At 46.7% G+C, this 288,358-nt stretch overlaps 3 protein-coding genes across 5 annotated transcripts; 1 reads left to right on the plus strand and 2 right to left on the minus strand.

Moving 5' to 3' along the window:
* Positions 1 to 13,476: 13,476 nt before the first annotated feature.
* C2CD3 (C2 domain containing 3 centriole elongation regulator) lies at positions 13,477 to 101,016 on the minus strand. Of its 3 annotated transcripts, XM_069759444.1 has the most exons (33): positions 100,905 to 101,012; positions 100,578 to 100,841; positions 99,761 to 99,918; positions 99,515 to 99,675; positions 99,160 to 99,350; positions 98,578 to 98,716; positions 97,793 to 97,951; positions 95,368 to 95,512; positions 95,102 to 95,250; positions 94,453 to 94,653; positions 93,610 to 93,719; positions 93,133 to 93,251; positions 92,892 to 93,023; positions 86,012 to 86,452; positions 71,279 to 71,430; positions 66,498 to 66,738; positions 66,244 to 66,418; positions 65,983 to 66,166; positions 61,724 to 61,893; positions 61,522 to 61,645; positions 61,172 to 61,440; positions 32,495 to 32,581; positions 31,694 to 32,290; positions 31,077 to 31,403; positions 30,870 to 31,008; positions 30,400 to 30,467; positions 29,631 to 29,836; positions 29,224 to 29,342; positions 25,716 to 25,871; positions 24,523 to 24,722; positions 22,231 to 23,020; positions 20,234 to 20,339; positions 13,477 to 14,252 (listed from the first exon to the last, which is right to left on the minus strand). In XM_069759444.1, exons 1-33 carry the CDS (start codon positions 100,954 to 100,956, stop codon positions 14,106 to 14,108), a joined length of 6,678 nt encoding a protein of 2,225 aa, XP_069615545.1. In that variant the 5' UTR covers positions 100,957 to 101,012; the 3' UTR covers positions 13,477 to 14,105. The 3 variants fall into 3 exon arrangements, with proteins under 3 accessions (XP_069615545.1, XP_069615546.1, XP_069615544.1); XM_069759445.1 differs by having other exon boundaries at positions 100,578 to 101,016; XM_069759443.1 differs by having other exon boundaries at positions 95,368 to 95,494; positions 100,578 to 101,014.
* Positions 101,017 to 101,542: 526 nt separating this feature from the next.
* Positions 101,543 to 153,732, plus strand: PPME1 (protein phosphatase methylesterase 1). Its single transcript, XM_069759446.1, has 15 exons — positions 101,543 to 101,636; positions 119,413 to 119,510; positions 119,586 to 119,679; positions 120,659 to 120,751; positions 146,413 to 146,470; positions 146,552 to 146,603; positions 146,726 to 146,880; positions 146,995 to 147,085; positions 147,168 to 147,233; positions 147,566 to 147,695; positions 148,246 to 148,375; positions 149,123 to 149,167; positions 149,284 to 149,348; positions 152,632 to 152,699; positions 152,870 to 153,732. Exons 2-15 carry the CDS (start codon positions 119,416 to 119,418, stop codon positions 152,886 to 152,888), a joined length of 1,161 nt encoding a protein of 386 aa, XP_069615547.1. The 5' UTR covers positions 101,543 to 101,636; positions 119,413 to 119,415; the 3' UTR covers positions 152,889 to 153,732.
* A 9,350-nt stretch (positions 153,733 to 163,082) lies between these two features.
* P4HA3 (prolyl 4-hydroxylase subunit alpha 3) lies at positions 163,083 to 206,474 on the minus strand. The gene is made up of 13 exons (XM_069759447.1): positions 206,246 to 206,474; positions 194,860 to 195,002; positions 193,505 to 193,728; positions 187,104 to 187,253; positions 178,629 to 178,680; positions 178,191 to 178,357; positions 174,576 to 174,749; positions 172,811 to 172,875; positions 168,476 to 168,635; positions 168,027 to 168,089; positions 167,630 to 167,698; positions 166,315 to 166,411; positions 163,083 to 165,328 (listed from the first exon to the last, which is right to left on the minus strand). The coding sequence occupies exons 1-13, from the start codon at positions 206,419 to 206,421 to the stop codon at positions 165,258 to 165,260; spliced, it is 1,611 nt and encodes a 536-aa protein (XP_069615548.1). The 5' UTR covers positions 206,422 to 206,474; the 3' UTR covers positions 163,083 to 165,257.
* Between the last annotated feature and the right edge of the window lie 81,884 nt (positions 206,475 to 288,358).

The following is a 288,358-nucleotide window of genomic DNA, read 5'->3' on the forward strand; positions in this document are numbered from 1 at the left end:
GTGCACCCGAGCTACTGTACCACAGCGCGCAGGCTGAGATACCACACAGCAGCCAGTATCACACAGGACAGGATTAGATACACGGCTCAGCAGTCAGTATCACACAGGACAGGATTAGATACAGCGCAGCAGCCAGTATCACACAGGAGAGGATTAGATACACGGCTCAGCAGACAGTATCACACAGGACAGGATTAGATGCAGCGCATCAGACAGTATCACACAGGATAGGATTAGATACACGGCTCAGCAGACAGTATCACACAGGACAGGATTAGATACAGCGCAGCAGTCAGTATCACACATGATAGGATTAGATACACGGCTCAGCAGACAGTATTACACAGGAGAGGATTAGATACATGGCTCAGCAGACAGTATCACACAAGATAGGATTAGATACATGGCTCAGCAGACAGTATCACACAGGACAGGATTAGATACAGCTCAGCAGACAGTATCACACAGGACAGGATTAGATGCAGCGCATCAGACAGTATCACACAGGAGAGGATTAGATACAAGGCTCAGCAGACAGTATCACACAGGATACGATTAGATACACGGCTCAGCAGACAGTATCACACAGGACAGGATTAGATACACGGCTCAGCAGACAGTATCACACAGGAGTGGATTAGATACACGGCTCAGCAGACAGTATCACACAGGATAGGATCAGATACAGCGCAGCAGTCAGTATCACACATGATAGGATTAGATACAGCTCAGCAGACAGCATCACACAGGATAGGATTAGATACATGGCTCAGCAGACAGTATCACACAAGATAGGATTAGATACACGGCTCAGCAGACAGTATCACACAGGACAGGATTAGATACAGCTCAGCAGACAGTATCACACAGGACAGGATTAGATGCAGCGCATCAGACAGTATCACACAGGAGAGGATTAGATACAAGGCTCAGCAGACAGTATCACACAGGATACGATTAGATACACGGCTCAGCAGACAGTATCACACAGGACAGGATTAGATACACGGCTCAGCAGACAGTATCACACAGGAGTGGATTAGATACACGGCTCAGCAGACAGTATCACACAGGATAGGATCAGATACACAGCTCAGCAGACAGTATCACACAGGAGAGGATTAGATACACAGCTCAGCAGACAGTATCACACAGGAGGGGATTAGATACACGGCTCAGCAGACAGTATCACACAGGAGAGGATTAGATACACAGCTCAGCAGACAGTATCACAGGAGGGAATTAGATACACGGCTCTGCAGACAGTATTACACAGGATAGGATTAGATACAGCTCATCAGACAGTATCACACAGGAGAGGATTAGATACACAGCTCAGCAGACAGTATCACACAGGAGGGGATTAGATACACGGCTCAGCAGACAGTATCACACAGGAGAGGATTAAATACACAGCTCAGCAGACAGTATCACACAGGAGGGGATTAGATACACGGCTCAGCAGACAGTATCACACAGGAGAGGATTAGATACACAGCTCAGCAGACAGTATCACAGGAGGGAATTAGATACACGGCTCTGCAGACAGTATTACACAGGAGAGGATTAGATACAGCTCATCAGACAGTATCACACAGGAGAGGATTAGATACACGGCTCAGCAGACAGTATCACACAGGATAGGATTAGATACACGGCTCAGCAGACAGTATCACACAGGACAGGATTAGATACAGCGCAGCAGTCAGTATCACACATGATAGGATTAGATACACGGCTCAGCAGACAGTATTACACAGGATAGGATTAGATACAGCTCAGCAGACAGCATCACACAGGATAGGATTAGATGCAGCGCATCAGACAGTATCACACAGGAGAGGATTAGATACACGGCTCAACAGACAGTATCACACAAGACAGGATTAGATACACGGCTCAGAAGACAGTATCACACAGGACAGGATTAGATACAGCGCAGCAGTCAGCATCACACATGATAGGATTAGATACACGGCTCAGCAGACAGTATCACACAGGATAGGATTAGATGCAGCGCATCAGACAGTATCACACAGGAGAGGATTAGATACACGGCTCAGCAGCCAGTATCACACAGGACAGGATTAGATACAGCTCAGCAGACAGTATCACACAGGACAGGATTAGATACAGCTCAGCAGACAGTAACACACAGGACAGGATTAGATACAGCTCAGCAGACAGTATCACACAGGACAGGATTAGATACAGCTCAGCAGACAGTATCACACAGGACATGATTAGATACACAGCTCAGCAGTCAGTATCACACAGGATAGGATTAGATACACAACTGAGCAGACAGTATCACACAGGATAGGATTAGATACAGCTCAGCAGACAGTATCACACAGGACAGGAATAGATAAACGGCTCAGCAGCCAGTATCACACAGGACAGGATTAGATACAGCTCAGCAGACAGTATCACACAGGACAGGATTAGATACAGCTCAGCAGACAGTATCACACAGGAGAGGATTAGATACAGCTCAGCAGACAGTATTACACAGGATAGGATTAGATACAGCTCAGCAGACAGCATCACACAGGATAGGATTAGATACATGGCTCAGCAGACAGTATCACACAAGATAGGATTAGATACACGGCTCAGCAGACAGTATCACACAGGACAGGATTAGATACAGCTCAGCAGACAGTATCACACAGGAGAGGATTAGATACAAGGCTCAGCAGACAGTATCACACAGGATACGATTAGATACACGGCTCAGCAGACAGTATCACACAGGACAGGATTAGATACACGGCTCAGCAGACAGTATCACACAGGATAGGATCAGATACACAGCTCAGCAGACAGTATCACACAGGAGAGGATTAGATACACGACTCAGCAGACAGTATCACACAGGATAGGATCAGATACACAGCTCAGCAGACAGTATCACACAGGAGGGGATTAGATACACGGCTCAGCAGACAGTATCACACAGGAGAGGATTAGATACACAGCTCAGCAGACAGTATCACAGGAGGGAATTAGATACACGGCTCTGCAGACAGTATTACACAGGATAGGATTAGATACAGCTCATCAGACAGTATCACACAGGAGAGGATTAGATACACGGCTCAGCAGACAGTATCACACAGGATAGGATTAGATACACGGCTCTGCAGACAGTATTACACAGGATAGGATTAGATACAGCTCATCAGACAGTATCACACAGGAGAGGATTAGATACACGGCTCAGCAGACAGTATCACACAGGACAGGATTAGATACAGCGCAGCAGTCAGTATCACACATGATAGGATTAGATACACGGCTCAGCAGACAGTATTACACAGGATAGGATTAGATACAGCTCAGCAGACAGCATCACACAGGATAGGATTAGATGCAGCGCATCAGACAGTATCACACAGGAGAGGATTAGATACACGGCTCAGCAGACAGTATCACACAAGACAGGATTAGATACACGGCTCAGCAGACAGTATCACACAGGACAGGATTAGATACAGCGCAGCAGTCAGCATCACACATGATAGGATTAGATACACGGCTCAGCAGACAGTATCACACAGGATAGGATTAGATGCAGCGCATCAGACAGTATCACACAGGAGAGGATTAGATACACGGCTCAGCAGCCAGTATCACACAGGACAGGATTAGATACAGCTCAGCAGACAGTATCACACAGGACAGGATTAGATACAGCTCAGCAGACAGTAACACACAGGACAGGATTAGATACAGCTCAGCAGACAGTATCACACAGGACAGGATTAGATACAGCTCAGCAGACAGTATCACACAGGACATGATTAGATACACAGCTCAGCAGTCAGTATCACACAGGATAGGATTAGATACACAACTGAGCAGACAGTATCACACAGGATAGGATTAGATACAGCTCAGCAGACAGTATCACACAGGACAGGATTAGATACAGCTCAGCAGACAGTATCACACAGGACAGGATTAGATACAGCTCAGCAGACAGTATCACACAGGACAGGATTAGATACAGCTCAGCAGACAGTATCACACAGGACAGGATTAGATACAGCTCAGCAGACAGTATCACACAGGACAGGATTAGATACACGGCTCAGCAACCATTATCACACAGGACAGGATTAGATACAGCTCAGCAGCCAGTATCACACAGGACAGGATTAGATACAGCGCAGCAGCCAGTATCACACAGGACAGGATTAGATACACAACTCAGCAGACAGTATCACACAGGACAGGATTAGATACAGCTCAGCAGACAGTATCACACAGGACAGGATTAGATACAGCTCAGCAGACAGTATCACACAGGACAGGATTAGATACAGCGCAGCAGCCAGTATCACACAGGACAGGATTAGATACCGCACAGCAGCCAGTATCACACAGGAGAGGATTAGATACAGCGCAGCAGCCAGTATCACACAGGAGAGGATTAGATACAGCGCAGCAGACAGTATCACACAGGAGAGGATTAGATACACAACTCAGCAGACAGTATCACACAGGAGAGGATTAGATACACAACTCAGCAGACAGTATCACACAGGATAGGATTAGATATATGGCTCAGCAGTCAGTATCACACAGGAGAGGATTAGATACACAACTCAGCAGACAGTATCACACAGGACAGGATTAGATACACAACTCAGCAGACAGTATCACACAGGATAGAATTAGATACAGTGCAGCAGTCAGTATCACACAGGATAGGATTAGATACAGTGCAGCAGTCAGTATCACACAGGATAGGATTAGATACAGCGCAACAGCCAGTATCACACAGGATAGGATTAGATACACAGCTCAGCAGCCAGTAACACATAGGATAGGATTAGATACACAGCTCAGCAGACAGTATCAAACAGGATAGAATTAGATACAGCGCAGCAGCCAGTAACACACAGGATAGGATTAGATACAGCGCATCAGACAGTATCACACAGGATAGGATTAGATACAGCGCATCAGACAGTATCACACAGGATAGGATTAGATACAGCACAGCAGTCAGTATCGCACAGGATAGGATTAGATACACAGCTCAGCAGGCAGTATCACAGAGGATAGGATTAGATACATCATTACGGTAGACAGTATCACACAGGAGAGGATTAGATACACGGCTCAGCAGACAATATCACACAGGATAGGATTGGATACACGGCTCAGCAGACAGTATCACACAGGAGAGGATTAGATACACGGCTCAGCAGACAGTATCACACAGGACAGGATTAGATACACGGCTCAGCAGTCAGTATCACACAGGAGAGGATTAGATACACGGCTCAGCAGACAGTATGACACAGGATGGGATTAGATACACAGCTCAGCAGACAGTATCACACAGGATAGGATTAGATACTTGGCCCAGCAGACAGTATCACACAGGATAGGATTAGATACACAGCTCAGCAGACAGTATCACACAGGATAGGATTAGATACACGGCTCAGCAGACAGTATCACACAGGATAGGATTAGATACACGGCTCAGCAGACAGTATCACACAGGAGAGGATTAGATACACAGCTCAGCAGTCAGTATCACACAGGAGAGGATTAGGTACACGGCTCAGCAGACAGTATCACACAGGATAGGATTAGATACACAGCTCAGCAGTCAGTATCACACAGGAGAGGATTAGATACACGGCTCAGCAGACAGTATCACACAGGATAGGATTAGATACACGGCTCAGCAGACAGTATCACACAGGATGGGATTAGATACACGGCTCAGCAGACGGTATCACACAGGATGGGATTAGATACACGGCTCAGCAGTCAGTATCACACAGGAGAGGATTAGATACACGGCTCAGCAGATAATGTACAGGGATGATGGTATTTTACTGTCAGACATTACAGGCCCCATCAGAGGTGGTCTCGGACCCCCGGGGGATGATGGGTGTGAGGATCGGGGCGCTGACGTCTTGTGTACTCTGGTGTGTCTGCGCACTGTGTCTGTAAGAAAACTTTTCCTATAAACAGTCCGGTCCCAGATGAGGTTTCAGGTTATTTCTGTTTTTTTATTTAACCCTCCAATAAACATTAGGAACTGACGAAGAGCCTTCATTCATCACGTCCCACCGTTTTGTGTATACAGCTGCTATATAGAACAATGTGTCTCCGTGAGATACTTTCATGTTCTAATGCCGTGACGAGGGATTGATGTTATTGGGGGGCAGGTGGTCTCTCTACCACCCTGGGATATTATTGGTGGGCACACGGTTTCCGATGGCTGCTTTCAGATATTGCATTGGAGGGCGGCAGATGGATGAGAGGAAGAGCAGAATCCGACTACACAGGGTTTGTTTGTAGTCTGTCACCATGGAGACACATAGGTCTGCATTAAAGCTGTATGCTCAAAACGAGGATCTGTTTTTCAAGGCCGCTTCTTTTCTAATGACTTGTGCGGCCTTGACATGGACATTCCCTGCAGTGGAGACCCTTACACTCCCCTTGAGCAGTGGTCTATGGAGCTGCTATTCATACAATTGCCCTACGTGACCAGATGAGATATCATTCGATGAACAGGGTCACGACCGGTGAACTCACCTGCACCCGGAGGACCTGACAGAACGTGAAACCAGTCCGGACATGGCGGGCACACGCCTTCTATATGATCGAGCCGAAAAATCAGTATGTGAAAATACACAAACGAGCCCAAGAGTCAGTACAGAACAGTCTGTAAGTGGAAACAATCATCATTACCATTCACTGACAGCAAGCAGAGAGAAGTATTGAGAAAAAAAAAGAAAATCACAAAGGCCCCAATGGTGAGAAGGCAGCCTCGTCACATCCATCCCCGGAGCGTCCCTCTAAATTCTGCATCTTCTGTGATAAACTATCCCGGCGATTTAATGAGACAGTAGAAGATATTTTAAAGGGGTCGTCCAGCAACGCAATAGACCCGTGGCTGATGCCAAAAAATAGCTAAATCTTTGCACCTTATTCTCTATAGGTTTTGCGCCACTTTTTGTAGTCTTTATTTTTCCTCGACAGCTTTCCTAAGGCTGCAGTCACACGGTCAGTATTTGGTCAGTATTTTACATCAGTATTTCTCAGCCAAAACCAGGATGATAAATGCAGAAGTGGTACATATGTTTCTATTATACTTTTCCGTTCTTTGTTCCTTCCTGGTTTTGGCTACAAATACTGATGTAAAATACTGACCAAATACTGCTAGTGTGACGGCAGCCTTAGCCAGGTTGCACAGATCCATGAAATGTCAATTTTATTTTTTGGGGGTGCCTCTTACTCCAGTCCCCTCCAGTATAGTGAGGTTTCTGGACGAATTTTCCAATTTAGTGCGTTTTTTTTTCAACTTAAAAAAAAAAAGGATTTTTGGTGCTGAAAAAGATGCAAAAACTGATTAAAATATCTACTGTATAATCGCCTAATTCTGTCTGTTTGTAACGGAAATCCCGCGTCGCTGATTGGTCGCATCAGCCGCCCATGACCAATCAGCGATATTGGCGTGGAATTTAACCCCACACTCACAGTGCCACGTAGTTCAGTCACGTTTACTGAACAAGTTCTGTCAGTCACAGTGCCACGTAGTTCAGTCACGTTTACTGAACAAGTTCTGTCAGTCACAGTGCCACGTAGTTCAGTCACGTTTACTGAACAAGTTCTGTCAGTCACAGTGCAACGTAGTTCAGTCCCGTTTACTGAACAAGTTCTGTCAGTCACAGTGCCACGTAGTTCAGTCACGTTTACTGAACAAGTTCTGTCAGTCACAGTGCCATGTAGTTCAGTCCCGTTTACTGAACAAGTTCTGTCAGTCACAGTGTGACATAGTTCACTCACGTTTACTGAACAAGTTCTGTCAGTCACAGTGTGACATAGTTCACTCACGTTTACTGAACAAGTTCTGTCAGTCACAATGTGACATAGTTCACTCACGTTTACTGAACAAGTTCTGTCAGTCACAGTGTGACATAGTTCACTCACGTTTACTGAACAAGTTCTGTCAGTCACAGTGCCACGTAGTTCAGTCCCGTTTACTGAACAAGTTCTGTCAGTCACAGTGTGACATAGTTCACTCACGTTTACTGAACAAGTTCTGTCACAGTGCCACGTAGTTCAGTCACGCTTACTGATTAAGTTCTGTCAGTCACAGTGTCACATAGTTCACACACGTTTACTGAACAAGTTCTGTCAGTCACAGTGCCACGTAGGTCAGTCACGCTTACTGATTAAGTTCTGTCAGTCACAGTGTCACATAGTTCACACACGTTTACTGAACAAGTTCTGTCAGTCACAGTGCCACGTAGTTCACTCACGTTTACTGAATAAGTTCTGTCAGTCACAGTGCCACGTAGGTCATTAAAGTTTTCTGAACAAGTTCTGTCGGTCACAGTGCCACGTAGTTTAGTCACGTTTACTGAATAAGTTCTGCCAGTCACAGTGCCACATAATCCACGCACGTTTACTGAACAAGTTCTGTCAGTCACAGTGCCACATAGTTCACTCACGTTTACTGATTAAGTTCTGTCAGTCACAGTGCCATGTAGTTCAGTCACGTTTACTGAGCAAGTTCTGTCAGTCACAGTGCCACGTAGTTCAGTCAAGTTTACTGAACAAGTTCTGTCAGTCACAGCGCCATGTAGTTCAGTCCCGTTTACTGAACAAGTTCTGTCAGTCACAGTGCCACATAGTTCACTCACGTTTACTGAACACGTTCTGTCAGTCACAGTGCCACATAGTTCAGTCAAATTTACTGAACAAGTTCTGTCAGTCACAGTGCCATGTAGTTCAGTCACGTTTACTGAACAAGTTCTGTCAGTCACAGTGCCACGTAGTTCAGTCACATTTACTGAACAAGTTCTGTCAGTCACAGTGCCACATAGTTCACTCACGTTTACTGAACACGTTCTGTGAGTCACAGTGCCACATAGTTCACGCACGTTTACTGAACAAGTTCTGTCAGTCACGGTGCCATGTAGTTCAGTCACGTTTACTGAACAAGTTCTGTCAGTCACAGTGCCACATAGTTCACGCATGTTTACTGAACAAGTTCTGTCAGTCACAGTGCCACGTAGTTCAGTCATGTTTACTGAACAATTTCTGTCAGTCACAGTGCCACATAGTTCACTCACGTTTACTGAACAAGTTCTGTCAGTCACAGTGCAATATAGTTCACTCACGTTTACTTTGTAAGTAAACTACATACAGTACATCTTCTAGAATATCCGATGCGTTAGAATCGGGTCACCATCTAGTGTAAAATAAACAGCAATTTTTTTTACTTTGGTGCAAAAAAAAAGTCACAACAAAATGCATATGATAAATTGGTCACCAATTGTCTGAAGACACATATCGTCCAGGAGAGTATGAGGAGAATCCCCAGGAAATGGAGACAAAAAATGATCCTGGTGGAGGCACGTCAGCAGAACAATACTGAAGCCATCGAGGGTCAGTAAAGAAAGTGGCTAGTGGATATAGCAGACGGCCACGAGTCTCCTGTATGGGGTAAAATACGACATTACCCCAGATAAACACTGGCTCTGGAAGCTCCATTCATTGCGAATAACGGTGCACTGTAATTTGGCGCCCGTGCACAGGCGACGATTGGGCAGAACGAATATCGGGACTCATAGGTGTCCTGACATTTATAAAGCTTTACGGACTCCAGACGATTTTTTTTATTTATTTATTTTTTTTTACAAAAATGCCTTTAAAAAAAAAAGGGAAAAAAACCAAAACCCCTAATAGATGCACCGTGTATCCATCAGATATTGTCTCCTCGCTGCAGAGGACCCTCACATGAGAGTGATTATGATTAGTGGGGGCCACACGTGGGGGAGTCGGTGACTCAGCACATGAAATAATGTCCGCCAGCTGGGGGGCACGACCAATCGGAAGCCTCCTTACAGGAGGTGTGTGCCCCCATCTTCGGGGCCCATTTACATTGGAGCCATAAATATCCAGATGAGTACAGGACAAGTAAACGCCATGTTGTTTCCGGTGTGACCCATCACTGCCATGATTGATTACCAGTGGGTGTTGAACTAGTGGCCGCCATTGGAGTGCATAGATGTAGCAAAGTTGAATTTGTCACTTGTGCTACATATATACATTGAGCTCACAATGGTCAGCGTCTATACTGTAGGTCTGTGCTGAAAGCCCCCCACAGCGGCATGCTGGGAGTTGTAGTTTTTACCACAGCCGGGGACCACAGCGATTGCGTTGGCCTAAAGCTGGCACTAATTAATCATGCGCGGGTTCCCCTTGTGGTGAGGCATGCTATTACCACAGCAATGGCGGCCATGCAGTAAACAATGGATTCGCATCCACAATTTTGGTGAAAATCGCTGTAAATACATAATTACAGTACAGACCAAAAGTTTGGACACACCTCATTTAAAGATTTTTCTGTATTTTCATGACTATGAAAATTCTACATTCACACTGAAGGCATCAAAACTATGAATTAACACATGTGGAATTATATACTTAACAAAAAAGTGTGAAACAACTGATATTATGTCTTATATTCTAGGTTCTTCAAAGTAGCCACCTTTTGCTTTGATGACTGCTTTGCACAATCTTGGCATTCTCTTGATGAGCTTCAAGAAGTAGTCACCGGGAATGGTTTTCACTTCACACGTGTGCCCTGTCAAGTTTAATAAGTGGGATTTCTTGCCTTAGGGTATGTTTCCACGTGCAGGAAACGCTGCGTGTCTGACGCTGCATAGAGCTGCAGCGTCAGACACGCAGCGTCCAGATGTTACAGCATAGTGGAGGGGGTTTAATGCAATCCCGTCTGCACTATGCATGGTAACACGCACGCGGCGGCCCTGCGACTCCGGACATGCTGCGCGTCTTTTCAGATCGCAGCATGTCAGTATATCTTGCGGCGACGCTGCGTCGCCACAAGATATAGCACAGGGCCCTATGCGATGGGTGCGATGATGCCGGATGTGTGCTGTGAACGCATCATCGCGTCCCAGAAGGGGGCGGGGCTTACCGCAGAGCGGCAAAGCCGCTCTGACGATACCGCCGGCCATCCTGAAAGTGGACACATACCCTTATAAATTGGGTTAGGACCATCAGTTGTCTTGTGCAGAAGTCGGGTGGATACACAGCTGATAGTCCTACTGAATAGACTGTTAGAATTTGTATTATGGCAGGAAAAAAGCAGCTAAGTAAAGAAAAACGAGTGGCCATCATTACTTTAAGAAATGAAGCTCAGTCAGTCAGAAAAATTGGGAAAACTTTGAAAGTGTCCCCAAGTGCAGTTGCAAAAACCATCAAGCGCTACAAAGAAACTGTCTCACATGAGGACCGCCCCAGGAAAGGAAGACCAAGAGTCACCTCTGCTTCTGAGGATAAGTTTATCCGAGTCACCAGCCTCAGAAATCGCAGGTTAACAGCAGCTCAGATTAGAGACCAGGTCAATGCCACACAGAGTTCTAGCAGCAGACACATCTCTACAACAACTGTTAAGAGGAGACTTTGTGCAGCAGGCCTTCATGGTAAAATAGCTGCTAGGAAACCACTGCTAAGGACAGGCAAGAAGCAGAAGAGACTTGTTTGGGCTAAAGAACACAAGGAATGGACATTAGACCAGTGGAAATCTGTGCTTTGGTCCGATGAGTCCAAATTTGAGATCTTTGGTTCCAACCACCGTGTCTTTGTGCGACGCAGTAAAGGTGAACGGATGGACTCTACATGCCTGGTTCCCACCGTGAAGCATGGAGGATGAGGTGTGATGGTGTGTGTGTGTGTGTGGGGGGGGGGGGGGGGGGAGGTGCTTTGCTGGTGACACTGTTGGGGATTTATTCAAAATTGAACCAGCATGGCTACCACAGCATCTTGCAGCGGCATGCTATTCCATCCGGTTTGCGTATAGTTGGACCATCATTTATTTTTCAACAGGACAATGACCCCAAACCACCTCCAGGCTGTGTAAGGGCTACTTGACCAAGAAGGAGAGTGATGGGGTGCTACGCCAGATGACCTGGCCTCCACAGTCACCAGACCTGGACCCAATCGAGATGGTTTGGGGTGAGCTGGACCACAGAGTGAAGGCAAAAGGGCCAACGAGTGCGAAGCATCTCTGGGAACTCCTTCAAGATTGTTGGAAGACCATTCCCGGTGACTACCTCTTGAAGCTCATCAAGAGAATGCCAAGAGTGTGCAAAGCAGTAATCAAAGCAAAAGGTGGCTACTTTGGAGAACCTAGAATATAAGACATAATTTCAGTTGTTTCACACTTTTTTGTTAAGTATATAATTCCACATGTGTTAATTCATAGCTTTGATGCCTTCAGTGTGAATTTACAATTTTCATAGACATGAAAATACAGAAAAATCTTTAAATGAGAAGGTGTGTCCAAACTTTTGGTCTGTACTGTATATATCACCATTGTGGTGAAACTGAGGCAAAACAGCAGCATTTTGACACAATAAACTGCAATTTGACTACATAACGTCAATATACCACTATAAAAAACATGTGGCAGCTTTTAATTTAGTTTTTTTTTCCCAGTCAGCTCCCATGGCACCAAAATGGCAGCTAATAACTGTATCCATGGTGTAAAACAACCATGTATGACGTGGTGTAATTTATGTGTTAATACTACACGATCCCTGCAGGGGACCGCGTGACTCTGCACTGACGCCATACTGGCGCAGCGGCCCGTTCACAGCACAATATTAGGGCCCTCACACGGCAACAAGTAGAGCACGGGAGAAGTCAAGCTCTTGCCCATAGCAACCAATCACAACACTCCTTTCATTTTGAAAAGGGCTTCTCAGACATGAAACCTTGAATCTGATTGGTTGCCAAGTCAGCTTTATATGGAGTCTTGTTGCTAAGGGCAAACCTTATACAGGAGAGTGGGAAATGTCACCAGACTGGAGTCCACCATATTCCCCCTGTCTCCGCTCTCACTGGTGACCGCCTGGCAGTGCCCATGTGGTATTATAACGCCAGCCTGGCACCTATGTATTAATGGGTCAGAAAGACTGCTGTGAGGCAGCGGACCGGTCCGGGACATTGAGCGGGGGACTTCGGCTGATTTTGCAGTCTACCCTCTCCATTCAATAATGACCGGCCTTCTTAAAGGGGTTATCTTAAATTAGAAAAACATGGCTGTCGTCTTTTAAAAACAGCGCCACCCCAGTCCACAGGATGTCTGTGGAACTGCATTGACAATAATGCAGAGCTGCAGTACCATACACAACCTGTGCTGGGGGGTGGCGCTGTTTTTTCAAAGAGACCATTGTTTTTTTTTAATCCTGTTCAACCTCCTGAACTTTTACCGTCTCTCCAACCAATGGCTATTGGGAAACTACAACTCCCAGCATGCCCAGACAGTGACTGCTCGGAATCCATACATACATACAGTCAAAGACTTCTGGCCGCTCTTAGGAGCCGGGTTATTGGACATTTTGGATGATCCGACGCCCTGCTAGCCCCTCACTGGACACCACCTATCTAATAAGATGCGACTTCGCTGTTACAGACACATTTTTATTCCAAACTTGTGAAATTTAATAAATTAAGACATAATTTGTGGAGAAATAAATAATTTATCCATAGAAAATTCCATAAATAGTTATAATACAGGAATGTAAAATATATGTACAAGATGTGCTGAAGGGGGCGCCGGCGAGTGACGCCATGACGTACAATGCCGAGACCGGACAGACAGGCTCCTATGGTGGTTTTATATATACTTCAGAGCTGCATTCACTATCCTGCAGGCTTCAGAGCTGAAATCGTCACTGCTTGCATGTTCAGTGTCCGGTGATTTGATTACTGGGAAGTGTCGACGACGTCACACCGGACACGGTGAAGAGACCCCCCTGCAATATAGGAGCTCAGATAAGCCGCTAGGTGTGGGGGGTGTCTGTCTTCAAGCATGCTGTTTCTAATAACAACCAGCAGAATTATGAATACAGCTCTGGAGTATAATAGATTTTTTTTTTTTTACTCAGCCCTCCAAACAGCTTCACCCCTGGATCCAGATCACTTGCTAGTGGCAGCTCCTGAACTACATGTCCCAGCACACCTAACCACTCAATGATCCAGAGGAGTGGAGACCCCGGGTATCCAGGAGGGGTCCAGAGATGTCACCCTCATTTCTTATCAGGAAACTGTGCTGCAAAAATCCTGGCGATGCGATTCACCTCGGCCTCCGGGAGTTCGGCCCTTGTCATCCTGGGGACTGGGCGATGGCGACGTCGGAAGGGGATTCCTCTAGGGGCCTCAGTGATATCCTCATCCTGTAAAGGGAAAGGTCAGCGGTCAGTGTGTACAGCACCCTACATCTCACCAAGGACCACCGCAGTACGGCAGAGGGAGAGACAACGAAAAGCGGAAGAAATGTCCGACAGTGTCACTATCCCACAACACGAACGTCAGCGTTATCCTGTACCCCGAGTGTCGGCGTCATTATCCTGTACCCCGAGTGTCAGCGTCATTATCCTGTACCACGAGTGTCAGTATCATTATCCTGTACCCCAGTGTCAGTGTCATTATCCTGCACCCCGAGTGTCGGCGTCATTATCCTGTACCCCGAGTGTCAGCGTCATTATCCTGTACCCCGAGTGTCAGTGTCATTATCCTGTACCCCGAGTGTCAGTGTCATTATCCTGTACCCCAGTGTCAGTGTCATTATCCTGTACCCCGAGTGTCGGCGTCATTATCCTGCACCCCGAGTGTCGGCGTCATTATCCTGTACCCCAGTGTCAGTGTCATTATCCTGTACCCCGAGTGTCAGTGTCATTATCCTGTACCCCAGTGTCAGTGTCATTATCCTGTACCCCGAGTGTCAGTGTCATTATCCTGTACCCCAGTGTCAGTGTCATTATCCTGTACCCCGAGTGTAAGCGTCATTATCCTGTACCCCGAGTGTCGGCGTCATTATCCTGTACCCCGAGTGTCGGCGTCATTATCCTGCACCCCGAGTGTCGGTGTCATTATCCTGTACCCCGAGTGTCGGCGTCATTATCCTGTACCCCGAGTGTCGGCGTCATTATCCTGCACCCCGAGTGTCAGCGTCATTATCCTGTACCCAGAGTGTCAGTGTCATTATCCTGTACCCCCAGTGTCAGTGTCATTATCCTGTACCCCAGTGTCAGTGTCATTATCCTGTACCCCGAGTGTCGGCGTCATTATCCTGTACCCTGAGTGTCGGCGTCATTATCCTGCACCCCGAGTGTCAGCGTCATTATCCTGTACCCCCAGTGTCAGTGTCATTATCCTGTACCCCGAGTGTCGGCGTCATTATCCTGTACCCCGAGTGTCGGCGTCATTATCCTGTACCCCGAGTGTCATTATCCTGTACCCCGAGTGTCAGCGTCATTATCCTGTACCCCGAGTGTCAGTGTCATTATCCTGTACCCCCAGTGTCAGTGTCATTATCCTGTACCCCGAGTGTCATTATCCTGTACCCCGAGTGTCGCCGTCATTATCCTGTACCCCGAGTGTCAGTGTCATCCTGTACCCCGAGTGTCAGTGTCATTATCCTGTACCCCGAGTGTCAGTGTCATTATCCTGTACCCCGAGTGTCAGCGTCATTATCCTGTACCCCGAGTGTCAGCGTCATTATCCTGTACCCCGAGTGTCAGTGTCATTATCCTGTACCCCCAGTGTCAGTGTCATTATCCTGTACCCCCAGTGTCAGTGTCATTATCCTGTACCCCGAGTGTCAGTGTCATTATCCTGTACCCCCAGTGTCAGCGTCATTATCCTGTACCCCGAGTGTCAGTGTCATTATCCTGTACCCCCAGTGTCAGTGTCATTATCCTGTACCCCCAGTGTCAGTGTCATTATCCTGTACCCCCAGTGTCAGTGTCATTATCCTGTACCCCCAGTGTCAGTGTCATTATCCTGTACCCCCAGTGTCAGTGTCATTATCCTGTACCCCGAGTGTCAGTGTCATTATCCTGTACCCCGAGTGTCAGTGTCATTATCCTGTCCCCCGAGTGTCAGTGTCATTATCCTGTACCCCCAGTGTCAGTGTCATTATCCTGTACCCCCAGTGTCAGTGTCATTATCCTGTACCCCCAGTGTCAGTGTCATTATCCTGTACCCCGAGTGTCAGTGTCATTATCCTGTCCCCCGAGTGTCAGTGTCATTATCCTGTACCCCCAGTGTCAGTGTCATTATCCTGTACCCCCAGTGTCAGTGTCATTATGACGCTTCGGGGTGACGAGTGTCTCCGGTCTCGGAGCTCCCTGTGGTGCGGGGGTTAACAGTACAGTCAGCAGCGGCCATTGTGCAATGTCCCCGTCGGCGAGGACGCCGCCAAGTTTGCAGCTAATTTCGGAAGCGGCTGATCCCGCTCCGTCAGCCGGACTGAACCGGCTCCAGATTATCAGCCGCTGAACCCTGTACACAGTGAGAAGTAGGAAGAGCCGGGGAGATAAGTGACACATGGCAGGTTACTGCATCAGGGTCAAAAACCAGGAGGCTCAGGATGAGCAGAGCCAGGCGTCACCCCCAGACAGGGAGTACATACAACTATGGGGGACAACCGGCTCTGAGCCCAGAGGAAAGGGTTAATGGCCCATACAGGTCTCCTTTATTCGCAGGTTTGTGATACGAGACGCTCCGTGACCCTGACCTGCGGGGTAACGGCCACAGTGCTCCCCACTCCCTACCTGCACAAATAAAAAAGACGGCCCAATGGCTGCCCCCCGCATCACCCCGTGTACCAATGGCTTCCCCCCCGCATCACCCCGTGTACCAATGGCCGCCCCCCACATCACCCCGTGTACCAATGGCTGCCCCCCGCATCACCCCGTGTACCAATGGCCGCCCCCCGCATCACCCCGTGTACCAATGGCTGCCCCCCGCATCACCCCGTGTACCAATGGCTGCCCCCCGCATCACCCCGTGTACCAATGGCCGCCCCCCGCATCACCCCGTGTACCAATGGCTGCCCCCCGCATCACCCCGTGTACCAATGGCTGCCCCCCGCATCACCCCGTGTACCAATGGCCGCCCCCCGCATCACCCCGTGTACCAATGGCCGCCCCCCGCATCACCCCGTGTACCAATGGCTGCCCCCCGCATCACCCCGTGTACCAATGGCTGCCCCCCGCATCACCCGTGTACCAATGGCTGCCCCCCGCATCACCCGTGTACCAATGGCTGCCCCCCGCATCACCCGTGTACCAATGGCTGCCCCCCGCATCACCCCGTGTACCAATGGCCGCCCCCCGCATCACCCGTGTACCAATGGCCGCCCCCCGCATCACCCCGTGTACCAATGGCCGCCCCCCGCATCACCCCGTGTACCAATGGCCGCCCCCCGCATCACCCCGTGTACCAATGGCCGCCCCCCGCATCACCCCGTGTACCAATGGCTGCCCCCCGCATCACCCCGTGTACCAATGGCTGCCCCCCGCATCACCCGTGTACCAATGGCTGCCCCCCGCATCACCCCGTGTACCAATGGCTGCCCCCCGCATCACCCCGTGTACCAATGGCTGCCCCCCGCATCACCCCGTGTACCAATGGCTGCCCCCCGCATCACCCGTGTACCAATGGCTGCCCCCCGCATCACCCCGTGTACCAATGGCTGCCCCCCGCATCACCCCGTGTACCAATGGCTGCCCCCCGCATCACCCGTGTACCAATGGCTGCCCCCCGCATCACCCCGTGTACCAATGGCCGCCCCCCGCGTACCAATGGCCGCCCCCCGCATCACCCGTGTACCAATGGCCGCCCCCCGCATCACCCCGTGTACCAATGGCTGCCCCCCGCATCACCCCGTGTACCAATGGCTGCCCCCCGCATCACCCCGTGTACCAATGGCTGCCCCCCGCATCACCCCGTGTACCAATGGCTGCCCCCCGCATCACCCGTGTACCAATGGCTGCCCCCCGCATCACCCCGTGTACCAATGGCTGCCCCCCCCGCATCACCCCGTGTACCAATGGCTGCCCCCCCCGCATCACCCCGTGTACCAATGGCTGCCCCCCGCATCACCCCGTGTACCAATGGCTGCCCCCCGCATCACCCGTGTACCAATGGCTGCCCCCCGCATCACCCTTGTACCAATGGCTGCCCCCCGCATCACCCTTGTACCAATGGCTGCCCCCCGCATCACCCCGTGTACCAATGGCTGCCCCCCGCATCACCCCGTGTACCAATGGCTGCCCCCCGCATCACCCCGTGTACCAATGGCTGCCCCCCGCATCACCCCGTGTACCAATGGCTGCCCCCCGCATCACCCCGTGTACCAATGGCTGCCCCCCGCATCACCCCGTGTACCAATGGCTGCCCCCCGCATCACCCGTGTACCAATGGCTGCCCCCCGCATCACCCCGTGTACCAATGGCTGCCCCCCGCATCACCCGTGTACCAATGGCTGCCCCCCGCATCACCCGTGTACCAATGGCTGCCCCCCGCATCACCCCGTGTACCAATGGCTGCCCCCCGCATCACCCCGTGTACCAATGGCTGCCCCCCGCATCACCCCGTGTACCAATGGCTGCCCCCCGCATCACCCCGTGTACCAATGGCTGCCCCCCGCATCACCCGTGTACCAATGGCTGCCCCCCGCATCACCCGTGTACCAATGGCTGCCCCCCCGCATCACCCCGTGTACCAATGGCTGCCCCCCGCATCACCCCGTGTACCAATGGCTGCCCCCCGCATCACCCCGTGTACCAATGGCTGCCCCCCCCGCATCACCCCGTGTACCAATGGCTGCCCCCCCCGCATCACCCCGTGTACCAATGGCTGCCCCCCGCATCACCCGTGTACCAATGGCTGCCCCCCGCATCACCCCGTGTACCAATGGCTGCCCCCCCCGCATCACCCCGTGTACCAATGGCTGCCCCCCGCATCACCCGTGTACCAATGGCTGCCCCCCGCATCACCCCGTGTACCAATGGCTGCCCCCCGCATCACCCCGTGTACCAATGGCTGACCCCCCCCGCATCACCCCGTGTACCAATGGCTGCCCCCCGCATCACCCGTGTACCAATGGCCGCCCCCCGCATCACCCCGTGTACCAATGGCCGCCCCCCGCATCACCCCGTGTACCAATGGCTGCCCCCCGCATCACCCGTGTACCAATGGCTGCCCCCCGCATCACCCCGTGTACCAATGGCCGCCCCCCGCATCACCCCGTGTACCAATGGCCGCCCCCCGCATCACCCCGTGTACCAATGGCTGCCCCCCGCATCACCTGTGTACCAGTGACCCCTCTGCCCTATCTATGGAGAGGACGGACAGTCGCCGGATATTTCCTCTGATCTGTGTATTATAATAAGTCTCCTGTGTAATCCCAAGGACGGGTGATATTGGGGGGCTCAATGTGACGCCCGGATACGGAATTCTTACAATTTCACGATTTTACTCCAAAAAAAATGAAAAAAATAAAAACACCCAGACAATGGCGCCCTCTGGAGGCTGCTACATGGAACTGCTTATTTAAAGGGACCATAACTAATGACAGTGGAGATCAGTAACACGCTGCACTCCAGCTGAGGGGGAATGGTGAGGGCATGCTTGGAGTTGTAGTTTCACAACAGCAGGAGTTCGCTATTTTATGACCTCAGGATATTCTTTTGGAAAGAAGGACATATTTAGCAATCGTCACTAGAAGCCCCCGTTACGGGCGATGACAGCGCACAAGACGTGCGTGTGTTATGGATCTTCGTCCGTGGCCGGCGCATATTTGCAGTATAAATTTACAACAATTTCCAGGGTAAGTTACCTGGCAGTTAGTGGCGGCCCCAACCCTCCCAGCTAAACTTCACCCACTCCTCAAAACTTTTGAAAATTGACGAGAAAAAAAATCAAAATGGCGCAGGGCCAAAATGTAGATTTTTTTTTTTTAATCCAGAAGATTTAAAAAAAAGTCCCCAAAATTAATTCTTAGCAATCACTTAGTGCAGAGCAGATGTGGCAAATCACAAGGGTGCCACCTGGTGGTGAAAAAAGATGCTGCAGAAATACATGAAGAGGAGGTTAAGGCATATAGGTGATCGATCCTCAGACGTCGGCCATCAATATGAGATCGGTGGGGTCCCATTGATCAGTTATTATTAGCTTTGGTGGCATCTGGACGTACGGCTCCGTATACTGTGGCCGCTGATCGGTGGTGGTGCTGGGCATGGGACCCCCACAGATCTGCCCGGTTTCAGATCCTGCGGGACGGCCCCTCTGCACCCCATTCCCATAGTTATAAATGCACTGACAGCGCCTCTGATGATATATATAGGACCCCCGTGTAGACACGCACCTTGGGATCCGACGAGGGGATCGCGGGAGAAAGGCTCAGGAATCTCATCGACGCCTCCAAGTGCTCAGGAGGAAGGAAGAAGTTTGGGAGAAGGAGCGGATCCGAGCTGGACGTGAGAGAGTTAAGGAGGAGATAGAAAACAGCGACAAAACCACAGGGGGACGAGACGGAGATGACGAGGGCTGAGCCAGCTGCAAGTCAAGGGGACGACTGAGTAAAGTAAAAGGTCAAGAAGTGTTACAAAATATATAAGAAAAAAAATATATATAAAAATTAAAACAAAAAAATAAAATAAAAAAACCACACGTTTGGTATCGCCACATTCAGAATCGCTCGATCAAGAAAAAAAATAATTATAATACATATATATATATATATATATATATATATATATATATATATAAATATATATTCATCCGATCAGTTACGGCGTAACAAGAAAAAAATCAAAAAATCACAGAATTACTTTTGTCGCTGCAACATTGAAATAAAATACGAGGAGATCAAAAAAATCATATCTACCCCAAAATGGTATCAATAAAAACGTCAGCAAAATAAGCCATCGCCCCAGAGCCTGGAAATGGAGACGCTACGGGGCTCGTAAAATAACGACAAAACACAAAAACTTTTTTTTCATTCAAATTTTGGAATTTTTTTTTCACCACTTAAAAAAAAAAAAAGAAGCCAGACATGTTTGTTATGTGCGAACTCGCACTGACCGGGAGAATCACAATCGCAGGTCCGTTTTAGCAGTGAGTAAATAAAAGTCCGTAAAACAATTGTGAAACTTCAGCGCACTTGGAATTTTTCCCCGTTTGCTATGTGGTTAAATCAATGGCGTCAATCAAAAGTACAACTCGTCCCCCATCAAGCGATGGGGACGGACAAATAAAAAAGTTATGGCCCCGAGACAAAGGGGAGCAAATAACGGAAACAAAAGATCGTCTGTGGGTGAAGGGGTTAACCCTTTCCCGATCGGGCGACTTTTCCATCCACATATGAGATTTTGCTTTTTGCGGCACAAGTTGTACTTTTGAAGGACACAATTCATTTATCATGTGATACACCGGAAAGCGAAATAAAAGCTCAATTCCGCAAGTGTTTTGGGTTTTTCTTCCTTGTTTATTATACGGTAAAACTGACCTTCCAATATGATTCCCCAGCTCAGTGCGAGTCCACAGATACCAAACGGGTCTAGTTTTGTTTTTTTTTCTTCTTAAGTGGCACAAACATTTTTTCCCCAAAAAATTTGTAAAAAAAAATTCTGCTTATGTCGCCATTTTTCAAGCCCCGTATTGTTTTCAATTTTTGGTGGATGGGGCTGTGCGAGGGAATATTTTTTTTGACATCCTGACATTTTTATCGATACCATTTTGGGGTCGATATGATATTTTGATCACTTCTTACTGCATTTTTTGTTGCTTTGTTGCGGTTGCTGAAAAACCATAAATCTCGAGGTCAGAATATTTGTTTTTTTCTGATTACGGCATTTACTGATCGGGTTACTTAATTTAATATTTTTATAGATTGGACTTTTACAGACACAGCGATAACAAGTATGTGGATTTTTATTATTTTTTTTCTTTATTTTTAATGCAGGAAAAGGGGGATGCTTTCAGCTTTTTTTTTCATGTAGTTCTTAAAACTTTTTTTTTTTTTTTTACTGTATTTAATAGTCCCCTTAGGGGACTTGAAGCTGCGATCATCTGATTGCTCGTGCTGTATCAGCCCTGCTATGTGTTGTGATGACCACGGTCTCCTATGAACGCCGGCTACAGGATGGTAATCACAGGAGGATCGCCATGACAGGCACGGGGGTCTTCAGCAGACTGTACATCAGAAGGGGCTGGTGAATGCAGAACACGCAGTGGTCTTACACACTGGCTTCTAGGGAATTTCTGCTTTCCCACCTTATATAAAACATGGCGGTTGTTTGGCAGTAAGTCCCCGGCGGCTGCATCTCGCCGCTCCCTGCACCAGATCAGAGTAAAGGATACAGTACGTGCCCGCTCCGCCTGCCTGGTGGCTCGGTGGGCTCCTCCTCTGACGGGCCGGTGTCCGGGTGGATAGGGTCTCCTTGCGATCTCCTCTCCTCCTGGTCATCCGCGGTATCAGATTCCTCCCCATGTACGTCATTAGTCTCCAGGTCAGCTGAGGTTTTATCGGCCTCCCCCGTGGTCTCGTCAGAGCCTCCGTCCTCACAAAGGTCGGGGGTTGGGATTGTGTGTAAATCTCGCTCTTCGATCTTAGCACAGCCCATGATTCGGGGGTCCTCATCTGAGCTTTGCAGTTCACTAGATCCATCAGAGCTGAGGGTATTGGTCCGATCGACCTCATATTCAGCGCCCTCGGTGTGACCTACGGCTGGCGGGCTGTCTGCTAGGTCCGGTTCCATGAAATCGGGCTCAGTGTCGGTCACCATACTGGACCAGGGGCTGGTCCTGTCCGTCATGGTGGTGATCTCATTAAGAGTCCGGGGTTCGATGACATTTTCCTCGTACTCCTCGTCGCTGCTGTTGTGGAGATCCAGGAAAAAGCGGCCTTCTCTCACCGCAGGGTCGGACAGGTCGTCCATGTTGTCCTCTCCATTATTAGAGAAGGGTGGAGTGTCTTCTCTGGGGTGATCACTCTCATCATCCACCTCCACCGTGTGACCTATGACCTCCGTACTCTCGGGTAGCCGGGCAGGAGATGGCGCCTGAGCTCCTGCCTCTGTGTGCTGGACCTGACATGCTGCATCGATCCCGCTGTTGGTCGATCCTCGAAAGAGACCATTTCCCTGAAGACCTGGAGCAAAAAAAATAAAACAAAATTATTATTTTTTTTCAAATTTAAGGAATTACTGTATGAAGCTCATGTTACAGGGGCATTCTGGCAACAGCCGCTTCCCAAGCGGTGCCAACGACACTGCAGACCCCACATGAGCCGCGATCAGGAGGTCACATGTGACAGGAGACCCAATGATCTGAGGGGACGATGGTGCATGTATAGGGGGCTGCACGGCTAGTAATCTAAGGGGGTGATGGTTCACGTATAGGGGCTGCACGGCCGGTGATCTGAGGGGCTGATGGTGCATGTATAGGGGGCTGCACGGCCGGTGATCTGAGGGGGTGATGGTGCATGAATAGGGGGCTGCAGGGTCGCTGATCTGAGGGGGTGATGGTGCACGTATAAGGGGCTGCACGGCATGTGATCTGAGGGGGTGATGGTGCACGTATAGGGGGCTGCACGGCCGGTGATCTGAGGGGGTGATGGTGCACGTATAGGGGGCTGCACGGCCGGTGATCTGAAGGGGTGATGGTGCATGAATAGGGGGCTGCACGGCCGGTGATCTGAGGGGGTGATAGTGCACGTATAGGGGGCTGCATGGCCGGTGATCTGAGGGGGTGATGGAGCACGTAAAGGGGGCTGCACGGCCGGTGATCTAAGGGGGTGATGGTGCACGTATAGGGGCTGCAGGGTCGCCGATCTGAGGTGGTGATGGTGCACGTATAGGGGGCTGCACGGTCGGTGATCTGAGGGGGTGATGGGGCATGTATAGGGGGCTGCACGGCTGGTGAGCTGAGGGGGTGATGGTGCACGTATAGGGGGCTGCAGGGTCGCTGATCTGAGGTGGTGATGGTGCACGTATAGGGAGCTGCATAGCTGGTAATCTGAAGGGGTGATGGTGCATGAATAGGGGGCTGCACGGCCGGTGATCTGAGGTGGTGATGGTGCACGTATAGGGAGCTGCATAGCTGGTAATCTGAAGGGGTGATGGTGCACATATAGGGGCTGCACGGCCGGTGATCTGAGGTGGTGATGGTGCACGTATAGGTGGCTGCATGGCCGGTGATCTGAGGGGGTGATAGTGCACGTATAGGGGGCTGCATGGCCGGTGATCTGAGGGGGTGATGGAGCACGTATAGGGGGCTGCATGGCCGGTGATCTGAGGGGGTGATGGAGCACGTATAGGGGGCTGCACGGCCGGTGATCTGAGGTGGTGATGGTGCACGTATAGGGGCTGCAGGGTCGCTGATCTGAGGTGGTGATGGTGCACGTATAGGGGGCTGCACGGCCGGTGAGCTGAGGGGGTGATGGTGCACGTATAGGGAGCTGCATGGCTGGTAATCTGAAGGGGTGATGGTGCACATATAGGGGGCTGCACGGCCTGTGATCTGAGGAGGTGATGGGGCATGACTAAGGGGCTGAACAGCGAGTAATCTGAGGGGGTGATGGTGCACGAACAGGGGGCTGCATGGCTCGTAATCTGAGGGGGTGGTGGTGCATTTATAGGGGGCTGCACGTACCGCCGAGGAGGTCGCTGACTTGGGACACTAGAAGGCTGGATCTCGTCAGCAGCAGACGGGTCTCCGTATCTTCGTTGCTCGGAGGTTTTGCCTCCACATCGTGCAGAGATTTCCCTCCCGCCGGTTCATAGCTCGGCAGACTCCGATACAACTTCTGCTTGAAATATTTCTGGATATCATCAAGTTCACGGAGATTCTTCCTGCAAAACATAGGAACGTTCCTGGATTATTATGGAACACTCCTCCTCACAAGTTTTCTTCCTAATCCTGCCTGCCGGTCTGTAATGTACAGTAGGTGCGGTAATAAACTGATCGCCGTCGGCTCCCGTTTCCTGCGCTGCTTCGAGCCTCTTCTATGTCCCGTGACTTCTGACTCGCTGGGTCACACTGGGGTTTGGGTGGGGACTGGAAATCACTTTCACAATGGAAGTCTATGGAGCTTGATTCTGAAGAAAGAAACTAGCGCAGTCCCTGTGTGAGCCAAAAAAGAAATGGAGCGCAGAAGAGGACCGGAGCGGCGTTGGAAACCGGCGATCAGTAACAATATTATCACACCTACACTACATCACATAGATAGCGAGACAGGATTAGGAAAAAGAATGGTGGACGTGCTTCTTTAACAGGGTTGTCAGGAATACATTCACTAAAGGCACAGACATGTTAAAAACAAAGCAAGACACCGATGCCCACCGTCCTCAGGTCCAGCGCTGCCTCTCTGGTCTCTTTCACAGGCTGCAGAGCATTGAAGTCACGACTATAGAGCACATCCCTGCTGCAGACAATCATTGAGCTCAGTCGACGTAGACTGCATAAGCCGCTGAGCTCAGTGATTGACTGCAGCAGTCACGTGAGCTGAAGTCACGTCGATTCCCCCGCAGAGTCGCCGCTGGGCCAGGGAGAATCAGGATGTATATTGTCTTTGGGGGTGAGGGTGGAGGATTGTTTTCTTGGACAACCTCTTTAATTCAGGTAATACGTAAATGAAGCTGAAATATCCCTTTAAAAAAAAGGTTGTCCAAGATCAAGTGGAAAGAAAAGGGTCTTGCTTTGTTCTTTAGTAACTGTGTGCAGTTTTGCAAATCAAAACCAAAAGCAGCGAGTGGAAAAGAGAAAAACAAGCTGGTGCAATGGAAAGGAATTCTCGGCCCCCTCCAGTATGGTTCCATCATTACGGCAGGACCCCTCATCCTCACCTGAGTGCAGTCAGCAGAGCGGTGCGTGACGCCTGCGGCAGAGCGTCCATGTGCTCTGCGCTCCACGTGTTCCTCTCCGCCTGCTGGACTGACTCTTGGAAGCGACGCATGGTCTCCATATCTTCATCATGTCCTATTGATGGGAATATATTCTCCCTGCAAGAGTAAGAAATGAAGAATGTAGGAAACACCGGAGCACAATCATACAGAGTACAATCACACCGGGCACAATCACACCGGGCACATCACACCGACTACAATCACACCGAGCACATCACACCGAGCACATCACACCGAGTACAATCACGCCGAGTACAATCACGCCGAGTACAATCACACCGACTACAATCACACCGAGCACATCACACCGAGCACATCACACCGAGTACAATTACACCGATACACACCAACTACAATCACACAGAGTACAATCACACCGAGTACAATCACACCGGGCACAATCACACCGGGCACATCACACCGACTACAATCACACCGAGCACATCACACCGAGCACATCACACCGAGTACAATTACACCGATACACACCAACTACAATCACACAGAGTACAATCACACCGACTACAATCACACCGAGCACAATCACACCGAGTACAATCACACAGAGTACAATCACACCGGGCACAATCACACCGGGCACATCACACCGACTACAATCACACCGAGCACATCACACCGAGCACATCACACCGAGTACAATTACACCGATACACACCAACTACAATCACACAGAGTACAATCACACCGAGCACATCACACCGAGTACAATCACACAGAGCACAATCACACAGAGCACAATCACACCGAGTACAATCACACCGAGCACAATCACACCGAGTACAATCACACCGACTACAATAACACCGAGCACATCACACCGAGTACAATCACACCGAGTACAATCACACCGACTACAATCACACAGAGTACAATCACACAGAGTACATCACACCGAGCACATCAGAGTACAATCACACCGAGTACAATCACACCGACTACAATCACACCGAGCACAATCACACCGAGTACAATCACACCGACTACAATAACACCGAGCACATCACACCGAGTACAATCACACCGAGTACAATCACACCGACTACAATCACACAGAGTACAATCACACAGAGTACATCACACCGAGCACATCACACAGAGTACAATCACACCGAGTACAATCACACCGACTACAATCACACCGAGCACAATCACACCGACTACAATCACACCGACTACAATCACACCGAGTACAATCACACCGAGTACAATCACACAGAGCACATCACACAGAGTACAATCACACAGAGTACAATCACACAGAGTATATCACACAGAGTATATCACACAGAGCACATCACACAGAGTACAATCACACCGAGTACAATCACACCGACTACAATCACACAGAGTACAATCACACAGAGCACATCACACCGAGCACATCACACAGAGCACATCACACCGAGCACATCACACTGGGCACATCACACAGAGCACATCACACAGAGTACATCACACAGAGTACAATCACACAGAGTACATCACACAGAGCACATCACACAGAGCACATCACACAGAGTACATCACACAGAGTACATCACACTGGAGTACATCACACTGGGCACATCACACAGAGTACATCACACAGAGTACATCACACTGGGCACATCACACAGAGTACATCACACAGAGTACATCACACAGAGTACATCACACAGAGTACATCACACAGAGTACATCACACAGAGTACATCACACAGAGCACATCACACAGAGTACATCACACAGAGCACATCACACAGAGTACATCACACAGAGTACATCACACAGAGTACATCACACTGGAGTACATCACACAGAGTACATCACACAGAGTACATCACACAGAGTACATCACACAGAGCACATCACACAGAGCACATCACACAGAGTACATCACACAGAGCACATCACACAGAGTACATCACACAGAGTACAATCACACAGAGTACATCACACAGAGTACATCACACTGGGCACATCACACAGAGTACATCACACAGAGTACATCACACAGAGTACATCACACAGAGCACATCACACAGAGCACATCACACAGAGTACATCACACAGAGCACATCACACAGAGCACATCACACAGAGTACATCACACAGAGTACAATCACACAGAGTACATCACACAGAGTACATCACACTGGGCACATCACACAGAGTACATCACACAGAGTACATCACACAGAGTACATCACACAGAGTACATCACACAGAGTACATCACACAGAGTACATCACACAGAGCACATCACACAGAGTACATCACACAGAGCACATCACACAGAGTACATCACACAGAGTACAATCACACAGAGCACATCACACAGAGTACATCACACAGAGTACATCACACAGAGTACATCACACAGAGTACATCACACAGAGTACATCACACAGAGTACATCACACTGGGCACATCACACAGAGTACATCACACAGAGTACATCACACTGAGTACATCACACAGAGCACATCACACTGAGTACATCACACAGAGTACATCACACAGAGTACAATCACACAGAGTACATCACACAGAGCACATCACACAGAGTACATCACACAGAGTACATCACACAGAGTACATCACACTGAGTACATCACACAGAGTACATCACACAGAGTACAATCACACAGAGTACATCACACAGAGCACATCACACAGAGTACATCACACAGAGTACATCACACAGAGTACATCACACAGAGTACATCACACTGGAGTACATCACACTGGGCACATCACACAGAGTACATCACACAGAGTACATCACACAGAGTACATCACACAGAGTACATCACACTGGGCACATCACACAGAGTACATCACACAGAGTACATCACACAGAGTACATCACACAGAGTACATCACACAGAGTACAATCACACAGAGTACATCACACTGAGTACATCACACTGAGTACATCACACTGGGCACATCACACTGAGTACATCACACTGGGCACATCACACTGAGTACATCACACTGGGCACATCACACAGAGTACATCACACAGAGTACATCACACTGGGCACATCACACTGGGCACATCACACTGAGTACATCACACTGAGTACATCACACAGAGTACATCACACTGGGCACATCACACTGGGCACATCACACTGGGCACATCACACAGAGTACATCACACAGAGTACATCACACTGGGCACATCACACTGGGCACATCACACAGAGTACATCACACTGGGCACATCACACTGGGCACATCACACTGGGCACATCACACAGAGTACATCACACAGAGTACATCACACTGGGCACATCACACTGAGTACATCACACTGGGCACATCACACTGGGCACATTACACAGAGTACATCACACAGAGTACATCCTGCTCGCTTTGTCCGGATGCTTCACCTCTTATTCCATCTTGAGACCTGCATGTGATGGTGCAGTCATCTTACCTATTACTGGCTTGGCACGGCACGTCGGCGAGGTCTGCAGGAGGGGGCGCAGGGTACGCGGTGACCGGACCACACAGAGCCGGACTGGAGTGATAAAGAGAAGACGGATGTGACAAGACCTGGAAAACGAAAATGAGACTATATTAAGTAAAGTGGCGCAGGCTGAACTATTCCAGGGGGTATACACTGCTCCCTTGCAATCACCACCATTTATATCTGAAGCTGGAAATGTCGTTGCAGGGCCCTATAACCATCAGCGGCCCGTAGGATGCTGGTATTTGTGTGCGGGCAGAGAACGTATTTGGACCAGGGGGCACATCCGTTCAGCCGACCCCTGCTCCATACAGTCTCACTACACAGCATCACCACCTACTTTCTTAGTAAACCTTTATAGGGGCATTACCCACCTCAGGACATCTGGGTGAGGCTTCGTTCCTCAGCCTTCTCTCCTCCTTCAGATGCGAGATGTTTTCCAGAGGGGTGATGGACACTTTGATCTGGCCTTGGCAATGACCCGTGAAATCGCCGATATTGTACCATCCGCACACGGACTGAAAGCCGGAAAGTAAAGGAGAGAGATCCACAGAGGCGAAGCCCAGGACTCGTTCCACATCTGCAAGACATCAGAGAAAGGATTGATACCGTGAAGATTGGAGCAAACTGTGCAGTATGTTCACTTTCTCCACGTCAGGCGGGAGACTGCAAAAGGAGCGGGCAGAGCGAGGATAATCTGCACTGTGCAGCAGGATGGCATCGCTGGTAATGACCAAATGACCCGTCCACCTGCGGGGGTGCATGTGCATACACTAAAGGGGGTTACCGGCAAATGTAGGTAATCGGCAGGATAGAGCCGCCGGGACACCGAGGCTGGATGGATGGATACCGGTGCAAAACCCTGTAAGTAGTGCGCGCTTCATTGTATCGGAAACCGGCTACTCTGTCCCAGCAGTGGTGACCGGTAACCGAGGCAATCAGTGGCATGTAACAGGATCTGCAGGACCCATCCATTCTAGAGAACGGGGAGGATTTTTAATAAGTAAATTGCAAAGTTGCTTCTTTGTTGTTTTACAAGAAACTTTGCAAATGTTACCCAATTAATAAGATGAGAGGGTTAATAATGGTGCGGCTTTAAAAGCCCGGACAACCCCAGTCCTTGCTCCGTCATCAGTAACTTACCGGCAGCTTTGTGCCACACCTTGAACACTAAGGTTTGTTGAGGGTCGACAAGAAGCTCATTGCTCAACCTACAGACACGGAGAATAAGAAAGAAAAACGATGAGTCGGCGAGTCAGTCCAGGGCGCAGGAGTCTTGTCATTTCTGGTCCCATACAGGCCGTCGGGCGCAGCCGATACCTAGTTTCTATTCTTTCCATATGAATGCGGTTATTCTGCAGCAGGTGATTAGATTTCTGCAAACTCCTTTCAAATCATTGGGATTTTTGCAGAAATGTCTAATGTGAATCCACTAAATACAAATCTATAGGTTACTCCGTCGATGTCCAATAAGGGGCCACAGCGCCTGGTCGGGGGCGACAGGAGTAGCAGCAAATTATCCAATGCAAAAACTTTGGGTTAAAAGCGTTCTACATCCATCTGGGGACATTGATGACACATTTCTGACTTGTTAAAGGTTTTTTGGAACATACCTGACTTGGTGCTGGAAATTCCAGGTTGGGGAGTCTGTACGGTCAATGATTGGGGTAGTTATGGGGGTTGTAGTACCAGCGACGGGGAAGGACACGGAACAACTAGGGACGGCCACGGCTCTCTCGGTCAGAGGACTGCCTGCAATGACCCGCTGATTAGTACGATTTCACATCTCCTGGATTTCAGTCCAAGCATCTAATCTGTACCTTTTAAGCTGAGATGCATCGCGCGCTCCACCAGAACATTCACAGAGAACGTGGCTTCCAGCTCCGCGGCCGCCGGCTCACCGCCGAGACTCGGAGATTTATCACTTTGCTCTTTCTGGGCCGACTTCTTGTGACTGTCTGGCTTCTCGTCCGTATATTCCTGGGAGACTTCTCGCACCTCGTAATCCTCGGGAAAGCTCTCGTCCTCCGGAGAACTGGGGCATCGGGCGCTTGATGACGGATGATAGGCAGAGCTCAGGCACAGGTGAACCCTCACCGCTGCGCCCCACAGATTGGGTGCATTGTGCTTAAAAAGGGGATAAACACCTGAAATATTAGAAGAATCTGAATTAAAGGGGCTGGAGGACAAGTAGGGTCAGCGCCTTATGCGGTTTAGTGGCCGTTCTCATGAAGAGATTGTGATCGGAGCTGCAGTATCAGCCACTAGACGGTGTACAAAGGTGCCACGTTCAAGCCGCTCCGGACCCCGATTAATCTGAGGATGATGACCTGCCAACAATATCTAAGTCCTGGACGACGGCTTTCCAGGATTTCTACGTTGATGGGTTAGGATCGTTGCATTTATTATGGGGGGGCAGCAATGGTCGTTCACCTACCACTAACAGAGAGGGTCCGGGAGGTGTCTTCTGACAGGGCGGTAAGGTCCACGTAGGCACACCCAAGCAGACGGTCAGTGTCTTGAGGTCTCGGCCCGCTGGTGTCCTTCCCGTAGGAACGCCAGATCTGGATTTCCAGCTTCTCTTCCCGGAGATACCACACGAGCGGCTGATGCTTCGTCAGCTCCACAGTCCTCGTTTGCTCAAACCCCACCGTGGCCCGTTGGCCGTCCTCGGATACAGATGGCCTTCTTAACGGCGAGCAGACGGCGTCTTTATCGTACAGCTTGTACCTCAGGTAGCAGTAGGTGCTCTTGTGGAGGCGCTTGTGACCGGCCAGCAGGAGGCAGTGCAGCGGGAGCCAGATCTTGGGGATAGTAACAGAGAGATTGACCAGTTCGTCATCGCCAGCTGAATCGCCACCCTCATCCTCCGTCCATCCCAGGCCTCGGGCCGCCTCCAGGACACGTTCTCTGTCAGCGTGATGAGCAAAGCGAACACAAAGCTCCAGGCCGCCGACAACAGCGTCCAACACCCCCGCCGAACTGGGAAGTGTGGGGTCTTCAGAGACCATTACTGGGAACCAGCCGGAAATTCCTAGAAGAGGACACAGAAGTGTAAGGCGGTCATTACCCAGATCATCAGAGGAGCTGTCCTCCTCCTACGGGACCGCTGCAGACACCTTTGGGTGTCAGGGCTCAAAATGAGATGTAAAAACCCTAACCCGCGGGTTAGGTCTACAAAGAAACCTGTATAGACGTAGATCTGGAATAGTCGCAGTAATACTCAACCACAGGTCACCTGATCTCTTGGTCAGCAGCTCTCTGGTCGGGATCCTCACCACTCCCAGCAGATGGTCGCGCGCCGGCTGAGCTCTGCTTGCACCAGCTGCAAGAAAAAAAAAACGTTCATTAATATCTTCATGTGCAAAATCCTCCGGGCAACATGTATAACTGGAGCTTCTATCAGAGAGCGCAGCTGCAGTGCAAAGTATGGGAAGGGGTATGTGCCTTTAATAACGGCAACGACCGATCACTGCTGTTAACCCTTTACAGTCTGAGAGGCCAGGAAAACTCGCAGCAGAACGTCCGCGTCTGCCTCTAGCTCGCTCCATCCTCCTCCATAGACCTTAAAGAACAGCGAGGTGACAGTCTGGATTCGCTGACGGAGCATTTTAGACTGCGATTTTAGTAGCTAGATACTGATCAAACGATCGCAGGGTCAATTCCCCCACAGGAACGTAAAAAAATAAAAGATATATATATAAAAAAAAAAAAATTCCTGTGTCACGCCAAAGACGCGCCCGGAAACATTAAATATATTTGTTAAATCGATGAATCCGTAAAAGTCCGGTCATTTAACCCCTTCATGACCCGGGGTATTTTCGTTTTAGTTTTTCGCTCCCCTTCTTCCCAGATCCATAACTTTTTTATTTTTCCGTCACTATGGCCGTGTGAGGGCTTGTTTTTTCGCGTGACGAGTTGCACTTTTGAACGACACCATTGGTTTTAACATATCTTTTACTGGAAAACAGGAAAAAAAATCCAAGTGCGGTGAAATTGTAAAAAAGTGCAGTCCCACACATGATTTTTGTTTGGCTTTTTTGCTAGGTTCACTAAATGCTAACACTGACCTGCCATTATGATTCTCCAGGTCATTACGAGTTCATAGACACCAAACATGTCTACGTTATTTTTTATCTAAGTGGTGAAAAAAAATTCCAAACTTTGCTAAAAAAAAAATAAAAATAAAAAATTTCGCCATTTTCCGATACCCATAGCGTCTCCATTTTTCGTGATCTCAGGTCGGGTGAGGGCTTATTTTTTGCGCCAAGCTGAAGTTTTTAATTATACCATTTTGGTGCAGATACGTTCTTTTGATCACCCGTTATTGCATTTTAATGCAATGTCACGGCGACCAAACAAAAGTAATTCTGGTGTTTTGAATTTTTTTCTCGCTTTGCCGTTTAGTAATCAGGTTAATCCTTTTTTTCGGGTGATTCTGAACGCAGCGATACCAAATATGTGTATGTTTGATTTTTTTTTTAATTGTTTTATTTTGAATGAGGCAAAAGGGGGGTGATTTCATCTTTTAGATTTTTTTTTTATATTTTTATAAACATTTTTTTTTTCTGCCATCTATATATATTTGTCTAAGGTACACTTCCGTCTGTTTGTCTGTAACGGAAATCCCGCGTCACTGATTGGTTGCGGCCGGCGGTCCGCGACCAATCAGTGACGGGCACAGTTCGGCCGCAAATTCGCCCCTCCCTACTCCCCTCCAGTCAGTGCCCCCATAGCGGTTTAGCAGTCCGCTAACGCTGCTATTAACCCTGAGTGACCAACTTTTTTACTATTGATGCTGCCTATGCAGCATCAATAGTAAAAAGATTTAATGTTAAAAATAATAAAAAAAAGAAAAAATCATTATGTTCTCACCTTCCGGCGCCTTTCCCACTCCTCGCGACGCTCCGGTCCCAAGAATGCATTGCGGCAATGACAGGAGATGACGTAGCGGGCTTGCGAGATGATGACATAACGGTCTCGCGAGACCGCTACATCAGCAGGGGTTATTGCCGCAATACATTCTTGGGACCGGAGCGTCCGGGAAAGGCCTGGGCTGGATCCGGGGGCCGCGGGAAGGTGGGTATATAACTATTTATTTTAATTCTTTTTTTTAACAGGGATATGGTGCCCACACTGCTGTATACTAAGTGGGCTGTGCTATATACTACGTGGGCTGTGTTATATACTGCATGGGCTGTGTTATATACTACGTGGGCTGTGCAATATACTACGTGGGCTGTGCAATATACTACGTGGGCTGTGCTATATACTACGTGGGCTGTGCTATATACTACGTGGGCTGTGATATATACTACGTGGGCTGTGCTACATACTACTTGGGCTGTGCTACATACTACTTGGGCTGTGTTATATACTACTTGGGCTGTGTTATAAACTGCGTGAGCTGAGTTATAAACTGCGTGAGCTGTGTTATAAACTGCGTGGCCTGTGTTATACAATGCGTCTCTACTATATACTATGTGGGCTGTGCTATAAACTATGTGGCTGTTATATACTGCGTGGCCCGTGTTATATACTGCGTGGCCCGTGTTATATACTGCGTGGCCCGTGTTATATACTGCGTGGCCCGTGTTATATACTGCGTCTCTGCTATATACTACGTGGGCTGTGCTATATACTACGTGGCTGTGTTATATACTACGTGGGCTGTGTTATATACTGCATGGCCTGTGTTATATACTACGTCTCTGTGCTATATACTACGTGGCTGTGTTATATACTGCGTGTCCTGTGTTATATACTGGGTGGCCTGTGTTATATACTACGTCTCTACTATATACTATGTGGGCTGTGCTATAAACTATGTGGCTGTTATATACTGCGTGGCCCGTGTTATATACTGCGTGGCCCGTGTTATATACTGCGTGGCCCGTGTTATATACTGCGTGGCCCGTGTTATATACTACGTCTCTGTGCTATATACTACGTGGCTGTGTTATATACTGCGTGTCCTGTGTTATATACTGGGTGGCCTGTGTTATATACTACGTCTCTGCTATATACTATGTGGGCTGTGCTATATACTATGTGGGCTGTGTTATATACTACATGAGCTGAGTTATAAACTGCGTGAGCTGTGTTGAAAACTGCGTGGCCCATGTTATATACTGCGTCTCTGCTATATACTACGTGGGCTGTGCTATATACTACGTGGCTGTGTTATATACTACGTGGGCTGTGTTATATACTGCATGGCCTGTGTTATATACTATGTCTCTGTGCTATATACTACGTGGCTGTGTTATATACTGCGTGTCCTGTGTTATATACTGGGTGGCCTGTGTTATATACTACGTCTCTGCTATATACTATGTGGGCTGTGCTATATACTATGTGGCTGTTATATACTATGTGGGCTGTGTTATATACTACATGAGCTGAGTTATAAACTGCGTGAGCTGTGTTGAGAACTGCGTGTCCTGTGTTATATACTGGGTGGCCTGTGTTATATACTACGTCTCTGCTATATACTATGTGGGCTGTGTTATATACTACATGAGCTGAGTTATAAACTGCGTGGCCTGTGTTATATAATGCGTCTCTACTATATACTACGTGGCTGTGCTATATACTGCATGGGCTGTGTTATATACTATGTCTCTGTGCTATATACTACGTGGGCTGGTATATACTACGTGGCTGTGCTATATACTACGTGGCTGTGTTATATACTGCATGGGCTGTGTTATATACAACGTGGGCTGTGTTATATACTACGTGGCTGTGTTATATACTACGTGGCTGTGCTACAAACTACATGGCTATGCAATATACTGCATGGCTGGGCAATATACTACGTGCCCTGTGCTATATACTACGTGGCTGTGCTATATACTACGTGGGCTGTGTTACATACGACGTGGGTTGTTATATACTACGTGGCCTGTGTTATATACTACGTGGCCTGTGTTATATACTACGTGGCCTGTGTTATATACTACGTGGCTGGGCAATATACTACGTGCCCTGTGCTATATACTACGTGGCCTGTGTTATATACTACGTGGGCAGTGTTATATACTGCGTGGGCTGTGCTATATACTACATGGGCTGTGTTATATGCTATGTGGCTGTGCTATATACTACGTAGCCTGTGTTATATACTACGTGGGCAGTGTTATATGCTATGTGGCTGTGCTATATACTACGTGACCTGTGTTATATACTACATGGGCTGTGTTATATGCTATGTGGCTGTGCTATATACTACGTGGCCTGTGTTATATACTACGCGGGCTGTGTTATATGCTAGGTGGCTGTGCTATATACTACGTGGCCTGTGTTATATACTACGTGGGCAGTGTTATATACTGCGTGGGCTGTGCTATAGACTACTATACATATTCTAGAATACCAGATGCGTTAAAATCGGGCCACCATCTAGTGCTTCAATAATCTCCATGGGAGACTAGAAGCTGCCATAACCCGATCGCCAGAATTACTCACTTGCTATGAGCGCAGACCACCGGGCGGCACTCATAGCAATCTGGCAGTAACAACTATAGAGGTCTGCAGGAGACCTCTGGTTGTCATGCCAACCCATTGGTGACCTGCGATCACCGATGGGCAGATTTCCGTCACGCTTGCCAGAAGTGCGTGTTAAATGCTGCTGACTGAGTTTGACAGTGGCATTTAAAGGGTTAACAGTCTCGGAAGGATCACAATTCCTCCCTCGGCTGTTAGAGGCACATGTCAGCTGTTCAAAACAGCTGACATGTGCCGGGAAAGATGTGGGCTCACCGCTGGGGCGTAATAACTAGTGGAGACACAGCCAAGGGAGACCCCAGATTTCTGCTTGTTTGCATCTTGTGTATATAAAGCTGTGGCCGCCTTTCCTTTGATCTGGGCATTATATTGATGTGGTCTCCCTCGGCTGAGTGTCCACTAGTCGGCCCAGTCCCTCAGCCCTTATCTACATGCGTGTCACTTGATAAACGGTAAGATTTTTAATATTAGAGTTAGCACAGTCCCTATTACATTGCCTTGATGAGGCGGGATGGCTTTCGCTTTTTTTTTATAGCCAAAAAACATGTTACCTGGGAATCGTAAGTTATTTTTATGCACAATGCTATTTATTTACTGCAGGGTCTTTAATCGTTAATCGTTGTGTTTCTGTCTTTGGTTTTCTCGGTATATAGTATCTGGGACTCAGTATATAGTATATTATATACTCAGGAGTATACGGGACTCCATATATTATATACTCAGGAGTATACGGGACTCCATATATTATATACTCAGGAGTATACGGGACTCCATATATTATATACTCAGCAGTATACAGGACTCCATATATTATATACTCAGCAGTATACAGGACTCCATATATTATATACTCAGGAGTAAACGGGACTCCATATATTATATGCTCAGGAGTATACGGGACTCCATATATTATATACTCAGGAGTATACTGGACTCCATATATTATATGCTCAGGAGTATACGGGACTCCATATATTATATACTCAGGAGTATACTGGACTCCATATATTATATGCTCAGGAGTATACGGGACTCCATATATTATATACTCAGGAGTATACGGGACTCCATATATTATATGCTCAGGAGTATACGGGACTCCATATATTATATACTCAGGAGTATACTGGACTCCATATATTATATACTCAGCAGTATACAGGACTCGGTATATTATGTACTCAGCAGTATACGGGACTCCATATATTATATACTCAGCAGTATACAGGACTCGGTATATTATGTACTCAGGAGTATACGGGACTCCATATATTATATACTCAGCAGTATACGGGACTCGGTATATTATGTACTCAGGAGTATACGGGACTCCATATATTATATACTCAGCAGTATACAGGACTCGGTATATTATGTACTCAGGAGTATACGGGACTCCATATATTATATACTCAGCAGTATACAGGACTCGGTATATTATGTACTCAGGAGTATACGGGACTCCATATATTATACACTCAGGAGTATACTGGACTCCATATAATAATAATAATAATAATAATTTTATTTATATAGCGCCAACATATTCCGCAACGCTTTACAAATTATAGAGGGGACTTGTACAGACAATAGACATTACAGCATAACAGAAATCACAGTTCAAAACAGATACCAGGAGGAGTGAGGGCCCTGCTCGCAAGCTTACAAACTATGGGGAAAAGGGGAGACACGAGAGGTGGATGGTAACAATTGCTTTAGTTATTCGGACCAGCTATAGTGTAAGGCTCAGGTGTTCATGTAAAGCTGCATGAACCAGTTACCTGCCTAAGTATGTAGCAGTACAGACACAGAGGGCTAATACTGCATAAAGTGTATGAGAACATGATGCGAGGAACCTTTTTTTTTATTTTTTTTTTTATTATAAATAGGCCACACAGGGATCGTTAGGTTAATGCATTGAGGCGGTAGGCCAGTCTGAACAAATGAGTTTTTAGGGCACGCTTAAAACTGTGGGGATTGGGGATTAATCGTATTAACCTAGGTAGTGCATTCCAAAGAATCGGCGCAGCACGTGTAAAGTCTTGGAGACGGGAGTGGGAGGTTCTGATTATTGAGGATGCTAACCTGAGGTCATTAGCGGAGCGGAGGGCACGGGTAGGGTGGTAGACTGATACCAGGGAGGAGATGTAGGGTGGTGCTGAGCCATGGAGTGCTTTGTGGATGAGGGTAGTAGTTTTGTACTGGATTCTGGAGTGGATGGGTAGCCAGTGTAATGACTGGCACAGGGTAGAGGCATCGGTGTAACGGTTGGTGAGGAATATGATCCTGGCAGCAGCATTCAGGACAGATTGGAGCGGGGAGAGTTTTGCAAGAGGGAGACCGATTAGTAGAGAGTTACAATAGTCCAGACGAGAATGAATAAGTGAAACAGTCAGAGTTTTTGCAGAGTCGAAATTAAGAAAAGGGCGAATTCTAGAAATGTTTTTGAGATGCAGGTAAGAAGAGCGAGCCAGTGATCGGATGTAGGGGGTGAATGAAAGGTCAGAATCAAGGATGACCCCAAGGCAGCGGGCATGTTGCTTTGGAGTAATGGTGGAACCGCACACGGAGATGGCAATGTCAGGCAAAGGTAGGTTAGTAGAGGGAGAGAACACGAGGAGTTCAGTTTTTGACAGGTTTAGTTTCAGATAGAGGGAGGACATGATGTTAGAGACAGCGGTAAGACAATCACTGGTGTTTTCTAAAAAGGTCGGTGTGATATCGGGAGCAGAAGTGTATAATTGGGTGTCGTCAGCATAGAGATGGTACTGGAAACCAAATCTACTGATTGTTTGTCCAATAGGGGCAGTATACAACGAGAAGAGTAGGGGGCCTAGGACTGATCCTTGAGGAACCCCAACAGTAAGGGGAAGGTGAGAGGAGGAGGAACCAGCAAAACATACAGTGAAGGATCGGTCAGAGAGATAGGAGGAGAACCAGGAGAGAACGGTGTCCTTGAGGCCGATGGAGCGGAGCATAGTGAGGAGGAGCTGATGATCCACAGTGTCAAATGCTGCAGAGAGATCCAAGAGAATTAGCATGGAGTAGTGACCATTAGATTTAGCTGTTAGTAGGTCATTAGAGACTTTAATGAGGGCAGTTTCAGTAGAGTGTAAAGAGCGGAAGCCAGATTGAAGAGGGTCGAGAAGAGAGTTATCTGAGAGATAGCGGGTAAGACGGGAGTGGACCAGGCGTTCGAGGAGTTTAGAGATGAAGGGAAGATTAGAGACAGGTCTATAATTAGCGGCACAGTTTTGATCGAGGGATGGTTTTTTAAGTAATGGATGTATGATGGCATGCTTAAATGAGGAGGGAAAAATACCGGAAGTGAGGGAAAGGTTGAATATTTTTGTTAGGTGAGAGGTGATAGCCGGGGAAAGGGACTGGAGGAGATGTGACGGAATGGGGTCACTGGTGCAAGTGGTCGGGCGCGAAGATGCAAGGAGCCTGCTTACTTCTTCTTCTGTAACTGCTTCAAAGTCAGAGAGTGAACTAGATGCAGTGGGGGAGGGAGGACAGTGCATGGTATGAAGAGATTGGGAGATGATTTCCTGTCGAATGTGGTCAATTTTTTCTTTGAAGTAATTGGCCAGATCGTCAGCACGGAGATCCGTGGTTGGGGCCTGCTCTCTTGGGTTGAGTAGGGACTGGAACGTGTCAAAGAGACGTTTAGGGTTATTGGACAGGGAGGTGATGAGGGTGTTGAAGTAGGTTTGTTTGGAGAGGTGAAGGGCAGAATTGTATGTCTTTAGCATGAACTTATAATGGATGAAATCTTCGGGTAGATTAGATTTTCTCCACAGACGTTCTGCGCACCTGGAGCACCGCTGCAGGAAACGTGTTTGCAGCGTGTGCCACGGTTGTTGCTGTCTGTGCCGAGTTGTTTTATGTATAGGAGGAGCAGCTTCATCCAGAGCACTTTGCAGGGTTTCATTGTAATGCTTCAATGCAGAATCAGGACATGAGATGGAGGAAATAGGGGCCAATGAGGACTGCAAGTTCATCATAAGTTTCTGGGTGTTAATGGCCTGTATGTTTCTATAGGTGTGGAAAGTGGGGGTGACCTGAGCGGGATGGCAGTTCTTGATAGAGAATGAAAGAAGGTTGTGGTCAGAGAGCGGGAGAGGGGAGTTTGTGAAGTCATCCACTGAGCAAAGTCGGGAGAAGACCAAGTCAAGGGAGTTTCCATCTTCATGTGTTGGAGAGTTAGTATGCTGCGAGAGGCCAAAAGAGGAGGATAGAGATAAAAGGTGAGAAGCAGATGGGGAGAGGGGAGAGGCAATGGGGATGTTGAAATCACCCATGATAAGGGTGGGGGTGTCACAGGAGAGAAAGTGTGGAAGCCAGGTGGCAAAGTGATCCAGGAACTGATGAGAGGGGCCGGGAGGACGATACACCACCGCCACTCGCATGGAGAAGGGGACGTAGAGTCTGACCACATGGACCTCAAAGGAAGGGAAGACAAGTGAGGGTACTTGGGGGATAACTTGGAAAGTACATTTGGGTGAAAGGAGCAGACCAACGCCTCCACCTGCTCTGTTGTCTGATCTTGGGGTATGAGAAAAGTGTAGTCCACCATATGAAAGAGCAGCAGCAGCGGTGGTGTCTGACTGCTGGATCCAGGTTTCAGTAAGAGCCAGGAGATTAAGAGAATTAGAAAGGAAGAAGTCATGAATGAAGGAGAGTTTATTACACACAGAGCGAGAATTCCAAAGGGCACAATTGAAAGAGACAGCAGGCATGCAGGGAATATTAATAAGGTTAGAGGGGTTTCTGGGTGTAGCAATTGGGAGGTTTGACTGGCTATAACATGGGGGGCCGGGGTTTGGAGATATGTCTCCAGCGACTAGGAGAAGGAGGATCGAAAGAGTGAGCAGATGGTTAAGTGATTTGTGAGAGCGTCTCTTGTGTTGGATGTTGGGACTGAATGGATCTGTGCTGTTAAGCAATGTGAATAGAGCATGAGTGCTATACATAGGAGAGGCAAGGACAGAGGGGCCGATATGGATGGAGTGTAGAGAGTTAATGCAAGGGCGGTGAATGTGAGTGAATGCAGCAGCCAGAATATAGATTATACAAATAAATATGGTGAGTATTTGTGCTGTTTCAAGTGAATATGGATTAGATTTAGTTTTTCTTACCTGTCTCCTGCCCTGTCTAACTGCCATGTTATAACTGCCGAGTACTTAGAAAAAAAAGTACTTTGAATAAAAAATACACGAATAACAGTGCACGAATGCACCCCTGCACGAATGCATCCACAAGCTAAATCTACATTTATAGAAGGCTAGCCCTTAGATCTCTTTTTTTTTTTTTTTTTGTGTTAAAGCTCGTTAGCAATCAATCTAACTCAGTTGAGACAACAGGACACAATAAATGTAGTGATCAGATAAACAAATGTCCAGGTCTACATGGATCATAAAGCACTTTGAAACAGTTATGTGATCTCTCTGAGTAAGGACATGCAAAAGTGAGTTAAATATCTATAAACACAAAGGCATAATAGGATGACTAACATATATAGATACATGCAGGATTCAATGCCGAAGATAGAATGACTCAGATACCATCCAAGCTGCTTGCTGTCAGGGACTGGAGCAATAGACATGCAGGATAGTTCAGCTCAGAGAATGAATGATATGTTTACATATATAGATACATGCAGGATTCAATGCTGAAGATAGAAGTATACTGCTGAGTATATAATATGCAGGAGTATACTGGACTCCATATATTATATACTCAGGAGTATACGGGACTCCATATATTATATACTCAGGAGTATACGGGACTCCATATATTATATACTCAGGAGTATACGGGACTCCATATATTATATACTCAGGAGTATACGGGACTCGGTATATTATATACTCAGGAGTATACGGGACTCCATATATTATATACTCAGGAGTATACGGGACTCGGTATATTATATACTCAGCAGTATACGGGACTCGGTATATTATATACTCAGCAGTATACAGGACTCTGTACATTATATACTTAGCAGTACACAGGACTCGGTATATTATATACTCAGCAGTATACAGGACTCGGTATATTATATACTCAGCAGTATACAGGACTCGGCATATAGTATATTATATACTCAGCAGTATACGGGACTCGGTATATTATATACTCAGCAGTATACAGGACTCAGCATAAAGTATATTATATACTCAGCAGTATACAGGACTCGGTGTATTATATACTCAGCAGTATACAGGACTCGGTACATTATATACTCAGCAGTATACAGGACTCGGTACATTATATACTCAGCAGTATACAGGACTCTGTACATTATATACTCAGCAGTATACAGTACTCAATATATTATATACTCAGCAGTATACAGTACTCAATATATTATATACTCAGCAGTATACAGGACTCGGTACATTATATACTCAGCAGTATACAGGACTCAGCATATAGTATATTATATACTCAGCAGTATACAGGACTCAGCATATAGTATATTATATACTCAGCAGTATACAGGACTCAGCATATAGTATATTATATACTCAGCAGTATACAGGACTCCATATATTATATACTCAGGAGTATACGGGACTCCATATATTATATACTCAGGAGTATACGGGACTCCATATATTATATACTCAGGAGTATACGGGACTCCATATATTATATACTCAGGAGTATACGGGACTCGGTATATTATATACTCAGGAGTATACGGGACTCCATATATTATATACTCAGGAGTATACGGGACTCCATATATTATATACTCAGGAGTATACGGGACTCGGTATATTATATACTCAGGAGTATACGGGACTCCATATATTATATACTCAGGAGTATACGGGACTCCATATATTATATACTCAGCAGTATACAGGACTCTGTACATTATATACTCAGCAGTATACAGGACTCGCTACATTATATACTCAGCAGTATACGGGACTCTGTACATTATATACTCAGCAGTATACAGGACTCTGTACGTTATATACTCAGCAGTATACAGTACTCAATATATTATATACTCAGCAGTATACAGGACTCGGTATATTATATACTCAGCAGTATACAGGACTCTGTACGTTATATACTCAGCAGTATACAGGACTCAGCATATAGTATATTATATACTCAGCAGTATACAGGACTCTGTACATTATATACTCAGCAGTATACAGGACTCGGTATATTATATACTCAGCAGTATACAGGACTCTGTACATTATATACTCAGCAGTATACAGGACTCTGTACATTATATACTCAGCAGTATACAGGACTCGGTATATTATATACTCAGCAGTATACAGGACTCCGTACATTATATACTCAGCAGTATACAGGACTCTGTACGTTATATACTCAGCAGTATACAGTACTCAATATATTATATACTCAGCAGTATACAGGACTCGGTATATTATATACTCAGCAGTATACAGGACTCTGTACGTTATATACTCAGCAGTATACAGTACTCAATATATTATATACTCAGCAGTATACAGGACTCGGTATATTATATACTCAGCAGTATACAGGACTCTGTACATTATATACTCAGCAGTATACAGGACTCGGTATATTATATACTCAGCAGTATACAGGACTCTGTACATTATATACTCAGCAGTATACAGGACTCTGTACATTATATACTCAGCAGTACACAGTACTCGGTACATTATATACTCAGCAGTATACAGGACTCGGCATATAGTATATTATATACTCAGCAGTATACAGGACTCGGTACATTATATACTCAGCAGTATACGGGACTCGGTATATTATATACTCAGCAGTATACAGGACTCTGTACATTATATACTCAGCAGTACAGGACTAAGCATATAGTATATTATATACTCAGCAGTATACAGGACTCAGCATATAGTATATTATATACTCAGCAGTATACGGGACTCGGTACATTATATACTCAGCAGTATACAGGACTCAGCATAAAGTATATTATATACTCAGCAGTATACAGGACTCGGTGTATTATATACTCAGCAGTATACGGGACTCGGTATATTATATACTCAGCAGTATACAGGATTCTGTACATTATATACTCAGCAGTACACAGGACTCGGTACATTATATACTCAGCAGTATACAGGACTCTGTACATTATATACTCAGCAATACACAGGACTCGGTACATTATATACTCAGCAGTATACAGTACTCAATATATTATATACTCAGCAGTATACAGTACTCAATATATTATATACTCAGCAGTATACAGGACTCGGTACATTATATACTCAGCAGTATACAGGACTCTGTACATTATATACTCAGCAGTATACAGGACTCTGTACATTATATACTCAGCAGTATACAGGACTCTGTACATTATATACTCAGCAGTATACGGGACTCGGTATATTATATACTCAGCAGTATACAGGACTCTGTACATTATATACTCAGCAGTATACAGGACTCTGTACATTATATACTCAGCAGTATACAGGACTCAGCATATAGTATATTATATACTCAGCAGTATACGGGACTCTGTACATTATATACTCAGCAGTATACAGGGCTCAGCATATAGTATATTATATACTCAGCAGTATACAGGACTCGGTACATTATATACTCAGCAGTATACAGGACTCGGTACATTATATACTCATCAGTATACAGGACTCTGTACATTATATACTCAGCAGTACACAGGACTCGGTACATTATATACTCAGCAGTATACAGGACTCTGTACATTATATACTCAGCAGTATACAGGACTCGGTACATTATATACTCAGCAGTATACAGGACTCTGTACATTATATACTCAGCAGTATACAGGACTCTGTACATTATATACTCAGCAGTATACGGGACTCGGTACATTATATACTCAGCAGTATACGGGACTCTGTACATTATATACTCAGCAGTATACAGGACTCGGTATATTATATAATCAGCAGTATACAGGACTCTGTACATTATATACTCAGCAGTATACAGGACTCTGTACATTATATACTCAGCAGTATACAGGACTCTGTACATTATATACTCAGCAGCATACAGGACTCGGTACATTATATACTCAGCAGTATACGGGACTCGGTACATTATATACTCAGCAGTATACGGGACTCGGTACATTATATACTCAGCAGTATACAGGACTCTGTACATTATATACTCAGCAGTACACAGGACTCTGTACATTATATACTCAGCAGTACACAGGACTCTGTACATTATATACTCAGCAGTATACGGGACTCGGTACATTATATACTCAGCAGTATACGGGACTCTGTACATTATATACTCAGCAGTATACAGGACTCGGCATATAGTATATTATATACTCAGCAGTATACGGGACTCTGTACATTATATACTCAGCAGTATACAGGGCTCAGCATATAGTATATTATATACTCAGCAGTATACGGGACTCTGTACATTATATACTCAGCAGTATACAGGACTCGGCATATAGTATATTATATACTCAGCAGTATACAGGACTCTGTACATTATATACTCAGCAGTATACAGGACTCGGTACATTATATACTCAGCAGTATACGGGACTCGGTACATTATATACTCAGCAGTATACGGGACTCTGTACATTATATACTCAGCAGTATACAGGACTCGGCATATAGTATATTATATACTCAGCAGTATACAGGACTCTGTACATTATATACTCAGCAGTACACAGGACTCGGCATATAGTATATTATATACTCAGCAGTATACGGGACTCGGTACATTATATACTCAGCAGTACACAGGACTCGGCATATAGTATATTATATACTCAGCAGTATACAGGACTCGGTACATTATATACTCAGCAGTATACAGGACTCTGTACATTATATACTCAGCAGTATACAGGACTCGGTACATTATATACTCAGCAGTATACAGTACTCGGTACATTATATACTCAGCAGTATACAGGACTCGGTGTATTATATACTCAGCAGTATACAGGACTCGGTACATTATATACTCAGCAGTATACAGGACTCAGCATATTATATACTCAGCAGTATACAGGACTCAGCATATAGTATATTATATACTCAGCAGTACACAGGACTCTGTACATTATATACTCAGCAGTACACAGGACTCGGCATATAGTATATTATATACTCAGCAGTATACGGGACTCGGTACATTATATACTCAGCAGTACACAGTACTCGGTACATTATATACTCAGCAGTATACAGGACTCTGTACATTATATACTCAGCAGTATACAGGGCTCAGCATATAGTATATTATATACTCAGCAGTATACAGGACTCGGTACATTATATACTCAGCAGTATACAGGACTCGGTACATTATATACTCAGCAGTATACAGGACTCGGTGTATTATATACTCAGCAGTATACAGGACTCGGTACATTATATACTCAGCAGTATACAGGACTCAGCATATAGTATATTATATACTCAGCAGTATACAGGACTCAGCATATAGTATATTATATACTCAGCAGTATACAGGACTCTGTACATTATATACTCAGCAGTATACAGGACTCGGTACATTATATACTCAGCAGTATACAGGACTCTGTACATTATATACTCAGCAGTATACAGGACTCTGTACATGATATACTCAGCAGTATACAGAACTCGGTACATTATATACTCAGCAGTATACAGGACTCTGTACATTATATACTCAGGAGTATACGGGACTCGGTACATTATATACTCAGCAGTATACAGGACTCGGTACATTATATACTCAGCAGTACACAGGACTCGGTATATTATATACTCAGCAGTATACAGGACTCGGTACATTATATACTCAGCAGTATACAGTACTCAATATATTATATACTCAGCAGTATACAGGACTCTGTATATTATATACTCAGCAGTAAACGGGACTCGGTACATTATATACTCAGCAGTATACAGGACTCGGTACATTATATACTCAGCAGTATACAGGACTCTGTACATTATATACTCAGCAGTACACAGGACTCGGTACATTATATACTCAGCAGTATACAGGACTCAGCATATAGTATATTATATACTCAGCAGTATACAGGACTCAGCATATAGTATATTATATACTCAGCAGTATACAGGACTCTGTACATTATATACTCAGCAGTATACAGGACTCGGTACATTATATACTCAGCAGTAAACGGGACTCTGTACATTATATACTCAGCAGTATACAGGACTCGGCATATAGTATATTATATACTCAGCAGTATACGGGACTCGGTACATTATATACTCAGCAGTATAGAGGGCTCAACATATAGTATATTATATACTCAGCAGTATACAGGACTCAGCATATAGTATATTATATACTCAGCAGTATACAGGACTTGGTACATTATATACTCAGCAGTATACAGGACTCGGTATATTATATACTCAGCAGTATACAGGACTCGGTACATTATATACTCAGCAGTATACAGGACTCGGTACATTATATACTCAGCAGTATAGAGGGCTCAGCATATAGTATATTATATACTCAGCAGTATACAGGACTCGGTACATTATATACTCAGCAGTATACAGGACTCGGTACATTATATACTCAGCAGTATACAGGACTCGGTACATTATATACTCAGCAGTATACAGGACTCGGTATTTTATATACTCAGCAGTATACGAGACTCAGTATATTATATACTCAGCAGTATACAGGACTCGGTATTTTATATACTCAGCAGTATACGAGACTCAGTATATTATATACTCAGCAGTATACAGGACTCGGTATTTTATATACTCAGCAGTATACAGGACTCTGTACATTATATACTCAGCAGTATACAGGACTCGGTATTTTATATACTCAGCAGTATACGGGACTCTGTACATTATATACTCAGCAGTATACAGGACTCGGTACATTATATACTCAGCAGTACACAGGACTCTGTACATTATATACTCAGCAGTATACAGACTCGGTATATTATATACTCAGCAGTATACAGGACTCTGTACATTATATACTCAGCAGTATACAGGACTCGGTACATTATATACTCAGCAGTATACAGGACTCTGTACATTATATACTCAGCAGTATACAGTACTCAATATATTATATACTCAGCAGTATACGGGACTCGGTATTTTATATACTCAGCAGTATACGGGACTCGGTATATTATATACTCAGCAGTATACAGGACTAGGTACATTATATACTCAGCAGTACACAGGACTCTGTACATTATATACTCAGCAGTATACAGGACTCTGTACATTATATACTCAGCAGTACACAGGACTCTGTACATTATATACTCAGCAGTATACGGGACTCTGTACATTATATACTCAGCAGTATACAGGACTCTGTACATTATATACTCAGCAGTATACAGGACTCTGTACATTATATACTCAGCAGTATACAGGACTCTGTACATTATATACTCAGCAGTATACAGGACTCTGTACATTATATACTCAGCAGTATACAGGACTCAGCATATAGTATATTATATACTCAGCAGTATACAGGACTCTGTACATTATATACTCAGCAGTAAACAGGACTCTGTACATTATATACTCAGCAGTATACAGGACTCTGTACATTATATACTCAGCAGTATACAGGACTCTGTACATTATATACTCAGCAGTATACAGGACTCTGTACATTATATACTCAGCAGTATACAGGACTCTGTACATTATATACTCAGCAGTATACAGGACTCTGTACATTATATACTCAGCAGTATACAGGACTCTGTACATTATATACTCAGCAGTATACAGGACTCGGTACATTATATACTCAGCAGTATACGGGACTCTGTACATTATATACTCAGCAGTATACAGGACTCTGTACATTATATACTCAGCAGTATACAGGACTCTGTACATTATATACTCAGCAGTATACAGGACTCTGTACATTATATACTCAGCAGTTTACAGGACTCTGTACATTATATACTCAGCAGTATACAGGACTCTGTACATTATATACTCAGCAGTATACAGGACTCGGTACATTATATACTCAGCAGTATACGGGACTCTGTACATTATATACTCAGCAGTATACAGGACTCTGTACATTATATACTCAGCAGTATACAGGACTCTGTACATTATATACTCAGCAGTATACAGGACTCTGTACATTATATACTCAGCAGTATACGGGACTCTGTACATTATATACTCAGCAGTATACGGGACTCGGTACATTATATACTCAGCAGTATACGGGACTCTGTACATTATATACTCAGCAGTATACGGGACTCTGTACATTATATACTCAGCAGTATACGGGACTCGGTACATTATATACTCAGCAGTATACAGGACTCGGTATATTATATAATCAGCAGTATACAGGACTCGGTACATTATATACTCAGCAGTATACAGGACTCGGTACATTATATACTCAGCAGTATACAGGACTCGGTATATTATATAATCAGCAGTACACTGGACTCTGTACATTATATACTCAGCAGTATACAGTACTCAATATATTATATACTCAGCAGTATACAGGACTCTGTACATTATATACTCAGCAGTATACAGTACTCAATATATTATATACTCAGCAGTATACAGGACTCTGTACATTATATACTCAGCAGTATACAGGACTCTGTACATTATATACTCAGCAGTATACAGGACTCAGCATATAGTATATTATATACTCAGCAGTATATGGGACTCGGTATATTATATAATCAGCAGTATACAGGACTCGGTACATTATATACTCAGCAGTATACAGGACTCGGTACATTATATACTCAGCAGTATACAGGACTCTGTACATAATATACTCAGGAGTATACAGGACTCGGTACATTATATACTCAGCAGTACACAGGACTCGGTATATTATATACTCAGCAGTATACAGGACTCGGTACATTATATACTCAGCAGTACACAGGACTCGGTATATTATATACTCAGCAGTATACAGGACTCGGTACATTATATACTCAGCAGTATACAGTACTCAATATATTATATACTCAGCAGTAAACGGGACTCGGTATATTATATACTCAGCAGTATACAGGACTCTGTACATTATATACTCAGCAGTATACAGGACTCGGTACATTATATACTCAGCAGTATACAGGACTCAGCATATAGTATATTATACACTCAGCAGTATACAGGACTCGGTATATTATATACTCATCAGTAGTATTCAGAACTCAGCATATAGTATATTATATACTCAGCAGTACACAGGACTCGGTACATTATATACTCAGCAGTATACGGGACTCGGTACATTATATACTCAGCAGTATACAGGACTCAGCATATAGTATATTATACACTCAGCAGTATACAGGACTCGGTATATTATATACTCAGCAGTATACGGGACTCGGTACATTATATACTCAGCAGTATACAGGGCTCAGCATATAGTATATTATATACTCAGCAGTACACAGGACTCAGCATATAGTATATTATATACTCAGCAGTATACAGGACTCGGTACATTATATACTCAGCAGTACACAGGACTCTGTACATTATATACTCAGCAGTATACAGGACTCGGTATATTATATACTCAGCAGTATACAGGACTCGGTATATTATATACTCAGCAGTATACAGGACTCTGTACATTATATACTCAGCAGTATACAGGACTCGCTACATTATATACTCAGCAGTATACAGGACTCGGTACATTATATACTCAGCAGTATACAGGACTCTGTACATTATATACTCAGCAGTATACAGGACTCAGCATATAGTATATTATATACTCAGCAGTATACAGGACTCAGCATATAGTATATTATATACTCAGCAGTATACAGGACTCTGTACATTATATACTCAGCAGTACACAGGACTCGGTACATTATATACTCAGCAGTACACAGGACTCGGTACATTATATACTCAGCAGTATACAGGACTCGGTACATTATATACCCAGCAGTATATGGGACTCGGTATATTATATAATCAGCAGTATACAGGACTCGGTACATTATATACTCAGCAGTATACAGGACTCTGTACATTATATACTCAGCAGTACACAGGACTCGGTACATTATATACTCAGCAGTACACAGGACTCGGTACATTATATACTCAGCAGTATACAGGACTCGGTACATTATATACTCAGCAGTATATGGGACTCGGTATATTATATAATCAGCAGTATACAGGACTCGGTACATTATATACTCAGCAGTATACAGGACTCGGTACATTATATACTCAGCAGTATACAGGACTCAGCATATAGTATATTATATACTCAGCAGTATATGGGACTCGGTATATTATATAATCAGCAGTATACAGGACTCGGTACATTATATACTCAGCAGTATACAGGACTCGGTACATTATATACTCAGCAGTATACAGGACTCAGCATATAGTATATTATATACTCAGCAGTATACAGGACTCTGTACATTATATACTCAGCAGTACACAGGACTCGGTACATTATATACTCAGCAGTATACAGGACTCTGTACATTATATACTCAGCAGTATACAGGACTCTGTACATTATATACTCAGCAGTATACAGGACTCGGTATATTATATACTCAGCAGTATACGGGACTCTGTATATTATATACTCAGCAGTATACAGGACTCGGTACATTATATACTCAGCAGTACACAGGACTCTGTACATTATATACTCAGCAGTATACGGGACTCTGTATATTATATACTCAGCAGTATACAGGACTCTGTACATTATATACTCAGCAGTACACAGGACTCGGTACATTATATACTCAGCAGTATACAGGACTCGGTACATTATATACTCAGCAATACACAGGAATCGGTACATTATATACTCAGCAGTATACAGGACTCAGCATATAGTATATTATATACTCAGCAGTATACAGGACTCAGCATATAGTATATTATATACTCAGCAGTATACGGGACTCGGTACATTATATACTCAGCAGTATACAGGACTCGGTACATTATATACTCAGCAGTATACAGGACTCGGTATATTATATACTCAGCAGGATACAGGACTCGGTACATTATATACTCAGCAGTATACGGGACTCGGTACATTATATACTCAGCAGTATACAGGACTCTGTACATTATATACTCAGGAGTATACAGGACTCTGTACATTATATACTCAGCAGTATACAGGACTCGGTATATTATATACTCAGCAGTATACAGGACTCTGTACATTATATACTCAGCAGTTTACAGGACTCTGTATATTATATACTCAGCAGTATACAGGACTCTGTACATTATATACTCAGCAGTATACAGGACTCTGTACATTATATACTCAGCAGTATACAGGACTCTGTACATTATATACTAAGCAGTATACAGGACTCTGTACATTATATACTAAGCAGTATACAGGACTCTGTACATTATATACTCAGCAGTATACAGGACTCTGTACATTATATACTCAGCAGTATACAGGACTCTGTACATTATATACTAAGCAGTATACAGGACTCTGTACATTATATACTAAGCAGTATACAGGACTCGGTATATTATATACTCAGCAGTATACAGGACTCTGTACATTATATACTCAGCAGTATACAGGACTCTGTACATTATATACTCAGCAGTATACAGGACTCTGTACATTATATACTCCGCAGTATACAGGACTCTGTACATTATATACTCAGCAGTATACAGGACTCTGTACATTATATACTAAGCAGTATACAGGACTCGGTATATTATATACTCAGCAGTATACAGGACTCTGTACATTATATACTCAGCAGTATACAGGACTCTGTACATTATATACTCAGCAGTATACAGGACTCTGTACATTATATACTCAGCAGTATACAGGACTCGGTACATTATATACTCAGCAGTATACAGGACTCGGTACATTATATACTCAGCAGTATACAGGACTCTGTACATTATATACTCAGCAGTACACAGGACTCGGTACATTATATACTCAGCAGTATACAGGACTCGGTACATTATATACTCAGCAGTATATGGGACTCGGTATATTATATAATCAGCAGTACACAGGACTCTGTACATTATATACTCAGCAGTATACAGGACTCAGCATATAGTATATTATATACTCAGCAGTATATGGGACTCGGTATATTATATAATCAGCAGTATACAGGACTCGGTACATTATATACTCAGCAGTATACAGGACTCGGTACATTATATACTCAGCAGTATACAGGACTCTGTACATTATATACTCAGCAGTACACAGGACTCTGTACATTATATACTCAGCAGTATACAGGACTCTGTACATTATATACTCAGCAGTATACAGGACTCGGTATATTATATACTCAGCAGTATACAGGACTCGGTACATTATATACTCAGCAGTATACAGGACTCAGCATATAGTATATTATATACTCAGCAGTATATGGGACTCGGTATATTATATAATCAGCAGTATACAGGACTCGGTACATTATATACTCAGCAGTATACAGGACTCGGTACATTATATACTCAGCAGTATACAGGACTCAGCATATAGTATATTATATACTCAGCAGTATACAGGACTCTGTACATTATATACTCAGCAGTACACAGGACTTGGTACATTATATACTCAGCAGTATACAGGACTCGGTACATTATATACTCAGCAGTATACAGGACTCTGTACATTATATACTCAGCAGTATACAGGACTCTGTACATTATATACTCAGCAGTATACAGGACTCTGTACATTATATACTCAGCAGTACACAGGACTCTGTACATTATATACTCAGCAGTATACGGGACTCTGTATATTATATACTCAGCAGTATACAGGACTCTGTACATTATATACTCAGCAGTACACAGGACTCGGTACATTATATACTCAGCAGTATACAGGACTCGGTACATTATATACTCAGCAATACACAGGACTCGGTACATTATATACTCAGCAGTATACAGGACTCAGCATATAGTATATTATATACTCAGCAGTATACAGGACTCAGCATATAGTATATTATATACTCAGCAGTATACAGGACTCTGTACATTATATACTCAGGAGTATACGGGACTCGGTACATTATATACTCAGCAGTATACAGGACTCGGTGTATTATATACTCAGCAGTATACAGGACTCTGTACATTATATACTCAGCAGTATACAGGACTCTGTACATTATATACTCAGGAGTATACGGGACTCGGTACATTATATACTCAGCAGTATACAGGACTCTGTACATTATATACTCAGCAGTAAACGGGACTCTGTACATTATATACTCAGCAGTATACAGGACTCTGTACATTATATACTCAGCAGTACACAGGACTCGGTATATTATATACTCAGCAGTATACAGGACTCTGTACATTATATACTCAGCAGTATACAGGACTCTGTACATTATATACTCAGCAGTATACAGGACTCTGTACATTATATACTCAGCAGTATACAGGACTCTGTACATTATATACTCAGCAGTATACAGGACTCTGTACATTATATACTCAGCAGTAAACGGGACTCTGTACATTATATACTCAGCAGTATACAGGACTCTGTACATTATATACTCAGCAGTATACAGGACTCTGTACATTATATACTCAGCAGTATACAGGACTCTGTACATTATATACTCAGCAGTATACAGGACTCTGTACATTATATACTCAGCAGTATACAGGACTCTGTACATTATATACTCAGCAGTACACAGGACTCTGTACATTATATACTCAGCAGTTTACAGAACTCGGTATATTATATACTCAGCAGTATACAGGACTCGGTATATTATATACTCAGCAGTATACAGGACTCAGCATATAGTATATTATATACTCAGCAGTATACAGGACTCGGTATATTATATACTCAGCAGTATACAGGACTCTGTACATTATATACTCAGCAGTACACAGGACTCGGTACATTATATACTCAGCAGTATACAGGACTCTGTACATTATATACTCAGCAGTAAACGGGACTCTGTACATTATATACTCAGCAGTATACAGGACTCTGTACATTATATACTCAGCAGTATACAGGACTCGGTATATTATATACTCAGCAGTACACAGGACTCAGCATATAGTATATTATATACTCAGCAGTATACAGGACTCGGTACATTATATACTCAGCAGTATACAGGACTCTGTACATTGTATACTCAGCAGTATACGGGACTCTGTACATTATATACTCAGCAGTATACGGGACTCTGTACATTATATACTCAGCAGTATACAGGACTCGGTATATTATATACTCAGCAGTATACAGGACTCGGTATATTATATACTCAGCAGTATACAGGACTCTGTACATTATATACTCAGCAGTACACAGGACTCGGTACATTATATACTCAGCAGTATACAGGACTCGGTATATTATATACTCAGCAGTATACAGTACTCAATATATTATATACTCAGCAGTATACAGGACTCTGTACATTATATACTCAGCAGTACACAGGACTCGGTATATTATATACTCAGCAGTATACAGGACTCGGTACATTATATACTCAGCAGTATACAGGACTCTGTATATTATATACTCAGCAGTATACAGGACTCTGTACATTATATACTCAGCAGTATACAGGACTCTGTACATTATATACTCAGCAGTATACAGGACTCTGTACATTATATACTAAGCAGTATACAGGACTCGGTATATTATATACTCAGCAGTATACAGGACTCAGCATATAGTATATTATATACTCAGCAGTATACAGGACTCTGTATATTATATACTTAGCAGTATACAGGACTCGGTATTTTATATACTCAGCAGTATACGGGACTCGGTATATTATATACTCAGCAGTACTCAGGACTCGGTATTTTATATACTCAGCAGTATACGGGACTCGGTACATTATATATTCAGCAGTATACAGGACTCTGTACATTATATACTAAGCAGTATACAGGACTCGGTATATTATATACTCAGCAGTATACGGGACTCGGTATATTATATACTCAGCAGTATACAGGACTCGGTATATTATATACTCAGCAGTATACGGGACTCGGTACATTATATACTCAGCAGTATACAGGACTCTGTACATTATATACTTAGCAGTATACAGGACTCGGTATATTATATACTCAGCAGTATACAGGACTCGGTATATTATATACTCAGCAGTATACAGGACTCTGTATATTATATACTCAGCAGTATACAGGACTCGGTATTTTATATACTCAGCAGTATACGGGACTCGGTATATTATATACTCAGCAGTATACAGGACTCGGTATATTATATACTCAGCAGTATACGGGACTCGGTACATTATATACTCAGCAGTATACGGGACTCGGTATATTATATACTCAGCAGTATACAGGACTCTGTACATTATATACTCAGCAGTACACAGGACTCGGTATATTATATACTCAGCAGTATACAGGACTCTGTACATTATATACTCAGCAGTATACAGGACTCTGTACATTATATACTCAGCAGTTTACAGTACTCAATATATTATATACTCAGCAGTATACAGGACTCTGTACATTATATACTCAGCAGTATACAGGACTCTGTACATTATATACTCAGCAGTATACAGGACTCGGTATATTATATACTCAGCAGTACACAGGACTCTGTACATTATATACTCAGCAGTACACAGGACTCGGTATATTATATACTCAGCAGTATACAGGACTCTGTACATTATATACTCAGCAGTATACAGGACTCGGTATATTATATACTCAGCAGTACACAGGACTCTGTATATTATATACTCAGCAGTATACAGGACTCTGTACATTATATACTCAGCAGTACACAGGACTCGGTATATTATATACTCAGCAGTATACAGGACTCTGTACATTATATACTCAGCAGTTTACAGTACTCAATATATTATATACTCAGCAGTATACAGGACTCTGTACATTATATACTCAGCAGTATACAGGACTCTGTACATTATATACTCAGCAGTACACAGGACTCGGTATATTATATACTCAGCAGTATACAGGACTCTGTACATTATATACTCAGCAGTACACAGGACTCGGTATATTATATACTCAGCAGTACACAGGACTCGGTACATTATATACTCAGCAGTATACAGGACTCTGTATATTATATACTCAGCAGTATACAGGACTCTGTATATTATATACTCAGCAGTATACAGGACTCTGTACATTATATACTCAGCAGTATACAGAACTCTGTACATTATATACTCAGCAGTATACAGGACTCGGTATATTATATACTCAGCAGTATACAGGACTCAGCATATAGTATATTATATACTCAGCAGTATACAGGACTCGGTATATTATATACTCAGCAGTATACAGGACTCTGTACATTATATACTCAGCAGTATACAGGACTCTGTACATTATATACTCAGCAGTAAACGGGACTCTGTACATTATATACTCAGCAGTAAACGGGACTCTGTACATTATATACTCAGCAGTACACAGGACTCTGTACATTATATACTCAGCAGTATACAGGACTCGGTATATTATATACTCAGCAGTACACAGGACTCAGCATATAGTATATTATATACTCAGCAGTATACAGGACTCGGTACATTATATACTCAGCAGTATACAGGACTCTGTACATTGTATACTCAGCAGTATACGGGACTCTGTACATTATATACTCAGCAGTATACGGGACTCTGTACATTATATACTCAGCAGTATACAGGACTCGGTATATTATATACTCAGCAGTATACAGGACTCGGTATATTATATACTCAGCAGTATACAGGACTCTGTACATTATATACTCAGCAGTACACAGGACTCGGTACATTATATACTCAGCAGTATACAGGACTCGGTATATTATATACTCAGCAGTATACAGTACTCAATATATTATATACTCAGCAGTATACAGGACTCTGTACATTATATACTCAGCAGTACACAGGACTCGGTATATTATATACTCAGCAGTATACAGGACTCGGTACATTATATACTCAGCAGTATACAGGACTCTGTATATTATATACTCAGCAGTATACAGGACTCTGTACATTATATACTCAGCAGTATACAGGACTCTGTACATTATATACTCAGCAGTATACAGGACTCTGTACATTATATACTAAGCAGTATACAGGACTCGGTATATTATATACTCAGCAGTATACAGGACTCAGCATATAGTATATTATATACTCAGCAGTATACAGGACTCTGTATATTATATACTTAGCAGTATACAGGACTCGGTATTTTATATACTCAGCAGTATACGGGACTCGGTATATTATATACTCAGCAGTACTCAGGACTCGGTATTTTATATACTCAGCAGTATACGGGACTCGGTACATTATATATTCAGCAGTATACAGGACTCTGTACATTATATACTAAGCAGTATACAGGACTCGGTATATTATATACTCAGCAGTATACGGGACTCGGTATATTATATACTCAGCAGTATACAGGACTCGGTATATTATATACTCAGCAGTATACGGGACTCGGTACATTATATACTCAGCAGTATACAGGACTCTGTACATTATATACTTAGCAGTATACAGGACTCGGTATATTATATACTCAGCAGTATACAGGACTCGGTATATTATATACTCAGCAGTATACAGGACTCTGTACATTATATACTTAGCAGTATACAGGACTCGGTACATTATATACTCAGCAGTATACAGGACTCGGTATTTTATATACTCAGCAGTATACGGGACTCGGTATATTATATACTCAGCAGTATACAGGACTCGGTATATTATATACTCAGCAGTATACAGGACTCTGTACATTATATACTCAGCAGTACACAGGACTCGGTATATTATATACTCAGCAGTATACAGGACTCTGTATATTATATACTCAGCAGTATACAGGACTCTGTACATTATATACTCAGCAGTTTACAGTACTCAATATATTATATACTCAGCAGTATACAGGACTCTGTACATTATATACTCAGCAGTATACAGGACTCTGTACATTATATACTCAGCAGTATACAGGACTCTGTACATTATATACTCAGCAGTATACAGGACTCGGTATATTATATACTCAGCAGTATACAGGACTCTGTACATTATATACTCAGCAGTACACAGGACTCGGTATATTATATACTCAGCAGTATACAGGACTCTGTACATTATATACTCAGCAGTATACAGGACTCGGTATATTATATACTCAGCAGTATACAGGACTCGGTACATTATATACTCAGCAGTATACAGGACTCTGTACATTATATACTCAGCAGTACACAGGACTCGGTATATTATATACTCAGCAGTATACAGGACTCTGTACATTATATACTCAGCAGTACACAGGACTCTGTATATTATATACTCAGCAGTATACAGGACTCTGTATATTATATACTCAGCAGTATACAGGACTCTGTACATTATATACTCAGCAGTATACAGAACTCTGTACATTATATACTCAGCAGTATACAGGACTCTGTACATTATATACTCAGCAGTATACAGAACTCTGTACATTATATACTCAGCAGTATACAGGACTCTGTACATTATATACTCAGGAGTATACAGGACTCTGTACATTATATACTCAGCAGTATACAGGACTCGGTATATTATATACTCAGCAGTATACAGGACTCTGTACATTATATACTCAGCAGTATACAGGACTCGGTATATTATATACTCAGCAGTATACAGGACTCGGTATATTATATACTCAGCAGTATACAGGACTCTGTACATTATATACTCAGCAGTATACAGGACTCAGCATATAGTATATTATATACTCAGCAGTATACGGGACTCGGTACATTATATACTCAGCAGTATATGGGACTCGGTATATTATATACTCAGCAGTATACAGGACTCGGTATATTATATACTCAGCAGTATACAGGACTCTGTACATTATATACTCAGCAGTATACGGGACTCAGCATATAGTATATTATATACTCAGCAGTATACGGGACTCGGCATATTATATACTCAGCAGTACACAGGACTCTGTATATTATATACTCAGCAGTATACAGGACTCTGTACATTATATACTCAGCAGTATACGGGACTCAGCATATAGTATATTATATACTCAGCAGTATACGGGACTTGGTATATTATATACTCAGCAGTACACAGGACTCTGTATATTATATACTCAGCAGTATACAGGACTCTGTACATGATATACTCAGCAGTATACGGGACACTTACCCGCCGTCACACTCTGGTGATAGATGGAAAATACCATCTCGGAGGCGCTGAGGATCTCCGCCAGGCTGCAGGCTTCTCCGCTGCTCCTCTGCGTCACCAGATTACAGGGAAACTCCGAGTGATGATCAAACTCCGGGCAGAAGCTGCGGGCGATTGTACGAGTGTTGCGAACCTCCATCTCCGGCAGGAAAGACGGGCGGATAATGATGAAAGTGTTCACCCCGACGTCTGCGCTGTACTGGAGCGAAGGGTCCTGCTGAGACAGAACTCTGTGCCGGAACACAGAGGATGTAAGACACGGGGAGCGGACCCCTGTACCTGACCTAGCGGGGGCGCTGTGTGAACAATACCTGGCAGCGGCCTGCAGACCGGACACCCTGCGGATCTGCACAGAGATCGAGGCCATCCGAGCAGCCAGCATGCCCACGGGGCCTCTGATGGAGCGTCTATACGTTACATTCACGGTCAGTAACCCTGCGGACCGGGCAATATGACGTGTTACCTGGCGGCACGGCGTCCGACACTAATGCACTGATAATATGTGCTGGTTACCTGAGGATGGAGGACGAGCGTCTGCGGAGGTCTCGCTCACAGGAGAGAGCGGCAGGCAGAACGCCTGGACCCCCAGTTCTCGATGGTGCATGGTCACCATGGCGCACAGACGGGACAGGGGGAGAAGAGCCTTGGCCACAATCTGATCCCGGACATTGGGGTAATAATAACTAAAAGAGGAAACATTCATATAAACCTTAAACTGATCATATTTCACCCTCATAAGATCAACAGATAAACCATAATGGTCCAGAAAGAGAAAACCCATGGATAGCCCTGCTTCAGTTCACCGGCCGTTCCCCATTTTAAGCTCTTTATCAATGATAGAGCACTACAGAAAATAAAAAACACTCCCCAAATCCCCAGGAGAAGTCTAATTTTTGCAATTTTGTGCTTTTTTTCTTTTTCCCCTTCCTCCTACAGAAGACCTGCACAACATAAGGCCCGCAGGTGGCATGTGGTCTGCCGAAGGATGTTGTGCGGCCCGCGGAGCTGTTCAGGATACGCCGCTCCTCCTTCTGATATTCAATCGTATTTGTGTCTTTTAGACAGGAGCAGCGCTCTTCAGTCTCGGCCCCAACCAAAGCACCGGGAGAAGAGACAACGTGGCCAATGGAAGCCATCAAGGAGCCGAAGACTGAAGGTCTTCTTATTGTGGATGAGGTGGGCAGGGGGTTAATGTTACTGTGAAGGCATACAGGTCCTTCTCAAAAAATTAGCATATAGTGTTAAATTTCATTATTTACCATAATGTAATGATTACAATTAAACTTTCATATATTATAGATTCATTATCCACCAACTGAAATTTGTCAGGTCTTTTATTGTTTTAATACTGATGATTTTGGCATACAACTCCTGATAACCCAAAAAACCTGTCTCAATAAATTAGCATATTTCACCCATCCAATCAAATAAAAGTGTTTTTTAATAACAAACAACAAAACCATCAAATAATAATGTTCAGTTATGCACTCAATACTTGGTCGGGAATCCTTTGGCAGAAATGACTGCTTCAATGCGGCGTGGCATGGAGGCAATCAGCCTGTGACACTGCTGAGATGTTATGGAGGCCCAGGATGCTTCAATAGCGGCCTTAAGCTCATCCAGAGTGTTGGGTCTTGCGTCTCTCAACTTTCTCTTCACAATATCCCACAGATTCTCTATGGGGTTCAGGTCAGGAGAGTTGGCAGGCCAATTGAGCACAGTAATACCATGGTCAGTAAACCATTTACCAGTGGTTTTGGCACTGTGAGCAGGTGCCAGGTCGTGCTGAAAAATGAAATCTTCATCTCCATAAAGCATTTCAGCCGATGGAAGCATGAAGTGCTCCAAAATCTCCTGATAGCTAGCTGCATTGACCCTGCCCTTGATGAAACACAGTGGACCAACACCAGCAGCTGACATGGCACCCCACACCATCACTGACTGTGGGGACTTGACACTGGACTTCAGGCATTTTGGCATTTCCTTCTCCCCAGTCTTCCTCCAGACTCTGGCACCTTGATTTCCGAATGACATGCAAAATTTGCTTTCATCAGAAAAAAGTACTTGGGACCACTTAGCAACAGTCCAGTCCTGCTTCTCTGTAGCCCAGGTCAGGCGCCTCTGCCGCTGTTTATGGTTCAAAAGTGGCTTTACCTGGGGAATGCGGCACCTGTAGCCCATTTCCTGCACACGCCTGTGCACGGTGGCTCTGGATGTTTCCACACCAGACTCAGTCCACTGCTTCCTCAGGTTCCCCAAGGTCTGGAATCGCTCCTTCTCCACAATCTTCCTCAGGGTCCGGTCTCCTCTTCTCGTTGTACAGCGTTTTCTGCCACATTGTTTCCTTCCAACAGACTTACCATTGAGGTGCCTTGATACAGCACTCTGGGAACAGCCTATTTGTTGAGAAATTTCTTTCTGGGTCTTACCCTCTTGCTTGAGGGTGTCAATGATGGCCTTCTTGACATCTGTCAGGTCGCTAGTCTTACCCATGATGGGGGTTTTGAGTAATGAACCAGGCAGGGAGTTTATAAAAGCCTCAGGTATCTTTTGCATGTGTTTAGAGTTAATTAGTTGATTCAGAAGATTAGGGTAATAGGTCGTTTAGAGAACCTTTTCTTGATATGCTAATTTATTGAGACAGGTTTTTTGGGTTATCAGGAGTTGTATGCCAAAATCATCAGTATTAAAACAATAAAAGACCTGACAAATTTCAGTTGGTGGATAATGAATCTATAATATATGAAAGTTTAATTGTAATCATTACATTATGGTAAATAATGAAATTTAACACTATATGCTAATTTTTTGAGAAGGACCTGTATAATGGAGGAGACAATTTGGTGGCGGTGGGGGGTACTTTATTCAGAGGGCAGAGTGCTGGATATTTACAGAGGCGCAGTTGGGGGGGGTGGGGGGTTATATTTTCCAGAGGGGCACTGTGTGTGGGGGGTATTTTTAAGGGGCAGTGGGCGGGGGACATTTAATGCAGGAAGCGCAGACAATAATTTATTTAGGGGCACAGCATGGAAGATATCTTTATTTATGGGGCAGTATAATGATACTAAAATTTCCAAGGGCACGGTGTGGGGAAGTGCTGCTGAAGATGGAGAAGAGGGTAGTTTCGAGTGAGAAGCTCTGGGCATGAAATCTCATCATGGCGTCTGTGCTACATGGAGACAAAAAGTGATGGGAATGACTTCAATTGGAGAAGACGTCACCTATAAGGTACCTGGATGTAAATGTTTATTTGTGATACTAACTTCATCTCATCAGTGATATGGCTCCTGTATGGTCCACAGTCTGATGATGACTTAACAACAACAACTCCCAGTATCTCATTACCACTGTTAAAGATACACTGGGAGTTGTAGGTTCATGTGAAACTAGTGTATATAGGGCTGACTTGACATCGAAATTGATAGCTGTACTAAACTTGGTAATTTATTCATGTACTGACGGTGGTTCTGGAGCTGCATTCATGTACTGTCGGTGGTTCTGGAGCTACATTCATGTACTGATGGTGGTTCTGGAGCTGCATTCATGTACGGACGATGGTTCTGGAGCTGCATTCATGAACTGACAGTGGTTCTAGAGATGCACTCATATACTGACTGTGGTTCTAGAGATGCATTCATGTACTGATGATGGTTCTGGAGCTGCATTCATGTACTGACAGTGGTTCTAGAGATGCACTCATATACTGACTGTGGTTCTAGAGATGCATTCATGTACTGATGGTGGTTCTGATCTTGTACACATGTAGCAATCCAAAAGGTGAAACATGGCTATCTTAACATTTAAAAATCCTCAAAACTTAAAGTTTTGAGATTAGGAGGAGGATTTGGCCAGATTGTGCTCAGTTTCTGCTCAAAAACTTACTGCAAATTAGCGTATGTTTAAACTTAGATTTTGGCGCCAACACAGCAGAATCTCTCCAAATCCTTCTCAAATACTAAAAACTTTGTTCTGGTGATGTATTCGTGAAAGTACTGCTCTACATTTTTTTGCGGCCTTGGGACTGATGCCGTATGGAATTGCAACCCTTGGACCAAAAAATGTCCTAGAGCCATAACTTTTTTACATTTTTTTCTTTTTATTAACCCATAGGAGGGATTGTTTTTTTTGGGGGGATGAGTTGCAGTTTAACATTAAACCCTTCATTTAACTATATCATTTTATGGAAAATGCTGTGCTCTAAAATTGTAGAAAAAAAACGCAATTCCGTTATCTTTCCGATTTTGTTTGTTGCACTGCAAAAAATGACTGCGCCGCATGATTCTCCAGGTCAATAGGACACCGCAAATACCAAACTTGTAGCGTTCTAAATTTAGAACATAAAAAAAAAATTTTTTTTTTGCGGTCTCACTCTCCGAGCCCTGTAACATTGTGATCTTTCTGCTTACGGAGAAGTGCGTGCGCTTGTTTTTTCCACGCTGAGCCGACATTTTCATTAATATGTTTATTTTTAAACTGGGTAAAATTTCAGATTTTTTTTTTTTACTTTTTGAAAATTGTTTTACTTTGTTTTTTTTTGTCCCGGGGACCTCTGTATTGCAGTATGTTGTATAAATTGCAGCCTCCTTTGAAGCTCATCCTAGAGGTGAGATTCGGGGGTGTACCAAGATGGCAGCAATGGAGGCCTTCATAGAAGCCCATCGGTCTCCTGCGGAGTCACGGGGGGCCGGTGAGCGTGTGTACTGGAAAATAAGCTATGGAAATGCAGGATTACGCAGGGGAGAAGCTCATTTCCTAACCTACATGCATCTTACCGGCACCAGATTTCGAAGGTCATCCCTCCTCCCGCAGAGAGGCCCTGCATGGAGAATGCACTGAGCAGCAGCCTCTGCACCGGAGTATCGGACGGGGCGACCAAGGAATGGCTCTGCCGATCATTGAAGATGGGATCTGGCACACAGAGGGTGGTGGCCGTACGTACAGGCTTCAGACTCAGGCCTGAAATATAGATAATAGAAACATGAACCGTGTGGCATACACATGATACAAGTGGAGGGTCTCTGGACCCCACTAACCTTGTTCCGGCAGCTCTGAGCCCAACCCGGATGCAGCAGAAGCCCCCGGAAAGAAATACTGTACAAAGCAGTCAGCTTCCCCCCACACCGTGGACTGCAGGGGAGCGAGACCCTTCACGCTTTCTACATGTACGTCAAACACGTGATCGGTGCTGCTCTCCGAGGTCCTGGACATCTGGAAGACGGACATCACATAGTTAATAACGCTACACACACACAGTGCGGGATGTATCCAAGCCTCAGTGTTCGGGTACCTCTACCGATGACTGCGGGGGGTCCAGGAAATGTGCCGGTCTTGGGGTCTGGGCGGCAGAGGTTCCCTCATCGTTTTTTAACCTTTGCAATGCCACCACTTGGTCCCCAGATCCCATGGCAAGTAGGACCTTAAGTCGGCCGTGCTCAGAACCGCTGAACATGTCGACGATGGGGAGAAAACGGTCCACCGCAACCACGGGATACTGCGCTTGGAGCAGGAGACGGCAAATTTTGGGGTCACTGCACAAAAATACAGACAGTAAGTAATGAGATGACAAGAAACTGACTTGTGTGGTGATTGGTGGCGTCTGCAGGGTTAAAACCATCCAGAAAAGGAGTTATAATAAATAGGAGCAAATTATATGTAAAGGCATGAAGATAATGTGAGCACAACACCGGCGGATGAAGGAGGGGATGTTATACCGGCTGGTGGTGGGGGAGGGGATGTAATATCGGCTGGTGGAGGAGGGGATGTAATACCGGCTGGTGGTGGTGGAGGGGGGATGTAATACCGGCTGGTGGTGGGGGAGGGGATGTAATACCGGCTGGTGGTGGTGGAGGGGGGATGTAATACCGGCTGGTGGAGGAGGGGATGTAATACCGGCTGGTGGTGGAGGAGGGGATGTTATACCGGCTGGTGGTGGGGGAGGGGATGTAATATCGGCTGGTGGAGGAGGGGATGTAATACCGGCTGGTGGTGGTGGAGGGGGGATGTAATACCGGCTGGTGGTGGGGGAGGGGATGTAATACCGGCTGGTGGTGGTGGAGGGGGGATGTAATACCGGCTGGTGGAGGAGGGGATGTAATACCGGCTGGTGGTGGTGGAGGGGATGTAATACCGGCTGGTGGTGGTGGAGGGGATGTAATACCGGCTGGTGGTGGGGGAGGGGATGTAATACCGGCTGGTGGTGGGGGAGGGGATGTAATACCGGCTGGTGGTGGGGGAGGGGATGTAATACCGGCTGGTGGTGGTGGAGGGGATGTAATACCGGCTGGTGGGGGGGGAGGGGATGTAATACCGGCTGGTGGTGGGGGAGGGGATGTAATACCGGCTGGTGGTGGTGGAGGGGATGTAATACCGGCTGGTGGTGGGGGAGGGGATGTAATACCGGCTGGTGGTGGTGGAGGGGATGTAATACCGGCTGGTGGTGGGGGAGGGGATGTAATACCGGCTGGTGGTGGTGGAGGGGATGTAATACCGGCTGGTGGTGGTGGAGGGGATGTAACACCGGCTGGTGGTGGTGGAGGGGATGTAACACCGGCTGGTGGTGGTGGAGGGGATGTAATACTGGCTGGTGGGGGGGAGGGGATGTAATACCGGCTGGAGGTGGGGGAGGGGATGTAATACCGGCTGGAGGTGGGGGAGGGGATGTAATACCGGCTGGTGGTGGTGGAGGGGATGTAACACCGGCTGGTGGAGGAGGGGATGTAATACCGGCTGGTGGTGGTGGAGGGGATGTAATACCGGCTGGAGGTGGGGGAGGGGATGTAATACCGGCTGGTGGAGAAGGGGATGTAATACCGGCTGGTGGTGGAGCAGGGGATGTAATACCGGCTGTTAGTGAAGGAGATGTACAGTAGGGCAAAAAAGTATTTAGTCAGTCAGCAATAGTGCAAGTTCCACCACTTAAAAAGATGAGAGGCGTCTGTAATTTACATCATAGGTAGACCTCAACTATGGGAGACAAACTGAGAAAAAAAATCCAGAAAATCACATTGTCTGTTTTTTTAACATTTTATTTGCATATTATGGTGGAAAATAAGTATTTGGTCAGAAACAAAATTTCATCTCAATACTTTGTAATATATCCTTTGTTGGCAATGACAGAGGTCAAACGTTTTCTGTAAGTCTTCACAAGGTTGCCACACACTGTTGTTGGTATGTTGGCCCATTCCTCCATGCAGATCTCCTCTAGAGCAGTGATGTTTTTGGCTTTTCGCTTGGCAACACGGACTTTCAACTCCCTCCAAAGGTTTTCTATAGGGTTGAGATCTGGAGACTGGCTAAGCCACTCCAGGACCTTGAAATGCTTCTTACGAAGCCACTCCTTCGTTGCCCTGGCGGTGTGCTTTGGATCATTGTCATGTTGAAAGACCCAGCCACGTTTCATCTTCAATGCCCTTGCTGATGGAAGGAGGTTTGCACTCAAAATCTCACGATACATGGCCCCATTCATTCTTTCATGTACCCGGATCAGTCGTCCTGGCCCCTTTGCAGGGAAACAGCCTCAAAGCATGATGTTTCTACCACCATGCTTTACAGTGGGTATGGTGTTTGATGGATGCAACTCAGTATTCTTTTTCCTCCAAACACGACAAGTTGTGTTTCTACCAAACAGTTCCAGTTTGGTTTCATCAGACCATAGGACATTCTCCCAAAACTCCTCTGGATCATCCAAAGGCTCTCTAGCAAACTTCAGACGGGCCCGGACATGTACTGGCTTAAGCAGTGGGACACGTCTGGCACTGCAGGATCTGAGTCCATGGTGGCGTAGTGTGTTACTTATGGTAGGCCTTGTTACATTGGTCCCAGCTCTCTGCAGTTCATTCACTAGGCCCCCCCGCGTGGTTCTGGGATTTTTGCTCACCGTTCTTGTGATCATTCTGACCCCACGGGGTGGGATTTTGCGTGGAGCCCCAGATCGAGGGAGATTATCAGTGGTCTTGTATGTCTTCCATTTTCTAATTATTGCTCCCACTGTTGATTTCTTCACTCCAAGCTGGTTGGCTATTGCAGATTCAGTCTTCCCAGCCTGGGGCAGGGCTACAATTTTGTTTCTGGTGTCCTTTGACAGCTCTTTGGTCTTCACCATAGTGGAGTTTGGAGTCAGACTGTTTGAGGGTGTGCACAGGTGTCTTTTTATACTGATAACAAGTTTAAACAGGTGCCATTACTACAGGTAATGAGTGGAGGAAAGAGGAGACTCTTAAAGAAGAAGTTACAGGTTTGTGAGAGCCAGAAATCTTGATTGTTTGTTTCTGACCAAATACTTATTTTCCACCATAATATGCAAAAAAAATGATAAAAAAACAGACAATGTGATTTTCTGGATTTTTTTTTCTCAGTTTGTCTCCCATAGTTGAGGTCTACCTATGATGTAAATTACAGACGCCTCTCATCTTTTTAAGTGGTGGATCTTGCACTATTGCTGACTGACTAAATACTTTTTTGCCCCACTGTATATAACCCCCCCGCTGTACATTATACCGGGATTAGATTATATAACCCCCCACTGTACATTATACCGGGATTAGATTATTAGGTTATATAATCTAATCCCGGTATAATGTACAGTGGGGGGGGTTATATAATCTAATCCCGGTATAATGTACAGTGGGGGTTATATAATCTAATCCCGGTACAATGTACAGTGGGGGTTATATAATCTAATCCCAGTATAATGTACAGTGGGGGTTATATAATCTAATCCCGGTATAATGTACAGTGGGGGGTTATATAATCTAATCCCGGTACAATGTACAGTGGGGGGTTATATAATCTAATCCCGGTATAATGTACAGTGGGGGGTTATATAATCTAATCCCGGTATAATGTACAGTGGGGGTTATATAATCTAATCCCGGTACAATGTACAGTGGGGGTTATATAATCTAATCCCGGTATAATGTACAGTGGGGGTTATATAATCTAATCCCGGTATAATGTACAGTGGGGGGTTATATAATCTAATCCCGGTATAATGTACAGTGGGGGGTTATATAATCTAATCCCGGTATAATGTACAGTGGGGGGTTATATAATCTAATCCCGGTAAAATGTACAGTGGGGGGTTATATAATCTAATCCCGGTATAATGTACAGTGGGGGTTATATAATCTAATCCCGGTATAATGTACAGTGGGGGATTATATAATCTAATCCCGGTATAATGTACAGTGGGGGTTATATAATCTAATCCCGGTAAAATGTACAGTGGGGGGTTATATAATCTAATCCCGGTACAATGTACAGTGGGGGGTTATATAATCTAATCCCGGTAAAATGTACAGTGGGGGGTTATATAATCTAATCCCGGTATAATGTACAGTGGGGGTTATATAATCTAATCCCGGTATAATGTACAGTGGGGGGGTTATATAATCTAATCCCGGTATAATGTACAGTGGGGGTTATATAATCTAATCCCGGTACAGTGGGGGGTTATATAATCTAATCCCGGTATAATGTACAGTGGGGGTTATATAATCTAATCCCGGTATAATGTACAGTGGGGGTTATATAATCTAATCCCGGTATAATGTACAGTGGGGGTTATATAATCTAATCCCGGTATAATGTACAGTGGGGGTTATATAATCTAATCCCGGTATAATGTACAGTGGGGGTTATATAATCTAATCCCGGTATAATGTACAGTGGGGTGTAATAACGGTGGTGGTGGTGGTGGGGGAGGGATGTAATACCGGCTGTTAGTGAAGGAGATGTAATACCGGCTGGTGGTGGGGGAGGGGATGTAAAAGCGGCTGGTGGAGGTGGAGGGGATGTAATACTGGCTGGTGGTGGTGGAGGGGGGATGTAATACCGGCTGTTAGTGAAGGAGATGTAATAACGGCTGGTGGAGGTGGAGGGGATGTAATACCGGCTGGTGGAGGTGGAGGGGGGATGTAATACCGGCTGTTAGTGAAGGAGATGTAATAACGGTGGTGGTGGGGGAGGAAATGTTATACCGGCTGGTGGTGGGGGAGGGGATGTAATAGCAGCTGGTGGAGGCTACAAGTCCATATAATATCTACAGACTGGATGATCCTGAGCGCTCACCTGAAGGACATGTAGAACTGATGCAAGGAGAGCTTGGCCAGGCCCAGGAGCTGGTCAGGACCTGGACCTGGGACTTTATTCCAGACCTCGATGATCATGACGTTATTCTTCATCCTCTCAAGGAGACGACTTGTCAGAGAAACCGGAGCCACCTGGGAAAGCCAGGGAACGAACCATTAACACTATGGACAGAAAAACATTGCACTGGTGCTCCGACCCCGATGTCTACAGCGCGAGGACCCCAGCAAACAGCTCCACATATCTCATCCCCGGCACCGTGAACTCGGCATGGGACGTTCAGCCTTCACATGCGTTTATCAGTAATCCCCATCTGTAGATTGATATTTTTTCATTCACAAATTGTGCATAACCTGCAGATAGATTGTTCTTTCCCTCTCGCTCAGCTGAGTCCTCCAAACCCACCAATATGTGGAGAGGACGAGATCCTCCAGCCACAAAATACTGCTGAAGCTGCATCCCCCTCCTCCCCATCAGAGTTACAGTTTTGTGGCGCTTTCACATTGCTTTCTGTGTGCTGGTGGGCTCTCACCTGCACCATCTTCAGACGTGTGTGCCTACAGGAGGCGGGCAGCCAGACACAGTCTACAAAGACGGGGAACACAACACAATGTGAAAGCACCATGAACCCTGGGCATTTTGGAGACATATTTTGGAGTCACAGGAAATCATGTGACCACAACTCCCAGAGAATCCAAAAAGCCACGCCACGAGTATCTAGAGAACTACGTCCCCAGAGTATCCGGGAGGCACCCCCCAAAGTATCCGAGAGCCACCCCCAGAGTATCTAGAGAGCCACCCCCAGAGTATCCAGAGAGCCACCCCCCAGAGTATCCGAGAGCCACCCCCCAAAGTATCCGAGAGCCACCCCCAGAGTATCTAGAGAGCCACCCCCAGAGTATCCAGAGAGCCACCCCCCAGAGTATCCGAGAGCCACCCCCCAAAGTATCCGAGAGCCACCCCCAGAGTATCTAGAGAGCCACCCCCAGAGTATCCAGAGAGCCACCCCCCAGAGTATCCGAGAGCCACCCCCCAAAGTATCCGAGAGCCACCCCCAGAGTATCTAGAGAGCCACCCCCAGAGTATCCAGAGAGCCACCCCCCAGAGTATCCGAGAGCCACCCCCCAAAGTATCCGAGAGCCACCCCCCAGAGTATCCAGAGAGCCACCCCCAGAGTATCCAGAGAGCCACCCCCCAGAGTATCCGAGAGCCACCCCCCAAAGTATCCGAGAGCCACCCCCCAGAGTATCTAGAGAGCCACCCCCAGAGTATCCAGAGAGCCACCCCCAGAGTATCCAGAGAGCCACGCCCCAGAGTATGTAGAGAGCCACGCCCCCAGAGTATGTAGAGAGCCACGCCCCCAGAGTATGTAGAGAGCCACGCCCCCAGAGTATGTAGAGAGTCACGCCCCCAGAGTATCCAGAGAACCACGCCCCCAGAGTATCCAGAGAACCACGCCCCCAGAGTATCCAGAGAACCACGCCCCCAGAGTATCCAGAGAGCTACGCCCCCAGAGTATGTAGAGAGCCACGCCCCCAGAGTGTCCAGAGAACCACGCCCCCAGAGTATCCAGAGAGCCACGCCCCCAGAGTATGTAGAGAGCCACCCCCAGAGTATCCAGAGAGCCACCCCCAGAGTATCCAGAGAGCCACGCCCCCAGAGTATGTAGAGAGCCACGCCCCCAGAGTATGTAGAGAGCCACGCCCCCAGAGTGTCCAGAGAACCACGCCCCCAGAGTATGTAGAGAGCCACCCCCAGAGTATCCAGAGAGCCACCCCCAGAGTATCCGAGAGCCACCCCCAGAGTATCCGAGAGCCACCCCCCAGAGTGTCCAGAGAGCCACCCCCCAGAGTATCAGAGAGCCACCCCCCAGAGTATCCGAGAGCCACCCCCCAGAGTATCCGAGAGCCACCCCCCAGAGTATCCGAGAGCCACCCCCCAGAGTATCCGAGAGCCACCCCCCAGAGTATCCGAGAGCCACCCCCAGAGTATCCAGAGAGCCACGCCCCCAGAGTATGTAGAGAGCCACGCCCCCAGAGTATGTAGAGAGCCACGCCCCCAGAGTGTCCAGAGAACCACGCCCCCAGAGTATGTAGAGAGCCACCCCCAGAGTATCCAGAGAGCCACCCCCAGAGTATCCGAGAGCCACCCCCAGAGTATCCGAGAGCCACCCCCCAGAGTGTCCAGAGAGCCACCCCCCAGAGTATCAGAGAGCCACCCCCCAGAGTATCCGAGAGCCACCCCCCAGAGTATCCGAGAGCCACCCCCCAGAGTATCCGAGAGCCACCCCCCAGAGTATCCGAGAGCCACCCCCCAGAGTATCCGAGAGCCACACCCCCAGAGTATTCGAGAGCCACCCCCAGAGTATCCGAGAGCCACCCCCCAGAGTATCCAGAGAACCACACCCCCAGAGTATCTAGAGAGCCACGCCCCCAGAGTATGCAGAGAACCACGCCCTCAGAGTATCCAGAGAACCACGCCTCCAAAGTATCCAGAAAACCACGCCTCCAAAGTATCCAGAGAACCACGCCCCTAGAATATCTAGAGTACCATACCCCAGAACATTCTGTGAGCCATGACCCACAGATCATCCCAAGAGCCACGCCCCCAGGGAGCCCGAGAGCCACACCCCAGAGCATAATGAAGGCCACACCCCCAGAGTATCAAGCTACGCCCTCAGGGAATCCTTAGAGCCACGATCACAGAACATCCGTAAGCCACGCCCACAAAAAGCTCCCCGAGAGCCACACCCCCTGAGCATCGCAAGAGCCAAGCAGCCCTGGAAAAGATCCTAATGATAAGTAGTAAATTTACCGGTCGGTACCTCCAGAAATGTATGACGGATTAAATCTAATATATAAAGCTGAATGTGTGTGTGTGTGTGTGTGTGTGTGTGTGTGTGTGTATGTGTGAGTGTGTATGTATGTGTGAGTGTGTGTGTGTATGTGTATGTGTGTATGTGTATGTGTGAGTGTGTATGTATGTGTATGTGTGAGTGTGAGTGTGAGTGTGTGTGTGTGTATGTATGTATGTCCGGGATTGGCATCTGCAACGTCGCAGCTACAGCCACAAAATTTTGCACAGTCACACGTCTGGACCCCGAGAGCGTCATAGGCTATGTTGTGAGGCGAAATTTTAACCCCGCGCTTTCCAATTCACCAAACAATTTTGCCCCTATCTACATAATGGGGAAAACGTGAAAGGAAAAGTGTTGGAGGCAAATTGACAGCTGCCAGATGTGAACAAGGGGGTGTTAAAGAATGAGAGCGATGGCGCCAAAGAGTATATACCGTACAGTTGCTAAGGTGGGGCCCCGACATGGGATACTCACCACACACGGGGATATGAACACACACACAAAATGCGCCACACACTACCACGTGCTTGAACACATATACCACCCTCAGCACACATTTCACCACACATACACCAACCTCGCCACATAAAAGTCGAAACACAAAAGTCGCCGCTCAAAACTCGCCACGCGCAAAACCCGCCACATGCAAAAATTAGGCTCACGCAAAACTCGCCACACGTGCAAAATTAGGCTCATGCAAAACTAGCCACAAGTGCAAAACTCACCTCATGGAAAACTCGCCACAAGTGCAAAACTCACCTCATGGAAAACTCGCCACACGCGGAAAAATTGCCACATGCACAAAAGTTGCAACACATGCAAAAGGTGCCTCACACAAAACTTTCACATACTCAAAACGTACCCCAAATGTACCATATAGGAAATATGGCAGCTGTCAGTCACATGACCTGTCTATTATGTGTATGTGTGAGCTAATATATACTGCCAGGGGGAGGGCTTCCTGTTGGCTGGGGATTTATCAGGCTGCCAATTTAGCTTACAAATACTGAGGTAAAAATACTGAGCAAATAACGTGTGAACGAGGTCTAATACAGGAGGAGATGATACACAGGTATATACTATATACAGGGGAGATGACACAGGTATATACTATAAACAGGGGAGATGACACACAGGTATATACTATATACAGGAGAGATGACACACAGATATATACTATATACAGGAGGAGAGGACATACAGGTATATACTATATGCAGGAGAGATGACACACTGGTATATACTATATACAGGAGGAGATGACACACTGGTATATACTATATACAGGGGAGATGATACGTATATACTATATACAGGGGATATGACACACTGGTATATACAGGAGAGATGACACACAGGTATATACTATATACAGGAGAGATGACAGGTATATACTATATACAGGGGGAGATGACATACAGGTATATACTATGTACAGGAGGAGATGACATACAGGTATATACTATATACAGGGAAGATGACACACAGGTATATACTATATACAGGAGGAGATGACACAGGTATATACTATATACAGGAGATGACGACATACAGCAGGTACAGGTCCTTCTCAAAAAATTAGCATATAGTGTTAAATTTCATTATTTACCATAATGTAATGATTACAATTAAACTTTCATATATTATAGATTCATTATCCACCAACTGAAATTTGTCAGGTCTTTTATTGTTTTAATACTGATGATTTTGGCATACAACTCCTGATAACCCAAAAAACCTGTCTCAATAAATTAGCATATCAAGAAAAGGTTCTCTAAATGACCTATTACCCTAATCTTCTGAATCAACTAATTAACTCTAAACACATGCAAAAGATACCTGAGGCTTTTATAAACTCCCTGCCTGGTTCATTACTCAAAACCCCCATCATGGGTAAGACTAGCGACCTGACAGATGTCAAGAAGGCCATCATTGACACCCTCAAGCAAGAGGGTAAGACCCAGAAAGAAATTTCTCAACAAATAGGCTGTTCCCAGAGTGCTGTATCAAGGCACCTCAATGGTAAGTCTGTTGGAAGGAAACAATGTGGCAGAATACGCTGTACAACGAGAAGAGGAGACCGGACCCTGAGGAAGATTGTGGAGAAGGACCGATTCCAGACCTTGGGGAACCTGAGGAAGCAGTGGACTGAGTCTGGGGTGGAAACATCCAGAGCCACCGTGCACAGGCGTGTGCAGGAAATGGGCTACAGGTGCCGCATTCCCCAGGTAAAGCCACTTTTGAACCATAAACAGCGGCACAGGCGCCTGACCTGGGCTACAGAGAAGCAGCACTGGACTGTTGCTAAGTGGTCCCAAGTACTTTTTTCTGATGAAAGCAAATTTTGCATGTCATTCGGAAATCAAGGTGCCAGAGTCTGGAGGAAGACTGGGGAGAAGGAAATGCCAAAATGCCTGAAGTCCAGTGTCAAGTACCCACAGTCAGTGATGGTGTGGGGTGCCATGTCAGCTGCTGGTGTTGGTCCACTGTGTTTCATCAAGGGCAGGGTCAATGCAGCTAGCTATCAGGAGATTTTGGAGCACTTCATGCTTCCATCGGCTGAAATGCTTTATGGAGATGAAGATTTCATTTTTTAGCACGACCTGGCACCTGCTCACAGTGCCAAAACCACTGGTAAATGGTTTACTGACCATGGTATTACTGTGCTCAATTGGCCTGCCAACTCTCCTGACCTGAACCCCATAGAGAATCTGTGGGATATTGTGAAGAGAAAGTTGAGAGACGCAAGACCCAACACTCTGGATGAGCTTAAGGCCGCTATTGAAGCATCCTGGGCCTCCATAACATCTCAGCAGTGTCACAGGCTGATTGCCTCCATGCCACGCCGCATTGAAGCAGTCATTTCTGCCAAAGGATTCCCGACCAAGTATTGAGTGCATAACTGAACATTATTATTTGTTGGTTTTTTTGTTTGTTATTAAAAAACACTTTTATTTGATTGGATGGGTGAAATATGCTAATTTATTGAGACAGGTTTTTTGGGTTATCAGGAGTTGTATGCCAAAATCATCAGTATTAAAACAATAAAAGACCTGACAGATTTCAGTTGGTGGATAATGAATCTATAATATATGAAAGTTTAATTGTAATCATTACATTATGGTAAATAATGAAATTTAACACTATATGCTAATTTTTTGAGAAGGACCTGTATATACTATATACAGGGGAGATGACATACAGGCATATACTATATACAGGAGACGACACAAGTATATACTATATATAGGAGATGACATACAGGTATATACTATATACAAAAGAGATGACATGCAGGTATATACTATATACAGGAGATGACACATAGGTATATACAATATACAGGAGGAGATGACATACAGCAGGTATATACTATTTACAGGGGAGATGACATACAGGTATATACTATATACAGGAGATGACATACAGGTGTATACTATATATAAGGGAGACGACAAAAATGAGAGGTGTGAGGCAAAATAGTGGAGTGATCGGAAAATGACAGATGTGAGGTCGAAATGTGTTAGGGGGAATGAGAGGAGTGAGGGGGAAAAAAAGAGGTGTAAGGGAGAAAATGAGAGAAGTGAGGTGCTATAACTAACCACAGATATTTACTATGCCCAGGCAACGCCGGGCTCTTCAGCTAGCATGTAAATATAATGTATACTCGGGAACAGCGGGAATACAATAAGGGCACACAATGGCCACTTTTCACCTAGTAACTAGCAGAAAACAAAATCTAGATTTCTCATTAATATCATTGCGGACACAAGACTGTGGTATACATCCAGCCACTAGGGGGCCTAATACTAGGTGAAAAACCTCTTGCTCCACCCGGTTGGCTGTCTCTTCATGCACAAGGCGGCTCAGCATTAGCTTTGTGTCTGTTGGAGGCAGAGAGGTCCGCCACCAGGTCTTATGCACGTTTCTTTTTTATATGGCTCCTTCCCAGGTGGCACAGAGGTCCTCCACCTCAGGTCACCATCTAGTGAGAACACATCATGCACTCCACAGTAGTGCACCTCCCGGCTGACAACAATCACCATCCGTCACCCACCCACCATGGCTGCTCCTGCAAAAGTCAGAGGCCACAACGGGGTGACCCTGCCGGCATCCGATGACTTCAGATGGGAGTATAATCCCCCCCAACATGATGGTGAAATATAATGTCCCCCCATGGCTTCTAGCTACGGTCCATTCCCTGGAATCTCCCTCCTCTTTATACCCCCTGGTTTACCGCCCCCTTGGCTGCCTTTTTCTACTTCTTGCCGCAGTCTTCCCAGCCACATGCTGGATCCAGATGCAGAACCTGCCGCCTCTCCGTCATTAGTCCCATTTGAGAGACAATCTGCGGTTTAACAAATCCTGCAGCCTTCCTGGTACCGGTAGGGCTTACTCTCATTGTTTTCTATGTTCCCTCCCTGGACAGACCCTGTAGGCTTCACCCTGTCACAATGGTTACCAACTCATAAGTTCGCACTGCGGTCAGCCGTCATCCATGCGGTCAGCCGTCGTCCATGCGGTCAGCCTTCGTCCATGCGGTCAGCCTTCGTCCATGCGGTCAGCCTTCGTCCATGCGGTCAGCCGTCGTCCATGCGGTCAGCCGTCGTCCATGCGGGCAGCCGTCGTCCATGCGGGCAGCCGTCGTCCATGCGGGCAGCCGTCGTCCATGCAGGCAGCCGTCGTCCATGCGGGCAGCCGTCGTCCATGCAGGCAGCCGTCGTCCATGCGAGCAGCCGTCATCAATCCAGTCAGCCGTCATCCATCCGGTCAGCCGTCATCCATCCGGTTAGCCGTCATCCATCCGGTCAGCCGTCGGCCATCCGGTCAGCCGTCGGCCATCTGCCTCAGTTCCAGAACCTGGCGCTAGTGACTCCGCCGCTCCCTTTCAGACACTGAACTTGATCAGATGGGTCAGGTCTTTTACACAGGCATTGCCCGTGAGCGTTTACTTACACAATCAACGCTCTGTGACATGGCGCTTGTGTAGACTATTGCACCTCCCAGAAGATGCACATGATATGTACGATGGCCTCCCATAGCCACTCTTCGGCCTCCCTGGATTATTCTTGGTACCGAGCCATAGCGGATGACAACAATTACCCCCTGCCTAAATCCCTAGAGTATGAGCAGGATGCCCAGCTGGCCTCACCCACGCCGGACTGCTCTCAACCATCCGCCGCACTCTGAGTTGCCCCTCATTTTGTAATTCCTTGTTTAATGTTGACAAGAGATCCTCCGGACCCTCCGACTCCAGGCATCCCTGGTCCGGGCCTAAAGTGTTCTGATAGCCCTGCTCCAGGACCTGTAAGCCTTCTCTTTTTCACAGAAATTTGGATGGAGTCACTTGGGGGACGCCTGGGTCATGGAGGTGGCATCTGTCAGTGCCAATATCATCTTCGCCTCCATGCCCCCAAACACAGTTTCCTTTGCCCGCTTCCAAAGGCTCGACCCCGTGCTCTCATTTAATTTCCGAGCTTCAGGTACAAGGAGTCATCTACCCAGTTTCTAATGAGGAACGGTTTCCGGGGTAGTGAAGACCTGACTGAGAAATAACCTCCAGCTTCCAAATCTCCTTAATGTTCCTTGGATGGATAATCGTGTCTGACATCTTCCTAGTAACAGTCATTTTGGGGACATGGCCTTCACTTTCCGGTTGGGGTTTTGCCCCATTTTTGAGCCGCAGTGTCATGTGTGTTTGTGGTCCGTCTGGTTGTTGTATAAGGGTTTGGGGCAGTTTGGTTCCAGTTTTCCAAGGTGGTGCCCTTTGCCCAGTTTCACCTCCTTGATAACTTTCTATTTCGTCTCAATGAAGCAAATCAGAGGCCTCTTTGAATGGTCCCAGTTGTCTCCTTTATAGTCTCCACAGAAACCTTTTGTCGGTCGTCAGACCCAGCTCTGCTTCTGGCAGATCGTCTTTTCCCCACATCAGCAGATGGTGTCAACCGATACAAATCTCTTGCCCTGTGGAGAGGTCTTCAACCATCACAGCAGTCATGGGTGTCGGGAAGGAGTCTGCCTCTAGATCAACCTACTGGATTTCAGAACCATCTTCTGTCTCGCTCACTGCTCCTCTCGCTTCAGGGACGCCTCTGAGAAAACAGACCGACTGGTTAACTGAGCGACCTACCTGTGCCATCAACAGCGCACCTCAGCATGAGGAAAGGCACCAGCTCTATATTCTGGTCATGTAAAGCTCGGCAGCGGACTATCTAAGTTCCGGATCTTAAAGAGTACGTTTTTACTCTCCGGTGTTAGGGCACCCCCGCTGTGAACCTCTTCGCTCCTGCCCTTATTTCTAGGACCCAGCTATGTTGTGAGGTCCTAAGGACCTTGTAGTAGACGCTCTGATCACTCCATGTACAGAGTTTTCTCTGCTCTCCTGACAAGCTCTGGACCGGCCTCGCTGAGGAGGGTACGCCAACTCTAAACTAGTTAGTTGTAGACGCTCCATGGCCCCTCACTTCCCGCCCTGAACTGCTTTTGCAGGGTCTTTTATATCATCCCACTTCACTTCAGCTGTGATTACTGGCGTAGTTATTAATCCCAAGGATCTGTCTGGCTCCATTATCCAGACCACACTGAAGGCTTGTATGCCACAACCTCCCGAGCTTTACACTGGACCTGGAGGTCCTACGTTGCCTATGTGTGAACAAGCGACTTCTATTGCATGCTTCCTCAATTCCTGCCTGGATGCTGGGTCTCCGCCTCGCCTCCTCGTAAGGACACTTTTCTGCCCTTGCCATACTGTTTTCAGTGCTTGCTGACAGTCACTAGCGGTCTAAACCCTTCCTTCAGAGAGTGGCTCGTTGCGCCTCTTTTTTCAGATTTCTGGTGGAACCGTGACGTTGTCCTATATCTGCTCCAGGAATCTACCTGGAGCTTCTCCGCAGCATGCCCGTGGAAGGTGGCATTTCCGGTGGCCAAAACCCTGATAGTTGGGGTGTCCGCGCTTGCTATCCTTCTCCAGGGCTCTCTTGTTCTCCTTAAGACAAGGTGGTCTTGTGCCCTCTGCCATTTTTTTCTTCCAGAGGTGGTCTCTGCCTTCCACATCACTTAAGACATCATCCTCCCCTTCTTTTGCTTATCTCCAGCTCATCGTCACGAGTGTTCCCTCCACTGTCTGGATGTTATTAGGACCTAATCCTCTTTATGTGATCTCCGATGAGCATGGCAATGGCCTGTCAGCCTCTAGGACTACCATTTCCTATTGAAATCTACAGGGCCATGGTCAAATCTTCACCCATTGGGTCACTGCTCACATCACAAGGGCAGTCAGGTATTGGGCCTTTATGTTCCAGGCCTGTGAGGCTGCTACCTGGGCCTCCGTCCACATCCTGACAACCTCTCGCTCTATGGCTTCTGCTGATGCCAGGGTGAAGTGCAGGCAGTGGTCCACATGGTCGGCTATTCTTTTTTCCCACGCACTGGAACTACTCTGGGATGTCCCATGGTCTTATACCCCGAATGCTATCAATGAGAAAAATATAGTTCTTACCGATAACGGTATTTCTCTGAGCCCATGACGGCACCACGGAGAGAGGGGATCTGCCCACCAAGGACAGGAAACCTACGGATAAAAAGGCGGTACCACTCTCCTGCATCAGTTGTTTACATAGAGAACGATGGGAGACTACTAAGACATTTGTAAATTTTAACTGTTTAGCCTAATAAGATACCGCGTGACTTTAAACTGTAATAGACTATGGCACTAATTTAATGTGTGCACCCATAAGTGAAGGGAGGGAATGTACGGGTGCAGTCATGGGCTCAGAGAAATACCGTTATCGGTAAGAACTATATTTTTCTCTGACCGCCCATGACGGCACCACGGAGAGAATTGCATAGATAGTACATTCAGGGAGGGACGACCGCCTCCAGAACCCTTTTACCAAAAGTAAGGTCTGAAGAGGAGATTAGGTCCAATCTATAGTGCCTATAGAATGTGGATGGTGAGGACCAGGTAGCAGCTCTACATATCTGGTCAATGGAAGCTCCGGCCTTCTCCGCCCAGGAAGTTGCTACTGCTCTCGTTGAGTGAGCCTTAACCTCCCCGGGGACGGACATCCCACTTGCCGAGTATGAGAGACTGATGGCGTCCGTGATCCATCTTGCTATGGTGGCTTTAGATGCTTTTTTCCCCTTCCGGGGACCCTGGAAACACACAAACAGAGAGGAATCCTCCCTACTCTCTCTAGTGGCTTCTATGTAATGTAAGAGACACCTTTTTACATCTAGTGTATGTAATGTTTGTTCCTCCTTGTTCTTAGGGTTAGGGCAGAAGGAGGGAGAGATATCTCTTGAGACCTGTGAAATTTTGAAGCCACTTTCGGGAGATATGCTGGGTCTGTTTTTAAAACGACCCTGTCCTCTAGAAATTGTGTGTGAGGAGGGTTGGCTGAAAGAGCCTGTAAGTCGCTAACCCTACGGGCAGAAGTGAGGGCGACTAACAGGGCGGTTTTGAGAGATAGCGTTTTTATTGTAGATTCATGTAATGGTTCGAATGGAGGATTAGTCAGGGCTTTAAGGACTAAGTTTAAGTCCCATTGAGGAACTACTTTTACTGGCAGAGGCCTTGATCTTCCTGCCGCCCTGATGAATCTAGAGACCCACCTATTTGAAGCTAAGTCAAAATTAAATAGGGCTCCTAATGCTGCCACATGGACTTTTAGGGTACTGGTGGCTAAACCCATATCCAACCCGTTTTGTAGGAACTCTAATATGGAATTAAGGGGAATCTCTTTCCCTATTTTTGCACCTGAAGAAGACAGAAACTTTTTCCATATTTTGCCGTACTGTTTTGTTGTAACCGGCTTCCTACTTTTTAACAGAGTTGAGATTAACCCCGAAGAGAACCCTCTGCTTTCTAATATTTTCCTCTCAAGAGCCAGGCTGTCAAGTGCAAGTTCTTGACTTGTGGATGACAGATTGGACCCTCTGACAACAGATCCTGGAGGTCTGGTAATCCCAAGAAACAATGAAAACCCTATATTAAGGGTCACCAATCTAACCCAAGAAGAGGTGCGAAACCGGCTAAATAAGATTAAAATAGATAAATCTCCGGGTCCGGATGGCATACACCCACGAGTACTAAGAGAACTAAGTAATGTAATAGATAAACCATTATTTCTTATTTTTAGTGACTCTATAGCGACAGGGTCTGTTCCGCAGGACTGGCGCATAGCAAATGTGGTGCCAATATTCAAAAAGGGCTCTAAAAGTGAACCTGGAAATTATAGGCCAGTAAGTCTAACCTCTATTGTTGGTAAAATATTTGAAGGGTTTCTGAGGGATGTTATTCTGGATTATCTCAATGAGAATAACTGTTTAACTCCATATCAGCATGGGTTTATGAGAAATCGCTCCTGTCAAACCAATCTAATCAGTTTTTATGAAGAGGTAAGCTATAGACTGGACCACGGTGAGTCATTGGACGTGGTATATCTCGATTTTTCCAAAGCGTTTGATACCGTGCCGCACAAGAGGTTGGTACACAAAATGAGAATGCTTGGTCTGGGGGAAAATGTGTGTAAATGGGTTAGTAACTGGCTTAGTGATAGAAAGCAGAGGGTGGTTATAAATGGTATAGTCTCTAACTGGGTCGCTGTGACCAGTGGGGTACCGCAGGGGTCAGTATTGGGACCTGTTCTCTTCAACATATTCATTAATGATCTGGTAGAAGGTTTACACAGTAAAATATCGATATTTGCAGATGATACAAAACTATGTAAAGCAGTTAATACAAGAGAAGATAGTATTCTGCTACAGATGGATCTGGATAAGTTGGAAACTTGGGCTGAAAGGTGGCAGATGAGGTTTAACAATGATAAATGTAAGGTTATACACATGGGAAGAGGGAATCAATATCACCATTACACACTGAACGGGAAACCACTGGGTAAATCTGACAGGGAGAAGGACTTGGGGATCCTAGTTAATGATAAACTTACCTGGAGCAGCCAGTGCCAGGCAGCAGCTGCCAAGGCAAACAGGATCATGGGGTGCATTAAAAGAGGTCTGGATACACATGATGAGAGCATTATACTGCCTCTGTACAAATCCCTAGTTAGACCGCACATGGAGTACTGTGTCCAGTTTTGGGCACCGGTGCTCAGGAAGGATATAATGGAACTAGAGAGAGTACAAAGGAGGGCAACAAAATTAATAAAGGGGATGGGAGAACTACAATACCCAGATAGATTAGCGAAATTAGGATTATTTAGTCTAGAAAAAAGACGACTGAGGGGCGATCTAATAACCATGTATAAGTATATAAGGGGACAATACAAATATCTCGCTGAGGATCTGTTTATACCAAGGAAGGTGACGGGCACAAGGGGGCATTCTTTGCGTCTGGAGGAGAGAAGGTTTTTCCACCAACATAGAAGAGGATTCTTTACTGTTAGGGCAGTGAGAATCTGGAATTGCTTGCCTGAGGAGGTGGTGATGGCGAACTCAGTCGAGGGGTTCAAGAGAGGCCTGGATGTCTTCCTGGAGCAGAACAATATTGTATCATACAATTATTAGGTTCTGTAGAAGGAGGTAGATCTGGGGATTTATTATGATGGAATATAGGCTGAACTGGATGGACAAATGTCTTTTTTCGGCCTTACTAACTATGTTACTATGTTACCACCCTAGCTGAGGCAGAGGGACCCAAGCTGCCTGAGTCGGACTGGTTGGCCACGGAATTCCAACGTCGAACTGGTAAGTCCGTATGTCTCCCATCAAGGACAGGAAACCAACTGATGCAGGAGAGTGGTACGCCTTTTTATCCGTAGGTTTCCTGTCCTTGGTGGGCGGATCCCCTCTCTCTGTGGTGCCGTCATGGGCGATCAGAGAAAAACAGGATTTTTGGTTGCTTACTAATGATGAGCAAGTGTACTCGTTGCTCTGGTTTTCCAGAGCACGCTCGGATGGTCTCCGAGTATTTGTTAGTGCTCGGAGATTTAGTTTTCATTGCTGCAGCCGAATGATTTACAGCTACTAGCCAGCCTGAGTACATGTGGGGGTTGCCTGGTTGCTAAGGAATCCTCACATGTACTCAGGCTGGCTAGTAGCTGTAAATCATTTAGCTGCAGCGATGAAAACTAAATCTCCGAGCACTAAAAAATACTCGGAGACCACCCGAGCGTGCTCAGGAAAACCCGAGCAACGAATACACTCGCTCATCACTATTGCTTACCGTAAAATCTGTTTCTTGGAGCCCGGGGCCAAGAAGTGAATTCTATTTTGTATCCTGAGGATACAACTTCCCTGACCCATGCGTCCTCCACGGAGGTGAGACAAACGTCTTTCAAGAAAAGGTGAGGGCCACCCAGCTTCGGAGGTGCGCTGGGGTTTCGTCGAGAGTCATGCCGAGATAGAACTTCCAGGTCTAGGCCTGGTGGATCTACCTTGGGAGTAACGGGAACGCCGTCCAGGGGTGTATACTGCAGAGGAGGAGCCACAGTTAATCTTTTTCAGATTATGCATAGTGTCGCCTCCTAGTGGACAGCAGCATAACACCCATGGTCCTGTGTCCCCCAATGAGGCGACAGAGTAATTGGATTTTTTGCATTTAACATAAGGTCCCTAAATACATTGTGGTGTTCCTGCCTCGGGGATTATGCCTATGTGCTGTTCTTCCCTGGGTTCAGGTCATGTTTTCTGGATTCTCTCCTACTACTTTTGGCACTTGTGTAAGCTGCCTTGTGTCCGAGGAGAGGGGATAGCCAAACGGACGGAGCCAATACTTATTTTCACTTGGTGTGGAGCCTCCTAGGGTCAGGGTGTATATCCACGGTCCTGTGTCCACCAATGTGGATTTTAGAGGAAGTAATAACAACCATTTTTTAGGGATAAGAACCTTATTTTACCTGGGAAAAGCTGAAGAGCGGCTGGTCGCTGCCCCACACGATGGCAGAGCGAGTGGCTTCCTGGGTAGAGAACAGTTTGCAGTTCAGGTACGGATTGCAGATGGAAGAATACTCCGGCTCGCACACGAAGCCCTTGCCTTCAGGCACCATGAGGATGACATGCAATAATAGGCCGCTCTCCTCTTCTGTCTCTAGTCCTCGATAGGACAGTGGTCTTTGCGGCTGCTCCATCTGATGGAGGACATGCTGCTGAGCAGGTGGGACTGATGGCGCCATCTCTGTCTGCCGTTCTGGAGCGTCCCCTGTGTATGACGGATCTTCAGGTACCACGACGCTCACATTGGGTCTCGGGAGCGATGGAGATGCGTCTTGCATGCTTACAGAAGACTTCTCCGCGATATTTGAGAATTGTCCGCTATCTCCAGCAACGACCACAGACACCTGAGGTTGGAGGGATGAGAAACAGTATTTTTTTTTCACAGTCCATATAAAACAGGATTTTTGGTTGCTTACCGTAAAATCTGTTTCTTGAAGCCTCCATTGGGGGACACAGGAACCATGGGTGTATGCTGCTGCCACTAGGAGGCTGACACTATGCAAATAAAAAATTAGCTCCTCCTCTGCAGTGTACACCCCACCGACTGGCATTATACTCTTCAGTTAGTGAGAAAGCAGTAGGAGATAATGAAACAAGGTTGAAAAACCATAACCACAAACTTGAGAACTGTAACGTGAGAACAGTCATAGAACAGATAACAACAGAAAACATTGGGAGGGAGCTGTGTCCCCCAATGGAGGCTTCAAGAAACAGATTTTACGGTAAGCAACCAAAAATCCTGTTTTCTTTATCGCCTCTCATTGGGGGACACAGGAACCATGGGACGTCCCAAAGCAGTCCCAAGGGCGGGAAAACAGACTTCCATCAGGTCAGAGGACTCACCACTGCCGCCTGCAGGATCCTTCTGCCTAGGCTGGCGTCCGCCGATGCGTAGGTATGGACCTTGTAAAATTTGGCGAACGTGTGGATGGAAGACCAAGTTGCCGCTTTGCAAAGCTGTAGGGCGGAAGCCCTGTGGTGCACCGCCCAGGAGGCGCCGACTGCCCGGGTAGAGTGAGCCTTAATCCCAGGAGGGGGCACTCTGTTCTTGACCCGGTAAGCCTCCAAAATTGCCGTTCTGATCCAGCGAGCAATAGTCGCTTTAGAAGCCGGCTGGCCTCTGCGCGTGCCCTCAGGAATGACGAAAAATGAATCCGTCTTCCGGAAAGAGGATGTTCTATCCAGATAAATCCTCACTGCCCTGACTAGGTCCAGCTTGTTCAATGATCGCTCCAGAGGATGAGTCGGAGCTGGACAAAAGGAAGGTAGAACGATGTCCTCGTTGAGGTGGAAGGTGGAAACCACCTTAGGAAGAAAAGAAGGTGGAGGTCGGAAGACCACCTTGTCCTGGTGAATGACCAAAAACGGAGGGCGGCAAGACAGTGCCGCCAGCTCGGAAACGCGGCGAATGGACGTGATGGCCACAAGAAAGGCCACCTTCCAAGATAAAACTGATAGAGGAATCTCCCTAAGAGGTTCAAAGGGAGAAACCTTCAAAACGTCCAGTACCAGGTTTGGGTCCCATGCCTCCACAGGGGCCCTGTACGGCGGGACGGCGTGGGCTACCCCCTGAAAGAAGGTCTTAATCTGTGGCCGAGAGGCCAAGGTCTTCTGAAAGAGGATGGAAAGCGCAGAGACCTGACCCTTCAGGGAACTAAGAGCCAGGCCCGAATCCAGTCCTGCCTGAAGGAAGGCCAAAAGAGAAGGCAGGGAAAAAACCATAGGCGGCACGCGGTTGGACTCGCACCAACGGAAGTAGGCCTTCCAGGTGCGGTAGTAGATCCTGGAAGACGAAGGCTTCCGAGCCTGAATCATGGTGTGAATCACCCGGTCCGAAAGGCCGGACGCTCTTAGAACCGCGGTCTCAACAGCCACGCCGTTAAACTGAGCGACCGAGAATTCGGGTGGCAGATCGGACCCTGGGACAGCAGATCGGGCCTGTCTGGAAGGCACCAGGGAGCGTCCGCGAGAAGGTTGACGAGCTCCGCGAACCAAGCTCTCCTGGGCCAATCCGGGGCGATCAGGATGACCGGCACCCCTTCCGCTTTGATCTTCTTCAACAGTTTGGGAAGTAATGGAAGGGGTGGGAACAGATAGGGCATCTCGAACTGTGACCAAGGAATGGCCAGAGCATCGACGCCCACTGCAAGAGGATCGCGTGACCTGGAGACGAATTGTGGAACCTTCCTGTTGATCCGAGACGCCGTGAGATCCACATCCGGAGTTCCCCATCGAAGACAAATCTGATGGAAGACCTCCGGATGCAGGGACCATTCCCCTGCCGCGAGACCCTCGCGGCTGAGGAAGTCGGCGGCCCAGTTTTCTACGCCGGGGATATGCACCGCGGATATCACCGGAACCGTTGCCTCTGCCCAAAGGAGGATCTTGGACACCTCGGCAAGAGCCAAGGAGCTCCGAGTCCCCCCCTGATGGTTGACATATGCCACAGCCGTGGCATTGTCCGTCTGGATCCGGACTGGAAGGCCCTTGAGAATCCTTTCCCAATGGCGGAGGGACAGAAAGATGGCCCGAATTTCGAGGACGTTGATCGGCAGCGTGGACTCCTGCAGCGACCAACGGCCCTGAACCGTCAGGTGGCGAAAAACCGCACCCCAGCCGATCAGGCTGGCATCCGTTGTCACCACCTGCCAGTGAACCGGAAGGAAGGACCTGCCCTGGGAGATGAGAGGAGACGTCAGCCACCAGTTGAGAGACCGCTTGACCCGAAAGGAGAGTCTGATCGGCCGATCCAGGGAGAAGACCGACCTGTCCCACTGAGACAGAATGGCTTGCTGAAGGGGTCGAGAATGGAATTGGGCGAAGGGAATCGCTTCCAAGGTAGCTACCATCCTCCCCAGAACCTTCATGGCCGATCGGAGGGAGGGAGGCCGAGGACCCTGGAGCAAGAGAATGTCCCGACAAAGGGTGGATCTCTTGTCCTTGGGAAGGAAGACTCTGGACTGACGAGTGTCGAAGAGCATGCCCAGAAAGATGATGCGCTGAGAAGGAATAAGGCAGGACTTCTTCCGGTTGACCAGCCATCCGAAACGGGATAAGGTGTCGAGAACAATGGACAAGCTTTCGTGGGCCTGAGCAAAGGACGGAGCCTTGATGAGGATGTCGTCGAGGTATGGAAACAGAACCAAGCCTCTGACTCTCAAAATGGCCATCAGCGCCGCCATGATTTTCGTGAACACCCTTGGCGCGGTTGCGAGACCGAACGGCAGGGCGACGAACTGAAAATGATCTTGTTGCACTGCGAAGCGCAGGAAACGGTGATGTCCGGGAAATATTGGAACATGTAGGTAGGCGTCCTGGATATCTATAGAGCATAGAAATTCCTGAGCCTCCATGGAAGCAATTACTGAACGAAGGGATTCCATCCTGAAGTGTCTCAGGCGAACCCTCCTGTTCAACAATTTGAGGTCCAGAATGGGACGAACCTTGCCGTCTTTTTTCGGTACCACAAAGAGGTTCGAGTAGAAACCCGTGTACCGTTCCTTTTCTGGGACGGGAACGATTACCCCGGATTTGAGCAGAGAAGCGATGGCTGCGAAGAAGCCCGGAACCAAAGCGGGATCTTTTGGAGGACGAGATTGGAAGAAACGATCTCTGGGTCGGGAGGCGAACTCTATTTTGTATCCCGAAGACACAACTTCCCTGACCCATGCATCCTCTACTGCGGAAATCCAGACGTCCCTGAAACGGAGAAGACGGCCCCCCAACCTGGGAGTCGGGCTGGAGTCTTGCCGAGAGTCATGCGGAAGTGGATCTTCCAGTCCTGGGCCTGGACGATCTACCCTGGGAATAGCGAGGACGCCAGGACGGAGTGGGCCTGAAGGACACCGCCTTCTTCTCTTGACGTGCCTGTGGCCTCTGTTGCTGCTGGGAAAAGGAGTTTGACGCAGCGAAGCGACGAAAAGGCCGGAACGAGCGAAACTGCCATCTAGGAGGAGGGCGACGAGGTTTAGCCTGGGGGAGAAGGGAACTTGTGCCCCCAGTGGCGTCCTTAATGATCTGGTCCAGCTGGGAACCAAAGAGACGAGAGCCCTGGAAGGGCAGACTAGTGAGGGACTTTTTGGAGGACAAGTCCGCCTGCCAGGCCTTGAGCCAAACGGTCCGGCGGATGGCAACGGCATTGCTGGAAGCCTGAGCCGCACAAGAGGCGACATCCAGGGAGGCTGAAACCAGGTATTCACCAGCGTGGGAAATCTGGTTGGCAAGTTCCGCTAATTGCGCTGGAGGAGCCCCGTCCAGGATACCTCGCCGCAGATCCTTGGCCCATTTTGAGATGGATTTTGAGGCCCAAGTGGAAGCAAAGGCCGGGCATAGCGCTGCTGAAGCCGCTTCGAAGGCAGATTTTGCGAAGGATTCTATAACTCTGTCGTTAGAATCCTTCAGAGACGCTCCGCCGGACAGTGGGAGCACCGTGTTGGTGGACAGCCTGGACACAGGTGGATCCACCGAGGGAGAGACCGTCCAATTGGCGGTAAGATCTGGTGAAAAAGGATATAACACCCCCAGGCGTTTTCCCCTCTGAAAACGTCTGGTCGGATTCTCTCTCTCTCTGGCCAGGATTTCCTCGAATTCAGGATGAGGGGCAAAAAATCTTGAAGGTGGTTTGGCCCGTCTAAACGAAACTGCCTGATCTGCGGGTTCCGTAGAGGGATCCTTAATGCCACAGGTTTGGTTTATAGCCCGAATGAGGTTCTGGACCGACTCACTCATGGTGGCGATTTGGCTAGGATCCAACTCCGACATCTCCTCTGAGGGCGCATCAGATAAAGCCTCGCCTGACTCAGGGGAGGAGGAACGGTGCGACACCAACCGCGGGGGAGGGCCGTGCGGCGAGATGGAACGCGAAGAGGACTCAGACCGACGTTCCTGTCTGGACCTTTTGTGGCTAATCAAGGAGGGCTCGGGCGGCGGTTCCTGCGACCCGCTGGCCACTGCAGGGGTCTGCAGGGGTAACCGATCCAGCGCGGACACCAGGGTTTGAGACACCCGCGTTAAATCGGCCACCGATTGTGACAGAGAAGCGGCCCAGCCTGGGATGGGGGGATCACTCTCGGGCGGAACAGCCGGGGGATCCTGGGCGGTGGGAACAATCGGGTTGCTGCAGGACTGACACAGCGGGGAGGACTGACCTGAGGGAAGTTTGCTGTTACAGGACGAACATGCAAAGTACGTGACTAAGGTAGTAGATGAAGAAGAAGTAGGGGGGCGAGAGCGGCCCCCTTTAGAGGAAGACATTTTGAGGGACCCTGAAGATGCCAGTTGGTTAGGGGACAGAGGGCAGAGGGGGGTGTCAGACTGCAGTGCAGCTACTCACGGACCCGGTCCTGGAAGATGTCCCACTTGTCCTTGGTGGAGAAGTCCCCAGGTGCTGAGCTCACAGAAGATGCCGAAGGAGCGCTGCGTGAGGCACTGCAAGGACTGCTGCTGTGGTGTGAAGCGATGCTCACACCAGACGAGTGTCCCACAAGGAAGGGGGCGGAGCTAGACGCAGAGGCGCCGGTGGGCAGGTCACAGTATGTCGGGCGGGAAAAAGCCCGCCCGCAGAGGCGGAAGTGACAGATCCGAAGACCGGAAGTAGGCCCCGGCCGAAGCCGGGGCCTAAATTAGGAACCGGCGGCCGGGAAACGAGCCGCGGCGCCGGTTTATAGAGCGCCGGAACTATGCGCCGCGACGGGAGGCTGGCGGCACAGGCGCCGCAGCCTGCTAGGCTGCGCCGCTGAAGGGCGCCGCAGATCCACCTCCTGCGGCGCCGGAGCAGTGCGCCGCGACGGGAGGCTGGCGGCACAGGCGCCGCAGCCTGCCAGGCTGCGCCGCTGAAGGGCGCCGCAGATCCACCTCCTGCGGCGCCGGAGCAATGCGCTGCAGCGATAAGCAGCGCGATAGACTGCGGGGCTGCTGCGCTGAGGACTGTGCCCAGAGAAAAACCGCCGCGGAAAGGAGCGAACAGCAGCCAAAAGCTGCCAAGAAAGAAGAGAGAGCGCTGCGGCCAGAAAAGGGCCCCGCACTGGAGCAGAAGGCCCTTGCAGAATGGGGAGAATGCTTGGAACTCCAGGAACCGATAAAAAATCGACCGCGCCGCAAGGATACAGGCGATGACCGGGTAAGAGAGGGTCACCGTCTGGGAGCCCTTAACAAGAATCCCCCCCCTAACAAGGATCTGGGATGGGATAGGGGAAATACTCACCTAAAAAACATCCCACGCCGTACTAACCTTAAAAGAGGGTGAGACATCCAGGGCTGATGGACGTCCTCGTCTCCTCCAACCGACAGGCTCTGGTGGGCGAGTGGGTGGGGGACGGAGCCAGGACCGGACTTCTAAGCACGCTTGTGTGCTAGGATCTTGGTCCTGGTGTGGGATCTATGAGGATACGGGGTGGCAGTACACGCCGTACTCATAGTCCGCTTGTGGGACTACAGGTGTGACTGCTCACCCTGTATCCCTTCCGAAAAACCTGAAAGAAAACGACGCACATTGAGGTAGATAAGGGTCTAATGAAAGACCCGTGTCCACCTCCTACTGACACTAAGCTAAACTGAAGAGTATAATGCCAGTCGGTGGGGTGTACACTGCAGAGGAGGAGCTAATTTTTTATTTGCATAGTGTCAGCCTCCTAGTGGCAGCAGCATACACCCATGGTTCCTGTGTCCCCCAATGAGAGGCGATAAAGAAATATTAATACTCTTTCCTCCATTATCACCACTAATGTTCCCTCCAGAAAATGAAGGACCCTGCAAGTGACTCCTAACCCAGCAGGCCGGACATACCTTCAGGGGCCCAACATCCTCTAATTCCCGCTGTTTCTCCAAGCAACGCACTGGAAGTGACTGCGAGACGGAAAGATCCGGAGAACGGAGAACATCGCGAAGGGAAAGGACGGCACAACCAAGAAGCTCAGGCTGGAGAGACAAAGAGTAAAACGTAAGGACGGGCAGAAGACTGAGACACAGGGTCGAGGGCTGTAAATGATGAGTGGGGTCCGGAAGTGAGATACTGGGGGGACTCTACCTTTTTCTGGGTTCCCTTCCTCATGAAGACCTGGAAGGTCAGGCCGGTGTCCCACCAGTGCCGGATCATTAGTCCGTGGAACAAGACGGGAAACACAAATCTCTGCTGGAATTTCACAACTGCAGCAAAGAAAGTAGAAAAATAATGTAGGAAGACAGTGAAGTTTAATGCTATAAGTGGCAGACGGAGGAAAAAGGTTGAGAGATAAAGAATGCTGGGAGAGCCAGAAAACCCCTGATCTGAGCACATTCAGTACAATCCCCCCCATAAAGATGACTGATCGCGGGGAGGGGAATCCTAAGAGTTGGATATGATGAAATCCAACATATCCCCTCCCAGAGTCAGTACAGCCCCCTACACTCGTACAACTGTATAAGATGGTCGCAGCTTGTAGTGAAATCGCCCAGAAATTGTCCAGCGTTTGTTTTAACAAGAATACACTGCAAAGAGCACAATCAGGAGGTGAAGACCACTCACCTCCATTTATGATCTTGTTTGATACCAGTCGTGTTATTTCTGTAGCTGCCGTAAAATCTCCGGATTTGTTCTTGGAGGACACTGGAAAGTGGAATTCCACAAAAAAGGTTCTGGGGGAATAGAAGAGACGGGACATGACAGACGGCAACACAGAAGACAAGATCTCCAAATGCTGGACCCTACGATAACGTCTCACCTTGTTGATAAGTACCACTGTTTGCCACATATAGGGGGTGGGTAGGGATAGTTTTTTGGGGCACTTTCAGCCTCTAATAGGAGGAGTCCATGCAAAACGACTCTCACTTAGGGCGCAGTCAGACGGCAATATAAATCAGACCGAGATCAGAAAGCAATGCTCAGACTGGCCGCAGCTCTCCCGATCCAAGTGTGAAGACAGCTGCATAGATACATGAAGCCGTCACCCTCGGGTCGGGAGAACTGCCGGCCAGCTCGAGCATTGCGGGCCATTGTCAGTCCGATTTATAAGGCCGTCTGACTGCGCCGTTAGGGACAGGACATTAAATGCACGAGATGAAATCACTGAGGAATTGATTGTGTGAATACAAACTACTTAAAGCCATAATTAAAGGGATCATACCACAAACAACATTTATAACCCCATCTACATAACAGGTGATAAAGGCATGACTACTGGAGAATCTACCATGAGAACCTCCAGTGATCACAAGAACAGGGGTCTTGCCTTTGGGAGTGGTGGTTATGCATGTGCACTACCGCACCATTCACATGGGGGATATGCGATTGATGGGGTCCCAGTGGTATTACGGCAGAGATCCTCATTATCAGGTGACATTTTCCACCACTCTCTGGTTTAGGACTCACCGTTTTACGGCAGGTGTTGGTCGGGGAGGTTTTCCTTTGCCGCTTATCTTGCTGGGTGTCACTTGGTTGCTCTCTGGTTTGATCTTTAGAGACTCCACAACGACTCGTGCAGCGTGCATGCGACCCAGTAATGCAAGACGATCAATGCTCAAGTCTAATGTGTCCGATCTTGTCCCAGCTTTCCTCGCTCGCTCTGGAGATCTGTAATGTGACGTTAGGGTTAGCTGCTTTATGGATAGTCGGTTACAAGACAAATAACGTGTAGTGCAAAGAGCAATCGCCCAGCACACATGAAAGGGAAGGGAGAATTCACCCACAGACACTTGGATTAAAGGGTTATTTCTAACAATACAATTATCACCTATCCACATAAGGACAACTGGTGGACCGGAAGGGCTGGGCCCCCACAGATCCAAACAACGGGCTCTAATATGCCCCATTGCAATCATTCAGTGGCCGCGCATACACACCGACGCGTCACTTATTCTCTATCGGACAGCTGGAAATATCGGAGTTCTCTGAGACAGAGGATAAGTGGAGCGGCAGCCATGCATCCAACAGCCCCGCTTTTGGAAATGGTGGGTAGCCCCGTGGTGGTTACGTTATCACGGTAAATGTTGGTTGCAAGTATCGAACAATTGGAAATCACCTGGAGGAAACTTTCAATATTAACCCTTCCTCTGTGTCCACCGGAGCGGATTTACGCTCAACCACAATTTCATGTCTCGTAGTTTTGATTTTCTTTCTTCTCGATTTAGACAGATCTTCATCACTGACAACATCGCTGTCATCCAATGACTATGAAAAAAAGGCAATGTGGAAAAAGGTTCCCTTTAAGAAGCTATATTTGCCCAGAATACATCCTGACATGCACACAGTAGTATCTGCAGCACAGGACGTGGCGGCGTCACTCACCGGTGCCTTGTAGAACAGATTCTCCAGCAGGCTCTGGTCGTACAGGGGATCGTTCAGTTCACTCTCGTTGTAGAAGTCGCTTCCTGCTATGGATTCGGGGGGCGAACCGCTCCCATCCCAGAACTGGCTGATGGGTACAGGAGAACTGACCATACACAAGAGCAGATGAATCAGGGACTGGAACCATCGGGGCCCAATGAATCCGACCCGATATATCATAAAAGAATGCAAATCAAAAGCGATTATTTAAGGAAGCCAATCAGAATCCAGCTCTAGACGGGGTGGTCTCTCTTAAAGGCACACAGCCAGAATGGCTGCGGTGTACGACTACACCCCCGCAGCGAGGCCTCATCAGCTGACTGACTTCTTGAAGTGGTGACCTCATTTCTTTCTACAGTGGGGAAAATAAGTATTTGATCCACTGCCGATTTTGCAAGTTTTTTGTTTTGTTTTTTTTTTCTGTAATTTTTATCGTAGGTTTAATTCACCTGTGAGAGACATAATCTAAAAATAAAATCCAGAAAATCACAATTTAGGATTTCAACATAATTAAATTTCATTACATGAAATCAGTATTTGATCACTGACCAACCAGAAACAATTCAGGCTCTCACAGACCTGTTAGTTTTTCTGTATGAAGCCTCCTACTCTGCACTTATTACCTGGATTAACTGCACCTATGTGAACTCATCACCTGTATAAAAGACTCCTGTCCACACAATCACACTCCAACCTTTCCACCATGGCCAAGACCAAAGAGCTGTCTAAGGACACCAGGGACAAAATTGTAGACCTTGGTCAGCTTGGTGAGAAGGCAACAACTGTTGGCACAATTATTAGAAAATGGAAGAAACACAAGAGGACTGTGAATGTTCCTCGGTCTGGGGCTCCATGCAAGATCTCACCTCGTTGGTAAGGATGGTTCTGAGAAAGGTCAGGAATCAGCCCAGAACTACACAGGAGGACCTGGTCAATGACCTGAAGAGAGCTGGGACCACAGTCTCAAACATTAACATTAGTAACAAACTATGGATCATGGATTCAAATCCTGCAGGACACGTAAGGTCCCCCTGCTCACAGCAGCACATGTCCAGGAACATCTGAAGTTCACCAATGACCATCTGGATGATCCAGAGGAGACATGGGAGAAGGTCGTGTGGTCAGATGAGACTAAAATATAACTTTTTGGTATCAACTCCACTCGCTGTGTTTGGAGAGCAGAGAAGGAGGAGTACAACCCCAAGAACACCATGCCAACCGTGTAGCATGGTGGGGGAATCATCATGTCTTGGGGGGTGCTTTTCTGCAAAGGGGACAGGACGATTGCACTGTAATAAGGAAAGATGGCTGGGGTCATGTATTGCGAGATATTGGCCAACAACCTTCTTCCCTTAGAGGGAACCTGTCACCCCCAAAATCACGGGTGAAGTAAGCCCACCGGCATCGGGGGCTTAACTACAGCTTTCTGGAATGCTGTAGATAAGCCCCCGATGCATCCTAAAAGATGAGAAAAAGACGTTAGATTATACTCACCCAGGGGCATTCCCGCAGTTGGTCCGGGTCTGGCGCCTCCCATCTTCTTACGATCACGTCCTCTTCTTGTCTTCACGCTGCGGCTCCGGCGCACTTTATCTCCCTGTTGAGTGCAGAGCAAAGTACTGCAGTGCGCAGGCCTCTCTGACCTTTCCGGCGCCTGCGCACTGCAGTACTTTGCTCTGCTATCAACAGGACAGACAAAGTACGCCTGCACCAGTGCGTGAAGACCTGAAGAGGACGTCATCGTAAGAAGATGGGAGGCGCCAGGGCCAAAATCTCTGCTGCAGTGTGTGCAAACCTGGTCAAGAACTACAGGAAACGTCTGACCTCTGTAATTTATGTACCAAATATTAAGATCTGTTTTTCTGAAATACTTATTTCATGCAATAAAATGCAAATCAATTATGTAAAAATCCTACTATGTGACTTTCTGGATTTTATTTTTAGATTCTGTCTCTCACAGGTGAATTGAATACGATAAAAAATGACAGCCCTCTCCATTCTCTGAAGGTGGGAGAGCTTGTAAAATCAGCAGTGGATGAAATACTTATTTTCCCCACTGTATGTATTTGAGATCCTTATTGGCTTTCATCTATAAAGATGGGGTTATCCTTGACCTTGGTGGGGTTCTGATTCCTGGGGGCTGGAAGGAAAGATACAGCACAGGCACATGCACTATGTGGTGGCCGTTCTTGATGACTGCAGCTTAGTTCAAGAGAGAAACATAGCTGAGCTGCACTGCCAACAAGATGGAGCCCGAGCTCTGGCAGACAAGGGACCTGCTGATTAGGGAGGTAACAGGGTCAGACCGCCACCAATCCAATAGTCATGAGCTAGCCAAGGATAGCGCATTAGTGCTCATGTCCAGGTCAGCGCCTAGGGTCCTTACCTGCCCAGGAGCAGCTCTATCGCCCGCGTCTCACTGGTCATCTCCAGGTCATCAGCAGTCTGGGCCGCTGGTGGTTTTAGAAGATCATTACTTTGCAAAGATTTGTAGATATTCAGCAGGTTTTGATCAATGTGTGTAGTGAGGCTCTGTGGTGCTGCCCTAGACGTGGACAGAAAGTCAGATTAAAAGGGGATGGCCAAATTGCCTCAGAGGGGTTGCTTAGAGCCTTTCTCCTCGGCCCAATGTGACACAAGACCCTGCTGTACCGTTGGGCGCAGAGGGAGTAGTGTGACGCAGGAGTCCTAGGAATCCTGACACCTCAGCGTCTTTGCTGCCGGCAGAGGAACTGCGTCTCTTCACGCCGGATGTCAAATAGGGCAACAGCTGAAATTCTTTTAGTAATAAACTGATCCATGTTAACCCTCAGCACAGAACTGGAAGAATTAACGTCCCAATCTTCATCACCTGACCGCTTAGTAGTGAGAGATTGACTGCAGCAGTCAAGTGACCGAAAAACCGGACATCAGCAATTCGGTCCAACAGCACAGCCCAGCATATATCGGCCTCCACGAGGGGACAAGGGGGGGACATGGCTCAGTTTAATACTAACTACAAAGACCACCTTGGTATTAGAAAGGTTTCTTTTTTCATGTCAGAATAGCCCTTTATATAGAGCGCATTCTTGGCTGTGAACCTTCAATATAGCCTGTAGCTGGGCCAATACCGGGCTCTGGGGCCATGAAAGAAGCACTGCGTCAGTGTGAAAGAATTACTTATGTAATCACCTGGGAGTTTGGAAACCGTAATGTCCTTCACCCAATACAGGGGGCAGTACTGAGTCTGCATTAAGGTCCATCTGGGGGTCCAATCGCAGCGCTGACTCAACCATAGCGTCTCGCAGTTTGCTGCCCTGATCCAAGAGAGCTGAAAACAAACAACACGAGTGACACAGCGAGACGCGTACTGTAATAAAGTCTAAGAGCAACAAAGACAGAAGCCGTTCTGACTACACAGATTAGAAATGGCTGCTTCGCTCCCCCAGGAAAAGCGCCATCCTCTGTCCATAGGATAAGTCTGGGATTGCTGTGGAGCTCCACTGAAGTACCAAACACAACCTGTAGACAAGGGAGGCGCCGTTTTGGAAATAAGCTTCCACTTTCTTCTAATCTCAAAGGAGCAATCATATGATTGTGTAGCCAAAGACTATAGATGAAGATATGTATATGTGTGTGTATATATATGTATGTGTGTATATATATATATATATATATATATATATACACACATACATATACATACACACATATATATATATATATATATATATATCTCCTTTCTGAGGGACATGACCATTTTAGGTCTCTGACCTTTCAGCAAGTCCTTGGCTGCAGGTTCAGTGTTGACATTGGGTTGATATGAAGACCCCTCCTCTGTAGTAGGTATGACAGCCATCTTGTCCTTAGAGGGGACGTAGTGTGATGTGTGAGCACTTTGTGATCCTTCCACCACACCTCCATTAGGTTCTGCATTTTCCTTGAAGTATAGGTGGTCTCTGCCCCTAAAGAGCAATAAATATATTTACAGCGGGCGAGTATAGAATTAATACCTAGTCGTAAGTCAGCATTGAGGACTACTAATACAGGGATCCCTGTAATTCGGCAGGTCGCATGCTCAACGTCCTGAATGCTAGTGACCTTGGGGGTCCCAGTCAGCCCAAATCACCTGGGGGTGGAAACCCTGCTGCTCCCAGAGTCCCTGTGATCTGCAGACAGTCTGAGGGGCTTTACCGGCTCCACTTTCGGTTGGTGTCTTATATCCTGGCTGATATTGGAGTGGAGGACGGAGCTGCTGTCATCGTGCAGAGGTTCCAGAGCGACAGACACCTGGAAAAAAACAAACCGCTGCACCATTAATGTACGGCCGACAGAGTCAGTCCAACGTTATCTATGGCAAGTATATTACTGTTACCTGTAGTTCTCCCAGTCTCTCCGATGTCGGTGAGACTACCGAGAAGAAGCCGCTGAGTGGATGTGTCGGGGACAGATGGGAGATGTTGCTGATCTGAGCGCGACCAATGGGCAGGTGGTCGAGTTGGGTCAGAACCTCAAAAACGAGAGCCCCCATATCTACAGAGAGGAAAAAACAATTAATATGGAGAGAAGTGATTGGATATTAATACAGCGGCTGAACGCTGCTATAAAAACGAGGACGGCAAAGGTTTCTAAGGGGCTGGTGCTCAGCAGAAGTGATGACATCAGGCCTCAGTGTCAGTGCGCACGCTGATCTTACACAGTGCTCGCTCTCGCCAACGGAACTCAGTCAATAAAGATTAGGGACTGGCTTCAGTATGTAAAAAAGGGAGTGAACCGCGCAGAAAGGCACCGGCCTCACCAACGTCGCATTGCAGCATCGCAGGGGGGGCGCAGGCTGATCGCAGGGGGGGGGGGGGCGCAGGCTGATCGCAGGGGGGGAGGCGCAGGCTGATCGCAGGGAGGGGCGCAGGCTGTTCGCAGGGGTGGCGCAGGCTGATCGCAGGGGGGGGGGGGGGGGGCGCAGTCTGATCGCAGGGGGGGCGCAGGCTGATCGCAGGGGGGGGCGCAGGCTGATCGCAGGGGGGGGGGCGCAGGCTGATCACAGGGGGGGGGGGTGCAGGCTGATCGCAGGGGGGGCGGCGCAGGCTGATCGCAGGGGGGGCGGCGCAGGCTGATCGCAGGGGGGGCGGCGCAGGCTGATCACAGGGGGGGGGCGCAGGCTGATCGCACGGAGCAGTAGCTGCTGTCAGTACCTGTCAGGTAGGAGGCGAGCTGCCGGGGTCCGCAGTGCACCGGGTACCGGACCGTGGTCCTCAGCTCCCGCTGCTCGGTGTGTGCGGTGTCCCGGGGTCGGAGCACGGTCCCGCCGCTCGTCTCTCCCCACCACCGCAGCCGGACGTAGACTCCGCGGGGAGCTCTGGCCGCCGCCGTCCACACGATCTTACTGACAGTGACCCGGAGAAAACCGCGGAGCTGCCCCTGTACGAGCGGCGGCAGAGAGGTGGACGGGGCGGCATCTGGAGGGAGAGAAGCCGCATCATTCACCGCCCGCCGGCCCGCACCCTCTGTCCCGCTGTCACCTTTCTTTCTCCTGCTCGCCGCTCTCCCGCCGTCATTTCCGCGGCTTTTCATCTCGCCTTCCCCGCTGTCATCTCGTTCGTTTCGCCCGCACTGAGGCTTCTCTCCTGTCTCCTAGCAACCAGAAACTAAGGCTTCCGCTTCCGGCCAGCTCATCCAATCGCGAACGAGCGCGCAGGGTCTGCCGGGAGTGACAGTTAGCAAGAGGTCACGTGATCAGCGATAGTGGTCGCTCCCAGCAGCCTCTGCGCGCTGTCTCCTCATAAACTACCCGCGGCTTTCTGGAATTTGTAGTTCTGTAGAAACAAAACATGAATGTATTTTATGGCTGAGTTCTGTATCAGATTCTTACATCAATGCGCCGTTACTGACGCTGCGGCTACAAGTGCGGCTGTTGCTTCGGAGACTGTTTTTGGGTTGTGTGGTGACAGGCAGGACGCGATGGGTGTTGTAGTTTTTTTTCAGCAAAGTTGTCTTTTACACCTTTTTCTGCAATTGTTTACATTTCTACATGTTAATAAAGTTTTTTCAAAATTTGAATTAATGTTCACTTTTGTTGATAGAAATAAAGTTATTTAAAAAAAAATAGTAACTTTCAAAAACGACTGGAGGCGTCTCCCAGCGTCCCGTGCGCCATGACGTCAGCTCCGGGAGCAGAAAGTAGTGGGCGGGGCCAGCTGTCTCCACGGAAACACCAGTGGCTGGTGGGCTGAGGCCTGGAGGGGACGGTGACGGTACGTGACGGAGGGAGAGCGGGGCGCGGAGTCCGGGAGGAGGGGGCCGGTGTGCGGGGAAGAGGAGGGCGACGGCGGGTGCAACCATAATCTAGCGATATCACTGCTCTGTAATAACAGGGTAATGTGTGTAATTCCTGTCACTGCCTCTTACATGGGGACATTATAACCGATCACCAAGCGGTCACTATACGGTGTAACGTAGGAAGATTACCGGGGGGTCTATCAGATTATATAACCCCCCACTGTACATTATACCGGGATTAGATTATATAACCCCCACTGTACATTATACCGGGATTAGATTATATAACCCCCCACTGTACATTATACCGGGATTAGATTATATAACCCCCCACTGTACATTATACCGGGATTAGATTATATAACCCCCACTGTACATTATACCGGGATTAGATTATATAACCCCCCACTGTACATTATACCGGGATTAGATTATATAATCCCCCACTGTACATTATACCGGGATTAGATTATATAACCCCCCACTGTACATTATACCGGGATTAGATTATATAACCCCCACTGTACATTATACCGGGATTAGATTATATAACCCCCACTGTACATTATACCGGGATTAGATTATATAACCCCCACTGTACATTATACCGGGATTAGATTATATAACCCCCCACTGTACATTATACCGGGATTAGATTATATAACCCCCCACTGTACATTATACCGGGATTAGATTATATAACCCCCACTGTACATTATACCGGGATTAGATTATATAACCCCCCACTGTACATTATACCGGGATTAGATTATATAATCCCCCACTGTACATTATACCGGGATTAGATTATATAATCCCCCACTGTACATTATACCGGGATTAGATTATATAACCCCCCACTGTACATTATACCGGGATTAGATTATATAACCCCCACTGTACATTATACCGGGATTAGATTATATAACCCCCACTGTACATTATACCGGGATTAGATTATATAACCCCCCACTGTACATTATACCGGGATTAGATTATATAACCCCCCACTGTACATTATACCGGGATTAGATTATATAACCCCCCACTGTACATTATACCGGGATTAGATTATATAACCCCCACTGTACATTATACCGGGATTAGATTATATAACCCCCACTGTACATTATACCGGGATTAGATTATATAACCCCCCACTGTACATTATACCGGGATTAGATTATATAACCCCCCACTGTACATTATACCGGGATTAGATTATATAACCCCCCCACTGTACATTATACCGGGATTAGATTATATAACCCCCACTGTACATTGTACCGGGATTAGATTATATAACCCCCACTGTACATTATACCGGGATTAGATTATATAACCCCCCCACTGTACATTATACCGGGATTAGATTATATAACCCCCCCACTGTACATTATACCGGGATTAGATTATATAACCCCCCACTGTACATTATACCGGGATTAGATTATATAACCCCCCACTGTACATTATACCGGGATTAGATTATATAACCCCCCACTGTACATTATACCGGGATTAGATTATATAACCCCCCACTGTACATTATACCGGGATTAGATTATATAACCCCCACTGTACATTATACCGGGATTAGATTATATAACCCCCCACTGTACATTATACCGGGATTAGATTATATAACCCCCCACTGTACATTATACCGGGATTAGATTATATAACCCCCCACTGTACATTATACCGGGATTAGATTATATAACCCCCACTGTACATTATACCGGGATTAGATTATATAACCCCCCACTGTACATTGTACCGGGATTAGATTATATAATCCCCCCCCACTGTACATTATACCGGGATTAGATTATATAACCCCCCACTGTACATTGTACCGGGATTAGATTATATAATCCCCCTCCACTGTACATTATACCGGGATTAGATTATATAACCCCCACTGTACATTATACCGGGATTAGATTATATAACCCCCCACTGTACATTATACCGGGATTAGATTATATAACCCCCACTGTACATTATACCGGGATTAGATTATATAACCCCCCACTGTACATTGTACCGGGATTAGATTATATAATCCCCCCCCACTGTACATTATACCGGGATTAGATTATATAATCCCCCACTGTACATTATACCGGGATTAGATTATATAACCCCCCACTGTACATTATACCGGGATTAGATTATATAACCCCCCACTGTACATTATACCGGGATTAGATTATATAACCCCCACTGTACATTATACCGGGATTAGATTATATAACCCCCACTGTACATTATACCGGGATTAGATTATATAACCCCCCACTGTACATTATACCGGGATTAGATTATATAACCCCCCACTGTACATTATTCCGGGATTAGATTATATAATCCCCCACTGTACATTATACCGGGATTAGATTATATAACCCCCACTGTACATTATACCGGGATTAGATTATATACCCCCCACTGTACATTATACCGGGATTAGATTATATAACCCCCCACTGTACATTATACCGGGATTAGATTATATAACCCCCACTGTACATTATTCCGGGATTAGATTATATAACCCCCCACTGTACATTATACCGGGATTAGATTATATAATCCCCCACTGTACATTATACCGGGATTAGATTATATAACCCCCACTGTACATTATACCGGGATTAGATTATATAACCCCCACTGTACATTATACCGGGATTAGATTATATAACCCCCCACTGTACATTATACCGGGATTAGATTATATAACCCCCACTGTACATTATACCGGGATTAGATTATATAACCCCCACTGTACATTATACCGGGATTAGATTATATAATCCCCCACTGTACATTATACCGGGATTAGATTATATAACCCCCCACTGTACATTATACCGGGATTAGATTATATAACCCCCACTGTACATTATACCGGGATTAGATTATATAACCCCCCACTGTACATTATACCGGGATTAGATTATATAACCCCCCACTGTACATTATACCGGGATTAGATTATATAATCCCCCACTGTACATTATACCGGGATTAGATTATATAATCCCCCACTGTACATTATACCGGGATTAGATTATATAACCCCCCACTGTACATTATACCGGGATTAGATTATATAACCCCCCACTGTACATTATACCGGGATTAGATTATATAATCCCCCACTGTACATTATACCGGGATTAGATTATATAACCCCCCACTGTACATTATACCGGGATTAGATTATATAACCCCCCACTGTACATTATACCGGGATTAGATTATATAACCCCCCACTGTACATTATACCGGGATTAGATTATATAACCCCCACTGTACATTATACCGGGATTAGATTATATAACCCCCCCCACTGTACATTATACCGGGATTAGATTATATAACCCCCCACTGTACGTTATACCGGGATTAGATTATATAACCCCCCACTGTACGTTATACCGGGATTAGATTATATAACCCCCCACTGTACATTGTACCGGGATTAGATTATATAACCCCCCCACTGTACATTATACCGGGATTAGATTATATAACCCCCCACTGTACATTGTACCGGGATTAGATTATATAACCCCCCACTGTACATTGTACCGGGATTAGATTATATAACCCCCCCACTGTACATTATACCGGGATTAGATTATATAACCCCCCACTGTACATTATACCGGGATTAGATTATATAACCCCCACTGTACATTATACCGGGATTAGATTATATAACCCCCCACTGTACATTGTACCGGGATTAGATTATATAACCCCCCCACTGTACATTATACTGGGATTAGATTATATAATCCCCCACTGTACATTATACCGGGATTAGATTATATAACCCCCACTGTACATTATACCGGGATTAGATTATATAACCCCCCACTGTACATTGTACCGGGATTAGATTATATAACCCCCCCACTGTACATTATACCGGGATTAGATTATATAACCCCCCACTGTACATTGTACCGGGATTAGATTATATAACCCCCACTGTACATTATACCGGGATTAGATTATATAACCCCCCACTGTACATTATACCGGGATTAGATTATATAACCCCCCACTGTACATTATACCGGGATTAGATTATATAACCCCCACTGTACATTATACCGGGATTAGATTATATAACCCCCCACTGTACATTATACCGGGATTAGATTATATAACCCCCACTGTACATTATACCGGGATTAGATTATATAACCCCCACTGTACATTATACCGGGATTAGATTATATAACCCCCACTGTACATTATACCGGGATTAGATTATATAACCCCCACTGTACATTATACCGGGATTAGATTATATAACCCCCACTGTACATTGTACCGGGATTAGATTGTGTCCAGTTTTGGGCACCGGTGCTCAGGAAGGATATAATGGAACTAGAGAGAGTACAAAGGAGGGCAACAAAATTAATAAAGGGGATGGGAGAACTACAATACCCAGATAGATTAGCGAAATTAGGATTATTTAGTCTAGAAAAAAGACGACTGAGGGGCGATCTAATAACCATGTATAAGTATATAAGGGGACAATACAAATATCTCGCTGAGGATCAGTTTATACCAAGGAAGGTGACGGGCACAAGGGGGCATTCTTTGCGTCTGGAGGAGAGAAGGTTTTTCCACCAACATAGAAGAGGATTCTTTACTGTTAGGGCAGTGAGAATCTGGAATTGCTTGCCTGAGGAGGTGGTGATGGCGAACTCAGTCGAGGGGTTCAAGAGAGGCCTGGATGTCTTCCTGGAGCAGAACAATATTGTATCATACAATTATTAGGTTCTGTAGAAGGATGTAGATCTGGGGATTTATTATGATGGAATATAGGCTGAACTGGATGGACAAATGTCTTTTTTCGGCCTTACTAACTATGTTACTATGTTACTATGTTACTATATTATACCGGGATTAGATTATATAACCCCCACTGTACATTATACCGGGATTAGATTATATAACCCCCCCACTGTACATTATACCGGGATTAGATTATATAACCCCCCACTGTACATTATACCGGGATTAGATTATATAACCCCCACTGTACATTATACCGGGATTAGATTATATAATCCCCCTCTGTACATTATACCGGGATTAGATTATATAACCCCCCACTGTACATTATACCGGGATTAGATTATATAACCCCCCACTGTACATTATACCGGGATTAGATTATATAACCCCCCACTGTACATTATACCGGGATTAGATTATATAACCCCCACTGTACATTATACCGGGATTAGATTATATAACCCCCCACTGTACATTATACCGGGATTAGATTATATAACCCCCACTGTACATTATACCGGGATTAGATTATATAACCCCCACTGTACATTATACCGGGATTAGATTATATAACCCCCCACTGTACATTATACCGGGATTAGATTATATAACCCCCCACTGTACATTATACCGGGATTAGATTATATAACCCCCACTGTACATTATACCGGGATTAGATTATATAACCCCCACTGTACATTGTACCGGGATTAGATTATATAACCCCCCACTGTACATTATACCGGGATTAGATTATATAACCCCCACTGTACATTATACCGGGATTAGATTATATAACCCCCCACTGTACATTATACCGGGATTAGATTATATAACCCCCCACTGTACATTATACCGGGATTAGATTATATAACCCCCACTGTACATTATACCGGGATTAGATTATATAACCCCCCACTGTACATTATACCGGGATTAGATTATATAACCCCCCCCACTGTACATTATACCGGTATTAGATTATATAATCCGCCACTGTACATTATACCGGGATTAAATTATATAACCCCCCACTGTACATTATACCGGGATTAGATTATATAACCCCCCCACTGTACATTATACCGGGATTAGATTATGTAACCCCCCACTGTACATTATACTGGGATTAGATTATATAACCCCCCCCCCCCCACTGTACATTATACCGGGATTAGATTATATAACCCCCCACTGTACATTATACTGGGATTAGATTATATAACCCCCCCACTGTACATTATACCGGTATTAGATTATATAATCCCCCACTGTACATTATACCGGGATTAAATTATATAACCCCCCACTGTACATTATACTGGGATTAGATTATATAATCCCCCACTGTACATTATACTGGGATTAGATTATATAACCCCCACTGTACATTATACCGGGATTAGATTATATAACCCCCACTGTACATTATACCGGGATTAGATTATATAACCCCCCACTGTACATTATACCGGGATTAGATTATATAACCCCCCACTGTACATTATACCGGGATTAGATTATATAACCCCCCACTGTACATTATACCGGGATTAGATTATATAACCCCCCACTGTACATTATACCGGGATTAGATTATATAACCCCCCACTGTACGTTATACCGGGATTAGATTATATAACCCCCACTGTACATTATACCGGAATTAGATTATATAACCCCCACTGTACATTATACCGGGATTAGATTATATAATCCCCCTCTGTACATTATACCGGGATTAGATTATATAACCCCCACTGTACATTATACCGGGATTAGATTATATAACCCCCCCACTGTACATTATACCGGGATTAGATTATATAATCCCCCACTGTACATTATACCGGGATTAGATTATGTAACCCCCACTGTACATTATACCGGGATTAGATTATATAACCCCCCCCACTGTACATTATACCGGGATTAGATTATATAACCCCCCACTGTACATTATACTGGGATTAGATTATATAACCCCTCCCCCCCCCCCCCCCACTGTACATTATACCGGGATTAGATTATATACCCCCCCACTGTACATTATACCGGGATTAGATTATATAACCCCCACTGTACATTATACCGGAATTAGATTATATAACCCCCACTGTACATTATACCGGGATTAGATTATATAATCCCCCTCTGTACATTATACCGGGATTAGATTATATAACCCCCACTGTACATTATACCGGGATTAGATTATATAACCCCCCCACTGTACATTATACCGGGATTAGATTATATAATCCCCCACTGTACATTATACCGGGATTAGATTATGTAACCCCCACTGTACATTATACCGGGATTAGATTATATAACCCCCCCCCACTGTACATTATACCGGGATTAGATTATATAACCCCCCACTGTACATTATACTGGGATTAGATTATATAACCCCCCCCCCACTGTACATTATACCGGGATTAGATTATATAACCCCCCACTGTACATTATACTGGGATTAGATTATATAACCCCCCCACTGTACATTATACCGGGATTAGATTATATAACCCCCACTGTACATTATACCGGGATTAGATTATATAACCCCCACTGTACATTATACCGGAATTAGATTATATAACCCCCACTGTACATTATACCGGGATTAGATTATATAATCCCCCTCTGTACATTATACCGGGATTAGATTATATAACCCCCACTGTACATTATACCGGGATTAGATTATATAACCCCCCCCACTGTACATTATACCGGGATTAGATTATATAATCCCCCACTGTACATTATACCGGGATTAGATTATGTAACCCCCACTGTACATTATACCGGGATTAGATTATATAACCCCCCCCCACTGTACATTATACCGGGATTAGATTATATAACCCCCCACTGTACATTATACTGGGATTAGATTATATAACCCCCCCCCCCCCACTGTACATTATACCGGGATTAGATCATATAACCCCCCACTGTACATTATACTGGGATTAGATTATATAACCCCCCCACTGTACATTATACCGGTATTAGATTATGTAATCCCCCACTGTACATTATACCGGGATTAGATTATATAACCCCCACTGTACATTATACCGGGATTAGATTATATAACCCCCCCACTGTACATTATACCGGTATTAGATTATATAATCCCCCACTGTACATTATACCGGGATTAGATTATATAACCCCCCACTGTACATTATACCGGGATTAGATTATATAACCCCCCACTGTACATTATACCGGGATTAGATTATATAACCCCCCACTGTACATTATACCGGGATTAGATTATATAATCCCCCCACTGTACATTATACCGGGATCAGATTATATAACCCCCACTGTACATTATACCGGGATTAGGTTATATAACCCCCCACTGTACATTATACCGGGATTAGATTATATAATCCCCCACTGTACATTATACCGGGATTAGGTTATATAACCCCCACTGTACATTATACGGGATTAGATTATATAACCCCCCACTGTACATTATACCGGGATTAGATTATATAATCCCCCACTGTACATTATACCGGGATTAGATTATATAACCCCCACTGTACATTATACGGGATTAGATTATATAACCCCCCACTGTACATTATACCGGGATTAGATTATATAACCCCCACTGTACATTATACGGGATTAGATTATATAACCCCCCACTGTACATTATACCGGGATTAGATTATATAATCCCCCACTGTACATTATACCGGGATTAGATTATATAACCCCCACTGTACATTATACGGGATTAGATTATATAACCCCCCACTGTACATTATACCGGGATTAGATTATATAATCCCCCACTGTACATTATACCGGGATTAGATTATATAATCCCCCCACTGTACATTATACCGGGATTAGATTATATAATCCCCCCACTGTACATTATACCGGGATTAGATTATATACCCCCCCCACTGCTGTACATTATACCGGGATTAGATTATATAACCCCTCCCCCCACTGTACATTATACCGGGATTAGATTATATAACACCCCCCCCCCCCCCACTGTACATTATACCGGGATTAGATTATATAACCCCCCCCCCCCCACTGTACATTATACCGGGATTAGATTATATAACCCCCCCACTGTACATTATACCGGGATTAGATTATATAACCCCCCCACTGTACATTATACCGGGATTAGATTATATAACCCCCACTGTACATTATACCGGGATTAGATTATATAATCCCCCACTGTACATTATACCGCGATTAGATTATATAACCCCCACCGTACATTATTCCGGGATTAGATTATATAACCCCCCACTGTACATTATACCGGGATTAGATTATATAACCCCCCACTGTACATTATACCGGGATTAGATTATATAACCCCCCACTGTACATTATACCGGGATTAGATTATATAACCCCCCACTGTACATTATACCGGGATTAGATTATATAATCCCCCACTGTACATTATACCGGGATTAGATTATATAACCCCCACTGTACATTATACCGGGATTAGATTATATAACCCCCCACTGTACATTATACCGGGATTAGATTATATAATCCCCCACTGTACATTATACCGGGATTAGATTATATAACCCCCACTGTACATTATTCCGGGATTAGATTATATAACCCCCCACTGTACATTATACCGGGATTAGATTATATAACCCCCACTGTACATTATACCGGGATTAGATTATATAACCCCCCACTGTACATTATACCGGGATTAGATTATATAACCCCCCACTGTACATTATACCGGGATTAGATTATATACCCCCCCACTGCTGTACATTATACCGGGATTAGATTATATAATCCCCACTGTACATTATACCGGGATTAGATTATATAACCCCCACTGTACATTATACCGGGATTAGATTATATAACCCCCCACTGTACATTATACCGGGATTAGATTATATAACCCCCCACTGTACATTATACCGGGATTAGATTATATAACCCCCCACTGTACATTATACCGGGATTAGAATATATAATCCCCCACTGTACATTATACCGGGATTAGATTATATAACCCCCACTGTACATTATACCGGGATTAGATTATATAACCCCCCACTGTACATTATACCGGGATTAGATTATATAATCCCCCACTGTACATTATACCGGGATTAGATTATATAACCCCCCACTGTACATTATACCGGGATTAGATTATATAACCCCCACTGTACATTATACCGGGATTAGATTATATAACCCCCCACTGTACATTATACCGGGATTAGATTATATAACCCCCCACTGTACATTATACCGGGATTAGATTATATACCCCCCCCCACTGCTGTACATTATACCGGGATTAGATTATATAACCCCCCCACTGTACATTATACCGGGATTAGATTATATAACCCCCCCCCCCCCCCACTGTACATTATACCGGGATTAGATTATATAACCCCCCCCCCCCCCACTGTACATTATACCGGGATTAGATTATATAACCCCCCCACTGTACATTATACCGGGATTAGATTATATAACCCCCACTGTACATTATACCGGGATTAGATTATATAATCCCCCACTGTACATTATACCGGGATTAGATTATATAACCCCCCACTGTACATTATTCCGGGATTAGATTATATAACCCCCCACTGTACATTATACCGGGATTAGATTATATAACCCCCCACTGTACATTATACCGGGATTAGATTATATAATCCCCCACTGTACATTATACCGGGATTAGATTATATATCCCCCACTGTACATTATACCGGGATTAGATTATATAACCCCCCACTGTACATTATACCGGGATTAGATGATATAATCCCCCACTGTACATTATACCGGGATTAGATTATATAACCCCCACTGTACATTATTCCGGGATTAGATTATATAACCCCCCACTGTACATTATACCGGGATTAGATTATATAACCCCCACTGTACATTATACCGGGATTAGATTATATAACCCCCCACTGTACATTATACCGGGATTAGATTACATAACCCCCACTGTACATTATACCGGGATTAGATTATATAACCCCCCACTGTACATTATACCGGGATTAGATTATATAACCCCCACTGTACATTATACCGGGATTAGATTATATAACCCCCACTGTACATTATACCGGGATTAGATTATATAATCCCCCACTGTACATTATACCGGGATTAGATTATATAATCCCCCACTGTACATTATACCGGGATTAGATTATATAACCCCCACTGTACATTATACCGGGATTAGATTATATAATCCCCCACTGTACATTATACCGGGATTAGATTATATACCCCCCCCCCCCCCCACTGCTGTACATTATACCGGGATTAGATTATATAACCCCCCCCCCCCACTGTACATTATACTGGGATTAGATTATATAACCCCCCCCCCCCTCCACTGTACATTATACCGGGATTAGAGTATATAACCCCCCCCCACTGTACATTATACCGGGATTAGATTATATAACCCCCCCCCCCCCCCTCCACTGTACATTATTCCGGGATTAGATTATATAAACCCCCCCCCCCCACTGTACATTATACCGGGATTAGATTATATAACCCCCCCACTGTACATTATACCGGGATTAGATTATATAACCCCCCCCACTGTACATTATACCGGGATTAGATTATATAATCCCCCACTGTACATTATACCGGGATTAGATTATATAACCCCCCACTGTACATTATACCGGGATTAGATTATATTACCCCCCACTGTACATTATACCGGGATTAGATTATATTACCCCCCACTGTACATTATACCGGGATTAGATTATATAACCCCCCACTGTACGTTATACCGGGATTAGATTATATAACCCCCCACTGTACGTTATACCGGGATTAGATTATATAACCCCCACTGTACATTATTCCGGGATTAGATTATATAACCCCCCACTGTACATTATACCGGGATTAGATTATATAACCCCCACTGTACATTATACCGGGATTAGATTATATAACCCCCCACTGTACATTATACCGGGATTAGATTATATAACCCCCCACTGTACATTATACCGGGATTAGATTATATAACCCCCCACTGTACATTATATCGGGATTAGATTATATAACCTAATAATCTAATCCCGGTATAATGTACAGCGGGGGGGGTTATATACAGTGGGGCAAAAAAGTATTTAGTCAGTCAGCAATAGTGCAAGTTCCACCACTTAAAAAGATGAGAGGCGTCTGTAATTTACATCATAGGTAGACCTCAACTATGGGAGACAAACTGAGAAAAAAAAATCCAGAAAATCACATTGTCTGTTTTTTTAACATTTTATTTGCATATTATGGTGGAAAATAAGTATTTGGTCAGAAACAAAATTTCATCTCAATACTTTGTAATATATCCTTTGTTGGCAATGACAGAGGTCAAACGTTTTCTGTAAGTCTTCACAAGGTTGCCACACACTGTTGTTGGTATGTTGGCCCATTCCTCCATGCAGATCTCCTCTAGAGCAGTGATGTTTTTGGCTTTTCGCTTGGCAACACGGACTTTCAACTCCCTCCAAAGGTTTTCTATAGGGTTGAGATCTGGAGACTGGCTAGGCCACTCCAGGACCTTGAAATGCTTCTTACGAAGCCACTCCTTCGTTGCCCTGGCGGTGTGCTTTGGATCATTGTCATGTTGAAAGACCCAGCCACGTTTCATCTTCAATGCCCTTGCTGATGGAAGGAGGTTTGCACTCAAAATCTCACGATACATGGCCCCATCATTCTTTCATGTACCCGGATCAGTCATCCTGGCCCCCTTGCAGAGAAACCGCCCCAAAGCATGATGTTTCCACCACCATGCTTTACAGTAGGTATGGTGTTTGATGGATGCAACTCAGTATTCTTTTTCCTCCAAACACGACAAGTTGTGTTTCTACCAAACAGTTCCAGTTTGGTTTCATCAGACCATAGGACATTCTCCCAAAACTCCTCTGGATCATCCAAATGCTCTCTAGCAAACTTCAGACGGGCCCGGACATGTACTGGCTTAAGCAGTGGGACACGTCTGGCACTGCAGGATCTGAGTCCATGGTGGCGTAGTGTGTTACTTATGGTAGGCCTTGTTACATTGGTCCCAGCTCTCTGCAGTTCATTCACTAGATCCCCCCGCGTGGTTCTGGGATTTTTGCTCACCGTTCTTGTGATCATTCTGACCCCACGGGGTGGGATTTTGCGTGGAGCCCCAGATCGAGGGAGATTATCAGTGGTCTTGTATGTCTTCCATTTTCTAATTATTGCTCCCACTGTTGATTTCTTCACTCCAAGCTGGTTGGCTATTGCAGATTCAGTCTTCCCAGCCTGGTGCAGGGCTACAATTTTGTTTCTGGTGTCCTTTGACAGCTCTTTGGTCTTCACCATAGTGGAGTTTGGAGTCAGACTGTTTGAGGGTGTGCACAGGTGTCTTTTTATACTGATAACAAGTTTAAACAGGTGCCATTACTACAGGTAATGAGTGAAGGAAAGAGGAGACTCTTAAAGAAGAAGTTACAGGTCTGTGAGAGCCAGAAATCTTGATTGTTTGTTTCTGACCAAATACTTATTTTCCACCATAATATGCAAATAAAATGATAAAAAAAACAGACAATGTGATTTTCTGGATTTTTTTTTCTCAGTTTGTCTCCCATAGTTGAGGTCTACCTATGATGTAAATTACAGACGCCTCTCATCTTTTTAAGTGGTGGAACTTGCATTATTGCTGACTGACTAAATACTTTTTTGCCCCACTGTATACTATATACAGGGGAGATGACATACAGGTATATACTATATATAAGAGAAGACATACAGGTGTATACTATATATAAGAGAAGACATACAGGTGTATACTATATATAAGAGAAGACATACAGGTGTATACTATATATAAGGGAGATGACAAACATGTATATACTGGGGTGAAAATGAAAAGGTGTGAGTGCAAAATGAGAGGAGTGAGGGAAAATAGTGGAGTGATCGGAAAATGACAGATGTGAGGTCGAAATGACAAGTGTTAGGGGGGAATGAGAGGAGTGAGGGAGAAAATGAGAGAAGTGAGGCGCTATAACTAACCACAGATATTTACTATGCCCAGGCAATGCCGGGCTCTTCAGCTAGTCTATATATATAATTGTCTAAGGGTCACTTCAGTCTGTCTGTCCTTCTGTCTGTCACGGTTATTCATTCGCTGATTGGTCTCGCCAGCTGCCTGTCATGGCTGCCGCGACCTATCAGCGACGGGCACAGTCCGGAAGAAAATGGCCGCTCCTTACTCCCCACAGTCAGTGCCTGTCGCCCGCTCCATACTCCCCTCCGGTCACCGCTAACACAGGGTTAATGCCGGCGGTAACAGACAGCGTTATGCCGCGGGTAACGCACTTCGTTACCGCCGCTATTAACCCTGTGTGTCCCCCAACCGTTTACTATTGATGCTGCCTATGCGTCATCAATAGTAAAAAAAAGTAATGTTAAAAATAATAAACAAACCAAAAAACCTGCTATACTCACCCTCTGTTGTCCGCTGAGCCGCTCGCACCTGCCGCCATCTTCCTTTCCCAGCAATGCATTGCAAAATTACCCAGAAGACCTAGCGGTCTCGCGAGACCGCTAAGTCATCTGGGTAATTTCGCAATGCATCCTGGGAACGCAAGATGACGGCAGCCGCGCGCCCATCGGCACAGCGCCGTTGGATCCCAGGAGGCGGAGAGACAGGACGCTGAGGAGCAGCGACGAGAATGGTGAGTATGTTAAACTACAAGGGGCCCTCGGATCGTTAGGTGAGTATGTTTATTTTTTATTTTTTAACCTGTGACATACGTGGCTGGGCAATATACTACGTGACTGGGCAATATACTATGTGGCTGGGCAATATACTACGTGGCTGGGCAATATACTACGTGGCTGGCCAATATACTACGTGGCTGGCCAATATACTACGTGGCTGGCCAATATACTACGTGGCTGGCCAATATACTACGTGGCTGGCCAATATACTACGTGGCTGGCCAATATACTACGTGGCTGGCCAATATACTACGTGGCTGGCCAATATACTACGTGGCTGGCCAATATACTACGTGGCTGGCCAATATACTACGTGGCTGGCCAATATACTACGTGGTTGGCCAATATACTACGTGGCTGGCCAATATACTACGTGGCTGGCCAATATACTACGTGGCTGGCCAATATACTACGTGGCTGGCCAATATACTACGTGGCTGGCCAATATAGTACGTGGCTGGCCAATATAGTACGTGGCTGGCCAATATAGTACGTGGCTGGCCAATATAGTACGTGGCTGGCCAATATAGTACGTGGCTGGGCAATATAGTACGTGGCTGGGCAATATAGTACGTGGCTGGGCAATATAGTACGTGGCTGGGCAATATAGTACGTGGCTGGGCAATATACTTGACTGGGCAATATACTACGTGGCTGGCCAATATAGTACGTGGCTGGGCAATATAGTACGTGGCTGGCAATATAGTACGTGGCTGGCCAATATAGTACGTGGCTGGCCAATATAGTACGTGGCTGGCCAATATAGTACGTGGCTGGCCAATATAGTACGTGGCTGGCCAATATAGTACGTGGCTGGCCAATATAGTACGTGGCTGGCCAATATAGTACGTGGCTGGCCAATATAGTACGTGGCTGGCCAATATAGTACGTGGCTGGCCAATATAGTACGTGGCTGGCCAATATAGTACGTGGCTGGCCAATATAGTACGTGGCTGGCCAATATAGTACGTGGCTGGCCAATATAGTACGTGGCTGGCCAATATAGTACGTGGCTGGCCAATATAGTACGTGGCTGGCCAATATAGTACGTGGCTGGCCAATATAGTACGTGGCTGGGCAATATAGTACGTGGCTGGGCAATATAGTACGTGGCTGGGCAATATAGTACGTGGCTGGGCAATATAGTACGTGGCTGGGCAATATAGTACGTGGCTGGGCAATATAGTACGTGGCTGGGCAATATAGTACGTGGCTGGCCAATATAGTACGTGGCTGGCCAATATAGTACGTGGCTGGCCAATATAGTACGTGGCTGGCCAATATACTACGTGGCTGGCCAATATACTACGTGGCTGGGCAATATACTACGTGGCTGGGCAATATACTACGTGGACATACATATTCTAGAATACCCTATGCGTTAGAATCGGGCCACCATCTAGTCTACTATATAATTGTCTAAGGGTCACTTCCGTCTGTCCTTCTGTCTGTCACGGATATTCATTGGTCGCGGCCTCTGTCATGGAAATCCAAGTCACTGATTGGTCATGGCAAAACGCCCATGACCATTGCCACGACCAATCAGCAACGGGCACAGTTCGGCGGCAAAATGGCCGCTCCTTCCTCCCCGCAGTCAGTGCCCGCTCCATACTCCCCTCCAGTCAGTGTTCACACAGGATTAATGGCAGCGCTAATGGACTGCGGTGTAACGCACTCCGGTTACGCAGCTATTAACCCTGTGTGACCAACTTTTTACTATTGATGCTGCCTATGCAAACGATCTAATGTTAAAAATAATAATTAAAAAAACCGTTATTCTCACCCTCCGACGTGTCGTCCTGTCTTCGGCAGTGCAAGCGGCAGGTTCAGGTGCCTAGGATGCTATGCGAGAAGGACCTTCCATGACGTCATGGTCATGTGACCACGACGTCATCACAGGTCCTGCGCTCATACCAACCCTGGGACCGGAACCTGCCGCGTCTACAAGGGGCCCTCGGAAGGTGAGTATATGTTTATTTTTTATCTTAAGTCTTTTTTTAACCACGCATATAGTGCTCACATTGCTATATACTATGTGGGCACTGTTATATACTGCGTGGGCTGCGTTATATACTACATGGCTGCTATATACTTCGTGGGCTGTGTTATATACTTCGTGGGCTGTGTTATATACTATGTGGGCAGTGCTATATACTATGTGGGCTGTGTTATATACTGCGTGGCTGTTATATACTACGTGGGCAGTGTTGTATACTATGTGGGCTGTGTTATATACTGTGTGGGCTACGTTATATACTGCATGGCTGCTATATACTACGTGGCTGCTATATACTATGTGGGCTGTGTTATATACTATGTGGGCTGTGTTATATACTATGTGGGCTGTGTTATATACTATGTGGGCTGTGCTATATACTATGTGGGCTGTGTTATATACTTCGTGGCCACTGTTATATACTGCGTGGCCACTGTTATATACTGCGTGGCCTGTATTAACGCATCGGGTATTCAAGAATATGTCGTGGCCCGTGCTATATACTATGTGGCTGCTATATACATACACATTCTAGAATACCCGATGCGTTAGAATCGGGCCACCATCTAGTAATCTCATAAAGTGACAGTGGTCAGAATTGTAAAAATTGGCCCGGTCATTAAGTACCAAATTGGCTCGGTCACTAAGGGGTTAATGAGTCTTGTAATATGACTTTGGATAAAAGTCACCTCAGAATCCGTTTACGGTGTTTCTGATTATTGCCCCTCGTCAGTGCAGAGTATGAGATCTGATGAGGCTCTGGACTGAGCTGTAAGGGGGAACGTTTCTCCTTGCGGATAGTGACATGACGGCTCGGGTTTGCTTCCAGCAGGTGGCGCTATACAGTTCGAGTCCTCTAACTCTCTGAAGAGGCCATTTGTATATTAGATTTCCCAGAGGAGCACTCCATGGCGTATGAGCCTCCTCACCTTGGCGTGCCAGAGCCGGTATGTCACTCTTTTAAAGGAGACACGTTACCCGTTGTAAAGTGCAAGACTTCCTGGCGCTCCTGTTGGGCCACTTTGGCACAGTCCCCCATGTGCCCCCTATATTTATGTTTGTCTGCTCCGTCTTATACATTTGTTGTCTTGCAGAACATGTCGACCTTTGAGAAGCAGCTGCACCTGGGCCGGTTACCCCCCCGACCACCGATGCCCGGGGGTCTGCAGTCCGGGTCCAAGATGAGGATGGGGTGAGCGCTGGGCGGAGGCCTTACCTATGTTATAGCTCTGTGTGTGGGGGGATAATCTGACATTTACGTTTCCAGGCCCGGAAGGAAGCGAGACTTCTCCCCCGTCCCCTGGAGTCAGTATTTCGAGTCCATGGAAGACGTGATCGTGGAAAGTGAAACCGCCAAAGATATATCCTTGACCCGAGGACCAGAGACGTCCGGCTGTAATGGGGGCACAGTGCCAAATAGATTCTAAAACGGGGTCCACCTTATGGAAAAGCCCCTTTAACACCTTGTCGCCGAGGCCAGTTTTGTGTTTTCCTTATGTTCTTTTATGAGCCATAAGGTTTTTTTGTATTGTTCTTTTTTTCCTATTTTAGTAGGCTAAAATAACTCTGAACATTGTAAAAAAAAAATTATATATATATATATATATATATATATATATATATATATATATATATATATATATATATATATATATAAATTTATTTATATATATATATATATATATATATATATATATATATATATATATATATATATATATATATATATATATATATATATATATATGTATATATATATATATATATATATGTTTTTTTTTTTTTTTTATTGATACCATATGGGTGTGTATACGATTTTATGTTTTTTTTGTGTTTTTGTTTTTTTTGTTTCTGGAAAGTGTGCTAATAATAATAATTAAAAAAAAAAAATCAGCGACTTTAGTTTTTTTTTTTTTTTTTTTTTTTTGGTACGACTTTCACCGTATGGGTTAAATAATGTTATATTTTCACAGATCGGGCTTTTATGTGTCAGCACTTAAGGTATTTTTTTTATTTTAAAATGTCTTTATTTGAAACAGTGTATCAGATTTTATATATTTTTGTTTTTTTTCTTATCTTGCAATGAATGGCTGGTCCGGCACCACCCCTTTAAGGATTATCTAGAGGTAAACTAGAATCGGGCTGGTTTCCTCCCCAAGGTGGTCAGTTTGCTTTTTGATTGGGCATGTTGATATTGTACATGTCTGATCCTCTTCATCTGAGGCACAGGATAACCCCCACCGTCCTATATGAGGAGTTTGGGTCGTCCTCCTTCCTCTCCACCTGAGTCCATGTATCCTGGTAACTCCTTGGCTCTGTCTCTTCCTTAATGTGCAGCACAGCTTTCGTGTTTACAAGAGCGGTTCAGATGGGCCCATCCTGCTGCTCCTTCATGGAGGAGGACATTCTGCCCTGTCCTGGGCCGTGTTCACTGTGAGTACTGACGTGGAGACTAATGGTGCAAGAAGTGGCACAGTAAGCCATTCATGGAGGAGAAGAATGAGGAGCCAGGATCGTAAGGGTGCAGGATGCCATAATGGAGGTGGATGTGTAGTGGAGGATGGTGGATGGAGGCACAGGGGAGCAGGATGCCATAATGGAGGCGGATGTGTAGTGGAGCATGGTGGATGGATGTGCAGGATGCCATAATGGAGGTGGATGTGTAGTGGAGCGTGGTGGATGGAGACACAGGGGTGTAGGATGCCATAATGGAGGCGGATGTGTAGTGGAGCGTGGTGGATGGAGGCACAGGGGTGCAGGATGCCATAATGGAGGCTGATGTGTAGTGGAGCATGATGGGTGGAGGCACAGGGGTGCAGGATGCCATAATGGAGGCGGATGTGTAGTGGAGCGTGGTGGATGGAGGCACAGGGGTGCAGGATGCCATAATGGAGGCTGATGTGTAGTGGAGCATGGTGGATGGAGACACAGGGGTGCAGGATGCCATAATGGAGGCGGATGTGTAGTGGAGCGTGGTGGATGGAGGCACAGGGGTGCAGGATGCCATAATGGAGGCGGATGTGTAGTGGAGGATGGTGGATGGAGACACAGGGGAGCAGGATGCCATAATGGAGGCTGATGTGTAGTGGAGCATGGTGGATGGAGGCACAGGGGAGCAGGATGCCATAATGGAGGCGGATGTGTAGTGGAGCATGGTGGATGGAGGCACAGGGGAGCAGGATGCCATAATGGAGGTGGATGTGTAGTGGAGCATGATGGATGGAGGCACAGGGGTGCAGGATGCCATAATGGAGGCTGATGTGTAGTGGAGCATGATGGATGGAGGCACAGGGGTGCAGGATGCCATAATGGAGGCGGATGTGTAGTGGAGGATGGTGGATGGAGACACAGGGGAGCAGGATGCCATAATGGAGGCGGATGTGTTGTGGAGCATGGTGGATGGAGGCACAGGGGAGCAGGATGCCATAATGGAGGCGGATGTGTAGTGGAGCATGGTGGATAGAGACACAGGGGTGCAGGATGCCATAATGGAGGCGGATGTGTAGTGGAGCATGGTGGATGGAGGCACAGGGGAGCAGGATGCCATAATGGAGGCGGATGTGTAGTGGAGGATGGTGCATGGAGACACAGGGGTGCAGGATGCCATAATGGAGGCGGATGTGTAGTGGAGCATGGTGGATGGAGACACAGGGGAGCAGGATGCCATAATGGAGGCGGATGTGTAGTGGAGCATGGTGGATGGAGGCACAGGGGAGCAGGATGCCATAATGGAGGCGGATGTGTAGTGGAGGATGGTGGATGGAGGCACAGGGGTGCAGGATGCCATAATGGAGGTGGATGTGTAGTGGAGCATGGTGGATGGAGGCACAGGGGAGCAGGATGCCATAATGGAGGCGGATGTGTAGTGGAGGATGGTGGATGGAGGCACAGGGGTGCAGGATGCCATAATGGAGGTGGATGTGTAGTGGAGCATGGTGGATGGAGGCACAGGGGAGCAGGATGCCACAATGGAGGCTGATGTGTAGTGGAGGATGGTGCATGGAGACACAGGGGTGCAGGATGCCATAATGGAGGCGGATGTGTAGTGGAGCATGGTGGATGGAGGCACAGGGGAGCAGGATGCCATAATGGAGGCGGATGTGTGGTGGAGCATGATGGATGGAGGCACAGGGGAGCAGGATGCCATAATGGAGGTGGATGTGTAGTGGAGCATGGTGGATGGAGGCACAGGGGTGCAGGATGCCATAATGGAGGCTGATGTGTAGTGGAGCATGATGGATGGAGGCACAGGGGTGCAGGATGCCATAATGGAGGCGGATGTGTAGTGGAGGATGGTGGATGGAGGCACAGGGGTGCAGGATGCCATAATGGAGGCTGATGTGTAGTGGAGCATGGTGGATGGAGGCACAGGGGTGCAGGATGCCATAATGGAGGCTGATGTGTAGTGGAGCATGGTGGATGGAGGCACAGGGGTGCAGGATGCCATAATGGAGGCTGATGTGTAGTGGAGCGTGGTGGATGGAGACACAGGGGAGCAGGATGCCATAATGGAGGCGGATGTGTAGTGGAGCATGGTGGATGGAGGCACAGGGGAGCAGGATGCCATAATGGAGGTGGATGTGTAGTGGAGCATGGTGGATGGAGGCACAGGGGAGCAGGATGCCATAATGGAGGTGGATGTGTAGTGGAGCATGGTGGATGGAGGCACAGGGGTGCAGGATGCCATAATGGAGGCTGATGTGTAGTGGAGCATGGTGGATGGAGGCACAGGGGTGCAGGATGCCATAATGGAGGCGGATGTGTAGTGGAGCATGGTGGATGGAGGCACAGGGGAGCAGGATGCCATAATGGAGGCGGATGTGTAGTGGAGGATGGTGCATGGAGACACAGGAGTGCAGGATGCCATAATGGAGGCGGATGTGTAGTGGAGCATGGTGGATGGAGGCACAGGGGTGCAGGATGCCATAATGGAGGCTGATGTGTAGTGGAGCATGGTGGATGGAGGCACAGGGGTGCAGGATGCCATAATGGAGGCGGATGTGTAGTGGAGCATGGTGGATGGAGGCACAGGGGTGCAGGATGCCATAATGGAGGCGGATGTGTGGTGGAGCATGGTGGATGGAGACACAGGGGAGCAGGATGCCATAATGGAGGCGGATGTGTAGTGGAGGATGGTGCATGGAGACACAGGAGTGCAGGATGCCATAATGGAGGCGGATGTGTAGTGGAGCATGGTGGATGGAGGCACAGGGGTGCAGGATGCGATAATGGAGGCTGATGTGTAGTGGAGCATGGTGGATGGAGGCACAGGGGAGCAGGATGCCATAATGGAGGCGGATGTGTGGTGGAGCATGGTGGATGGAGGCACAGGGGAGCAGGATGCCATAATGGAGGTGGATGTGTAGTGGAGCATGGTGGATGGAGACACAGGGGAGCAGGATGCCATAATGGAGGCGGATGTGTAGTGGAGGATGGTGGATGGAGGCACAGGGGTGCAGGATGCCATAATGGAGGCGGATGTGTAGTGGAGGATGGTGGATGGAGGCACAGGGGTGCAGGATGCCATAATGGAGGCTGATGTGTAGTGGAGCATGGTGGATGGAGGCACAGGGGTGCAGGATGCCATAATGGAGGCTGATGTGTAGTGGAGCATGGTGGATGGAGGCACAGGGGTGCAGGATGCCATAATGGAGGCTGATGTGTAGTGGAGCGTGGTGGATGGAGACACAGGGGAGCAGGATGCCATAATGGAGGCGGATGTGTAGTGGAGCATGGTGGATGGAGACACAGGGGAGCAGGATGCCATAATGGAGGCGGATGTGTAGTGGAGCATGGTGGATGGAGGCACAGGGGAGCAGGATGCCATAATGGAGGTGGATGTGTAGTGGAGCATGGTGGATGGAGGCACAGGGGAGCAGGATGCCATAATGGAGGTGGATGTGTAGTGGAGCATGGTGGATGGAGGCACAGGGGTGCAGGATGCCATAATGGAGGCTGATGTGTAGTGGAGCATGGTGGATGGAGGCACAGGGGTGCAGGATGCCATAATGGAGGTGGATGTGTAGTGGAGCATGGTGGATGGAGGCACAGGGGTGCAGGATGCCATAATGGAGGCTGATGTGTAGTGGAGCATGGTGGATGGAGGCACAGGGGTGCAGGATGCCATAATGGAGGCGGATGTGTAGTGGAGCATGGTGGATGAAGGCACAGGGGTGCAGGATGCCATTATGGAGGCTGATGTGTAGTGGAGGATGGTGGATGGAGGCACAGGGGAGCAGGATGCCATAATGGAGGTGGATGTGTAGTGGAGCATGGTGGATGGAGGCACAGGGGAGCAGGATGCCATAATGGAGGCGGATGTGTAGTGGAGGATGGTGGATGGAGACACAGGGGTGCAGGATGCCATAATGGAGGCGGATGTGTAGTGGAGCGTGGTGGATGGAGACACAGGGGTGCAGGATGCCATAATGGAGGCGGATGTGTGGTGGAGCGTGGTGGATGAAGGCACAGGGGAGCAGGATGCCATAATGGAGGTGGATGTGTAGTGGAGCATGGTGGATGGAGGCACAGGGGTGCAGGATGCCATAATGGAGGCTGATGTGTAGTGGAGCATGGTGGATGGAGGCACAGGGGTGCAGGATGCCATAATGTAGGCGGATGTGTAGTGGAGCATGGTGGATGGAGGCACAGGGGAGCAGGATGCCATAATGGAGGCTGATGTGTGGTGGAGCATGGTGGATGGAGGCACAGGGGAGCAGGATGCCATAATGGAGGTGGATGTGTAGTGGAGCATGGTGGATGGAGGCACAGGGGTGCAGGATGCCATAATGGAGGCTGATGTTTAGTGGAGTATGGTGGATGGAGGCACACGGGTGCAGGATGCCATAATGGAGGCGGATGTGTAGTGGAGCATGGTGGATGGAGGCACAGGGGTGCAGGATGCCATAATGGAGGCTGATGTGTAGTGGAGCATGGTGGATGGAGGCACAGGGGTGCAGGATGCCATAATGGAGGTGGATGTGTAGTGGAGCATGGTGGATGGAGGCACAGGGGTGCAGGATGCCATAATGGAGGCTGATGTGTAGTGGAGCATGGTGGATGGAGGCACAGGGGTGCAGGATGCCATAATGTAGGCGGATGTGTAGTGGAGCGTGGTGGATGGAGACACAGGGGAGCAGGATGCCATAATGGAGGCTGATGTGTGGTGGAGCATGGTGGATGGAGGCACAGGGGAGCAGGATGCCATAATGGAGGTGGATGTGTAGTGGAGCATGGTGGATGGAGGCACAGGGGTGCAGGATGCCATAATGGAGGCTGATGTTTAGTGGAGTATGGTGGATGGAGGCACACGGGTGCAGGATGCCATAATTGAGGCGGATGTGTAGTGGAGCGTGGTGGATGGAGACACAGGGGAGCAGGATGCCATAATGGAGGCGGATGTGTAGTGGAGCATGGTGGATGGAGGCACAGGGGAGCAGGATGCCATAATGGAGGTGGATGTGTAGTGGAGCATGGTGGATGGAGGCACAGGGGAGCAGGATGCCATAATGGAGGTGGATGTGTAGTGGAGCATGGTGGATGGAGGCACAGGGGAGCAGGATGCCATAATGGAGGCGGATGTGTAGTGGAGCATGGTGGATGGAGGCACAGGGGTGCAGGATGCCATAATGGAGGCGGATGTGTAGTGGAGCATGGTGGATGGAGGCACAGGGGAGCAGGATGCCATAATGGAGGTGGATGTGTAGTGGAGCATGGTGGATGGAGGCACAGGGGAGCAGGATGCCATTATGGAGGCTGATGTGTAGTGGAGCGTGGTGGATGGAGACACAGGGGAGCAGGATGCCATAATGGAGGTGGATGTGTAGTGGAGCGTGGTGGATGGAGACACAGGGGAGCAGGATGCCATAATGGAGGTGGATGTGTAGTGGAGCGTGGTGGATGGAGACACAGGGGAGCAGGATGCCATAATGGAGGTGGATGTGTAGTGGAGCATGGTGGATGGAGGCACAGGGGTGCAGGATGCCATAATGGAGGCTGATGTGTAGTGGAGCATGGTGGATGGAGGCACAGGGGTGCAGGATGCCATAATGGAGGCGGATGTGTAGTGGAGCATGGTGGATGAAGGCACAGGGGTGCAGGATGCCATTATGGAGGCTGATGTGTAGTGGAGGATGGTGGATGGAGGCACAGGGGAGCAGGATGCCATAATGGAGGTGGATGTGTAGTGGAGCATGGTGGATGGAGGCACAGGGGAGCAGGATGCCATAATGGAGGTGGATGTGTAGTGGAGCGTGGTGGATGGAGACACAGGGGAGCAGGATGCCATAATGGAGGTGGATGTGTAGTGGAGCATGGTGGATGGAGGCACAGGGGTGCAGGATGCCATAATGGAGGCTGATGTGTAGTGGAGCATGGTGGATGGAGGCACAGGGGTGCAGGATGCCATAATGGAGGCGGATGTGTAGTGGAGCATGGTGGATGAAGGCACAGGGGTGCAGGATGCCATTATGGAGGCTGATGTGTAGTGGAGGATGGTGGATGGAGGCACAGGGGAGCAGGATGCCATAATGGAGGTGGATGTGTAGTGGAGCATGGTGGATGGAGGCACAGGGGAGCAGGATGCCATAATGGAGGCGGATGTGTAGTGGAGGATGGTGGATGGAGACACAGGGGTGCAGGATGCCATAATGGAGGCGGATGTGTAGTGGAGCGTGGTGGATGGAGACACAGGGGAGCAGGATGCCATAATGGAGGCGGATGTGTAGTGGAGCATGGTGGATGGAGGCACAGGGGAGCAGGATGCCATAATGGAGGTGGATGTGTAGTGGAGCATGGTGGATGGAGGCACAGGGGAGCAGGATGCCATAATGGAGGTGGATGTGTAGTGGAGCATGGTGGATGGAGGCACAGGGGTGCAGGATGCCATAATGGAGGCTGATGTGTAGTGGAGCATGGTGGATGGAGGCACAGGGGTGCAGGATACCATAATGGAGGTGGATGTGTAGTGGAGCATGGTGGATGGAGGCACAGGGGTGCAGGATGCCATAATGGAGGCGGATGTGTAGTGGAGCATGGTGGATGAAGGCACAGGGGTGCAGGATGCCATTATGGAGGCTGATGTGTAGTGGAGGATGGTGGATGGAGGCACAGGGGAGCAGGATGCCATAATGGAGGCGGATGTGTAGTGGAGCATGGTGGATGGAGACACAGGGGTGCAGGATGCCATAATGGAGGCTGATGTGTAGTGGAGCATGGTGGATGGAGGCACAGGGGTGCAGGATACCATAATGGAGGTGGATGTGTAGTGGAGCATGGTGGATGGAGGCACAGGGGTGCAGGATGCCATAATGGAGGCGGATGTGTAGTGGAGCATGGTGGATGAAGGCACAGGGGTGCAGGATGCCATTATGGAGGCTGATGTGTAGTGGAGGATGGTGGATGGAGGCACAGGGGAGCAGGATGCCATAATGGAGGCGGATGTGTAGTGGAGGATGGTGGATGGAGACACAGGGGTGCAGGATGCCATAATGGAGGCGGATGTGTAGTGGAGCGTGGTGGATGGAGACACAGGGGAGCAGGATGCCATAATGGAGGCGGATGTGTAGTGGAGCATGGTGGATGGAGACACAGGGGTGCAGGATGCCATAATGGAGGCGGATGTGTGGTGGAGCATGGTGGATGAAGGCACAGGGGAGCAGGATGCCATAATGGAGGTGGATGTGTAGTGGAGCATGGTGGATGGAGGCACAGGGGTGCAGGATGCCATAATGGAGGCTGATGTGTAGTGGAGCATGGTGGATGGAGGCACAGGGGTGCAGGATGCCATAATGGAGGCGGATGTGTAGTGGAGCATGGTGGATGGAGGCACAGGGGAGCAGGATGCCATAATGGAGGCTGATGTGTGGTGGAGCATGGTGGATGGAGGCACAGGGGAGCAGGATGCCATAATGGAGGTGGATGTGTAGTGGAGCATGGTGGATGGAGGCACAGGGGTGCAGGATGCCATAATGGAGGCTGATGTGTAGTGGAGCATGGTGGATGGAGGCACAGGGGTGCAGGATGCCATAATGGAGGCGGATGTGTAGTGGAGCATGGTGGATGGAGGCACAGGGGAGCAGGATGCCATAATGGAGGCGGATGTGTAGTGGAGCATGGTGGATGGAGGCACAGGGGTGCAGGATGCCATAATGGAGGCTGATGTGTAGTGGAGCATGGTGGATGGAGGCACAGGGGTGCAGGATGCGATAATGGAGGCTGATGTGTAGTGGAGCATGGTGGATGGAGGCACAGGGGAGCAGGATGCCATAATGGAGGCGGATGTGTAGTGGAGCATGGTGGATGGAGGCACAGGGGAGCAGGATGCCATAATGGAGGCTGATGTGTGGTGGAGCATGGTGGATGGAGACACAGGGGAGCAGGATGCCATAATGGAGGCTGATGTGTAGTGGAGCATGGTGGATGGAGGCACAGGGGTGCAGGATGCTATAATGGAGGTGGATGTGTAGTGGAGCATGGTGGATGGAGGCACAGGGGAGCAGAATGCCATAATGGAGGCTGATGTGTGGTGGAGCATGGTGGATGGAGGCACAGGGGTGCAGGATGCTATAATGGAGGTGGATGTGTAGTGGAGCATGGTGGATGGAGGCACAGGGGTGCAGGATGCCATAATGGAGGCTGATGTGTGGTGGAGCATGGTGGATGGAGGCACAGGGGAGCAGGATGCTATAATGGAGGTGGATGTGTAGTGGAGCATGGTGGATGGAGGCACAGGGGAGCAGGATGCCATAATGGAGGTGGATGTGTAGTGGAGCATGGTGGATGGAGGCACAGGGGTGCAGGATGCCATAATGGAGGCTGATGTTTAGTGGAGTATGGTGGATGGAGGCACACGGGTGCAGGATGCCATAATTGAGGCGGATGTGTAGTGGAGCGTGGTGGATGGAGGCACAGGGGTGCAGGATGCCATAATGGAGGCGGATGTGTAGTGGAGGATGGTGGATGGAGGCACAGGGGTGCAGGATGCCATAATTATTATTATAATTATACATTTTTATAGCGCCATTTATTCCATGGCGCTTTACATGTGAATACGGGGCAAATATAGACAAATACATTAAACATGAGCAGATAACAAGGCACACGAGTACATAAGGAGGGAGGACCCTGCCCGCGAGGGCTCACAGTCTGCAGGGGATGGGTGAGGATACACTAGGAGAGGGAAGAGCTGGCTGTGCGGCTGTTCAGTAGGTTGAGGATCACTGCAGGCTGTAGGCTTGTCGGAAAAGATGAGTCTTCAGGTTCTTTTTGAAGGTTTCTATGGTAGGCGCAAGTCTGATGTGTAGGGGTAGAGAGTTCCAGAGTATGGGGGAAGCACGGGAGAAGTCTTGGATGCGGTTATGGGAAGAAGAGATGAGAGAGGAGTAGAGAAGGAGGTCTTGGGAGGATCGGAGGTCGCGTGTAGGTAGGTACCGGGAGACCATGTCACAGATGTATGGAGGAGACAGGTTGTGGATGGCTTTGTATGTCAGTGTGAGGGTTTTGAACTGGAGTCTCTGGGCGATAGGAAGCCAGTGAAGGGCTTGACACAGGGGAGAGGCTGGGGAATAGCGGGGGGACAGGTGGATTAGTCGGGCAGCAGAGTGTAGGATGGATTGGAGTGGTGGATGTGTAGTGGCGGATGTGTAGTGGAGCATGGTGGATGGAGGCACAGGGGTGCAGGATGCCATAATGGAGGCGGATGTGTAGTGGAGCATGGTGGATGGAGGCACAGGGGTGCAGGATGCCATAATGGAGGCGGATGTGTAGTGGAGCATGGTGGATGGAGGCACAGGGGTGCAGGATGCCATAATGGAGGTGGATGTGTAGTGGAGCATGGTGGATGGAGGCACAGGGGAGCAGGATGCCATAATGGAGGCGGATGTGTAGTGGAGCATGGTGGATGGAGGAACAGGATGCCATAATGGAGGTGGATGTGTAGTGGTGGATGGAGGCACAGGGGAGCAGGATGCCATAATGGAGGCTGATGTGTAGTGGAGCATGGTGGATGGAGGAACAGGGGAGCAGGATGCCATAATGGAGGCGGATGTGTAGTGGAGCGTGGTGGATGGAGGCACAGGGGTACAGGATGCCATAATGTAGGCTGATGTGTAGTGGAGCATGGTGGATGGAGGCACAGGGGTGCAAGATGCCATAATGGAGGCGGATGTGTAGTGGAGGATGGTGGATGGAGACACAGGGGAGCAGGATGCCATAATGGAGGCTGATGTGTAGTGGAGGATGGTGGATGGAGGCACAGGGGTGCAGGATGCCATAATGGAGGCTGATGTGTAGTGGAGCATGGTGGATGGAGGCACAGGGGAGCAGGATGCCATAATGGAGGCGGATGTGTAGTGGAGGATGGTGGATGGAGGCACAGGGGAGCAGGATGCCATAATGGAGGCTGATGTGTAGTGGAGGATGATGGATGGAGGCACAGGGGAGCAGGATGCCATAATGGAGGCTGATGTGTAGTGGAGGATGATGGGTGGAGGCACAGGGGAGCAGGATGCCATAATGGAGGCTGATGTGTAGTGGAGGATGGTGGATGGAGGCACAGGGGAGCAGGATGCCATAATGGAGGCGGATGTGTAGTGGAGCGTGGTGGATGGAGGCACAGGGGTGCAGGATGCCATAATGGAGGCGGATGTGTAGTGGAGGATGGTGGATGGAGGCACAGGGGTACAGGATGCCATAATGCAGGCGGATGTGTAGTGGAGCATGGTGGATGGAGGCACAGGGGTGCAGGATGCCATAATGGAGGCTGATGTGTAGTGGAGCATGGTGGATGGAGGCACAGGGGTGCAGGATGCCATAATGGAGGCGGATGTGTAGTGGAGGATGGTGGATGGAGACACAGGGGAGCAGGATGCCATAATGGAGGCTGATGTGTAGTGGAGCATGGTGGATGGAGGCACAGGGGTGCAGGATGCCATAATGGAGGTGGATGTGTAGTGGAGCATGGTGGATGGAGGCACAGGGGTGCAGGATGCCATAATGGAGGCTGATGTGTAGTGGAGAATGGTGGATGGAGGCACAGGGGTGCAGGATGCCATAATGGAGGCGGATGTGTAGTGGAGCGTGGTGGATGGAGGCACAGGGGTGCAGGATGCCATAATGGAGGCGGATGTGTAGTGGAGCGTGGTGGATGGAGGCACAGGGGAGCAGGATGCCATAATGGAGGCGGAGGTGTAGTGGAGGATGGTGGATGGAGGCACAGGGGAGCAGGATGCCATAATGGAGGCTGATGTGTAGTGGAGCATGGTGGATGGAGACACAGGGGTGCAGGATGCCATAATGGAGGCTGATGTGTAGTGGAGCATGGTGGATGGAGGCACAGGGGAGCAGGATGCCATAATGGAGGCGGATGTGTAGTGGAGCATGGTGGATGGAGGCACAGGGGAGCAGGATGCCATAATGGAGGCGGAGGTGTAGTGGAGGATGGCGGATGGAGGCACAGGGGAGCAGGATGCCATAATGGAGGCGGATGTGTAGTGGAGCATGGTGGATGGAGACACAGGGGTGCAGGATTCCATAATGGAGGCTGATGTGTAGTGGAGCATGGTGGATGGAGGCACAGGGGTGCAGGATGCCATAATGGAGGCGGATGTGTAGTGGAGCATGGTGGATGGAGGCACAGGGGTGCAGGATGCCATAATGCAGGCGGATGTGTAGTGGAGCATGGTGGATGGAGGCACAGGGGTGCAGGATGCCATAATGGAGGCGGATGTGTAGTGGAGCATGGTGGATGGAGGCACAGGGGTGCAGGATGCCATAATGGAGGCTGATGTGTAGTGGAGGATGGTGGATGGAGGCACAGGGGTGCAGGATGCCATAATGGAGGCGGATGTGTGGTGGAGCATGGTGGATGGAGGCACAGGGGTGCAGGATGCCATAATGGAGGCTGATGTGTAGTGGAGGATGGTGGATGGAGGCACAGGGGTGCAGGATGCCATAATGGAGGCGGATGTGTAGTGGAGCATGGTGGATGGAGGCACAGGGGTGCAGGATGCCATAATGGAGGCGGATGTGTAGTGGAGCATGGTGGATGGAGACACAGGGGAGCAGGATGCCATAATGGAGGCGGATGTGTAGTGGAGGATGGTGGATGGAGGCACAGGGGTGCAGGATGCCATAATGGAGGCGGATGTGTAGTGGAGCATGCTGGATGGAGGCACAGGGGTACAGGATGCCATAATGGAGGCGGATGTGTAGTGGAGGATGGTGGATGGAGGCACAGGGGTGCAGGATGCCATAATGGAGGCGGATGTGTAGTGGAGCATGGTGGATGGAGGCACAGGGGTACAGGATGCCATAATGCAGGCGGATGTGTAGTGGAGCATGGTGGATGGAGGCACAGGGGTGCAGGATGCCATAATGGAGGCGGATGTGTAGTGGAGCATGGTGGATGGAGGCACAGGGGTGCAGGATGCCATAATGGAGGCTGATGTGTAGTGGAGCATGGTGGATGGAGGCACAGGGGTGCAGGATGCCATAATGCAGGCGGATGTGTAGTGGAGCATGGTGGATGGAGGCACAGGGGTGCAGGATGCCATAATGGAGGCGGATGTGTAGTGGAGCATGGTGGATGGAGGCACAGGGGTGCAGGATGCCATAATGGAGGCTGATGTGTAGTGGAGGATGGTGGATGGAGGCACAGGGGTGCAGGATGCCATAATGGAGGCGGATGTGTGGTGGAGCATGGTGGATGGAGGCACAGGGGTACAGGATGCCATAATGGAGGCGGATGTGTAGTGGAGCATGGTGGATGGAGGCACAGGGGAGCAGGATGCCATAATGGAGGCGGATGTGTAGTGGAGCATGGTGGATGGAGACACAGGGGAGCAGGATGCCATAATGGAGGCGGATGTGTAGTGGAGCATGGTGGATGGAGGAACAGGGGTGCAGGATGCCATAATGGAGGCGGATGTGTAGTGGAGCATGGTGGATGGAGGAACAGGGGTGCAGGATGCCATAATGGAGGCTGATGTGTAGTGGAGCATGGTGGATGGAGGCACAGGGGTGCAGGATGCCATAATGGAGGCGGATGTGTAGTGGAGCATGGTGGATGGAGGCACAGGGGAGCAGGATGCCATAATGGAGGCTGATGTGTAGTGGAGCATGGTGGATGGAGGCACAGGGGTGCAGGATGCCATAATGGAGGCGGATGTGTAGTGGAGGATGGTGGATGGAGGCACAGGGGTACAGGATGCCATAATGCAGGCGGATGTGTAGTGGAGCATGGTGGATGGAGGCACAGGGGTGCAGGATGCCATAATGGAGGCGGATGTGTAGTGGAGGATGGTGGATGGAGGCACAGGGGTGCAGGATGCCATAATGCAGGCGGATGTGTAGTGGAGCATGGTGGATGGAGGCACAGGGGAGCAGGATGCCATAATGGAGGCGGATGTGTAGTGGAGCATGGTGGATGGAGGCACAGGGGTGCAGGATGCCATAATGGAGGCGGATGTGTAGTGGAGGATGGTGGATGGAGGCACAGGGGAGCAGGATGCCATAATGGAGGCGGATGTGTAGTGGAGCATGGTGGATGAAGGCACAGGGGAGCAGGATGCCATAATGGAGGCGGATGTGTAGTGGAGCATGGTGGATGGAGGCACAGGGGTGCAGGATGCCATAATGGAGGCGGATGTGTAGTGGACCATGGTGGATGGAGACACAGGGGAGCAGGATGCCATAATGGAGGCGGATGTGTAGTGGACCATGGTGGATGGAGGCACAGGGGTGCAGGATGCCATAATTGAGGCGGATGTGTAGTGGAGGATGGTGGATGGAGGCACAGGGGTGCAGGATGCCATAATGGAGGCTGATGTGTAGTGGAGCATGGTGGATGGAGGCACAGGGGTGCAGGATGCCATAATGGAGGTGGATGTGTAGTGGAGCATGGTGGATGGAGGCACAGGGGTGCAGGATGCCATAATGGAGGCGGATGTGTAGTGGAGCATGGTGGATGGAGGCACAGGGGTGCAGGATGCCATAATGGAGGCGGATGTGTAGTGGACCATGGTGGATGGAGACACAGGGGAGCAGGATGCCATAATGGAGGCGGATGTGTAGTGGAGCGTGGTGGATGGAGACACAGGGGTGCAGGATGCCATAATGGAGGTGGATGTGTAGTGGAGCATGGTGGATGGAGGCACAGGGGAGCAGGATGCCATAATGGAGGCGGATGTGTAGTGGAGCATGGTGGATGGAGGCACAGGGGAGCAGGATGCCATAATGGAGGTTGATGTGTAGTGGAGCATGGTGGATGGAGGCACAGGGGAGCAGGATGCCATAATGGAGGCTGATGTGTAGTGGAGGATGGTGGATGGAGGCACAGGGGTGCAGGATGCCATAATGGAGGTTGATGTGTAGTGGAGCATGGTGGATGGAGGCACAGGGGTGCAGGATGCCATAATGGAGGCGGATGTGTAGTGGAGCGTGGTGGATGGAGACACAGGGGTGCAGGATGCCATAATGGAGGTTGATGTGTAGTGGAGCATGGTGGATGGAGGCACAGGGGAGCAGGATGCCCTAATGGAGGCGGATGTGTAGTGGAGCGTTGTGGATGGAGACACAGGGGAGCAGGATGCCATAATGGAGGCGGATGTGTAGTGGAGGATGGTGGATGGAGACACAGGGGAGCAGGATGCCATAATGGAGGCTGATGTGTAGTGGAGGATGGTGGATGGAGACACAGGGGAGCAGGATGCCATAATGGAGGCGGATGTGTAGTGGAGCATGGTGGATGGAGGCACAGGGGAGCAGGATGCCATAATGGAGGCGGATGTGTAGTGGAGCATGGTGGATGGATGTGCAGGATGCCATAATGGAGGCTGATGTGTAGTGGAGGATGGTGGATGGAGGCACAGGGGTGCAGGATGCCATAATGGAGGCGGATGTGTAGTGGAGGATGGTGGATGGAGACACAGGGGAGCAGGATGCCATAATGGAGGCGGATGTGTAGTGGAGCATGGTGGATGGAGGCACAGGGGAGCAGGATGCCATAATGGAGGCGGATGTGTAGTGGAGGATGGTGCATGGAGACACAGGGGTGCAGGATGCCATAATGGAGGCGGATGTGTAGTGGAGGATGGTGGATGGAGACACAGGGGTGCAGGATGCCATAATGGAGGCGGATGTGTAGTGGAGCATGGTGGATGGAGGCACAGGGGAGCAGGATGCCATAATGGAGGCGGATGTGTAGTGGAGGATGGTGCATGGAGACACAGGGGTGCAGGATGCCATAATGGAGGCTGATGTGTAGTGGAGCATGGTGGATGGAGGCACAGGGGAGCAGGATGCCATAATGGAGGCGGATGTGTAGTGGAGCATGGTGGATGGAGGCACAGGGGTGCAGGATGCCATAATGGAGGCTGATGTGTAGTGGAGCATGGTGGATGGATGTGCAGGATGCCATAATGGAGGCTGATGTGTAGTGGAGCATGGTGGATGGAGGCACAGGGGAGCAGGATGCCATAATGGAGGCGGATGTGTAGTGGAGCATGGTGGATGGAGGAGCAGGATGCCATAATGGAGGCGGATGTGTAGTGGAGCATGGTGGATGGATGTGCAGGATGCCATAATGGAGGCTGATGTGTAGTGGAGCATGGTGGATGGATGTGCAGGATGCCATAATGGAGGCGGATGTGTAGTGGAGCATGGTGGATGGAGGCACAGGGGTACAGGATGCCATAATGGAGGCGGATGTGTAGTGGAGCATGGTGGATGGAGGCACAGGGGTGCAGGATGCCATAATGGAGGTGGATGTGTAGTGGAGCATGGTGGATGGAGGCACAGGGGTGCAGGATGCCATAATGGAGGCTGATGTGTAGTGGAGCATGGTGGATGGAGGCACAGGGGTGCAGGATGCCATAATGGAGGCGGATGTGTAGTGGAGCATGGTGGATGGAGGCACAGGGGTGCAGGATGCCATAATGGAGGTGGATGTGTAGTGGAGCGTGGTGGATGGAGACACAGGGGTGCAGGATGCCATAATGGAGGCTGATGTGTAGTGGAGGATGGTGGATGGAGGCACAGGGGTGCAGGATGCCATAATGGAGGCGGATGTGTAGTGGAGCATGGTGGATGGAGGCACAGGGGAGCAGGATGCCATAATGGAGGCGGATGTGTAGTGGAGCATGGTGGATGGAGACACAGGGGTGCAGGATGCCATAATGGAGGCTGATGTGTAGTGGAGCATGGTGGATGGAGGCACAGGGGTGCAGGATGCCATAATGGAGGCTGATGTGTAGTGGAGCATGGTGGATGGATGTGCAGGATGCCATAATGGAGGCGGATGTGTAGTGGAGCATGGTGGATGGAGGCACAGGGGAGCAGGATGCCATAATGGAGGCGGATGTGTAGTGGAGGATGGTGGATGGAGGCCCAGGGGAGCAGGATGCCATAATGGGGGCTGATGTGTAGTGGAGCGTGGTGGATGGAGGCACAGGGGTGCAGGATGCCATAATGGAGGCGGATGTGTAGTGGAGGATGGTGGATGGAGGCCCAGGGGAGCAGGATGCCATAATGGGGGCTGATGTGTAGTGGAGCATGGTGGATGGAGGCACAGGGGTACAGGATGCCATAATGGAGGCGGATGTGTAGTGGAGCATGGTGGATGGAGGCACAGGGGTGCAGGATGCCATAATGGAGGCTGATGTGTAGTGGAGCATGGTGGATGGAGGCACAGGGGAGCAGGATACCATAATGGAGGCTGATGTGTAGTGGAGCATGGTGGATGGAGGCACAGGGGTGCAGGATGCCATAATGGAGGCTGATGTGTAGTGGAGGATGGTGGATGGAGGCACAGGGGTGCAGGATGCCATAATGGAGGCAGATGTGTAGTGGAGCATGGTGGATGGAGGCACAGGGGTGCAGGATGCCATAATGGAGGCTGATGTGTAGTGGAGGATGGTGGATGGAGGCACAGGGGGAGCAGGATGCCATAATGGAGGCGGATGTGTAGTGGAGCGTGGTGGATGGAGGCACAGGGGTGCAGGATGCCATAATGGAGGCTGATGTGTAGTGGAGCATGATGGATGGAGGCACAGGGGTGCAGGATGCCATAATGGAGGCTGATGTGTAGTGGAGCATGGTGGATGGAGGCACAGGGGTGCAGGATGCCATAATGGAGGCGGATGTGTAGTGGAGCATGGTGGATGGAGGCACAGGGGAGCAGGATGCCATAATGGAGGCGGATGTGTAGTGGAGGATGGTGGATGGAGACACAGGGGTGCAGGATGCCATAATGGAGGCGGATGTGTAGTGGAGCATGGTGGATGGAGGCACAGGGGAGCAGGATGCCATAATGGAGGCTGATGTGTAGTGGAGCATGGTGGATGGAGGCACAGGGGTGCAGGATGCCATAATGGAGGCGGATGTGTAGTGGAGCATGGTGGATGGAGGCACAGGGGTGCAGGATGCCATAATGGAGGCGGATGTGTAGTGGAGCATGGTGGATGGAGGCACAGGGGTGCAGGATGCCATAATGGAGGCGGATGTGTAGTGGAGCATGGTGGATGGAGGCACAGGGGTGCAGGATGCCATAATGGAGGCGGATGTGTATTGGAGCATGGTGGATGGAGGCACAGGGGTGCAGGATGCCATAATGGAGGCGGATGTGTAGTGGAGCATGGTGGATGGAGGCACAGGGGAGCAGGATGCCATAATGGAGGCGGATGTGTAGTGGAGGATGGTGGATGGAGGCACAGGGGAGCAGGATGCCATAATGGAGGCGGATGTGTAGTGGAGCATGGTGGATGGAGGCACAGGGGTACAGGATGCCATAATGGAGGCTGATGTGTAGTGGAGCATGGTGGATGGAGGCACAGGGGTGCAGGATGCCATAATGGAGGCTGATGTGTAGTGGAGCATGGTGGATGGAGGCACAGGGGTGCAGGATGCCATAATGGAGGCGGATGTGTAGTGGAGCATGATGGATGGAGGCACAGGGGTGCAGGATGCCATAATGGAGGCGGATGTGTAGTGGAGCATGGTGGATGGAGGCACAGGGGTGCAGGATGCCATAATGGAGGCGGATGTGTAGTGGAGCATGATGGATGGAGGCACAGGGGTGCAGGATGCCATAATGGAGGCGGATGTGTAGTGGAGCATGGTGGATGGAGACACAGGGGTGCAGGATGCCATAATGGAGGCGGATGTGTAGTGGAGGATGGTGGATGGAGGCACAGGGGAGCAGGATGCCATAATGGAGGCGGATGTGTAGTGGAGCATGGTGGATGGAGGCACAGGGGTACAGGATGCCATAATGGAGGCTGATGTGTAGTGGAGCATGGTGGATGGAGGCACAGGGGTGCAGGATGCCATAATGGAGGCTGATGTGTAGTGGAGCATGGTGGATGGAGGCACAGGGGTGCAGGATGCCATAATGGAGGCGGATGTGTAGTGGAGCATGATGGATGGAGGCACAGGGGTGCAGGATGCCATAATGGAGGCTGATGTGTAGTGGAGCATGATGGATGGAGGCACAGGGGTGCAGGATGCCATAATGGAGGCGGATGTGTAGTGGAGCATGGTGGATGGAGGCACAGGGGTGCAGGATGCCATAATGGAGGCTGATGTGTAGTGGAGCATGATGGATGGAGGCACAGGGGTGCAGGATGCCATAATGGAGGCGGATGTGTAGTGGAGCATGGTGGATGGAGGCACAGGGGTGCAGGATGCCATAATGGAGGCTGATGTGTAGTGGAGCATGATGGATGGAGGCACAGGGGTGCAGGATGCCATAATGGAGGCGGATGTGTAGTGGAGCATGGTGGATGGAGGCACAGGGGAGCAGGATGCCATAATGGAGGTGGATGTGTAGTGGAGGATGGTGGATGGAGGCACAGGATGCCATAATGTAGGCGGATGTGTAGTGGAGCATGGTGGATGGAGGCACAGGGGTGCAGGATGCCATAATGGAGGCTGATGTGTAGTGGAGCATGATGGATGGAGGCACAGGGGTGCAGGATGCCATAATGGAGGCGGATGTGTAGTGGAGGATGGTGGATGGAGACACAGGGGTGCAGGATGCCATAATGGAGGCGGATGTGTAGTGGAGCATGGTGGATGGAGGCACAGGGGTGCAGGATGCCATAATGGAGGCGGATGTGTAGTGGAGGATGGTGGATGGAGGCACAGGGGAGCAGGATGCCATAATGGAGGCGGATGTGTAGTGGAGCATGGTGGATGAAGGCACAGGGGAGCAGGATGCCATAATGGAGGCGGATGTGTAGTGGAGCATGGTGGATGGAGGCACAGGGGTGCAGGATGCCATAATGGAGGCGGATGTGTAGTGGACCATGGTGGATGGAGACACAGGGGAGCAGGATGCCATAATGGAGGCGGATGTGTAGTGGACCATGGTGGATGGAGGCACAGGGGTGCAGGATGCCATAATTGAGGCGGATGTGTAGTGGAGGATGGTGGATGGAGGCACAGGGGTGCAGGATGCCATAATGGAGGCTGATGTGTAGTGGAGCATGGTGGATGGAGGCACAGGGGTGCAGGATGCCATAATGGAGGTGGATGTGTAGTGGAGCATGGTGGATGGAGGCACAGGGGTGCAGGATGCCATAATGGAGGCGGATGTGTAGTGGAGCATGGTGGATGGAGGCACAGGGGTGCAGGATGCCATAATGGAGGCGGATGTGTAGTGGACCATGGTGGATGGAGACACAGGGGAGCAGGATGCCATAATGGAGGCGGATGTGTAGTGGAGCGTGGTGGATGGAGACACAGGGGTGCAGGATGCCATAATGGAGGTGGATGTGTAGTGGAGCATGGTGGATGGAGGCACAGGGGAGCAGGATGCCATAATGGAGGCGGATGTGTAGTGGAGCATGGTGGATGGAGGCACAGGGGAGCAGGATGCCATAATGGAGGTTGATGTGTAGTGGAGCATGGTGGATGGAGGCACAGGGGAGCAGGATGCCATAATGGAGGCTGATGTGTAGTGGAGGATGGTGGATGGAGGCACAGGGGTGCAGGATGCCATAATGGAGGTTGATGTGTAGTGGAGCATGGTGGATGGAGGCACAGGGGTGCAGGATGCCATAATGGAGGCGGATGTGTAGTGGAGCGTGGTGGATGGAGACACAGGGGTGCAGGATGCCATAATGGAGGTTGATGTGTAGTGGAGCATGGTGGATGGAGGCACAGGGGAGCAGGATGCCCTAATGGAGGCGGATGTGTAGTGGAGCGTTGTGGATGGAGACACAGGGGAGCAGGATGCCATAATGGAGGCGGATGTGTAGTGGAGGATGGTGGATGGAGACACAGGGGAGCAGGATGCCATAATGGAGGCTGATGTGTAGTGGAGGATGGTGGATGGAGACACAGGGGAGCAGGATGCCATAATGGAGGCGGATGTGTAGTGGAGCATGGTGGATGGAGGCACAGGGGAGCAGGATGCCATAATGGAGGCGGATGTGTAGTGGAGCATGGTGGATGGATGTGCAGGATGCCATAATGGAGGCTGATGTGTAGTGGAGGATGGTGGATGGAGGCACAGGGGTGCAGGATGCCATAATGGAGGCGGATGTGTAGTGGAGGATGGTGGATGGAGACACAGGGGAGCAGGATGCCATAATGGAGGCGGATGTGTAGTGGAGCATGGTGGATGGAGGCACAGGGGAGCAGGATGCCATAATGGAGGCGGATGTGTAGTGGAGGATGGTGCATGGAGACACAGGGGTGCAGGATGCCATAATGGAGGCGGATGTGTAGTGGAGGATGGTGGATGGAGACACAGGGGTGCAGGATGCCATAATGGAGGCGGATGTGTAGTGGAGCATGGTGGATGGAGGCACAGGGGAGCAGGATGCCATAATGGAGGCGGATGTGTAGTGGAGGATGGTGCATGGAGACACAGGGGTGCAGGATGCCATAATGGAGGCTGATGTGTAGTGGAGCATGGTGGATGGAGGCACAGGGGAGCAGGATGCCATAATGGAGGCGGATGTGTAGTGGAGCATGGTGGATGGAGGCACAGGGGTGCAGGATGCCATAATGGAGGCTGATGTGTAGTGGAGCATGGTGGATGGATGTGCAGGATGCCATAATGGAGGCTGATGTGTAGTGGAGCATGGTGGATGGAGGCACAGGGGAGCAGGATGCCATAATGGAGGCGGATGTGTAGTGGAGCATGGTGGATGGAGGAGCAGGATGCCATAATGGAGGCGGATGTGTAGTGGAGCATGGTGGATGGATGTGCAGGATGCCATAATGGAGGCTGATGTGTAGTGGAGCATGGTGGATGGATGTGCAGGATGCCATAATGGAGGCGGATGTGTAGTGGAGCATGGTGGATGGAGGCACAGGGGTACAGGATGCCATAATGGAGGCGGATGTGTAGTGGAGCATGGTGGATGGAGGCACAGGGGTGCAGGATGCCATAATGGAGGTGGATGTGTAGTGGAGCATGGTGGATGGAGGCACAGGGGTGCAGGATGCCATAATGGAGGCTGATGTGTAGTGGAGCATGGTGGATGGAGGCACAGGGGTGCAGGATGCCATAATGGAGGCGGATGTGTAGTGGAGCATGGTGGATGGAGGCACAGGGGTGCAGGATGCCATAATGGAGGTGGATGTGTAGTGGAGCGTGGTGGATGGAGACACAGGGGTGCAGGATGCCATAATGGAGGCTGATGTGTAGTGGAGGATGGTGGATGGAGGCACAGGGGTGCAGGATGCCATAATGGAGGCGGATGTGTAGTGGAGCATGGTGGATGGAGGCACAGGGGAGCAGGATGCCATAATGGAGGCGGATGTGTAGTGGAGCATGGTGGATGGAGACACAGGGGTGCAGGATGCCATAATGGAGGCTGATGTGTAGTGGAGCATGGTGGATGGAGGCACAGGGGTGCAGGATGCCATAATGGAGGCTGATGTGTAGTGGAGCATGGTGGATGGATGTGCAGGATGCCATAATGGAGGCGGATGTGTAGTGGAGCATGGTGGATGGAGGCACAGGGGAGCAGGATGCCATAATGGAGGCGGATGTGTAGTGGAGGATGGTGGATGGAGGCCCAGGGGAGCAGGATGCCATAATGGGGGCTGATGTGTAGTGGAGCGTGGTGGATGGAGGCACAGGGGTGCAGGATGCCATAATGGAGGCGGATGTGTAGTGGAGGATGGTGGATGGAGGCCCAGGGGAGCAGGATGCCATAATGGGGGCTGATGTGTAGTGGAGCATGGTGGATGGAGGCACAGGGGTACAGGATGCCATAATGGAGGCGGATGTGTAGTGGAGCATGGTGGATGGAGGCACAGGGGTGCAGGATGCCATAATGGAGGCTGATGTGTAGTGGAGCATGGTGGATGGAGGCACAGGGGAGCAGGATACCATAATGGAGGCTGATGTGTAGTGGAGCATGGTGGATGGAGGCACAGGGGTGCAGGATGCCATAATGGAGGCTGATGTGTAGTGGAGGATGGTGGATGGAGGCACAGGGGTGCAGGATGCCATAATGGAGGCAGATGTGTAGTGGAGCATGGTGGATGGAGGCACAGGGGTGCAGGATGCCATAATGGAGGCTGATGTGTAGTGGAGGATGGTGGATGGAGGCACAGGGGGAGCAGGATGCCATAATGGAGGCGGATGTGTAGTGGAGCGTGGTGGATGGAGGCACAGGGGTGCAGGATGCCATAATGGAGGCTGATGTGTAGTGGAGCATGATGGATGGAGGCACAGGGGTGCAGGATGCCATAATGGAGGCTGATGTGTAGTGGAGCATGGTGGATGGAGGCACAGGGGTGCAGGATGCCATAATGGAGGCGGATGTGTAGTGGAGCATGGTGGATGGAGGCACAGGGGAGCAGGATGCCATAATGGAGGCGGATGTGTAGTGGAGGATGGTGGATGGAGACACAGGGGTGCAGGATGCCATAATGGAGGCGGATGTGTAGTGGAGCATGGTGGATGGAGGCACAGGGGAGCAGGATGCCATAATGGAGGCTGATGTGTAGTGGAGCATGGTGGATGGAGGCACAGGGGTGCAGGATGCCATAATGGAGGCGGATGTGTAGTGGAGCATGGTGGATGGAGGCACAGGGGTGCAGGATGCCATAATGGAGGCGGATGTGTAGTGGAGCATGGTGGATGGAGGCACAGGGGTGCAGGATGCCATAATGGAGGCGGATGTGTAGTGGAGCATGGTGGATGGAGGCACAGGGGTGCAGGATGCCATAATGGAGGCGGATGTGTATTGGAGCATGGTGGATGGAGGCACAGGGGTGCAGGATGCCATAATGGAGGCGGATGTGTAGTGGAGCATGGTGGATGGAGGCACAGGGGAGCAGGATGCCATAATGGAGGCGGATGTGTAGTGGAGGATGGTGGATGGAGGCACAGGGGAGCAGGATGCCATAATGGAGGCGGATGTGTAGTGGAGCATGGTGGATGGAGGCACAGGGGTACAGGATGCCATAATGGAGGCTGATGTGTAGTGGAGCATGGTGGATGGAGGCACAGGGGTGCAGGATGCCATAATGGAGGCTGATGTGTAGTGGAGCATGGTGGATGGAGGCACAGGGGTGCAGGATGCCATAATGGAGGCGGATGTGTAGTGGAGCATGATGGATGGAGGCACAGGGGTGCAGGATGCCATAATGGAGGCGGATGTGTAGTGGAGCATGGTGGATGGAGGCACAGGGGTGCAGGATGCCATAATGGAGGCGGATGTGTAGTGGAGCATGATGGATGGAGGCACAGGGGTGCAGGATGCCATAATGGAGGCGGATGTGTAGTGGAGCATGGTGGATGGAGACACAGGGGTGCAGGATGCCATAATGGAGGCGGATGTGTAGTGGAGGATGGTGGATGGAGGCACAGGGGAGCAGGATGCCATAATGGAGGCGGATGTGTAGTGGAGCATGGTGGATGGAGGCACAGGGGAGCAGGATGCCATAATGGAGGCGGATGTGTAGTGGAGCATGGTGGATGGAGGCACAGGGGTACAGGATGCCATAATGGAGGCTGATGTGTAGTGGAGCATGGTGGATGGAGGCACAGGGGTGCAGGATGCCATAATGGAGGCTGATGTGTAGTGGAGCATGGTGGATGGAGGCACAGGGGTGCAGGATGCCATAATGGAGGCGGATGTGTAGTGGAGCATGATGGATGGAGGCACAGGGGTGCAGGATGCCATAATGGAGGCTGATGTGTAGTGGAGCATGATGGATGGAGGCACAGGGGTGCAGGATGCCATAATGGAGGCGGATGTGTAGTGGAGCATGGTGGATGGAGGCACAGGGGTGCAGGATGCCATAATGGAGGCTGATGTGTAGTGGAGCATGATGGATGGAGGCACAGGGGTGCAGGATGCCATAATGGAGGCGGATGTGTAGTGGAGCATGGTGGATGGAGGCACAGGGGTGCAGGATGCCATAATGGAGGCTGATGTGTAGTGGAGCATGATGGATGGAGGCACAGGGGTGCAGGATGCCATAATGGAGGCGGATGTGTAGTGGAGCATGGTGGATGGAGGCACAGGGGAGCAGGATGCCATAATGGAGGTGGATGTGTAGTGGAGGATGGTGGATGGAGGCACAGGATGCCATAATGTAGGCGGATGTGTAGTGGAGCATGGTGGATGGAGGCACAGGGGTGCAGGATGCCATAATGGAGGCTGATGTGTAGTGGAGCATGATGGATGGAGGCACAGGGGTGCAGTATGCCATAATGGAGGCGGATGTGTAGTGGAGGATGGTGGATGGAGGCACAGGGGAGCAGGATGCCATAATGGAGGCTGATGTGTAGTGGAGCATGATGGATGGAGGCACAGGGGTGCAGGATGCCATAATGGAGGCGGATGTGTAGTGGAGCATGGTGGATGGAAGCACAGGGGTGCAGGATGCCATAATGTAGGCGGATGTGTAGTGGAGCATGGTGGATGGAGGCACAGGGGAGCAGGATGCCATAATGTAGGCGGATGTGTAGTGGAGCATGGTGGATGGAGGAGCAGGATGCCATAATGGAGGCTGATGTGTAGTGGAGCATGATGGATGGAGGCACAGGGGTGCAGGATGCCATAATGGAGGCGGATGTGTAGTGGAGCATGGTGGATGGAGGAGCAGGATGCCATAATGGAGGCTGATGTGTAGTGGAGCATGATGGATGGAGGCACAGGGGAGCAGGATGCCATAATGTAGGCGGATGTGTAGTGGAGCATGGTGGATGGAGGCACAGGGGAGCAGGATGCTATAATGGAGGCTGATGTGTAGTGGAGCATGGTGGATGGATGTGCAGGATGCCATAATGGAGGTGGATGTGTAGTGGAGCATGGTGGATGGAGGCACAGGGGTGCAGGATGCCATAATGGAGGCGGATGTGTAGTGGAGCATGGTGGATGGAGACACAGGGGTGCAGGATGCCATAATGGAGGCGGATGTGTAGTGGAGCATGGTGGATGGAGACACAGGGGTGCAGGATGCCATAATGGAGGCTGATGTGTGGTGGAGCATGGTGGATGGAGGCACAGGGGTGCAGGATGCCATAATGTAGGCGGATGTGTAGTGGAGCATGGTGGATGGAGACACAGGGGAGCAGGATGCCATAATGGAGGCTGATGTGTGGTGGAGCATGGTGGATGGAGGCACAGGGGTGCAGGATGCCATAATGTAGGCGGATGTGTAGTGGAGCATGGTGGATGGAGGCACAGGGGAGCAGGATGCTATAATGGAGGCTGATGTGTGGTGGAGCATGGTGGATGGAGGCACAGGGGAGCAGGATGCCATAATGTAGGCGGATGTGTAGTGGAGCATGGTGGATGGAGACACAGGGGAGCAGGATGCCATAATGGAGGCTGATGTGTAGTGGAGGATGGTGGATGGAGGCACAGGGGTGCAGGATGCCATAATGTAGGCGGATGTGTAGTGGAGCATGGTGGATGGAGGCACAGGGGAGCAGGATGCTATAATGGAGGCTGATGTGTAGTGGAGCATGGTGGATGGAGGCACAGGGGAGCAGGAAGTCCTGATGGAAGTGTAGGGGCAGCAGAACATGTAATTTGGGGGGCGCTTGGATGAAGGAAGCTATCTGTATGGAGGGGAGTCCGATAATGACAGAAGATTACTCCTTTTCGTGTCCCCAGACGGCCATCATCAGCCGGATTCAGTGCCGAGTTGTTGCGTTAGACCAGCGAGGTCACGGTGAGTCCCGGCCCCGATATCCTGACACCACGTCTTTGTTCTCTCATTTGTTATTTTACAGACATTTGATTTGTCTTCCAGGAGAAACAAAGGTGAGGAGCCCCGAGGACCTGTCAGCGGAGAGCATGGCCCGGTGAGTCCTTCTGCCAGTATGGCCGCCATGCCAGTATCTCTGTGGGTGACCCAGTATGTTGGCGTTGGTGGAGCCTCGTTGGCCCAGTATAGTGTTTTACACGACTTCTCACGTGTTTCCAGGGACATTGGGAATGTGGTGGAAGCGTTGTATGGAGACCTCCCCCCTCCCATCATGCTGATCGGACACAGTATGGGGGGAGCCATCGCCGTCCACACGGCCGCTGCTAATCTCGTCCCCAGTTTGCTGGGCCTCTGCATGATCGACGTTGTGGAAGGTGAGTGCCAACGTGTCTGTGGTGCGTCCGTGGTAATCTGGGGGGGGGGGTAGAAGGAATAAGGATCCCTAATCCGCTAATTTTATTCTCGATTATACTTACACCCATTCCCAGGAACTGCAATGGACGCCTTAAACAGTATGCAGAACTTCCTGCGCAGCCGCCCGAAAACCTTTAAATCTCTGGAGGGCGCCATCGAATGGAGGTCAGTAGTGTTACTTTGTCGTTGTACTCTGTGTAATGGACAATAGTTTGTGTAATTTTGCTTCGATTTCTTTCTTCCTCAGTGTGAAGAGTGGTCAGATCAGGAATCTGGACTCGGCTCGGGTCTCCATGGTGGGACAGGTGAAGCAGTGAGTAATCAGTGTGCGGTATTATTCCCCGACACCTTGTCTCTCATCTAACACGTCGGCATAAGGGGTCCGCAGCCATTTAGCCCCCACTTCTATGCCGCGGATTGACAATTAAAGGCAGCGATGGGACCTAGCTCTGGTTACTGCTGTATAACTCTGGCGGGATCATCCTCTGACCCTGCCCCATACACTCAGCCCGACGTATGATGGAGATCAGACTTGTGGAAGGGTAATGGTTAAGGGCAAGTTTCCAGCTTCCTCCTAGAAAAGAGGTAAGAAAATGCATCATAAACGTACCTGATGTAACTCCGTGTGCGCTGGTTTATCCACAGATGTGAAGAAGCCACAAGTCCCGAAGGACCAAAAGGCTTAGTAGAAGGAATCATCGAGGAAGAGGAGGAAGATGAAGAGGAGAATGGGGGGCAGTCCATCAACAAAAGGAAGAAGGAGGATGATACGGAGGTAAGGGGAGAATGGACATGTGACCCCCCCATGCGCTCACACAAAGCTATCCCGATCACTCGGACCCTCACAATTCAGAGATCGGGGGTCCACCATGCTCCATCTGAACGAAGTGCTGGCTGTACATGACGACCGTCCCATACAAGAAATAGCCAAGCGCTGCCCTCTGCTTTCTCCAGGAGTCCAACTAAGCCATAGTGTGCAGACAGCTGCGACCATCGCCGCGACCAACGCGTCTTTCCAGCAGGCCCTGTCCATAATGATTTGCGGGGTCCCAGCCGTGTGGCCAGTCCTCCTGCTGCTACCTATAAATACATAGATTTTTGGTTGGTGCATTTTGGCGTACATCCGGTAAACCTGGCATTATTTGTGATGCCCCCCATTACGCTATGTGACCCTTATCGGAGCGGCATCCATCACGGGACCACCAGTGGCTTCTATCCACGGCTAGGAAATAATAAAGGTTTCCATTCAGCGACTGCGACACTGGAGCACAAAGTCTAACTTCTTATTTTCTACATTCAGAACTTCTAATATCGTTCTTTCTTAGACCAAAAAAGAGCGCCCCTATACCTGGAGGATCGAGCTGTCAAAAACTGAGAAATACTGGGAGGGCTGGTTCAGGGGTCTCTCCAACCTCTTCCTCAGCTGTTCAATTCCTAAACAGCTCCTCCTGGCGGGTGAGTGTCCTCCGCTGCTCTGCGGCCTTTCTCCTGGTTTTTCATGTGCTGGGTTTAATGTTTTTTTTATCACAGCGCCTTTATATACTGTAATATGTAATCATCAGACCCCAGCATAGATCTGCATGGAAGACCACCTGTGGTTGTGCGTGGGGTCTGTAAGGCCTCGGTCAGGGAACATAGACATGTGAACAGCCTCATAGGCTATAATGGGTCTGTCAGAAGCATGGCTAGGACACGTAGTGAAAAATGGCCGTCTGAATGTTTTATCCATGCCCGGTTCTTTTGTGCACAGTTCATGTACTGAAATCCTTTCCTGTCTCCATCCTCTTCGGTTAGGAGTGACGTTCCTGGACCAGGTGACCTCGGTTCTGATCGCGTCTCCAGAGTGGACCAGACGTTGCTTTTTCTCTGAGAGCCTCGATGTTGGCTTATCACATTGGTCCCGGTTCGTACAGAAGACGCAGTGTGATCCAGCACGTCAGAACCGCGGGCATCTGGTTCAGGAGAAGCGGTGACTTTGCCGGTCACTGGAGAAGATGGCGATCATTGAGTGTTAGCACGTATTACTAAGTATTACAAGTATGTGAAGAGAATAACTATGTAGGTATATAAAAAAAATCGCCCCGTTATTGGGGATCCAGATAGGTCAGACCCCCTGTGATCGCTAAGCTGCCTCCTATCTATATTTATAAATCTCGCCATCTCCCAGATCATAGGCCATTAACGCTTCTCTTGTTCTTTCAGGAGTGGACAGATTGGACAAGGACCTCACGATAGGACAGATGCAGGGTAAGACCACCGCGTTTGGGCATTTTGCTCACAAGGTGCCATTTGACTCCCACCTTGTACATTCAGCCCCTTGCCAGGTTCGTCTTTTCATGGATGTCTTATGTTTTGCATTACAGGAAAGTTCCAGATGCAGGTTCTCCCGCAGTGTGGCCATGCCGTACACGAAGACGCTCCAGATAAAGTAAGACGCTCCGTATATACTGTAAATGGCTGATAAGTGGGGTCTGACTGCACTTGGTTGCAAATTACTCTACACTAACCTCATTGCTGACATAGGACACACCTGTACGTCACCCGTCGGGTGCAGAGTATACAGCGGCCAGCGACAGCTAGCGCCGATCGCTGTTGTTTAACCAAACTCTGCCCGTGGGCGTCCATTATAGCACCAATTGGCCTTTCGCAATTCAATCCCGGGATACCAAATGGGTTTCCGGTCGTCTATTGAAGGCCCCGGTTTACTATAGACTGTAATACTGATATATTACAATAAAATACAAGGACCTTCCTTTCCTATGGATTCCTATGAAAATCGAAAATTATATAACCTGCACGGTAAATGCTGTGAAAAACCGAGTTTTCACCTGCAGAAATACATTTTTCTAATTTTTCTTTTTTAGTGACAGTCCCTCCAATAATGCTGTAAAAAGACATAAAATCGTCTTTTTCAAATATCAAAAGACTGACCACCACAGGTGCTTACTAAGAGCAGGCATCTACATGTATAACCAACAAATAAAGCAGCAGTCTGCAGCACTACGGCATGCAAACATGAAATACCTGAAATTGCATTACTGTTCTAGAAGATTGGAAAAATTGAATATACTTGGTGCGTAAATTGGTCAATTCATGTGTGCCCAGCAGCCGCGATAAGGCGATTCTCATTGCTGGGAACCTACCTAATGTGAATCTTTTCTTAGGCTAAAGGCTACATTTATGTGGGAAGGGCGGATCCTGCTGGAAAGAACACCTGAGAATGAGGGGTGGAGTGCTCGGTCAGAGAGCCAATATACAAAAATCACAGCAGGATCCTACCTACCCATGAATGGAGGCTATCAACCCAGGAGAGGATTCACGTTGGGTTCCCAACAAAGAACACATGGATTGGGCAATTTATGCGCTAAGTATCTTCGTTTTTTCCTATTTTCTAGAGCAGTAATGTAATTCATGTTTTATGTTTTACTTGCTCAAATCGTATTAATGCCACACTCTCACCAATGAATTGTACAACCGTGCACTTGAAAAACTATCCGTCGCACAACTCCTCCAGCTTAATATTAAAAAGTTACCGGTCTACGAATACGGCTACACAAACTAATTTTTTTTAATTTTTTTTATTTTATTTTTTTTCAAACTTCAGATATTTTTTTTCAACCACTAAAAAATATATATATATATATATATTACACACACAGTTATAGCTGGAGGTGTTGGCACCCTTGAAATTGTTCCAGAAAATGAAGTATTTCTCCCAGAAAATTATTACAATTCCCCATGTTTTGCTATATACTTGTTTATTTCCTTTGGGTGTATTGGAACAACACAAAAAAAAAATAGAGAGAAAAAGCAAATTGAAGAGAATTTCGCACAAAACCCCCCAAAATGGGGCCGGACAAAATTGTCACAACCTTTCCAAAATTGTTGGCACCCTCAACTTAAAATTTAAAATTTAGCTGCTCGCCCTTTGGAATAAATAACTGCAATCGATCACTTCCTATAACCATCAACAAGATTCTTACTCCTCTCAGCGGGAATTTTGGACGACTCTTCTTACAAACTCCTCCAGGTCCCTCATATGCCTTCGTACAGAAATTTTCAATGGGATTTAGATCCGGACTCATTGCTGCCACTTCAGAACTCTCCAGCTCTTTGTTTCCAACCATTTCTGGGGCTTCTTGAAGCATGCTTTAGGTCATTGTCCTGCTGGAAGACCTATGACTTGGACACAAACCTAGCTTTCTGACACTGGGCACTACATTGCCATCCAAAATCCTTTTGGTTATCCTCAGATTTCATGAAAAAAACAACCCCAAAACATCTTTGCGCCTCCACCATATTTGACTGTAGGTACTGTATTATTTTATTTGTAGGCCTCATTCTGTTTTTGGTAAACAGCAGAATGATGTGCTTTACCAAAAAGCTCTGTCTTGGTCTAATCTATCCACAAGACCCTTTCCCAGAAGGATTTTGGCTTACTACCGTAAATTTTGGCAAACTGCATGTCTCTGCCAGCAGTAGAGCCCTCCGGGGTCTCCTGCCATAGCATTTCATTCACATGTTGTCGGATAGATTGTGCGGACACTGATGCACTCTGAGGCTGCAGAACAGCTTGAATTTCTTTGGATCTGCGTTGGAGCTGTTTATCCACCATCTGGACTATCCTGTGTTAGAACCTTTCATCAATTTTTCTCTGCTGTCCACGTCCAGGGAGATTAGCTATAGTGCCATGGGTTGTAAACATCTTGATTATGTTGTGCACCATGGACAAAGGAACATCAAGATCTCTGGAGATGGACTTGTAACCTTGAGATTGTGGATATCTTTCAACAATGTTGGTTCTCAAGTCCTCAGACCGTTCTCTTCTCCCCTTTCTGTTCTCCATGCTTAGTGTGGCACACACAGACACAAAATGCAAAGATTGAGTCTGCCGTCTCCCCTTTTTATGTGGCTTCAGGTGTGATTTTCATATTGTCCACACCTGTTACTTGCCACAGGTGAGTGTGAACGAGCATCGCATGATTGAAACAAAGTTGTTTATCCACAATTTTGTAAAGATGCCAAAGATTTTGTCCAGACCATTTGGAGGGGATTTGTATGAAATGAAGTCCAATTTGCCTTTTTTTCTCATTTTTGTGTTGTTTCAGTACACACAAAGGAAATAATCAAGTGTAATAGCAAAATGTGTGTAACTGCAATAATCTTCTGGGAGAAATACTGCATTTTCTTGAACAATTTCAAGGGTGCCAATGACTGTATATATCTAGATATATAAAAAAAAAACAATACGTTTGAAATTCAACCGGACTCCAAATCCGTAGTAATCAGATCATTTTTACCACACACAATGGACCCTGTAAAAAGGAACCTCGGAAAAAACATTGACACAATTGAATTTTTGGTTGTTTTTTACGTTTTGTTTTTTTTACCACTTTACCACACTTGGAAATTCCTACCATTTTTTTTTTAGGATGTTGCGCAGGTAATTGAATGATGACCTTCAATGCTACAACTCATCCCACACAAATCAAGGGGGACAGAAAAATGACATTATGGCTCTTGACAGCAAAAAAAATGAAAATCTGCTTGATAGTGAATGGGGTTAAACTTCATGGCAAATATAAAGACGGCCTAGTGAGAGGGGTCCCTGGTTCTTGGGATTCCTCGTGGTCCCAGATGTTGGGACGGTCGCGGGCGTTGGGATGGCAGTGGGCGTCAGGCTGCGCTGTAACGACTTCTCCTTGGCGCAGGTCGCGGAGGCGGTCGCCACCTTCTTGGTGCGCCATCGGTTTGCAGAACCAGTTGGTGGATTTCAGTGGTAAGAACATAACTTTAATCCTAATAATACCCAATAAGTGACTGATGGAGGGGTCCTGAGATTGTTCCTGCACTCCCCCACCCATGTGACATCCCAGGACCCCGCATAATACAAACCCTTCACCCTATCCCATACAAGCTGATTAATCGCAGTCGTCTCCTGTTTTGCAGCGTGTTCCCGGCCTGTTAGTGCCCTGCAGTCTGGAGGGGGCACGACGTCGTCCTGTAAATACCGAGCTCCGGCGGCCGCAGTGATGATCCTGGTGCAGCAGAGCGGCCCCTCCGTCACTAAACGCCAGTCTATACCACTGTCCGTGGTGTCTTTTTCCTCTTCTTCTTGGTCGGGGGGCGCTGTTGCTGTGTTGGCGCGCTCATCACGAGGAAGGACCGATGACCCGGATACCCTCATGGTCACAGTTTGGAGGGGTACGGGGTCTGGTCAGGAGGGTCCCCACTGGAGGGAGAATAGTGCAAACTTCCCCAAAATAGTTTGTAATTCCATTTATTGCCATTTTCAGACGTAAATCCATCAGCAGCACAAATCTCTCTCCGGTCTGACCGAGACCCCATTAAATTAGGGTGCGTGCGACCATGCACATCAGATAAACCTCGGCCGACCATCTGACGTGTACGGTTGAAGTCCTCTGATGTCAGATAGTGGGGAAGGATCGGGCACGTTGGCTTTCAGCATGCCTGATCTTTTGTTCCTGCAGGAGATCTGTGGTGCCTGCTTTTGTTTGGACTGTACTGCCCACATCCCCTTTAAGAACTTTCTTAGCCAATCAGAAGCAAGAACTTTCATCATGTGATTCTCCCGCCTCTGCCATAAAGCAAGATGCTGTCCTTGTCAGATTGACAGACGGAGCTCATGGTTGCGTCGGTCGTTCGGCTCCGGTTCTGTCGCCACCATCGTGGTTGTCATATGTCCTGGACTATGGATGACAAGAAGTTCACAATCTGTGGCCGGAGTCGTGGTTTTTTTTTTCTTCCTGTTAATGAATGTAAACCTTTTTATTTATGGACAGAAGAGCGAGAAGAATAAAAGTAAAAAAAAAGAACGTTACCTGCGACTGGAGTCAGTGTCCAGGACCAGAATATAAGAACACTGTGACGGGACGTGGTGTGTTATACGGGGGTGCGCAGCCGTCACATGATAATAATGGCGCCTGAAAACATGGCACAGACCGGCCGTCCCGACCCACAAAACGGCCACGTACCACTAAGCGCCTGATATATAAACTACAGTATATAGCAGCAGCTGGGTGAGCCTTATCCTCTATGTAACCACCAGAGGGCGCCAGCATACTACAGAACATACATACAGCACATCATTCCATACCCTACTGTATCTAATCCTATCCTGTGTGATACTGTCTGCTGAGCCGTGTATCTAATCCTATCCTGTGTGATACTGTCTGCTGAGCCGTGTATCTAATCCTCTCCTGTGTGATACTGTCTACTGAGCCGTGTATCTAATCCTCTCCTGTGTGATACAGTCTGCTGAGCCGTGTATCTAATCCTATCCTGTGTGATACTGTCTGCTGAGCCGTGTATCTAATCCTCTCCTGTGTGATACTGTCTGCTGAGCCGTGTATCTAATCCTCTCCTGTGTGATACTGACTGCTGAGCCGTGTATCTAATCCTCTCCTGTGTGATACTGACTGCTGAGCCGTGTATCTAATCCTATCCTGTGAGATACTGTCTGCTGAGCCGTGTATCTAATCCCATCCTGTGTGATACTGACTGCTGAGCTGTGTATCTAATCCTCTCCTGTGTGATACTGACTGCTGAGCCGTGTATCTAATCCTCTCCTGTGTGATACTGACTGCTGAGCCGTGTATCTAATCCTCTCCTGTGTGATACTGACTGCTGAGCCGTGTATCTAATCCTCTCCTGTGTGATACTGACTGCTGAGCCGTGTATCTAATCCTCTCCTGTGTGATACTGACTGCTGAGCCGTGTATCTAATCCTCTCCTGTGTGATACTGACTGCTGAGCCGTGTATCTAATCCCATCCTGTGTGATACTGGCTGGTAATGATAGCGGGGGACCCTGCCCTGACAGAGGTGGTCCCCCAGTATTGAGACCCATGGATTTCTCTGATCCTGGCTCTCTGCAGTCACCAGATGTTACCGGGAAGCCCAGAGAGGGGGCACATAGTGAGAGTAGGGGGCCGAGCCCAGCTTCACCCCCAGAGGATGGACAGATGCCAAAAATCCTGGCCCCTGGGCCTTCACGACTCATAATATACATCCTGATATTCGACACTGCCGGCCGACTGTGAATGCTGCCATAGAAAAGGAGAAAAGTAAAAAAAAAAAAATATTGGAAAATGAAATCTTGTCCGTAAAACCATCTAATAACCAATATAAAGTGGTAAATCTAGAATAAAAAAGACACAGATAATATCTAATATGTAATAATATTTATAGACATAAAGACCTCAAATGTCAAAAAATTGTGAAATATCAACTATACATAAAGTAAATGTGTAACAATATAAACTATACACAATATTAAGTTGTAAATGTATATAAATATGTATTATAAAATGTGGGCAACAGATGATGAAATCTAAAAAAGTGCTAAATATGTAATGTACCAATGAGTCCTAGAATACATACAGTAATTATTTCCAATCTAAATACATTTTATTTTTTCATTATTTTTATTATATTTTCAAATATATAAAAAAATGTATTTAGATCAGAAATAATAATTTAGACAAACGGTAATGTAAAAAAACAAATATTGTACACATAAGTAAATCTATACAAAAGCACCTCATAATAAAGAATGGTAAATGGGCATAATAAAAATACACAATTAACAAAAGTGCAATAAACCTCAAAAAAGGAACATTTTATTTTATAAGAAAAATTGTAAACATTAAAGACAAGATGAATAATATATTATATAGATGTATTGTAGAATCACGAAGAAAGTTACATTTCTTTAATCCAGCATGCAAAAATCCTTAAATTATATCCTATGAGAAATCTGATTATTTGGAATATTTGATAGGATTAACAGAATTTTTTCTCTGGAATTTTTATTAAAATTTTTTTTTTTTGCAGCTCATGCACCCAGCAAGACATGCTGCTGTTTTATACACAATATTATGACCCTCCACACAGTATGATGGACCCACAGCTCCCTATACATAGTATGATGGCCCCACAGCTCCCTGTACACAGTATGATGTCTCCACAGCACCCTATACACAGTATGATGGCCACACAGTATGATGGTCCCACCGCTCACTATACATAGTATGATGCCCCCACAGCTCCCTGTACACAGTATGATGGTCTCACAGCTCCCTATACACAGTATGATGGTCTCACAGCTCCCTATACACAGTATGATGCCCCCACAGCTCCTTATACACTGTATGATGGCCCCACAGCTCCCTGTGCACAGTATGATGGTTTCACAGCTCCCTATACACAGTATGATGGCCCCACAGCTCCCTGTACACAGTATGATGGTCTCAGAGCTCCCTATACACAGTATGATGCCCCCACAGCTCCCTATACATAGTATGATGGCCCCACAGCTCCCTCTACACAGTACGACGGCCCCACAACTCCCGATACACAGCATGATGACCCCCACACAGTATGATGATCCCCACAGCTCCCTATACACAGTACGACGGACCCCCATACAGTATAATGGTCCCACAGCTCCCTATACACAGTATAATGACCCCACAGCTCCCTATACACAGTATGCCGGTCCCACAGCTCCCTGTACACAGTATAATGATCCCCATACAGTATGATGGCCCCACAGCTCCCTATACACAGTATGATGACCTCCATACAGTACGACGGCCCCACAGCTCCCTATCCACAGTATGATGACCTCCATACAGTAGGACGGCCCCACAGCTCCCTATCCACAGTATGATGACCTCCATACAGTACGACGGCCCCACAGCTCCCTATCCACAGTATGATGACCTCCATACAGTAGGACGGCCCCACAGCTCCCTATCCACAGTATGATGACCTCCATACAGTACGACGGCCCCACAGCTCCCTATCCACAGTATGATGACCTCCATACAGTAGGACGGCCCCACAGCTCCCTATCCACAGTATGATGACCTCCATACAGTAAGACTGCCCCACAGCTCCCTATCCACAGTATGATGACCTCCATACAGTAGGACGGCCCCACAGCTCCCTATCCACAGTATGATGACCTCCATACAGTAGGACGGCCCCACAGCTCCCTATTCACAGTATGATGACCCTCGCACAGTAAGATGGCCCCACAGCTCCCTATACACAGTATGTCTCCCACACAGTATGATGGCCCCACAGCTCCCTATACACAGTATGATGACCTCCATACAGTACGACGGCCCCACAGCTCCCTATCCACAGTATGATGACCCTCGCACAGTAAGATGGCCCCACAGCTCCCTATACACAGTATGATGTCTCCCACACAGTATGATGGCCCCACAGCTCCCTAGACACAGTATGATGTCTCCCACACAGTATGATGGCCCCACAGCTCCCTAGACACAGTATGATGTCTCCCACACAGTATGATGGCCCCACAGCTCCCTATACACAGTATGATGTCTCCCACACAGTATGATGGCCCCACAGCTCCCTAGACACGTATGATGGCCCCACAGCTTCCTAGACACAGTATGATGGCCCCACAGCTCCCTAGACACAGTATGATGGCCCCACAGCTCCCTAGACACAGTATGATGGCCCCACAGCTCCCTAGACACTGTATGATGGCCCCACAGCTCCCTTGACACAGTATGATGGCCCCACAGCTCCCTAGACACAGTATGATGGCCCCACAGCTCCCTATACACAGTATGATGACCTCCATACAGTATGACGGCCCCACAGCTCCCTATCCACAGTATGATGACCTCCATACAGTAAGACGGCCCCACAGCTCCCTATCCACAGTATGATGACCTCCATACAGTACGACGGCCCCACAGCTCCCTATCCACAGTATGATGACCTCCATACAGTACGACGGCCCCACAGCTCCCTATCCACAGTATGATGACCTCCATACAGTAGGACGACCCCACAGCTCCCTATCCACAGTATGTCTCCCACACAGTATGATGGCCCCACAGCTCCCTATACACAGTATGATGACCTCCATACAGTACGACGGCCCCACAGCTCCCTATCCACAGTATCCTGGTGTAGTGTAAATATAAAAATGGAGATTTTGAGTCCATATTGAAATATACAGAATGCATTCAGACTGACAGAGCAGCATTGCTGGTCACACAGTACAGATGGCCCCACAGCTCCCTATACACAGTATGATGTGTACATTTCTGCTGTGTTAATGTCTTCCTGAATACAGTGTCACCTAGACCTTCCTCCTCCTGCAGGTGATCCCGTCCTGCCGCTGAGCCTCCTGCACTGTGCTATGTGATCTGTGAGGAGCCCCGGGCCGAGCTGGAGATGATCCCCTGTGTGAGGAGGACATTCCTCTGCTGCTGACAGACCGTCCTTCTTCCCAGCAGAGAGGGGAGATCTGAAGACTGCGGCTGTTCCCTGCAAAGTCTGATGGATCACAGGATGCAAAAAAAGGCAGCGGCAGGAATAGACTTGTGCAAAAGATCGTCTGCACCGCCTGCATTTTTTAATAAAAAAATCTTTATAGTTTAGAAAACACAAACAACCTGGACAAGACAAATAAAAACATTTAGAGATTTGCCCATTTCATCAGAACCCATTCCCTAGGCCAAAATCTGATCCTGGCGTGCAACCTGTACGAGCAGCACGGTGACCAATAAATCCATGGGAATATAATGGATGTCTGACATAGGTATCAATAGACACTACCCCTGGAGCTCGAGTGGGCAATGTTCCCGAGGGGCCGCATGACAGACCGCGAATTGTGGAGGCCGAATTAATAGGCTGAAATTAAATCTGCTCAATGTTAATATTATCATCATTTTAGATTACTGTTCATTTTATTGTTTAATGTTGAGTGGATCAACACCATATAATGTACCGTTTTTTTAAAAAATGTATAAATAAGTTGTTCCTATTATAAAGCCCTTTTAGCATGGTTAACAGCTCCCCCCCAAAACAGTACAACGTCCCAAGTGACCCCAACACTGTACCCAGTATGATGACCCCCACAGCTCCCTATACACAATATGATGACCCCACAGCTCCCTATACACAATATGATGACCCCCACAACTCTTTACACACAATATGATGACCCCACAGCTCCCTATACACAATATGATGACCCCCACAGCTCCCTATACACAATGTGATGACTCCCACAGCTCCCTATAAACAATATGATGACCCCACAGCTCCCTATACACAATATGATGACCCCCACAGCTCCCTATACACAATATGATGACTCCCACAGCTCCCTATACACAATATAATGACCCCCACAGCTCCCTATACACAATGTGATGATCCCCACAGCTCCCTATACACAATGTGATGACTCCCACAGCTCCCTATACACAATATGATGATTCCCACAGCTCCCTATACACAATATGATGATTCCCACAGCTCCCCTATACACAATGTGATGACCCTCACAGCTCCCTATACACAGTATGATGACCCTCACAGCTCCCTATACACAGTATGATGATCCCCACAACTTCTTATACACAATATGATGGCTCCCTATACACAATATGATGATTCCCACAGCTCTCTATACACAGTATGATGTCCCCACAGCTCCCTATACACAATATGATGATTCCCACAGCTCTCTATACACAATATGATGACTCCCACAGCTCCCTATACACAATATGATGATTCCCACAGCTCTCTATACACAGTATGATGACCCCACAGCTCCCTATATAAAATATGATTCCCACAGCTCCCTATATAAAATATGATGATTCCCACAGCTCCCTATACTCAATATGATGACCCCCACAGCTCCCTATACACAATATGATGATTCCCACAGCTCCCTATACACAATATGATGACTCCCACAGCTCCCTATATAAAATATGATGACTCCCACAGCTCCCTATATAAAATATGATGATTCCCACAGCTCCCTATATAAAATATGATGATTCCCACAGCTCCCTATACTCAATATGATGACCCCCACAGCTCCCTATACACAATATGATGATTCCCACAGCTCCCTATATACAATATGATGACTCCCACAGCTCCTTATACACAGTATGATGACTCCCACAGCTCCCTATACACAATATGATTCCCACAGCTCCCTATACACAATATGATGACTCCCACAGCTCCTTATACACAGTATGATGACTCCCACAGCTCCCTATACACAATATAATGACTCTCAGTGCTCCCTATAGACAATATGATGATTCCCACAGCTCCCTATACACAATATGACCCCCACAGCTCCCTATACACAGTACGATGACTCCCACAGCTCCCTATACACAATATGATGATTCCCACAGCTCCCTATACACAATATGATGACCCCCACAAATCTTTATACACAATATGATGACTCCCACAGCTCCCTATACACAGTATGATGACTCCCACAGCTCCCTATACATATGATGATTCCCACAGCTCCCTATACACAATGTGATGACTCCCACAGCTCCCTATACACAATATGATGATTCCCACAGCTCCCTATACACAATATGATGATTCCCACAGCTCCCTATACACAATGTGAGGACCCTCACAGCTCCCTATACACAATATGATGACCCTCACAGCTCCCTATACACAGTATGTTGACCCCACAGCTCCCTATACACAATATGATGACCCCCACAACTCCTTATACACAATATGATGACTCCCACATCTCCCTATACACAATATGATGACCCCACAGATGACCCCCACAATATGATGACTCCCACAACTCCTTATACACAATATGATGACTCCCACATCTCCCTATACACAATATGATGACTCCCACAGCTCCCTATACACAGTATGATGACCCCACAGATGACCCCCACAATATGATGACTCCCACAACTCCCTATATAAAATATGATGATTCCCACAGCTCCCTATATAAAATATGATGATTCCCACAGCTCCCTATACTCAATATGATGACCCCCACAGCTCCCTATACACAATATGATGATTCCCACAGCTCCCTATACACAGTATGATGTCTCCACAGCTCCCTATACACAATATGAAGACCAAAGAGCTCCCTATATGCGATATGATGACCCCCACAGCTCCCTATACACAATATGATGATTCCCACAGCTCCCTATACACAATATGATGACTCCCACAGCTCTCTATACACAGTATGATGACCCCACAGCTCCCTATACACAATAGGATGACTCCACAGCCCCCTATACACAATATGAAGACCAAAGAGCTCCCTATATACAATATGATGACCCCCACAGCTCCCTATACACAGTATGTTGACCCCCACAGCTCCCTATACACAATGTGATGACTCCCACAGCTCCCTGTACACAATATGATGACTCCCACAGCTCCTTATACACAGTATGATGACTCCCACAGCTCCCTATACACAATGTGATGACTCCCACAGCTCCCTGTACACAGTATGATGACTCCCACAGCTCCCTATACACAATATGATGACTCTCAGTGCTCCCTATAGACAATATGATGATTCCCACAGCTCCCTATACACAATATGACCCCCACAGCTCCCTATACAAAATATGATGATTCCCACAGCTCCCTATACACAATATGATGATTCCCACAGCTCCCTATACACAGTATGATGACCCCACAACTCCCTATACACAATGTGATGACTCCCACAGCTCCCTGTACACAATGATGATTCCCACAGCTCCCTATACACAATATGATGAGTCCCACAGCTCCTTATACACAGTATGATGACTCCCACAGCTCCCTATACCCAATATGATGACTCTCAGTGCTCCCTATACACAATATGATGATTCCCACAGCTCCCTATACACAATATGACCCCCAAAGCTCCCTATACATAGTATGATGACTCCCACAGCTCCCTATACAAAATATGATTCTCACAGCTTGCTATACACAGTATGATGACTCCCACAGCTCCCTATACACAATATGATGACTCCCACAGCTCCCTATACACAGTATGATGACCCCACAGCTCCCTATACATAATGATGATTCCCACAGCTCCCTATACACAGTATGATGACCCCACAGCTCCCTATACACAATGTGATGACTCCCACAGCTCCCTGTACACAATATGATGATTCCCACAGCTCCATATACACAATATGATGACTCGCACAGCTCCCTATACACAATATGATGACCCCACAGCTCCCTATACATAATATGATGGCCCCCATAGCTCCCTATACACAATATGATGGCCCCCATATCTTCCGATACACAATAGGTTGGCTTCCACTGCTCCCTATACACAATATAATGACCCCCACAGCTCCTGATACACAATATAATGACTCCCACAACTCCCTATACATAATATGATGGCCCCCATACTTCCTATACACAATATGATGACTCCAACTAGTTCCAGATATACAGAATGATGATACCCACAACCCCGCCAACACAGTATCATCTCCCCTATATCCTGACCCACACACAGTATGATGGCCCACATATTAAATGACAAAAACAAACACTACTCACCTTGCCCCCCGGATCACCCCGTGTTCTGCTCTGATCTTTGCTCTGTACAGACTGAGGCTCCGCAGCAGATGTAATCTAGTGATGTTATTGCGCCAACTATGCTACTCACTTGCACAGGCTGAATGGTAGAAGCCGGAGCTGGTGGCTCCCTCCTCCGTTATCCTATGCCCTAGCCTCTGTTTCCAGCCCTTTTTCTGTCACTGTCTGTTGGCCGGATATGAACAGCCAAAGGGATGGATGTGGACTGTGGGCCGAAATTTTCCAGGGTCTATGTCACGGATCCCATCGCTGCCACCAATATGTCACGGATCCCACCAATCTGTCACGGTTCTCAGGGTTTCTGGTTGCCCCTGGTTCCTTCTGAAGGGGATTTATCTATGTCCCACTTCCAAGTTCCGGTTTGGAACTTGCAGTTCTCTGGCGCCCCCCTTACACTCGGGTCAGTCAGGGTACTGCAACTAGGGTAATTAGTCACCAGAAGGGCTGCCTGATATGTACTGGCTATTGGGCATGCTGCAGCGAGGGCAATGTAACTACTCCCACTCAGGCGAGAACAATAATTAACGCCGCCGGTCACTGCAAAGACGCCCGATTGCACAGGACAAAGTATGCTGCCACCAGCTCCGATTAACAGGTCTGGAGCCAACTCAAATCAGTAGCATAATTCACTTCAGAGGACGCGACAGTTTGTTATAGAACAAGGAGAGACAAGCTAGTAAATTGTATATTTTACTCAAAATAAAGAGTAGGCAGTGTTTACAAAGTATAAAAAGATATAAAGAAGACAAATCATGTGTACAATACAAATTACAAATAACATGGGATTAAAATTGAAAAGAACACTTACAGGCCGTTATGTTATTGTATCATCGTGGCTGGCCGTGTGCTGGGGGAAGGGTGAGCATATATCCAGATGCATAGCACCCCTCTGTACAGCAGCAGGATCCCGGACAAAAGACACTGAAAAATTGCTGTCTCACTAAGTTATTCCTAGCTAAAAACCCAGGCACTCTCCCTGTGGTGACATCACTTAGAGGCTGACACCTCCCCTTTACTTGGAATATGAAAACTATTTTTACGCATATCTTGCTGTATGAACCTTGTATAAGAAAGACACGATGATCAGAATGTGCCCCACATCATGAAGATTCTTTTAAGTGTACACATGGAGTAATTACCTGAACCGCTTACGAAGAAATCTGCACTTTGCACTTGTTGCGTTTAGCTGCTAGCGCTTTCAGTGAGTGATAGATCTATCGATGGACATCCGGAATATATAATTCTTATATCCCTAGCCCAGATCAATGCCCATATATATCATGTTAATAGAACAAAGGATCTCATGCAGTTTGGAAGGGGCTATACCAGTTTTGGGTTGGGAGGAGGGAATGAGTAGTTTTAGGGGGATTTGTCTGCTGCAGCTAAAAGCCATAAACTGCTCACACATTGGTATCAAGTTGCACAGAGGGGGAGAAAGGGGGTGTCGAATCTGCAGCGTGTGTCTGGAAAGCCATGTAACCTTCTGAAACTAAACTCACAATATGACATTTTTACATTATCGTGACAGTCTACCCTAGTATGATGTCATATAGTTTTCAATAATAGGCAGAGTGCACATGTACAGACAATACATAAAGAATGCCGTATAAAAGAGGTCAGCAGCAACACTGTGCTATAAAGTGCCATGTGCACGTTCTCCTGAGTGAATTGGCATCATATGTGAGTGAGGACCCCCTGGGTATCGCCACAGTAGGGTGTCTTCCTCCAGGAGACTCTGCACATGGCACTTTACTGCAGCGTTGCCTCTTTTATATTCTTCGCTATGTCTTATCCAGTAGTGCAGTACTTCTATCGCAGATCTCCATTATATTCCCATTATTCTACCAGGTATCACACCAGTCACATGTGTTGTATACCAGGGCCAGATTTTGCCTTAGGAAACAGGTTCTGGGGCAATTTGCATATTTTTTTTAATTTTTTATATTTGTGTTCTTTCAGCTACATAATAAAGATCGATATTGTTAAAATTTATTGAAGTGGAACAAATCTATTTTGTACCTGTCTTCCACTTTTTATGAATGGGTTTTGATTTAGTGCTAATTTTTATGGTCGTCACTGCTGGGAAGTCCAGCGATACTTATAACGGGAGGTCGAAAGTCCCCTGTGTGAATGGAGCAGTAGTGAGCATGTGCGACCGCTGCTTTATTCACTGGCTAGCGGAGTGATGGTCGCACATGTTCACTGCTGCTCCATTCTCAGGACTGAAGTGGGTCTCAGCACCCCAGACCCCCAGTGATCATACATTTATCATCTTTCCCAGTGAAGGATACAAAGACTGTTATGTCCATTGTTTCTCCTTCCATCTTGGTTTTGGGTCTTCTTGATGTCTTGCTTAATCATTAGCGTCTCATTGTTCCTTTACATGTCCTAAAGTGGAGCCTTGAAGGCTTATCTTCTCATAGTCCGTCCAGGATCAGGTGACCTTGGTTTGGTCAATTATCTTATGTTTTCCTTTCCATCCAAAAAAACTTCTCCATAAATCTTGAATGTGCTGTACTTTTATGCTATTGTCTACTTCTATAAGGATCCACCAATACCAGATCCCGGAGACTTCTGTATTTTGAGATGCATCATTACTTCCTTTCTACATAAGACTTATTTGCTCCACACCATAAATGGTGCCAAGACCTGGACAGAGGTGACCACTGTCTCCTGGCTCAAACGAACAACTGCAAGGTTCAAGGAGCTGAAAGGCATTGACTATGCCATCATGCAGAGAAGAAAGGACGTCTACTCCTCATCCCTGATACTCGGCTCCTCTCCTCAATCTTCTCAGGAGCCAGATAGTCCTCCTCTTCTCCTAAGACATCTGCCTGTGCTTTCTGGATCCCCTAATCTCCTGGGTTCAGTCCGCACGGTCTGTTGAATTCTTGTCCGCATTCGTGGATCCATTTGTTCGCCACTGCAGAGATATATAACACAAAGTTTAAACATTCGAAAATTTTGGAGATTTTAGAAAAATTTTGGGAATTCTAAGCTTCTGTGGAGACATCACAACAGAAGACATTAGGGGTCTGAGCCAAAATGAGAGCTCCGGATGAAAAAGTATTGTGGGCTTTGTCCCAGACATTCTCCCACCGGTGCCAGAAAGTTTGGGTTTGGTTCGGGTTAAGTCAGAAGTTCTAAGCTCAGGATCTCTCAGCGAAGGTCTCTTCTAAGATATATCTGTCCATCAATTCCCAAAATTGGTTGGCAAACATTATGACCTGAAATATGAGAAGGTTGGTCATATGCAGAAGGTGTCGTCATATAATCTTTTCTGCTATAGGTTTTCTAGACTGGTGACAACAATGCAATCATTGCACCGTGATAGGTCCAGAGTCACTAAGGCTACGTTCACATTGGCGTTCCGCCAATGTGCGTCGCTGTTGCGCCGGCGACGCAGCGGCGACGCGCCCCTATGTTTAACATAGGGGACGCGTGCGTTTTTTGGGTGGCGTTTTTCGACACGTGCGTCGTTTTCTACGCTAGCGTCGGACGCAAGAAAATGCTTCTGTGCGTCCGATTTTGGTCAAAAAACGACGCACGCGTCGCAAAACGCGCGCGTTTTTGCGTGCGTTTGCGCGCGTTTTTTCGTGCGGCGCGCGTTGCGTCGCCGACGCAGGGCGGCGCAACGCTAGTGTGAACGTAGCCTAAGTGAGTAGCTTTACTAGAAGACTTCCACAGTGACGTGATCCTGATACAAGGACTAGCCTCCCACACCGAGGCCCAATATTCACTCCAGCACCTTCTTGTACGAAGGTCTTCTGCAATGATTTGGGACCTCGAAAAGATCTTCCCTTCTTAATCTTTATAGGTATAAATATGGTGCTTCTGGTGCGGGAACCACTTAAGGAAGACTTACCAATCTCTTTGAGCCATCACAGTCAAGGATTACATGTTACTCACCCCATTTGCTCCCGAGTAGGACCGGACAGCCGGCATGCAGGGTGTCCTCAATACCGTCACCGCTCCTGTGGAGATTCCACCAGAAGATGGCTGCATTCTATAGAAGAGTGAGTGATATATTGAATATATGAATATATGAATAGTGAGTGATATATTGTCCACAGGTGTGAAGTAACTGCCGTTTCTATATGTATAATATAATCTGCCCTTTATCGTGTTTGTAATATAATCTGCCCTTTATCGTATTTGTAATATAATCTGCCCTTTATCGTATATGTAATATAATCTGCCCTTTATCGTATTTGTAATATAATCTGCCCTTTATCGTATTTGTAATATAATCTGCCCTTTATCGTATTTGTAATATAATCTGCCCTTTATCGTATTTGTAATATAATCTGTCCTTTATCGTATTTGTAATATAATCTGCCCTTTATCGTATTTGTAATATAACCTGCCCTTTATCATATTTGTAATATAATCTGCCCTTTATCGTATTTGTAATATAATCTGCCCTTTATCGTATTTGTAATATAATCTGCCCTTTATCGTATTTGTAATATAACCTGCCCTTTATCGTATTTGTAATATAATCTGCCCTTTATCGTATTTGTAATATAATCTGTCCTTTATCGTATTTGTAATATAATCTGTCCTTTATCGTATTTGTAATATAATCTGTCCTTTATCGTATTTGTAATATAATCTGCCCTTTATCGTATTTGTAATATAATCTACCCTTTATCGTATTTGTAATATAATCTGTCCTTTATCGTATTTGTAATATAATCTGCCCTTTATCGTATTTGTAATATAATCTGCCCTTTATCGTATTTGTAATATAATCTGCCCTTTATCGTATTTGTAATATAATCTGCCCTTTATCGTATTTGTAATATAATCTGCCCTTTATCGTATTTGTAATATAATGTGCCCTTTATCGTATTTGTAATATAATCTGCCCTTTATCGTATTTGTAATATAATCTGTCCTTTATCGTATTTGTAATATAATCTGCCCTTTATCGTATTTGTAATATATTCTGCCCTTTATCGTATTTGTAATATAATCTGCCTTTCTCGCACATTTATAATATACTCTTCTCTTTATCACAGTTTAAATATAATCTATATATAATATATTATCGCAGTTATATAATCTGCCCTTTATCGCATAGTTATAATAATATAATTTGCCCGTTATCACACATTTATAATCTGCCCTTTATCACACATTTATAATATAATCTGCCCTTTATCACAAGTATAATGTACAGTACATTGCCTTCTACCAGAGACGCTGATCATAAGCGCACCTTTACCACCGGCGTGCTGAAGTTGGCGTATATAAATGCAGTTGATCCTCCCAAGTCTACAGAACTCAGCTGAAATAATAATATAAAAAAAAAATCTAAACAAATAATCATTAATTGCTTATTAACAACAGACAGGATCCCAGACAAAATTAACCCTGAGACCCCCTCCCCTGTAATTTCCTTATTACATCGGCTCTGCCTGTCTCCTCCCACTCATTTACATAATAGGGCTGGGCCGTTCTCTGAGGGACCGCCCCCGCTTAGCAGAGGCCACTATAGATGCTGGTGTGATACACGGCTCCCTCTGTAGGCGAGGTAAGAGATGACACCCAGGGCACTAACAGTAGGAATTTACATGAACTAGAGGCAGCGATTTCCGTAACCGAATGTGACTTACATAAATCATAAATGTGGCTATTCTGTTCCCCATGTTGGTGCGGTACACGGGGCTTTTACGGGACTGAAAATAAAAATATGAGAGACGAGAAATGAGATATTACAAAAAAAACCCATAAAACTTAACTAGTTATTTTCAGTGTAGTTTTTGCTACATATCTTCTATAGTTTTGAGTATACAGCTCTGATGCAGAAATATGTATTTCCATGGTAACAGACGACAAACAAGCCCTGCGTAGTCTGGCCCCATCTACCAGACACAATGGAGTGGGACTGCAGGACCAGACTACATTGGGGCTGTCTGTAGTCTGTTACCATGGAGACCATCTACGTCAATATTCATCCACAGACCCGTAGCGAGGATGTGGATGTTGATAGGGTGGTTTCCATGGCAACCTTGCGCCAAAAAGTGAAATATACCGAGCAACACTCCTGCCCTCTTCAACATACCGTGGCATGGTCAAAGTGTGGCTCATAGTGCCCCCCGATGCCGTAATTGACCACCTGCAGATACTCGGCGTATGGAGCTTTGGCACATAGTCCGGTGGCTGCTGCGATGCGGACGTCCAGATCAGCGATGACGGGGTGAACCGTGTCCTTCAGCCAGGCACTGCGGAGACACAACGGGCACATGCAAAGAGATGATGCCTATGTGTCTGGCATAGTTATGGGGGTCCTGTAACTGGTATAGCTATGGGGGTCCTGTGTCTGGCACAGTTATGGCATTGTGGTGGCTCTATGAATGGAATTATTATGGGCACTAATTTTGGTGTTATGTAAGCTCTATTATGGGGGAACTATTAACAGAGTTGTTATGTGATTTTTGTGTGACATTATTACGGGGCACTGTTATGTGATTTTTGTGGATGACATTATTATGGGGGCATTGTTATGTGATTTTTGTGGATGACATTATTATGGGGGCACTGTTATGTGATTTTTGTGGATGACATTATTATGGGGACACTGTAATGTGATTTTTGTGGATGACATTATTATGGGGGCACTATTATGTGATTTTTGTGGATGACATTATTATGGGGACACTGTTATGTGATTTTTGTGGATGACATTATTATGGGGGCACTGTTATGTGATTTTTGTGGATGACATTATTATGGGGGCACTGTTATGTGATTTTTGTGGATGACATTATTATGGGGACACTGTTATGTGATTTTTGTGGATGACATTATTATGGGGGCACTATTATGTGATTTTTGTGGATGACATTATTATGGGGACACTGTTATGTGATTTTTGTGGATGACATTATTATGGGGGCACTGTTATGTGATTTTTGTGGATGACATTATTATGGGGACACTGTTATGTGATTTTTGTGGATGACATTATTATGGGGGCACTGTTATGTGATTTTTGTAAATTACATTATTATGGGGGCACTGTTATGTGATTTTTGTGGATGCCATTATTATGGGGGCACGGTTATGTGATTTTTGTGGATGACATTATTATGGGGGCACTGTTATGTGATTTTTGTGGATGACATTATTATCGGGGCACTGTTATGTGATTTTTGTGGATGACATTATTATGGGGGCACTGTTATGTGATTTTTGTGGATGACATTATTATGGGGGCACTGTTATGTGATTTTTGAGGATGACATTATTATGGGGGCACTGTTATGTGATTTTTGTGGATGACATTATTATGGGGGCACTGTTATGTGATTTTTGAGGATGACATTATTATGGGGGCACTGTTATGTGATTTTTGAGGATGACATTATTATGGGGGCACTGATGTGATTTTTGAGGATGACATTATTATGGGGGCACTGTTATGTGATTTTTGTGGATGACATTATTATGGGGGCACTGTTATGTGATTTTTGAGGATGACATTATTATGGGGGCACTGTTATGTGATTTTTGTGGATGACATTATTATGGGGGCACTGTTATGTGATTTTTGTAAATTACATTATTATGGGGGCACTGTTATGTGATTTTTGTGGATGACATTATTATGGGGGAATTGTTATGTGATTTTTGTGGATGACATTATTATGGGGACACTGTTATGTGATTTTTGTGGATGACATTATTATGGGGACACTGTAATGTGATTTTTGTGGATGACATTATTATGGGGGCACTATTATGTGATTTTTGTGGATGACATTATTATGGGGACACTGTTATGTGATTTTTGTGGATGACATTATTATGGGGGCACTGTTATGTGATTTTTGTGGATGACATTATTATGGGGGCACTGTTATGTGATTTTTGTGGATGACATTATTATGGGGACACTGTTATGTGATTTTTGTGGATGACATTATTATGGGGGCACTGTTATGTGATTTTTGTGGATGACATTATTATGGGGACACTGTTATGTGATTTTTGTGGATGACATTATTATGGGGGCACTGTTATGTGATTTTTGTGGATGACATTATTATGGGGACACTGTTATGTGATTTTTGTGGATGACATTATTATGGGGGCACTGTTATGTGATTTTTGTAAATTACATTATTATGGGGGCACTGTTATGTGATTTTTGTGGATGCCATTATTATGGGGGCACGGTTATGTGATTTTTGTGGATGACATTATTATGGGGGCACTGTTATGTGATTTTTGTGGATGACATTATTATCGGGGCACTGTTATGTGATTTTTGTGGATGACATTATTATGGGGGCACTGTTATGTGATTTTTGTGGATGACATTATTATGGGGGCACTGTTATGTGATTTTTGTGGATGACATTATTATGGGGGCACTGTTATGTGATTTTTGAGGATGACATTATTATGGGGGCACTGTTATGTGATTTTTGAGGATGACATTATTATGGGGGCACTGATGTGATTTTTGAGGATGACATTATTATGGGGGCACTGTTATGTGATTTTTGTGGATGACATTATTATGGGGGCACTGTTATGTGATTTTTGAGGATGACATTATTATGGGGGCACTGTTATGTGATTTTTGTGGATTACATTATTATGGGGGCACTGTTATGTGATTTTTGAGGATGACATTATTATGGGGGCACTGTTATGTGATTTTTGAGGATGACATTATTATGGGGGCACTGTTATGTGATTTTTGAGGATGACATTATTATGGGGGCACTGTTATGTGATTTTTGTGGATGACATTATTATCGGGGCACTGTTATGTGATTTTTGTGGATGACATTATTATGGGGGCACTGTTATGTGATTTTTGTGGATGACATTATTATGGGGGCACTGTTATGTGATTTTTGAGGATGACATTATTATGGGGGCACTGTTATGTGATTTTTGTGGATGACATTATTATGGGGGCACTGTTATGTGATTTTTGAGGATGACATTATTATGGGGGCACTGTTATGTGATTTTTGAGGATGACATTATTATGGGGGCACTGTTATGTGATTTTTGTAGATGACATTATTATGGGGGCACTGTTATGTGATTTTTGAGGATGACATTATTATGGGGGCACTGTTATGTGATTTTTGAGGATGACATTATTATGGGGGCACTGTTATGTGATTTTTGTGGATGACATTATTATGGGGGCACTGTTATGTGATTTTTGAGGATGACATTATTATGGGGGCACTGTTATGTGATTTTTGAGGATGACATTATTATGGGGGCACTGTTATGTGATTTTTGAGGATGACATTATTATGGGGGCACTGTTATGTGATTTTTGTGGATGACATTATTATCGGGGCACTGTTATGTGATTTTTGTGGATGACATTATTATGGGGGCACTGTTATGTGATTTTTGAGGATGACATTATTATGGGGGCACTGTTATGTGATTTTTGTGGATGACATTATTATGGGGGCACTGTTATGTGATTTTTGAGGATGACATTATTATGGGGGCACTGTTATGTGATTTTTGAGGATGACATTATTATGGGGGCACTGATGTGATTTTTGAGGATGACATTATTATGGGGGCACTGTTATGTGATTTTTGTGGATGGCATTATTATGGGGGCACTGTTATGTGATTTTTGTGGATGACATTATTATGGGGGCACTGTTATGTGATTTTTGAGGATGACATTATTATGGGGGCACTGTTATGTGATTTTTGAGGATGACATTATTATGGGGGCACTGTTATGTGATTTTTGAGGATGACATTATTATGGGGGCACTGTTATGTGATTTTTGAGGATGACATTATTATGGGGGCACTGTTATGTGATTTTTGAGGATGACATTATTATGGGGGCACTGTTATGTGATTTTTGTGGATGGCATTATTATGGGGGCACTGTTATGTGATTTTTGTGGATGACATTATTATGGGGGCACTGTTATGTGATTTTTGTGGATGACATTATTATGGGGGCACTGTTATGTGATTTTTGAGGATGACATTATTATGGGGGCACTGTTATGTGATTTTTGAGGATGACATTATTATGGGGGCACTGTTATGTGATTTTTGTGGATGGCATTATTATGGGGGCACTGTTATGTGATTTTTGAGGATGACATTATTATGGGGGCACTGATGTGATTTTTGAGGATGACATTATTATGGGGGCACTGTTATGTGATTTTTGTGGATGGCATTATTATGGGGGCACTGTTATGTGATTTTTGTGGATGACATTATTATGGGGGCACTGTATAGTAATCGTGTAATTGTGGGGCGACATGATAACTCCATGTACCCGGCATACACCCATCCGGTGCCGATGACTGGGGACGGCACGTAACCTGTACAGCTCTTCCTGGCAGTGTCGGGCACAGATCCCAGAGGAGTGGATTACCTTTTGCTGATCCTGTATTCCGCCTGCGCCTGCTGGACCCCGGAGGCCACGACTGAGCGCTGCAGCTGCAGGACACGGAGAGCAGATATCACCCGGATGCGATGTTACTACGTGTTACACAACATTCTAATAACGAGCATTTCCCACCCTTCACCCAGCTCTCCCAGACCCCTGATAGACAAACTACCTAACTATACAGGACATAGATCAATGACTATCTGGGCCCTGTAGGAAAGCTGGATGATGACATCCCGGAATCCCACTTACACCGGTCGCCGCACAACTTTCCTGGACACCGATAAGAAAGAGTTAAACACATTTATTTCCCAATTATTTCCATCTTTGTGTTCTGGAGGCTTTTATAGGGCGGCGGGAGATCTCTCTATTCCTCCACGCTTTCCGGGGTCCCTGCCAGATCGTAGGAGCAGAAGGAAAAAGATGCGTCACTAAGCTCCACGGACCCTCACCAGCCGGATCCAAAGAATGCGTAACGAAGAACGGCCCATAAAGTAATACTGCAGAGGAGGCAACAATGTGTCTCCATAGAGACCAGAATATATACAATGTATCACAAGTCAGAGAGCGAAGCTCTGGAGTATAATACAGCATAAGGAATGTAATGTATGTACACAGTGACTGCACCAGCAGAATAGTGAGCGCAGCTCTGGGGTATAATACAGGATGTAACTCAGGATCAGTAATGTAATATCTGTACACAGTGACTGCACCAGCAGAATAGTGAGTGCAGCTCTGGGGTATAATACAGGATGTAACTCAGGATCAGTAATGTAATATCTGTACACAGTGACTGCACCAGCAGAATAGTGAGTGCAGCTCTGTAGTATAATACAGGATGTAAATCAGGATCAGTAATGTAATGTATGTACACAGTGACTGCACCAGCAGAATAGTGAGTGCAGCTCTGGAGTATAATACAGGATGTAACTCAGGATCAGTAATGTAATGTATGTACACAGTGACTGCACCAGCAGAATAGTGAGTGCAGCTCTGGGGTATAATACAGGATGTAACTCAGGATCAGTAATGGAATGTATGTACACAGTGACTGCACCAGCAGAATAGTGAGTGCAGCTCTGGAGTATAATACAGGATGTAACTCAGGATCAGTAATGTAATATCTGTACACAGTGACTGCACCAGCAGAATAGTGAGTGCAGCTCTGTAGTATAATACAGGATGTAACTCAGGATCAGTAGTGTAATGTATGTACACAGTGACTGCACCAGCAGAGTAGTGAGTGCAGCTCTGGGGTATAATACAGGATGTAACTCAGGATCAGTAATGTAATGTATGTACACAGTGACTGCACCAGCAGAATAGTGAGTGCAGATCTGGGGTATAATACAGGATGTAACTCAGGATCAGTAATGTAATGTATGTACACAGTGACTGCAGCAGCAGAATAGTGAGTGCAGCTCTGGGGTATAATACAGGATGTAACTCAGGATCAGTAATGTAATGTATGTACACAGTGACTGCACCAGCAGAATAGTGAGTGCAGATCTGGGGTATAATACAGGATGTAACTCAGGATCAGTAATGTAATGTATGAACACAGTGACTGCACCAGCAGAATAGTGAGTGCAGATCTGGGGTATAATACAGGATGTAACTCTGTACATCTGACCTCTAACTGTTTCCAGCAGAATGATTACAGCTCAGGATGTGACTGGTGTTTTCAGGATAAGTATTGGGTTGCTGGACATTGTAGGACAGGTTGGAGATGTTTGGAGATTCTATTCACCCATGGAGCAGCAAGTTCCTTGATCTTCTCCGCCTCATCGTCACTGATGAAGTCGTGGTAGAGAGCGATGTAGGGCGTGCGGCTCAGCAGCTCTTTCTTCAGAGGCTGGAGTGTGAGGTACGGGCTGCTGTTTGTGTCTTGTGAGCACACGAGTCCTGGATCCTCATGATGAGGCTGAGAAGGAAGAACAGTGGACAATGAGCGACTGACGATGAGCGACTGACGATGAACGACGGACGATGAGCGACGGACGATGAGCGACGGACGATGAGCGACTGACGATGAGCGACTGACGATGAGCGACTGACGATGAGCGACTGACGATGAGCGACTGACGATGAGCGACGGGCGATGAGCGACGGGCGATGAGCGACGGACGATGAGCGACGGACGATGAGCGACGGACGATGAGCGACGGACGATGAGCGACGGACGATGAGCGACGGACGATGAGCGACGGACGATGAGCGACGGACGATGAGCGACTGACGATGAGCGACGGACGATGAGCGACGGACGATGAGCGACTGACGATGAGCTACGGACGATGAGCGACTGACGATGAGCGACGGACGATGAGCGACTGACGATGAGCGACTGACGATGAGCGACTGACGATGAGCGACGGACGATGAGCGACGGGCGATGAGCGACGGGCGATGAGCGACGGGCGATGAGCGACGGACGATGAGCGACTGACGATGAGCGACTGACGATGAGCGACGGACGATGAGCGACGGACGATGAGCGACGGACGATGAGCGACGGACGATGAGCGACTGACGATGAGCGACTGACGATGAGCGACTGACGATGAGCGACTGACGATGAGCGACGGACGATGAGCGACGGACGATGAGCGACTGACGATGAGCTACGGACGATGAGCGACTGACGATGAGCTACGGACGATGAGCGACGGACGATGAGCGACTGACGATGAGCGACGGACGATGAGCGACGGACGATGAGCGACGGACGATGAGCGACGGACGATGAGCGACTGACGATGAGCGACGGACGATGAGCGACGGACGATGAGCGACGGACGATGAGCGACGGACGATGAGCGACTGACGATGAGCTACGGACGATGAGCTACGGACGATGAGCGACTGACGATGAGCTACGGACGATGAGCTACGGACGATGAGCGACGGACGATGAGCGACGGACGATGAGCGACGGACGATGAGTGACGGACGATGATCTACGGACGATGAGCTACGGACGATGAGCGACTGACGATGAGCGACGGACGATGAGCGACTGACGATGAGCTGCGGACGATGAGCGACTGACGATGAGCGACGGACGATGAGCGACGGACGATGAGTGATGGACGATGATCTACGGACGATGAGCTACGGACGATGAGCGACGGACGATGAGCGACTGACGATGAGCGACGGACGATGAGCGACGGACGATGAGCGACGGACGATGAGTGATGGATGATGATCTACGGACGATGAGCTACGGACGATGAGCAACGGACGATGAGCGACGGACGATGAGCGACGGACGATGATCTACAGACGATGAGCTACGGACGATGATCTACGGACGATGAGCGACGGACGATGAGAGACTGACGATGAGCGATGGACGATGAGCGTCTGACGATGAGCTACGGACGATGAGCGACGGACGATGAGCGACTGACAATGAGCGACTGACGAGCTACGGACGATGAGCGACGGACGATGAGCGACGGACGATGAGCGACGGACGATGAGCGACTGACGATGATCTACGGACGATGAGCGACGGACGATGAGTGACGGACGATGATCTACGGACGATGAGCTACGGACGATGAGCGACGGACGATGAGCGACGGACGATGATCTACGGACGATGAGCTACGGACGATGAGCGACGGACGATGATCTACAGACGATGAGCGACGGACGATGAGCTACGGACGATGATCTACGGACGATGATCTACGGACGATGAGCGACGGACGATGAACTACGGACGATGAGAGACTGACGATGAGCGATGGACGATGAGCGACTGACGATGAGCTACGGACGATGAGCGACGGACGATGAGCGACGGACGATGAGCGACTGACAATGAGCGACTGACGATGAGCGACTGACGAGCTACGAACGATGAGCGACGGACGATGAGCGACTGACGAGCTACGGACGATGAGCGACGGACGATGAGCTACGGACGATGATCTATGGACGATGAGCGACGGACGATGAGAGACTGACGATGAGCGATGGACGATGAGCGACGGACGATGAGAGACTGACGATGAGCGACTGACGAGCTACGGACGATGAGCGACTGACGAGCTACGGACGATGAGCGACGGATGATGAGCGACTGACGATGAGCTACGGACGATGAGCGACGGACGATGAGCGACGGACGATGAGCGACTGACAATGAGCGACTGACGATGAGCGACTGACGAGCTACGAACGATGAGCTACGGACGATGATCTACGGACGATGATCTACGGACGATGAGCGACGGACGATGAACTACGGACGATGAGAGACTGACGATGAGCGATGGACGATGAGCGACTGACGATGAGCTACGGACGATGAGCGACGGACGATGAGCGACGGACGATGAGCGACTGACAATGAGCGACTGACGATGAGCGACTGACGAGCTACGAACGATGAGCGACGGACGATGAGCGACTGACGAGCTACGGACGATGAGCGACGGACGATGAGCTACGGACGATGATCTACGGACGATGAGCGACGGACGATGAGAGACTGACGATGAGCGATGGACGATGAGCGACTGACGATGAGCGACGGACGATGAGAGACTGACGATGAGCGACTGACGAGCTACGGACGATGAGCGACTGACGAGCTACGGACGATGAGCGACGGATGATGAGCGACTGACGATGAGCTACGGACGATGAGCGACTGACGATGAGCGACTGACGTTGACCTACGGACAATGACATTACACTTAGGTATATGGCGGTATTACAGCCTATAGAACCTGTACAGGAGGATGACATCACACTTACATATATGGCGGTATTATAGTCTATATATACTGTACAAGGATACTGACATCACACTTACATATATGGCGGTATTATAGTCTATATATACTGTACAGGATGATGACATCACACTTATGTATATGGCGGTATTAGACTATAGATACTGTACAGGATACTGACATCACACTTACATATATGGCGGTATTATAGTCTATACTGTACAGGATGATGACATCACACTTATGTATATGGCGGTATTAGACTATAGATCCTGTACAGGAGGATGACTTTACACTTATGTATATGGTGCTATTAGACTATAGATCCTGTACAGGATGATGACATCACACTTATGTATATGGCGGTATTAGACTATAGATCCTGTACAGGATGATGACGTCACACATATATATGGCGGTATTATAGTCTGTATATACTGTATAGGATGATGACATCACACTTATATATGTGGCGGTATTAGACTATAGATCCTGTACAGGAGGATGACATCAGGTTCATGTGACATCGCTGACAGTCAGGCCCCCATTCCTGGGAAATCTGACGCCGTGACACCAGCTACATCCTTATGTCTTTATCTACAGGTGTATACCTGAGTCCCCAATGTCTGGCAGAGCCCCTCATACAGTTCTCGTGTCCTCAGATGGGTGACGTTTGGCCTCAGGAGACTCGGCTCCTCCACCAATTCTCTCGCCGGAGTCTCCTCTAAAATCTTTTCATACTTGGCGACGTTCAGAGCCAGTCTCATGTTATAGGGATCTGAAAGAGAAATAGAGAGACTGACTGCGTCCTGAAGAGACTGCAGTACCCCACATGTCCAGGTGTGGCGTCATTCCTGTAATCAATCAGCGCTGGGTGTAGGACAAGTTATAATTCCTATTGTGTCTGTATTTGGAATGGAGTCATGAAAGCTTCATTGAGGAGCATCCGTCCTACTTGTTGACAGTTTCCATGTAGACACGTGTTTTCTTGCTCCGTATTTGATACTTGCTGATAGAGTTGATGGTGATGTGGAGATGTGGACACATACCGTGCAGAAGACACTCCCTGGAGAGATATAATGCCCCAGACACATTCCCCGCCTGCAAAAGAGCAGATTGTCAGTAACCCAGACATTGTAATATGGCGGCACAGACCTGACGCACCGCTGCTCCAGACTAACCCTCCGCCATTCCCTGCATGATGATGTGCACACCTGGCATGTAGGATATCCAAAGGCAAGGGTTAATGTGGGGATACTATCCTGTTAACGCTTCTCACCACCCCCGATCTTCCCCAAACCTGGAACAGGGGTCTCTGTCCCATCCCCTGTATTGGAGAATCCAATACCTGCTCATAATACTGCCATCCAAAGCCGAATTATAATCCCACACAATACTGCCATTCAAAGCCGAATAATAATCCCACACAATACTGCCACCCAATGCTGAATAATAATCCCACACAATACTGCCATCCAATGCAGAATAATAATCCCATACAATACTGCCATCCAAAGCCGAATTATAATCCCACACAATACTGCCATTCAAAGCCGAATTATAATCCCACACAATACTGCCACCCAATGCTGAATAATAATCCCACACAATATTGCCATCCAATGCAGAATAATAATCCCATACAATACTGCCATCCAATGCTGAATAATAATCCCATACAATACTGCCATCCAATGCTGAATAATAATCCCATACAATACTGCCATCCAATGTTGAATAATAATCCCATACAATACTGCCATCCAATGCTGAATAATAATCCCACACAATACTGCCATCCAATGCAGAATAATAATCCCATACAATACTGCAATCCAATGCAGAATAATAATCCCATACAATACTGCCACCCAATGCTGAATAATAATCCCACACAATACTGCCATCCAATGCTGAATAATAATCCCATACAATACTGCCATCCAATGTTGAATAATAATCCCATACAATACTGCCATCCAATGCTGAATAATAATCCCACACAATACTGCCATCCAATGTTGAATAATAATCCCATACAATACTGCCATCCAATGCCGAATAATAATCCCATACAATACTGCCATCCAATGCTGAATAATAATCCCACACAATACTGCCATCCAATGCCGAATAATAATCCCACACAATACTGCCATCCAATGGTGAATAATAATCCCACACAATACTGCCATCCAATGCCGAATAATAATCCCACATAATACTGCCATCCAATGCCGAATAATAATCCCATACAATACTGCCATCCAATGCTGAATAATAATCCCATACAATACTGCCATCCAAAGCCGAATTATAATCCCACACAATACTGCCATCCAAAGCCGAATAATAATCCCACATAATACTGCCATCCAATGGTGAATAATAATCCCACACAATACTGCCATCCAAGACCGAATAATAATCCCACACAATACTGCCATCCAAAGCCGAATTATAATCCCACACAATACTGCCATCCAATGCCGAATAATAATCCCACACAATACTGCCATCCTATGCTGAATAATAATCCCATACAATACTGCCATCTAAAGCTCCAATGCTGAATAATAATCCCACACAATACTGCCATCCTATGCTGAATAATAATCCCACACTATACTGCCATCCTATGCTGAATAATAATCCCACACTATACTGCCATCCTGTGCTGAATAATAATCACACACTATACTGCCATCCTATGCTGAATAATAATCCCACGTAATACTGCCATCCTATGCTGAATAATAATCCCACACTATACTGCCATCCTATGCTGAATAATAATCACACACTATACTGCCATCCTATGCTGAATAATAATCCCATACAATACTGCCATCTAAAGCTCCAATGCTGAATAGTAATCCCACACAATACTGCCATCCTATGCTGAATAATAATCCCACACTATTCTGCCATCCTATGTTGAATAATAATCCCACACTATCCTGTCATCCTATGCTGAATAATAATCCCACACTATACTGCCATCCTATGCTGAATAATAATCCCACACTATACTGCCATCCTATGCTGAATAATAATCCCACACTATACTGCCATCCTATGCTGAATAATAATCCCACACAATACTGCCATTCAAAGCCGAATTTACTAGAAAATGGAACAAAATGCTAAGTGCAGTGAAATTGCAAAAAAAGGGCAATTCCACAATAGTTTTTTGAGGTTTTTATTTACCATGGTCAATATATGGTAAAACTGATGGGGCAATATGATTCCAAAGGCCATTAAGACCACACAGATACCAAACATATATAGATTTGTTTTTTTGCTTTTCTTTTAAGTGGTGGAAACAAAAATGTAAACAGGGCCGTATTTGCCACTAGGCACTTGAGGGCACGTGCCTAGGGCGGCAGGATGCGGGGGGGGGCATACATTTGTGCAGGCTTTTGGGTGTCGTTGTAGCGACTGCGGCGTTGATAATTATTGTTCCTGCCTGAGTGGGAGTAGTTTATCGCGTTGCTGCAGTGTGCCCAATAGCCAGTACATAGCAGGCAGCCTTTCTGGTGACTAATTACCCTAGGTGCAGTACCTAATCTGACCTGAGAGTAAGGGGGCGCCAGAGAGCTGCAAGTTTTAAGTGGAACTTTAAGTGGGATATACATAAATCCCTGCAGTTCGTGGTATATTGAACAGCAGTGGGATACCTAGAATAAGCCCCTGCTGTAAACTAAGAGGTCATTAGCTTTGTGTGTGTTTTTTCATCACATTGTGGAGTGGAGGGATAACTAAGATAAGCCCCCCTGCACATGTGATAGCCGTCTGTTGGCCTAAAGTCACCCCGATCTGTGACGTGGGGGTGACGGTCATGGTGTGAATCGTGACAGGGGGGGGGGGAATATGAGCCATGCATACAGAAGGGGGGGGGATATGAGCCGTGCATACAAGATGGGAGGGGGGCATTACTAAGTATTGAGCATCATGTGGGGTCATTATACAGTATGGAGCATCATGTGTAGCCATTATACAGTATGGAGCATCATGTGTGGCCATTATACAGTATGGAGCATCATGTGTGGCCATTATACAGTATTGAGCATCATGTGTGGCAATTATACAGTATGGAGCATCATGTGTGGCCAATGGCCATTATACAGTATGGAGCATCATGTGTGGCCATTATACAGTATTGAGGATCATGTGCGGCCATTATACAGTATGGAGCATCATGTGTGGCCATTATACAGTATTGAGCATCATGTGGGGTCATTATACACTATGGAGCATCATGTGGGGTCATTATACACTATGGAGCATCATGTGTGGCCATTATACAGTATGGAGCATCATGTGCGGCCATTATACAGAATGGAGCATCATATGGGGTCATTATACAGTATTGAGCATCATGTGCGGCCATTATACAGTAAGGAGCATCATGTGGGGTCATTATACACTATGGAGCATCATGTGTGGCCATTATACAGTATGGAGCATCATGTGTGGCCATTATACAGTATGGAGCATCATGTGGGGTCATTATACACTATGGAGCATCATGTGTTGTCATTATACAGTATGGAGCATCATGTGTGGCCATTATACAGTATGGAGCATCATGTGGGGTCATTATACAGTATGGAGAATCATGTGTGGCCATTATAAAGTATGGAGCATCATGTGCGGCCATTATACAGTATGGAGCATCATGTGCGGTCATTATACAGTATGGAGCATCATGTGTGGCCATTATACAGTATGGAGCACCATGTGTGGCCATTATACAGTATGGAGCATCATGTGTGGCCATTATACAGTATGGAGCATCATGTGCGGTCATTATACAGTATGGAGCATCATGTGCGGCCATTATACAGTATGGAGCATCATGTGCGGCCATTATACAGTATGGAGCATCATGTGTGGCCATTATACAGTATGGAGCATCATGTGCGGTCATTATACAGTATGGAGCATCATGTGTGGCCATTATACAGTATGGAGCATCATGTGTGGCCATTATACAGTATGGAGCATCATGTGTGGCCATTATACAGTATGGAGCATCATGTGTGGCCATTATACAGTATTGAGCATCATGTGGGGTCATTATACACTATGGAGCATCATGTGTGGCCATTATACAGTATGGAGCATCATGTGGGGCCATTATACAGTATGGAGCATCATGTGTGGCCATTATACAGTATGGAGCATCATGTGGGGCCATTATACAGTATGGAGCATCATGTGCGGTCATTATACAGTATGGAGCATCATGTGTGGCCATTATACAGTATGGAGCATCATGTGCGGCCATTATACAGTATGGAGCATCATGTGTGGCCATTATACAGTAAGAAGCATCATATGTGGCCATTATACAGTATGGAGCATCATGTGTGGCCATTATACAGTATGGAGCATCATGTGTGGCTATTATACAGTATGGAGCATCATGTGTGGCCATTATACAGTATTGAGCATCATGTGGGGTCATTATACAGTATGGAGCATCATGTGTGGCCATTATACAGTATGGAGCATCATGTGTGGCTATTATGCAGTATGGAGCACCATGTGTGGCCATTATACAATATTGAGCATCATGTGTGGCCACTGGCCATTATACAGTATTGAGCATCATGTGTGGCCATTATACAGTATGGAGCATCATGTGTGGCCATTATACAGTATTGAGCATCATGTGTGGCCAATGGCCATTATACAGTATGGAGCATCATGTGTAGCCATTATACAGTATGGAGCATCATGTGCGGCCATTATACAGTATGGAGCATCATGTGCGGTCATTATACAGTATGGAGCATCATGTGTGGCCATTATACAGTATGGAGCATCATGTGTGGCCATTATACAGTATGGAGCATCATGTGTGGCCATTATACAGTATGGAGCATCATGTGCGGTCATTATACAGTATGGAGCATCATGTGCGGCCATTATACAGTATGGAGCATCATGTGTGGCCATTATACAGTATGGAGCATCATGTGCGGTCATTATACAGTATGGAGCATCATGTGCGGCCATTATACAGTATGGAGCATCATGTGCGGCCATTATACAGTATGGAGCATCATGTGTGGCCATTATACAGTATGGAGCATCATGTGCGGCTATTATACAGTATTGAGCATCATGTGCGGTCATTATACAGTATGGAGCATCATGTGGGGTCATTATACAGTATGGAGCATCATGTGGGGTCATTATAAGATTTGCCTTGTTTGGTCGATCTTATTTTTGAAGTGCGTGGCAAAGTCCTCGGCCACGATTAGGATACTCGGAGGGGGCAGTGGTGGGCGGAGGAGGGAGTTAAAATTGTTGAACAACTGTTTGGGGTTGTGGGATAGGGAAGATACGAGGGTTGTGAAGTAGGCCTGTTTAGCTAAGGTGAGAGCAGATTTGAATGCGAGTGTTGCAATGTAACTCAGAATCAGAAATGTAATGTATGTTCTTCAGAGCTGCACTTACTATTCTGCTGGTGCAGTCACTGTGTACATACATTACTGATCCTGAGTTACATCCTGTATTATACTCCAGAGCTGCACTCACTATTCTGCTGGTGCAGTCACTGTGTACATACATTACATTACTGATCCTGAGTTACATCCTGTATTATACTCCAGAGCTGCACTCACTATTCTGCTGGTGCAGTCACTGTGTACATACATTACATTACTGATCCTGAGTTACATCCTGTATTATACTCCAGAGCTGCACTCACTATTCTGCTGGTGCAGACAGTCACTGTGTACATACATTACATTACTGATCCTGAGTTACCTCCTGTATTATACCCCAGAGCTGCACTCACTATTCTGCTGGTGCAGTCACTGTGTAACATAGTAACATAGTAACATAGTTAGTAAGGCCGAAAAAAGACATTTGTCCATCCAGTTCAGCCTATATTCCATATATTACATTACTGATCCTGAGTTACATCCTGTATTATACACCAGAGCTGCACTCACTATTCTGCTGGTGCAGTCACTGTGTACATACATTACTGATCCTGAGTTACATCCTGTATTATACTCCAGAGCTGCACTCACTATTCTGCTGGTGCAGTCACTGTGTACATACATTACATTACTGATCCTGAATTACCTCCTGTATTATACCCCAGAGCTGCACTCACTATTCTGCTGGTGCAGTCACTGTGTACATACATTACATTACTGATCCTGAGTTACATCCTGTATTATACTCCAGAGCTGCACTCACTATTCTGCTGGTGCAGTCACTGTGTACATACATTACATTACTGATCCTGAGTTACATCCTGTATTATACTCCAGAGCTGCACTCACTATTCTGCTGGAGCAATCACTGTGTACATACATTACATTACTGATCCTGAGTTACATCCTGTATTATACTCCAGAGCTGCACTCACTATTCTGCTGGTGCAGTCACTGTGTACATACATTACATTATTGATCCTGAGTTACATCCTGTATTATACCCCAGAGCTGCACTCACTATTCTGCTGGTGCAGTCACTGTGTACATACATTACCTTTGTGATCCTGAGTTACACCCAGTATTATACTCCAGAGCTGCACTCACTATTCTGCTGGTGCAGTCACTGTGTACATACATTATATTACTGATCCTGAGTTACCTCCTGTATTATACCCCAGAGCTGCACTCACTATTCTGCTGGTGCAGTCACTGTGTACATACATTACATTACTGATGCTGAGTTACATCCTGTATTATACTCCAGAGCTGCACTCACTATTCTGCTGGTGCAGTCACTGTGTACATACATTACATTACTGATCCTGAGTTACCTCCTGTATTATACCCCAGAGCTGCACTCACTATTCTGCTGGTGCAGTCACTGTGTACATACATTACTGATCCTGAGTTACATCCTGTATTATAATCCAGAGCTGCACTCACTATTCTGCTGGTGCAGTCACTGTGTACATACATTACATTACTGATCCGGAGTTACATCCTGTATTATACCCCAGAGCTGCACTCACTATTCTGCTGGTGCAGTCACTGTGTACATACATTACATTACTGATCCTGAGTTACATCCTGTATTATACTCCAGAGCTGCACTCACTATTCTGCTGGAGCAATCACTGTGTACATACATTACATTACTGATCCTGAGTTACATCCTGTATTATACTCCAGAGCTGCACTCACTATTCTGCTGGTGCAGTCACTGTGTACATACATTACATTATTGATCCTGAGTTACATCCTGTATTATACCCCAGAGCTGCACTCACTATTCTGCTGGTGCAGTCACTGTGTACATACATTACATTACTGATCCTGAGTTACATCCTGTATTATACTCCAGAGCTGCACTCACTATTCTGCTGGTGCAGTCACTGTGTACATACATTACATTACTGATCCTGAGTTACATCCTGTATTATACTCCAGAGCTGCACTCACTATTCTGCTGGAGCAATCACTGTGTACATACATTACATTACTGATCCTGAGTTACATCCTGTATTATACTCCAGAGCTGCACTCACTATTCTGCTGGTGCAGTCACTGTGTACATACATTACATTACTGATCCTGAGTTACATCCTGTATTATACTCCAGAGCTGCACTCACTATTCTGCTGGAGCAATCACTGTGTACATACATTACATTACTGATCCTGAGTTACATCCTGTATTATACTCCAGAGCTGCACTCACTATTCTGCTGGTGCAGTCACTGTGTACATACATTACATTACTGATCCTGAGTTACATCCTGTATTATACTCCAGAGCTGCACTCACTATTCTGCTGGTGCAGTCACTGTGTACATACGTTACATTACTGATCCTGAGTTACACCCAGTATTATACTCCAGAGCTGCACTCACTATTCTGCTTGTGCAGTCACTGTGTACATACATTACATTACTGATCCTGAGTTACATCCTGTATTATACTCCAGAGCTGCACTCACTATTCTGCTGGTGCAGTCACTGTGTACATACATTACATTACTGATCCTGAGTTACACCCTGTATTATACTCCAGAGCTGCACTCACTATTCTGCTGGTGCAGTCACTGTGTACATACATGACATTACCTTTCTCACTGACTTCGATCACATGGGATATTAGATTTCTCTGCTTTCCTACCACTGACCACCAGGGATGTTTAGATGGGAGTTAACCCTTGTGGTGTCAGCTCCGCAGGTTAGACGTAGACTGTGATCCGATTTGCTCTTTGGATCTTACGCCATTTTCACAATATATGAAATTCTGAAGCTGAGACTTCTGTAACTAATTACACAGATTCTCTTCGTCCTTTCTCCGACCACAGGATGGAAATGAAAATCAGGCAATTCTGGAGCTAATGTGAAATTGAGCGGAGCGCTCCCTCACCAAATTTGGATATTTCAGATTTTAGGATTTTGCTGTGAGGAATATGGATGGCGATGTTTCCCTTGTAAAATTGTTTGTACTTGATTATTATCACACAATCGCATGGGTGACAACAGAGAGTAATAGAGTGGAATAAGCAGTAGCTGCTGATGCCGTTTACCTTGTAGTAAGAAAAAGCTAAATAATCCAATGCGTGTTCTAGCGAGCTCTGGTCCTCAGTGAACCAGCTGCCATAGGAATCGCGAAATTTACTGACTGCTTCCTCCAACCATGGGATAGAGTGGTAGAAATCTTCCATATCATAGGCCACCTGTGGGGTAGAAGGGGCAAAAGGGGCTAAATAATGTGATATACAGTGATATTTGTTACATGTGGTATCAGGGAGGAGGGGTGTTGCATTACAGGACAAAGTCAGCAGAGTCATCTCATTATCATTAGAGGATAGGGTCAGGAGAGTCATCTCATTATCATTAGAGGATAGGGTCAGCAGAGTCATCTCATTACCATTAGAGGATAGAGTCAGGAGAGTCATCTTCTCATTATCAGTAGAGGATAGAAACAGCAGAGTCATCTCATTATCATTAGAGGATAGGGTCAGGAGAGTCATCTCATCATTAGAGGATAGAGTCAGGAGAGTCATCTTCTCATTTTCAGTAGAGGATAGAAACAGCAGAGTCATCTCATTATCATTAGAGGATAGGGTCAGCAGAGTCATCTCATTACCATTAGAGGATAGGGTCAGCAGAGTCATCTCATTACCATTAGATGATAGACTCAGCAGAGTCATCTCATTATTATTAGAGAATAGAGTCAGCAGAGTCATCTCATTATCAGTAGAGGGCAGAGTCAGCAGAGTCATCTCATTATCATTACAGGATATGGTCAGAAGAGTCATCTCTATCATTAGAGGATAGAGTCAGCAGAGTCATCTCATTATTAGTGGATAGAGTCAGCAGAGTCATCTCATTATCATTAGAGGGTTGGGTCAGAAGAGTCATCTCATTATCATTAGAAAATAGAGTCAGCAGAGTCATCTCATTATCATTAGAGGATAGAGTCAGCAGAGATATCTCATTACCATTAGAGGATAGAGTCAGAAGAGTCATCTCATTATCATTAGAGGATAGAGTCAGCAGAGTCATCTCATTATCATTAGTGGATAGGGTCAGGAGAGTTATCTCATTATCATTAGAGGATAGAGTCAGCAGAGTCATCTCATTATCATTAGAGGATAGGGTCAGGAGAGTCATCTCATTATCATTAGAGGGTTGGGTCAGAAGAGTCATCTCATTATCACTAGAGAATAGAGTCAGCAGAGTCATATCATTATCATTAGAGGATAGAGTCAGCAGAGTCATCTCATTATCATTAGAGGATAGAGTCAGCAGAGTCATCTCATTATCATTAGACTGTGGGATCAGCAGAGTCATCTCATTATCATTAGAGGATAGAGTCAGCAGAGTCATCTCATTATCATTAGAGGATACAGTCAGCAGAGTCATCTCATTATAGAGTATAGAGTCAGCAGAGTCATCTCATTATCATTAGAGGATAGAGTTAGCAGAGTCATCTCATTATCATTAGAGGATAGAGTCAGCAGAGTCATCTCATTATCATTAGAGGATAGAGTCAGCAGAGTCATCTCATTATCATTAGAGGATAGAGTCAGCAGAGTCATCTCATTATCATTAGAGGATAGAGTCAGCAGAGTCACCTCATTATCATTAGAGTATAGAGTCAGCAGAGTCATCTCATTATCATTAGAGGATAGGGTCAGCAGAGTCATCTCATTACCATTAGAGGATAGGGTCAGCAGAGTCATCTCATTACCATTAGAGGATAGACTCAGCAGAGTCATCTCATTATTATTAGAGAATAGAGTCAGCAGAGTCATCTCATTATCAGTAGAGGGCAGAGTCAGCAGAGTCATCTCATTATCATTACAGGATATGGTCAGAAGAGTCATCTCTATCATTAGAGGATAGAGTCAGCAGAGTCATCTCATTATCATTAGAGGGTTGGGTCAGAAGAGTCATCTCATTATCATTAGAAAATAGATTCAGCAGAGTCATCTCATTATCATTAGAGGATAGAGTCAGCAGAGATATCTCATTACCATTAGAGGATAGAGTCAGAAGAGTCATCTCATTATCATTAGAGGATAGATCAGCAGAGTCATCTCATTATCATTAGTGGATAGGGTCAGGAGATTCATCTCATTATTATTAGAGAATAGAGTCAGCAGAGTCATCTCATTATCAGTAGAGGGCAGAGTCAGCAGAGTCATCTCATTATCATTACAGGATATGGTCAGAAGAGTCATCTCTATCATTAGAGGATAGAGTCAGCAGAGTCATCTCATTATCATTAGAGGGTTGGGTCAGAAGAGTCATCTCATTATCATTAGAAAATAGATTCAGCAGAGTCATCTCATTATCATTAGAGGATAGAGTCAGCAGAGATATCTCATTACCATTAGAGGATAGAGTCAGAAGAGTCATCTCATTATCATTAGAGAATAGAGTCAGAAGAGTCATCTCATTATCATTAGAGGATAGGGTCAGCAGAGTTATCTCATTATCATTAGAGAATAGAGTCAGCAGAGTTATCTCATTATCATTAGAGGATAGAGTCAGAAGAGTCATCTCATTATCAATCGAGAATAGAGTCAGCAGAGTCATCTCATTATCATTAGAGGGTTGGGTCAGTAGAGTCATCTCATTATCATTAGAGGATATGGTCTGCAGAGTCATCTCATTACCATTAGAGGATAGAGTCAGAAGAGTCAGACTCATCTCATTATCATTAGAGGATAGAGTCAGCAGAGTCATCTCATTATCATTAGAGGATAGAGTCAGCAGAGTCATCTCATTATCATTAGAGGATAGGGTCAGCAGGGTCATCTCATTATCATTAGAGGATATAGTCAGCAGGGTCATCTCATTATCATTAGAGGATAGGGTCAGGAGAGTCATCTCATTATCATTAGAGGATAGAGTCAGCAGAGTCATCTCATTATCATTAGAGGATAGAGTCAGGAGAGTCATCTCATTATCATTAGAGGATAGAGTCAGCAGAGTCATCTCATTATCATTAGAGGATTGGGTCAGGAGAGTCATCTCATTACCATTAGAGGATAGTCAGCAGATTCATCTCATTATGATCAGAGGATAGAGTCAGAAGAGTCATCTCATTATTATTAGAGGATAGAGTCAGTAGAGTCATCTCATTATCAGTAGAGGGCAGAGTCATCTCATTATCATTAGAGGATAGGGTCAGGAGAGTCATCTCATTATCATTAGAGGGTGGGATCAGCAGAGTCATCTCATTATCATTAGAGGACAGAGTCAGCAGAGTCATCTCATTATCATTAGAGGATAGGGTCAGCAGAGTCATCTCATTATCATTAGAGGATAGAGTCAGCAGAGTCATCTCATTATCATTAGAGGATAGAGTCAGCAGAGTCATCTCATTATCATTAGAGGATAGAGTCAGCAGAGTCATCTCATTATCATTAGAGGATAGAGTCAGCAGAGTCATCTCATTATCATTAGAGGATAGGGTCAGGAGAGTCATCTCATTATCATTAGAGGGTGGTATTTGAAGATAATCCCACCCTTTAGCATAAGAAACTTGTGTATTCAATTGTTTCACCTCAGTTCAGAACATTTCTCCTTTTTCGGGTGGAGATTGGCACCTTGGTGTGCTGACACATGTTCTGGATTAGTCTAGGGTTTGCCTTGGATCGGTTCCAGACGTTCAGACTTCGGACCGTGCGGTCACATTTCTATCTCGTTTGCTTATGATTCAGTTACGTATATTAAGAATCATCCAGATGAATAAGAATCTGCATTTTTGGCCCATGATGCATTGTGCTGAGGCATGAAGTATCTGTGAGGGAAGGACGGTGACGGCCTCATGGAGCAGATTACTGCACATTCACACTGCTCCAGTCATAAACCTCTGAATTACCCTAGACCACCAGGGATGTATTAACCCCACCGCTACTCTAGATCACCAGGATAGCATTAACCCCTCCAATACCGTAGACCAACAGTAACTCCTCCACTTAACTAGTGTAGCATTCAGTCAACCTCTACCCTAGACCACAAGCGTAATATTAACCCATCATCTGTCCTAGACCAAGAGGAAGCATTAACCCATCCAATACCCTAGGGAAGCATTAGCCCCTCTACTAGCATAGACCACCGAGAAAGTATTAACCCACCAATCCATAACGTAGACCAGTATGGCATCATTGACGCCTTCACTACTCTGGACCACTCGTAAAACATTAACCCATCCATTACTCTAGACCACTAAGGAAGCATTAACCCCTCAACTACCATAGACCTCCAGGTAAGCATTAAGCCATTCATAATCCTAGACCACCGAGAAAGCATTAACCCTTCCAGTACCCTAGACCACCAGGGAAGCATTAACACCTGCATTACCTAAGACCAGCAAGGAACCATTAACCCAATCGCTACCCTGGACCACCAGGGAAGTATTAACTCATCCACTACCCTAGAACATAAAGAAACCATTAACCCAACTGCTACCCTAAACCACCAGGGAAGCATTAACCTACAATAACCAAGACCAGCAAGGTACCATGAAACTATTTGCTACCCTAGACCACCCGGGAAATACGCATTAAGCCCACCATCAGGGAAGCGGGTATTCAATACCCTGTTATGATCCGGTGACCTTGGAGATGCATGAGAACTTTCACTGGAGAAAGTGGCCACTATACTGACCGCAATCCTGAACTTAACACCGCAACTAGAAGTAGCCGTGGAGTGTACCTAACACACCTAGACACCTCGTCACAGCCGGAGGACTAAATACCCCTAAAGATGGAAATCGGAATACTATCTTGCCTCAGAGAAAATCCCCAAAGGATAGACAGCCCCCCACAAATATTGGCGGTGAGTCGGAGAGGAAAGAACATACACAGGCAGAAAAACAGGATTTAGCACAGGAGGCCACTCTAGCTAGATAGGACAGGATAGAACTGAGTTCTGTGCGGTCATTATTAAAACCCTTCAAAAAATCCACAGCAGAATATACAAAAAACTTCCTACATCTAACTAAAGATGTAGGAGCGTATATCTGCAACTCCAGTGAATCCTACAAACAGAGCAGGAATAAAACTGAAACAAGCACACAGCAGTGCGCCACAGAAACAAAAACAAAACACTTATCTTTGCTTAATTTGGCAGCAAGCAGGAGAAGCCAGAAAGAGATCCAATACTTCACAAGGAACATTGACAACTGGCAAGGGCTAAAGGATCCTGCACACCTAAATATCCCAGTCAGAATTGTAATTATCCGATACACCTGGCCAGGACTGCGAGTCAGAGACAACTGCATTCCCACCAACAACCACTGGAGGGAACCCAAGAGCAGAATTCACAACAATACCCTAGAATACGAAGAAAACAGGCTTGTCCTCTCCTATTACCCAAGATCACCATAAAGGAACAGCCCCTCCACTGTCCGAGACCACCAGGGAAGAAAGCCTAATCCTCCTTTATTACACCAGGCTTGTGTACTTCCCCAGTCTTATCTCATAGTGCAGGCTGTGGCACCTGTTGTGAATTCTGTGGCAGAGCTCCCTCCTGTGGTCACAAGTGGTACTTCGGCTGATTCTCTCTGGGAGCTTCCGTTTGTGGAGGAAACTGGTACTGCTGCTTCTGAGTTTCCTCCCTCAGGTGATCTGGTGAGGTCGTTAGGTGCTTCTCTACTTAACCCCACCTAATGCTTTGATCCATGCTTCCTGTCAATGTTCCAGTGTTGGACTTGTTTTTTCTCTGGATCATTCCTGTGGCCTGCTGCTCTGCATAGCTAAGTGCTTCTTTGCTATTTGTTTGCTATTTTTTCTGTCCAGCTTGTCTATTTGTTTTGCTGGAAGCTCTGGGACGCAAAGGGTGTACCTCCGTGCTGTTAGTTCGGTACGGAGGGTCTTTTTGCCCCCTTTGCGTGGTTTTCTTTAGGGTTTTGTGTAGACCGCAAAGTTATCTTTCCTATCCTCGTTCTGTCTAGAATATCGGGCCTCACTTTGCTGAATCTTTTTCATCCCTACGTTTGTCTTTTCATCTTACTCACAGTCATTATATGTGGGGGGCTGCCTTTTCCTTTGGGGTATTTCTCTGAGGCAAGGTAGGCTTATTTTTCTATCTTCAGGCTAGTTAGTTTCTCAGGCTGTGCCGAGTTGCATAGGGAACGTTAGGCGCAATCCACGGCTGCCTCTAGTTGTGTTTGGAGAGGATCAGGGATTGCGGTCTGCAGAGTTCCCACGTCTCAGAGCTCGTTCTATTATTTTGGGTTATTGTCAGATCACTGTATGTGCTCTGACCTCCATGTCCATTGTGATACTGAATTGCCTTTCATAACAGGCACCCAGCCTGCGCTATATGGGGGTATTATTTGGGCACTATGTGTGGGCGCTACGTTGCCCTGTTAGTTTGCACTGTGTAGTGGAGGCAATAATTGGTCAGTACACCGGCCTCCTCAGCCTCTATCCCCCATACATAAAATGGCCTTGCATCCATCTACCTTGCCAATGTGGAAGCAGTCATCGGCTGACATGCTGTAGACCTGGGCCGGCTTGTGCAGGATGCTGAGGTGTGAACTGGGTCCGCTCTGGAATACTCCTTGTGCCAAACCCTTCACATTCAAGGAGTAGACGTCTTGTAACCTCATGAGAGCTTTGGCTGCTCCTTCAACATCCTCCACCTCTGGAAGCTTCTTCTCCACCTTCTCGTAGCCGTCCTTCAGCACTGTAAGGGGGCAATGAAGTTTGGTGACCGTCACATTGGTGGCCTTATAACAGCAATTCCTGACTTTACCAACGGGGACAGAGGCAAAGAAAAGCTGGCACCGGCCAGATCTGTAGGATGATCATCCTTGTCATACTGACTGTTTCCACCCCCCACAAGAAGCATTGTGCTCACACTGTGATGGCAAGCACACACAGCAATTATAGGTACAAGATTTATTAGGTTTTCTGTGCCATAAAATGCAGCTTTAAATTAAAGGGATGTTATTATAGAAAGTGCAAATCAAACTTTTACCAGTCCCCACAATACCGCCATACAATGCCAAAATAATACCATCATATTATACAATTATTACAGTTTTGTAGGACACTAATAATAGGGCCGTAAATATTTCACACAATATTTCCCATTTATTGCTCAAATAACACCGCCATACAACACCAAAATAATATATAGAGTATTTTAAGAATACTACCGTATAGCTCCCCTATTGCGCTGCTATACACATGTTACAGAATACCACCGTTACGTGTCTAAAATAATAATAATAATAATAAATAATACAACCGTAAAGTATCACAAAAATACCACCTCTTAATGCCCTGGACCATAAGCAAAAAAAGCCAACTGCTCATAATTATGCACCATAAGTCCACACACTATGGTCATTCAGTGACCAAACAATACTGCCATACAGTGCCAGAATAATAATACCACCATACAATATCTAGATAATACTACCATGCATTTTTCATGCCCAGATGACACCACCATACAATGACTAAATAATACCACTATAATACTACCACTATACAATCCCTAAACAATACTCCAAATAGTGCTGCCATATAATGCCCACATAACGCTGTCATGGATTTCCCTCACAATACCACCATTGATTGACCAAATAAGACTGCCATACCTTCCTCAAATAATACCGCCATACAGTATCCACATAAAAATAGGAAGAATAATTTTCTATCATTCCCACATGATACTATTGTGTAATTTCCATAACAAAATACTAACAATTAATGCTCAAATCAAACCCTTTTTTGGGGGTTTCAATAATACTGCCATACAGTGCCGAAATGCTGAAGGTTAATATTGAAGCAATGAACGGTTTGTCACCTCTGATGTTCTCATCCGTCTCTAGGCTATGGACCACATTCATCCACTCAGACTGCAGCCTCTTCAGCAGGGTGAATGCAAATATCGGGTCCGACACCGGGGTCCCGGCCGTATGATGGAGGGTCTTCACTTTATTGTAGAACCTGAAAGATAACATATGGATTGTATATAGGACACTGTGGTGTCATCTGAGTGATCAGCTTCAATCTCCAGCTCAAAGCCACACTCATGGTCGCCGGCTGTCCTGGATTCCTAATGGTTCCTGGGCTGGAAGGGGGTGAAGTGTATACAAACCCCTGGTGGGCCGGGAACATTCCCAGGAGCGATGGATTTGGGGAGAGACTTAAACATGCCCAGAAATGTTGGCAGCTATGTGATGCTGTGCAGATGGTGTAATTACCTAGATAATCAGAGCGTACAATCACATTAATGATCCAAAGTCCCTCTGATGAACACTCAAAGAGAAGAGGTCACTTGCTTATATCGAGTATTTTTCCCCCCTGGTATAAAAGCCGCTGTTCTCCTGAATCCGGCGATGTTTCTCTTTTGTTTCTACGCCTCTCCGTTCCTGAGATATGGCCTCTTCTTCCTTGTATATAAATCTAGCCTTCTTAGGCAAGTGGGTGTGATCATCAACTTTTCTTCTTGAGCACCACGCCCAGTTGGCTAAAAAAGACTAGATTTATTAACAGAAATGAGAAGGCTATATCTCAGGAACAGAAGGGCGCAGAATCAAAAGAAAAACATCTCCGGATTCAGGAGAAGAGCGGCATTTACACCAGGCAACAAAATGATGTGTTTATGGCAAGTGACATTAATGCGGGCTTAGACAACAGCTTCACCCCTTCCCGGGATTTTCTTTTTTAATTTTTTTTTCCATATTTAGACTTGTGTTTTTTGCAGGACGAGTTATAGTTTGGAATGACACCATTCATTTAATTCCTTCTTACAAAAAAAGAATCCTGAAAAAGGGGGAAAAAATTGTAAAAAAATGGGATGAAATAATAATAATATCAAAATCCCTCCATTTTGGGGGGTTTTATTTTTAAAACTTGAGAAAAAAATAAATGGTTCCCTGGGTCAGTCCGATTACGGCGCTACCAAACACGTAGACTTCATTTTTATATTTTGAAAAATTCAGAACTTTAAAAAAAAAATAAATAAATCGGTTTGTCCTTTTCTGTGACTCATAATTTTTTTTTCTGCAAACGATTTACTTATTTTATTTTTGGGGACTTAACAAAAAAAAAACCCATAAATTCTATAATTTTTTTTACATTTTTTCTTTACTTGTTATTTCTTTACGGCATTTACCATACAGGTTAAACAATTTACTTTCATAAGATCGATATTTTCTCAAATGTTTGAATTTATTTATTTAATTTTGGAAATGGAAAAATGGGGGGAGGGGGAATTTGAACTTTTTTTTTGCTTAATAATATTTTTATAATATTTTTGTCATATTTTTTTTAACTATTTTTAATGCACTTCTTAGTCCCCTAGGGTAATTTACCTGTGCATGTTTTTTTTTTTTTCACTGCGGCACCCACCCCTTTCGGAATGGGGGGGTATGGGTGGGCATGTGCTCCCCCTCAGATCTAGCTGTCAGTGGCATCTAAGTGGTTAAACTCCGCAGGTGCCGGCTCGTGCTCACCGCGGCACCGCTCACATAAGGCTCTTGGGGTCCTCGGTGATTAGTGGGGTCCCAGCAGTCGGACCCCCCCAGTGAACATACATTCACCTATCTTTGCCCTTTGGATGCAGTCGCAGGTAGATTGCAGACCACCCGAGTCTCCCATAGACATGTAGTGTAAAGCATGGAGGATATGGAGGATACCAGGAAGATGTCAGGTTACGGCAGTCTCCAGTAGACGATGCCGCTAAGCTGAAGCCACTAACTACAGTTGTATTCCAACAAATTGAAGCTGCAGTGTAAAGCATGGTGGCCATAGGTGAGAGTAGGATTTGAGACTACCATGTTCACCCTGGAGACAAGATGCCGACTTGTGAATGTCAGCGCAAAATATTTGCGCCTTCTCGCCAAAATCACAGTCGCGTGTCAATCTCCTCAGTGCACGGGACCCGAAATTGGGAAGAATTAACCCTTTTAACTGCCATCATGTCAATGGGATTGTGCGAGTCTGGCCTAAAGGGGTTGCTAGTCCCATGCACACCTTGTAAGCAGGTGTGAACGCTGCCAAGGGGCCTGCAATTCTCTGCCGTGAGTATATAGTGTACTCGCTTATTATGTATAGCGCCATCCCTCAGTATATAGTGTAGTCAGTTTTTATGTATAACACAGTCCCTTAGTATATAGTGTACTCACTTATTATACATAGCACAGTCCCTTAGTACATAACGTACTCACTAATTCTGTATAACACCATCCTTAGTTACATAGTTTCCTCTTTTATCATGTATAACACCATCCCTTATTACATACCATCCTCTCTAGTTATATATGGTGCTGTCCCTTATTATATAGCTTCCTCTGCTGTTATGTACAGTGCTGTCTCTTACGTAGTGTATTCTTGTTAATTTTGTTATTCACAGCGCCCTCTTTTATTACACAGTTTACTCTCTTTTTAGATATAAAAAGACTGCTGATGGAGGAGCCGGTGACCAGACGACCAGTTCATCATCTCCTCCATTAGTAAAAAAGCTTTCCCATGCTCCATCAGCCATCATTGCATTATACAGCTAACAAGACAGGACGGTATGTGATAAAAATCAGGTCTCTATATAATCCAATATGTAAGGGACGGTACTGTACATAACAAGAGAGAGCACTGTATAATAAGGGACGGCAATATACATAATAAATGAGACAGTGGGAGATATATACCTGTATGTGTATATATATAGAGTATATATATATTGTATATCTACTATATAATTGTCTAAGGGTCACTTCCGTCTGTCTGTCCTTCTGTCTGTCTGTCACGGTTATTCATTCGCTGATTGGTCTCGCCAGCTGCCTGTCATGGATGCCGCGACCAATCAGCGACGAGCACAGTCCAGAAGAAAATGGCCGCTCCTTACTCCCCGCAGTCAGTGCCTGTCGCCCACATACTCCCCTCCGGTCACCGCTAACACAGGGTTAATGCCGGTGGTAACGGACCGCGTTATGCCACGGGTAATGCACTCCGTTACCGCCGCTATTAACCCTGTGTGTCCCCAACTTTTTACTATTGACGCTGCCTATGCGGCATCAATAGTAAAAAATGTAATGTTAAAAATAATAAAAAAAAAAAAAACCTGCTATTCTCACCCTCCGTAGTTGCTCGCGCCGGCCGCCATCTTCCGTTGCAGGTTCCGGAGGCAAAGATGGTATGGGAGAAGGACCTGCCATGACATCACGGTCATGTGACCACGACGTCATCACAGGCCCTGCGCGCCTGTGCTAGAAAGACCTGCCATGACGTCACAGTCATGTGACCGCGACGTCATCACAGGCCCTGCGCGCCTGTGCTAGAAAGACCTGCCATGACGTTGACGTCACGGTCATGTGACCGCGACGTCATCACAGGTCCTGCGCTCATTCCAACCCTGGGACCGGAAGCTGCCGTGGACTACAACGGGCCCCCGCAAAGGTGAGTATATGTTTTTATTTTTTAAACTGTGACAAACCTGGCTGGGCAATATACTATGTGACTGGCCAATATACTACGTGGCTCTGTGCTGTATACTACTTCGCTGTGCAATATACTACGTGGCTCTGTGCTGTATACTACGTGACTGGGCAAGATACTACGTGACTGGGAAATATACTACGTCACTGGGCAATATACTACGTGGCTGCGCAATGTACTATGTCACTAGGCAATATACTACGTAACTGGGCAATATACTACATTGCTGGGCAATATACTACGTGGCTGGGCAATATACTAAGTAACTGGGCAATATACTACGTGGCTGGGCAATATACTACATGACTGTGTAATATACTACATGGCTGGGCAATATACTACGTGACTGGGCAATATACTACGTGGCTGGGCAATATACTATGTGGCTGGGCAATATACTATGTGACTGGGCAATATACTACGTGACTGGGCAATATACTACGTGGCTGGGCAATATACTACGTGGCTGCGCAATGTACTATGTCACTAGGCAATATACTACGTAACTGGGCAATATACTACGTGGCTGGGCAATATACTAAGTAACTGGGCAATATACTACGTGGCTGGGCAATATACTACGTGGCTGGGCAATATACTACATGACTGTGTAATATACTACATGGCTGGGCAATATACTACGTGACTGGGCAATATACTACGTGGCTGGGCAATATACTATGTGGCTGGGCAATATACTATGTGACTGGGCAATATACTACGTGACTGGGCAATATACTACGTGGCTGGGCAATATACTACGTGGCTGCGCAATGTACTATGTCACTAGGCAATATACTACGTAACTGGGCAATATACTACGTGGCTGGGCAATATACTAAGTAACTGGGCAATATACTAAGTGGCTGGGCAATATACTACGTGGCTGGGCAATATACTACATGACTGTGTAATATACTACATGGCTGGGCAATATACTACGTGGCTGGGCAATATACTACTTGACTGGGCAATATACTACGTGGCTGGGCAATATACTACGTGGCTGGGCAATATACTACGTGGCTGGGCAATATACTACGTGGCTGGGCAATATACTACGTGGCTGGGCAATATACTACGTGGCTGGGCAATATACTACGTGACTGGGCAATATACTACGTGACTGGCCAATATACTACGTGGCTGGGCAATATACTACGTGACTGGGCAATATACTACGTGACTGGGCAATATACTACGTGGCTGGGCAATATACTACGTGACTGGGCAATATACTACGTGGCTGGGCAATATACTACGTGACTGGGCAATATACTACGTGACTGGGCAATATACTACGTGGCTGGGCAATATACTACGTGACTGGGCAATATACTACGTGACTGGGCAATATACTACGTGGCTGGGCAATATACTACGTGACTGGGCAATATACTACATGGCTGGACAATATACTACGTGACTGGGCAATATACTACGTGACTGGGCAATATACTACGTGGCTGGGCAATATACTACGTGACTGGGCAATATACTACGTGGCTGGGCAATATACTACGTGACTGGGCAATATACTACGTGACTGGGCAATATACTACGTGACTGGGCAATATACTACGTGACTGGGCAATATACTACGTGGCTGGGCAATATACTACGTGGACATGCATATTCTAGAATACCCGATGCGTTAGAATCGGGCCACCATCTAGTATATATATATATATATATATATATATATATATACACTGCTCAGCAGACAGTATCTCACAGGATAGGATTATATACACGGCTCAGCAGACAGTATTACACAGGATAGGATTAGATACACAGCTCAGCAGACAGTATCTCACAGGATAGGATTAGATACACGGCTCAGCAGACAGTATCTCACAGGATAGGATTAGATACACAGCTCAGCAGACAGTATCTCACAGGATAGGATTAGATACACGGCTCAGCAGACAGTATCTCACAGGATAGGATTAGATACACGGCTCAGCAGACAGTATTACACAGGATAGGATTAGATACACGGCTCAGCAGACAGTATCTCACAGGATAGGATTAGATACACGGCTCAGCAGACAGTATTACACAGGATAGGATTAGATACACGGCTCAGCAGACAGTATTACACAGGATAGGATTAGATACACGGCTCAGCAGACAGTATCTCACAGGATAGGATTAGATACACGGCTCAGCAGACAGTATTTCACAGGATAGGATTAGATACACGGCTCAGCAGACAGTATCTCACAGGATAGGATTAGATACACAGCTCAGCAGACAGTATCACACAGGAGAGGATTAGATACACGGCTCAGCAGACAGTATCACACAGGAGAGGATTAGATACACAGCTCAGCAGTCAGTATCACACAGATGGGATTAGATACACGGCTCAGCAGACAGTATCACACAGGATAGGATTAGATACACGTCTCAGCAGACGGTATCACACAGGATAGGATTAGATACACGGCTCAGCAGACAGTATCTCACAGGATGGGATTAGATACACGGCTCAGCAGACAGTATTACACAGGATAGGATTAGATACACGGCTAAGCAGACAGTATTACACAGGATAGGATTAGATACACAGCTCAGCAGACAGTATCTCACAGGATAGGATTAGATACACGGCTCAGCAGACAGTATCACACCGGAGAGGATTAGATACACGGCTCAGCAGACAGTATCTCACAGGATAGGATTAGATACACGGCTCAGCAGACAGTATCACACAGGAGAGGCTTAGATACACGGCTCAGCAGACAGTATCACACAGGAAACGATTAGATACACAGCTCAGCAGACAGTATCACACAGGAGAGGATTAGATACACGGCTCAGCAGACAGTATCACACAGGAGAGGATTAGATACACAGCTCAGCAGACAGTATCACACAGGAGAGGATTAGATACACGGCTCAGCAGACAGTATCACACAGGATAGGATTAGATACACAGCTCAGCAGACAGTATCACACAGGAGAGGATTAGATACACAGCTCAGCAGACAGTATCACACAGGAGAGGATTAGATACACAGCTCAGCAGACAGTATCACACAGGAGAGGATTAGATACACAGCTCAGCAGTATCACACAGGAGAGGATTAGATACATGGCTCAGCAGTCAGTATCACACAGGATAGGATTAGATACACGGCTCAGCAGTCAGTATCACACAGGATAGGATTAGATACACGGCTCAGCAGACAGTATCACACAGGATAGGATTAGATACACAGCTCAGCAGACAGTATCACACAGGAGAGGATTAGATACACAGCTCAGCAGACAGTATCACACAGGAGAGGATTAGATACACAGCTCAGCAGTATCACACAGGAGAGGATTAGATACATGGCTCAGCAGTCAGTATCACACAGGATAGGATTAGATACACGGCTCAGCAGTCAGTATCACACAGGATAGGATTAGATACACGGCTCAGCAGTCAATATCACACAGGAGAGGATTAGATACACGGCTCAGCAGACAGTATCACACAGGATAGGATTAGATACACGGCTCAGCAGTCAATATCACACAGGATAGGATTAGATACACAGCTCAGCAGACAGTATCACACAGGATAGGATTAGATACACGGCTCAGCAGACAGTATCACACAGGATAGGATTAGATACACGGCTCAGCAGTCAGTATCACACAGGATAGGATTAGATACACGGCTCAGCAGTCAATATCACACAGGAGAGGATTAGATACACGGCTCAGCAGACAGTATCACACAGGATAGGATTAGATACACGGCTCAGCAGTCAATATCACACAGGATAGGATTAGATACACAGCTCAGCAGACAGTATCACACAGGAGAGGATTAGATACACGGCTCAGCAGACAGTATCACACAGGATAGGATTAGATACACGGCTCAGCAGTCAGTATCACACAGGATAGGATTAGATACACGGCTCAGCAGTCAATATCACACAGGAGAGGATTAGATACACGGCTCAGCAGACAGTATCACACAGGATAGGATTAGATACACGGCTCAGCAGTCAATATCACACAGGATAGGATTAGATACACGGCTCAGCAGACAGTATCACACAGGAGAGGATTAGATACACAGCTCAGCAGTATCACACAGGAGAGGATTAGATACATGGCTCAGCAGTCAGTATCACACAGGATAGGATTAGATACACGGCTCAGCAGTCAGTATCACACAGGATAGGATTAGATACACGGCTCAGCAGTCAATATCACACAGGATAGGATTAGATACACGGCTCAGCAGACAGTATCACACAGGATAGGATTAGATACACGGCTCAGCAGTCAATATCACACAGGATAGGATTAGATACACAGCTCAGCAGACAGTATCACACAGGATAGGATTAGATACACGGCTCAGCAGACAGTATCACACAGGAGAGGATTAGATACACGGCTCAGCAGACAGTATCACACAGGAGAGGATTAGATACACAGCTCAGCAGACAGTATCACACAGGAGAGGATTAGATACACAGCTCAGCAGTCAGTATAACACAGGTGATGACATTTTGGGTTCAGGCTTGTAGACACATTATGTGTTGGATTTCTCAGCGCTCTATTTTCAAAGCTTAAATCCCAGTCCAGATGTGGAGAAATGTCGACTCCTGATGATGGATTTAGTGTTGTGCAAACAGCAGATATTGTAAAGAATCTCATGTTAACCCTTCATTGCCCATGATGAAGCTTTCCAGCTGTGGTGTCACCTTCCCACATGCATTTGGTTCACGGTTTGACAGATTGATGACTAATTACTTCTAATGCTCCTATTACTCATAGCAATTTCTTGAGATTATAGACTATGAGACCATATAAAGCGAGTTCCATATAGTGAGTGCCATATAGCGAGTGTCATATAGCGAGTGCCATATAGTGAGTGCCATATAGTGAGTGCCATATAGTGAGTGCCATATAGTGAGTGCCATATAGTGAGTGCCATATAGTGAGTGCCATATAGTGAGTGCCATATAGTGAGTGCCATATAGTGAGTGTCATATAGCGAGTGTCATATAGCGAGTGTCATATAGCGAGTGTCATACAGTGAGTGCCATATAGCGAGTGCCATATAGCGAGGGCCATATAGTGAGTGTCATATAGTGAGTGTCATATAGCGAGTGTCATATAGCGAGTGTCATATAGCGAGTGTCATATAGCGAGTGTCATATAGCGAGTGTCATATAGTGAGTGTCATACAGTGTGTGTCATATAGTGAGTGCCATATAGTGAGTGTCATATAGTGAGTGCCATATAGTGAGTGCCATATAGTGTCATATAGCGAGTGTCATATAGCGAGTGTCATATAGCGAGTGTCATATAGTGAGTGTCATATAGCGAGTGTCATATAGTGAGTGTCATATAGTGATTGTCTGACATTGAGTGTCATATAGTGAGTGTCATATAGTGAGTGTCATATAGTGAGTGCCATATAGTGATAGCCATATAGTGAGTGCCATATAGTGAGTGTCATATAGTGAGTGCCATATAGTGTCATATAGTGAGAGTCATATAGTGAGTGTCATATAGTGAGTGCCATATAGTCATATAGTGAGTGCCATATAGTGAGTGCCATATAGTGAGTGTCATATAGTGAGTGCCATATAGTGTCATATAGTGAGTGTCATATAGTGAGTGCCATATAGTGTCATATAGTGAGTGTCATATAGTGAGTGCCATATAGTGTCATATAGTGAGTGCCATATAGTGAGTGTCATATAGTGAGTGTCATATAGTGTCATATAGTGAGTGTCATATAGTGAGTACCATATAGTGTCATATAGTGAGTGCCATATAGTGAGTGTCATATAGTGAGTGCCATATTGTGTCATATAGTGAGTGCCATATAGTGAGTGCCATATAGTGAGTGTCATATAGTGAGTGCCATATAGTGTCATATAGTGAGTGCCATACAGTGATTGCCATATAGTGTCATATAGTGAGTGCCATATAGTGAGTGTCATATAGTGAGTGCCATATAGTGAGTGCCATATAGTGTCATATAGTGAGTGCCATACAGTGATTGCCATATAGTGTCATATAGTGAGTGTCATATAGTGAGTGCCATATAGTGCCATATAGTGAGTGCCATATAGTGTCATATAGTGAGTGCCATATAGTGTCATATAGTGAGTGCCATATAGTGTTATATAGTGAGTGCCATATAGTTTTATATAGTGAGTGCCATACAGTGAGTGTCATACAGTGATTGCCATATAGTGTCATACAGTGAGTGCCACATAGTGAGTGTCATATAGTGAGTGTCATATAGTGAGTGCAACATAGCGAGTGTCATATAGTGAGTGCCATATAGTGAGTGTCATATAGTGAGTGCCATATAGTGTCATATAGTGAGTGCCATATAGTGAGTGCCATATAGTGAGTGCCATATAGTGAGTGCCATATAGTGTCATATAGTGAGTGTCATATAGTGAGTGCCGTATAGTGAGTGTCATATAGTGAGTGCCATATAGTGTCATACAGTGTCATATAGTGAGTGCCATATAGTGAGTGCCATATAGTGTCATATAGTGAGTGCCATATAGTGAGTGTCATATAGTGAGTGCCATATTGTTTCATATAGTGAGTGCCGTATAGTGAGTGTCATATAGTGAGTGCCATATAGTGTCATACAGTGTCATATAGTGAGTGCCGTATAGTGAGTGTCATATAGTGAGTGCCATATAGTGCCATATTGTTTCATATAGTGAGTGCCGTATAGTGAGTGTCATATAGTGAGTGCCATATAGTGTCATACAGTTTCATATAGTGAGTGTCATATAGTGAGTACCATATAGTGTCATATAGTGAGTGCCATATAGTGCCATAGTGAGTGCCATATAGTGAGTGCCATATAGTGAGTGCCATATAGTGAGTGCCATATAGTGTCATATAGTGAGTGCCATATAGTGAGTGCCATATAGTGAGTGCCATATAGTGAGTGCCATATAGTGTCATATAGTGAGTGTCATATAGTGAGTGTCATATAGTGATTGCCATATAGTGAGTGTCATATGGTGAGTGCCATACTGTGCTGCCAATCCTGCTGCATTACTACTGCTGCCCCCCTCACTGCTGTGATCATGTGACCCTGACACTACTACTACCACCACTACTACCACTACTACTACTCCCCCTGTCTTTCCTTCTGCCACTGCTGTCTCTATCACCAATCACCCAACAAATACAGAAAAAAATATAAAATAACAAAACTTTCCTGTTTGTTCAGATTCTCCTCCCCATTCCCTGCAGGGACATCAGAGGAACATTCCGGAATCTCAGGGGGGTTCCCTTCAGGAATTGGGGGGCAGGAATCCCCCCCCCGCCCATAGAATTAATCATTAACAAAAAAACCTGAAATCTGAAAAATAAATTTAAAAAGTTGATATTCTGGTGATAAAGAAATCTGAGATTATTTCTGCTCCATCGCTCCTCACTTAGGACTCAGCAGGAGGGTCCCGACCGTCCCTCCCGGGGTTTGTTTTTTGGGGGTTTCGGGGACTATTTTGGGTGGTCTTGGGGAGGTCTGACAACCAGACATGTAACAACCATATTTTTGGTCACTTCCAGTAGTCGGGGGGTCCAGTATTCAGGACTGGTGGGGTCACATCCACATGTAGGGGACAGGGGGGTACTGGGAAATAATGTCATGCAAATAGAAGCTGAATGTTGGGGTGCGGACCCTCTGCTCCAGGCAGCCCCCCAGGCTCCAGCTACACATTACATTGGGTCCAGTCCTGCGCCCATACCTGCGGAGGTCGCGCAGCCGGAGGGTCTCTGCCTCCAGGTAGCCCCCCAGGAGCTGCAGCAGGACCTTCTCGGTGCCCAGAGCCTGCTGGACGGCCGCCATGGAGCTGTACATGTCCCCAGAGGTCGCCTGCAGGGGTCCCAGCGAGGAGACCAGGACCATCCACCACAGACACATCCCGGAGCCGGCGCCCACCAGCTGCAGACGATCCTGGGACCTGGCAGTGAGAGGAGGAGGAGGTGGGAGAGGACTGGAGACCCCCGACTGCAGGGAAAGCCAATCACTCCCATCCTCCCCTCATCTGACTGCAGGAGGCTCACAACGTTTCCGTTTTCTTCTTAGTTTTCTTTTTTTATTCCTTTATTTTTTTTTAAAACACAAAATTTTTGCTTTCTTAAAGAGACAGATATCAATAATATAAAAGCAAAAGAACTTTCAAGGTTTGGGCCACATAGTAATCTACCATAGCTATCTATTATATATTATCTATCTATTATCTATTATCTATCTATTTACTATCTAATCTATCTATTATCTATCATCTATCTATCTATCTATCTATTATCTATCTATTATCTATCTATTATCTATCTATCTATCTATTATCTATCTATTATCTATCTATTATATATTATCTATCTATTATCTATTTACTATCTAATCTATCTATCTTCTATCTATTTTCTATCTATTATCTATCTGTCTATCTATCTATCTATCTATCTATCTATCTATCTATCTATCTATCTATCGATCTTCTATCTATTATCTATCTATCATCTATTTTCTATCTATTATTATTATTATACATTTTTTATAGCGCCATTTATTCCATGGCGCTTTACATGTGAAAAGGGGGCAAATATACACAAATACAATAAACATGAGCAAAAAACAAGGCACACGGATACATAAAGAGGGAGAACCCTGCCCGCGAGGGCTCACAGTCTGCAGGGGATGGTGAGGGTACACTATCTGTTATCTATCTATCTATCTATTATCTATTATCTATCTACTGTATCTATCTATCTATTATCTATCTGTCTATCATCTATCTATTTATCCATCTTTCATTTATCTATTTATCGTCTATCGTCTTAGATATGTCCTTCCTCCCTCTCTACTTCTTCTCTTCGTCCCTCCCTTCCTTCCTCCCTTCCTTCTTTCCTTCCTCTCTTCCTTCCTTCTTTCCTTCCTTCCTCTCTTCCTTCCTTCTTTCCTTCCTTCTTCCCTTCTTTCCTCTCTTCCTTCATTCTTTCCTTCCTTCCTCTCTTCCTTCCTTCTTTCCTTCCTTCCTCTCTTCCTTCCTTCTTTCCTTCCTTCTTCCCTTCTTTCCTCTCTTCCTTCCTTCTTTCCTTCCTTCCTCTCTTCCTTCCTTCTTTCCTTCCTTCCTCTCTTCCTTCCTTCCTTCTTTCCTTCCTTCCTTCTTCCCTTCTTTCCTCTCTTCCTTCCTTCCTTCTTCCCTTCTTTCCTCTCTTCCTTCCTTCTTCCCTTCTTTCCTCTCTTCCTTCCTTCCGTCCTTCTTCCCTTCTGTCCTCCCTTCCTTCTTCCCTTCCTTCCTTCCTTCTTCCCTTCTTTCCTTCCTTCCTTCCTTCCTTCCTTCCTTCCTTCTTCCCTTCTTTCCTCTCTTCCTTCCTTCTTTCCTTCCTTCCTCTCTTCCTTCCTTCTTTCCTTCCTTCCTCTCTTCCTTCCTTCTTTCCTTCCTTCTTCCCTTCTTTCCTCTCTTCCTTCCTTCTTTCCTTCCTTCCTCTCTTCCTTCCTTCTTTCCTTCCTTCCTCTCTTCCTTCCTTCTTTCCTTCCTTCCTTCTTCCCTTCTTTCCTCTCTTCCTTCCTTCCTTCTTCCCTTCTTTCCTCTCTTCCTTCCTTCTTCCCTTCTTTCCTCTCTTCCTTCCTTCCGTCCTTCTTCCCTTCTGTCCTCCCTTCCTTCTTCCCTTCCTTCCTTCCTTCTTCCCTTTTTTCCTTCCTTCCTTCCTTCCTTCTTCCCTTCTTTCCTTCCTTCCTTCCTTCCTTCCTTCCTCCCTTCCTTCTTCCCTTCTTTCCTCTCTTCCTTCTTTCCTTCCTTCCTCTCTTCCTTCCTTATTTCCTTCCTTCTTCCCTTCTTTCCTCTCTTCCTTCCTTCTTTCCTTCCTTCCTCTCTCCCTTCCTTCTTTCCTTCCTTCCTCTCTTCCTTCTTTCCTTCCTTCCTCTCTTCCTTCCTTCTTTCCTTCCTTCCTCTCTTCCTTCCTTCCTTCTTTCCTTCCTTCCTTCCTTCTTCCCTTCTTTCCTCTCTTCCTTCCTTCTTCCCTTCTTTCCTCTCTTCCTTCCTTCCGTCCTTCCCTTCTGTCCTCCCTTCCTTCTTCCCTTCCTTCCTTCCTTCTTCCCTTCTTTCCTTCCTTCCTTCCTTCCTCCCTTCCTTCTTCCCTTCTTTCCTCTCTTCCTTCTTTCCTTCCTTCCTCTCTTCCTTCCTTATTTCCTTCCTTCTTCCCTTCTTTCCTCTCTTCCTTCCTTCTTTCCTTCCTTCCTCTCTCCCTTCCCTCTTCCCTTCTTTCCTCTCTTCCTTCTTTCCTTCCTTCCTCTATTCCTTCCTTCTTTCCTTCCTTCTTCCCTTCTTTCCTCTCTTCCTTCCTTCTTCCCTTCTTTCCTCTCTTCCTTCCTTCCTTCTTCCCTTCTTTCCTCCCTTCCTTCTTCCCTTCTGTCCTCTCTTCCTTCCTTCTTCCCTTCCTTTTTTCCTTCTTTCTTCCCTTCTTTCCTCTCTTCCTTCCTCCCTTCCTTCCTCCCTTCCTTCTTTCCTTCCTTCTTTCCTTCCTTCCTCTCTTCCTTCTTTCCTTCCTTCCTCTCTTCCTTCCTTCTTTCCTTCCTTCTTCCCTTCTTTCCTTTCTTCCTTCCTTCTTTCCTTCCTTCCTTCTTTCCTTCTTTCCTCTCTTCATTCCTTCTTTCCTTCCTTCCTTCTTTCCTTCCTTCGTCCCTTCTTTCCTCTCTTCCTTCCTTCTTTCCTTCCTTCCTCTATTCCTTCCTTCTTTCCTTCCTTCCTCTTCCTTCCTTCTTTCCTTCCTTCCTTCTTCCCTTCTTTCCTCTCTTCCTTCTTCCCTTCTTTCCTCTCTTCCTTCCTTCTTCCCTTCTTTCCTCTCTTCCTTCCTTCCTTCTTCCCTTCTGTCCTCTCTTCCTTCCTTCTTCCCTTCCTTCTTTCCTTCCTTCTTCCCTTCTTTCCTCTCTTCCTTCTTTCCTTCCTTCCTTCCTTCCTTCCTTCCTTCCTTCTTCCCTTCTTTCCTCTCTTCCTTCCTTCTTCCCTTCTTTCCTCTCTTCCTTCCTTCCTTCTTCCCTTCTGTCCTCTCTTTCTTCCTTCTTCCCTTCCTTCTTTCCTTCCTTCTTGCCTTCTTTCCTCTCTTCCTTCTTTCCTCTCTTCCTTCCTTCCTTCTTCCCTTCTTTCCTCTCTTCCTTCCTTCCTCCCTTCCTTCTTCCCTTCTTTCCTCTCTTCCTTCCTTCCTTCCTTCCTTCTTCCCTTCTTTCCTCTCTTCCTTCTTTCTTCCCTTCATTCTTTCCTTCCTTCTTCCCTTCTTTCCTCTCTTCCTTCCTTCTTCCCTTCTTTCCTCTCTTCCTTCCTTCTTCCCTTCCTTCTTCCCTTCCTTCTTCCCTTCTTTCCTCTCTTCCTTCCTTCTTCCCTTCCTGCTTTCCTTCCTTCCTTCTTCCCTTCTTTCCTCTCTTTCTTCCTTCCTTCCTTCCTTCCTCTCTTCCTTCTTTCCTTCCTTCTTCCCTTCTTTCCTCTCTTCCTTCCTTCTTTCCTTCCTTCCTCCCTCCACTGCTTGCATTTCATGCAGCGCCCCATCAGGCAATATGAAGCATTACAAGTTTATAAAATCAATGACACTATGGGGGTCTTTTATATTTTTGTCACACTACTGACATAGGACTGGGCCCATGATAGATGTCAAACATCCTTGAAAGTTTTTGTAAAAGTTTCCTCTGACTTTTCCTCTTTGGCTTGGGACCTGTCACTTTGGTGCTATATTTGTGGTTGGGGGTCTGTAAATATTGATGTATGTGACTGGCTCAGACCTCAGTGTCTGCTTCCTATTGAGGGTGGTGAAGAGGTTTCCTGACATCCAAACTGAAAGGTAAAAAAACCCTTCTGTCCTGGGGGAAGGTGACCCCATGACCCTGAGGTGGAAATGACCTTTCAATAGGTGGTCACAAAAGACCCCCAGAGGATTCACAGGCCAAGAGCTGGAGAATCTGGAACAATTAGTAAAGGCAAGAGAGCCATCTAGTGGCCACAATGCAGTATTACTCTCTATCCTGCTATCTCTCAGTTCTGTCTTGTAGGGGGCGGTCAGGTGGCCGTAGGCCCCTCTAAACCCTTTACAATAGCACCTATATATTTTTTATGCCTTACAACTTGTGTGAATAAAGAAATGTTATTTTTTCTGCTTTCACTTTTACATTTTTCCGTCAACAGATCTGTGTGAGGACTTGTCTTTTAAATATATATATACAGTCATGGCCAAAAGTATTGCCACCCCTGCAATTCTGTCAGAACAGTCAGATAATACTCAGTTTCTTCCTGAAAATGATTGCAATCACAAATTATTTGGTATTATTATCTTCATTTAATTTGTCTTAAGTGAAAACACACAAAAAGAATTGTCCTAAAGCCAAATTGGATATAATTCCACACCAAACATAAAAAAGGGGGTGGACAAAAGTATTGGCACTGTTCAAAAATTCATGTGATGCTTCTCTAATTAGTGTAATTAACAGCACCTGTAACTTACCTGTGGCACCTAACAGGTGTTGGCAATAACTAAATCACACTTGCAGCCAGTTGACATGGATTAAAGTTGACTCAACCTCTGTCCTGTGTCCTTGTGTGAACCACATTGAGCATGGGGAAAAGAAAGAAGACCAAAGAACTGGCTGAGGACTTGAGAAACCAAATTGTGAGGAAGCATGAGCAATCTCAAGGCTACAAGTCCATCTCCAAAGACCTGAATGTTCCTGTGTCTACCGTGCGCAGTGTCATCAAGAAGTTTAAAGCCCATGGCACTGTGGCTAACCTCCCTAGATGTGGATGGAAAAGAAAAATTGACAAGAGATTTCAACGCAAGATTGTGCGGATGTTGGATAAAGAACCTCGACTAGCATCCAAACAAGTTCAAGCTGCCCTGCAGTCCAAGGGTACAACAGTGTCAACCCGTACTATCCGCCGGCGTCTGAATGAAAAGGGACTGTATGGTAGGAGACCCAGGAAGACCCCACTTCTTACCCCGAGACATAAAAAAGCCAGGCTGGAGTTTGCCACAACTTACCTGAAAAAGCCTGAAACGTTTTTGAAGAATGTTCTCTGGTCAGATGAGACAAAAGTAGAGCTTTTTGGGCAAAGGCATCAACATAGAGTTTACAGGAGAAAAAAAGAGGCATTCAAAGAAAAGAACACGGTCCCTACAGTCAAACATGGCGGAGGTTCCATGATGTTTTGGGGTTGCTTTGCTGCCTCTGGCACTGGACTGCTTGACCGTGTGCATGGCATTATGAAGTCTGAAGACTACCAACAAATTTTGCAGCATAATGTAGGGCCCAGTGTGAGAAAGCTGGGTCTCCCTCAGAGGTCATGGGTCTTCCAGCAGGACAATGACCCAAAACACACTTCAAAAAGCACTAGAAAATGGTTTGAGAGAAAGCACTGGAGACTTCTAAGGTGGCCAGCAATGAGTCCAGACCTGAATCCCATAGAACACCTGTGGAGAGATCTAAAAATGGCAGTTTGGAGAAGGCACCCTTCAAATATCAGGGACCTGGAGCAGTTTGCCAAAGAAGAATGGTCTAAAATTCCAGCAGAGCATTGTAAGAAACTCATTGATGGTCACTGGAAGCGGTTGGTCGCGGTTATTTTGGCTAAAGGTTGTGCAACCAAGTATTAGGCTGAGGGTGCCAATACTTTTGTCTGGCCCATTTTTAGAGTTTTGTGTGAAATGATCAATGTTTTGCTTTTTGCTTCATTCTCTTTTGTGTTATTTCATTTAAGACAAATTAAATGAAGATAATACCAAAGAATTCATGTTTGCAATCATTTTCAGGAAGAAACTGAGTATAATCTGACAGAATTGCAGGGGTGTCAATACTTTTGGCCATGACTGTATATATATATTGTGAAAACTTTTTTGATTGATTTTGTGTTTTGTTTTTTTTAATGAGGCTGTCTTGAAAAAATGTATACATTTGTTTTGTTATGTTTTACTACTTTTGCAGGAAAAAAATATAGAAACCAGCCCCCTCTGCCACAATGTATTCTTCTGTCGGAGGAGTTGTGCGAGGGTTCATTCTTTGTGGAACGAGCTGTCATTTCTACTGGTGCTTTTGGGTATTTTTGGTAGATATAATTTTTTATTTTTTTGTGCGGTGGGAGGAAAATACCAGCAAGTGTTTACCGTGTAGGAGATATATAAAGACATACAAAGATATATATATTTTCTGTATCATACTGTGTAGGATAAATTGTACCATAATTCAGCTGTACACATCATTATCTATGCGCTGATACCAAGTATGTGCTGTTTTTTTGTCTTTTTTTTTTAATAAGAAACCATTTTTGGGAAGATTTTTTTTTGTAATATTTGGCACAGAAACCTTTGTTTGCTACATACAGATCTTCTCCAGATCTTTCAGGTTTCGGGGGTGTTGCTGGGCAACATTGAGTTTCAGCTCCTCCAAAGATTTTCTACTGGGTTCAGGTCTGGAGACCGGCTAGGCCACACCAGGACCTTGTAATGCTTCTTACGAAGCCGCTCCTTAGTTGCCCTGTATATGTGTTTCGGGTAACTGTCATGCTGGAAGACCCAGCCAAGATCCATCTTCAATGCTATTACTGAGGAAAGCAGGTTATTGGCCAAAATCTCAGGACACATGGCCCCATACATCCTCTCTTCAATACGGTGCAGTCATTCTCTCTCCTTTCCAGAAAAGCAGCCCCAAGTATGATGTTTCCCCCTCCATGCTTCACGGTTAGGATGGTGTTCTTGGACTAATGCTCATCCTTCTTCCTCCAAACACGGCGAGTGGAGTTGATACCAAAAAGTTCTATTTTGCTCTCCTCTGTCCACATGACCTTCTCCCATGCCTCCTCTGGATCATCCAGATGGTCATTGGTGAACTTCAAACGTTCCTGGACATGTGCTGCTGTGAGCAGGGGGACCTTACGTGTCCTGCAGGATTTTAATCCATGACGTCGTAGTGTGTTACTAATGGTAATGTTTGAGACTGTGGTCCCAGCTCTCTTCAGATCATTGACCAGGTCCTCCTGTGTAGTTCTGGGATGATTCCTGACCTTTCTCAGAATCATTGTTACCCCACGAGGCCAGATCTTGCATGGAGCCCCAGATCGAGGAAGATTAACAGTCATCATTCCATTTTCTAATAATTGTGCCATCAGTTGTTGCCTTCTCACCAAGCTGCTTGCCTATTGTCCTTTATTCCATCCCAGCCTTGTGCAGGTCTACAATTTTGTCCCTGGTTTCCTTAGACAGCTCTTTGGTCTTGGCCATGGTGGAGAGGTTGGAGAGTGATTGATTGTGTGGACAGGGGTCATTTATACAGGTGATGAGATCAAACAGGTGCAATTATTACAGGTAATTAGTGCAGAGTGGGAGGGATTCTTACAGAAACACCAACAGGTCTGTGAGAGCAGAATTCTTGCTGGTTGGTTGGTGATCAAATACTTAAAGGGAACCTGTCACCCCGAAAATCGCGGGTGAGGTAAGCCCACCGGCATCAGGGGCTTATCTGCAGCATTCTGTAATGCATTCTGTAATGCTGTAGATAAGCCCCCGATGTTACCTGAAAAAGGAGAAAAAGACGTTAGATTATACTCACCCAGGGGCGGTCCCGCTGCTGGTCAGGTTAGATGGGCGTCCCTGGTCCGCTGCGGCGCCTCCCATCTTCATTCCAAGACGTCCTCTTCTGATCTTCAGCCACGGCTCCGGCGCAGGCGTACTTTGCTCTGCCCTGTTGAGGACAGACAAAGTACTGCAGTGCGCAGGCGCCGGGCCTCTGACCTTTCCTGCGCCTGCGCACTGCAGTACTTTGTTGTGCCCACAAGAGGGCAGAGCAAAGTGCGCCGGAGCCGTGGCTGAAGATCAGAAGAGGACATCTTGTAATGAAGATGGGAGGCGCCGCAGTGGACCGGAGACGCCCATCCGACCTGACCAGCAGCGGGACCGCCCCTGGGTGAGTATAATCTAACGTCTTTTTCTCCTCTTTCAGGTAACATCGGGGGCTTATCTACAGCATTACAGAATGCATTACAGAATGCTGCAGATAAGCCCCTGATGCCGGTGGGCTTACCTCACTCCTGATTTTCGGTGTGACAGGTTCCCTTTAATTCATGCAATAAAAGGCAAATTAATGATGTGAAAATCCTACAATGTAATTTTCTATTTTTTATTTTTAGATTCTGTCACTCACAGGTGAAGTGTACCTACGATAAAAATTACAGCCCTCTCCATTCTTTGTAGGTGGGAAAACTTGCAAAATCGGCAGCGTAACAAATACTTTTTTCCCCACTGTGTGTAAACCCATCACTGGCAGCAGCAATTATCTAACTCTGCACAACTCTTATCTTGCTGCCTCTTCTGAGACTCCCAAAACCATCAAGCTTGTGGCATTATGTGAGACTATGTAACCTCTAAGTTCATTGCCTGCCCATGAGTGAAGTTGTGGAGCTGTCATCTGTTAGTGCCCGCACTCCTCCTAATCAAGGACCACTGCATCCCTAAATGGGAGACCACTCTGCAATCAAGGACCACTACATCCCTGAGTAGGAAACACTCTGCCATCAAGGATAACTACATTTCTAACAGGAAAACACTCTGCCATCAAGGATAACTACATTCCTAACAGGAAAACACTCTGCCATCAAGGACCACTACATCCCTGGTAGGGAAACTCTCTACAATCAAGTACCCACCACTAGGTCCTTCAGAGGAAAACTCTCTGTAATCAAGGACCATTGCATCCCTAAGTGGGAAACCACTCTACAATCAAGGACCACTACATCCTTGAGTAGGAAACGCTCTACAATCAAGGACCCACCACTAGGTCCTTAAGAAGAAAAAAAACTCTGTAATCAAGGACCACTGAATCCCTAAGTGGGAAACCACTCTGCAATCAAGGATCACTACATCCCTGAGAGGGAAATACTCTGCAATCAAGGACCCACCACTAGGTCTTGGAAAGGAAAACACTCTGTAATCAAGGACCATTGCATCCCTAAGTGGGAAACCACTCTGCAATCAAGGACCACTACATCCCTGAGAGGGAAACACTCTATAGTCAAGGATAACTACATCCCTAACAGGAAAACACTCTGAAATCAAGGACCACTACATCCTTGAGTAGGAAACTCTCTACAAACAAGGAAACACCGCTAGGTCTTTGAGAGGAAAACATTCTGTAATCAAGGACCAACCATTACATCTCTGACAGGAAAGCACTCTGCAATAATAGACCCCAACATCAAGAACCACTATATTTCATGCCCCTTATAGAAATAATAGGTACTGGTAGTCCATGTGGAGGAGCCAAGAAGGGACTCCACCCTTTATGATATCCCTATGTCCTAGTTGTAGATGTGGGCAGAGCCCTTTGCTCAAAATTTCCAGAATAAGTGGCACAAGATGGCAAGAAAACAAAACTAGGATTTTTGTGGTACTCTGTTGGGAGAGATTTATGCTGCACGTTCCTAGGTATTGCTATTTAGTGGCTGTGATGTAAATGTTGTAAATTTCATCCTGTAGAAGACATTGCTACCATGTCAAAATAATGTGATGCATTTGTTTTGTGACAATTAAGAGTCCTTAACTAAATTCAATAAAAATAAAGGGAGGGCACATCTGCATGAGATAACCAGTTAAGGTTGTTAATAATTGTGACTGTCACGCTGCTGCATCGCAGATAGGTGCAAGCTCCACTAGAGGGCTATGGAGTGGAAGGAGGGCTGCTCCTGGAAAATGTAGGGCTGTCGTGCAGCAGTGATGATACCACAATGTGGCAGCAGGAAAGTAAAACAAGTCGGTTCTATATAGTCAGTAGCGAAGTACCAAAGGAAAAGACAAAACTGTTGTGAGTTCTGTTTTTGGGCTCCCTCTGGTGGTTACTGATGGTACTGGGTGACTTGTGTTTTCTGCGGTCTCTGGGTTCCACCTGTTCCATCAGGATATGGGAGTTTCCTATTTAACCTGGCTTTCTTGTCATTTCCTGGCCGGCTATCAATGTTATCAGTGTGTCTTGTTGCCTCTGTTACTGGCTTCAGTAATCTTCAGGACAAGCTAAGTTTTTGTTTTTCCTGTTCCACGTTTTGCTTAATTTTGGTCTTAGTCCAGTTTGCAGATATGTGATTCTTTGCTGCTGGTTGCTCTAGTGGGCTGTAATTACTCCTCATGTTCCATGAGTTGGAACATGAGTTCAAGTAATTTCAGGATGGTTTTTTGAAGGGTTTTTTGCTGACCGCGCAGTTTACTTTTGTATCCTCTGCTATCTAGCTTTAGCGGGCCTCATTTTGCTGAATCTGTTTTCATACTACGTATGTGCTTTCCTCTCATTTCACCGTCATTATATGTGGGGGGCTGCTATTTCTGTGGGGTATTTCTCTGGAGGCAAGAGAGGTCTGTGTTTCTTCTAATAGGGGAAGTTAGATCTTCGGCTGGTGCGAGACGTCTAGGATCATCGTAGGCACGTTCCCCGGCTATTGCTATTTGTGTGTTTAGGTTTAGGGTAGCGGTCAGCTCAGGTTCCATCACCCTAGAGCTCGTTTGTGTTTGTCCTTTTGTGATTCCCTGCCATTGGGATCATGACAGTATAGCCGGCCCAAAAGTGGTATCGTTTTGGCTGAAGTAGGAGGAAAAGTAGTCTGAGGAAGTTTTTTTTTTTTTTCCCTCTCCTCAGAGTTTGCTGCCTAGCCTTAATTGCAGCCTGGCTGTTTTTTTTGTTTTTTTTCCTCCTCTTAATCCTTGAATGGCTCTGACCTCAGCTGTTTATCATGGACGTCCAGAGTTTAGCTTCCAGCCTGAACAATCTTGCTGCTAAGGTTCAAAATATACAAGATTTTGTTGTACATGCTCCTATGTCTGAACCTAGAATTCCTGTCCCAGAGTTTTTTTCTGGAGATAGATCTAGTTTTCTGAATTTTAGGAACAATTGCAAGTTGTTTCTTTCTTTGAAATCTCGCTCCTCTGGAGACCCTGCTCAGCAGGTTAAGATTATTATATCTTTCCTGCGGGGTGACCCTCAGAATTGGGCATTTGCATTGGCACCAGGGGATCCTGCGTTGCTTAATGTGGATGCGTTTTTTCTGGCATTGGGTTTGCTCTATGAGGAACCAAACCAAGAGATTCAGGCTGAAAAAGCTTTATTAGCTCTCTCTCAGGGGCAAGATGAAGCAGAAATTTATTGTCAAAAATTTCGGAAGTGGTCGGTGCTTACTCAGTGGAATGAGTGCGCCCTGGCTGCAAAATTCAGAGATGGCCTTTCTGAGGCCATTAAAGATGTTATGGTGGGGCTCCCTGCGCCTACAGGTCTGAATGAGTCTATGACTATGGCTATTCAGATTGATCGGCGTTTACGGGAGCGCAAACCTGTGCATCATTTGGCGGTGTCTTCTGAACAGTCACCTGAGATAATGCAATGTGATAGAATTCAGCCCAGAAGTGAACGGCAAAACTATAGGCGGAAAAATGGGTTGTGCTTTTATTGTGGTGATTCAGCTCATGTTATATCAGCATGCTCTAAACGCACAAAAAAGGTTGATAAGTCTGTTGCCATTGGTACTTTACAGTCTAAGTTCATTCTGTCTGTGACTCTGATTTGTTCATTATCATCTATTTCCGTCGATGCCTATGTGGATTCAGGCGCTGCCCTGAGTCTTATGGATTGGTCATTTGCCAATCGCTGTGGGTTTAGTCTGGAGCCTCTGGAAGTCCCTATTCCTTTGAAGGGAATTGACTCTACACCTTTGGCTATGAATAAACCTCAGTACTGGACACAAGTGACCATGCGTATGACTCCCGTTCATCAGGAGGTGATTCGCTTCCTGGTACTGTATAATTTGCATGATGTCCTAGTGCTTGGTCTGCCATGGTTACAAACTCATAATCCAGTCCTTGACTGGAAAACAATGTCTGTGTTAAGCTGGGGTTGTCAGGGGGTTCATGATGATGCACCTCCGATTTCTATCGCTTCATCTACTCCTTCTGAGGTTCCTGTGTTTTTGTCTGATTATCGGGATGTTTTTGAGGAGCCTAAGCTCAGTTCGCTTCCTCCTCACAGGGATTGCGATTGTGCTATAGATTTGATTCCTGGCAGTAAATTTCCTAAAGGTCGTTTGTTCAATCTGTCAGTGCCAGAGCATACTGCTATGCGGGATTATGTTAAGGAGTCCTTGGAAAAGGGACATATCCGTCCATCTTCGTCCCCTTTGGGAGCAGGTTTTTTTTTCGTGGCCAAAAAAGATGGTTCCTTGAGGCCTTGTATAGATTATCGTCTTTTGAATAAGATTACCGTAAAATATCAGTATCCTTTGCCATTGTTGACTGATTTGTTTTCTCGCATTAAGGGAGCTAAATGGTTCACTAAGGTTGATCTTCGGGGTGCGTATAATCTTATACGAATAAAGCAAGGTGATGAGTGGAAAACCGCATTTAATACGCCTGAGGGCCATTTTGAGTATTTGGTAATGCCTTTTGGACTTTCTAATGCTCCTTCAGTCTTCCAGTCCTTTATGCACGATATTTTCCGTGAATATCTGGATAAATTTATGATTGTGTATTTGGATGATGTTTTGGTTTTTTCTGATGACTGGGAGTCCCATGTTCAGCAGGTCAGGAAGGTGTTTCAGGTCCTGCGGGCCAATTCCTTGTTTGTAAAAGGCTCAAAGTGTCTCTTTGGAGTCCAGAAGATTTCTTTCTTGGGGTATATTTTTTCCCCTTCTACTATTGAGATGGATCCCGTCAAGGTTCAGGCTATTTGTGACTGTACGCAGCCTACGTCTCTTAAGAGTCTACAGAAGTTCTTGGGCTTTGCTAATTTCTATCGTCGTTTCATAACTAATTTTTCTAGTGTTGTTAAGCCTTTGACGGATTTGACTAAAAAGGGTGCTGATGTTGCTGATTGGTCTCCTGCGGCTGTGGAGGCCTTTCAGGAACTTAAGCGCCGGTTTTCTTCTGCTCCTGTGTTGCGTCAGTCAGATGTTTCGCTTCCTTTTCAGGTTGAGGTTGATGCTTCCGAGATTGGAGCGGGGGCGGTTTTGTCACAGAGAAGCTCCGATGGCTCAGTGATGAAGCCATGCGCGTTTTTTTTCTAGAAAGTTTTCGCCGGCTGAGCGGAATTATGATGTTGGTAATCGGGAACTTTTGGCCATGAAGTGGGCATTTGAGGAGTGGCGTCATTGGCTAGAGGGTGCTAGACATCGTGTGGTGGTCTTGACTGATCACAAAAATCTGATTTACCTTGAGTCTGCCAGGCGTCTGAATCCTAGACAGGCTCGTTGGTCACTGTTTTTCTCTCGTTTCAATTTTGTGGTTTCATACCTGCCAGGTTCAAAGAATGTGAAGGCGGATGCTCTTTCTAGGAGTTTTGTGCCTGACTCCCCTGGAAATTCTGAGCCCACTGGTATCCTTAGGGATGGGGTGATTTTGTCGGCTGTCTCCCCAGACTTGCGACATGCTTTGCAGGAGTTTCAGGCGGGTAAACCTGATCGTTGTCCGCCTGAGAGACTGTTTGTTCCGGATAATTGGACCAGTAGAGTCATCTCCGAGGTCCATTCTTCTGCGTTGGCAGGTCATCCTGGAATATTTGGTACTAGAGACTTGGTGGCCAGGTCTTTTTGGTGGCCTTCCTTGTCGAGGGATGTGCGTTCTTTTGTGCAGTCTTGTGAGGTTTGTGCTCGGGCTAAGTCTTGCTGTTCTCGGGCCAGTGCATTGTTGTCACCTTTGCCTATCCCGAAGAGACCTTGGACGCACATTTCCATGGACTTTATTTCGGATCTCCCTGTCTCTCAAAAAATGTCCGTCATCTGGGTTGTGTGTGATCGCTTTTCTAAAATGGTTCATCTGGTACCCTTGCCTAAGTTACCTTCCTCCTCTGAGTTGGTCCCTCTGTTTTTCCAGAGCGTGGTTCGTTTGCATGGGATTCCGGAGAACATCGTTTCTGACAGGGGATCCCAGTTTGTGTCTAGATTTTGGCGGACGTTCTGTGCTAAGATGGGCATTGATTTGTCCTTTTCGTCTGCATTCCATCCTCAGACGAATGGCCAGACGGAATGAACTAATCAGACCTTAGAAACTTATTTAAGGTGTTTTGTTTCTGCTGATCAGGATGACTGGGTTACCTTTTTGCCGCTTGCCGAATTTGCCCTTAATAATCGGGCTAGTTCTGCTACCTTGGTTTCTCCTTTCTTTTGTAATTCGGGGTTTCATCCTCGTTTTTCCTCTGGTCAGGTGGAGCCTTCTGATTGTCCTGGAGTGGACATGGTGGTGGATAGGTTGCATCGGATTTGGAGTCATGTGGTGGACAATTTGAAGTTGTCCCAGGAGAAGGCTCAGCAGTTTGCTAATCGCCGTCGCCGCGTGGGTCCTCGACTTTGTGTTGGGGACTTGGTGTGGTTGTCTTCTCGTTTTGTTCCTATGAAGGTCTCTTCTCCTAAGTTCAAGCCTCGGTTCATCGGTCCCTATAGGATCTTGGAAATTCTTAACCCTGTGTCGTTTCGTTTGGATCTCCCGGCATCATTTGCTATTCATAATGTGTTCCATCGGTCGTTGTTGCGGAAGTATGAGGTACCTGTTGTTCCTTCGCTTGAGCCTCCTGCTCCGGTGCTGGTGGAGGGAGAATTGGAGTATGTTGTGGAGAAGATCTTGGATTCTCGTGTTTCCAGACGGAAACTCCAGTATTTGGTCAAGTGGAAGGGTTATGGTCAGGAGGATAATTCCTGGGTGGTTGCCTCTGATGTTCATGCTGATGATTTGGTCCGCGCCTTTCATAGGGCTCATCCTGGTCGCCCTGGTGGTTCTCGTGAGGGTTCGGTGACCCCTCCTCAAGGGGGGGTACTGTTGTGAGTTCTGTTTTTGGGCTCCCTCTGGTGGTTACTGATGGTACTGGGTGACTTGTGTTTTCTGCGGTCTCTGGGTTCCACCTGTTCCATCAGGATATGGGAGTTTCCTATTTAACCTGGCTTTCTTGTCATTTCCTGGCCGGCTATCAATGTTATCAGTATGTCTTGTTGCCTCTGTTACTGGCTTCAGTAAACTTCAGGACAAGCTAAGTTTTTGTTTTTCCTGTTCCACGTTTTGCTTAATTTTGGTCTTAGTCCAGTTTGCAGATATGTGATTCTTTGCTGCTGGTTGCTCTAGTGGGCTGTAATTACTCCTCATGTTCCATGAGTTGGAACATGAGTTCAAGTAATTTCAGGATGGTTTTTTGAAGGGTTTTTTGCTGACCGCGCAGTTTACTTTTGTATCCTCTGCTATCTAGCTTTAGCGGGCCTCATTTTGCTGAATCTGTTTTCATACTACGTATGTGCTTTCCTCTCATTTCACCGTCATTATATGTGGGGGGCTGCTATTTCTGTGGGGTATTTCTCTGGAGGCAAGAGAGGTCTGTGTTTCTTCTAATAGGGGAAGTTAGATCTTCGGCTGGTGCGAGACGTCTAGGATCATCGTAGGCACGTTCCCCGGCTATTGCTATTTGTGTGTTTAGGTTTAGGGTAGCGGTCAGCTCAGGTTCCATCACCCTAGAGCTCGTTTGTGTTTGTCCTTTTGTGATTCCCTGCCATTGGGATCATGACAGTATAGCCGGCCCAAAAGTGGTATCGTTTTGGCTGAAGTAGGAGGAAAAGTAGTCTGAGGAAGTTTTTTTTTTTTTTTCCCTCTCCTCAGAGTTTGCTGCCTAGCCTTAATTGCAGCCTGGCTGTTTTTTTTGTTTTTTTTCCTCCTCTTAATCCTTGAATGGCTCTGACCTCAGCTGTTTATCATGGACGTCCAGAGTTTAGCTTCCAGCCTGAACAATCTTGCTGCTAAGGTTCAAAATATACAAGATTTTGTTGTACATGCTCCTATGTCTGAACCTAGAATTCCTGTCCCAGAGTTTTTTTCTGGAGATAGATCTAGTTTTCTGAATTTTAGGAACAATTGCAAGTTGTTTCTTTCTTTGAAATCTCGCTCCTCTGGAGACCCTGCTCAGCAGGTTAAGATTATTATATCTTTCCTGCGGGGTGACCCTCAGAATTGGTCATTTGCATTGGCACCAGGGGATCCTGCGTTGCTTAATGTGGATGCGTTTTTTCTGGCATTGGGTTTGCTCTATGAGGAACCAAACCAAGAGATTCAGGCTGAAAAAGCTTTATTAGCTCTCTCTCAGGGGCAAGATGAAGCAGAAATTTATTGTCAAAAATTTCGGAAGTGGTCGGTGCTTACTCAGTGGAATGAGTGCGCCCTGGCTGCAAAATTCAGAGATGGCCTTTCTGAGGCCATTAAAGATGTTATGGTGGGGCTCCCTGCGCCTACAGGTCTGAATGAGTCTATGACTATGGCTATTCAGATTGATCGGCGTTTACGGGAGCGCAAACCTGTGCATCATTTGGCGGTGTCTTCTGAACAGTCACCTGAGATAATGCAATGTGATAGAATTCAGTCCAGAAGTGAACGGCAAAACTATAGGCGGAAAAATGGGTTGTGCTTTTATTGTGGTGATTCAGCTCATGTTATATCAGCATGCTCTAAACGCACAAAAAAGGTTGATAAGTCTGTAGCCATTAGTACTTTACAGTCTAAGTTCATTCTGTCTGTGACTCTGATTTGTTCATTATCATCTATTTCCGTCGATGCCTATGTGGATTCAGGCGCTGCCCTGAGTCTTATGGATTGGTCATTTGCCAATCGCTGTGGGTTTAGTCTGGAGCCTCTGGAAGTCCCTATTCCTTTGAAGGGAATTGACTCTACACCTTTGGCTATGAATAAACCTCAGTACTGGACACAAGTGACCATGCGTATGACTCCCGTTCATCAGGAGGTGATTCGCTTCCTGGTACTGTATAATTTGCATGATGTCCTAGTGCTTGGTCTGCCATGGTTACAAACTCATAATCCAGTCCTTGACTGGAAAACAATGTCTGTGTTAAGCTGGGGTTGTCAGGGGGTTCATGATGATGCACCTCCGATTTCTATCGCTTCATCTACTCCTTCTGAGGTTCCTGTGTTTTTGTCTGATTATCGGGATGTTTTTGAGGAGCCTAAGCTCAGTTCGCTTCCTCCTCACAGGGATTGCGATTGTGCTATAGATTTGATTCCTGGCAGTAAATTTCCTAAAGGTCGTTTGTTCAATCTGTCAGTGCCAGAGCATACTGCTATGCGGGATTATGTTAAGGAGTCCTTGGAAAAGGGACATATCCGTCCATCTTCGTCCCCTTTGGGAGCAGGTTTTTTTTTCGTGGCCAAAAAAGATGGTTCCTTGAGGCCTTGTATAGATTATCGTCTTTTGAATAAGATTACCGTAAAATATCAGTATCCTTTGCCATTGTTGACTGATTTGTTTTCTCGCATTAAGGGAGCTAAATGGTTCACTAAGGTTGATCTTCGGGGTGCGTATAATCTTATACGAATAAAGCAAGGTGATGAGTGGAAAACCGCATTTAATACGCCTGAGGGCCATTTTGAGTATTTGGTAATGCCTTTTGGACTTTCTAATGCTCCTTCAGTCTTCCAGTCCTTTATGCACGATATTTTCCGTGAATATCTGGATAAATTTATGATTGTGTATTTGGATGATGTTTTGGTTTTTTCTCATGACTGGGAGTCCCATGTTCAGCAGGTCAGGAAGGTGTTTCAGGTCCTGCGGGCCAATTCCTTGTTTGTAAAAGGCTCAAAGTGTCTCTTTGGAGTCCAGAAGATTTCTTTCTTGGGGTATATTTTTTCCCCTTCTACTATTGAGATGGATCCCGTCAAGGTTCAGGCTATTTGTGACTGTACGCAGCCTACGTCTCTTAAGAGTCTACAGAAGTTCTTGGGCTTTGCTAATTTCTATCGTCGTTTCATAACTAATTTTTCTAGTGTTGTTAAGCCTTTGACGGATTTGACTAAAAAGGGTGCTGATGTTGCTGATTGGTCTCCTGCGGCTGTGGAGGCCTTTCAGGAACTTAAGCGCCGGTTTTCTTCTGCTCCTGTGTTGCGTCAGCCAGATGTTTCGCTTCCTTTTCAGGTTGAGGTTGATGCTTCCGAGATTGGAGCGGGGGCGGTTTTGTCACAGAGAAGCTCCGATGGCTCAGTGATGAAGCCATGCGCGTTTTTTTTCTAGAAAGTTTTCGCCGGCTGAGCGGAATTATGATGTTGGTAATCGGGAACTTTTGGCCATGAAGTGGGCATTTGAGGAGTGGCGTCATTGGCTAGAGGGTGCTAGACATCGTGTGGTGGTCTTGACTGATCACAAAAATCTGATTTACCTTGAGTCTGCCAGGCGTCTGAATCCTAGACAGGCTCGTTGGTCACTGTTTTTCTCTCGTTTCAATTTTGTGGTTTCATACCTGCCAGGTTCAAAGAATGTGAAGGCGGATGCTCTTTCTAGGAGTTTTGTGCCTGACTCCCCTGGAAATTCTGAGCCCACTGGTATCCTTAGGGATGGGGTGATTTTGTCGGCTGTCTCCCCAGACTTGCGACGTGCTTTGCAGGAGTTTCAGGCGGGTAAACCTGATCGTTGTCCGCCTGAGAGACTGTTTGTTCCGGATAATTGGACCAGTAGAGTCATCTCCGAGGTCCATTCTTCTGCGTTGGCAGGTCATCCTGGAATATTTGGTACTAGAGACTTGGTGGCCAGGTCTTTTTGGTGGCCTTCCTTGTCGAGGGATGTGCGTTCTTTTGTGCAGTCTTGTGAGGTTTGTGCTCGGGCTAAGTCTTGCTGTTCTCGGGCCAGTGCATTGTTGTCACCTTTGCCTATCCCGAAGAGGCCTTGGACGCACATTTCCATGGACTTTATTTCGGATCTCCCTGTCTCTCAAAAAATGTCCGTCATCTGGGTTGTGTGTGATCGCTTTTCTAAAATGGTTCATCTGGTACCCTTGCCTAAGTTACCTTCCTCCTCTGAGTTGGTCCCTCTGTTTTTCCAGAGCGTGGTTCGTTTGCATGGGATTCCGGAGAACATCGTTTCTGACAGGGGATCCCAGTTTGTGTCTAGATTTTGGCGGACGTTCTGTGCTAAGATGGGCATTGATTTGTCCTTTTCGTCTGCATTCCATCCTCAGACGAATGGCCAGACGGAATGAACTAATCAGACCTTAGAAACTTATTTAAGGTGTTTTGTTTCTGCTGATCAGGATGACTGGGTTACCTTTTTGCCGCTTGCCGAATTTGCCCTTAATAATCGGGCTAGTTCTGCTACCTTGGTTTCTCCTTTCTTTTGTAATTCGGGGTTTCATCCTCGTTTTTCCTCTGGTCAGGTGGAGCCTTCTGATTGTCCTGGAGTGGACATGGTGGTGGATAGGTTGCATCGGATTTGGAGTCATGTGGTGGACAATTTGAAGTTGTCCCAGGAGAAGGCTCAGCAGTTTGCTAATCGCCGTCGCCGCGTGGGTCCTCGACTTTGTGTTGGGGACTTGGTGTGGTTGTCTTCTCGTTTTGTTCCTATGAAGGTCTCTTCTCCTAAGTTCAAGCCTCGGTTCATCGGTCCCTATAGGATCTTGGAAATTCTTAACCCTGTGTCGTTTCGTTTGGATCTCCCGGCATCATTTGCTATTCATAATGTGTTCCATCGGTCGTTGTTGCGGAAGTATGAGGTACCTGTTGTTCCTTCGCTTGAGCCTCCTGCTCCGGTGCTGGTGGAGGGAGAATTGGAGTATGTTGTGGAGAAGATCTTGGATTCTCGTGTTTCCAGACGGAAACTCCAGTATTTGGTCAAGTGGAAGGGTTATGGTCAGGAGGATAATTCCTGGGTGGTTGCCTCTGATGTTCATGCTGATGATTTGGTCCGCGCCTTTCATAGGGCTCATCCTGGTCGCCCTGGTGGTTCTCGTGAGGGTTCGGTGACCCCTCCTCAAGGGGGGGTACTGTTGTGAGTTCTGTTTTTGGGCTCCCTCTGGTGGTTACTGATGGTACTGGGTGACTTGTGTTTTCTGCGGTCTCTGGGTTCCACCTGTTCCATCAGGATATGGGAGTTTCCTATTTAACCTGGCTTTCTTGTCATTTCCTGGCCGGCTATCAATGTTATCAGTGTGTCTTGTTGCCTCTGTTACTGGCTTCAGTAAACTTCAGGACAAGCTAAGTTTTTGTTTTTCCTGTTCCACGTTTTGCTTAATTTTGGTCTTAGTCCAGTTTGCAGATATGTGATTCTTTGCTGCTGGTTGCTCTAGTGGGCTGTAATTACTCCTCATGTTCCATGAGTTGGAACATGAGTTCAAGTAATTTCAGGATGGTTTTTTGAAGGGTTTTTTGCTGACCGCGCAGTTTACTTTTGTATCCTCTGCTATCTAGCTTTAGCGGGCCTCATTTTGCTGAATCTGTTTTCATACTACGTATGTGCTTTCCTCTCATTTCACCGTCATTATATGTGGGGGGCTGCTATTTCTGTGGGGTATTTCTCTGGAGGCAAGAGAGGTCTGTGTTTCTTCTAATAGGGGAAGTTAGATCTTCGGCTGGTGCGAGACGTCAAGGATCATCGTAGGCACGTTCCCCGGCTATTGCTATTTGTGTGTTAAGGTTTAGGGTCGCGGTCAGCTCAGGTTCCATCACCCTAGAGCTCGTTTGTGTTTGTCCTTTTGTGATTCCCTGCCATTGGGATCATGACACAAAACACAGAGTCAGAGACAAGCCAAAAGGTCAGTAACAGTCAGGTGTGGATAAACCAAGGATAGAAGACAAAAACAGGTCAGGATACAAGTCAAGTCAAAACCAGGGGGGTTTGCACACTAACGGGAAACAATGAGTCAAGATGGGAACAGGGGAAAACAGAGACATGGGTTCAGGCAGCTAAAGCAGCAGGACAAATCAGGATATACCAGAGTCAGCTGCACACGCCATAGGCAGAACTATAACTGACACTGCCGCAGGATGCAACAGAGACAAATAGCAAAACCTGAAACCAGACTAAGGCTAAGAAAAGTTAGCCCCTGACATGATCAGACCGGGAAAAGGGAAAACAGGACTCAAAACCCGGTCTGGATCATGACAGTGACATCATTATTTTATTTATGACCTGTGTCTAATCAATACAATTAAAGCCAATATGAGTCAAAATTAACACTTTTTAAGACAAAACTTTTTGAACTTTATGACCAGAGAAGGAGATCGTCCATGTATCTGATTGTATAAGTTTTTTGGTCTTCATTATCTAACAAAAGTATCTTGATAAAAATTTCTTTATATATTGTCTCAAGAGTTCATCTCGGATTCCATAGATTAAGGGGTTGAGGAACCTGGGCAAACATGTGAACACAAAGAAATGTATTTTTGGGAAGAACTCCGGCCACTCGGACAGATAGGTATGGGTAAGTGTGGTTAATAATGGACTGGTGCACAGTAGTATCTGAAAGGCATGGATGATAACCGTCCTCCCGGCTTTAGAGGCAGAAGAAGACTGGGGACACACTCTCCTGGCCACCTGCATGACCTTTACATATGTGAATATGATGACCATCCCAATCACGAGGAAGAACAGAATGAGGCTTATGGACTGAATGATATTCTGAATTTTGTTAACCACCAAATTATCGATTCTGCATATAATGTAAATATTGAATATATTTGTCATGGAAGAGATCATGACACAGAATTCAGCCACATATGGGATAATCACAAGGGAACATATCATGGTGAACGCGGCATTAGCTCTTTGGGGTGAGCAGAGCTCGGCGTGTCGGAGTGGATGACAAATGCTAATATACTGTTCCATAGCCATGGCCGCCAGGTTACACGGGGTGACCTTGAATGCTCCTGCTGAGAAAGTGTATAATATGTAACAAAGAGGCACAGGGACGTGTAATAAATATACAGCTGCCAACATTAAATAGAACCCTAGAAATAGATAAAATGCATCATTGAAGAGCAAGAAGACAAAGAGGACATATCGAGCGTTCTCCTGTAGAGTCGGAGTCTTTAGGAAGATGTTAAAGACCAAAGTGATAAAGCAAAGGAAAAAAATGAAGCCGATGATGATTGAAGGAATGATGGTCCAATGTATGAGCTGGGAGATTATGCTGAAGGACATCGTGCGGGTTGCATTGTCTTGGAGGACAGATGAGTTCACCATATTGAAGGTGTGATGCCCTCGTCTTTTGGGAATGTCACGTTTGTAGAGAAAGAGAGAAAAACAATTTTTTTTGTTACTCATCCATACAATTCTGTTCTTTCTGTGTTAATTACGGGACACACAAGACAGTGGCATAGGCTACGGCCAAATCTGTTAGCTCTTCCTACGCAGGATATACACCTCCTGGAGAAACCAATCTAACCAATTTATACACACAGTCGAAGTTACTAAAAGTTGCCAACAAAAGATAAGCAAGAAAAACCTAGTGCAAAGGTTTAGATGGATGTGAAATGAAAAAAAGGAAGCAAAAAAGTAACAAAACTGTCATGATACAGACCGGATTTTAAGCCTTGTTTTCCCTTTTTCCCGGTCTGGTCATGTCAAGAAGACCTAACTTTTCTCAGCCTCTGTCTGGTCTCAAGTTTGCTATTTATCGCCGCTGCTTCCTGCAGGCGATGTCAGTTATAGTTTTTGCCAGTGCTGCTGTAGCTGAAACTGGTTGCTCTGATTTGTCCTGCTGCATTTGCTGTCTGAACCCGTGTCTCTGTTTTCCCCTGTTCCCGTCTTGACTCAGTGTTTCCCCTTAGTGTGCAGACTCCCTGGTTTTGACTTGGCTTGTATCCTGATCTGTTTCTGTTCTTTGTCTTTTGGCCTATCCGCTCCTGACCGTTACTGACCCCCTGGCTTGTCTCTGACCACAAATTTGCTTTTTCCTTTGGTACTGCGCTACAGTCTAGGATTTTACCCTGCTTGTTTGACTATTCTGCTGCCACCTTTGGTAGCTATGTGCACACGTTCAGGATTTCTTGCAGAAATTTCCTGTGCAAAACCGGACATTTTCTGCAAGAAATCCGCATGCGTTTTTACCGCGTTTTTACAGCGTTTTTGGTGTGCGTTTTTTTGCGGATTTTTCCGGAGGTTCCCAATGCAATAATATAGTGGGAAATCCGCAAAAAATCTGCAAAATGAATGAACATGCTGCGTTTTTTACCGCAATGCGTTTTTCTCACGGAAAAAAAACATCATGTGCACAAAAATTGCAGAATGCATTCTAAATGATGGGATGCATAATGTATGCATTTTTTTCGCATTTTTAGAGCGAAAAAACGTGAAAAAAACGCGAAAAATCTGCAACGTGTGCACACAGCCTCACTGCTGCACTGCAGGTCAGCTGTGTTTTAGGTACAGACCTGCTTCCTCTCTACTGCCACCTAGTGAAGCCTGCAAGTACCTGCATTGCAAAAACATCCACTTTTATTGTTTTGGGGAGATACAAAAGACCATTAGAGATCCAAAAGCCATCCTGGTAGGGGGTAAATCAAAAAGCATAGTAGATCTAATAAGCGTCGCGTATGTAGAGATGTATAAGGTACTGCCTGACAACAGTGCGCTGGAAAAGAGGCCCAATGGCACCTCTTGAGGTGACCTGTGAGTTGGAAAGTAGAAATCTTGCTCCTAGTCAATGGCCACACTGATCCATAAAGCGTACGCCACCTGTAATGCTGTCCATAACTATGAAAAGAGAGTTGGACCTTTGGAAGGAGACTATTTGTGACAAATAGATGGAAGACTGGTAGCTAGAGATGAGCTAATCAATTTGAGGCAAATCAAATTTGTGTTGAATTTCACAAAATATTTGGATTTACCAGAATTCAACTTTTTTGATTCACTACCTGCTAATCCAGCATCATGGCAGCTATTTATCTGGATTCTAAAGTGTCAGTAAGGAGTTAAAAATACTTTGCTAAATTATAAATGTTGATCTCTCACATGTCACTCTCTCCGGTTCAGTCTTCTCCTCCAGCATCTCAAGTGTCTCTGGTGCAGACTAACATCATGATGTCATGGGGTGATATGTCATGAAATCATGGAATTCCTAGACTAGGAGGAGAAGTCCGGACCAGAGACAGCAACAGGAGACCTGAAGAGAAGAACGAACTGGAGGCAGCAACAGGAGACCTGCAGAGAAGACCGGACTGGAGGCAGCAACAGGAGACCTGAAGAGAAGAACGGACTGGAGGCAGCAACGGGAGACCTGAAGAGAAGACCGGACTGGAGGGAGCAACAGGAGACCTGAAGAGAACGAACTGGAGGCAGCAACAGGAGACCTGAAGAGAAGACCGGACTGGAGGGAGCAACAGGAGACCTGAAGAGAAGAACGGACTGGAGGCAGCAACGGGAGACCTGAAGAGAAGAACGAACTGGAGGCAGCAACAGGAGACCTGAATAGAAGAATGGACTGGAGGCAGCAACGGGAGACCTGAAGAGAAGAACGGACTGGAGGCAGCAACGGGAGACCTGAAGAGAAGAACGAACTGGAGGCAGCAACAGGAGACCTGAAGAGAAGAACGGACTGGAGGCAGCAACAGGAGACCTGAAGAGAAGAACGGACTGGAGGCAGCAACGGGAGACCTGAAGAGAAGAACGAACTGGAGGCAGCAACAGGAGACCTGAAGAGAAGAACGGACTGGAGGCAGCAACAGGAGACCTGCAGAGAAGAACGGACTGGAGGCAGCAACAGGAGACCTGAAGAGAAGACCGGACTGGAGGCAGAAATGGGAGGCCTGAAGAGAAGAACGGACTGGAGGCAGCAAGGGGAGACCTAAAGAGAAGAACGGACTGGAGGCAGCAATGGGAGGCCTGAAGAGAAGAATGGACTGGAGGCAGCAATGGGAGGCCTGAAGAGAAGAACGGACTCGAGGGAGTGACAGGAGGCCTGAAGAGAAGAACGGACTGGAGGCAGCAATGGGAGGCCTGAAGAGAAGAACGGACTCGAGGGAGTGACAGGAGGCCTGAAGAGAAGAACGGACTGGAGGCAGCAACAGGAGACCTGAAGAGAAGAACGGACTGGAGGCAGCAACAGGAGACCTGAAGAGAAGAACAGACTGGAGGCAGCAACGGGAGACCTGAAGAGAAGAACAGACTGGAGGCAGCAACGGGAGACCTGAAGAGAAGAATGGACTGGAGGCAGCAATGGGAGGCCTGAAGAGAAGACCGGACTGGAGGGAGCAACAGGAGGCCTGAAGAGAAGAATGGACTGAAGGGAGTGACAGGAGGCCTGAAGAGAAGACCGGACTGGAGGGAGCGACAGGAGGCCTGAAGAAAAGAATGGACTGGAGGGAGCAATGGGAGACCTGAAGAGAAGAACGAACTGGAGGCAGCAGCAGATGACCTAAAGAGAAGAACGGACTGGAGGCAGCAACGGGAGACCTGAAGAGAAGAATGGACTGGAGGCAGCAACAGGAGACCTGAAGAGAAGAACAGACTGGAGGCAGCAACGGGAGACCTGAAGAGAAGAACCAACTGGAAGGAGCAACAGGAGGCCTGAAGAGAAGAATGGACTGAAGGGAGTGACAGGAGGCCTGAAGAGAAGAATGGACTGGAGGAAGTGACAGGAGGCCTGAAGAGAAGAATGGACTGGAGGGAGTGACAGGAGGCCTGAAGAGAAGAATGGACTGGAGGAAGTGACAGGAAGCCTGAAGAGAAGAATGGACTGGAGGGAGTGACAGGTGACTTGAAGAGAAGAACGGACTGGAGGCAACAACAGGAGGCCTGAAGAGAAGAATGGACTGGAGGCAGCAGCAGATGACCTAAAGAGAAGAACGGACTGGAGGCAGCAACGGGACACCTGAAGAGAAGAATGGACTGGAGGCAGCAACAGGAGACCTGAAGAGAAGAACAGACTGGAGGCAGCAACGGGAGACCTGAAGAGAAGAACAGACTGAAGGGAGTGACAGGAGGCCTGAAGAGAAGAATGGACTGAAGGAAGTGACAGGAGGCCTGAAGAGAAGACTGGACTGGAGGCTGCAACAGGAGACCTGAAGAGAAGAACAGACTGGAGGGAGCAACAGGAGGCCTGAAGAGAAGAATGGACTGGAGGCAGCAACAGGAGACCTGAAGAGAAGAACAGACTGGAGGGAGCAACAGGAGGCCTGAAGAGAAGAATGGACAGGAGGGAGCGGCAGGTAAGGGCAGGGGAGGGGTGTGCGTCACTTTTGCCCCATGTTTGCTGTACTCTGGGGTTTGGAGAGGCCTCGGAGTATAATAAAGTACATTTGATTGCTGATGAAATTTCCTGGCCGAATTCAAATTTTGTTAGATTTGCTCATGTCTAGCTATAGCTATATCTAGAATTTTATAAATATTTTCTAAGATAGGAAGGACTACCTTGGATGTTAAGGAGGGAATCAGATGGAGGATCACCAGACACCCATGAGATAGGAGAGGCTACCACCATCAAGGACACCTTCCAGCAAGAAGTCGCAGAAAGAACTCACACAGAGGCATAAATAGTGACTGAATGATTGAAAGAGTGACCATGGTTTAGAGAAGAGGATGATTGAGTTAGGTGGGCAATCACTTAAGGAAAAAACTCACAAGACCAGAGACCATGGGTTGCTGTAAGAAAATGTTAAATGCGGAAGTTTGAGGCTGTGTTGCCGACTCTGGCAACTGCGCCAAAGTGGTGGATCCCAGCTTGTTGGTTCAAATAAGCAACTGTGATGGTATTGTCAGACTAGAACTACATGGATATAGAAAGTAGAAACTTACCAGTGCGATCAGACTTCCATAGGAACATAAAGGCAGTAGCACATTGAATCTAATTCCGAGTCGTGGGACATGACTCTCTCTGTCCTCTACTGAGGTTCAGTAATGGATCTTGGGACCTGAAATGCAAAAGAGAGAACACACACACACAACAAGATTACTGCAAACATTAATATCAACTGAAGTCTTGTTGATGGCTTATAGTCCACAACAATAGAAAATCATTTTGCCAAACTAGAAACCCTTCTACAAATTCAGCAAAATGACGGCTGCAGGTGGCAGCAGCAGCTTTTCTGAACCGTATTGAGCCAGGCGACCAGTTTTGGGAGAAAAAAAATATTCATCTGACCGCTCACCTGTTCCTCCATCGCCACAGATCACCGTCTGAAATTGAAACATCATGACATTACGATGAGTTGTGACCTCTGAGGTTGGAAGACCAGTTGTAGAGTGAAGACACCGGCACGGAACGGCAGAGAAGAGACCACGAGGACCGGACGGTCAACAGTGGGCACCGGAGGCTGCAGGGGTGCCGGGACTGCTGAGTAGAGATGAGCAAATTTGTTCAGATTTTGTTCCGAATACGATCGGCAGTGCATATCGTTTTTGCAATATTCGTCGAACACAGCCGAACATCATTAGAGTCAATGGGAGTAGAAATTTCTGAATGTGTTCGGAACCGTCGTCAAACATACATTCGGCATGAGTAGTGTTCGAATATGGCATGAATATGTCAAAAGCAGATTTGGGGACAAAAACCGGTCAAATTCGCTCATCTCTACTGTTGAGCAGCAAGGTGTGTTTTTTTTAACCTTTTACAATTCAACAAAAATGGCGGCCACAGCTGGGATTCGTGCGGATCGAATTATAAAAAATCCAGATTCTGGAGAAAACAAATTTTTGTAACATTTGAGTAAAATTCAACTCTAGTCAAGTCTGAACAGTTTTAATTTTTTGAATTGTTTGTCTTTTCTGGGCTTTGTGCTGTTGCTTAATACTCACATTAATAAAGTTTGCGTGAATCCGCTCTTGGTAGTGAAGAAGCCTCAGCCTCTGTCTTATATCTTCGTGGTCCCTGCAGTGACTTTATTCGGCTTCTGCCTGGATGATTTATAGTCACACTATGAAACGAACTGGAAACTGAACAGAAATCCTGGGGGTTCTCGAGAAATCCCCCTTGTGTTCTGCTTTGCTTCTAATTCCAGGATGGATTCTGATGGAAAACTATTCTTGTATTTGATTTCTCTGATGGCTCTTGTGGTAACGCTCATCTTCGTTTCTAAACTATTTCATTATATTCTTATCTAATAAGAGGCTCGGAGTTATTGGTGAACACTAGGGTTGAGCGACCTTGACCTTTTTAGAGTCGAGTCGGGTTTCGCGAAACCTGACTATCTCAAAAGTCGAGTCGAGTGGAATCGGCCGATTATCGCGAAAAGTCGGGGATCGACCGAAACACGAAACCCAATGCAAGTCAATGGGGGAGCATAGTCGGCAGTGAGTAGAGGCCAGGAAAACATGTACAGAGCCCATGTTAATGGCAAAAACATCCATTCTTGTTACTGAAGCTTGTCAATCTTAATTTAGCTTATAATAATTGTAAGGCATTTGAAATTGGGGGTCATTTGGCTAAAGTTGTGGGGGGTAGGGCTGGTTCAAGTAATTAGTGGGCCCAGTAAATCTGGACCACGTCACGGCAGTGGAGCAGGGAGAGGTAAGTATTTCAACTTTGCAATTGCTGTGATCCTGAGCAAGCAGGGGGGGCCCACTCGTTGGCATTGGCACTGGCACAGGGCCCCTCAAAGTACAGCGGTGTGTTTGCACGGCGGGGGCGCCTCCCACCGGCAGCAACACTTTTGCATACTTTGAGGGGCCCTTTGCCAGTGACGTCGCCAACGAGTATTCCTCCCCCCACCTGATGAAGGAACCTGCACCTTCATCTGCACCTTCCTCTTTGTCCCCGTGTAAGGTGGTATGGTATGCGGGAAGGGGAACCTGACTTTCAGCAGGGTCACAATCTTGCAGTGTAGCGTGCACAGGGAATGTTGCATTATGGGTCAATGTACCAGCAGACTCATCTATCACTGGCTGGGCAATGGGCAGGATGAGGGGGAAACAGATATGGGCCCAAAGAATAAAGTGGGCTAAATGCAGTTCAAAATTGGTAACAGGACTAACCAGGGGGCATTGTTTTGTTCAGTGGAGGACAACTGGAATGAGAGGCTGACACAGAGAGTAGGCCCAATTCAGTAAGTATTCTAAATGCAGTTCAAAATTGGCAACAGTAGTAAACCGGCGGCACAGCTTTGTTCACTGTAGGAGAACAGCAAGGAGCGGCAGACACAGATAGAAGGCCCCAACCCAACTAGTAGGCCTAATGCAGTGTTGTTTTCAACAACTACTAAACGAGAGCCAGAAGATCGAAGCAATGGAGAGGAAACCTGGGGAACACCTTGGAGTGGAACACACTGTCTCTACACCCCAGACCCAACTTGTAGGCCGAATGCAGTGTTGTTTTCAGCAACTACTAAACAAGAGCTTTAAGATTGAAGCAATGGAGAGGCAACCTGGAGAACACCTTGGAGCGGAAGACACCGTCTCTACAACCCAGACCCAACTTGTAGGCCGAATGCAGTGTTGTTTTCAACAACTACTAAACAAGAGCTTTAAGATTGAAGCAATGGAGAGGAAACCTGGAGAACACCTTGAAGCGGAAGACACCGTCTCTACAACCCAGACCCAACTTGTAGGCCGAATGCAGTGTTGTTTTCAACAACTACTAAACAAGAGCTTTAGGATTGAAGCAATGGAGAGGCAACCTGGGGAACACCTTGGAGTGGAACACACCGTCTCTACACCCCAGACCCAACTTGTAGGCCGAATGCAGTGTTGTTTTCAACAGCTACTAAACGAGAGCCAGAAGATCGAAGCAATGGAGAGGAAACCTGGGGAACACCTTGGAGTGGAAGACACCGTCTCTACACCCCAGACCCAACTTGTAGGCCGAATGCAGTGTTGTTTTCAACAACTACTAAACAAGAGCTTTAAGATTGAAGCAATGGAGAGGCAACCTGGGGAACACCTTGGAGTGGAACACACCATCTCTACACCCCAGACCCAACTTGTAGGCCGAATGCAGTGTTGTTTTCAACAACTACTAAACGAGAGCCAGAAGATCGAAGCAATGAAGAGGAAACCTGGGGAACACCTTGGAGTGGAAGACACCGTCTCTGCACCCCAGACCCAACTTGTAGGCCGAATGCAGTGTTGTTTTCAACAACTACTAAACGAGAGCTAGAAGCTCTAAGCTATGGAGAGGAAACCTGGGGAACACCTTGGAGCGGCAGACACCGTTAGTAGGCCCTACCGAAGTAGTAGAAGTAGCCCCAATGCAGTTTTCAAATTCCTATAGGCTGAAAACCAGACTATTGACGCTCAGCTTTTTTCAAAGGAGGACAGCTGTATTGAGTGGCACAGACAGACACAGGTAGTAGGCCTTAAACACAACATTTGGCTCAATGCAGTTTAAAAAAGGTTACAGGGGTACACAGGCAGCATTGGTCTGTTCAGTGGAGGACAATTTCAATTATGGACCACAGACAGAGTTTGTATGCCTACTATTAAAAAAAGGATGCTCTATGCAATTTAAAATAGGTTCCAGGGGTACACGGGCAGCAGTGGTGTGGTCAGTGGAGGAGTATTGGAAGGACCGCAGACAGGCGTAGTAGGCCTAACATAACAAAATTTGGCTATAGGCACTTTTAAATTGGTTCCAGGGGTACACAGGCAGCAGTGGTCTGGTCAGTGGAGGACTAGTGGAAGGAGGGACCGCAGACAGGCGTAGTAGGCCTAACATAACAAAATTTGGCTGTAGGCACTTTTAAATTGGTTCCAGGGGTACACGGGCAGCAGTAGACAGGTCACTGGAGGACTAGTGGAAGGAGGGACCGCAGACAGGCGTAGTAGGCCTAACATAACAAAATTTGGCTGTAGGCACTTTTAAATTGGTTCCAGGGGTACACGGGCAGCAGTAGACAGGTCAGTGGAGGACTAGTGGAAGGAGGGACCGCAGACAGGCGTAGTAGGCCTAACATAACAAAATTTGGCTGTAGGCACTTTTAAATTGGTTCCAGGGGTACACGGGCAGCAGTAGACACGTCAGTGGAGGACTAGTGGAAGGAGGGACCGCAGACAGGCGTAGTAGGCCTAACATAACAAAATTTGGCTGTAGGCACTTGCCATTCTCTTGCAGGGGTACACAGGCAGCTTTGGTGTTGTCAGCGGAGGCCGATTGTAATGAGTGTCTGCCAGTTAGTACTCCAAAAAAATAAATAGATTTTAATGTCTCGCATTACAACAAAACCAAAACACAAAAGGGTGGAATACTTAGGTACAGGGGTGGGCTACTCTACTGAGTTTTAGACCTAGTAATTTGGCGCTAATTATTTACTGGTGTAAATATAGGACACTGCCCCTGACTATGTTAAGTACCATCATACATGTCAACACATTGGTATTGTCAGTGCCAGGCATTGAATGATGTCAGCGCATAGACTAAACATTGGTGGAGCTGTGAGAGATAATTTTGCAAGTGGTAGAGCACTGTTTGAGCTGGGGGGGAAACTCTCTTGTGGCCGGCGGTACAGGCCCAGGGCCCCTCATGTTACAACAGTGTGTCTGACGTTGGGTGCGCACCACCACCGCCAGAGACACTTTATTGTACTATGAGGGACCCAGTGGCAGTGCCGTCGACCAAAAGCGGGCACACCCACCTCTTCAGACAAACGGCACTCTCACGGGTGCTTGCACCAAGTGGCGAGACCACGGCCCCGTGGGGGGGATTTTGGCCATTTAGGGAGGTGTAAACATGTCGTATGCTGGACAATCAGGTGCAGAAAATTACGCGATTGGAAAAGTCAGTCAGAGTAGTCCACAAGCAAGACCTTTTCATAGGAAAGCTAGGTGTCAGCCGGGCAAGGTGGGGCAAAAGAATTCGAAATCCAGTTGTGGTTCATTTTAATGAAGGTTAGATCATCAACATTTTGGGTAGCCAGACGAGTCCTTTTTTCGGTTAATATTGAACCTGCAGCACTGAATACTCTTTCTGATAGCACACTAGCTGCTGGGCAAGCAAGCTCCTGCAATGCATATTCTGCCAATTCTGGCCAGGTATCTAATTTGGATGCCCAGTAATCAAATGTGAATGACGGTTGAGGGAGAACATCGATAAGGGATGAAAAATAGTAACCATACTGGACAAATGTTGTCTCCTGTCACTTTGAATTGATGCTGCAGTACCTGTCCTGTCTGCGGTCATAGCGAAATCACTCCACAACCTGGTCAGAAAACCCCTCTGTCCAACGCCACTTCTGATTTGTGCACCTCTAACACCTCTGGTCTGCTGGCCCCTGCAGCTCGTGTGAGAACGATCACGGGCGCTGTGTGCAGGGAATGCCTGAAGCAAACGGTCAACAAGAGTTGATTGGTTGCTAATATTAGTTCCAAGTTCTCATGTGGCATAATATTTTGCAATTTGCCTTTATAGCGAGCGAGGATCAAGGAGGCAGGCCAACCAGTAATCGTCATCGTTCATCATTTTAGTAATGCGTGTGTCCCTTTTGAGGATACGTAAGGCATAATCCGCCATGTGGGCCAAGGTTCCAGTTGTCAAATCTGCGGTTGTGCTTGGTTGAGAGGCAGTTTCAGGCAAATCTACGTCACTTGTGTCCCTCAAAAAACCAGAACCCGGCCTTGCCACGCCACCAATTTCCCGTGGCCCCGGAAAAGCTTCCTCATTAAAAAAATACTCATCACCATCATCCTCCTCGTCCTCCTCCTCCTGTTCGCCCGCTACCTCGTCCTGTACACTGCCCTGGCCAGACAATGGCTGACTGTCATCAAGGCTATCCTCTTCCTTGGCTGCAGACGCCTGCTCCTTTATGTGCGTCAAACTTTGCATCAGCAGACGCATTAGGGGGATGCTCATGCTTATTATGGCGTTGTCTGCACTAACCAGCCATGTGCATTCCTCAAAACACTGAAGGACTTGACACATGTCTTGTATCTTCGACCACTGCACACCTGACAACTCCATGTCTGCCATCCTACTGCCTGCCCGTGTATGTGTATCCTCCCACAAATACATAACAGCTCGCCTCTGTTCGCACAGTCTCTGAAGCATGTGCAGTGTTGAGTTCCACCTTGTTGCGATGATTAGGCGGTGCTGGGGAAGGTTCAAAGACCGCTGATAAGTCTGCATACGGCTGGAGTGTACGGGCGAACGGCGGATATGCGAGCAAAGTCCGCGCACTTTGAGGAGCAGGTCGGATAACCCCGGATAACTTTTCAGGAAGCACTGCACCACCAGGTTTAAGGTGTGAGCCAGGCAAGGAATGTGTTTCAGTTGGGAAAGGGAGATGACAGCCATGAAATTCCTTCCGTTATCACTCACTACCTTGCCTGCCTCAAGATCTACTGTGCCCAGCCACGACTGCGTTTCTTGCTGCAAGAACTCGGACAGAACTTCCGCGGTGTGTCTGTTGTCGCCAAACACTTCATAGCCAATACAGCCTGCTGACGCTTGCCAGTAGCTGCCCCATAATGGGACAACTGGTGTGCAACTGTGGCAGCTGCGGATGGAGTGGTTGGGCGAGTGCGGTCTGTGGACGAGCTCTCGCTTCTGCAGGAGGACGAGGAGGAGGAGGGGGTGCGAACGGCTACAGCCAACTGTTTCCTAGACCGTGGGCTAGGCAGAACTGTCCCAAAATTGCTGTCCCCTGTGGACCCTGCATCCACCACATTCACCCAGTGTGCCGTGATGGACACGTAACTTCCCTGGCCATGCCTACTGGTCCATGCATCTGTTGTCAGGTGCACCTTTGTACTCACAGATTGCCTGAGTGCATGGATGATGCGCTCTTTAACATGCTGGTGGAGGGCTGGGATGGCTTTTCTCGAAAAGAAGTGTCTACTGGGTAGCTCATAGCGTGGTACAGCGTAGTCCATCAGGGCTTTGAAAGCTTTGCTTTCAACTAACCGGTAGGGCATCATCTCTAACGAGATTAGTCTAGCTATGTGGGCGTTCAAACCCTGTGTACGCGGATGCGAGGCTAAGTACTTCCTTTTTCTAACCAGAGTCTCATGTAGGGTGAGCTGGACTGGAGAGCTGGAGATCGTGGAACTAGCGGGGGTGCCGGTGGACATGGCAGACTGAGAGACGGTTGGAGACGGTATTGTTGCCGCCGGTGCCCTAGATGCAGTGTTTCCTACTACAAAACTGGTGATTCCCTGACCCTGACTGCTTTGGCCTGGCAAAGAAACCTGCACAGATACTGCAGGTGGTGCGGAAAATGGTGGCCTTACATTGACGGAAGGGATGTAGCGTTGCTGACTAGCTTCATTGGCCGAGGGTGCTACAACCTTAAGGGACGTTTGGTAGTTAGTCCAGGCTTGCAAATGCATGGTGGTTAAATGTCTATGCATGCAACTTATATTTAGACTTTTCAGATTCTGACCTCTGCTTAAGATAGTTGAACATTTTTGACAGATGACTTTGCGCTGATCAATTGGATGTTGTTTAAAAAAATGCCAGACTGCACTCTTTCTAGCATCGGATCCCTTTTCAGGCATTGCAGACTGAGCTTTAACCGGATGGCCACGCTGTCCTCCAACAGGTTTTGGCTTTGCCACACGTTTTGGGCCATCTACGGGCCCGGCAGATGGAACCTGTTGCGATGTTGATGCCTGCTGCGGCCCCTCCTCCTCCGCTTCAGAACTACTGCCGCCTGCACCCTTTTCCCCCAATGGCTGCCAATCGGGGTCAACAACTGGGTCATCTATAACCTCCTCTTCTAGCTCGTGTGCAACTTCGTCTGTGTCACCGTGTAAGTCGGTGGTATAGCGTTCGTGACGGGGCAACATAGTCTCATCAGGGTCTGATTCTGGATCAGTACCCTGCGAGGGCAATGTTGTGGTCTGAGTCAAAGGACCAGGATAGTAGTCTGGCTGTGGCTGTGCATCAGTGCACTCCATGTCCGATTCAACTTGTAATGGGCATGGCCTGTTAACTGTTTCACTTTCTAAGCCAGGGACGGTATGTGTAAAGAGCTCCATGGAGTAAACCGTTGTGTCGCCTGCTGCATCCTTCTCTCTTGTTGTTGTTTTTGCTGAAGAGGACAAGGAAGCGACTTGTCCCTGACCGTGAACATCCACTAACGACGCGCTGCTTTTACATTTACCAGTTTCAGAAGAGGAGGCAAAAGAGCTAGAGGCTGAGTCAGCAAGGTAAGCCAAAACTTGCTCTTGCTGCTCCGGCTTTAAAAGCTGTTTTCCTACTCCCAGAAAAGGGAGCGTTCGAGGCCTTGTATAGCCAGACGACGAACCTGGCTCCACAGCTCGAGACTTAGGTGCTATATTGTTTTTCCCACGACCACCAGCAGCCCGCACTTAGGAAAATCTTCCCTCCTTCTATAACTGCGTTGTATTATGCAGACCCTGGCGTCCTTCATCGCCGAGTGGCGCTTGCGCACTCACGGATAGCTCGCATTCAGGGAACTTCTCATCTCGGGAGCTCCTCTATTCTGCGCAGATGCCGGCGTCCTTCATCACTTCCGGTTTTCCCGGCAAGTTTCAGCGCCATGCTCCATACGCTGGATATCAGGTACCAGCTGTTCCTAGCCTAATACAATTAATGGGTATTTATAATGCGGGCACTTGCACTGTATTCATTGCCCCTGAGGAAGCCAGATTTCCTGGCGACACGCGTCGGGCGGTTCCTTGCCCTGGTTCTTCACCCTCCTTGCCTGTCCTTCAGTACCCCTTGATACTCTATAGGGACTGGGGCTGAGCTTCGCAGAGTGTATATACCTTCCTCCATCTTGGTATGTCAGACTCTCTGTGTCTTTATATCGGACCCTAGGATTAATTGGGGGCTCCCCCTTGTGCCTGCATTTGTATAGGTACATTGGATTGGGCACTTTTGGCTTACATATAAATGTAGGTCTGTATATTTTATCATTGTTTGCCTCTGGGACAGCATAGTGTATCTATCTTCAGTGTATTATACTGGTGTTGAACACGTCATTGTATGTGGGGGGTGTGTTTTTTGAACCAGGGTTATAGACCCTATTATGGGTCTTTGTATTCACCAATTCTTTGGTTGTTTTATGTGTTTTTAAAGTCTTTTTGCAGTGTTTGGTGCTATGTGTTTCTAATAAAAATTTATCATATTTGTATTATCAGATTGTGGTGATCCCCACTTTGTACATGCCTCCTCTTTTTTTGTTTCTTTATATATAAACACTGGCGCTCCACGCGTGAGTAAAAACTCAAAGGTTAGATCTATATAGAGAGCTGCTGGTGGTTAGATCTATATAGAGAGCTGCTGGTGGTGAGATCTATATAGGGAGCTGCTGGTGGTGAGATCTATATAGAGAGCTGCTGGTGGTTAGAGCTATATAGAGAGCTGCTGGTGGTTAGATCTATATAGAGAGCTGCTGGTGGTTACATCTATATAGAGAGCTGCTGGTGCTTTGGCCTATATAGAGAGCTGCTGGTGGTGAGATCTATATCGAGAGCTGCTGGTGGTTAGATCTATATAGAGAGCTGCTGGTGGTTAGATCTATATAGAGAGCTGCTGGTGGTTAGGTCTATATAGAGAGCTGCTGGTGGTTAGGTCTATATAGAGAGCTGCTGGTGGTTAGATCTATATAGAGAGCTGCTGGTGGTTAGAGCTAGATAAAGAGCTGCTGGTGGTTAGATCTATATAGAGAGCTGCTGGTGGTTAGATCTATATAGAGAGCTGCTGGTGGTTAGATCTATATAGAGAACTGCTGGTGGTGAGATCTATATAGAGAGCTGCTGGTGGTGAGATCTATATAGAGAGCTGCTGGTGGTTAGAGCTATATAGAGAGCTGCTGGTGGTTAGTGTTATGATCTGGTGGCCTAGGAGCAGCATCAGACGGACTCTGGAGAAGGTGTTCCCTGTACTGACCGCAAACCCTAAACCTAGCAGCACAACTAGAAGTAGCCGTGGGGGGTACCTGACACTCCCTAGACCCCTCGGCACAGCCTAAGATCTAACTTCCACTAAAGACAGAAACAGGAAACCTATCTTGCCTCAGAGAAAATCCCCAAAGGATAGATAGCCCCCCACAAATAGTGACGGTGAGAGAAGAGGGAAATAACATACGCAGAAATGAAATCAGATTTTAGCATAGGAGGCCATACTAGCTAAAAAGAAAGAATAGAACAGAGTACTATGCGGTCAGTATAAAAACACTAGAAAATATCCACCACAGAAAATACGAATCACCACATCTGACTAAAGACATGGGGGGTATATCTGCATCTCCAGAGACACAGCTTAGCTGCAAAAAATCTTTCACAGACAAAGCTGAACAAGACAAAAACATGAATATGCACAAAACTGTAAGGTCCACTGCAGGTGGACAGCAAAAACAAAGCCAGAACTTATCTTTGTAGAAAAGAACAGCAAACTGGAGAGACCAGCAGGGAAGTGAATCCTTCAAAAACAATGGACAACTGGCAGGGACTAAAGAGTCCAGCAAGGCTATATACCCCAGTCAGTTTTGCAATTAGAAGATACACCTGTCCAATCCTGCAGTCCAGTCACAACTGCATTACCCTCTACAACCACCGGAGGGAGCCCAAAAGCTGAATTCACAACAGTACCCCCCCTTGAGGAGGGGTCACTGAACCCTCACCAGAGCCACCAGGCCGATTAGGATGAGCCCGATGAAAGGTACGAACCAAATCAGCGGCATGGACATCAGAGGCAGAAACCCAAGAATTATCCTACTGGCCATAACCCTTCCATTTGACAAAGTACTGAAGCTTCCGCCTCGAAAAACGAGAATCCAAAATCTTCTCAAACACATATTCCAACTCCCCATCGACCAACACAGGGGCCGGAGGATCAACAGAGGGAACAACGGGCTCCACTGTTATGATACGGTGGTCTAGGAGCAACATGGAACGAGCTCTGAAGGAAGTGGTAACTGTACTGACCGCAGTCCCTAAGCTCAACACAACACTAGAAGTAGCCGTGGAATGCTCCTAACTCTCCCTAGGCATCTCGTCACAGCCTAAGAGCTAACTACCCCTAAAGATAGAAGCAGGAAAGCTATCTTGCCTCAGAGAAAATCCCCAAAGGATAGATTAGCCCCCCACAAATAATGACTGTGAGTGGAGAGGGAAAAGACATACACAGAATGAAACCAGGATGAGCACAGGAGGCCAGTCTAGCTAAATAGATAGGACAGGATGGAATACTGTGCGGTCAGTATAAAACACTACAAAAAATCCACGCAGAGTTTACAAAAAATCTCCACACCTGACTAAAGGTGTGGAGGGTAAATCTGCTTCCCAGAGCTTCCAGCAAGACAGAATTAATTCATACTGATAAGCTGGACAAACATAGAAAGCACAGAATGGATAAGTCCACAATCTATGGACAGAAAAGAGCAAGCAAAAACTTAGCTTTGCTGAACTGGTCAGGATAACAGGGAAATCCAAAGAGATGTGAATCCAACCAGGAACCATTTACAAGTGGCACTGGCTATGGAAAGAGCCAGGCCTAAATAGCCGAGAAGAAGAGACGATAAGTGGAGGCAGCTGATGACAGCTAACTCCAAGGAGCAGCCATACCACTTGAAACCACAAGAAGGAGCCCAAGAGCAGAACTCACAAAAGTGCCACTTACAACCACCGGAGGGAGCCCAAGAGCGGAATTCACAACACTCCACATATTTCCGCAACAAAGATCTATGGAAGACATTATGAATAGCAAAAGAGGCCGGAAGCGCCAGGCGAAAGGACACCGGATTAATAATCTCAGAAATCCTATAAGGACCAATAAATCGAGGCTTAAACTTAGGGGAAGAAACCTTCATAGGAACATGACGGGAAGATAACCAAACCAGATCCCCAACCCGAAGCCGGGAACCAACACACCGACGACGGTTAGCAAAACGTTGAGCCTCCTCCTGAGACAACACCAAATTGTCCACCACATGAGCCCAAATCTGCTGCAACCTGTCGACCACAGAATCCACACCAGGAAGGTCAGAAGGCTCAACCTGCCCAGAAGAAAAACGAGGATGAAAACCAAAATTACAAAAAAAAGGCGAAACCAAAGTAGCCGAACTAGCCCGATTATTAAGGGCAAACTCGGCCAATGGCAAAAAAACCACCCAATCATCCTGATCAGCAGACACAAAGCATCTCAAATAGGTCTCCAAGGTCTGATTAGTTCGCTCAGTCTCGCCATTTGTCTGAGGATGAAATGCAGAAGAAAAAGACAAATCAATGCCCAGCTTGGCACAAAAGGCCCGCCAAAACCTAGAAACAAACTGGGAACCTCTGTCGGACACAATATTCTCCGGAATACCATGCAAACGTACCACATGCTGAAAAAACAACGGAACCAAATCAGAAGAAGAAGGCAATTTAGGCAAAGGCACCAAATGAACCATCTTAGAAAATCGGTCACAGACAACCCAGATAACAGACATTCTTTGGGAAACCGGAAGATCAGAAATAAAATCCATAGAAATATGTGTCCAGGGCCTCTCGGGGACCGGTAATGGCAAAAGCAACCCACTAGCGCGGGAACAGCAAGGCTTAGCCCACGCACAAATCCCACAGGACTGCACAAAAGAACGCACATCCCGCGACAAAGAAGGCCACCAAAAGGACCTACCAACCAAATCTCTGGTACCAAAAATCCCAGGATGGCCAGATAACACAGAACAGTGAACTACTACTAGTCCATCTATCAGGAACAAACAGTTTCCCCACAGGGCAGCGGTCAGGTTTATTAGCCTGAAATTCCTGAAGAACCCGTCGTAAATCAGGGGAGATGGCAGAAAGAATCACCCCTTCTTTCAAAATGCCGACCGGCTCAAGAACCCCAGGGGAATCAGGAAAAAAACTCCTAGAGAGGGCATCCGCCTTAACATTCTTAGTACCAGGAATGTACAAGACCACAAAATCAAAACGGGAGAAAAACAGGGACCATCGAGCCTGTCTAGGATTCAGCCGTTTGGCAGACTCAAGGTAAATCAGATTCTTATGATCGGTCAGGACCACAATACGGTGCTTGGCCCCCTCAAGCCAATGTCGCCACTCCTCATATGCCCACTTCATAGCCAACAACTCCCGATTGCCGACATCATAATTGCGTTCCGCAGGCGAAAACTTCCGAGAAAAGAAGGCACATGGTTTCATCAAGGAACCATCAGAATTCCTCTGAGACAAAACGGCCCCTGCCCCAATCTCAGACGCGTCAACCTCAACCTGAAATGGAAGAGAAACATCTGGCTGACGCAACACAGGGGCAGAAGTAAATCGGCGTTTAAGCTCCTGAAAGGCAGAGACAGCCGCGGAGGACCAATTAGTCACATCAGCGCCTTTCTTTGTCAAATCGGTCAGAGGCCTAACCACACTGGAGAAGTTGGCAATGAAACGACGATAAAAATTAGCAAAGTCCAAGAATTTCTGAAGGCTCTTCACAGATGTGGGCTGAATCCAATCATGAATGGCCTGAACCTTAACCGGATCCATTTCTATAGATGAGGGAGAAAAAATGAAACCCAAAAAAGAAACCTTCTGCACTCCAAAGAGGCACTTTGACCCCTTCACAAACAAAGCATTATTACGGAGGATCTGAAATACCATCCTGACCTGTTTCACATGAGATTCCCAATCATTGGAAAAAATCAAAATATCATCCAAATATACAACCATGAATTTATCAAGATAACTCGAAAGATATCATGCATGAAGGATTGGAACACAGATGGGGCATTAGAGAGTCCGAATGGCATCACAAGGTATTCAAAATGGCCTTCAGGCATATTAAATGCAGTTTTCCATTCGTCACCCTGCTTAATACGAATAAGATTATATGCCCCTCGAAGGTCAATCTTAGTAAACCAGCTAGCCCCCTTAATCCTAGCAAACAAATCAGTAAGTAAAGGCAAAGGATATTGAAATTTGACCGTGATCTTATTCAAGAGGCGATAATCAATACAGGGTCTCAAGGAGCCATCCTTCTTGGCAACAAAAAAGAACCTCGCTCCCAACGGTGAAGAAGATGGCCGAATATACCCTTTCTCCAAAGACTCCTTAATATAGCTCCGCATGGCGGTATGTTCAGGTACAGACAGGTTGAAAAGTCGGCCCTTAGGGAATTTACAACCTGGAATCAAGTCAATAGCACAATCACAGTCCCTATGCGGTGGAAGGGAACTGGATTTGGGCTCATCGAATACATCCTGGAAGTCTGACAAAAACTCAGGAATTTCAGAAGAGGGGGAAGAGGAAATTGACATCAAAGGAACCTGATCATGAACCCCCTGACAACCCCAACTAGTCACAGACATGGATTTCCAATCTAACACCGGATTATGTAGCTGCAGCCATGGAAAACCCAGCACAATATCATCATGCAAATTATGCAACACCAGAAAACGACAATCTTCCTGATGGGCTGGCGCCATGCGCATGGTCAGCTGTGTCCAAAACTGGGGCTTATTTTTAGGCAACGGTGTAGCATCAATGCCCCTCAAAGGAATAGGGTTCTGCAAAGGCTGCAAGGGAAAACCACAACGTCTTGCAAATTCTAAGTCCATTAAGTTCAGAGCGGCGCCTGAATCCACAAATGCCATGACAGAAAATGATGACAATGAGCAGATCAAGGTCACAGATAACAGAAATTTAGGTTGTATAGTACTGATGGAAACAGAACTAGCGATTCTCTTTATACGCTTAGGGCAATCAGAAATAACATGAGCAGAATCGCCGCAGTAAAAACACAACCTATTCTGATGCCTGAATGTTTGACGTTCAGCTCTAGACAAAGTCCTATCACACTGCATAGGCTCAGGGCTCCGCTCAGAGGACAAAGCCATAGAGTGCACAACTCTGCGCTCGCGCAAGCGCCCATCAATCTGAATGGCCAGAGACATAGAATCACTCAGACCAGTAGGCGTGGGGAACCCCACCATAACATCTTTAACGGATTCAGAAAGACCTTTTCTGAAAATTGCCGCCAAGGCATCCTCATTCCATTTAGTCAGTACAGACCATTTTCTAAATTTCTGGCAATACGATTCTGCCGCTTCTTGACCCTGACACAGGGCCAACAAGATTTTCTCAGCCTGATCCACAGAATTAGGCTCATCATACAACAACCCCAATGCCTGAAAGAACGAATCAACATTAAGCAAAGCAGGATTGCCAGTTTCCAGGGAAAATGCCCAATCCTGTGGGTCACCACACAGCAGAGATATGATGATTTTAACCTGCTGAATAGGATCACCAGAAGACCGCGGTCTTAATGCAAAAAACAGTTTACAGTTATTTTTGAAACTCAAAAATTTGGATCTGTCACCAAAGAATAAATCAGGAGTGGGAATCTTAGGTTCTAAGGCAGGAGTCTGAACAATATATTCTGAAATACCCTGTAGCCTAGCAGCAAGCTGATCCACACGAGAAACTAACTCCTGAAAACTCATGTTATTACTAGGTTCCGCAGCCACCCAGAGGTAAAGAGGGAGGAACAGGCTAAGGAAAAAAAATGGCTCAAAAGCTTCTCTCCCTTCTTCTGAGATGCAATTAACTCATTGTTGGCCAGTTGTATGATCTGGTGGCCTAGGAGCAGCATGAGACGGACTCTGGAGAAGGTGGTCCCTGTACTGACCGCAAACCCTGAACCTAGCAGCACAACTAGAAGTAGCCGTGGGGGGTACCTGACACTCCCTAGACCCCTCGGCACAGCATAAGATCTAACTTCCCCTAAAGACAGTAACAGGAAACCTATCTTGCCTCAGAGAAAATCCCCAAAGGATAGATAGCCCCCACAAATATTGACGGTGAGAGGAGAGGGAAATAACATACGCAGAAATGAAATCAGATTTTAGCATAGGAGGCCATACTAGCTAAAAAGAAAGAATAGAACAGAGTACTATGCGGTCAGTATAAAAACACTAGAAAATATCCACCACAGAAAATACGAATCACCACATCTGACTAAAGACATGGGGGGTATATCTGCATCTCCAGAGACACAGCTTAGCTGCAAAAAATCTTTCACAGAAAAAGCTGAACAAGACAAAAACATGAATATGCACAAAACTGTAAGGTCCACTGCAGGTGGACAGCAAAAACAAAGCCAGGACTTATCTTTGTAGAAAAGCACAGCAAACTGGAGAGACCAGCAGGGAAGTGAATCCTTCAAAAACAATGGACAACTAGCAGGGACTAAAGAGTCCAGCAAGGCTATATACCCCAGTCAGTTTTGCAATTAGTAGATACACCTGTCCAATCCTGCAGTCCAGTCACAACTGCATTACCCTCTACAACCACCGGAGGGAGCCCAAAAGCTGAATTCACAACAGGTTAGATCTATATAGAGAGCTGCTGGTGGTTAGATCTATATAGAGAGCTGCTGGTGGTTAAATCTATATAGAGAGCTGCTGGTGATGAGATCTATATAGAGAGCTGCTGGTGGTGAGATCTATATAGAGAGCTGCTGGTGATTAGATCTATATAGAGAGCTGCTGGTGGTGAGATCTATATAGAGAGCTGCTGGTGGTTAGATCTATATAGAGAGCTGCTGGTGCTTAGAACTATATAGAGAGCTGCTGGTGGTTAGATCTATATAGAGAGCTGCTGGTGGTTAGATCTATATAGAGAGCTGCTGGTGGTTAAATCTATATAGAGAGCTGCTGGTGATGAGATCTATATAGAGAGCTGCTGGTGGTGAGATCTATATAGAGAGCTGCTGGTGATTAGATCTATATAGAGAGCTGCTGGTGGTGAGATCTATATAGAGAGCTGCTGGTGGTTAGATCTATATAGAGAGCTGCTGGTGCTTAGAACTATATAGAGAGCTGCTGGTGGTTAGATCTATATAGACAGCTGCTGGTGGTTAGATCTATATAGAGAGCTGCTGGTGATTAGATCTATATAGAGAGCTGCTCCGTACTGATACATAGTTGATGGTGTAATCCGTGGATAGTGCGGGTATAGACTGCACTTTGGAAGCAGATATGGTTTCCTATTGGTTTGCCCTAAATTGAGCAGGATAGATGATCGTCCTAAGCTGTCTGATTAGAAAATAGAGTGAACTCCGTAATCAGTTTTTTCACTGGTATATACGTACCTTTCTTGTAGGTATGGATATATTCAACATTAACTCTGGCAGTGAGTTGGTGAAATAGTGACTGCTAACAGTAAGAATATGGCTAAAATTAGGGATTAAGGATTAGTGGTACTCACTGGTTTAACCGCTGGTGTAGAGAGGCGTGTGATGTGCCACAGGTCCAGGGAGATGGCCGCTGGGCTGCAGAACCGCTAGGTTGTGTGCGGGGACATCTACACTGGAAACCGGCAGAACCACGCGTGCCCCGGCCGGAAGCACGCTGAGGGCGCGGCGGGAATAGAGGGGGCGGAGTTTTGGGGTGACGTCACCGGCTAGGAAAAGGAGGAAGAATTAACCTTCTGGCCGGGGCCCGCTATAGACTTGTATGGACCTTGTTATCTGTGCTGCTGGGAAAACACGGACACGAGTGCAGCACTGAAGGTCAAATAGGGCACACGTGGCATCCGTGAAAAACATGACAGATCGTGTGAAGGGGCTGTACAGTCACATAATAGAAAATATTAGCAGAATTGCCGTCTTTTACTACATCCTACCTCACTAACAGTAGAATAAAAAGCTATAAAAAAGTCCTACATGTCCCCCAAACTACTCTGCTAAATCCCCTCTGGCTCCGAGGCCGATGGTTCGGGGCCCTGATGGTTATTATTCACTTTGCAGCTATAAGATAAGGTGAAGTCACAAGACCACTGCAGCCCAGTGCTAAGACTAGCGGAGACCCCCAGAGCCACAAGACCCCTGCAGCCTAGTGCTAACACTGATGGAGACCCCTGAAGCCACAAGACCCCTGCAGCCCAGTGCTAATACTAGCGGAGACCCCCCGGAGCCACAAGACCACTGCAGCCCAGTGCTAAGACTAGCAGAGACCCCCCGGAGCCACAAGACTCCTGCAGCCTAGTGCTAAGACTGGCGGAGACCCCCGGAGCCACAAGACCCCGGCAACCTAGTGCTAAGACTGGCAGAGACCCCTGGAGCCACAAGACCACTGCAGCCTAGTGCTAAAACTGACGGAGACCACCGGAGCCACAAGACCCCTGCAGGCTAGTGCTAAGCCTGACAGAGACCACCGGAGCCACAAGACCCCTGCAGCCCAGTGCCAAGACTGATGGAAACCCCTAGAGCCACAAGACCCCTGCAGCCCAGTGCTAAGACTGACAGAGACCCCTGAAGCCACAAGACCACTGCAGCCCAGTGCTAAGACTAGCGGAGACCACCGGAACCACAAGACCACTGCAGCCCAGTGCTAAGACTAGCGGAGACCATCGGAGCCACAAGACCCATGCAGCCCAGTGCTAACACTGATTGAGACCCCTGAAGCCACAAGACCCCTGCAGCCCAGTGCTAAGACTAGCGGAGACCCCCCGGAGCCACAAGACCACTGCAGCCCAGTGCTAAGACTAGCAGAGACCCCCCGGAGCCACAAGACCCCTGCAGCCCAGTGCTAAGACTGACAGAGACCCCTGGAGCCACAAGACCACTGCAGCCCAGTGCTAAGACTGGCGTAGACCCCTAGAGCCACAAGACCACTGCAGCCCAGTGCTAAGACTGATGGAGACCACTGTAGCCACAAGACCCCTGCAGCCTACTGCTAAGCCTGACGGAGACCCCTGGAACCACAAGACCCCTGCAGCCCAGTGCTAAGACTGACGGAGACCACCGGAGCAACAAGGCCCCTGCAGCCCAGTGCTAAGACTTACGGAGACCCCTGGAGCCAGAAGACCACTGCAGCCCAGTGCTAAGACTGACGGAGACTCCCGGAGCCACAAGACCCCTGCAGCCCAGTGCTGAGACTGTCAGTGACCCCCGGAGCATCGGTGCTGGAGCTGCGGGGGATTTATCATTTCATGCTAATTATTTTTACATTCTCAGAAAACCTCTGTAGACACTGTTCACACACACCATTTTTGCTTCGGATTGATCTACAGTGTTGGCAGGAAATATTCAGCATTTGTGCAGCCTTTTCACTTGCATTTTTGTGTCCCATTCATTTGAATATAGAAAGAAACGCTCAAAGACGACAGCAACAGATTTATAAAAAAAAGTGTCACCTGGCCGGTGTCCGTGTCTGGTTGGTGTCCATGTCTGGCCAGTGTCCGTGTCTGGCCAGTGTCCGTGTCTGGTTGGTTTCCATGTCTGGCTGGTGTCCGTGCCTGGCCGATGTCCGTGTCTGGCCCCTGTCCGTGTCTGGTTGGTGTCTGTGTCTGGCCTGTGTCCGTGTCTGGCCCCTGTACATTTCTGGCCGGTGTGTCCGAGTCTGGCCCCTGTCCATGTCTGGCCGGTGTGTCCGAGTCTGGCCCCTGTCCGTGTCTGGCCATTGCCCATGTCTGGCCGCTGCCCATGTCTGGCCGCTGCCCGTGTCTGGCCAATGTCCATGTCTGGCCCCTGTCCGTGTCTGTTTGGTGTCCGTGTCTGGCCCCTGTCCGTGTCTGGCCGGTGTCCATGTCTGGCCTGTGTCCGTGTCTGGCCCCTGTCCGTGTCTGGCTGGTGTGTCCGAGTCTGGCCCCTGTCCCTGTCTGGCCGGTGTCCGTGTCCGGCTGGTGTCTGTGTCCGGCCGGTGTCCATGTGTTGCTGCTTTCCGTGTCAGGCCGCTGTCCGTGTCTGGCCACTGTCCATGTCTGGCCAATGTCCGTGTCTGGCCCCTGTCTGTGTCTGGTCGGTGTCCGTGTCTGGCCCCTGTCCGTGTCTGGCCCCTGTCCGTGTCTGGCCCCTGTCCATGTCCGGCCGGTGTCCGTGTCCGGCCAGTGTCCATGTCAGGCCACTGTCCTTGTCTGGCCGCTGTCCTTGTCTGGCCGCTGTCCTTGTCTGGCCACTGTCCTTGTCTGGCCACTGTCCATGTCTGGCCGCTGTCCGTGTCTGGCCGGTGTCTGTGCCTGGCCACTGTCCGTGTCAGGCCGCTGTCTGTGTCTGGCCACTGTCCATGTCTGGCCTCTGCCTGTGTCTGGCCAATGTCCGTGTCTGGCCCCTGTCCGTGTCTGGTTGGTGTCCGTGTCTGGCCCGTCTGTGTCTGGTCGGTGTCCGTGTCTGGCCCCTGTCCGTGTCTGGCCGCTGTCCATGTCAGGCCGCTGTCCGTTTCAGGCTGCTGTCCGTGTCTGGCCGGTGTCCGTGTCTGGCCGGTGTCTGTGTCCAGCCGGTGTCGGTGTCCGGCCAGTGTCCGTGTCAGGCCGCTGCCCGTGTCTGGCCGCTGCCCGTGTCTGGCCGCTGCCCATGTCTGGCCGCTGTCCGTGTCTGGCCAATGTCCATGTCTGGCCCCTGTCCGTGTCTGTTTGGTGTCCATGTCTGGGCCCTGTCCGTGTCTGGCCGGTGTCCATGTCTGGCCTGTGTCCGTGTCTGGCCCCTGCCCGTGTCTGGCTGGTGTGTCCGAGTCTGGCCCCTGTCCGTGTCTGGCCGGTGTCCGTGTCCGGCTGGTGTCCGTGTCCGGCCGGTGTCCATGTGTTGCTGCTTTCCGTGTCAGGCCGCTGTCCGTGTCTGGCCACTGTCCATGTATGGCCAATGTCTGTGTCTGGCCCCTGTCTGTGTCTGGTTGGTGTCCGTGTCTGGCCCCTGTCAGTGTCTGGCCCCTGTCAGTGTCTGGCCCCTGTCCGTGTCTGGCCCCTGTCCATGTCCGGCCGGTGTCTGTGTCCGGCCAGTGTCCATGTCAGGCCACTGTCCTTGTCTGGCCGCTGTCCTTGTCTGGCCACTGTCCGTGTCTGGCCGCTGTCCGTGTCTGGCCGCTGTCCGTGTCTGGCCAATGTCCATGTCTGGCCCCTGTCCGTGTCTGTTTGGTGTCCGTGTCTGGCCCCTGTCCGTGTCTGGCCGGTGTCCATGTCTGGCCTGTGTCCATGTCTGGCCCCTGCCCGTGTCTGGCTGGTGTGTCCGAGTCTGGCCCCTGTCCGTGTCTGGCCGGTGTCCGTGTCCGGCTGGTGTCCGTGTCTGGCCGGTGTCCGTGTCCGGCTGGTGTCCGTGTCCGGCCGGTGTCCATGTGTTGCCGCTGTCTGTGTCAGGCCGCTGTCCGTGTCTGCCAGGTGTCTGTGTCTGGCCCCTGTCCGTGTCTGGCAGGTGTCCATGTCTGGCCCCTGTCCGTGTCTGGCAGGTGTCCGTGTCTGGCCCCTGTCCGTGTCTGGCCGGTGTCTGTGTCTGGCCGGTGTCTGTGTCTGGCAGGTTTCCGTATCTGGCCCCTGTCCGTGTCTGGCAGGTGTCCGTGTCTGGCCCCTGTCCGTGTCTGGCAGGTGTCCGTGTCTGGCCCCTGTTCGTGTCTGGCAGGTGTCCGTGTCTGGCCCCTGTCTGTGTCTGGCAAGTGTCTGTGTCTGGCCCCTGTCCGTGTCTGGCAGGTGTCCGTGTCTGGCCCCTGTTCGTGTCTGGCCCCTGTCCGTGTCTGGCCGGTGTCCGTGTCTGGCCCCTGTTCGTGTCTGGCAGGTGTCCGTGTCTGGCCGGTGTCTGTGTCTGGTGTTGTGAATTCTGTTATTGAACTCCCTCCTGTGGTCATGAATGGTACTTCGGCGAGTTCTGTCCATGGACTCCCTCTGGTGGTTGTGAGTGGAGCTGCTGCTTCTGAGGTTCCTTCCACAGGTGACGTAGTTTATTCTTTGGCTGGCTGTTCTATTTAACTCCACTCAGATCGTTACTCCATGCCAGCTGTCAATGTTCTTGTACTGGTTCAGTTCGCTCTTGGATCTTTCTGGTGACCTGTCTACTCCAGCAGAAGCTAAGTCCCTGCTAGTTATTTATTTGTTCATTGTTTCCTTGTCCAGCTGGCTATCCTGATCTTGCCCTACTAGCTGGAAGCTCTGGGATGCAGAGTGGCATCTTTTTGCACACTCTGCGTGGTCTGTTGTGAATTCTGTGGCTGAATTCACTCCTGTGGTCACAAGTGGTACTGCAGCTTCTGAGCTTCCTCCCTCAGGTGTTCTGGTGAGCTCGTTGGCTGCTTTGTTATTTAACTCCGCCTGATTCTGTCTTCCTTGCTCCTGATCAATGTTCCAGTGTTGGATCTGAGCTTCTGGATCTTTCCTGTGGCCTGCTGCTCTGCTTAGATAAGTGCTTCTTTGCTTTTGTTGCTACTTTTTCTGTCCAGCTTGTCAATTCGTTTTGCTGGAAGCTCTGAGACGCAAAGGGTGTACCGCCGTGCCGTTAGTTCGGCACGGTGGGTCTTTTTGCCCCCTTTGCGTGGTTTTTTGCTTTAGGGTTTTTTGTAGACTGCAAAGTTCTCTTTGCTATCCTCGCTCTATCTAGAATATCGGGCCTCACTTTGCTGAATCTATTTCATCCCTACGTTTGTCTTTTCATCTTGCTAACAGTCATTATATGTGGGGGGCTGCCTTTTCCTTTGGGGTATTTCTCTGAGGCAAGTCAGGCTTGTGTTTCTATCTTCAGGCTAGTCAGCTCCTCAGGCTGTGCCGAGTTGCATAGGTATTGTCAGGCGCAATCCACAGCTGCCTTTAGTTGTGTTTAGGATAGGTTCAGGTATTGCGGTCTACAGAGATTCCACGTCTCAGAGCTTGTTCTATTGTTTTTGGGTTTTGTCAGATCACTGTATGTGCTCTGATTTCTGGTACACTGTGTCACTGGATTGCCTTCATAACAGTATCAGGAGCCAACCTAATGATTCTCAATAGAGGGAAAAAAGAAGTTCTGACATCATTTTTTTTTTTTTGCTCTCTCAGCTCTGTGTTCAGTTTTTTTTTTCCCCCTAGACATTTGGGTGTTTCAGGACACAGGTGTGGACATGGATATTCAGAGTCTGTGCTCTTCAATGTATAATCTCGTTACAAATGTACAAAGGATTCAAGATACTATTGATCAGAAATCTATGTTAGAGCCAAGAATTCCTATTCCTGATTTGTTTTTTGGTGATAGAACTAAGTTTCTTAATTTCACAAATAATTGTAAGCTATTTCTGGCCTTGAAACCTCATTCTTCTGGTAATCCTATTCAACAGGTTTTGATAATTATTTATTTTTTGCGCGGCGACCCTCAGGACTGGGCATTTTCTCTTGCGCCAGGGGACCCTGCATTGAGTAATGTCGATGCGTTTTTCCTGGCGCTCGGATTGCTTTACGATGAGCCTAATTCAGTGGATCAGGCTGAGAGGAATTTGCTGGCTTTGTGCCAGGGTCAGGATGATATAGAAGTATATTGTCAGAAATTTAGGAAGTGGTCAGTACTCACTCTGTGGAATGAATCTGCGCTGGCAGCCTTGTTCAGAAAGGGTCTCTCTGAGGCTCTTAAAGATGTCATGGTGGGTTTTCCTATGCCTGCTGGTTTGAATGAGTCTATGTCTTTGGCCATTCAGATCGGTCGACGCTTGCGCGAGCGTAAATCTGTGCACCATTTGGCGGTATTGTCTAAGATTAAACCTGAGCCTATGCAGTGCGATAGGACTATGACCAGAGTAGAACGGCAAGAACACAGACGTCTGAATGGTCTGTGTTTCTACTGTGGTGATTCCACTCATGCTATTTCTGATTGTCCTAAGCGCACTAAGCGGTTCGATAGGTCTGCCGTCATTGGTACTGTACAATCCAAATTCCTTCTGTCCATTACCTTGATATGCTCTTTGTCATCGTATTCTGTCATGGCGTTTGTGGATTCAGGCGCTGCCCTGAATCTGATGGATTTGGATTATGCTAAACGTTGTGGGTTTTTCTTGGAGCCTTTGCGGTGTCCTATTCCGTTGAGAGGAATTGATGCTACACCTTTGGCCAAGAATAAACCTCAGTACTGGACCCAGCTGACCATGTGCATGACTCCTGCACATCAGGAAGTTATTCGCTTTCTGGTGCTACACAATCTGCATGATGTGGTCGTGTTGGGGTTGCCATGGCTGCAAACCCATAATCCTGTATTGGATTGGAACTCTATGTCGGTATCCAGCTGGGGTTGTCAGGGGGTACATGGTGATGTTCCATTTTTGTCTATTTCGTCATCCACTCCTTCTGAGGTCCCAGAGTTCTTGTCTGATTATCAGGATGTATTTGAAGAGCCCAAGTCCGATGCCCTACCTCCGCATAGGGATTGTGATTGTGCTATCAATTTGATTCCTGGTAGTAAATTCCCTAGAGGTCGATTGTTTAGTTTATCCGTGCCTGAACACGCCGCTATGCGCAGTTATGTGAAGGAATCCCTGGAGAAGGGACATATTCGCCCATCGTCATCACCACTGGGAGCAGGGTTCTTTTTTGTAGCTAAGAAGGATGGTTCACTGAGACCATGTATTGATTACCGCCTTCTTAATAAGATCACTGTTAAATTTCAGTATCCCTTGCCATTGTTATCTGACTTGTTTGCTCGGATTAAGGGGGCTAGTTGGTTCACTAAGATAGATCTTCGTGGTGCGTATAATCTGGTGAGAATCAGGCAAGGAGATGAATGGAAAACTGCATTCAATACACCCGAGGGTCATTTTGAGTATCTGGTGATGCCGTTCGGACTTGCCAATGCTCCATCTGTGTTTCAGTCTTTTATGCATGACATCTTCCGTGAGTATCTGGATAAATTCCTGATTGTTTACTTGGATGACATTTTGATCTTCTCAGATGATTGGGAGTCTCATGTGAAGCAGGTCAGAATGGTTTTCCAGGTCCTGCGTGCTAATTCTTTGTTTGTGAAGGGATCAAAGTGTCTCTTCGGTGTGCAGAAAGTTTCATTTTTGGGGTTCATCTTTTCCCCTTCTACTATCGAGATGGATCCGGTTAAGGTCCAAGCCATCCAGGATTGGACTCAGCCGACATCTCTGAAAAGTCTGCAAAAATTCCTGGGCTTTGCTAATTTTTATCGTCGCTTCATCTGTAATTTTTCTAGCATTGCCAAACCATTGACCGATTTGACCAAGAAGGGTGCTGATTTGGTTAATTGGTCTTCTGCTGCTGTGGAAGCTTTTCAGGAGTTGAAGCATCGTTTTTGTTCTGCCCCTGTGTTGTGTCAACCAGATGTTTCTCTTCCGTTCCAGGTCGAGGTTGATGCTTCTGAGATTGGAGCAGGGGCGGTTTTGTCACAGAGAGGTTCTGGTTGCTCAGTGTTGAAACCATGTGCTTTCTTTTCCAGGAAGTTTTCGGCTGCTGAGCGTAATTATGATGTGGGCAACCGAGAGTTGCTGGCCATGAAGTGGGCATTCGAGGAATGGCGTCATTGGCTTGAAGGAGCTAAGCATCGCGTGGTGGTATTGACTGATCATAAGAACCTTACTTATCTCGAGTCTGCCAAGCGCTTGAATCCTAGACAGGCCCGTTGGTCGTTATTTTTTGCCCGCTTCGATTTTGTGATTTCGTACCTTCTGGGCTCTAAAAATGTGAAGGCGGATGCTCTGTCTAGGAGTTTTGTGCCCGACTCTCCGGGTTCATCTGAGCCGGCGAGTATCCTCAAGGAAGGAGTCATTGTGGCTGCCATCTCCCCTGATTTGCGGCGAGTGTTGCAAAAATTTCAGGTGAATAAACCTGATCGTTGTCCGGCGGAGAAACTGTTCGTCCCTGATAGGTGGACTAGTAAAGTTATCTCTGAACTTCATTGTTCGGTGTTGGCTGGTCATCCTGGAATCTTTGGTACCAGAGAGTTAGTGGCTAGATCCTTCTGGTGGCCATCTCTGTCACGGGATGTACGTACTTTTGTGCAGTCCTGTGGGATTTGTGCTAGGGCTAAGCCCTGCTGTTCACGTGCCAGTGGGTTGCTTTTGCCCTTGCCGGTCCCAAAGAGGCCTTGGACACATATTTCCAATAATGCTTTTATTAAACTTTTTTGACAATACAGATATAAAATTTAGATAAAACACACAAAAAAAAAAAAAAAAAAAAAAGGGGAATACAATTTGCACATTCTTGTATCAATCAGTAAGTAAATAAAATAATTTGCCTAAACATAACAAAGAAATAAAAAAAAAAAAAAAAAAAAAAAAAAGGGGGGGGGAGGGGGAGAAGAACACATGAGGGAAATGAAGGAAGGGGGAAGGGGGAAGAGCACACGGCTTCCACTCCTACATCCTCAGGTTTATATGTCTCAATCCGCGAATCATCCTCACAGAGGTTGGACACATATTTCGATGGATTTCATTTCTGACCTTCCCGTTTCTCAAAAGATGTCAGTCATTTGGGTGGTCTGTGATCGCTTTTCTAAAATGGTCCATCTGGTGCCCTTGGTTAAATTGCCTTCCTCCTCTGATTTGGTGCCTTTGTTCTTCCAGCATGTGGTTCGTTTGCATGGCATTCCTGAGAATATTGTTTCTGACAGAGGTTCCCAGTTTGTTTCTAGGTTTTGGCGAGCCTTTTGTGGTAGGATGGGCATTGACCTATCTTTTTCCTCGGCTTTCCATCCTCAGACTAATGGCCAGACCGAACGAACCAATCAGACCTTGGAAACATATCTGAGATGTTTTGTTTCTGCAGACCAGGATGATTGGGTGTCCTTTTTGCCGTTGGCTGAGTTCGCCCTTAATAATCGGGCCAGCTCGGCTACCTTGGTCTCTCCATTTTTCTGCAATTCTGGGTTCCATCCTCGTTTCTCTTCAGGACAGGTTGAGTCTTCGGATTGTCCTGGTGTGGATTCTGTGGTGGACAGGTTGCAGCAGATCTGGACTCAGGTAGTGGACAATTTGACCTTGTCCCAGGAGAAGGCACAACTTTTCGCTAATCACGATACGATACGATACGATACACTTTATTGATCCCGTGGGAAATTATGGTATCACAGCAGCACAACTTAAATCATAAAAATCATAAAGGAATTCCATAGTTGACATGACAGTTTGTTGACAGAAGAACATTATACATTAGAATAGGTCATACACAACGAGTGAACTGAAATGTAGAGAAATAAGTAGACATTCACCTTGGTGGTTTAACCCTAATGTTATTGTTGTACATTCCCATGGCAGTTGGCACAAACGATTTCCTATATTTTTCCTTCTTACACCTCAGAAGTATTAGCCGGTTGCTGAAGGTGCTCTTCTGTCTCATGAATAGCTCATATAATGGATGTGCATTATTGTTCATAATTGTCATACACTTTCTCAGAGTTCTTTTCTCCACTACCTCCCCAAAAGAGTCCAGATTGCAGCCCACAGCAGAACTTGCCTTCTTAATAATCTTATTCAGCTTATTAGCATCAGAGGCCCGCACACTACTACCCCAGCACGTGATTGCAAAAAAGATGGCACTTGCCACCACAGATTGGTAGAACATTTCTAACATTTTGCTACACACATTAAAAGACCTCAGTTTCCTTAGGAAATACAGTCTGCGCATCCCCTTCTTGTAGACAAACTCTGAGTGGCATCTCCAGTCCAGTTTGCTATCCAAATGGACCCCCAAATATTTGTAACTCTCCACCTGCTCTACCTCCTGACCAGCAATAGTGATCGGTAAGCATTCCAACTTTATCCTGCTATAGTTGGCCACCAACTCCTTGGTTTTCTTAACATTTAGCTGCAGATAGTTACCATTGCACCAATCCACAAAATTCGACACCACCCTTCTATATTCCTCATCCCCCTGATCTCCCCTAATGCATCCCACAACCACAGAGTCATCCGAAAATTTTTGAAGATGGCAAAGTTCAGATTTATACTGAAAGTCTGAAGTATACAGTGTGAATAGAAAGGGCGCAAGCACCGTTCCCTGGGGGGCACCTACACTGCTCAATAATCTGCTTGACACCACTGCTCCCATCTGTACAAACTGTGGCCGATCTGATAGGTAGTCAGTTATCCAATTTCTCATCCCCTCCTCCACCTTCATATCAGTCATCTTTTTGTGTAGTAAAAGTGGCTGCAGGGAGTTAAATGCACTCAAGAAATCAAAGAACATCGCTCGCACCGTGGTTCCGTCAGTCTCCAGAAATGAATGTACCCTATGTAACAGAGAAAGAATAGCATCATCCACCCCCAATCTATGTCGGTAAGCAAACTGAAGGGGATCAATAAAAGCATTGACCCTCGGTCTTAAGTGAGCAAGCACTAATCTTTCCAAGGCCTTCATAGCGTGAGATGTTAAGGCTACAGGACGATAGTCATTTAGGGTTGCAGGAGAAGTCGTCTTGGGTACCGGCACCAGACAGGAAGTTTTCCATAACACCGGTACCCTCTGTGTTTGTAGACTTCCATTAAATAGGCGCGTAAAGACAGTACACAGCTGGTCTGCACACACTTTAAGGACACGTGAGCTGAGTCCATCAGGTCCTACAGCTTTACCAATGTTAAGTGACTTAAACTGCCTCCTCACATCATTTTCGGATACTCTAAAATAGGTCTGCTCATCCTCCAATATCGATGTTGCAGAATTTGCACCCAGTTCCCATCCACTATCAGTTTGCATTACACATGTACTGCTGAACCTGTTGAAATACTCATTCATCTCATTAGCCTTGTCCATTGTTCCTGGATCATTTTCAAGCCTCAGCTTAAGCCCAGTCAGTAATTTCATTCCTGACCAAACCTCTCTGGTATTATTGTGGGACAGTTTCTTTTCAAGTTTAACTCTGAAGGCTTCCTGGGCCTCCTTTATTTTATGCTTCAATTCATGCTGTATCATTTTAATTTCCTCTTTGTCACCCAGTTTAAATGCCTTTTTTTTCCTGTTGAGCAAATGCTTCAATTCCTTTGTTATCCATGGCTTGTTGTTTGCAAAACACCTAATCTTTTTAGTCGGCACCAACATATCAGTGCAGAAGTTAATGTAGTCAGTCACTCTACCAACCACTTCTTTATCATTTGTATACTCGTCCATTGTCCCAAGCAGCACATCCCAGTCTGTAAGATGAAAGCAATCCTGTAAAGCCTGTTCATTTGTTGGATTCCACATTCTAACTGATTTAATCTTAGGAGGCTGTGTACTAACAACAGGTTGGTAGACTGGTGACAATAGTACAAGATTGTGATCAGACTTCCCCAAGGGCGGCAGGGTAGACGATGAATAAGCATTCTTGACATTCGCATAGAGTAAGTCCAACGTAATTTTGTCACGTGTTGTACATTTAACAAATTGATAGAATTTAGGTAAGGCAGTAGACATTTTAGCCCGGTTAAAATCCCCAGAGATTACAGTAAGCGAGTTGGGGTGTTTCATCTGGAGCCGGGCAATGACTCCTGACAGCACTTCACCTGCAGCCTCATGGTTTGCAGTTGGTGGTATGTACAACACTATTGCAATAACAAGCGAGAATTCTCTAGGAATATAGTAAGGTCTGAGGCCAACAGCTAGCAATTCAATGTTCGGACAACAATGGCGCTCCCTTACAGTCACATGCCCCTGATTGCACCAACCATTGTTTATGTAGAGTATAACTCCACCACCCTTTTTTTTGCCGCTCTTCATAGTGTCTCTATCCGCCCGGACCATGTGAAATCCTGGTACTGAAACACTTGAGTCCGGGATCTCGCCACGTAACCATGTTTCAGTAAAACATATCAAACTGCATTCTTTGTATTCCCTCTGGGTCCGTATTAATGCCAGTAGTTCATCCGACTTATTACCCAGTGATTGAACATTCCCCATGATGATGGACGGAACTACAGGTTTAAACCGTCTTCGCCTTGCCTTAAGTTTTTTGCCCGCTCTGCAGCCTCTGTAGGGTCGCCTTACCTCACACGGGACACATGGTCTACCCACCGCAGGAGAAGGCATTAGCCTGCGCAGCTCCAGAAGTCGGACCCTTGAGTAAGCAACACGTTTATGAACAGACTTAGGGACATCAATCAAAACCTTGCCCATGTTAGTCGCACTAAGCCTGTCCGTGTAGGGAGGTATACAGTGCACTCCTCCAGACATAGCTGTGCCAATTCCCAGACAGGTAGTGGCCGCCTGGCAGTAGGTGCGTATAATACCAGTCCTAGGTTGCAAGGTGATCACAAATGCACTGTAAATCCAGATAGCTGCGGGTAGCAGCAAACATCCAAGGGAAACCTTCCAGGGGAGCCAAGGATCAGAAGCATACATCCAGAAAGCTGTGGGTAGCAGTATGCATCCAGGGGAAACAAATCAGAGTATCCCAGGTTCAGAAGCAACCAGCCAAGGGGAAATCCAAGGGTTCAGCATAAATCCAAGGGTTCAGCATAAATCCAAGGGAAGCATTGCAGCGGATCCAAGTTCAGAAGGAGAAGGTATTGGGGAAAAGAAAATTCCTTAGGAGTACCAAAAAGCTGAGGTTCAGAAAGAAAAAGGTTCACACATAACAAAAATAATTCCAAAATAAAATAAAGTAACATAGTAACATAGTAACATAGTTAGTAAGGCCGAAAAAAGACATTTGTCCATCCAGTTCAGCCTATATTCCATCATAATAAATACCCAGATCTACGTCCTTCTACAGAACCTAATAATTGTATGATACAATATTGTTCTGCTCCAGGAAGACATCCAGGCCTCTCTTGAACCCCTCGACTGAGTTCGCCATCACCACCTCCTCAGGCAAGCAATTCCAGATTCTCACTGCCCTAACAGTAAAGAATCCTCTTCTATGTTGGTGGAAAAACCTTCTCTCCTCCAGACGCAAAGAATGCCCCCTTGTGCCCGTCACCTTCCTTGGTATAAACAGATCCTCAACGAGATATTTGTATTGTCCCCTTATATACTTATACATGGTTATTAGATCGCCCCTCAGTCGTCTTTTTTCTAGACTAAATAATCCTAATTTCGCTAATCTATCTGGGTATTGTAGTTCTCCCATCCCCTTTATTAATTTTGTTGCCCTCCTTTGTACTCTCTCTAGTTCCATTATATCCTTCCTGAGCACCGGTGCCCAAAACTGGACACAGTACTCCATGTGCGGTCTAACTAGGGATTTGTACAGAGGCAGTATAATGCTCTCATCATGTGTATCCAGACCTCTTTTAATGCACCCCATGATCCTGTTTGCCTTGGCAGCTGCTGCCTGGCACTGGCTGCTCCAGGTAAGTTTATCATTAACTAGGATCCCCAAGTCCTTCTCCCTGTCAGATTTACCCAGTGGTTTCCCGTTCAGTGTGTAATGGTGATATTGATTCCCTCTTCCCATGTGTATAACCTTACATTTATCATTGTTAAACCTCATCTGCCACCTTTCAGCCCAAGTTTCCAACTTATCCAGATCCATCTGTAGCAGAATACTATCTTCTCTTGTATTAACTGCTTTACATAGTTTTGTATCATCTGCAAATATCGATATTTTACTGTGTAAACCTTCTACCAGATCATTAATGAATATGTTGAAGAGAACAGGTCCCAATACTGACCCCTGCGGTACCCCACTGGTCACAGCGACCCAGTTAGAGACTATACCATTTATAACCACCCTCTGCTTTCTATCACTAAGCCAGTTACTAACCCATTTACACACATTTTCCCCCAGACCAAGCATTCTCATTTTGTGTACCAACCTCTTGTGCGGCACGGTATCAAACGCTTTGGAAAAATCGAGATATACCACATCCAATGACTCACCGTGGTCCAGCCTATAGCTTACCTCTTCATAAAAACTGATTAGATTGGTTTGACAGGAGCGATTTCTCATAAACCCATGCTGATATGGAGTTAAACAGTTATTCTCATTGAGATAATCCAGAATAACATCCCTCAGAAACCCTTCAAATATTTTACCAACAATAGAGGTTAGACTTACTGGCCTATAATTTCCAGGTTCACTTTTAGAGCCCTTTTTGAATATTGGCACCACATTTGCTATGCGCCAATCCTGCGGAACAGACCCTGTCTCTATAGAGTCCCTAAAAATAAGAAATAATGGTTTATCTATTACATTACTTAGTTCTCTTAGTACTCGTGGGTGTATGCCATCCGGACCCGGAGATTTATCTATTTTAATCTTATTTAGCCGGTTTCGCACCTCTTCTTGGGTTAGATTGGTGACCCTTAATATAGGGTTTTCATTGTTTCTTGGGATTTCACCTAGCATTTCATTTTCCACCGTGAATACCGTGGAGAAGAAGGTGTTTAATATGTTAGCTTTTTCCTCGTCATCTACAACCATTCTTTCCTCACTATTTTTTAAGGGGCCTACATTTTCAGTTTTTATTCTTTTACTATTGATATAGTTGAAGAACAGTTTGGGATTAGTTTTACTCTCCTTAGCAATGTGCTTCTCTGTTTCCTTTTTGGCAGCTTTAATTAGTTTTTTAGATAAAGTATTTTTCTCCCTATAGTTTTTTAGAGCTTCAATGGTGCCATCCTGCTTTAATAGTGCAAATGCTTTCTTTTTACTGTTAATTGCCTGTCTTACTTCTTTGTTTAGCCACATTGGGTTTTTCCTATTTCTAGTCCTTTTATTCCCACAAGGTATAAACCGCTTACACTGCCTATTTAGGATGTTCTTAAACATTTCCCATTTATTATCTGTATTCTCATTTCTGAGGATATTGTCCCAGTCTACCAGATTAAGGGCATCTCTAAGCTGTTCAAACTTTGCCTTCCTAAAGTTCAATGTTTTTGTGACTCCCTGACAAGTCCCCCTAGTGAAAGACAGGTGAAACTGCACAATATTGTGGTCGCTATTTCCTAAATGCCCAACCACCTGCAGATTTGTTATTCTGTCAGGTCTATTAGATAGTATTAGGTCTAAAAGTGCTGCTCCTCTGGTTGGATTCTGCACCAATTGTGAAAGATAATTTCCTTGGTTATTTGCAGAAACCTGTTGCCTTTATGGGTTTCACAGGTTTCTGTTTCCCAGTTAATATCCGGGTAGTTAAAGTCCCCCATAACCAGGACCTCATTATGGGTTGCAGCTTCATCTATCTGCTTTAGAAGTAGACTTTCCATGCTTTCTGTTATATTTGGGGGTTTGTAACAGACCCCAATGAGAATTTTGTTACCATTTTTCCCTCCATGAATTTCAACCCATATGGACTCGACATCCTCATTCCCTTCGCTAATATCCTCCCTTAAAGTGGACTTTAGACAAGACTTTACATAGAGACAAACCCCTCCTCCTCTCCGATTTTTACGATCCTTTCTAAACAGACTGTAACCCTGTAAGTTAACTGCCCAGTCATAGCTTTCATCTAACCATGTCTCGGTTATTCCCACTATGTCAAAGTTACCTGTAGATATTTCTGCTTCTAGTTCTTCCATCTTGTTTGTCAGGCTTCTGGCGTTTGCGAGCATGCAGTTTAGAGGATTTTGTTTTGTTCCAATCTCCTCACTGTGGATTGTTTTAGAAATGTTCTTACCTCCCTTCTGAGTATGTTTTCCTGGGTCGTCTTTGTTCGAGTCTAATGTTTTTCTTCCCGTCCCCTCTTCTTCTAGTTTAACGCCCTCCTGATGAGTGTAGCGAGTCTTCTGGCGAATGTGTGTTTCCCAGGTTTGTTGAGGTGTAGTCCGTCTCTGGCGAGGAGTCCATCATACCAGTAATTCACACCGTGGTCCAGGAATCCAAATCCTTGTTGTCTGCACCATCGTCTTAGCCAGTTGTTTGCATCAAGGATCCTGTTCCATCTCCTGGTGCCATGCCCGTCTACTGGAAGGATAGAAGAAAAAACTACCTGTGCATCCAGTTCCTTTACTTTCTTCCCCAACTCTTCAAAGTCCTTGCAGATTGTCGGTAGGTCCTTCCTTGCCGTGTCATTGGTGCCAACATGTATCAGAAGAAATGGGTGGACGTCCTTGGAGCTGAAGAGCTTTGGTATCCTATCGGTCACATCCTTGATCATCGCACCTGGAAGGCAGCATACTTCTCTTGCAGTTATGTCCGGTCTGCAGATGGCTGCTTCGGTGCCTCTCAGTAGTGAGTCTCCCACCACCACCACTCTTCGTTGCTTCTTGGCTGTACTTTTTGCTGTCACTTGTTGCTGTGTGCCCTTTTCTTTTTTGCTTGCTGGTATTGCTTCATTCTTAGGTGTGCCATCTTCATCCTCTACAAAGATTTGATATCGGTTCTTCAGTTGTGTGGTTGGTGATTTCTCCATGGTCTTCTTGCTTCTTTTGGTCACATGCTTCCACTCATCTGCTTTTGGAGGTTCTCTGACACTTTTTGCACCTTCTGTGACCAGTAGAGATGCTTCTGTTCTGTCTAGAAAGTCTTCATTCTCTTTGATGAGTTTCAAAGTTGCTATTCTTTCTTCCAGACCCCGCACCTTTTCTTCTAAAAGGGCCACTAGTCTACACTTCTGACAGGTGAAATTGGATTCTTCTTCTGGTCGATCTGTGAACATGTAGCACATGCTGCAGCTCACCATGTAGGTTGTCACATCTGCCATGTTGCTCCTAGATCCTGCTGACTTGCTGTGTGTTTTCCTTCTTGTGTAATCTACTCAGCCAAGCTCTCTTGCAATAATGTCCTACAGGCAAAAATTTGGTGATGCTTTCGAAGCAGCTGGTCCCGGCTGTACCCAACGATCTTCTAGCTTAGGGAGACTTCGCTTCTCCCAGAAGGCACCTGGAATATGCAAATTAGCCTCCTGAAGCTTGAATCCCTGGTTTGGTGATGCTTTCGAAGCAGCTGGTCCCGGCTGTACCCAACGATCTTCTAGCTTAGGGAGACTTCGCTTCTCCCAGAAGGCACCTGGAATATGCAAATTAGCCTCCTGAAGCTTGAATCCCTGGTTTGGTGATGCTTTCGAAGCAGCTGGTCCCGGCTGTACCCAACGATCTTCTAGCTTAGGGAGACTTCGCTTCTCCCAGAAGGCACCTGGAATATGCAAATTAGCCTCCTGAAGCTTGAATCCCTGGTTTGGTGATGCTTTCGAAGCAGCTGGTCCCAGCTGTACCCAACGATCTTCTAGCTTAGGGAGACTTCGCTTCTCCCAGAAGGCACCTGGAATATGCAAATTAGCCTCCTGAAGCTTGAATCCCTGGTAAAGTAGAACAAAACAAAATAAAACAAAACAAAACTAAAACAAAACAAAACTATTGCTGCTGCAATGGGCTGCCACTAGCACGGCGCCTTATTGTCCTCATCCAGCAGAGAGCAGACAGACACGTCTGCTCTCCTTGGTGTCTTGGTCTCACATATATCATATATCGCAGACGCCGTGTGGGTCCCCGACTTCGTGTTGGGGATCTGGTTTGGTTATCTTCTCGTCATATTCCTATGAAGGTTTCCTCTCCTAAATTTAAACCTCGTTTTATTGGTCCGTATAGGATTTCTGAGATTCTCAATCCTGTGTCTTTTCGTCTGACCCTCCCAGACTCCTTTTCCATACATAATGTATTCCATAGGTCGTTGTTGCGGAGATACGTGGCACCTATGGTTCCTTCTGTTGAGCCTCCTGCCCCGGTTTTGGTGGAGGAGGAATTGGAGTATATTGTGGAAAAAATTTTGGATTCTCGTGTTTTTAGACGGAAACTCCAGTATCTGGTTAAATGGAAGGGTTATGCTCAGGAAGATAATTCCTGGGTTTTTGCCTCTGATGTCCATGCTCCAGATCTTGTTCGTGCCTTTCATGTGGCTCATCCTGGTCGGCCTGGGGGCTCTGGTGAGGGTTCGGTGACCCCTCCTCAAGGGGGGGGTACTGTTGTGAATTCTGTGGCTGAATTCTCTCCTGTGGTCACAAGTGGTACTGCAGCTTCTGAGCTTCCTCCCTCAGGTGTTCTGGTGAGCTCGTTGGCTGCTTTGTTATTTAACTCCGCCTGATTCTGTCTTCCTTGCTCCTGATCAATGTTCCAGTGTTGGATCTGAGCTTCTGGATCTTTCCTGTGGCCTGCTGCTCTGCTTAGATAAGTGCTTCTTTGCTTTTGTTGCTACTTTTTCTGTCCAGCTTGTCAATTCGTTTTGCTGGAAGCTCTGAGACGCAAAGGGTGTACCGCCGTGCCGTTAGTTCGGCACGGTGGGTCTTTTTGCCCCCTTTGCGTGGTTTTTTGCTTAAGGGTTTTTTGTAGACTGCAAAGTTCTCTTTGCTATCCTCGCTCTATCTAGAATATCGGGCCTCACTTTGCTGAATCTATTTCATCCCTACGTTTGTCTTTTCATCTTGCTAACAGTCATTATATGTGGGGGGCTGCCTTTTCCTTTGGGGTATTTCTCTGAGGCAAGTCAGGCTTGTGTTTCTATCTTCAGGCTAGTCAGCTCCTCAGGCTGTGCCGAGTTGCATAGGTATTGTCAGGCGCAATCCACAGCTGCCTTTAGTTGTGTTTAGGATAGGTTCAGGTATTGCGGTCTACAGAGATTCCACGCCTCAGAGCTTGTTCTATTGTTTTTGGGTTTTGTCAGATCACTGTATGTGCTCTGATTTCTGGTACACTGTGTCACTGGATTGCCTTCATAACAGTGGTCTTTTTGTAGGGTTTTGTGCTGACCGCAAAGATACCTTTCCTATCCTCAGTCTGTTTAGTAAGTCTGGCCTCCCTTTGCTAAAACCTGTTTCATTTCTGTGTTTGTGACTTTCATCTTATTTCACAGTCAATATATGTGGGGGGCTGCCTTTTCCTTTGGGGAATTTATCTGAGGCAAGGTAGGCTTTATTTTCTATCTTTAGGGCAAGTTAGCTCTTAGGCTGTGAAGAGGCGTCTAGGTCGTGTTAGGTATGCTCCACGGCTATTTCTAGTTGTGTGATAGGATTAGGGGTTGCGGTCGGCAGAGCTCCTACTTCCCAGAGCTTGTCCTGTGTGAGTTTAACCATCAGGTCGTTCCGGGTGCTCCTAACCACCAGGTCATAACAGTACAGCTGGCCCAAAGTATTAATGCATCTCAATAGAGGGATAAGAGAAGTTCTGATACCATTTTTTTTTCTCTGCAGTGTTTTTTGTCTTTCTTTTCCCCTAAGCCTCTGGGTGGTTCCGGACACAGGTGTAGATATGGACATTCAAGGTCTGTCCTCTTGTGTGGATCATCTCACTGCAAGGGTACAAAACATTCAAGATTTTGTGGTTCAGAATCCGATGTTAGAGCCTAGAATTCCAATTCCTGATTTGTTTTCTGGGGATAGATCTAAGTTCCTGAATTTCAAAAATAATTGTAAACTGTTTCTAGCTTTGAAACCCCGCTCCTCTGGTGACCCCGTTCAACAAGTAAAAATCATTATTTCTTTGTTGCGTGGTGACCCTCAAGACTGGGCATTTTCCCTTGCGCCAGGAGATCCTGCATTGCGTGATGTAGATGCGTTTTTTCTGGCGCTTGGATTGCTTTATGATGAACCAAATTCAGTGGATCAGGCAGAGAAAATCTTGCTGGCTTTGTGTCAGGGTCAGGATGAAGCAGAGGTGTACTGTCAGAAGTTTAGAAAGTGGTCTGTGCTTACTCAGTGGAATGAGTGTGCCCTGGCGGCAATTTTCAGAAAGGGTCTTTCTGAAGCCCTTAAGGATGTCATGGTGGGATTTCCGTATATTGAATTGATTCAGGGTGCACTCTAGCCGTAAGTCAATATATAGAGAGGGTGCAAGGCCAAGTCCACTATAATATAGCACAAAAAAGGAAGAAAACAGAATGGACCAAAACAGGCCTGCACAACCATGTAATAAAGTAACAAAACATGTTTATTGAACACCACAACAAGCACATAAAAACACTTAAAATACACCAACGTGTAAAAACACCCCACTATTTCCTGATGGATAAACATCAAAGTTCACACATTATATACTGTCAAATCATCCTAGATATATGAGCACATATAGACGAGAGCCTAAGTATAACATAAGAAGAGAAGCAATAATGCAATATAATTATCGTACATATAATAAACAGTACACAAAATAAGAACTCCTAAATATAAATAGACTGTCTAAATCCAAAGATGATGAAGGCATGCATATTGTGTATCCAAAACTAAGACAGGGCTCGAGCTACATAAATAGGCTCTAGTAAAACATAGCCTGAAATGAAAAGGCTCCCCTATAGAGAATCTATAGACGGCTAACCGTCAAAAGAATACTCAGCTGTGTCGGAGGTGTAATGAAATGGAGCCAAAAACCCAAGAGGCTAAGAAGATGCTGCAGAGCCACATGCCACAAGTGCTTGATCAATAGACAGGAGGGGGTGTAAAGACCGAACCCCACGCGTATCGCCGCCACCGCCAATTTGACAGTATATAATGTGTGAACTTTGTTGTTTATCCATCGGGAAATAGTGGGGTGTTTTTACACGTTGGTGTATTTTAAGTGTTTTTATGTGCTTGTTGTGGTGTTCAATAAACATGTTTTGTTACTTTATTACATGGTTGTGCAGGCCTGTTTTGGTCCATTCTGTTTTCTTCCTTTTTTATGGTGGGATTTCCCACGCCTGCTGGTCTGAATGAGTCTATGTCCTTGGCCATTCAGATCGATCGGCGCTTGCGTGAGCGCAAAGCAGTGCACCATTTGGCGGTATTCTCTGAGCATAGGCCTGAGCCTATGCAGTGTGATAGGACTTTGACTAGAGCTGAACGGCAAGAACACAGACGTCGGAATGGGCTGTGTTTTTACTGTGGTGATTCCACTCATGCTATCTCCGATTGTCCTAAGCGCACTAAGCGGTTCGCTAGGTCTGCCACCATTGGTACGGTACAGTCTAAATTTCTTTTGTCCGTTACTCTGATTTGCTCTTTGTCGTCCTATTCTGTAATGGCATTTGTGGATTCAGGCGCTGCCCTGAATTTGATGGACTTGGAGTTTTCCAGGCGCTGTGGTTTTTTCTTGGAGCCCTTGCAGTATCCTATTCCATTGAGAGGAATTGATGCTACGCCTTTGGCCAAGAATAAGCCTCAGTACTGGACTCAATTGACCATGTGCATGGCTCCTGCACATCAGGAGGATATTCGCTTTTTGGTGTTGCATAATCTGCATGATGTGGTCGTTTTGGGGTTGCCATGGCTACAGGTCCATAATCCAGTATTGGATTAGAAATCTATGTCTGTGTCCGGCTGGGGTTGTCAGGGGGTACATGGTGATGTTCCATTGCTGTCAATTTCGCCTTCCACTCCTTCTGATGTCCCTGAGTTTTTGTCAGATTACCGGGATGTATTTGAAGAGCCCAAATCCGGTGCCTTACCTCCTCATAGGGATTGCGATTGTGCTATTAATTTGATTCCTGGTAGTAAGTTTCCTAAGGGCCGACTGTTTAATTTATCTGTGCCAGAGCACGCCGCTATGCGGAGTTATATAAAGGAATCCTTGGAGAAAGGTCATATTCGCCCGTCGTCATCACCGTTGGGAGAAGGGTTCTTTTTTGTGGCCAAGAAGGATGGTTCTTTGAGACCTTGTATTGATTACCGCCTTCTTAATAAGATCACAGTCAAATTTCAGTATCCTTTGCCGCTGCTGTCTGATTTGTTTGCTCGAATTAAGGGGGCTAGTTGGTTCACCAAGATAGATCTTCGAGGGGCGTATAATCTTGTGCGAATTAAACAGGGCGATGAATGGAAAACAGCATTTAATACGCCCGAGGGCCATTTTGAGTACCTGGTTATGCCATTCGGGCTTTCTAATGCTCCATCTGTGTTTCAGTCCTTTATGCATAACATCTTCCGAGAGTACCTGGATAGATTCATGATTGTATATTTGGATGATATTTTGGTCTTTTCGGATGATTGGGAGTCTCATGTGAAGCAGGTCAGAATGGTGTTCCAGGTCCTTCGTGCGAATTCCTTGTTTGTGAAGGGGTCGAAATGTCTCTTTGGGGTTCAGAAGGTTTCATTTTTGGGTTTCATTTTTTCCCCTTCTACTATCGAGATGGACCCTGTTAAAGTTCAGGCCATTTATGATTGGACTCAGCCGACATCTGTGAAGAGCCTGCAGAAGTTCCTGGGCTTTGCTAATTTTTACCGTCGCTTCATCGCTAATTTTTCTAGTGTTGCTAAACCGTTGACTGATTTGACCAAGAAAGGTGCTGATGTGGTCAATTGGTCCTCTGCGGCTGTAGAGGCTTTTCAGGAGTTGAAACGTCGTTTTTCTTCTGCCCCTGTGTTGTGCCAGCCAGATGTTTCGCTCCCGTTTCAGGTCGAGGTTGATGCTTCTGAGATTGGAGCAGGGGCTGTTTTGTCGCAAAGAAGTTCTGATGGCTCGGTGATGAAACCATGTGCCTTCTTTTCTAGAAAATTCTCGCCTGCTGAGCGCAATTATGATGTTGGCAATCGAGAGTTGTTGGCCATGAAGTGGGCATTCGAGGAGTGGTGACATTGGCTTGAAGGAGCCAAGCATCGCGTGGTGGTCTTGACGGATCACAAGAATTTGACTTATCTCGAGTCTGCCAAATGGTTGAATCCTAGACAGGCTCGATGGTCGCTGTTTTTCTCCCGTTTTGATTTTGTGGTTTCGTACCTTCCGGGCTCTAAGAATGTGAAGGCTGATGCCCTGTCAAGGAGTTTTGTGCCTGACTCTCCGGGTGTTCCTGAGCCGGCGGGTATTCTCAAAGAGGGGGTAATTTTGTCTGCCATCTCCCCTGATTTGCGGCGCATGCTGCAGAAGTTTCAGGCTGATAGACCTGACCGTTGTCCAGCGGAGAAACTGTTTGTCCCTGATAGATGGACTAGTAGAGTTATCTCTGAGGTTCATTGTTCGGTGTTGGCGGGTCATCCTGGAATCTTTGGTACCAGAGATTTGGTGGCTAGATCCTTTTGGTGGCCTTCTTTGTCACGGGATGTGCGTTCTTTTGTGCAGTCCTGTGGGACTTGTGCTCGGGCTAGGCCCTGCTGTTCTCATGCCAGTGGGTTGCTTTTGCCCTTGCTGGTCCCGAAGAGGCCCTGGACGCATATTTCCATGGATTTTATTTCAGATCTCCCTGTCTCTCAAAGGATGTCGGTCATTTGGGTGGTTTGTGATCGCTTCTCTAAGATGGTCCATTTGGTACCCTTGTCTAAATTGCCTTCCTCCTCTGATTTGGTGCCATTGTTTTTCCAGCATGTGGTTCGTTTGCATGGCATTCCGGAGAACATCGTCTCGGACAGAGGTTCCCAGTTTGTTTCGAGGTTTTGGCGGTCCTTTTGTGCTAAGATGGCATTGATTTGTCTTTTTCTTCGGCTTTCCATCCTCAGACAAATGGCCAAACCGAACGAACTAATCAGACTTTGGAAACATATCTGAGATGCTTTGTTTCTGCTGATCAGGATGATTGGGTGTCCTTCTTGCCTTTGGCTGAGTTCGCCCTTAATAATCGGGCCAGCTCGGCTACTTTGGTTTCGCCTTTTTTCTGTAATTCTGGTTTCCATCCTCGTTTCTCTTCAGGGCAGGTTGAGCCTTCGGACTGTCCTGGTGTGGATACGGTGGTGGACAGGTTGCAGCAGATTTGGACTCATGTGGTGGACAATTTGACATTGTCTTAGGAGAAGGCTCAACGTTTCGCTAACCGCCGGCGCTGTCTTGGTCCCCGACTTCGTGTTGGGGATTTGGTTTGGTTGTCATCTCGTCATGTTCCTATGAAGGTTTCCTCTCCTAAGTTTAAGCCTCGTTTCATTGGTTCGTATAAGATTTCTGAAGTTCTCAATCCTGTGTCATTTCGTTTGGCCCTTCCAGCTTCTTTTGCCATCCATAATGTGTTCCATAGTGTTATTGCGGAGATACGTGGCGCCTATGGTTCCCTCCGTTGATCCTCCTGCCCCGGTGTTGGTCGAGGGGGAGTTGGAGTATGTGGTGGAGAAGATTTTGGATTCTCGTATTTCGAGACGGAAACTCTAGTACCTGGTCAAGTAGAAGGGTTATGGTCAGGAAGATAATTCCTGGGTTTTTGCCTCTGATGTTCATGCTGCCGATCTAGTTCGTGCCTTTCATTTGGCTCGGCCTGGGGGCTCTGGTGAAGGTTCGGTGACCCCTCCTCAAGGGGGGGTACTGTTGTGAATTCTGTTATCGAACTCCCTCCTGTGGTCATGGATGGTACTTCAGCGAGTTCTGTCCATGGACTCCTGCTTCTGAGGTTCTTTCCGCAGGTGACGTAGTTTATTCTTTGGCTGGCTGTTCTATTTAACTCCACTCAGATCGTTACTCCATGCCAGCTGTCAATGTTCTTGTACTGGTTCAGTTCGCTCTTGGATCTTTCTGGTGACCTGTCTACTCCAGCAGAAGCTAAGTCCCTGCTAGTTATTTATTTGTTCATTGTTTCCTTGTCCAGCTGGCTATCCTGATCTTGCCCTGCTAGCTGGAAGCTCTGGGATGCAGAGTGGCACCTCCGCACTGTGAGTCGGTGCGGAGGTCTTTTTGCACACTCTGCGTGGTCTTTTGCAGGGTTTTGTGCTGACTGCAAAGATACCTTTCCTATCCTCAGTCTGTTTAGTAAGTCTGGCCTCCCTTTGCTAAAACCTGTTTCATTTCTGTGTTTGTGACTTTCATCTTATCTCACAGTCAATATATGTGGGGGGCTGCCTTTTCCTCTGGGGAATTTATCTGAGGCAAGGTAGGCTTTATTTTCTATCTTTAGGGCTAGTTAGCTCTTAGGCTGTGAAGAGGCGTCTAGGTCGTGTTAGGTCCGCTCCACGGCTATTTCTAGTTGTGTGATAGGATTAGGGGTTGCGGTCGGCAGAGCTCCCACTTCCCAGAGCTTGTCCTGTGTGAGTTTAACCATCAGGTCGTTCCGGGTGCTCCTAACCACCAGGTCATAACAGTCTGGCCGGTGCCCGTGTCTGGCCGGTGTCCGTGTCTGGCCGGTGTCTGTGTCAGGCCGCTGTCCGTGTTAGGCCGCTGTCCGTGTCTGGCCGGTGTCTGTGTCCGGCCGGTGTCGGTGTCCGGCAAGTGTCCGTGTCAGGTCGCTGTCCATCTGGCTGGTGTCTGTGTCTGGCCGGTGTCTGTCTCTGGCCGGTGTCCGTGTCAGGCCGCTGTCCGTGTCTGGTTGCTGTACTGGGACAGCGCGGAATAGTATAGTAGAAGGCACCATTCCATCCAATACGATATTAAGCCCTATTCACACTGCGCTTCTGCAGTGTGTCCGGGGGGCTCTGTCTGAATCCCCCTAAGAAAGGATTGACATAAATCCCGACGGGGCCACAGATGGCACTTACACAAGCAGAGGTCAAAGGAATTTGGTTTTTATTTCTGAAATTGACCGTCTGATTTATTTACTTAGTGTAGGTGCACACAGTCAGTAATCGGCTGCGCTTTGGATGCATCACATGTCCGCTGCCGTCTATTGAACACAGGTGACTCCACATGTGACCACTGAACCGTGCGGATTCACCGTGTCCAATACATTGTACGGGTGACATTTATCTTGTGGAGACCAACATCTCCGCAAGATAAATAGACGTGCTGCGATCTGGAAAGACGCGCCGCTTGTCTGTCTCTGCGGGTGAGCCGCGGGCGTCTGTGCACGCATAGTGGGCATGGGATTTCTTGAGATCCCATCCACTATGCTGTAACGTCTAGACGCTGCACAAGTACACAGCGTCCAACCCGCAGCCATTACTGATCATGTGCTATACAGTACCCTCAGAGGCTGTGTTTTATGGTCGAAAAGTGTCTTCTTTTCTGTGGCTGTTGGGACAGATGGGCACATTTAGAAAAAAGAACCCATCCCTTGAGGAATTGATTTAAGCTCCATTCCTGTCAGTGCAATCTATGGCTCCATAGGGTATTCAGGCAGAACCCACCGGGGCGCAGTAAAGAAAGACAGTGTGAACAGGCCCTAATGTAAAGCACAGGCATTAGACATTAACTGCTGATCCCTATTATGCAGACACTTCAATTACAGAACTATAGATGCAGCACATATACACAGATATACACTATACATGTACACACATTATATATATTTTATAAATAGAGAAACATACACTGTATATACAGTATACTGACAGTGTGTACAAGCTCATATATAAGGTATATATACACACAGAAACATTCAGGTTATATAAAGTATTTATAGTATGCTCACCTACAAATACACAATATACTGCACGCATGCAGTATACAAATATAATATACAGAGACACACACATCCTATATACTGTGTGTATTTCAACTTTGCAAGTGCTGTGATCCTGAGCAAGCAGGGGGGGCCCACTCGTTGGCATTGGCACTGGCACAGGGCCCCTCAAAGTACAACGGTGTGTTTGCATGGCGGGGGCGCCTCCCACCGGCAGCAACACTTTTGCGTACTATGAGAGGCCCTGTGCCAGTGACGTCGCCAACTAGTATTCCTCCCCCCACCTGATGAAGGAACCTGCACTTTCATCTGCACCTTCCTCTTTGTCCCCGTGTAAGGTGGTATGGTATGCGGGAAGAGGAACCTGACTTTCAGCAGGGTCACAATCTTGCAGTGTAGCGTGCACGGGAAATGTTGCGTTATGGGTCAATGTACCAGCAGACTAATCTATCACTGGCTGGGCAATGAGCGGGATGAGGAGGAAACACAGATATAGGCCCAAAGAATAAAGTTGGCTAAATGCAGTTCAAAATTGGTAACACAGGACTAACCAGGGGGCATTACAGTGGAGGACAACTGGAATGAGAGGCTGACACAGAGAGTAGGCCCAAATCAGTAAGTAGTCGAAATGCAGTTCAAAATTGGCAACCGTAGTAAACAGGCGGCACAGCTTTGTTCAGTGGAGGAGAACAGCAAGGAGTGGCAGACACCGATAGTAGGCCCCAACCCAACTAGTAGGCCAAATGCAGTCTAACATTAACAACTACTTAACGAGAGCCTGAAAATGGAATTTCAGGACAGGAAACCAGGAGAACAGCAAGGAGCGGCTGTTGTGAATTCTGCGGCTGAATTCACTCCTGTGGTCACAAGTGGTACTGCAGCTTCTGAGCTTCCTCCCTCAGGTGTTCTGGTGAGCTCGTTGGCTGCTTTGTTATTTAACTCCGCCTGATTCTGTCTTCCTTGCTCCTTGTCAATGTTCCAGTGTTGGATCTGAGCTTCTGGATTTTTCCTGTGGCCTGCTGCTCTGCTTAGATAAGTGCTGCTTTGTTTTTGTTGCTACTTTTTCTGTCCAGCTTGTCCATTCGTTTTGCTGGTAGCTCTGAGACGCAAAGGGTGTACCGCTGTGCCGTTAGTTTGGCACTGTGGGTCTTTTTGCCCCCTTTGCGTGGTTTTTTGCTTTAGGGTTTTTTGTAGACTGCAAAGTTCTCTTTGCTATCCTCGCTCTATCTAGAATATCGGGCCTCACTTTGCTGAATCTATTTCATCCCTACGTTTATCTTTTCATCTTGCTAACAGTCATTATATGTGGGGGGCTGCCTTTTCCTTTAGGGTATTTCTCTGAGGCAAGCCAGGCTTAATTTTCTATCTTCAGGCTAGTCAGTTTCTCAGGTTGTGCCGAGTTGCCTAGGTAGTGTCAGGCGCAATCCACAGCCACCTTTAGTTGTGTTTAGGATAGGTTCAGGTTTGCAGTCTACAGAGATTCCACGTCTCAGAGCTCGTTCTATTGTTTTTGGGTTATTGTCAGATCACTGTATGTGCTCTGATTGCTGGCACACTGTGTCACTGGATTGCCTGCATAACAGTACAAGGAGCCTGCCTAATGATTCTCAATAGAGGGAAAAAAGAAGTTCAGACATCATTTTTTTTTTCTTTTTCTCTCAGCTCTGTGTTCAGTTGTTTTTTTTCCCCTAGACATTTGGGTGTTTCAGGACACAGGTGTGGACATGGATATTCAGGGTCTGTGCTCTTCAATGGATAATCTCGTTACAAATGTACAAAGGATTCAAGATACTATTGATCAGAAATCTATGTTAGAACCAAGAATTCCTATTCCTGATTTGTTTTTTGGTGATAGAACTAAGTTTCTAAATTTCAAAAATAATTGTAAGCTATTTCTGGCCTTGAAACCTCATTCTTCTGGTAATCCTATTCAACAGGTTTTGATTATTATTTCTTTTTTGCGCGGCGACCCTCAGGACTGGGCATTTTCTCTTGCGCCAGGAGACCCTGCATTGAGTAATGTCAATGCGTTTTTCCTGGCGCTCGGATTACTTTACGATGAGCCTAATTCAGTGGATCAGGCTGAGAAAAATTTGCTAGCTTTGTGCCAGGGTCAGGATGATATAGAAGTATATTGTCAGAAATTTAGGAAGTGGTCAGTACTCACTCTGTGGAATGAATCTGCGCTGGCAGCTTTGTTCAGAAAGGGTCTCTCTGAGGCTCTTAAGGATGTCATGGTGGGTTTTCCTATGCCTGCTGGTTTGAATGAGTCTATGTCTTTGGCCATTCAGATCGGTCGACGCTTGCGCGAGCGTAAATCTGTGCACCATTTGGCGGTATTGTCTAAGGTTAAACCTGAGCCTATGCAGTGCGATAGGACTATGACCAGAGTTGAACGGCAAGAACACAGACGTCTGAATGGTCTGTGTTTCTACTGTGGTGATTCCACTCATGCTATTTCTGATTGTCCTAAGCGCACTAAGCGGTTCGATAGGTCTGCCGTCATTGGTACTGTACAATCCAAATTCCTTCTGTCCATTACCTTAATATGCTCTTTGTCATCGTATTCTGTCATGGCGTTTGTGGATTCAGGTGCTGCCCTGAATCTGATGGATTTGGATTATGCTAAACGTTGTGGGTTTTTCTTGGAGCCTTTGCGGTGTCCTATTCCGTTGAGAGGAATTGATGCTACACCTTTGGCCAAGAATAAACCTCAGTACTGGGCCCAGCTGACTATGTGCATGGCTCCTGCACATCAGGAAGTTATTCGCTTTCTGGTGCTACATAATTTGCATGATGTGGTCGTGTTGGGGTTGCCATGGCTGCAAACCCATAATCCTGTATTGGATTGGAACTCTATGTCGGTATCCAGCTGGGGTTGTCAGGGGGTACATGGTGATGTTCCATTTTTGTCTATTTCGTCATCCACTCCTTCTGAGGTCCCAGAGTTCTTGTCTGATTATCAGGATGTATTTGAAGAGCCCAAGTCCGATGCCCTACCTCCGCATAGGGATTGTGATTGTGCTATCAATTTGATTCCTGGTAGTAAATTCCCTAAAGGTCGATTATTTAATTTATCCGTGCCTGAATACGCCGCTATGCGCAGTTATGTGAAGGAATCCCTGGAGAAGGGACATATTCGCCCATCGTCATCACCACTGGGAGCAGGGTTCTTTTTTGTAGCCAAGAAGGATGGTTCGCTGAGACCGTGTATTGATTACCGCCTTCTTAATAAGATCACTGTTAAATTTCAGTATCCCTTGCCATTGTTATCTGACTTGTTTGCTCGGATTAAGGGGGCTAGTTGGTTCACTAAGATAGATCTTCGTGGTGCGTATAATCTGGTGAGAATCAGGCAAGGAGATGAATGGAAAACTGCATTTAATACGCCTGAGGGTCATTTTGAGTATCTAGTGATGCCGTTCGGACTTGCCAATGCTCCATCTGTGTTTCAGTCTTTTATGCATGACATCTTCCGTGAGTATCTGGATAAATTCCTGATTGTTTACTTGGATGACATTTTGATCTTCTCAGATGATTGGGACTCTCATGTGAAGCAGGTCAGAATGGTTTTCCAGGTCCTGCGTGCTAATTCTTTGTTTGTGAAGGGATCAAAGTGTCTCTTCGGTGTGCAGAAAGTTTCATTTTTGGGGTTCATCTTTTCCCCTTCTACTATCGAGATGGATCCGGTTAAGGTCCAAGCCATCCAGGATTGGACTCAGCCGACATCTCTGAAAAGTCTGCAAAAATTCCTGGGCTTTGCTAATTTTTATCGTCGCTTCATTTGTAATTTTTCTAGCATTGCCAAACCATTGACCGATTTGACCAAGAAGGGTGCTGATTTGGTTAATTGGTCTTCTGCTGCTGTGGAAGCTTTTCAGGAGTTGAGGCATCGTTTTTGTTCTGCCCCTGTGTTGTGTCAACCAGATGTTTCTCTTCCGTTCCAGGTCGAGGTTGATGCTTCTGAGATTGGAGCAGGGGCGGTTTTGTCACAGAGAGGTTCTGGTTGCTCAGTGTTGAAACCATGTGCTTTCTTTTCCAGGAAGTTTTCGGCTGCTGAACGTAATTATGATGTGGGCAACCGAGAGTTGCTGGCCATGAAGTGGGCATTCGAGGAATGGCGTCATTGGCTTGAAGGAGCTAAGCATCGCGTGGTGGTATTGACTGATCATAAGAACCTTACTTATCTCGAGTCTGCCAAGCGCTTGAATCCTAGACAGGCCCGTTGGTCGTTATTTTTTGCCCGCTTCGATTTTGTGATTTCGTACCTTCTGGGCTCTAAAAATGTGAAGGCGGATGCTCTGTCTAGGAGTTTTGTGCCCGACTCTCCGGGTTCATCTGAGCCGGCGAGTATCCTCAAGGAAGGAGTCATTGTGGCTGCCATCTCCCCTGATTTGCGGCGAGTGTTGCAAAAATTTCAGGCGAATAAACCTGATCGTTGTCCGGCGGAGAAACTGTTCGTCCCTGATAGGTGGACTAGTAAAGTTATCTCGGAACTTCATTGTTCGGTGTTGGCTGGTCATCCTGGAATCTTTGGTACCAGAGAGTTAGTGGCTAGATCCTTCTGGTGGCCATCTCTGTCACGGGATGTACGTGCTTTTGTGCAGTCCTGTGGGATTTGTGCTAGGGCTAAGCCCTGCTGTTCACGTGCCAGTGGGTTGCTTTTGCCCTTGCCGGTCCCAAAGAGGCCTTGGACACATATTTCGATGGATTTCATTTCTGACCTTCCCGTTTCTCAAAAGATGTCAGTCATTTGGGTGGTCTGTGATCGCTTTTCTAAAATGGTCCATCTGGTGCCCTTGGTTAAATTGCCTTCCTCCTCTGATTTGGTGCCTTTGTTCTTCCAGCATGTGGTTCGTTTGCATGGCATTCCTGAGAATATTGTTTCTGACAGAGGTTCCCAGTTTGTTTCAAGGTTTTGGCGAGCCTTTTGTGGTAGGATGGGCATTGACCTATCTTTTTCCTCGGCTTTCCATCCTCAGACTAATGACCAAACCGAACGAACCAATCAGACCTTGGAAACATATCTGAGATGTTTTGTTTCTGCAGACCAGGATGATTGGGTGTCCTTTTTGCCGTTGGCTGAGTTCGCCCTTAATAATCGGGCCAGCTCGGCTACCTTGGTCTCTCCATTTTTCTGCAATTCTGGGTTCCATCCTCGTTTCTCTTCAGGACAGGTTGAGTCTTCGGACTGTCCTGGTGTGGATTCTGTGGTGGACAGGTTGCAGCAGATCTGGACTCAGGTAGTGGACAATTTGACCTTGTCCCAGGAGAAGGCTCAACTTTTCGCTAATCGCAGACGCCGTGTGGGTCCCCGACTTCGTGTTGGGGATCTGGTTTGGTTATCTTCTCGTCATATTCCTATGAAGGTTTCCTCTCCTAAATTTAAACCTCGTTTTATTGGTCCGTATAGGATTTCTGAGATTCTCAATCCTGTGTCTTTTCGTCTGACCCTCCCAGACTCCTTTTCCATACATAATGTATTCCATAGGTCGTTGTTGCGGAGATACGTGGCACCTATGTTTCCTTCTGTTGAGCCTCCTGCCCCGGTTTTGGTGGAGGGGGAATTGGAGTATATTGTGGAGAAAATTTTGGATTCTCGTGTTTCTAGACGGAAACTCCAGTATCTGGTTAAATGGAAGGGTTATGCTCAGGAAGATAATTCCTGGGTTTTTGCCTCTGATGTCCATGCTCCAGATCTTGTTCGTGCCTTTCATGTGGCTCATCCTGGTCGGCCTGGGGGCTCTGGTGAGGGTTCGGTGACCCCTCCTCAAGGGGGGGGTACTGTTGTGAATTCTGTGGCTGAATTCACTCCTGTGGTCACAAGTGGTACTGCAGCTTCTGAGCTTCCTCCCTCAGGTGTTCTGGTGAGCTCGTTGGCTGTTTTGTTATTTAACTCCGCCTGATTCTGTCTTCCTTGCTCCTTGTCAATGTTCCAGTGTTGGATCTGAGCTTCTGGATTTTTCCTGTGGCCTGCTGCTCTGCTTAGATAAGTGCTGCTTTGTTTTTGTTGCTACTTTTTCTGTCCAGCTTGTCCATTCGTTTTGCTGGTAGCTCTGAGACGCAAAGGGTGTACCGCCGTGCCGTTAGTTTGGCACGGTGGGTCTTTTTGCCCCCTTTGCGTGGTTTTTTGCTTTAGGGTTTTTTGTAGACTGCAAAGTTCTCTTTGCTATCCTCGCTCTATCTAGAATATCGGGCCTCACTTTGCTGAATCTATTTCATCCCTACGTTTATCTTTTCATCTTGCTAACAGTCATTATATGTGGGGGGCTGCCTTTTCCTTTGGGGTATTTCTCTGAGGCAAGCCAGGCTTAATTTTCTATCTTCAGGCTAGTCAGTTTCTCAGGTTGTGCCGAGTTGCCTAGGTAGTGTCAGGCGCAATCCACAGCCACCTTTAGTTGTGTTTAGGATAGGTTCAGGTTTGCAGTCTACAGAGATTCCACGTCTCAGAGCTCGTTCTATTGTTTTTGGGTTATTGTCAGATCACTGTATGTGCTCTGATTGCTGGCACACTGTGTCACTGGATTGCCTGCATAACAGCGGCAGACACTGTTAGTAGGCCCCAAACCAACTAGTACGCCAAATGCAGTTGTTCCATTTAACTACTATTTAACAAGAGCCTGAAGACAGAAGCTCAGGAAAGGCAACCTGGAGAACACCTTGGAGTGGAAGACACCGTCTCCACACCCCATACCCAATTTGTAGGCCTAATGCAGTGTAGTTTCCAACAACTACTAAACGAGAGCATTAAGATTGAAGCAATGGAGAGGAAACCAGGGGAACACCTTGGAGTGGAACATACCGTCTCTACACCCCATACCAAATGTGTAGGCCTAATGCAGTGTAGTTTCCAACAACTACTAAACGAGAGCATTAAGATTGAAGCAATGGAGAGGAGACCTGGGGAACACCTTGGAGTTGAACACACCGTATCTCTACACCCCATACCCAATTTGTAGGCCTAATGCAGTGTAGTTTCCAACAACTACTAAACGAGAGCATTAAGATTGAAGCAATGGAGAGGAAACCTGGGGAACACCTTGGAGTTGAACACACCGTCTCTCTACACCCCATACCCAATTTGTAGACCTAATGCAGTGTAGTTTCCAACAACTACTAAACGAGAGCATTAAGATTGAAGCAATGGAGAGGAAACCTGGGGAACACCTTGGAGTGGAACACACCGTCTCTACACCCCATACCAAATGTGTAGGCCTAATGCAGTGTAGTTTCCAACAACTACTAAACGAGAGCATTAAGATTGAAGCAATGGAGAGGAAACCTGGGGAACACCTTGGAGTGGAACACACCGTCTCTACACCCCATACCCAATTTGTAGGCCTTATGCAGTGTAGTTTTCATCAACTACTAAATGAGAGTAGGAAGATCGAAGCAATGTGGACGAAACCTGGGGAACACCTTGGAGTGTAACACACCGTCTCTCTACACCCCATACCCAATTTGTAGGCCTAATGAAGTGTAGTTTCCAACAACTACTAAACGAGAGCATTAAGATTGAAGCAATGGAGAGGAAACCTGGGGAACACCTTGGAGTTGAACACACCGTCTCTCTACACCCCATACCCAATTTGTAGGCCTAATGCAGTGTAGTTTCCAACAACTACTAAACGAGAGCATTAAGATTGAAGCAATGGAGAGGAAACCTGGGGAACACCTTGGAGTTGAACACACCGTCTCTCTACACCCCATACCCAATTTGTAGGCCTAATGCAGTGTAGTTTCCAACAACTACTAAACGAGAGCATTAAGATTGAAGCAATGGAGAGGAAACCTGGGGAACACCTTGGAGTGGAACACACCGTCTCTACACCCCATACCAAATGTGTAGGCCTAATGCAGTGTAGTTTCCAACAACTACTAAACGAGAGCATTAAGATTGAAGCAATGGAGAGGAAACCTGGGGAACACCTTGGAGTGGAACACACCGTCTCTACACCCCATACCCAATTTGTAGGCCTTATGCAGTGTAGTTTTCACCAACTACTAAACGAGAGTAGGAAGATCGAAGCAATGTGGACGAAACCTGGGGAACACCTTGGAGTGTAGCACACCGTCTCTCTACACCCCATACCCAATTTGTAGGCCTAATGCAGTGTAGTTTCCAACAACTACTAAACGAGAGCATTAAGATTGAAGCAATGGAGAGGAAACCTGGGGAACACCTTGGAGTGGAACACACCGTCTCTACACCCCATACCAAATGTGTAGGCCTAATGCAGTGTAGTTTCCAACAACTACTAAACGAGAGCATTAAGATTGAAGCAATGGAGACGAAACCTGGGGCACACCTTGGAGCGGCAGACACCGTTAGTAGGCCCTACCAAAGTTGTAGCCCCAATGCAGTTTTACAATTCCTAGAGGCTGAAAACAAGACTATTGACGCTCAGCTTTTTTCAAAGGAACACAGCTGTATTGAGTGGCGCAGACAGACACAGGTAGTAGGCCTTAAACCAAAAATGTGGCTCACTGCAGCTTAAAAAAGGTTACAGGGGTACACAGGCAGCATTGCTCTGGGCAGTGGAGGACAATTTCAATAGTGGACCGCAGACAGACTTTGTACGCCTACTATTAAAAAAAGGATGCTCTATGCAATTAAAAATAGGTTCCAGGGGTACACGGGCAGCTGTGGTCTGGTCAGTGGAGGAGTAGTAGAAAGAACGGGCCGCAGACAGGCTTCGAAGGCCTAACATAAAAAGATATTGGGCTGTAGGCACTTTAACATTGGTTCCAGGGGTACACGGGCAGCAGTGGTCTGGTTAGTGTAGGAGTAGTAGAAAGAACGGGCCGCAGACAGGCTTCGAAGGCCTAACATAAAAAAATGTTGGGCTGTATGCACTTTAACATTGGTTCCAGGGGTACACGGGCAGCAGTAGACTGGTCAGTGTAGTAGTAGTAGAAAGAACGGGCCGCAGACAGGCTTCGAAGGCCTAACATAAAAAAAATATTGGGCTGTAGGCACTTTTAAATAGGTTCCAGGGGTACACAGGCAGCAGTAGACTGGTCAGTGTAGTAGTAGTAGAAAGAACGGGCCGCAGACAGGCTTCGAAGGCCTAACACAATAAAATTGGACAGGCTGTGGGCACTTTATAATTGGTTCCAGGGGTACACGGGCAGCAGTAGACAGGTCAGTGGAGGCCTAGTGGAAGGAGGGACCGCAGACAGGCTTCGAAGGCCTAACCTAATAAATTGGGTTGGCTGTAGGCAATTTAAAATTGGTTCCAGGGGTACACGGGCAGCAGTGGTCTGGTCAGTGGAGGCCTAGTGGAAGGAGGGACCGCAGACAGGCTTCGAAGGCCTAACATAATAAAATTGGACAGGCTGTAGGCACTTTATAATTGGTTCCAGGGGTACACGGGCAGCAGTGGTCTGGTCAGTGGAGGCCTAGTGGAAGGAGGGACCGCAGACAGGCTTTGAAGGCCTAACATAATAAATTGGGCTGGCTGTAGGCAATTTAAAATTGGTTCCAGGGGTACACGGGCAGCAGTACACAGGTCAGTGGAGGCCTAGTTGAAGGAGGGACCGCAGACAGGCTTCAAAGGCCTAACATAATAAAATTGGACAGGCTGTAGGCACTTTATAATTGGTTCCAGGGGTACACGGGCAGCAGTACACAGGTCAGTGGAGGCCTAGTGGAAGGAGGGACCGCAGACAGGCTTCGAAGGCATAACATAATAAAATTGGGCTGGCTGTAGGCAATTTAAAATTGGTTCCAGGGGTACACGGGCAGCAGTACACAGGTCAGTGGAGGCCTAGTGGAAGGAGGGACCGCAGACAGGCTTCGAAGGCATAACATAATAAAATTGGGCTGGCTGTAGGCACTTTATAATTGGTTCCAGGGGTACACGGGCAGCAGTACACAGGTCAGTGGAGGCCTAGTGGAAGGAGGGACCGCAGACTGGCTTCAAAGGCCTAACATAATAAAATTGGGCTGGCTGTAAGCACTTTATAATTGGTTCCAGGGGTACACGGGCAGCAGTGGTCTGGTCAGTGGAGGCCTAGTGGAAGGAGGGACCGCAGACAGGCTTCGAAGGCTTAACATAATAAAATTGGGCTGGCTGTAGGCAATTTAAAATTGGTTCCAGGGGTACACGGGCAGCAGTGGTCTGGTCAGCGGAGGCCGATTGTAATGAGTGTCTGCCAGTTAGTAGTCCAAAACAATAAATAAATGTGAATGTTTCGCATTAAAACAAAACGAAAACACTAAAGGGTGCAATCATTAGGTACAGGGGTGGGATCCTCTGCGTAGTTTCAGACCTACTAATTTAGCGCAAAGTATTTACTGTGGTAAATAGAGGACACTGCCCCTGACTATGTTAAGTACCATCATACATGTCAACACAATGGTATTGTCAGTGGCAGGAATGGAAGGATGTCAGCGCATAGACAAAACATTGGTGGAACTGTGAGAGATAACTGTGGAAGTGGTAGAGCAATGTTTGACCTGGGGGTGGGTGAACTCTCTTGTGGCCGGCGGTACAGGCCCAGGGCCCCTCATGTTACAACAGTGTGTCTGACGTTGGGTGAGCACCACCACCGCCAGAGACACTTTATTGTACTATGAGGGACCCAGTGGCAGTGCTGTCGACCAAAAGCGGGCACACCCACCTCTTCAGACAAACGGCACTCTCACGGGTGCTTGCGCCAAGTCGCGATACCACGGCCCCGTGTGGGGAGTTTGGCCATTTAGGGAGGTGTAAACATGTTGTATGCTGGACAATCAGCTGCAGCAAATTAGACATTAGAAAAGTAATTCACAGTAGTCCACAGGCAAGAGCTTTTCATAGGAAAGATAGGTGTCGGCCGGGCAAGGTGGGGCAAAAGAATTCGAAATCCAGTTGTGGTTCATTTTAATGAATGTTAGATCATCAACATTTTGGGTAGCCAGACGAGTCCTTTTTTCGGTTAATATTGAACCTGCAGAACTGAATACTCTTTCTGATAGGACACTAGCGGCCGGGCAAGCAAGCTCCTGCAATGCATATTCAGCCAATTCTGGCCAGGTGTCTAATTTGGATGCCCAGTAATCAAATGGGAATGACGGTTGAGGGAGAACATCGATAAGGGATGAAAAATAGTTTGCAACCATACTGGACAAATGTTGTCTCCTGTCACTTTGAATTGATGCAGCAGTACCTGTCCTGTCTGCGGTCATAGCAAAATCACTCCACAACCTGGTCAGAAAACCCCTCTGTCCAACGCCACTTCTGATGCCTGCACCCCTAACACTCCTGGTCTGCTGCCCCCTGGAGCTCGTGTGAGAACGATCACGGGCACTGTGTGCTGGGAATGCCTGAAGCAAACGGTCAACAAGAGTTGATTGTTTGGTTGCTAATATTAGTTCCAAGTTCTCATGTGGCATAATATTTTGCAATTTGCCTTTATAGCGAGGATCAAGGAGGCAGGTCAACCAGTAATCGTCATCGTTCTTCATTTTAGTAATGCGTGTGTCCCTTTTGAGGATACGTAAGG

Source organism: Ranitomeya imitator, chromosome 3, assembly GCF_032444005.1.
Source record: "Ranitomeya imitator isolate aRanImi1 chromosome 3, aRanImi1.pri, whole genome shotgun sequence".
In the NCBI taxonomy this organism is placed as follows: Eukaryota; Metazoa; Chordata; class Amphibia; order Anura; family Dendrobatidae; genus Ranitomeya; species Ranitomeya imitator.

Excerpts from the sequence above, each read along its gene's own strand:
- P4HA3 (XM_069759447.1), bottom strand. The coding sequence starts at position 206,421 with ATGTGTCTGTGGTGGATGGTCCTGGTCTCCTCGCTGGGACCCCTGCAG. Across the intron at positions 187,254-193,504 it reads ACTGCTTCCACATTGGCAAG|GTGGCCTATGATATGGAAGA; the intron begins GTAGATGGATGC and ends TCTACCCCACAG. Across the intron at positions 178,358-178,628 it reads CAGGGAGTGTCTTCTGCACG|ATCCCTATAACATGAGACTG; the intron begins GTATGTGTCCAC and ends TTTCTCTTTCAG.
- C2CD3 (XM_069759445.1), bottom strand. The coding sequence starts at position 100,956 with ATGAAAAGCCGCGGAAATGACGGCGGGAGAGCGGCGAGCAGGAGAAAG. Across the intron at positions 99,919-100,577 it reads GCTCGCCTCCTACCTGACAG|ATATGGGGGCTCTCGTTTTT; the intron begins GTACTGACAGCA and ends TCCTCTCTGTAG. Across the intron at positions 95,251-95,367 it reads ATCTGTTCTACAAGGCACCG|TCATTGGATGACAGCGATGT; the intron begins GTGAGTGACGCC and ends TTTTTTTCATAG.
- PPME1 (XM_069759446.1), top strand. The coding sequence starts at position 119,416 with ATGTCGACCTTTGAGAAGCAGCTGCACCTGGGCCGGTTACCCCCCCGA. Across the intron at positions 119,511-119,585 it reads GGGTCCAAGATGAGGATGGG|GCCCGGAAGGAAGCGAGACT; the intron begins GTGAGCGCTGGG and ends TTACGTTTCCAG. Across the intron at positions 120,752-146,412 it reads TGTCCTGGGCCGTGTTCACT|ACGGCCATCATCAGCCGGAT; the intron begins GTGAGTACTGAC and ends TCGTGTCCCCAG.